At 44.6% G+C, this 288358-nt stretch overlaps 5 protein-coding genes and 2 long non-coding RNA genes across 20 annotated transcripts; 1 reads left to right on the top strand and 6 right to left on the bottom strand.

The window, feature by feature from the left end:
* Positions 1-15942: 15942 nt before the first annotated feature.
* SNRPE (small nuclear ribonucleoprotein polypeptide E) lies at positions 15943-21732 on the bottom strand. The gene is made up of 5 exons (XM_081216253.1): positions 21582-21732; positions 21058-21084; positions 19961-20023; positions 18471-18549; positions 15943-16157 (listed from the first exon to the last, which is right to left on the bottom strand). Exons 1-5 carry the CDS (start codon positions 21633-21635, stop codon positions 16102-16104), a joined length of 279 nt encoding a protein of 92 aa, XP_081072379.1. The 5' UTR covers positions 21636-21732; the 3' UTR covers positions 15943-16101.
* Positions 21733-29083: 7351 nt separating this feature from the next.
* ZC3H11A (zinc finger CCCH-type containing 11A) lies at positions 29084-73217 on the bottom strand. 12 transcript variants are annotated; one of them, XM_081224046.1, is made up of 19 exons: positions 73142-73214; positions 67237-67290; positions 65826-66273; positions 58624-58820; positions 57384-57503; positions 50215-50338; positions 48144-48347; positions 47905-48021; positions 47561-47641; positions 46218-46328; positions 45348-45410; positions 43555-43653; positions 41171-41239; positions 34933-35439; positions 34345-34424; positions 32695-33025; positions 31930-32096; positions 31505-31572; positions 29084-31088 (listed from the first exon to the last, which is right to left on the bottom strand). In XM_081224046.1, exons 4-19 carry the CDS (start codon positions 58675-58677, stop codon positions 30830-30832), a joined length of 2454 nt encoding a protein of 817 aa, XP_081080172.1. In that variant the 5' UTR covers positions 58678-58820; positions 65826-66273; positions 67237-67290; positions 73142-73214; the 3' UTR covers positions 29084-30829. The 12 variants fall into 12 exon arrangements, 7 of the variants coding, with proteins under 7 accessions (XP_081080172.1, XP_081080174.1, XP_081080173.1 ...); XM_081224048.1 differs by having other exon boundaries at positions 65826-65888; positions 73142-73175; XM_081224047.1 differs by having other exon boundaries at positions 65826-65888; positions 73123-73155.
* LOC308611904 (uncharacterized protein) lies at positions 66291-67243 on the bottom strand. Its single transcript, XM_081224050.1, has one exon. The coding sequence runs from the start codon at positions 66766-66768 to the stop codon at positions 66670-66672; it is 99 nt and encodes a 32-aa protein (XP_081080176.1). The 5' UTR covers positions 66769-67243; the 3' UTR covers positions 66291-66669.
* Positions 73218-89158: 15941 nt separating the features above from the next.
* LOC308612116 lies at positions 89159-98799 on the bottom strand. Its single transcript, XR_014015076.1, has 3 exons — positions 98740-98799; positions 92023-92070; positions 89159-89238 (listed from the first exon to the last, which is right to left on the bottom strand). It is a non-coding gene; the product is annotated as an uncharacterized lncRNA (long non-coding RNA).
* A 10254-nt stretch (positions 98800-109053) lies between these two features.
* LAX1 (lymphocyte transmembrane adaptor 1) lies at positions 109054-119580 on the bottom strand. Its single transcript, XM_081218185.1, has 6 exons — positions 119338-119580; positions 118800-118999; positions 116148-116257; positions 115624-115734; positions 114864-114949; positions 109054-113063 (listed from the first exon to the last, which is right to left on the bottom strand). Exons 2-6 carry the CDS (start codon positions 118886-118888, stop codon positions 112320-112322), a joined length of 1140 nt encoding a protein of 379 aa, XP_081074311.1. The 5' UTR covers positions 118889-118999; positions 119338-119580; the 3' UTR covers positions 109054-112319.
* A 10263-nt stretch (positions 119581-129843) lies between these two features.
* On the bottom strand, positions 129844-222729 carry ATP2B4 (ATPase plasma membrane Ca2+ transporting 4). Of its 2 annotated transcripts, XM_081224290.1 has the most exons (22): positions 222334-222729; positions 179750-180411; positions 167336-167533; positions 166223-166480; positions 165631-165756; positions 165075-165200; positions 163900-163935; positions 162160-162321; positions 159140-159354; positions 158575-158817; positions 157366-157607; positions 156169-156400; positions 155058-155237; positions 154258-154345; positions 153493-153599; positions 148751-148942; positions 148082-148295; positions 146303-146514; positions 145195-145302; positions 143018-143194; positions 139156-139336; positions 134462-134607 (listed from the first exon to the last, which is right to left on the bottom strand). In XM_081224290.1, exons 2-22 carry the CDS (start codon positions 179940-179942, stop codon positions 134582-134584), a joined length of 3516 nt encoding a protein of 1171 aa, XP_081080416.1. In that variant the 5' UTR covers positions 179943-180411; positions 222334-222729; the 3' UTR covers positions 134462-134581. The 2 variants fall into 2 exon arrangements, with proteins under 2 accessions (XP_081080415.1, XP_081080416.1); XM_081224289.1 differs by lacking the exon at positions 139156-139336 and having other exon boundaries at positions 129844-134607.
* On the top strand, positions 219999-239166 carry LOC308612060. Of its 2 annotated transcripts, XR_014015060.1 has the most exons (4): positions 219999-220180; positions 237149-237270; positions 238662-238920; positions 239001-239166. It is a non-coding gene; the product is annotated as an uncharacterized lncRNA (long non-coding RNA). The 2 variants fall into 2 exon arrangements; XR_014015061.1 differs by lacking the exon at positions 219999-220180 and having other exon boundaries at positions 237014-237270.
* Positions 239167-288358: the final 49192 nt, after the last annotated feature.

Here is a 288358-nt window from a genome sequence, read left to right as displayed (position 1 = left end):
TTCAAAACGTACCACAAAGCTCCAAATAGTGTGGTACTGGAATAAAGACAGATATATAGACCAATAGAATAGAGAGAGCCCAGAAATAAATCTTCACATGGTGAAATTATTTTTGACAAGGGTGCCACAATCATGCAACAGAGAAAGGACAGTCTTCAACAAGTGGTGCTGGGAAAACTGGATATTCACATGCAAAAGAAAATGAAGTTAAACCCTATCCAATACCATATACAATGAATCAAAGGCTTAAATGTAGGACCTAAAACCATAAAACTCAGGAAAAAACACGGAATAAAAGCTACACAACTCTGAATTTGGCAATAATTTCCTGGATATGACATGAAAGACACAGGCAACAAAAGAAAAAAATAGGCAAACTGGACTTCGTGAAAATTTAAACATTCTCTGCACTGAAAGACACCATCCAGAGTAAAAAGGCAACCCACAGAACGGGAGAAAATATTTGCCAATCATATATGTGATAAGGGATTAATATCTAGAATATATAGAGAATCCCTAAAACTCAAAAAGCAATTTGATTAAAAAATGGGCAAACACTTGAATAGATATTTCTCCAAAGATACACAAAGGACAGATAAGCAAATGAAAAGATGCTAAGCATCAATAATCACTAGGGAAATGTAAATCAAAACCACAATGTCAATTAATGTAAATTATTGCAGTATTGTAAGATAGAAAATTCATATAATCATTAATGCAAGAAAGCACTCTATAAAATTTAACATACATGCAGGATAAAAAGAAGGAAAAAGTATTGTACACTTACAATTTTGTTAAAGGGTGGATATCATGTTAAATGTATTTTCCACAATAAACCTTTTAAAAAGAAAAAAAAAAACCACAGTGAGATACCACCTCACACCCATTAGGATGGCTACTATCAAAAAAACAAAACAACAGATGTTGGTGAGGATGTGGAGAATCTGGAACTGTTGCATGCTGTTGGTGAGAATGTAAAATGGTAGGGTTGCTGTGAAAAACAATATGGTGGTTCCTCAAAAAATCAAAGACAGATTTACCATGTGACCCAGCAATTCCACTTCTGAGGATATATACTCAAAAGAATTGAAATCAGGGTCTCCAAGAGATATATATACACCCATGTTCAGAACTTTGTTTACAATAGCTAAAACATGGAAGCAACCCAAGTGTCTGTTGATGGCTGAATGGATAAGCAAAATGTGAGATATATATATATACAGTGGAATGTTCTTTAGCCTTTAAGGAAAGAAATTTTAACATATACTACAACATGGATAAACCTTGAGGACATTATGCTAAGTGAAATAGCCAGTTATAGAAAGACAAATACTGTATGATTCCACTTAAATGAGGTACTTAAATCATAGAGACAAAAAGTAGAATTGTGATTGCCAGGGGTTGGTGGCAGTGTGGGGGAGATGAGAGGATTGTGGGAGTTATGAGCATAGGGTTTTAGTTTAACAAGATGAAGAGTTATGAAGATGGATGGTGATATTAAATACTGACCTGTACACTTAAAAAATGGTTAATATAGAAAATTTATATGTATTTCAGACAATAAAAAATTTTTTAAAAACCGATCAAGAGGTATTGAAACCTCAAATACTAACCTCTGGAAAAAGAACAGTAGAGATCCATGACCAAATTTTTGAAAATTTCCTTGCAATAGCCTGTCTTCAACAAGTCTATACAATTTCTTCACCTTCTTTTATTTATTTATTTATTTTTTTTGCGGTACGTGGGCCTCTCACTGTTGTGGCCTCTCCCGTTGCAGAGCACAGGCTCCGGACGTGCAGGCTCAGCAGCCATGGCTCACGGGCCCAGCTGCTCCGCGGCATGTGGGATCTTCTCGGACCAGCGCACGAACCCGTGTCCCCTGCATTGGCAGGCAGACTCTCAACCACTGCACCACCAGGGAAGCCCTTCACCTTCTTTTCTCTAGGCAAAGTTATAAGATCCCCAAACCCCAGGGTATGTATTTTCCAGGTTTCTTCCTCTTTCTAACCTACTTTTGTAATATATAATAAATATAGATAAATATATTTATATAGGTAAATATATACATTTACCTATATAAATGCTGGTAGTTTTTAAATACACAAACCCACTCGTGGAAATATACCTCATGAAGTGCAAAAGAGATGCAAAAGGATGTTCACTGTGGCATAATTTATAGTAATGAAAAAGCTGAAACTACATAAAGAAATATTTCATAAATTATGATTTGTCAGCTCAGTGGAATGTTATGCACAAAGCCTGAAGGACAGCAGGAAACAGCTATTACAAGGAACCATGATTATGGGTGATAATTTAAAAATCCTTGAATGCCACAACAAACTGTTTTTAACAATGGAATCTATAGAAAAAGGAACCCTCTAGAGTTGAAACAAAGTATAAAGACTGCAGCAGAAAGTACCTTTTCTTTTCTTTAGCTGTCTGAAGGAAATTAAGAGGAGGAGAAAAGGAAATGCCCTTATTGACCTTCCCTCCAGCCTTTCCTGCTGCTAATTCCTTGACACTCAACACTAGCCAACACTTTAAAAGGGAGCCTATACAGAAATGGATTCAGCGCTCAGGTTTCTTCTAAGAGGAGGTGGGAAGGTTACGTATGAAAAGATCTCAAGCTGAAGCCAAGAAAAGATCCACCTGGTATAAAAAAAAAAAAAAAAACCCTCACGTCTCTGAAAAAAAAATGACCTGAAAAATTATTTCCAATCCAAAAGTTAAAAACTGATAAGACAGAAAAGATGGGACTTCCCAACCAGATATTCAGGCAGGTATATGTGAATCTTGTTACTGACTATCTAAAGCAAAGATAGCAACAATGTATTGAGGAATTTATAACACATCTAAAAGTATGACAAAAGAGTATGAACAATGTGAGGAATAAGGTTCTAACACCATACATGAAGCAGTAAAATACTATTGAAGGTAAACTATAATAAGTCAAATATGTATATTGTAATCCCTAGGGGAATCATGTAAAAAACTTTTTAAATGAGGTATAGCTAACAAGCCAATAGACAAATAAAATGGAATCATAATAAAAACAATCCAAAAGACAGAAAAATAGATAAAAAGAAGAAATGGAGGGCTTCCCTGGTGGCGCAGTGGTTGAGAGTCCGCCTGCCGATGCAGGGGACACAGGTTCGTGCCCCGGTCTGGGAAGATCCCACATGCCGCGGAGCGGCTGGGCCCGTGAGCCATGGCCGTTGAGCCTTCGTGTCCCGAGCCTGTGCTCCGTAACGGGAGAGGCCACAACAGTGAGAGGCCCGCGTACCGCAAAAAAAAAAAAAAAAAGAAGAAGAAGAAGTGGGACTAATAAAAAACAAGAAAGATTGATTCAAGAACTGTGAAGTATCTGAAATTTTACCCTACTTGCAAGCCAACAGGTTGGCCTGTCACAGTTTCATGGATGCTGGCAGAAGACATGAGACATTTGAGTTACAGAAGGGCAGCTTATTATTCCTATCAATGGAAATACCCAGAGTATCAGTTTTTGTTTTTTCTACAGGTTCCCCAAATCTCAATTAGCACAGAGCAATGCAACTAGGGCCACATGACACTGACATATAGTGCTTTGTTATAGCAGAAAAACCCCGAACTTGTAGAGCTAAATTTTTTATGTGGGCAGTAAGCATGCCTGCTCCTTGCTCTAGAAAGATACTATCTTCCAAGGCTGTTTGCTAAATAAACATCCTTGAAAAAGACAGTCAGAAACAAAGGGCAGTCAGTACCTTGCTTGCAAGACACACAGAAATGCAAAAGACTTATGAAGCTCTGTCTCCCACTAGATGGCAAATTTATTTTTAAGTTTTTTGTTCTGTTTTGATTTTTAAATTTTTTATTTTTTATTTTTTTGGCCGTGTCATGAGGCATGCAGGATCTTAGTTCCCCGACCAGGGACTGAATCCATGCCCCCTGCATTGGGAGTGTGGAGTCTTAACCACTGGACTGCCAGGGAATTCCCTAGAACACACATACTTTATAAGTGCATGTGGAATAGTCACCAAGACAGATCATGTGGGATATCAAACAAACTTAACAAACTTAAAATAACGAAAATCATATAAAGTGTATTATCTGTGCACACAGAATTACACTAGAAATCAATAACAGAAAAATAACTGGAAAATCCCCAAATATTTGGAAATTGAACAACACACTTCTAAATAACTCATGTATCAAAGAGGAATTTAAAAAGGAAACTGCAAAGATTTTGAGCTTAATAAAAATAAAAATGCAATATATCAAAATTTCTGAGACATGACGAAATGCTTATATTAAAAATGTAACCGGGGGCTTCCCTGGTGGCGCAGTGGTTGAGAGTCCGCCTGCCGAGGCAGGGGACACGGGTTTGTGCCCCGGTCCGGGAAGATCCCACATGCTGCGGAGCGGCTGGGCCCGTGGGCCGTGGCCGCTGAGCCTGCGCGTCCGGAGCCTGTGCTCCGCAACGGGAGAGGCCGCAACAGTGAGAGGCCCGCGTACCGAAAAAAAAAAAAAAAAAAAAAAAATGTAACCGGGCTTCCCTGGTGGCACAGTGGTTGAGAGTCCACCTGCCGATGCAGGGGACACGGGTTCGTGCCCCGGTCCGGGAAGATCCTACATGCTGCGGAGCAGCTGGGCCCGTGAGCCATGGCCGCTGAGCCTGCGCGTCTGGAGCCTGTGCTCCGCAACGGGAGAGGCCACAACAGTGAGAGGCCCGCGTACCTCAAAAAAAAAAAAAAAAAATGTAACCAATATTTTTATATCAATAATCTAAATTTCCACCTTAAAAAACTAGAAAATATCAAATTAAACCCCAAAGCAAGCAGACAAAAGAAAATAATAAAAAGCAGAAATTGATGAAATTGAAAATAGTAAAACATTACAGAACAATTAATGAAATGAAAACCTGTTTCTTTAAGAAGTTCAATAAAAATGATAAATTTCTGACCAAGGAAAAAACTTTGACACAAATTACCAATATTAGGAATTAAAGAAAAGGTATCTCTACTGATCATACCAATATTAGGAATTAAAGGAAAGGTATCTCTACTGATCAAACAGGCATTAAAATAAGAAATATTATGAACAACTTTATGTCAGTTTGATAGTTTACATAAAATGGACAAATTCCTTTATAAAAAGTTTCCTCTCTAGGGCCTCCCTGGTGGCGCAGTGGTTGAGAGTCCGCCTGCCGATGCAGGGGATACGGGTTCGTGCCCCGGTCTGGGAGGATCCCATATGCCGCGGAGCAGCTGGGCCCGTGAGCCATGGCCGCTGGGCCTGCGCATCCGGAGCCTGTGCTCTGCAACGGGAGAGGCCACAAGAGTGAGAGGCCCGCATACCGCAAAAAGAAAAAAAAAAAAAAAAAAAAAAAAAAAAAGTTTCCTCTCAAAACTCACTCAATAAATGTAGATAACCTGAATAGTCCTAGATCTATTAAAGTAATTGAATTAGTAGTAAAAACCTTCTATCACAAAAACAAGCTGTAGAGATAGGTGAACTTAGGGGACAATGAGTTATTGGTTTTGAATACAGAGGAGTCCTAGGAGTCCTGGGGGATAAGGCTGAAGTCCTGAGAGATAGACTGTAGAAAGCATTGAAAGTCAGGCTAAGGACTTCAACTTCCATTATACAGATGATGTCTCTCTTTTTCTTGGTGTGCCCCAAACCACCCTCCATATTTATGCCACTTAATCTTTTTTTCTTTCTTTTTTTTATTGGAGTATAGTTGATTTACAATGCTGTGTTAGTTTCTGCTGTACAGCAAAGTATGTCAGTTATACATATATCAGTACATATATCCACTCTTTTTTAGATTCTATTCCCATAGAGGTCATTACAGAGTATTGAATAGAGTTCCCTACGCTATACAGTAGGTTCTTATTAGTTATCTATTTTATACATAGTAGTGTGTATATGTCAATCCCAATCTCCGAATTTATCCTTCCCTCCCCTTTCCCCCTTGGAAACCATAAGTTTGTTTTCTACATCTGTGACTCAGTTTGCTTTGTAAATAGGCTCATTTGTAGAATTTTTAGATGCCACATATAAGCAGTATCATATGATATAGGATATCACTGTCATATTGTCATTGTCATATTGTCTTTGTCTGACTTGCTTCACTCAATATGACAATCTCTAGGTCCATCCATGTCACTGCAAATGGCATTATTTTGTTCTTTTTTATTATGCCAGTTAAACTTTAGTATTTATATAGTGCCTTGTACTATTTTCTCTGTTGATTATATGTGTAATAGTGCCCTAAGCAAGTCTGTAAATTCCTTAGGATAGGTCACATGATAAAGATTTCCAAATTGGGGGCAAAGTTACAGAAACCTTCCAGGTCAGGTGGCTTCATAGGTAAAAGTATACCAAACACTTAAGGACGTAATGATATGAATCCCATACAACTCTTCCAGAAAATAAAAGATGAGGAAACACTTCCCAACTTTTTGAAACTATTACCCTGATACTAAAACCAGATAAAAACACCACAAAAAACTACAGGTCAACATCCCTCATAAGCACAGACACAAAAAACCTTAAACAAATAAGCAAATTGAATTTAACAATATATAAAATAGATAATACACCATGACTAAGTGGTGTTTATCTCGGAAATGCAAGGTTAGTTCAACATTGAAAACCAGTTAATGCAGGAACTTCCCTGGTGGTCCAGTGGTTAAGAATCCGCCTTCCAGTGCAGGGGACTCAGGTTCAATCCTTGGTCGGGGAACTGAGACCCCTCATGCAGCGGGGCAACTAAGCCCACACGCTGTAACTACTGAGCCTGTGCATCACAACTAGAGAGAAGCCTGTGCACTGCAACAAAGAGCCTGAGCACTGCAACGAAAGATCCCGCGTGCCACAAATAAGATCTGACACAGCCGAAAATAAATAAATATTTTTTAAAAAAGAGAAAACCAGTTAATGCAATTTGCCTTATCAGACAATAACAGAAAAACCATGTGATCATCCCAATAGGTGCAGAAAAAAGTGGTGACAAAATTCAACACATATTCATGATAAAAAACACTAAGCAAATTAGATTTGGAGGGAACTTAACCAACTAAAGGGACATGTACCAAAAACCTACAACTGTATCATACTTGATAGTATGTTTTTTCATTAATGGTATACTTTCTCGCTAAGATCAGGAACAAGACAAAGATGTCTACTCCTACCACTCATACTAGAGTGGCCCTAGCCACTGAAAAAAGGCACGGAAAAGAAATAAAAGGCTTAGTCTGGAAAGGAAGGAATAAAACTTTTTCTTTGAATTTTTATTTCTTGCATTTTTATTTGCAGGCAAAATGATCATGTATATAGAAAATCCCAAGCAATCCACAAAAAAGACTAGTATTAATAATTGAGTTTAGCAGGGTCACAGGACACAAGGTCAATTTATAAAACTCAGCTGTACTTTATAATAGCATCAAAAAACATGAAATATTTAGGAAAGGATAAATCTAACAAAATGTGTACAAGAATCTTATGCTGAAAACTACAGAACACTGATGAGAGAAATAAAAGAAAACCTAAATAAATGGAGAGATATCATGTTCATCAATGGAAGATGATATTAAGTTGTCATTTCTCCCCAAAACTATTTACATCATCAAGTAATCTCAACCAAAATCCCAGCAGATTTTTTGTAGAAATCGACAAGCTGATTCTGAAATCTATATGGAAAAGCTAAGGCCCTGGAACAAACTACTTTAAAAGAACAAAGCTGGCTGATTCCCACCACCTGATTTCAAAGCTTATTATAAAGCTTTAATAGTGAAGTCAATGTGGTATTGGTTAAAATACAGACCTACAGAGCAATGGAACAAAAGAGCCCCGAAAAAGTGACCCACACATACAGTCAACTGATTTTCAACAAAGGTGCTAAAGTAAATCAATGGAAAATGACAGTCTTTTGAGCAAATGGTCCTGGAATATTGGTCATGCATCTGCCAAAAAAATGAACTCAATCTATACCTCACACTGTATTATAAAATTAACACAAAATGCATCATAGATCTAAAGGTGCACCTAAGATCTCTAGAAGAAAGCATCAGAAAAATCTTTGTCACCGTTGGTTTGGCAGAGAATCCTTACGACACAAAAAGCATAAACCATAAAAAAATTTTTTTGATAAATGAAAACCTTGAAAATTGAAAAAATGAAAAACTTGTGTTAAGACATTGCAGAGAAATGAAAAGATAGACACAGACTGGGAAGAAATATTTGTAAAACCCCTCTCTGATAAGGAATTTTTTGTGCAGAATATATAAAGAACTCTCCAACACTAAAAGAGGAAAACAGCCCAATTTTTAAAACAGCAAAAGGTTTGAAGAGACACTTCATCATAGATACAGATGGCAAATAAGCACATGAAAAGACAGTCGGACCTCCTCTGCATCTGAGGGTTCCACATCTGCAGAACAAAAATTTTCAGAAAAATAAAATTACATAACTTCCAAAATGCAAAACTTGAATTTGCCCCCACACCAGAAACTATTTGCGTAGCATTTACATTGTATTTACAACTATTTACATTGTATTAGGTATTATAAGTAATCTAGAGATGACAAAGTATATGGGGAGGATGTGCATAGGTTATATGCAAATACTACGCCACTTTATATGAGGGACTTAAGCATCTGCAGATTTTGGTATCCTGTGGGAGGAGGTGGGGGGCAGCCACCCAGAAACCAATCCCCCAAGGATACCAAAGAATGACTGTAGCACTCAAAATTATTCAATATTAGGAAAATGCAAATTAAAACAATGAGATACCATTATACACCTATTAGAATGGAGAAAATAAAATCTGACAATACCAATTGCAGGTGAGGATGCAGAGCAACTGGAAGTCACATACATTGCTAATGGGAATGCAAAATGGTATAGCCACTTCCAAAAGTCTGAGTCTCTTGTTAAACATACACTTATCATTTGACTGTCACACCACTCCCTTGCCAAAAACTGGAAACCACCCAAATGTCCATTAACTAGGTAATGGATGAACAAATTGTGGTCTATCCATACAATGGAATACTTAGCAATAAAAAGGGAAAAACCACTGATACAAGAAACATGTATGAATCTCAAAAGCATTATATGAAGGAAGCCAGACCCAAAAAGCTATACATTGTATGATTCCATTTATATGACATTCTGGAAAAGGCAAAACTGTAAAGTCAGAATTCAGATCAGTAGTTGCCAAGGAGCTAGGGTGAGTGAAGTGGATTGACTGTGAAGAGCCTGAGGCAACCATTTTGGATCATGGAAATATCAATGTTATGGTTTTGTTTTTTGTTTTTCAGTGTTATGTTTTGACTGTGGCAGAGGTTACATGACTATACATTTGTCAAGTGTCATCAAAGTGCACGTGTGAAGTGTGACTTACACTATCTGTAAACTATGCCTCAGTAAACTGAACTATGAAAAACAAAACAGATTCCCGAAGTTGTGATCTGTCTCGTTCTATGTGGAACAAGTTTACCTTTTCCCCCCACATTCCTAAATAAATCTTTTAAACGACAGATCTATCCTCATTTGTAAGGAGACAAATACTTCTTGAGCATTCCCGAGGCCTGATAGGTACTTTATATGTATTATCTCATGAAATTATTCCACCAGCCCTATGAAACTGAGGTTAAGAGGTTTGGATAATTCTAAAGTTGCCGTTTAAACCCGAGTATGCGGACTACCAAGGTGATCTTTCCCTCTGTACCTCGCTGCTTTCCCAATTCCCTAAAGGCAAGGACTAAACTTTTTTTTTTTAGTATATTTATTTATTTATTTATGGCTGAGTTGGGTCTTCGTTGCTGCGAGCAGGGGCTACTCTTCGTTGCAGTGCGCAGGCTTCTCACTGTGGTGGCTTCTCTCGTTACGGAGCACAGGCTCTAGGCGCGCGGGCTTCAGTAGTTGTGGCTCATGGGCTCTAGAGCACAGGCTCAGTAGTTGTGGCACACAGGCTTAGTTGCTCTGTGGCATGTGGGATCTTCCTGGACCAAGGCTGGAACCCATGTCCCCTGCATTGGCAGGCGGATTCTTAACCACTGTGCCACCAGGGAAGCCCAGGGACTAAATTTTATATTCTTCACTATGTCTAACATATAACATCCAGATAAAAACTGCCACTGGTAAAAGACAAGAAACAACTTCCCAGAGTACCTTATCAAGTGTAGGATCTAAAGAAAGATGCTTTTCTGGGGAAAATCCTCCCTTTCCCACTCTACTCCTACCATCTCTGGTTTAGTAACAGCCCATCAAAAGGAGGCACTCATTTGTTTATTCTCCCTAGTTCCTCTCTGAAATTTCCCAGAACTGCAAAACATCGCAAACTCTGGTGGTTCTGGGGATGAGGCTAATCTGTTAATACTCAAGAGACAGCAATTTCTATGGACATAGAATGATGATCCAAGATCATCTTTCTCAGGAATTATTTTAACTAAGGAAGTTTACTGTTTTATTGAATAAAATCAGTCACATCACTTCATTTGTATTCCCTCATACAGTCCAAGATTATCACTTCAATTGCCAACTTTCTTAACTATGGCATTTAACAAATCTTCACTAAACAACTAATCCCATCCCAAGCTTAAGAGGTACTGAAGACAAGTGGCCTCATTCTGACACTGTTCTCAGTTACAATGCTTTAGCTGTAAGGAACAGAAAATCCAATCAGGAATTTTCTTCTATCACATAACAAGTTAGGTGGTAGGGAAGTTCTAGTTAATTCAGTGGTTCAAAAATCATCAAAGGCCAAATTTTTTCCATTTTTCTATTCTGGCATCCTTAGGATGTTGGCAATTATTATTTCATAGTATCCTCACAATAAGCCTGAGTTTCATTAAAGCTGCTGCCTAACAGTTGCCTAGTATGAGGACAACAATTTTCTCACATGTACTTTGGAAGGCAATTTAGAAGTACCTATAGAATTTTTTTTAATGTGTATACCCTTTGATCTAGCAATTCCACTTATAAGAATTCATCTCAGAAAATGTTAAGTGGACAAAAACAGGCATGAAGATGTTCATTACAAAATTTTTTTTAATGGTAAAAAATGAGAAACAGCCTAAAATACCCATCAATAGGGTGTGATTACTTAAATTGAGAGACTCATATATAATGCAATACATCATAGCTGTTTAACATGGAACTATGTGCAACTTTTGTTGATAGCAGCGGAACTGCAAAGAGTTATGTGTGCATAAATAAATAAAAATACCTATGACACTAAAAAGGCAGCAGGGGATTCCTGGCGGTCCAGTGGTTAGGACTCTGCACTTTCACTGCCAAGGGCCTGGGTTCCATCCTTGGTCGGGGAAGTAAGATCCCACAAGTTGCAGCAAGACCAAAAAAAAAAAAAAAAAAAAGGCAACAAAAGCAAAAACAGATACACCGGATTACATCATAATTTAAAAATTCCGTGTTGGGCCTCCCTGGTGGCGCAGTGGTTGGGAGTCCGCCTGCCGATGCAGGGGATACGGGTTCGTGCCCCGGTCCGGGAGGATCCCATATGCCGCGGAGCGGCTGGGCCCGTGGGCCATGGCCGCTGGGCCTGCGCGTCCGGAGCCTGTGCTCCGCAGGGGGAGAGGCCACAGCAGTGAGAGGCCCGCGTACCAAAAAAAAAAAAAAAAAAAAAAATTCCGTGTATCAAAAGACAATGAACAGAATGAAAAGGCAACCCACAGAATGGGAGAAAATATTTGCAAATCATTTATTTCGGCCAGAATATGTAAAGAACTCCTTCAAATTAACAACAAAAAATAAACTGTTTAAAAATAGGCAGAAGACTTGAATAGACATTTCTCCAAAGAAGACAAGCTAATGACCAATAAACATATGAAAAGATGCTCAACATCGCTAATCATGGAAATACAAATCAAAACCACAACCTCACAACCATTAGGATGACTGCTATCAAAAACAGAAGTTTTGGGGGCTTCCCTGGTGGCGCAGTGGTTGAGAGTCAGCCTGCCGATTCAGGGGACGCAGGTTCGTGCCCCGGTCTGGGAAGATCCCATATGCCGCGGAGCGGCTGGGCCTGTGAGCCATGGCTGCTGAGCCTGCGCGTCCGGAGCCTGTGCTCTGCAATGGGAGAGGCCACAACAGTGAGAGGCCCGCATATCGCAAAAAAAAAAAACCCAAAAAACAGAAGTTTTACCTCTCCGAAGAATCGACAAGATGACAGAAATGGAGCAGAAGCAGCAGACCCTTGGCAATTTCACCTACAGCAGCGTGGACCTTGTAGGACGTGTCCTACAAGCAGCTGGTACAGCTGTACAGCACCCAGCTACTGCTGAACCAGGACTGCCAAGGAAGCAGCACACCCTGCTAAAGCGCCAGTGCAAGGCCAAGAAGGAGGCACTGCCCAAGGAGACGCCTGAGGTGGTAAAGACGCACCTGCAGGACATCATCATCCTGCCTGAGATGGTGGGCAGCATGGTGGGCATCTACAAGGTCAAGACCTTCAACCAGGTGGAATCAAGCCTGAGTTCTCAATCACCTACACAGCCAGGTTGGCATCGGGGCCACTCCTCTGGCTTCACGCCCTTCAAGTAGCCTGCTCGGCCAATAGTCACAGACTTCTCTTAAAAAAAAAGAAGTTGTTTTGCCAAGGATGTGAAGAAACTGCAACCTTTGTGCACTGTTGATGAGAAAGTAAAACGGTGAAACCGCTGTGGAAAACAGTATGATGGTTAGTCAAAAGTCTTCAGAGAACATACTCAAAAGAACTGAAAGCAGGGTCTCGAAGATTCACAGCAGCATTATTTACAAAAGTCAGGAAGTGGAAGCAACCCAAATGTCTATCGACAGTTAAATGTATAAACAAAATGTGGTATATATACATGCGATGTTATTCAGCCTTAGAAAGGAAGGAAACCCTGACACATTCTACAACATGGATGAAACTTGAGGACATTATGCTAAGTGAAATAAATCAGTCACAAAAAGACAAATATCGTATGATTCCACTTATATGAGGTACCTAATCAAACTCAGAAACAAAAAATCAAATCCAGGGGCTGAGGAGAGGGATGGTTAAGTTGTTGTTTAATAGGTACAGTTTGTTTTTTGCAAGATAAAAAAGTTCTAAAGATTGGTTGCATAACAATGTGAATATACTTAACACTACTGAGCTGTACACTTTAAAATGGTGAAGATAGGGACTTCCCTGGCGGTCCAGTGTTTAGGACTCCACACTTCCATTTCAGGGGGCAGAGGTTCCCTGGTTGGGGAACTGAGATCTCGCAAGTTGTGAAGCACGGCCAAAAAATAAATAAGATGGTTAAGATAGTAAATATTATGTGTATTTTACCAAAATTAAAAGTTTTACCTAAAAGAAATTTTAAAGTAATACCAAAATGAGAATCAAACCAAGCTATACATATCTGTAAAGAGTTCAGAAAGCACCTAACTGTTAACAGTGGTTATTTATGAAGAACACTGATGGGAAAAGGAGGGGCTTTTGTTTTCTGCTCTGTATATTTCTGTATAGTTTACATTTGATCATAAACGTGTATTAAGTTAATGCTTTTTAATATTTAAAAATTCCACTGGATATAACTTTTAAATTCAAATTAAATTCTAAGTAGTAACAGACTTAAGTTCTCATGCCACCTTAAGTTTTACCAAGCATCCCCTCGAAAAAGCATGCCACGAGTATGTGGTTATGATCAGTTCTAATAGAAATAATTAATTAGGGAAAAGATCCTGTGTCATCCAGTTAACATGAGATGGTGCTATTAGGTTTTCCCCAGAAAATGCCCGTGACACTTCCTGGCTAATAATGCCTTAATCCAAATTAGACAGAGATCCACTCTCTAATCCTGAAATTGACAAATGTGATACAATAACATTTGGTGCCTGCATATACAAAATTCTAGCATTTTCAAACTATTCTTATCCTTCTTTCTCCCTACTTACTACTGAGAGAACACTAGGCCCGAATCAGCACTTACTTTTTCGGAGCCTGATTCTCCTCCCACCCCTCACTTCAATAATGTTACAAGAGAGTTTGTGGGTGGTTAGCAAGACCCCTTCAGAAACCAACAGCCATTCCAGAAAAATAACCGCTCACATACCAAGGGCTGCCAACAAGAGCAGCTTCCCAGCAGCATGTTTTAATAACCTTAATGAAGCAGACAGCAACTCCTTCTGTAATACAAATTCTGGGTGGAAGAAAAGATCTCCAGGTTGTGGAAAAATACAACTTAAAAAGTAAACACCACAGGCTCCAGTACAGCAGGAAAGCAAGCAGAGATTTCTAAATACAGAGCTCAATTTTAAGAGTTCACTGTACCTTATTTCTCACTATCACCACTTGCTCTGTCAAAAATAGACGTTTCCATGTCTTGATCCATTCAGGATAAGCCACAGCAGGCACAGCTTTGCTTACATAGGGCAGCCAGGTCAGAAAGGCCATACAGGGAAATGGAAAAAGCAGCCAGCAGGTTTTCTTAGGGATTATACTGCTCCAGTTTTTATCCTGCTTCCCAGCTATTTTGGTGCCAAGAAAGCTGCAGGGAGGTCTTCGCTCTGCTCTCAAAAAGCTTTTCACCGGAAAGGCTGAAGCAGTCTCAGGACTGCAACTCCCTCTGCTGCCCAATGTTTTCTTTGCATGCTGTAGCAGGTTCAATTGAATTTCAAACTCAAATATGTTAAAAGAGCTAAAGCAGCCCTTTATTTCAAAATATGACCAAAAAGGCACAAGTTCAAATGGAGTGGAACAGCTAGAATGCCAAGTTCTAAGCTAGACTGATTTCTACACTCACCGACAAATCTCCTCTGTCTCATGAAGTGGTTCTTTTACTCAGTTTAAAGAAAAGTTCTGTATGTCCTTCATAGGCACTTGGAAAAGCCCGAACTGGACTTTTTGCTTCTTCCTTTCCTACCCTTAATAATACTGCCCATTACCAGAATTTAAGGTAGGCCTTATTCATCTTTCAAGATTCAACTTAACACTTAGCATGTGGTATTGAAGCTATGTTTGTCAGTCTGTTTCACTGTATATATTCAACTAATAGCAGATGCTCTATAACCATTTAACAGAATTCTAACTAGAACAACGCTGAGATATTGGGGCAAGAGAGAAATGACCACATAATTCAATTAGGAAATAAGCAATTACTGGAGGAGGAACCAAAATTCTTGGAGATAAGAATAGGAGAGGGCTTCCCTGGTGGCGCACTGGTTGAGAGTCTGCCTGCCGATGCAGGGGACACAGGTTCGTGCCCCGGTCCGGGAGGATCCCACATGCCGCGGAGCGGCTGGGCCCGTGAGCCGTGCCTGCTGAGCCTGCGCGTCCGGAGCCTGTGCTCCGCAACGGGAGAGGCCACAACAGTGAGAGGCCCGCGTACGGCAAAAAAAAAAAAGAATAGGAGAGGTGTTTCCCCAACTAACATACTACTGTTCTGCCTAACAACAACTTACCAGTGTTGCCTGTGGGTCTTTTTCAGGTTACCAATCTCACAAAGTCTTCCTCCAGTTAACTCTTAACAGAGCTCCTTTTTAACAAACTTTCATTCTTTGCCTATATCCAAATACTTCTCACATTCTGATCTTAGTGATAAAAGAATTCACAAAGGCCTTACACAATAACTCTAAGAGAGTGCTAAGCAAATACTGAGCGACTATAATGTCCCCAACCTATTGTGGTTAGAAACCCTTGTGTCCCAGCATTCAGAATTAGAACTGATGATGAAGACATATATTGGCACCATAATCTTTACTTTTGTGAACACTCCCCTTCTCCACCACCCAGTATCAGAAGATTACATGTCAGGTAGAATTCCTACTCTTTGCCTTAAGAATCTACAGATCCCAGTTCTGTGAAAAGCAAATGCCCAGGACAAGTGCCATCTTCAGAAAACCTTAAAATAAATACTAACAGCTAATGGTGCCATTGTGTAAAAACTCTCTACAACTGGATAAAAGAAAACAATGTAAATATTTTAATAAAAACAATCCCACAGCATTTATTGTCATCTGGTAATAACATAAAGGTGAGCAAAACAATATGAATAAATGCTTTAGAACTACACTTCTAACAAAGCACACCTAAAAAAACTGTATTGCCTTCTCAACAATTTCTCACTTCATTGATCATTTCTAGTTGGAGACACTTTGCAGCAGAGTAATGTTATCTCCTTTTAGCATGATCCGACCTGCAACACAAAATTAAAAAAAAAAAAAGCTATTAATAGCCACTCAGACAACTTTGTAACCACCTTTTGGCCTCAGAATTTCAGATCATTCTTAAGTGATTCTGAAAATGCTTTCTCTCTTGTGAAGGTATGTGACATTTTCCAATATTCATATATTGAAAGGCTGTGCATATTAGACCATATGCACTTTCCCAACAATAACCTAATGAAGGTAGAGAAATGTTATTTTACGAAAAGTAGTTTCTGTTGACTAAGTCAACTACCCCAACATTTCCTAATGCTCCGAGTTTGTAGAAGTTGATAAATTAGTTTTTTCAGGAAATGCAGCATATTTACTATAATCCCTTTCTTACAGTTTTTTTTTTAACGTCTTTATTGGAGTATAATTGCTTTACAATGGTGTGTTACTTTCTGCTTTATAAAAAAGTGAATCAGTTATACATATACATATGTTCCCATATCTCTTCTACAGTTCTTAATAGATTTCATCCTGAGATACACAAACTTGTTTAAGTTTTACCTAACATTTTCTAAACTTATTTGAGCAGAGAATACTTTTTTCCTGAGAAATATCTATAAATATCTTCAGGAACAGTGGTGTTCAGTAAAACAGTTTGAGAAATGCTAATCAACACCAATAGCAATTAAATTGTTTCACTTTCCCAGGCTTCTACAACAGGTAATATTAATCTGTTCTACAGGGTGGATATTACCATGGGAAATCAACATTTTGCAAATAATTTATAAATAACGTCAATAAGGTTAGCTTGGCCTTCCTGGCAAGACATGTTTAAATTAGAAAAATCCAGGCTTTCACAAAAATAGCCTAAGCAGGAAAAAGCAAAGCAAAACATTAATACCACTCCTTAGAATCTACTTTCCACATAGCTAGTATAGGCTCAAGAGAATCCTCAAGGACTGGAAGAAAGAGGCACCTGAAACCCACCACTGATAAAAATACTAGTGAGCTCTGAAGTGGGGCTTTAAACAATTAAAGACAAAATGCCTAAATAAACCTCAGGTTAATGGAGTTTTAACAGAAATGATTCAGTAGGTCTTGATGAAGCCATGAATCCTAAAGAATGTGGGTTAAGAAATTGCCTTCACTGTTCAAATATCTTAACATTTCTACTATGTGGCATGCACTGAGTTAGGCACTGAGCATATTAGGGAGCAAAAAAGACAGGACTCATGAACTAATCAAGTGTGTGGTCCAGTGGCAGAGACATTAATAATTCCAGTAATGAATATTTTACTACAAACTCAGCAAAGCACACCCTCCATCAATCCCCACCCCAAGCAAAACCAAACCAAACCCTGGCAGGAAGTGACATTTGATCTGAGTCCGAAGAAACAGGTGACAGCGTATACAAAGATTTATGATGGAACAAATGTGCAGATTCCAAGAATTGAACGAAGTGTGGGTGAAGCTCAGAATATGAAGTGCAAAGTGATACAAAATGAGCAGAGGGAGATAAGGCCAGATCATGAAGGACCTTGAAGGATACATTAAAGATTTCCTTATCCTATGAGCAATGAGAAGCCACTGAAGGCTTTCTAGCAAAGAGATGACAAGTTCAGATTGGTGTTTTAAATAAAAGATGACAGGAGCCTGCAGAGCAAACTGGAGGGAGCTGAGGTAGTTGCAGAGAAATTTATTAGCAAACTGAATAGAACTGGTGCCATTCAGTATGGCAGGGAACACTAAAATTGCTCTAAACAGTGTGTGAGGGGTTGGAACTGAGTTTGATTTCTGATATGCTAACTTTGAGGAGCCTTTGAGACATCCGAGTAGAAATGTTGAATAGGCTCAGAGAGGTCTAGAGCTACAAATGTAAATTTGGAAGTCAACATATAAATGTAATTTAAGGTGCAGTCTTGAGTGCCTTGGAAAATAATACTGAGTGACAGGAGGACCTAGAACCAAGACTTGAGCAACTCAAACGGTTAATGGCTGGGTCCTAAAGAATGAATATATAAAAGTCTGAAAAAGGAACACTAGTAATGAAAAGCGAAAACCTGACTATAGTATCACAGAGCCAAATGCTGCTTAGAGCTCAATAAAATGAGGACCATTAGACTTAACACCATTAGTCTTTGGTAACCTTTGTGAGAGCTCTCTGAGTGGAGAGACAAAAGCAAAAATGGAGTGGGGTGCAGAATAAGTAGCAAAGGATGATTTCAAGAGCATATTTCTCTCCCAAATAATAACTTCTCAAATGCAAACTAAATTTAAACATGAAATGAGTTGCAATTCAATTCTGCAAGTGAATAAAAATTTCTACAATTCTTTAAGGCCATCTATAGTCTTACCCAGTTGTTTTCTTGACTTTGTTTTCGAATGAATCTCTTCTGCATCATCTAATACGAGGTTCATATACTCATCAAAACCCTAGAAAAATAAGCCAACAATTGACTGTCATCTTCATGTAAGATCATATCCAAACCATTCTAAATGAAAATGGCTATATATAGAGATGCTAACTTCAGAAACTCACCTCTCCACTGATCTTTTAGCTGAAACACCGCCTCCCTGTCCTCAGCCTTTTTTTTTTTTTGGCCGCGCCGCACGGCTTGCAGGATCTCAATTCCCCGACCAGAGAATGAACCCGGGCCACGGCAGTGAAAGCCCGGAACCCTAACCACTAGGCCACCAGGAAACTCCCTCAGCCTTTTTTTTTTTTTTTTTTTTGGTACACAGGCCTCTCACTGTTGTGGCCTCTCCCGTTGCGGAGCACAGGCTCCGGACACGCAGGCTCAGCAGCCATGGCTCACAGGCCCAGCCGCTCCGCAGCATGTGGGATCTTCCCGGACCAGGGCATGAACCCATGTCCCCTGCATCGGCAGGCGGACTCCCAACCACTGCACCACCAGGGAAGCCCCCCTAAGCCTCTTTCTTTTTTTGTTTTTTGTTTTTTGTTATTTTTGTGGTACGCGGGCCTCTCACTGTTGTGGCCTCTCCCGTTGCGGAGCACTGGCTCCGGACGCGCAGGCTCAGCGGCCATGGCTCACGGGTCCAGCCGCTCCACGGCATGTGGGATCTTCCCGGACCAGGGCACGAACCCATGTCCCCTGTATCGGCAGGCGGACTCTCAACCACTGCACCACCAGGGAAGCCCTAAGCCTCTTTTTAAATAAAGGAAGATGGAGTGTACTTCAGATTACTTCTGGAACCTTTGGGACTTAAGATTTCATTAACTATGCCAAAGAGCCATTTCCCTTATCTTTTATAACGAGCTCAATATAGTGTGTGTACATATATGAATTAACTCTTCCCATGTTCCCCACAAGACACTATCACCACTAACCACAGTGCTTGTTTTCCAACTAGTAAACAGGGAAGGGGAGATTACTGATGGAATCTACACTGTCTAAAAGAAATACCAGAGTCGTAGCATAACACTTCCATACATATCTTCCTTTTTAAAAACATTATTTAGGCTATTATGTCATCGTGGACATCTTATTTATCTAACCCCACCCAGTTCTATTCAGGTATCACCTAACCCAGAACTAATACTCCATTAATCCCATCTCCCCGGCCCCATTTTATTTCTTTTGACTCCTCCTTTAAAGACTAATACTGTTGTTTAAATAATTTTCTAGTAATTTTCCCTCTCTTTTATGAATTACCTAATCCCTATCAAGCAGAACAATGAGACAATGATAGTGGGTCCTGAAGAACTTTCCGTGGGTTGGGTCTTTGACTTTTTGACTTTTTGTATATCGCTCTGCTGGCTATCCTTTGGTAAATCTTTTTCTATGAACAAACCGCTCTGAGATAAAATATCTTGGGTACTCACAATGATACAGCCCTCTATCCGCATATTCACTTGCTCATAAAGCCACACCTGAATCCGAGATCTCTGAAATAATCAACAAAAATAGAAATGTTAAGAAATAAGTAAATAAAATCCAACCACTTTGGTCAAACAACAGACAAACATGGCTCCTAAAAAAACTTTAACAAATAAAAGCCAAGACTAGTTACTTATCAAGAAACATTCTCACTTAATAAATGCTATATTGGAACTAAGTTAATAATTTTCCTGTGAACTTAGAACTCAATCATATTTCCACTGCTTCTAGTCTCTATACATTTAAAGTGAAAATTTGTGACAAGATAGCATTTAAAAGGGCTTCTTTCTTATCTGCTATAGCAAAATCCACCTCCAAGACAGCTTTCTCTAGGTACTGAGTTCTCCATGTCTCATACCTAATTATCAGGAGGGGGACCCTCAATTCCTGTGATTAAAAATTACAAGAGCTTGAAATTAATCTGTTTTTCAATTGTGTTGTCAAAGTTTGTCAGAACAACAGGAGCCACATTTTCTTTTAGAGATAACTTAAATACTCCGCCTTGTCAAGTCAAATTTTGAGTTGCTAAAAATCCCCTCAAAGGAAAGAAGGCTGCCACTAAATCCTCTGAACCTATCCTTCCTGTCTTCCTTTTTTTGTGTCTTTTCTGTATGTATGTGTCCCCCGCCCCGCAAAGTGCTAAACACACCACTTTATGACCTAGTTTAAAGCCGACTGAATTTTTCTTCCAGTGTCTCATCCTAAAGGGAAGGGGGAAAGGTTCCAACGTTCTGGCCATACCCACTGCAACAAAAGTACCCAATTACCACTGTCATGTCAACCAATAATTACTTTTTGAAATTAGTAGTTTTGGTCTTGTAAAGTAATTACGACACAATTCTTTGCATGCTTGGAGTTGGCATGGTTACACCCCATTTTATCACATTAGAGCTTTCCCAGCACTCCTTCCCCTCAAATACCCTCGCAATCTCCAGTTTCATCTACATTTAACTCTAGAACAATGATCAGACAGGATGAAACAAACAGCCAAATAAATTCACCTTTAACTTAAAAAGTAATTATGAAACAGTTAACAACTTACATTTTGCAAGTATCTGAAGATGAGATTCTGCAGCAGTAGTTAAGGAAAAAATACACGCATAGCATAGACTCTGCTTCCTGGAATTGGTCAATCCTACCCCCATCTCACTTTTCTGAACGCGACGTCTGTGCCTATGCAAAGTGCCCAACCAGGCACCCATTTAGGGCTCCCTAAACACTGTAAACGAATCCCCTCCCACTATCATTCTCCTGGAGTTTCTTCGGCGCCGACATCTTCCTCAGGCACTAGACCGATAACTCCCGCTTTCACTGAGTACTTAACTAAGGTTATCTTCCAACGGCTCACTGCCGCCATTCCTGCATTTCCCACCGCAGGGGTCGGCCAAGCCCACCTCCCATCCGTAACTGCTTCTTCAACTACCCGCGCTTTCTCCCAGTCTCGGCCGCCCCAGGGGCTCATGGGATGAGGGGCCGGACTCCGCTCCCTCTGGCCTGCTCCGTCTGCTCCTTCGCCCCCCATTTCCTGGCCCGAACCTCCTCCTTCTCACATCCCGAGTAGGATACGATTGGCTGCACCATCACCTTCTGCACCTTCTGGCCCTGGCCCCGGTACGCCATGGTGGAAGCTCACAAAGACCACACTACCCCGCACACTACCTCAAAAAGCAACTTCCGGAATAAAGGGCCGGAAGCGGAAGTGCATGGTGCTCGCGGGGTGACCTGGGAGGCTCCTGGGAAATACCTCTCTAGCCACGGGCTCCGCTTATCTCGGTGCTTTGTAGCAACTGCGGCGACTGCATTTTGGAACGTGGGTTGGTCCTGCAGCGCCACCTGAAGGGAGGCTGGAGGAGGAGCTTAGCGGCTTCGGTGTGCCTCGGCTGCCGGGGGGCGGTGCACAGCGCTTGGCCATCGCGACTTCATTTTCTGAGTCGGCTTTAAGAGCGATCGTCCCATTGCGTACCTCTGTCTGTGAAATAGGTTGGTTTAGTGCTTTTTTTTTTTTTTTTTTTTTTTTTTGCGGTACGCGGGCCTCTCACTGCTGTGGCCTCTCCCGTTGCGGAGCACAGGCTCCGGACGCGCAGGCTCAGAGGCCATGGCTCACGGGCCCAGCCACTCCGCGGCATGTGGGTTCTTCCCGGACCAGGGCACGAACCCGTGTCCCCTGCATCGGCAGGCGGACTCTCAACCACTGCGCCACCAGGGAAGCCCCCTAGAATTAATTTTTAAATATCTAAGTACATGATGGCTTTCCATTTGTTCAAACTTTCCTTTGAGTCTTTGAGAAGTTTTTAATTTTCTGTAGTTTTTAGTTTCTTCTTTCTAGTTCATCCAGTTTAATCATAGATATTTCATCTCTCTTGGTCTGAAAAATTGTCTTTTATTCAATTGTATGCTCTAGGTGGTTTTTAAAAGAAAAGTAGTACATTCAATTATATAAAAATTATAAAGTTTTGCATCACCAAAAAGCCACCATAATAAGCAAAATGAGAAGATCTGGGAAAGTTTGCACCACATCAGAAAAGTGGGTAATTTTACTAATATATAAAGAACTCGGAAAAAAAAAATGCTGTGTAAGAAATATTCCAAAACTTAATGGCTTAAAACAGCATACTTTTTTTTTTTTTTTTTTTAATTTGTGACCTTTGTGGGTCAAGAGTTTGGGCAGGGATCAGCAGGGTGATTTTTCTGCTTCAGATGTGTCTAAGGCCTTGGCATGTGTATTTAGAAGGCTAGCCCCACCTGAGTCAGTCTCCATGGCTATATAACCTCAGGGCCTCACCACATGGTCTCTCTGGCAGAGGAATATGCTTTATTACATGGGGGCCCAAGGCTCTAAGAAGCCAAAGCTGAAGCTAACAGTACCCTTTAAGGCCAGGCCAGGAACTAGTATAATGTTCACACCCCAGGCCAGGTTCAAGGGCTGGAGGAATAGAGCCCACCTCTTTATTGGAGGTGTATTAAAGAATTTGCAACCATTTCTAATCTGACACAAAGACCCAAAATAAAAATTGGCGATGGATATGAACAATCAGTTTTATAGCAAAGGAAATACAAATGGTCTTCAAAGGTATGAAAAGAGGTCAAACTTCACTCATTATAAAAGAAATGCAAACTAAACTACACTGAGAAATCATTTTCCCTCACTAGGTTGGCAAAGATCAAAAACTGGTGGTAATATACCTTATTAAGCTCCAATTCTAGACACTTAATCGTACAAACTTACATGTGTGAAATTATATAATCATTGCAGCATTGTTTAAAGTACCAAGATGGGAAACAACCTAAATGTCTATCAATAGGAACTAGCTCAATTATTGCATGTTCATATAGTGTAACACTATGCAACTATAATAAAAATTGCAGTTCTTTGTGTCCTGTTATGAAAAGATATCCAATATACGGTAAGAGAAAAAGTAAGCTATGATACATTTCAGATTAACTTCAGGATAATTTAGTGGAGCCGGCAGAGCTGGATCTCAGATGGGGCAAGCCTAAGGAATATAAGGAGTCACACTTGCATGTACAAGTACAACCCTGAGAGTGAGCACTTCCTTAAATTATGCCCAGGTACCTTGCTTGCCTCACCCTAGCCCCAGTCCTGGGGGCCAGAATAGGGGATGGATAGCTGGTATGGGTATAGGTGAAACAGGATTTGTCATGAATTTGTAATTCATAATTTAAAACTGTTCATAATAAATATAATAAAAGCAAGGTGCAGGATATCATGTTTTATATATAATATTACATAGAAGTATATTTACTTATATGTGCCTAAATATCTGTAGAATACCTGAGAAACCGAGAACACTGGTTTCAGAGGAGAAGTGGGTAGCTGGGGCAGGAGTAGGAGGGAGGATTTTTACTGTATACCCTTATACACATTTTGAATTTTGAAACTTGTGAATGAATATCAACAATTCAATGAATTTATTAGATAGTGGAAGGTACTATGACATTTGTTTCCCTTTTTTTGTTCTAACTAATCATAATGTTCTTGTAAAATTTGAGATTTTCATGACATTCCCAAGGTATCTGCAAATGACTGGTACACAGAGACATACCCTGAGAATCACTGGTCCAAAGGGACATATCCTGAGAAGAGTCACCTCCAGGCCTTCTGAATATTGAAGAACATCCTTCCTCTCAGCTTAAAGTTTCTTGCATATCAACCAGGAGCCTCAAAACTTGCTGAATGAAGCATGACAAAGAATGGGGTTGGGAAGAGACAGGGGCAGCCTAACAAAGATCAACAGCCCTTGAAATGGGCAGCAAGTATTTATTGAATGCTTTCTGTTATTTTCCGAAGTGTGCCCCCCAAAATTCATGTGTTGAAGCTCTAAACCCCCAGTACCTCTAGAATGTGACTATTTGGAAATAGGCCCTTAAAGAGTAAATTAAGGTTAAATGAGGTCATATGGGTGGGCCCTAATCCAAGGTGACTAGTGTCCTTCTACTGAGAGATTAAAACACAGACATGTACATGCAGAGGGAAGGCCATGCCTCATGTGAGGACACAGTGAGAAGGGGAACATCTGCAAACCAAAGAGAAAGGCCTCAGAAGAACCCAAACTAGCCAACACCATGATCTTGGAATTCTAGCACCCACAACTGTGAGAAAATACATTTATGTTGTTTAAGCAACCCAGGCTGTGGTATGTTGTTTTGGCCGTAACAAACTAATATACCTTCTATGTGCCAGACTTGTACTAGGTGCTGAGAATATATAGGTTAGTAAGAATCTCTGTCTCAAGGAGTTTATACTCTGCTGATGGAGAGGTAAACAATTTCAAAACAATGAGGGTAAACAAAGAGTATATGTCTAGTAGACAGGCAACAGAGCCCAGCGTGGGGAGAGGGAGAACAGGGTATTGGGAGAGGTAACCTGGAAGTCATGGAGTGTGTAGGAATTAGCCAATGAAAAGAGGAGAAAAGAGACCTTTAAATAGAGGACAGCATTAACAAAGGCAAACAGCTAGAGACAGATTGGTGTATAAGGGAAGTCGACTGTCAGTAATTTTGCTAGTGTAGAGCATGAAGGGTGAGTGATGGAAGAGGCTGGTACAACAGGGCCTTGCCTTACATGCTATGCTAAGGGACTTGAATTTAATTTTGGAGGGAAGGGGAAGGCACAGAAGGATTTCATGAAACAGAGTGACTCAAATTCACATTTAAAATAGATCCTTCTTTCTTTGTAAAACACCAGTTTATTCCTTAGCCAAGAACAGCTGACAGCAAACTGAGCAAGAATGAGACAAGACAGACTCTGAGAATACCAATGGGATTGTCAGAGGTCACTAAAAACAAACCTTACCTGCTCAATTTGGCTTTGTTTGCAGCTCAAATCATCTCCTTTGCTAAACTACACAAAACTCCAGATCTAACACCTCAAGGAAAACTTCCCTGACCAGTCTTGAACTCATTGATTTCTCACTCATCCCCTCTGTAGACGGCATCATCCATTACTTGTACCCATTTCACTCCTGTTAATTTTTCCTTAGAAGTATTTCAAAGGCAGGGGTTTACCTTATACTTAATCTATCCCTAGTGGCCAGCAGTGTTTAATGATGGTTAGAATTCATAATGTTCTAATTTGAGCCTCTTCAAGGGAAGGCAGTCCAAAACACTTTGCGGCAGTTATGCCAATGTATTTCACATTTCCTCACAGCTTTTCTAAACTTGACTACCTTCCTTGACCTCTCAACCTAAATAAGTGACCTCACTAATCAAATACACCTACCAGGGAAGGTTCCTTTTTTTTTTTTTTACATCTTTATTGGAGTATAATTGCTTTACAATGGTGTGTTAATTTCTGCTTTATAACAAAGTGAATCAGTTATACATATGTTCCCATATCTCTTCCCTCTTGCGTCTCCCTCCCTCCCACCCTCCCTATCCCACCCCTCTAGGTGGTCACAAAGCACCGAGCTGATCTCCCTGTGCTATACGGCTGCTTCCCACTAGCTATTTTACGTTTGGTAGTGTATATATGTCCATGCCTCTCTCTCGCTTTGTCACAGCTTACCCTTCCCCCCTCCCCATATCCTCAAGTCCATTCTCTAGTAGACCTGCATCTTTATTCCCATCCTGCCCCTAGGTTCTTCATTTTTCCCTTAAATTCCATATATATGTGTTAGCATACGGTATTTGTCTTTCTCTTTCTGACTTACTTCACTCTGTATGACAGACTCTAGGTCTATCCACCTCATTACAAATAGCTCAGTTTCGTTTCTTTTTATGGCTGAGTAATATTCCATTGTATATATGTGCCACATCTTCTTTATCCATTCATCCAATGATGGACCTTAGGTTGTTTCCATCTCCGGGCTATTGTAAATAGAGCTGCAATGAACATTTCGGTACATGACTCTTTTTGAGTTATGGTTTTCTCAGGGTATATGCCCAGTAGTGGGATTGCTGGGTCATATGGTAGTTCTATTTGTAGTTTTTTAAGGAACCTCCATACTGTTCTCCATAGTGGCTGTACCAATTCACATTCCCACCAGCAGTGCAAGAGTGTTCCCTTTCCTCCACACCCTCTCCAGCATTTACTGTTTCTAGATTTTTTGAGGATGGCCATTCTGACTGGTGTGAGATGATATCTCATTGTAGTTTTGATTTGCATTTCTCTAATGATTAATGATGTTGAGATTCTTTCATGTGTTTGTTGGCAATCTGTATATCTTCTTTGGAGAAATGTCTATTTAGGTCTTCTGCCCATTTTTGGATTGGGTTTTTTTTTGTTATTGAGCTGCATGAGCTGCTTATAAATTTTGGAGATTAATCCTTTGTCAGTTGCTTCATTTGCAAATATTTTCTCCCATTCTGAGGGGTGTCTTTTGGTCTTGTTTATGGTTTCCTTTGCTGTGCAAAAGTTTTGAAGTTTCATTAGGTCCCATTTGTTTATTTTTGTTTTTATTTCCATTTCTCTAGGAGGTGGGTCCAAAAGGATCTTGCTGTGATGTATGTCATAGAGTGTTCTGCCTATGTTTTCCTCTAAGAGTTTGATCGTGTCTGGCCTTACATTTAGGTCTTTAATCCATTTTGAGCTTATTTTTGTGTATGGTGTTAGGGAGTGAAGGGTTCCTTCTTATTTAGCTTCTTCCCCTTGAAATTTCTCCTCCTCCTTTGAGTGTTCTTGATTCATCCAATGTCCTAGATTTCAGTCATTTGTCTATTCAACAAACAGTAGTGTTTTTTTTTTTTGGCCGCGCCATGCAGGACCTTAGCTCCCCAGCCAGGGATCGAACCCACGCCCCATACAGTGGAAGCGTGGAATCTTAACCACTGAATCGCCAGGGAAGTCCCACAGTCGTCTTTCAGTTAATCATTTTTCCTCCTCTGCATTCTTGAGTCTGAATATTGGGCGTCTACACCCTTAGCTCAGTAGGCTATTGCTCTACTCCTATCTGAACACAAATCAGCCACAGAACCTAAAGACCAAAAAGCCCAGGAACAGGCAGTACCAAGTTTTAATCCACTGTTGCTCGTCACGACTGACTCAGACTCTGCAACACTTTCCCAATTAAATCCAACCAAACTTTACTAATAGGCCCACTCAGTAAATTTTATGACTCCTATTTTTTTAAATATAAAGTTTTAATTGCTGTTCTTATTTACGGCCATTGTTTATACTGTCAATTTTATTGTACAATGTTAAGAAAATGGTGAAGTATTTTGTGTTGATGCCTCTAACATTTTGCAATTCATATAGAGTTTGGAGAATAAATTATTAATGCAGTTAGATGTGTAGGTTGTGGAAACTTCCACAGACTTACTGACCAGCTTTCAAAGACCAGAGTTAAGAAAAAGAGTTCTTGAAAGGTTCAACAAATCAAACCCAACTGCACATAAAAATATACTTTCTGTTATATCTGAACACACTGATTCTGACACTACAGTGGAGATAAAAAAAAGCAGTTATCTTCCAAGGCAGTGTAGGATTTAGTGTCAAAATGGATATGTGAATTAAGAAGCACATAGTAAGTACTCAATATATGTTAGCTACTTTAAAGTGATGTTACATAGCAACTGGAGACTACACAGTTCCTGTTGGTTCCTGACAAATTCAAAGCAAATATTTTAAAGAACTGCAGAAATATTCTGGCAAAATGAAGCCACAGTTTTAGAAAAGGATCGTAGAACTTTGATCAATATAGAGAACAAGCTTTATTTCTGAAACTGTAATTATTTAACATTGACCAAAGATTGGTTGAGATGAAAACAAACTATGTTCTGGTTGTATGTGAGAGGATCCACTGGAACTTGAGGTTAAGGCCAGAACTTTTAAGGATCATTTATTGAGACAAATACATGAGCTGCAAATTATCTTGAAAGTTCTGGCTATGCTATGACCAAGTTCTACATCTGGGCCCTTTTCCTGTTAAAATTGAAAACCATCATCACTCAAAACTGAATACACAATCTGTTCTGCTTTCTGTGAAAAGCTGACTCAACTTTTTGGGGACTACTTTTAGACTATTTGGGAAAATCTATATTCTCTGGTAAATTAAAAATTTGTATGTATTCCCATAACAAAAAACTAGACTTTCATGAAGTAAAAATTTTATATGCCTTCATGCTTGAAAATTCTAAATTGTTGGAACCATCTAAGATCACTTCTAAACCCTCTCTCCTTTAAAAAAATTAATGACATTACTTGAGTTACAATGCTAATTAAGTATCAGTGTCAGAAAAAAAATCCTCACATATAATAGTATTTATTCTTACCTAAAGCAAATGCAACTAAAACTGAGCATACTTGTGGAGAAGTCTGGCAGCATGTCTTTGTAAAAGGTTTCTAAAGACAAATAGTATCTGTGAAACTGTTTTTTTTTTTTTTTTTTTTTTTTGCGGTACGCGGGCCGGACGCGCAGGCTCAGCGGCCATGGCTCACGGGCCCAGCCGCTCCGCGGCATGTGGGATCCTCCCGGACCGGGGCACGAACCCGTGTCCCCTGCATCAGCAGGCGGACTCTCAACCACTGCGCCACCAGGGAAGCCCGAAACTGGGCCTCTTTTGAGGCAGATCCCAGGCTGAAGTGATGTATGACTACTTAACTCATAACATCAAGACTTTCCTACACCAGCTTTATTTAAAACACAAATAAAGTATTTCTCTTTCTGTAATGGCAAATGGTTCAAATAATGCTGAACATGAATCATCGACTAATACAGGGCTTTAAATATGAAACAAAATTATTTTTAAAAAAGCAAAAGAATAAAGGTTATATACAAAAGGGACCTGGAATCTACAAGCCGATTCCAAAAATGAAATGAGTAGAAAATCTGTGGTGAAACCAGAACATTCCACCCTTGCTTTGGAGAAGGGCTATTAGATAACATTCAGTCAGCTGAAGATGGATTGGTAGAGAAGTGTCTATACATAAATTTCAAGTCAGTTTTGCTTGTGTAGAATCATCCAGATCTTCCCAAGACTGAATGGGCAGTCCTGTGGCTTTCTTCCTTTTCCATATTCCCAAAAACGCTACATGAAGTTCAACTCTTGATGAGCCGCTTACAACAGCAGTTCCTTAGGAGCCAACATGACAGGTGGGTCAGATTTCCCTATGAGAAACAAAACTGGCCACCTATAACAAAATATCAAAATGGGCAGGTCCTTTCCTCTTCCTTCTGATTATGTACAGTATGTCTCCTTTCAAGACTATTATCCCCATTATACTTGTTCCTTCACAGTCTAAACCTTGAGGTGATATGAAGGAGACCAACATCAAGAAAAGAAAATTCAATTCGGAAATGAAGAAAACCGGAAGGTATACAATACACCCCCAGAGCATCTTGATAATCCCTGCTACAGTACAATTCAGCATACTGCTACAGTCCACAGATAAATAATGGCAGCTTGAATGAGTTCATTTCCACCCCCCTCAGGTGTTTAAAGGACACCAAATAAATACTGGGCAAGAGGAGTTTGCTAGGAGAATTAGAAATTAAAAGTTAACCAATTTTTATCCCTGTGATAATTCAATGCTAGTAAGGGGGCAAGTACTGAAGAACAGAAGGGACAACTTTCTTACTAAAAAATAAATTCCTGTGATCATTATGTCACCATCTCTTATTAAGAATCCAAGGAATCCCAGAAATAGAAAATTAGTTTCAGAGGACCCCTGAGGCACTTTAAAGCCTTAAAAAAATTACAGTAATAATAAATCAGCTATTGCTCTTCAGAGGCTTACAGAGCAGTAAAAGCATGAAAATCACATCCAAAACGTTATGTCCAGATTACAGGTTTCCTGACCTGCTCAGCTGTCTCTAAAAGCTTAGTTGAATTCTCCAAATACCTTTAAAAAGACATACAATTTAACACAGACTGAGTGGATTTTTTTGTTTAGTGGTGGCATGAAATTTGGTCCTTAATGGTAGCAGCTGTCTTCATCCTTTTCAAACTCAGGTAACAATAGGTACATTAGGACAATACATAAAAGAAATAATACAACAAAGGGGAAAAAAGCCAAAACTAACAAACACCTCAAGGAGTCACTAAGTTTTCTTGTACCCTTTCACTGAGGTCTCCCACTCAGTCTTTTTGTGGAGAGAGGGGTAAGACAGAACTTTTTTCTCAAAGATGCTAAACAATGGCATCAAATGGACAAAATGACTACCAAGGGACTTAAAAAAATCTGACCCCAAGGAATCCAGAACACACATGGATAATTCAGAGGTATACTTCTCGTTTGGGGTAAATAAGACTAAAGAAATGATCATGTTGGATAAATGTTATAATAGATGAAACAAAGTCCAGTTTTTGGTGAGTCTTTTTTGTGTGTTTTTGTTTTAAATGTTCTACTACCACCTTCAGCTATCAATCATTTCTGATAGCTCAAGCAGAAGGTCATCTTCATCCTTCCCAGGATCCAGGTCAATCTCAGCTTCTAATTTGCCTCCTGAAATCTCCCATATTAATTTCTCAAAATCATCCTCCATAGGGAATGGTGGCTTTCCTGTTGAGGCAGCGCTGAGTCGGCGAGTTTTTGCGGCCACCTGGGATGAAGAAGGGCCAGATACTTCTGGTGGGGAAGGATCTGAAGAGCACTGGGTTGGAGGCAGCACAAAACTGTAAGAAAAAAAACCCCAAAGGATTATTAGATAATTGCCCTTCATCAATGGTTGGCTGGACCACCCAGTCTTAGGTACACAAAGAATTTTAGCAAAGAGTTGTTTCTGAAGACACACATAAACAAAGAATTGTTTTACTGATTTGGGATAAAGCATTTTCATCCTTTAAAGAAGAATCCAGACAGGTGTTTAAAAACTGTTTTCAATAATACAGGCAAAATATAAACAACAGCACCAAAAGAGAACAGTAACCCTGAATATCATGTTTTCCTGCAATTAATATGAAGTTTAGCAGATTTATTTAGATGTGGCTAAACTGTAAATTTTTCAAATTATTTAGCAGTGTTATTCTCTAGGGAGCATAAACAATAACAGCGGCCTAAACTTTGGTTAAAAAGAACTGCAAGGTATTACCTGTCTCTAGGTTTTTCTGTCTCAGGCACAGTGACTGATTTGTCTTCAGAGAGAAGTGGGACAACACCCTACAAAAGTAAGAGTAAGGTAATTCAGTGGGAGAGTCAGGCCTTTAAATTTGAGCAGATTCATTTTCTCTGCTGCCTTCTTAGAACCATTCTTTAAGCCTGGGAATCCAAGAATAAATCCAAAGACTGAGGGTACAAATAAGCAAAATATCTTAATTAGGTTAAAAAAAAATTCACCCTGCCACTGCAAATGTTTAAGCTGTAAACATAATATACAGTAACAACCTAAACAACTAAAATGCTTAGGAATTGACAGAAACTATTACACATAATACAGAGAGAGCTAACAGAGAATTAATCTTGCCCACTTTCCTACCACACAGACTAAAGTACCACTGAGTTGGATTTACTTCTTACCATAGCTGCTTTTTTGGCTGGGCTTTCCTGCAGGACGCTGCTGGAGGTGAGTATTTTCACAGCTGCAGTGACAGAAGAGTGGACCTCCACTGCCTTGCGTTTTGGGGCCACTCTGGGTGATGAGACAACTTGAACCACAGATGGCTTCACATTCACTTTAGTTTTAGCTACAAGACAGAAAACATCTGATTAAAAGCTAGAATAATCCCCTTTTTACATGGAGAATAACTCAGGATATCAAAATTCCTTCTCAGCAATAGAAACAGCACAAATAAGTAAAAAACGAACCAACCAACTAACCAAAAAAGAAAATCAGACTGAAAATGATCCACCAGCAATCTGCACTACACTTGGCCGTAATACACACACACACGTGTATATATATACACATGTATCTACATATGTGTGTGTGTGTGTATATATATATGTATACACTCTCTCTCTCTCTCTCAAACAATTCCTTTCAGGGCCTCTTGAATTTGCTACTGCTCTTTGCTTCCCAGGTGTTTTTCTCCTTCAAAACCAGAGGGAAAAGGCACCATGGAAAGTTTTAGACAAAGCTTTATAAACAGCAATTTTAAATTGCGAAAAAGGAACTCATCTACTCTTTCTGTTTCTTTAAATAGAATTTTCAGAAATATTACTACCCACCTGTGTGACCAGTATACAAAGGCAAATGAAATTCAACCCAATTATTGCCAGGCAGTCACTGAAACTTGGTAATTTTGAAATTCTAAAGCAAAATGTACTAGAAAAAACATTCACCTTTACCCCTTTTTTCCAAGGTCTGTGTTGCACCTTTCACATTCCGTTTTGAGTGCGCAATCCCTGAGGTTTCTACCTCTGTCTTCTGGGATAACTTTGAAGGAGGCCATTTAGTCAGGAGCTGTGTGATGTCTGGCATGGTAGCGAGCACTGGTTTCTCTGCTAACTGGGTACTGCAAGTGTCTAAATCTCCCGGAAGGAGTGTCAAAACTGATTTTTCCTTCTGTGAGGTTCCCTTCTCCGACAGTTTCTGCACATGCTTTTCTCTCACTGTCTCACGTCTCTTGGCTTGAATTATACTGATGTCAATTGCTGTGGTCTCATCTGAAGTCTATGGATAAATTTAAACGACAGAATTAAAATCTAGTACCTCTAACAACCTGTATGATAATTATTGTTTATAAGTTACCAAGCTAACATCTAAGTCAAGCAAAGTTTCACATGATCTAGAACACAAGAGCTTTTGCCTTTTATGATATTAAATAGAAAGATCAAGATAAAAGATTAAGGGCTTCCCTGGTGGCGCAGTGGTTGAGAGCCCGCCTGCCGATGCAGGGGACACGGGTTCGTGCCCCGGTCCGGGAAGATCCCACATACCGCGGAGCGGCTGGGCCCGTGAGCCATGGCCGTTGAGCCTGCGCGTCCAGAGCCTGTGCTCCGCAACGGGAGAGGCCACAACAGCGCGAGGCCCACATACCGCAAAAAAAAAAAAAAAAAGATTAAAGATGTGTGGAACAATAAAAACCCAAATTCTATAAGCTAGACTGTCATGACTGTAAGTCTAACACAAATAGTTCCTAATCAGACACTTGCACAAAGATGTATGTACAAAGACGTTCATTATCTTAACTGGGTAAAACAAAATCCAGTCCAGAAACAGACTATATTTGTGTAATAGAACACTATGTGGCCAGTAAAAGCAATCGTCTTAAAGAATTATTAATATGGTAAAGTCAAAGCAGGCTGCAAAATGATACACTGTAGAGATTTGCCTATGTTCTAAATGTGAGTTAAACATTAAACAAGTTCACGTACATACATATACAAAGAAAAGGCCTGAAAGAAATGCATGAAAAAAACTAAGGGTGGTGACATCTGGAATGTGGAATTATAGGGTTCCTTTTTTTTTTTTTTTTTGCGGTACACGGGCCTCTCACTGTTGTGGCCTCTCCCGCTGCGGAGCACAGGCTCCAGATGCGCAGGCTCAGCGGCCATGGCTCACGGGCTCAGCCGCTCCGCGGCAGGGGGGATCCTCCCGGACCGGGGCACGAACCCGTGTCCCCTGCATCGGCAGGCGGACTCCCAACCACTGCGCCACCAGGGAAGCTCCACCTCATTCTTTTTAAAAAATAAAAATTCCTGAGTTTTATAAATGAGTAGCATTACTCTCAAAGGCAAGGGAAAAATTTAGTTTGAAAATATGAATGGCCAATTAAAAACAACTTTAAAAGGGCAGAAAACATCGATATACACAGAAGTACAGAAAACTCTCATAGAAAATTATAAGCATAGTGAAAGACTGTTTACCTGGATATATCAGTGAAGTGTTAAATAGAGAACTTATAAACTAAAACTAAAAAGCACATATACCATTCATCTAGCGTTTGCTTGCCATGGACAAAATTATAAAATGATTCTAAATAAACTCACCTCTTTAGCCTCTGTTCTAGTAACACTGATCTGAGAAGCAACAACACTTTCTTCTTCAAGTTTCCTCTTTTCTTTTATACCTAGATTCACATTAAACACATTGCTAGTAATTTTATTCATGCTGCAACCTCGTAACAGATGAAGTTAAACAAAACTTTTCTTAATAAAAGTAATGATAAGATAGGACAAATAAAAATTGTGGACAAAATCTATTTAGTCCTCAAACAGATTCAAAATGCACATTAAAATATCAAGGTCTATGTACAGTTGTTGTAAAGAAAGAGCTTAACAACTTTTTTTGGGGGTGGGGTGGGGGTGGGTGTTGGCACGCCTCACAGCTTGTGGGATCTTAGTTCCCCAACCAGGGATCGAACCCATACCCCCTGCAGTGGAAGCACAGAGTCCTAACCACTGGACTGCCAGCTTAACTTCTTTCAGTGCCCAGCTTAACTTCTTTTAATCCAGTGGTTTTCAAAGTTATCTGAGTAAAGAAAAGTTCTCACAGAATTCCTATGAATATCCTGTAGAATACTGCCCTTTGAAATATTATCTGGGGAAGCGGTACTACAGACCAAGTTCTTCTGTTACCTGTTTTTGTAGTGATCGGGAGAAGCCGTCTTGCCCCTGGGGTGGCCTCAGGCTGAGGCTGGGAGCTGGTGCTGCTCTTAGAACTCTGCTGCACCCTCAGAGCCTTCTCCAGTTTAATTTCCTCCAGCGTCTTGACATGCACTTCCTGCAAAGACTTCGCTCTACCTGCAGGTTCCTCTGACTGTCCTCTGCCGGCTACTACACGTGGCAAAACCACTGTTTTTTTAATTTCATATTCAGTCTTTAGCTTGATGCAGGTTACGTCCTTTTTGGTTTTTTGCCTCTCTGCTTCCTGCTGCCGGTGTTTCTTTTCAGCCAATACCTCAGAGAACGTTTTGATTCGGATAGTGGAGGAGGTTCTTGTTCCTGTTGTAGAATCATCAACTTTTGAAGGTCCTTCTGTCTTGAGTTTAGTTTGCAATTCTCCACGTTTTCGACTGGCTCTTTCGCGACGTATTTCTTCTAATGTCTTCACGTGGATCTCACCAACTTTAGTAACTCTCTCTGCTTTCATGGGGGAAAAAAAATCACTGTACTTGGATTTCATCTCTTAATGACTGACTTATGATCTCTCTATTCTTGGATCAGGACAGAGTCCAATAGAGTGGTATCACTTAGGCAAGCAATTAAAATGGTCAAAAGCACATTAGTTTCAACCTCAATTTTAGATAGTGGCCCTCAAGGAAAACTCTTAGGAGGCAAAAATTAGTGATTTGGATTGCTATTCAGAAGCTTATTCTTGAGGATCCTGAAAGCCATTTACTAGTTAGAGAAGCTTGTCATTATAAATCTTACCAATAAAAATAAATTCTTCCGTTCGTGCACAGATGCTAGACACTATGCTAGAAATATAATGGCAAGCAAAATGCAAACTCTGCCCACATGTATTGATAGTTCGCAGTCTAACGGACCAATAATTAAACAACAACAAAGTATGGTAATGATAACAGCTTTGATAAAGGAGGTAAAGTTGACCCTTAAACAATGCAGGGGCTGGGATGGAGTATTGGGGCACCAACCCCTATGCAGTTGAAAACCCGCATATGTAACTTTACAGTTGGGCTCTGTATCCATGGTTCTGTATCTGCAGATTCAACCAACCAACCATGGAACGTGTAGTACTGTAGTACATACTTACTGAAAACAAATCCACGTATAAGTGGACCCACGCAGCTCAAACCCATGTTGTTCAAGGGTCAATTGTATAATGCTATGTAGGAACATACAGCAAGAACACCAACCATTTTCTACAGATTGGTTAAGGGAAGCTTTTCAGAGTAATATTCAAGTGACATTGAAAGGATAAAAAGGAAGTAGAACACGTGACAAGACAGAAGAAAAATGAGAAAGGCCCAGAGACTGGCATGCCACTGAAGAGCTATTTTTAATGATACATTAATCATTCTATATTTGTTTAAACTAAAGAGAAAATTTCCCACTTGGCACATATGCCTGTCCTCATTACTGAAGGGCCTAAAGAAAGAAATAATGAAGCAATGTGAGAAAAATAAGAACAATTTGGAGATTATACACACACATATTTAATCACCAGCACCTTCTAAAGAAAGATCAAAACAAAAAATACCCTTTTACAACCTTAAACATATCACTTCTGTCTCACCTTCTGAATCTTTGAATATGCTGTCCCTTCTATATGGAATATTCTCTACTGGTCTCATTTCTCCTGCTGCTTAGTTAGTTTAAAGTGAGTTCAGCTTAGAACCTGACACCCTCCAGCAGTCTAGTTTGTTTCTCTGATCACAGCACTGATCACACAGTATAGTAACTCCTTGTAATTCCAACCATACTAGATATTTCATGAGAACAGTGACTATGCTTAATTATTTTAGTACAGTACCTGTTACAGAGGAAGTACTCACTGATTTTCTTAGGTTTTTTAAATAAAAATTCTTCCATTTCAAGATGGTAGTCTGATCTCAAAACCACCACTTTAAGAAAGTATGGGAATGGTCAGTGGTTAAGAATCCGCCTGCCAATGCAGGAGACTCGAGTTCAATCCCTGGTCCAGGAAGATCCCACATGCCACGGAGCAACTAAGCTGGTGCACCACAACTACTGAGCTTGTGCTCTAGAGCCCGTGAGCCAGAACTACTTAGCCCTCGTGCCACAACTACTGAAGCCCGCGTGCCTAGAGCCCAAGCTCCACAACAAGAGAAGCCACCACAACGAGAAGCCCGCACAACACAACAAAGAGTAGCCTCCACTCGTCGCAAACTAGAGAAAGCCCGTGTGCAGCAACGGAGACCCAACGCAGCCAAAAATAAATAAATAATACATGTATTAAAAAAAAAAAAAGAATGTGAATGGTGACACAGAGACCCTGTTTCCCTACACTACAAAATTTCATCAAAACAATAAAGAAGACATTAAAAGAATAAATCCACAATAGCAATGGAAAACAAGGATGCTACTGGCAGAACATAAATCTTGAGGAATTTGAGACAGAAAGATGTCTGAAATTACAGAAACAGAAAACCAGATAAAACCACAGGAGTGAGATCTGTTCTTCAAAAAACAGGCAAAGAAAACTGCCAAACTAGAATGAAAATTAACAGTGGTAGAAATTAAGGACGGTTTACAACAGAACAGCTGGATCAATCAAGACCTTCTCCTGAGAACTGCTCCCTAAAAAGAGGAGAATCTGTCAGGGAAGGGAGCACATTATGAGGATGTTGGGGCTGAAAAGAAGTAGAGCATGAAAATTTCAGGCTTTCACAAATGCCAAGCGGAAAAAGGAGAGGGGAGGGAGAAAAGCAAACAGCAAAGCTAGAAAATGAAATTAGTTACACTCTGAAAGAAAGGCTTTCTTACCATAGCAATCATATGAGCCCTCAGCCTTGCAGCCTACAACCGACACAAGCTGCCATTTAGTGCACCCTCTCTACTTAGGCAAACAGATCTCCCAGCCAGGAGAGAGGACCACTTGGGAAAAAGACCTTTAGATAATCACAGGCCCAGTGATTCTAGGTTGTAAGAAACCTAGGCCCAGTACTTACAACTATGAAAAAGCAACATTAAAGATGAACCAAAATGAAGAGAAGCAATAAGGAAGACAAAGTAACATACAAACCCATTAAAAAAAAAAAAGATTCAAATTAGAAACCGCAATCAATGAAACAGAATAGAGAGCCCAGAAATAAACCCACATGCCTACAGTCAATTAATCTTAGACAAAGGAAGCAAGAATATACAATGGAGAAAACAGTCTCTTCAGCAGTCGTGTTGGGAAAGCTGGACAGCAGCATGTAAAATCAGTGAAGTTAGAACACACCCTCACACCAACATGTACAAAAATAAACTCAAAATGGCTTAAAGACTTAAATATAAGACATGACACCATAAAACTTAGAAGAGAACATAGGCAAAACATTCTCTGACATAAATCGTACCAGTGTTTTCTTAAGTCAGTCTCCCAAGGCAATAGAAATTAAAGCAAACAAAAACAAAACAACCAAATGGGACCTAATCAAACTTACAAGCTTTTGTACAGCAAAGGACACCATAAACAAAACGAAAAGACAACCTACAGACAGGGAGAAAAGTATCTGCCAATGATGCGACCAACAAGGGCTTAATTTCCAAAATATACAGACAGCTCATACAACACAACAATTAATAAAAAAAAAACCCTATCGAAAAATGGGCAGAAAACCTAAATAGACATTTTCCCAAAGACATACAGATGGCCAACAGGCACATGAAAAGATGCTCAACATCACTAGTTATTAGAGAAATGCAAATCAAAACTACAATGAGGCACACTGGTCAGAATGGCCATCATCAAAAAGCATACAAACAACAAATGCTGGAGAGGGTGTGGAGAAAAAGGAACTCTCCTACACTGCTGGTGGGAATGTAAACTGATGTAGCACTATGGAAAACAGTATGGAGGTTCCTCAAAAACTAAAAATAGAATTTCTATATGATCATGCAATCCCACTCCTGGGCGTATATCCAGAAAAAAATATAATTCGAAAAGATACATGCACCCCGATATTCACTGCAGCACTACTTACAATAGCCAAGACATGGAAGCAACCTAAATGTCCGCTGACAGATGAATGGATAAAGAAGATGTGGTACCTATATACAATGGAATACTACTCAGCCATAAAAAAGAATGAAATAATGCCATTTCCAGCAACATGGATGGAACTAGAGATTATCATACTAAGTGAAGTAAGCAGAAAAAGAAAGACAAATACAAATACCATATACTATCACTTACATGTGGAATCTAAAATATGACACAAATGAACTTATCTATGAAACAGAAATAGACTCACAGACATAGAGAATAGACTTGTGGTTGCCAAGGCGGGGGGGTGGAGGAGGGATGGATTAGAAGTTTGGGATTAGGAGATGCAAACTATTACATATAGGATGGCTAAACAACGAAGTCCTACTTATAGCACAGGGAACTATATTCACTGTCCTGTGATAAACCATAATGGAAAAAATATGAAAAAGAATGTGTATATATGTATAAATGAATCACTCCGCTATACAGCAGAAATTAATGCAACATTGTAAACCAACTATATACTTCAACAAAATAAATTTTTAAAAATAAAAAATAAGTTACTTTTAAAAAAGGAAAGAAGCCCCAGAACTGCCTGAAATCAGGCTGTACAAAAGGAGCAATCAGAGAACTAAAAAAAGTTCTTGTAAAATAAAAAGCCAAGTGACAAAATAAATCCAACCTAATTAAAAAAAAAAAAAAAAAGACAAGGCTAGTAGAATAACAGCCATCTAGAACAGGGTCAGCAAACTATAGTCCATGGGCCAAATCTGGCCATGGTCTAAATTTTATAAATAAAGCTTTACTGGAACACAGCCACACTCATTCACTTACATACTGTAAATGGCTGCTTTCACACTACAGTGGCAGAGTGGAGTAGTTGCAATAAGAGACTGTGAACCTCAAAGTCTAAAATATTTACCATCTGATCCTTCATAGAAAAAGTGTGTCAATTCCTAATCTAGAAAATATAACCAAGCAAAAGTCATAGAAAGTGAGGCAAAGAAACAAAGGAATGGAAAGTATGAAGGCAAGGTTAAGACACATGGAGCCTATGTCCAAAAGTTCCAACATCTAGTAACAATTCCATAAAGAGAAAACAAAAAGAAGCGTGGGGAGGACATACTCAAAGAAATTAGAGGAATATTTTCTACAACTAAAAAAGTTAGTTAAGTCCTTAGATTCAAAGGACCCCACTAAACACTGAGCATAATGAACAAAAAGATCCATGTTTTAGATCTATCATAGTGAAGTCCCAGCCTAGTAGGAAGAAATAAGAGGAAATCCTCAAAGTTTCTGAACAGTAAATTCAGGTTGTTTACAAAACAATGTTTGACATCAGATTCCCTTTTTATGATACTTATCCTTATCTAAAGATAAGGATAGGATGAAAAAAGAAAAGCACAGGGCTAACACCATTCATACATATAGATATAAAAATTTAAATGCATTACTGAATCCAGCAATAAAATATTTTAATAAAAAAGCTGGATGGCTGAATACACAAAGTGTTCATTTTATTATTCTTTAAAATTGTACACAGGTATATACACTTAGGTAGTTATATCTCACAATTTAAAAAGTCAAAAAATTAGAGTACAGGAGGAATATGATAAAGAAAATTAAAATTACTTAAAAGTTCAACACCCAGATAAAACCAATGTTAATATTTCGGTGTGTCTTTTTTTCTAGGCATATATTTTTATAGAACTGGAAATCATCTCACATGCGGACATTTTCCCTAAGGAATATGTTTCTATAATAAGAAAATAAACTTCATCCCCCACTCCCCCACCAAAAAAAGATTCGTATGTTGCCCTAAGACAAAAGCACTGTGTATACTTTCATAACCTTCCTTCGTTCAATACAAGGGGATAAGTTTCCCATATCATTATTGTTCAGAACATGACTTTTCATGACAGAAATTATTTTAGTACATAACTATCTTAATTCCTTTTTGTTAGATATTTAGATTATTTCTAATTTCTGGTTATTAATGCTATCATAAACAATCATTTTGCCACCTTTAACTACAAAAAGAACTCATTCCAGTGAGAAAACTATTGCTTAAAAAGCAAACCCACAAAAAACAGAAAACATAAGCCCCAACATAACTCAAAAGGTAAACTGGAGAAAAAGCAAAGATTCTAATAGCAAGGAAAAAAGTATCAGGAGCTGGCATGAGAGTTTACCTACCTGCTGCCTCTTCATTGTTGAGACCAGCTGACATGCCTAATCGCTCCTTCAGAGACTTGGAAACTTGAACTGTTAAAAAAAAAAAAAAAAAAGTTGGGGACTTCCCTAGTGGTACAGTGGTTAAGAATCCTCCTGCCAATGCAGGAGACACGGGTTCAAGCCCCGCTCCGGGAAGATCCCACATGCTGCAGAGCAACTAAGCCCGTGCGCCACAACTACTGAGGCTGCGCTCTAGAGCCCATGAGCTACAACTACTGAAGACCATGCACCTAGAGCCCACAGCAATCATCAATCAATCAATCAATCAATCAATCAATCAACGAACACTGTCTTTAAAAAAAAAGTTGAACAGAGACTTTTTTTTTTTTTTTTTTTTTTTTCCTTTTTGGCGGTATGCGGGCCTCTCACTGTTGTGGCCTCTCCCGTTGCGGAGCACAGGCTCCGGATGCGCAGGCCCAGCGGCCATGGCTCACGGGCCCAGCCGCTCCGCGGCATATGGGATCCTCCCAGACCGGGGCACGAACCCGTATCCCCTGCATCGGCAGGCGGACTCTCAACCACCGCGCCGCCAGGGAGGCCCCGAACAGAGACTTTTTATAGGTCAAAAATCTTTTTCAAGGGTCACGAATTAGGCTTATACTTGTTTTCTAATGAAAATGCTTTTCAAAAATCTATTCAGGTCTTAAAACTTTTCTTCTTCACAGTACAGATAGATCTATACAAATAATGGATTCTCTAGGGCACTTTGGAAAGCACAAAGAAAAAGTCCTCTCTTTTACATGTGAAAAGCAAAAATTACTGAATTTAAGGAAATAATTTTGTTACTGTGCAACATTCTAAAATCTTATCATTCTAAAACCTTATTGGCATCAAAAGGTTTTTTCCCCCCTAGATCCATCTGAAATACGCTCTTTAGTTATGAGAGTCTTCAATACGATTGATAGGCAAAAGGGAAGGAAATCTGACTGCAAAGAAAAGAAGTAACTTCTGTTTACAGCTTTCAGAATATAAGAAAGCCCCCAAACAAAGTCTACTCGTCAAAGCCTATTGCGCTAGGGGAGAAGTGGAAAGAAGTATCTTATCTTCGGCAGAAGTTAAAACTAAACACAAGAAGGAAAAAACACCTTTTTTTTCTAAAAGTAATTAACATCACTGCTTCACTGAAAGTGAGACAAGGGAAAAAAAATCCAACCCTTTACTTCCTTCTATAAATAAAATTTCAACTATAAAATCATTCTAACTTCCAAATATCTCTCAAATTAGTCTGCATCTCTTCATACCAACTTCCAGAACACTAAATCTATGACACTAACTCCTCTTGCCTGGATTATTTTAACAGCCTGCTAGCTCATTCCTGGACAGCACTCTTATCCCCTTTTCTCCATATTTTAGATGATGGTTCCAAAATGCCAATATGAGGATCTCTGATCCTTGTTTATAACCTTCCCATTGTTTGCTACTATCTTAGGATAAGCCCAAACTCTCTAATATGGCTTAAAAGGTTCTATTATCAGCGGTCCCCAAACTTTTTGGCACCAGGGACCAATTTCGTGGAAGACAATTTTTCCACGGACCCAAGGTGGGGAGGGGGTGGTTTTGGGATGATTCAAGCGCATTACGTTTATTGTGCATTTATTTCTATTATTATTACATTGTAACATATAATTAAATAATTATACAACTCACCATAATGCTGACAGGAGGCAGAGCTCAGGGGGTAACGCAAGCTATGGTGAGTGGCTGTAAATACAGATGAAGCTTCGCTTGCTCACCTGCTGCTCACCTCCTGCTGTGCGGCCCAGTTCCTAACAGGCCACGGACCGCTACCTGTCCGTGACCTGGGGGTTGGGGACTCCTGCTCTATATGACCAATCCCTTCTTCCTCTCCAGTTACCATGCTCTTCGTTCCAATTCTGATTCAGTCACAGTGAGTCCTTGAGCTCTGTGCCTTCTGTGTATTATACTCTCTGCCTCTGGCCCTTCAACTTTACCTGGCTAAATCATGTTTCAGGTCTAAGCTTCAGTATCATTTCCTCTGGGAACCTTTCCCTGACAGATGGTGAGATTAGGTGCCCTTCCTATGTGCTCCTATAACACTGTGTACTTTCTCTGTCACAGAATTTATCACAATATATGGAAGGATTCCTATCTGCCATTATACTACAAGCTCCTGAGGTCTGTGATGGTGTTTATTTTTATCCAATGGTGTCTACCTAGAATCCAGCAGAGTAAACATTCAAATTTTTGTTGAACAAATAATAAAACAGACACAAGAAGATAATAATCTTATTAACCTGAACAAAAAGAATGACAAACCATACCTGTTAACATTACAAGAGACAAGTGTCAGGATTACACACAAAAGGAATTTAGAACAAAAGTACCTTTCTTTGGTGGTGTGTCAGTGTTAGTCTCTGGAGCTTCAACTTTCTTCCCTAGCCTTTGTGCAAGGCTATGCTTTAATGTAGGCTCACGGTCGCAACCTACAAACAGAGAGAGGGAACTCAGTTTAAGATTTCAAGCCAACCTTTAGCAAGGTCAAGAAATACAAGCAAAAACAGACAATGTAGAACAATTCTGTAAGTTTTCTGCATTTATACGATGTGTTCATTCACTAGCTTCCTTATAACTCAATGTTAGAGAAGGAATAAAAATGTCCCAGAAATAAGAGGTAAGGAAGGAGAATGTTAGAGAAGGAATAAAAATGTCCCAGAAAAAAGAAGTGAGGAAGGAGAATGTTAGAGAAGGAATAAAAATGTCCCAGAAAAAAGAGGCAAGGAAGGAGACAAAAAAAATTAGAAGGCACAAATTAACATTTACCAAATAACTAAAACTATAAATGGAGGATTAGGGCTTCCCTGGTGGCGCAGTGGTTGAGAGTCCACCTGCCGATGCAGGGGACACAGGTTTGTGTCCCGGTCCGGGAAGATCCCACATGCCGCGGAGCGGCTGGGCCCGTGAGCCATGGCCGCTGAGCCTGTGCATCCGGAGCCTGTGCTCCGCAACGGGAGAGGCCACAACAGTGAGAGGCCCATGTACCACACAAAAAAAAAATAAAATAAAATAAATAAATAAATGGAGGATTATAAACCCTGATTCAAACTGAAATTCAGGATTAGGAATATGTGAAAAAAAAAATCTTCAGGCACAAAAAAAATCTTTAACTGGCCAACTGTTGAATTCTAGGTTGATCTGTGATTAAATACAACTGGGATGATTAGGAGGACAGCAAAAGAACCATAAAATTTAAAATTTTCCAGGGACATGAAAACTCCAAAGGCCAAAGAGCCCCTTTCTCCAATTCCAGATAAGAAATCTAAGGTTATGAAAGATGCTGTATCTTACCCAAGTCACCAATTAGTGACAGAGCCAGGACCTGAACCAAGTTTCCTGACTCCTGGTTTACTGCATTACACTGGTCAATACAAGCTGTTTAAATGTCACAAGTTTTTAAAAACTATTCTTTGGATCACTTGACTGAAGGTAGAACTTTAGCAGGGTCCCATAAAAACTTTAAAGACCCTACACAGAATGTACTTTTCTCTCTCCTCTTATTTGTAATTTAAATATACAACCCCAAATCACAAAGTTTATTACATATATGCTGATATTAAAATAGATTATTTCTGTAATTTTTAACCTAAATTTCTCAGGCAGCGAGAATGGTATAAAACAAAACACAAAACAGATAAGATTTCATATTCATAAGCACATTTTAAAGGAGTATGAAGGAACCTCTGAAGTCAGGTAAGATTTTCAAAATAATTATTTTGAGACAGATACACTAGGGTCAGTACACAATAATTCAGTTACATGGTAAAATACTTCCCTAAGTATAAAACAGCACTAATAAAATTCAAGGACTGAATTTATATTAACTGGACACTTTGTTTTCCCTCTAAAAACTCAAATTTCAATTTATCCATAGAAACAGAGATATTCTTTACTCTTTTTTAAACGGAGCACCTTCTAAAAAGTTGGCCATGATCTAATTAAAACACTATAAATTTGTGTAACTTCGCACATGTCAAAAACATGAAGAGATTTTATACATGCTTTCAGCCAGAAATACAAGGGAGTTAATATCGACAGAGCATTTGTATAAAGAGAATTTTGGAGGAGATATGTAATGCACAAACAAGCAGAAAACAAAGGATATGCTCAAAACTTATCTCACCTCCTGAAAATTTTCGTTTCCCCAGTTTCTCGGTTAGACTCAATCCTACCAAAGGTTCTTCTCCTAAAATGGCAAAAACAGAATTTCTCTACCATTAGCCAATTTTTCCATATTCAGTAACTACTAATGGGTACAAAGTATGCTCTGATATTAGAGTCTCTTGGAAATCAGATCTCAGTCTTAAGGAAAACTACCCACATTAAAAGAAAAAAAATCAACCCATTAAATAATAATTTAAATAACCAAATGCACAGCCCAAAGGGAAGCAATAGCACAGTCCTAATTAATAGTAGCCAAGTACACAAAGACAAGCTGTGTCTAACCAACTGATTATAAAACCCAAGCTATACCCTTGCTTGTGCACTTCCATATGTTAAATGAAATCATACTTTACTCCACTGCTAACTCTCCTATATAACGTTCCTTGATCACCCCAGCAAGAAGTGAGATCTCTTTCCTCTGATTCTTTGTTGTCTGAATGGCACATTTTAATGTATCTGCATACTACAATTACTTGTGTCATATTCCTTATCAGATTTAAAACTATTAAGGGAAAAGACTTTTACATTTTTCTATAACTTAAAAGGTTTATTACAGTTCTTTACTTACAATGGACAGTCAATAAATTTGTTGGATAAAATAAACAGTATATGTAAAGATCAAATACAATACATAATGTGAGAACTGCATGATTAAGAATTTCATCTTTTTAAACAGTAGGGTCAAATGCACTAATTTTTCATCGTTCTATCCAATCAACATATTGAAGTCTCCCTGCAAATCCACCAATAAACCCAACCCAAGCATTTTGCCCTCCCAGTCATTTAAAAGTAGTAGGCTCACACCTCTTAAGACCTACCTATACCTCACCTTGTTTGTTGGACAGAGTTACTGTCCTCACCACAGTCCGGACATTCTCTTTTTCAGGACCTGGAATGGGCTGTGGTTGGAGTACAGGACTGGAAACTCCTGAAGAACCTTCTAAATATAGAGAGTCAAAGAACAGTAAATAATTTATGGAAAATAAGGCTATCAGAAGTCAAGAAATTCTGTTTTTAAGACCAGGTAAATCCAACACAGACCACTGGACTACAAGTCAATCAGTTTTTCTGTTCCTGTTTGCCTACAGTGAAATGGAGTAGGGAAAGGGGAGATAATCTTATTTTTATCTGCCTTTGGCACAATGTGAAAGTAAAATATAAAACTGTTCTGAGTGACTCAGGCACTCCATGTACTTTTATTTACTAGGAAGGCTAACATTATCTTAAAGTTAACCTCAGAAGCACATCAGCTATTAAGTGTGTCAATTCAATCTTTTCCATCTATGTTCAATCATCTGCAAAACACAACTCCAAAGTTGCTACGGAACAATCTTTAGCAAGAAGGCACTTAGAACCAACCATTTGATTCTCTCTAAATACATTTCACACTATATAATTTTTAGGGTTGGAAATATAGATCAACCAGGCTAAGGCAAGCACCAGAAGAAAATCCTAGCAGCTCTTGAGGAAGAATTCACCTACTACAAAATAAACTTTTTCCTCTTTTAAATAATAGTTTAGGGAATTCCCTGGCAGTCCAGTGATCAGGACTCCATGCTTCCACTCCAGGGGGCACGGGTTCGATACCTGGTTGGGGAATTAAGATCCCGCAAGCCATGCAATGCGTTCAAAAAAAAAAAAAAAAGCTTATATGCTATTCTTTAGAGTTATATTTCTCAAAATAAACAAACAAGTTCTTTCAGGTTCTTCATTGTATGTGGCTAGCTCTGAACAGTTAGGGACTGAAACAGCTGCAATGGGTTAAAAAAGCAACTGTGATTTAAATAAGACTGTGTTTTACTTCAAAGAAGCCACAAAAATCAAAATCTATTTGCTCATTTTGGTTGGTGTCAAGTGTCCTTATTATCAGAAGTATCTTTTTTTTGGGCTGCAATTGGGTCTTCATTGCTGCAGAAGTGTCCTTTCTATTCTTCTCTAGCAACATTCAATCCTCCGTGTCAGGATTTCCCTGGTGGTCTAGTGGTTAAGACACCACGCTCCCAATGCAGGGGGCCTGGGTTCCATCCCTGGTCAGGGAACTAGATCCCACATGCATGCCGCAACTAAGGAGCCTGCCTGCCGCAACTGAGACCCGGGGGAACCAAGTCAATAAATAAATTAATTTATTTATTTTTTAAAAAAGCCTCCATGTCAAAACTCCTGATAACTCACCACCTTGCTTCCTTGATTTTTCCTTCATTTTCTTTGATTTAATTTCTTCAAGAGTTTTTATCCCAAAATTCAAACATTCACCTAGGAATGCAAATAGCAACCACATGAGGAACCAGCACCATTTCATCTTTGCATTTTATTTGTACACAGCTGGCATTCAAATGTTTGTTCAATGAATAAAAGAAATTGTGGTGTGTGTGTGTGTGTGTATAATGGGCGCAAGGAAGATGGAGGTGGTGGTAAACATGAACTAAATTTCAAAGGTATTTAAAATAGTCTGGACTCACTCAACAGTGCTGTAAGATTTATGAACAGGAACCAGCATCAATATAGCCTCTTCTTACCTTGTTTTAAATTGACCCCAGGTTTCCGGGCAGAAGCCACTCGTAATCCATTATGAACTTCAGGAGTTGGTTGCAGGGTAGGTGTTTTGGTTTCATCACCTTCCTCAGAACACTGATCTATATTATCAAAATTTAAGGCAAATTTGCAATTAAAAACAGGTCTAGACCTTTAAGTCTGATTCTAATTCACTAAGTTACCCTGATCATTTACTTGCCTTAAAGAAAGAGCTAAAGCTTACCATCATCATCTTCATCATCATCTGCAGCATTGATTACCACTGGTGGATGTGTAGGGCTAGGAACATTTTCTGAACTTTCCACTTTCATAACACTTCGCAGTTGAGGAGAGGGATTAGACTGGACAGATAATTTGCTCTGTTGAACTGTGAGCTGGCTAGCCTTCACTTCCTCTTCTGGAGACTCAGGCACAGTGGGCAACACAGCTAGACATACAAAGTTAGTCATAAATTAAAAATAGAAGATACAGTCCCAGTTCATCAAAAATCTCGGACAGAACAGTATGGAGGTTCCTTAAAAAACTAAAAATATAACTGCCATATATCCCAGCAATCCCACTACTGGGCAAATACCCTGAGAAAACCATAATTCAAGAAGAGTCATGTACCACAATGTTCACTGCAGCTCTATTTACAATAGCCAGGACATGGAAGCAACCTAAATGTCCATTGACAGATGAATGGATAAAGAAGATGTGGCACATATATACAACAGAATATTACTCAGCCATAAAAAGAAACGAAATTGAGTCATTGGTAGTGAGGTGGATGGACCTAGAGTCTGTCATACAGAGTGAAGTAAGTCAGAAAGAGAAAAACAAATACCGTATGCTAACACACATATATGGAATCTAAAAAAAAAAAATGGTTCTGATGAACCTAGGGGCAGGACAGGAATAAACACATAGATGTAAAGAATGGACTTGAGGACATGGGAAGAGGGAAGGGTAAGCTGGGACGAAGTGAGAGAGGAACACTGACATATATACACTACCAAATGTAAAACCGATAGATAGCGGGAAGCAGCCACATAGCACAGGGAGATCAGTTCAGTGCTTTGTGACCACCTAGAGGGGTGGGATAGGGAGGGTGGGAGGGAGACACAAGAGGGAGGAGATATGGGGATATATGTATAGCTGATTCACTTTGTTATAAAGCAGAAACTAACACACCGTTGTAAAGCAATTATACTCCAATAAAGATGTTTTAAAAAAAAAAAATCTCCAACCACCTATCATAAGTTTGGTGATTTTCTTAGAGCATGATGTCCTTTTAATTTATGTCTTTTAATTAAAATTTTAATCTAATTTTTAATTTCCCCATTTTCCCAATGAGGTTTTAAACTCCCAGGGAGGGAAAATGTGGCTTTCAGCTAATAACTATTCACTGCATGTAAACACACTCAAAGTGCGTGCTCAAAACAGAGAATAAACAGGAAGCTAGATGCACAGTAACTGTTTACAAATTCTAGACATTAAATATTAATACTGAAATTCTAGGCTTTTTGATCAAGCAGCAGCTTTTTAAAGAGAGAGCGGGCAATACTTCTGAATTAAACCAGAAAGGAATGAGCCTTTTTTCCCCTTAAATAGAGATAAAAATATATAACCATCAAATTTTAATCACATAGCAGATGTGGCTTTTAAATGGCTGATCACTCCACTAGGAAATTACTTTAAAAGGACTTTAGAAATAAATACTAGCTTTTGGCAGAGTGTAAGTTTCATTTTAGATTACACCCTAGAGCAGGGGCAGGGTTAGCAAATGTTTTTCTGTAGAGGTATATAGTAAATATTTTAGGCCTTGTAGATCTTGTCTCAACTATTCAACTCTGAAGCCGTAGCACAAAATCTGGCCACAGAAAATATATAAACAAATGGGTAGGGCTTCATTTCAATAAATCTTTATTTTACAAAACAGGTGGAAGACCAGACTTGCCAACACCCCTGGCCTGGAGAATCAAGTTTCTTTTGAAAATCTCTATAGATATGATAAGAAAATGGGAAATGAGGTAATAAGCTATAGTAATCTAAACTCTCTTGCCAAGAAACATTTGTGAAGCAGCATGGATTTTGGCAACAAAGTTTTAATTGTGACTGCTATTTTATTGGCTTATGACTGTGTACAAGTCATTTAATCTTAATAAAGTTCAATACCCTCATCTGTGAAGCGAAAATAATACTGCTCTCTCAAAAGACTAAAAGAAGGCAATGTTTATAAAGTACTCTGTACATTGTGCATGTAGGTGTTCATTATACAGTAACTATTCTTTTAAAATTGAAACAAATCTCACTTTTGCTTGGAGGTAGGAAAAGGCCATCAACAAAACGTCCTTTGTTGTGATGAAAAGCACAGTTTAGTTTCTGACATCCCACTGGCTGATTTTCCCAGTAACAAGGAATCTCACTGCGTTTTTTCTGTAAGAGGAAAAACACATCGTTTTCAAATAAAAAATAGTGTGACCTGTATTAATTTGGTCATGTTTTCTGGACAAAGTTCATACAAGGTTAAAAAATCTGAGGCATATGAAATGATTTTGAGTATGAGGCAGAAGGGTTGCTGAAAGTAACTTATTCTAGCATGACAGAGAGATGAAAGGAGCAGGGAAGTAGTCTGCTAGTCTTTCCTCCTTGCCCTCATCCTTGAACTCCTAAATGTCTATATTTAATTTAGAAAAGCAGGGTAATATAGTAGGGTAAGATTATGGAATCAATGATAAGAGTCAGAATCTCTATTATGTTACTTATTGACCATGTGATGTCAAATAATTTAATACCTCTTAGTCTCACTTTCCTCAGCTATAAAATGGGAGTAACAGTAGCTATTAATTAGTTTCTCATGAGAATTAAATGAAATAATGTACATGAAGCACTTAGCACACAGAAAAGACTCAATAAACTGCAGTTATTATTTGAAGCTGAGAGTTCAGGACTTGGAAAAATTCTTCCCATTCGTGACTTCTAAAGGTTCATGTAACACACTAGGGTGGTATCTTTCCTTCCCAAGCTACCTCGCTCTTATAAAGGGGAACAAGAAAAACAAGAATACCGGTACATCTAGAATGATTTGCTGGATAACAGGATATATGTCCAAGAGAAACACATACGTAAGTTCTAATATACACATTAGATGTATATAAAGAATATTCAAAGAACACTATTTGTAACAGCTCCAAAATGGAAACAAACCAAATGTACATCAACACTAGAATGGATAAATACATTGTAGTATTTTCATAAAATACAATGCTATCCAGTAATGAGAGGGAATAAACTTAACACCATGGGTGCAGAACAAAAGAAGCCAGACACAAAAGAGCACATACTGTATGATTCCATTTATGTAAAGACCAAAACAGGCAAACTCCTCTATTGCAGAGTAGTCAAGACGGTGATTAGTTTTGGGGGTGTGGTGAGTGACAATGAAGAGATAAAGGGGGAAGACAGAGTGTTGGAAATGTTCTATTTCTTGATCAGGGTGCTGGTCTAGTAAGTGTATTCACTTTGTGAAAATTCTTCAACTTGTAAGATTATGATATGTGCACATTTCTATATATACTTTAACAAATAGTTCAATAAAGAAAAAGAAAAAAAAAAGACGTGGTAAGCACTTCTGAAAAGCAACTAAATTCTGATTAATAACCTGCATTATGTTGGATCTCTCATAATAAGCAGCCTAAGGATTAAATTTCCGGGAAAGAACAGAAGCACTACTTCAGAAATTTTTAAATATGGAGGAAAGAAACAGAGGAACAATGACCATTACAAAAAGATCCCTAAATGTATCAAAAAGGGCAAAGATCCCAATATCTACTATATTGGGAGATTGATAATTTGATAATACACTGTGTTGGTAGGGATGTGGAAGAATCATGGAGTCCCGCATACTGATAATGAAGATATAAATTAGCTCAACATCTCTGAAAGGCGACTGGGTAAAAACTATGTAAAAAATTTATGTCCTGGGGCTTCCCTGGTGGCGCAGTGGTTGGGAGTCCGCCTGCCGATGCAGGAGACGTGGGTTTGTGCCCCGGTCCAGGAAGATCCCACATGCCGCGGAGCGGCTGGGCCCGTGAGCCATGGCCGCTGAGCCTGCGCGTCCGGAGTCTGTGCTCCGCAACAGGAGAGGCCACAACAGTGAGAGGCCCACGTACCGCAAAAAACAAAACAAAACAAACAAACAAAAATTTATGTCCTGCATTTACTGCCACGTATTTTAAAAAAGTATAGCAAGTAACTTTGCCTCTGAAAAAACTGGATAGTATTTATTAGTCTCCCATTACACTTAAAAGGTAAATATAATAGATACCATTGTTTTTTAGAATAACAACAATTATTCTATTACTCCTTGAGGCAGAATCTAATGCCAATCTTCCTTGCTCCTGGATTTGTGTTTGCTTAAGTCTTTACTTCTTTCCTGAAAGCAATCTTCAAATTACTGGATGACTACTGTGAGAGCATCCTCTTTATCACATGACGTTTATTTGGTCTGTTTAATACTTTTACCGAATTTTGTTTCAAAATAAAAAGTAATACATAAGCAATGAAGATGACTTGGAAAATAAAATTAATGCCTGTTAGGCCATTACCCAGTGAGAGTCACTTATTTTGGTATAGAATTCTTTTTCTTAAAAAACAAAAACAAAAACCTGTAGAATGTATTGATTCACACTTAAAAGAAAGTTGTTCCATATAATTCTGTACATTTTCACTTAGCAACACATCCTCCATGGTAACATTCTCCTATATGATTACTCCTTTAACTTTTTAATAGTAACATAGCACATGGTCCAAAGATATACCGTTAATGCTCACATTATTTAATTAGCAAATACTGAACCATTCTGCTCAAGGAAACAGAGTTGGGTTCCTGAAAGCTCCTGGTCACATTTTCATCAAGTGATCAATACATAATCTTGTTTTATGTGTGTCTGTGTTTAAAGACACCTTATTTAATAAATATCATTGGGGACTTCCCTGGTGGCGCAGTGGTTAAGAATCTGTCCCCAATGTAGGGGACACAGGTTCAATCCCTGGTCTACGAAGATCCCACATGCTGTGGAGCAACTAAGCCCATGTGCTACAACTACTGAAGCCCGCATGCCCTAGAGCCCACACACCACAACTACTGAAGCCCGCACACTCCAGGGCCTGCGTGCCGCAACTACTGAGCCCATGTGCTGCAACTACCGAAGCCTGCGTGCCTAGAGCCAGTGCTCCACAACGAGAAGCCACCACAATGAGAAGCCCGCACACCACAACGAAGAGTAGCCCCCACTCGCTGCAACTAAAGAAAGCCTGTGCACAGCAACAAAGACCCAATGCAGCCGAAACTAAATAAAATTTTAATAAATAAATATCATTGATTCATTAACACTGAACTCAAGGTCAACAGCGCTATAACTCACACCTGAATGAAGCTTATTGAACACTCGTGTTTTCTACACAAGGCACATAAGAGCTTTCTTGCACTTAGGGACATTACATACAGCACTTCAGCACTACACTTGGGGGCCATTTAAAACAGCAAAATCACAAACAAAAAGCACAAAAATGCAAACAAACATGGCATTAAATAGATCATGAAGAAGACATCTGTACTGATTTGGGGGTTATAAATAAATTTTAGCATATATACAAATTTGCAAATATGGAACCCATGAATAATGAAAGTCGATGCATCTAGAAAGGGGGGTATACAGTAAAACGACTCCTTACCATTCCCGTCTCCACTCTCCTATAGCCATTGTTGTTAGGTTTCTCCTTTATACTTCCAGAGACATTTAAAATGCATATACGAGTGAAAAACAAATATAAATTCTTTTCCTTATCTTTTTTTTTTAACACAAATGGTAGTACATTACACACTTTATTCTGTCCTTTGCTTTTTCAGTGACACTATATCCTGATCTTTTCATATAAATAAATAAGTAGTATCCCTTTAAAATTTTTTGGTAACAGCTGCCCAGCACTCCACTGTATGAACGTAATAAAATTTGTTTTAAATGAAGGTTTGGTTGCTTCATACACTTTACATATTACAAATTATGTTACAATGAGTAATTCTGCATAGATCTCATTTTGCACATGAGTACAGATGAGACAAAGGTACAAGCAGTTAGTAATTTTGAAAGATGCAGCCCAACAAGCCTCTGTGCAAAAAAGAGTTAACAGAGTAGCCCTAAGCCTGCAGTCCTCAGATAGCCTGCTTGTAAGGCTGGCCCTTTCCTGGCATGTGGGAAATTGGCTCTTATAATGCTCCTGGTCAGTTAACTGATCACTGTGCCTGGACTGTTCATGCAAACAATATGGCTTATGCTGAACACCTGACATCCTTCTAGGAGACTAGAGTTTTGGTATGTGTTAGGTAGAGGGTGCCTATGTGACCAGCCCCAACAAAAAAATTTGGATGCTGATCTAATGGGCTTCCCTGGTCAAAAACACCCCACACATGTTGCTGCATTTTCACCACTGGGCAAGTGTATGTTCTTTGTGACCCCTTATAGGAGCGAAAGATGATAAAAGAAACCCACACATGGATTCCTCCAGACTCTGTGTTTTTTTCTTTTATGATCAGTGTATCCTTACTACATTCACTGTAATAAATCTTAGCCATGAATAAACCATATGCCAAGTCCCATGAGTTTTTTAGAAAATCTCCAAACGCAGATGTTCTTAGAGACTGATACACCTTTCCTAGGAGGTGCGCCAGTTTACACTCTGCTCGCAATGTTACAACATGATTTTTTGAAAGTTCCAGAGTATTTCTTTTTCTGAATGTATTTAATGAATTCCCTATTTGGAAGACAGCATAGAATGTAGTTGAGAGACCATAAATCTGAAACCAGAATGGAGTAGTTATATAACCACAGGCATACAAATTGCATATTTAGTCTCTTTCTTCTTTCCCCACCCCCTCTCAAACAATTCAGTCCAAAGTCATTAGGTGAAGCTGAGAAAGGTAGGCATTCATGTTGGGAGAGGGAAGGGCAAGTGGCCCAGAGCAAGGTGTTGGAGGTTGACTGAGATGAGGAAGGTATCCACGTGACAAGGTGGAAGCAGCATAGGGTGTCAGGGTTAGGAAGGCATTTGTGTAGGAGGATGGCCTGGCACAAGGTTGGCGCCTGAGAAGGGTGAGCAAGGCTTTTATGCAGAAGGGATCCTAATGTAGGGTGAGGAGGGTATACTCATGGAGTGTCAGCCTAGAATAGGCATCAAAGATCAAGTGGGGTGAGGAAGGCAGGCTCTTCTGAGTGGGTCCTGGTACAGTCAGAGAATGAGCAGGGTGAGGAAAACAAGCATCTCACATGGGAGGGCTGCCCAACACAGAGTATCAAAGCCCAAGGATGTGAAAAAGGCATCCATGAGGTCCGGAGCAGGGTGAGGAAGGAGTCCTCACAGTGGAGCAAGGTGGGAGGCCTGCCCTGGTACAGGATGTCAGAATCGAAACAAGGTGAGAAAGACGTCCTGTGCCATCAGAGACTGAGAGGAAGAAATAGGCTGTGATACACTGTCTAGTTTACATAACTAGGGGACTGATCAAATAAGATTAAGAACAATGGAAATCAAGTTTTGGAGAAAAGAGTTACAAGTATGAATAAGGAGAAGCCTAGACAAAACACTGTAGTGTTGGTAAACTGGAAGCATCTATGTGAATTCATGATTTTCAATACTTAAAGTAATAAACAATGATATAAATGTATTTATATACATTTATGTATTCCTCTGTTCTGTCCACTGCATGCCTGGAAGCAGTGACACTCCAGGAGCAGTTACACTAGAAGGAACCAAGGCTCCTTGCAGAAATGGCTGATTCCACAACTGGAGGAGGAAAAGTACCAGATGAACCTGGATAATCTTGTTAAGCCACAAAGTGAAGACATGTTCAAAGAACGATGGAAACATCAAAAAGACACAAAAACCAGCTTTAAGGTCTCTTACTGGCCCAAACTGAGTCAACCTGAGGATAAAAAATGATAGTAGTGACATATAACACATTGAATAAAATAGGAAACCATGAGTTCCCACATAAAAAGCTAGGGAAGGGCTTCCCTGGTGGCGCAGTGGTTGAGAGTCCGCCTGCCGATGCAGGGGACACGGGTTCGTGCCCCGGTCCGGGAAGATCCCACATGCCGCGGAGCGGCTAGGCCCGTGAGCCATGGCCGCTGAGCCAGTGCGTCCGGAGCCTGTGCTCCACAACGGGAGAGGCCACAACAGTGAGAGGCCTGCGTACTGCAAAAAAAAAAAAAAAAAAAAAAAAGCTAGGGAAAAAAACCTTGAGAATTTGATGAGGAATGGGATAATTACAAGGTCTCCAAGTTCCTCTCCACAAAATACTTACTAAATACGAAAAGGAAAACTTTATAGTGAAGCAATCTGGTGGATACCACCTTAATGAAGTGATCAAAGTTAACAACACCAGTAATGGGATAATTAATATTGTATGCCACCCAATGGTAAGCAATGAGAAGAATATCAGCTCTGTGATATTCCTGCCAAATATACATGACCTGAATTTAGTAATGAGAAAATATCAGATAAACCCAAATTGAGGAACACTACAGAATAACTGCCCTAAAACTACCAAAACTGTCAAGGCCAATGAAAGGCAAGAAAAGACTACCTGTTCTAGACAGAAGGAGACTGAAGAGTTATGGCAACTATATGCAACACTTGATTCTGGACTCACTCCTACTGCAATAAAGGACATCACTAGTACAATGGCAAAACGTGAATGGGATCTGAGGATTCAATGAAAATAATACATATATGTTAATTTTCTAATTTTGATGGTTGTATCACAGTTATGTAAGAGAGTATCTTTCTTGTTTGTAGGAAACAGTCATGAAAGTATTTGGAAGTGATAGGAAATGTCAGTAATTTACCCCTAAATGGCTTAGAAGAAAGTTTTATAATACTGTACTTGCAAGTTTTCTCTAAGTTCAGATTGCTTTAAAATAAACATAGAGGGCTTCCCTGGTGGCGCAGTGGTTAAGAGTCCACCTGCTGATGCAGGGGACACGGGTTCGTGGCCCTGTCCGGGAAGATCCCACATGCCGTGGAGCGGCTGGGCCCGTGAGCCATGGCTGCTGAGCCTGCGCGTCCAGAGCCTGTGTTCCGCAACGGGAGAGGCCACAACAGTGAGAGGCCCACGTACCGCAAAAAAATAATAGTAATAAAAAAATAAAATAAAATAAACATAGAAATATAAATACCCCCCAAATATACATATATAATTTTTACACTTTGGACAGATTACCAAACTACTTTTAAGAAATATGACACCAATTCACACCATATAACATCTAGATATTAAGTGAACATTTTAATGAGAGAAATTTCACTAGGTCATTAAAAAAATTTAACCCACATGTTACATGAAATGTTGTTTTTTACCCCCATATTTTTTTATTGGCCCATCAGGACACAAGACTACTTACTATAATACAGACTGAAAACTTACATCAATCTTCATGTGCCGAAACCTGCACACCTGTCGAAAACAGCGCCCTTCCTGCCATAATGTGCAAACTGTTTCATTTCCTAATGCAGCTTCACAGTGACGGAATGGACAGCTGTCACCCTGTAAACAAAGAGAATAATACAGAAAAGAACTGTGGTACCAAACTAGATCCCAGGCAAAATGTTCACTGTACATTTCTTGGTATCTAGACAAACACAAAGGAGTAAGGAGAGACAGGTAAAGTAGAAAACAACTGAGATGAGATGACACAAACAATCTGAGGTCAACAAATTTTTAATTTCCTAAAACCTATTTCTTGACAGCATCCTACATCTGATCTGACAACATGAATGACACGAGCTGAGAGATGGGGCTGAAAAAGACAAATGGGAGTATTAGGTACTCTTTAAAAATATATTTTACTGTTAATCTTCAAAACCATTTCATACATCCTGACTTGTGTAACTAGTTTTTAATGGAAAATTAGAAAGTAAGTTAATAGATTAGAATTTAAGTATAATTCCATACTTCACTATGTATTTCCTAAGTTAATATCTGAAACAAAATGCTACTGTTGTGCAACTTGCTATATAAAATCAAAGCTTTGCTCAAAACTGACCATTTTAAACATAGCACCAATATGATTTAAGAAAAATTTTTGAAAAAAAATACACATGTATAGAATTAGTCATAAAGGAACAACAGAAAATAGCAGACAGATCTAAATGGAGCTATAGAAGAATCAAGCTGAAAAACAGGAAGCTCTGACAAAGAAAAAGCAATAAAGCTGCAAAAGCTTATTTAGAAAAGTGGCTTTAGTATTCAGCAGAAAATCTGAAGCAAGAAGTCAAATTCAACCCACGACAATTTCTACAAGTACAATACAACCCACCCATTCATTTTAACACAAAGTAAATAAAAGCAAAGTTGGCCAGCCACAGTTAAAGTGTTCCTAATTCCAAAAGCACCCTGAACGGATTAATTACAGCTAGAAGGACACTGAATGATGATTAAATGCTATGAACCTTTTTATTTTTGGAGAATATGGAGAACATAAAATGAAGAGAAAAAAATGATGAAGAATGAATTCCCTTAGGAATGCTACCCTTTACTAAAAAATTGACAGCAGATAATAAATAGCTGAGCAAAACATAAAGACGACTTGGTATACTGGGAAAATCTTATCCAATTTTATGAGGGAAATCATAGAAAGAAATGATTTAGAGATGCCAATTCTTACTTTAGTACATGTAGAATAGAAAAAAAAATAGCAGTCTTCTTGTTTATTAGGCATGCTGAGTAGATCCTCAGATGAGAAGTGGCTTCTTGAAAACAAGCCACTGCTTCCTCAAGGCGAGGATCAGCTCCAAGTCCTCTTGAAATGGGTTTAATTTTCCAAGACAACCCAATCACAGAAATTGTCTTTTAAATGTAATCCTAAAATGAGAAGACAATGAACAAAAGTATTTCAGGTAAATTCTTCCAACTTTCTCCTCCAAATCACCTTGACCAATGAGATCACATTGTTAAAACCAAATTTTAATTGTATTAATATGTCTATATTGCCTATAACAGAGCCTTATGAAAACTGATTCACATTTTATTCTGATGTGAATGTTGTACATTTTCATCTACAAGGTAAAAGTTTTGTTAAGAATAGCCATGCTTCTTTCTTTTGCACTCTATGGTGCTTCAGCATAAATTAGGTAAGCACTACACACTCAATAAATGATCTGCAGTTTAGATTATTAATGGGACTTGGATTATTTTACACAAGGTAATTTGCTAAATCTACATTTCTGACAAACCAGATTGTTTTTCATCTAACAGAAGTTCCAATATTTTCACAAGCATTTTTGTTATTTCAAAAGTATATAATTATAAGTATGTGGGAAAAACTGTCTCACTAGAAAAATTGGTGAAACAATTACCCCTGAAAAATCTGTAGAGCTAGCTAATGTAATTAAGATGGACAAAGAGCTGCACACCAATTGCAAACAAGGAGCAAAAGAAGTTCTCGGGGCTTGACCCATAAAATAGTGCTTATGCAAAATGACCAATATTCCCTCCCGCCTCAGTCCCTGCCATACCCTGACCCCCTGCACTAAAGGGTTCAAGAAAGAAAGCTTCTAGAGAAGTAAAAATACGTGACAAGAGCACAAGCCACAACTTGGAAGCGGTTTCTACAAACTCCTACATCAGAAGATCGGGTTTCAGAAACACTGATCTAGGGACATCCCTGGTGGTCCAGCGGTTAAGACTCTGTGCTTCCACTGCACGGGGCATGCAGTCGATCCCTGGTGGGGGAAGTTCCACATGCTGAGAGGTGCGGCCGGAAACAACAACAGAAACATTGATCTACAATTTGAAATCAGCTGAATCAAATTCCTTCATATTTCCCACTAACAATTCCTAATCCAAGAACAGCAGGCCATGACAAAAACCAGCCTTTAAGTCAGCAACCAAGGTTAGAAGAGTTATGTCACTAAACATACCTTCAAAATGTACATACCCTATGACTTCCAATTCCATTTCTAGAATTGATCCTGAGATTAATATTAAACAAATATGCAAAATAATAGTGCGTAAGAAAGTTCATCACCATCTTCTCCTAACAATGAAAAACCACCGAGAAACCTAAATGTTCAAAAACCGATGCATCTATAAGCCAAGGAATGACACGGATTGCCAGCAAACACCAGAAGCTAGAAGAAGCAAGGAAGGATCATTTCCCTACAGGTTTCAGAGACAGCATGACCCTGCCAACCTTTTCAGACTTCTGGACTCCATAACTGTGAGATAATAAATTTCTGTTGCTTTAAGACACCCAGTTTGTGGTACTTTGTTATGGAAGTCCTAGGAAACTAACACAGATTACAAATATAGTCAACTAAACTTTGACAAAGGAGCAAGGCAATTTCAATGGAGAAAGGATAGTCTTTTCAATAAACACTCCTGGAAGAAGTGGACAAAAGATCGAAAAAGACACCTCACCAAAGAAAACATACAGATGACAAACAAGCATATGAGAAGATACTCAACATCACAGGGAATTGCAAATTCCTTTTAGAAGAGCTAAAATCCAAAAACACACCACCAAATGCTGGTGAAGATGAGTAGCAGGAACAAGTCTAGAAGAACATAGACCAAAATGTTAGCAGTAGTTACAGCCATGGTAGTAGAATTACAGGTGGCTACTGATTATTTTGTTTTATGCTGAGAATAACATTAAGTTTTCTAATATAATGCAACGCAGACATAAAAAATTTAAGTTTGCCCTAACCAACCTGACCATCACCGATCCACGAAGGATTGGACCTCTAATAGCACCTCACCAATCCACTACCAGGATTCCTATGACCACAAACACAGGGAAAGCATTCCGCCTTCTAGGGTACACCAAAAGGTTAACTTTAAAAATTGGAGGGGAGGGGGACATCCCTGGTGGTCCAGTGGTTAAGACTCCACGCTCCCAATGCAGGAGGCCCAAGTCCAATCCCTGGTCAGGGAACTAGATCCCACATGCTGCAACTAAGACCCAGTGTGGCCAAATAAATAAATAAATATTTTAAAACTGGCAGGAGAGGGGCTTCCCTGGTGGCGCAGTGGTTGAGAGTCCGCCTGCCGATGCAGGGGACATGGGTTCGTGCCCCGGTCCGGGAAGATCCCACATGCCGCGGAGCGGCTGGGCCCATGAGCCATGGCCGCTGAGCCTGCGCGTCCGGAGCCTGTGCTCCGCAACGGGAGAGGCCACAACAGTGAGAGGACTGCGTACAGCAAAAAAAAAAAAAAAAAAAAGAAAAAGAAAAAGTGAAAAAAAAAACAAAAACAAAAAAACTGGCAGGAAGGAGGGAATTCCCTCGTGGTCCAGTGGTTAGAACTCGGTGCTTCCACTGTCATGGCCTGGGTTCGGTGAGAGAACTGAGATCCCACAGCAGAATGGCCAAAAAAAAAAAAAAAAGAAAGAAAGAAAATAGGGGGGAGGGATAAATTAGGAGTTTGGGATTAACATATACACACTACTATATATAAAATAATCAACAAGGACCTACTGTATAACACAGTATATTACAATATTCTGTAATAACCTATATGGGAAAAGAATCTAAAAAAGAATGGATATATGTATATGCATAACTGAATCACTCTGCTGTACACCTGAAACACAGCACTGTAAATCAACTATACTACAATATAAAATAAAAATTAAATTAAAAAAAATTGCCTCAAATGGGGTCAATGAACATTCAAATAATTACAATGCCCCGTGCAATAGGAAAAGTATTCATCAGAAAAGAATGAACAAGTTTTACAACAGAAAAGCTTTTTTTATAAAAGAAAAAGAAGGCTTAGAGGTCAATTTCATTCCTGAAATCAACATCTCAAAGAACAGTGAAACTGTTGCTGGTTTCAGGAAGACTCCTACATACTAATCAAACAACAAAATGGAACTTATGAAATAGCAACAAGATAGCATGAATTGTACTTTTTCCCCCCCCAGTTCTTTCAAATTAGGTTCTGCAAAACACCCTCAGAGGTAGGCAAGGCATGGAGAGATTGAATCCTGAGTAGATGTGTACCACCTCACTAATGTTTACACAGAACAGTTCCTTCATATATTTGTTTTACACACTGAACTTCTAGAACTTGCACTAGCAGGGAAAAAAGGATATAACTGCTATGTAAGAAAATAGCCCCCAGGGCTTCCCTGGTGGCGCAGTGATTGAGAGTCCGCCTGCCGATGCAGGGGACACGGGTTCGTGCCCCAGTCCTGGAAGATCCCACATGCCGTGGAGCGGCTAGGCCCGTGAGCCATGGCCACTGAGCCTGTGCGTCCGGAGCCTGTGTTCCTTCCGCAACAGAAGAGGCTACAACAGTGAGAGGCCCGCATACCGCAAAAAAAAAAAAAAAAAAAAAGAAAAAAAAGAAAAAAGAAAATAGCTCCCAAAAATGTAGAGGTAAAAAACTGGCAGTAATTAATACTACCCCAGACAAAAATCTAAAACTAAGGTAGCATATTCCTTTTTTTAAAAGGAAAAAAAAAAAGTACCCAGGATAAAGAAAAACCTGAAAAAGAGATTTCAGTAGAAGGAATAGATAAATAATAAACATTGATGAAAAACACAACTGAATTATGGGATATCATTGTCAGGACATCTCCCAGAATGCAAAAAGATGTCAATATGAGAGAAAAGATATATAACATGGAAATAATTCCAGAAGATTCAATTTCTACACAGTGAAAATTTTAGAAGGAATGAATGGAATTAGGAGAGAGAATAAAATAACAATACAAGAAATTTCCCTAAACTGGATGAACCTGAGTCTTTTAACTAAAGGGTTCATCAAATGCCAGGCAGAAATTTTCTTTAAAGACATCCTTACTGTACCATATACGGTGAAATTTTTGAATTCCAATGGTAAAGACAGACTCATACGGGCTTCTAGGAAAAAGCAGACTGATGACAAAGGGAAGAAAATCACACTTGACATTTGACTTCTCATCTGAATCTCTAAAATGCCAAAAGACAAAATATCCAGAATTTAAAGGAGAAGTTATGACCTTAAGATTTAGCCTTTCAAACTACATTTCCCTGGAAGAAGTTTCTGGAAAAGTCTCTGAAAGTATATACCATCTATGTACTCCATGTATTCTTTTAAAAATTACTGAAGGAAGTAGTCTAACTTCAGAAAAAAAAAATTTAGAGAAAATAACTAAATAATAGTAGAAAAAGAACAAAACAATGAAAAGGCACTATTTTATTGCTTGTTAAAACTACTTGGGGTATCTGATTTATGATATAGCTGATAAATCCTAAATAAAGCAAAGTGAACCACAGTATATAGAAAGAGTAACAAAACATGATCAAAGGGGCTCCCCTGGGCTTCCCTGGTGGCGCAGTGGTTGAGAGTCCGCCCCCTGATGCAGGGGACACGGGTTCGTGCCCCGGTCCGGGAAGATCCCACATGCCGCGGAGCGGCTGGACCCGTGAACCATGGCCGCTGAGCCTGCGCATCCGGAGCCTGTGCCCCGCAGCGGGAGAGGCCACAACAGTAAGAGGCCCACGTACCGCAAAAAAAAAAAAAAAAGGGCTTCCCTGGTGGCGCAGTGGTTAAGAATCCGCCTGCCAATGCAGGGGACACGGGTTCAAGCCCTGGTCCGGGAAGATCCCACATGCCGTGGAGCAACTAAGCCCGTGAACTACAACTACTGAGCCTGCGCTCTAGAGCCCCTGAGCCACAACTACTGAAGCCTGCTCGCCTAGAGCCTATGCTCCGCAGCAAGAGAAGCCACCGCAACAAGAAGCCCGCGCACAGCAACAAAGACCCAATGCAGCCAAAAATAAATAAAATAAATTAAAAAAAAAAGAGAACATGATCAAAGAAGGTTGATTCCAGGACAAAGAATGGTTTAATACTGGGAAATTCATTACATTAATAGAATAAAGGGGGGGCTAAAAACAGAAACTCTATGGTATCTTAAGATTTCAAAAACAGAAAAACAGTGGAAAAAAAAGATTGAAAATTATAATTTTTTTAAAAGTTAAAATGGCTTAAAAAAAAAGAAAGCTACAACACAACATCTACTCCCAATAAAAACTCTTTGTAAATTACAAGGAACCTCCTTAGCATGACTGTACTAATTCATCAGAAACTATCAACACATGAGACATGGTAAAACACTAGAGGTAAATCACTCAAGGCAAAAAAACAAGAACAAAAAAAGGCAAAAAAAAGTCTCACTGTCTGCACCATCATTCAACACCGTTCCAGAGTCCAGTATATGCAATAAGGAAAAAACAGTATAAAGATTAGAAAGGATGAGGCAAAAAATTTAGTATCTGCATATTATATGCTTGCAAACTATAAAGTATAACAATCAACTAAAGAAATTTAAAATAAGATATTTAAAAGATCAATAAATTTCCTATGTGCCAGCAACAACCATTCAGATAATAACATTGAATGCATTTCAATTCAAAATCTCAGTGATACTTTATTTTTATTGGAACTTGACAGACTGCAAAATAACCTAGAGTAACTGAGAAAAATAAAGGAAATCTTAAAAAGAATGAGAGGCCTTGTGCTTCCTGATATTATCATAGATGTGAAAGATAACATTTAAATGTAATATTGGCAAATGAATGAGTACAAGATTAACAGAATCCAAGCAATTTCTGGAAAAGGTGGCATTTGAAATTAACCAAAAAAATTAGCTACCCATTTGAAAAAAACAATTGCTACTTCATACAAAAAGATTCCAAGGGAATAAAAGCAAGCATAGCAAAGAGGCTTTAGCTCACTAAAAGCACTATATAAGAAAGATTCTAAATTCGTAACTATGCTGAACAAAAAAGCAAGCAATATTTGACAATGCTTAATGGGAGGAAGAGAGACAGTGTCATATAATTACAATCCTTAGATTACATTTTTTTTTGCGGGGGGGGGGGGGGCGGTTCGCAGGCCTCTCACTGTTGTGGCCTCTCCCACTGCGGAGCACAGGCTCCGGATGCGCAGGCTCAGCGGCCATGGCTCACGGGCCTAGCCGCTCCGTGACATATGGGATCTTCCCGGACCGGGGCACAAACCCATGTCCCCTGCATCGGCAGGCGGACTCTCAACCACTGCGTCACCAGGGAAGCCCAGATTACATTTTTAATATAAAATATATAACCGCCCAAGTACTGGAAAAAAAAATGCATGCTATTTTTTTATAAGCTCAGGATGAAAAACACCTGTCCTTAACATGATACCAAAGTTACAAACCGTAATAAAACTGATGGATTTCACTACCTAAAATGAAAAACATTCATATAGCAAAAGGTTTATCAGCAACATGGCCAAAGATTAATATCTTCACTAAAAGAGATGTGTTAAGAACTTTTAAAAATCAAAGACTTCATTAATTCAGTAAATTGGTATAATCTCTTTAGGGAATTTTAACAATTCTACAAATTTGATCTAAGAAGTGGTTCAAAGAAATAGTTCACATATATGTGTGTACAGAGCTGTTTTTGGATGCAGGGCTTTTTTGTTTTTAATGGCAAAAACCCAAATGTCTATCAATCGGGGATACATTATATTATGACACATCCATCCATATAAAGGAACACTATGTAGTCATTAAAAAAAGGTGAGGCAGAGCTATGTGTATGGACACTGAACTATTAACAGTGCTTTTCTATGAGGAGGTGGAATTACAGGAAGAGTCCACCTTGTTTATATTGTTTTTACCTTTTTTATAATGTGCATATATCATCAAAAAAAGAGGGGGTAGGGATATTTCCATCAAAAAACCTAAAACTCATGAACAATTACAAGAAAAAAATGTGTTGACAATATCTTTTTGATTTTCTTACTGATCCAGGAAAATTATGCCTTAAATTACAAAAATGTTCACTCCTTTAAGCAGGGAAAAAAAGAACACATTTCCACACTTACATTATTAGCTGGTTGCTCTCAGCAGGAATGTCTGTGTCTTCACTGAGTTCCAATCTATTACGCCTGTAGGTCGAACCAACACTCAATCCATGAATTAATAATAATGAGGCAGAAAGAATTTTCCTCCTCACATTGCCAAGGAAACCTCTCAGCCACAATTCAAACACAGGGTGTGTTTTTAAAACATCTCCCAACTACTGAGAGATTTAAGTCCATTCAAACAACCTTTGTCAAACTGGAGACAGCTAGGGTTAGTTATCTCCTCAACAAAAAAACAACAAAAAAGGGTTCATATAAAGATGAACTTGAGATTCAAAGAATTAAAAAAAAAAAAAGATCCATCTTCCATAGCTGAACAATTAATTTAAAAAGAAAAAAGAAAAAGAAAAAAGAAAAAGAACACCAAAATTCAATAAGATCCAATTTCTGGTCTTCAAGATTTCTTCACCTATTAAGAAAAAAACAGAAACCTTCCCCCATCTTTATTATCTGTATAATAAAAACATACTTGTATGTACAAATATAAAGTGTTTTATGTATAATATACATATACATATATACTAACTGGCTTATACACACACACACACACACACACATACACAAATGTGTAGAAATAAAACATTTGGGTAAGTTTTCCCTTTTAAAATACACTACAAAAGCCTTTAAATTTGGGTTCATTATAAAAATAGTGAACTTCCTCTTCTACCAAAGTATCATGAAGTATATTAATATGTTACACTAAATTTTGCCCAGCCCACAAAATAAAGATGAAGGGAAATCCTTACACATATATCGATGTTTACAATGTGGATGTATGTAATCATCACATCATCTTTTATCACCTTCAGGGAGTGTTTAACCAAAAAAGATAGAAATGTATAGTTACAGAGTAACTACAGAGTGGTGCAGCAAGCTGTAGAAGGCAGAGCAGCATTATAGTCATCCTGAACAGGCACTGTCAAAATTACAGAAAGCTTCTATCTAATAAGGGAAGATGTTTTCCTTCTGTTATAGCAACACCAGTGTCACACTGGCATGACATTCAATGGTGGCCCTGCAAAGGCTTGCTTATGCAGCCTAGGTTCCAAATTCTTTACTAGTGATGGCTTCAACTAAAGACTTTATAATTATCCATTTACTCCAGTTAGTAAAAGGGTAAACTTTTGGAGTTGAAATTTCATTTCACAATGGTACATTTACCATTTAAGAATTTCAAAAAAACAAAAAACAAAAACAAAAAACAATTTTGATACATAGAAATGAGTTCTAAATTTTGAACCAGCTCAGTAACAAAGCAATTTTGATTCTCACGTAATAAATACTACATAATTTCTAGGCTAAATCTTGCCAAATACTACCCAAGACAAAACTAAAATCAAAACTTAAAAAAAAGTGGACACCTTTTACTCACACTTAATACTAGTCAATTTTCCAGGAAATTTTTGGGCAGGGAATATCCCCAAATCTAAAATGAAAAAAAGGAAAAATTGGGATCTTACATTAGTTATTCAGTCTGAAACTTTTAATAGACTTTTACTAAAAGTCATCATTTATGGCCTCCCACTCAATCACAAAAACATACTTCCAGAGTGGAAAGGGACAAGATCAATTGAGATCAATTCTCTCATTTTACCAGTGAGGTGATGATTCCTAACACATGAAAATATTGACTGCTTATTTTTAAATAAGAATTGAGGCCAAAATAATCTCATAGTTAAGAATACAGTATTATGGATCATTCAGTATAATTTTAAGAAGACATTTAAGATCACTTAAATTCAGAGAAACATTCTGTGGGAAAGGGATACTGGTTTGTCACAGTATACTCATGGGGCTTTCATTCCAATTTCCATTCAATCTTTTTCAATTCTGTAAACTTTTTATTGTCATTTACCCATAAATTATATAAAAGTAGCTAATCTTTGTTTTTACGATAAAAGTTAAAAAGGGCAATTCACAGACTAAAAGTAATTTCTTCCTAATTGTTTTCTAATGTTTCCTCTCTATATAGACCCAATCTTAAATATTAAGGGCAACTCTATCACACTTAGTAAGTTGAAATTATAACGCTGACCAGTATGAGGAGGCAATTAGGAATTCCCAAATATAAAACAATTTTGTGAACTTTGTTTTTGCCAAGCTGTAAGCATGAATCAGGGTTTTTAAAGAAATAGAAAAATGGTGGTGATGGGGAGAGATACCAGTTTAGTATGCTTTTTCTCTATTTCATTGGTTTCAGAGCAATCAAACTTCCCAGGTTGAGAGAAATTTTTACTTAAAACCAATTACTAGTTCAATCTACCAGCCAGAAATAGCCTAAGGCCTTTCAATGCTGCACTATATTTTTTTAATTAAGAAAGTCTTTTTTTCTCTCAATTGGTAGAAACAAAATTTCAAGTGACAGCTACACTGAGTTACTACTATGAAATCTTTAAAGTTAATCTTCACTTTGTCAACATTATATTACCCTTGAGGAATTTTCAGCCCTTTCTGTGTTTTCAGGTTTCCCCAGATTGTGCATAAAGAATAATTAGTATAACTGTATACAATTATAGCAATTAGGACACAGTAACATAGCAATAAGTTGCCCATTTTAAATGGAGAAAGGAAAAAGAAATTAAGATAATATTTCTTTTTCATTGCTTTGAATAACTTCATTCTCAGGATCCCAGCTCAGAACCAATGAAGAATAATCATAGTTAACATTTTTCAAGTTCATTTTCAGAAATATCAGCTGTTCTATATTGTCAAAGTCCAGGCTCATGATCTGCTTTGGATGAAAGTGGCTATTTGCAGTAAAGATACATTCAGATTGCCAGCTACACATGGGGCAGCTCAGATACTGAATGGCAACTTGGGTCAAAGCTGGCCATACGCTCACCTTCTTCTGCCAGTAAATCAAAGGGTCATCACCTCCTGAGGTCTCTGAATAGTTCTCTTTGAAGTATTCATCCACTACTGCCATAGCAGAAGGAAACAAGAAGCTTTTGCCTCCAATGGCAACATTATCTGCAGCTGAACTACCAACAGACCCTGAACTGGAGGTGCCTTCTCTTATAGATGAGGTAAATGAATCAGCTCCTACTATGGCTGAGGAACCAGAAGCTTCTGAAGTTGCAATATGGCAGACCTCTGATGAAGATTCCATATAGTTACAAACTTCTTCTGCAAGGATCTGCTTGTAAGTTTCCAAATCAGCACCTTGAGGGAAAAAGTCTTCCAAACTGTTTTTAAAGCAAGGGTCTAACAAAGCAGCCAAGATACAGGGCTTGGATTTGAGCATGGCACTTAATAGGGTATCAGTTTCAAGTTTCAGAGATAAACTGTCTACCAGATTGAGGGCCTGAGTAATACCTCTAACTTGAAAATCTTCTCTGAGTTTCTGCAGGGAAAGGAGTAGATGATGGATTAGGGGTAGCACCTGATTCAATCCTGTGGTCTTCACACTCACTTTCTGGGTGGCCTCCTCAAATGGTTTAAGAATATCACAAACATATGTCATTAGAGTCCACTGAAGGGAGGTGAGCACAACTCCACTGGCTCTACCAAGACTATGGTGAACTGAGTAACAATGCTCCAAGAGCCATTTTAACATATAAAAGGTAGAAATCCAATGGCCAGCTTCATCCTGCTTCAAATTTTTCCATGGAAGTTCGTGATCATTTTGGAACTCTTGTAGTATCTGACGGGCCTTGACTGAATGACTAAAATGATGACAGGTTTTCCTAGCAGCCACTAACATGTTCTCAATGCTTTTGTGCTCACAGAAAAAGTCCTGAATGACTGAATTTAAACAATGCAGGAAGCATGGCACGTGGGTAAAACCACCATCTTTGATTGCATGTACTACATTAGAAGAATTGTCAGAAACGATGAAGCTAGGGATGAGGAAATTAGGAGAAAGCCACAGACCAATCTGGTCACTTAATTCTTGTAAAATGTTGGTTATCAAACAGTCTTTGGCCAAACCTGTTACACAGAGAACTGCCCACTTTCTAAAATTGGGGATCCTGCCATTACTGGAAGGTGGTGTAGTTTGCAAAGAGACCCAGTGTACAGTCACAATGAAATAGTCAGTGGATGGGTCATGGGTCCATATGTCCACAGTCAGGTGGATCTTTTGGCTTTGAACATTCTCCAAAGTTAAGAAAATGTTTTCTCTGACCCAATCATATAATTGAGGCACAGCCTTAGTGAAAAAGTAAGTTTCAGATGGTAACCTATAGTCAGGGGCCACAATCTGCATGAACCTCTGAAAGGCTGGAGTTGAGAAATAGTTGTAAGGATGCATATCTTCCACAATCATTTGAATAATTGCCTGACTTATTTGACTTGAGGTTGAATTTTCACAATATGTTGTTTCTTGTTCCTGTGCATGCATTAGAGTGTCTTGCTCTGCAACAGGAATAGGACTCTCAGATCTTCTATTTTCAACCTCTAATACAGGAGGTTCATCTGAATCAGAGTCACTAAGGTCCTCAGCTATTACATCCTGGCTGCCTGTAGACTTCTCTCCAGGCAAAGTATCACTCAAGAGATCATTTCTCTCAGTCTCAGCTTCATCTAATCCATTTCCAACTGCACCACTGTCTTTGTTGGCAACTGCCCAATGGATGGGATGTGTGGCCTGCAGGTGTCGTTGAAGTGTTGAAGTTCCTAAGTGAGAACCCGGCCTACCCCGGCTCACGCTTCTTTTACATATATTACAGACAGCTCTTGAGATGTGCTGAGGATCGGTATAGAAAAAATTCCAAACTGCAGATGTCTTGGCTCTTGTTCCAGGAATTAAGGCATGCTTGACAATGTTACTTTTGATGAGAAATCTCCCTCTTTCTGCCTTCAGGGCATCAGATACTGATTTATCACGTTTCTTTCCCATTCCATTATTATCCAATGGATCAGTAGGGATGTATTCAAAGCTTCCACTGCTTCCAGCAGAAGAGGGAGATAAAGGTACATCCAAAGTAAAATCCTCCTCCCCACTAGTAACTCCGAATTTGTTGGCCCTGGTCCAGTGAGGTGAATGCCTTGCCTGCAGATGTCGCTGAAGAGTAGATGTCCCGAGATGGCTACCTGGTTTACCCCTGCTAACACTTTTTTCACAGAGGTTACAAATAGCCCGCCAGGTGTACTGGGGGTCAACATGAAAGAAGTGCCACACAATGGAGGTCTTGGCTCTAGTACTAGGTAAATAGATCTGTTTTTCTATATTGCTCTCAAAAAGACTTTCTTCATCCTGCTCAGGGGCATTGGAAGCCAACAAAGCAGGGGCATCTGCAACTGGCCTCCCAGATACCAAATCCTTACTAAACTTTTTCGCAAGGATCAGTTTCTTGCGTCGCCTTTTCCCCTTAATTCGCAAACCCTTCTTTCTTTTCTTTTTTGCGGGCAATTTTGCCTCTTTATCCAGTCCTTCTGCCACCATCTTTCCTTCTACCACACCTTCATCTGTATTAGACGTAATAGGAACACATCCCAGAATCCCAGCACCACTAAAAGTGCTACATCTTCTGCCAGGAGAGAGTGAGGAAACTGGTACACTTAAGGTACATACACTCATTCTTTTTTATGTCTCTGAAATTCGTACCAGAATCTGTTAGTGGGTTTACTCCTCAAACAGATATACAGCTGTTCCTCTCTACTTGCATTACCTTTTCTCCAATTTCTATGGGGAGTCAAATTCCCGTTGGACCAATGACTTCCAAACCAGGTTATTTTGGGAGGAAAAATGACAGCAATGGAGAACATTCCCAAACTCTTTCACAGAGGGCTTTAAGATCCCTTCCAACTTTCTGAGTTCTGAATTCAAACAGTCCAATTTACTCATGTTACAGAAAAAAGAACTGAGGCCTACTTTCCCAGAGTAATAGAGTTGATCAGTAGCAGCTAGAAACCAGGTCTTCCAAATCCCAGGTTCATGTTCTTTCTGCTTCAGGAACTATACCTGCTTGAAATGTCTTCAGTTTTTAAAATGTGTATTTTTTATGCTGCCTCATGATAGCAACATCAATTTCCCTTAATTCTGAAGTTAATTATTCTCAGTAAATTTCATTTAAACAAAAACATAGTGCATCATTCAACATTCATCGTTTAGGACTGTGATTTGGCAATACAACCCAAAATGTTAATTCTGGAAAGCTAAATCAGACTCCACATACTGGTCATTAACAGCAAATGCTAGTTGAGGCCTTTCAACTCTAATTAAAAGTAACACAATTTTTAAAAAATGTGGGTACCTAAAAAAAATGCTTTGGGAGTAAAATTTTTAAATTTTACTCACAAGCTGAATTTTCAATTTACTGTTCGTATGGAGAGTTAATCCATGCTTGGTTTTCAGACATTTTTAGTCTGGAGAAGCTTTACAGCTTGTAAATGAGTAACTCCTAGGTTGGACTCTATATGAGCAGCAAAAACTGAAATATTAGCTTTAAACCACTTCCATGCCTTCTCGGTTGATCCCTCCCCTTCCCCCAGTACCTACATACATTTACCCTAAAAAGCATCGCTATCACTAGTTCAGCCTCCTTCTCAAGGTCCAGAACCAAGGCCTGAAAGATGTCAACAATATGGGCCTTCCCCATAGGAATCCGCACCGATTATGGGAGTTTAGGGGGTGTTCTTCATTACGGTTTCATCAGTCCTACAAGGAGAACGGAAGTGTCCCTGTTGCTCTTGACTCCGATGCTGAGGGCTGGGAGTGGGAAGTGTAATTAAGGTAGGGAAGGGGTGTAGGATACCGGAATAAGGTCGGTGGCTTTCTGTGTGTGGAGTTTGAGAAAATCTCCCAAGTAGTGGGACCCTGGAGAGGAATGAGAGTAGGTAAAATCAGCTCCTGGCACTCAATTTGACTTAGGCAGCGGGGGTCCGCTAAACTATGGAAACTGTTGCCCCCGAAGAAAGCAATCTACTGTCAGTTCTCCTCTGGGAGTAGGGAAACAAGTCGGCTTCCTGGGGCTGCTCCGGGCTCCTACAGTTTCACCAACACCGGATGTGGGGGAGGGAAACAAGGTTTATTGGGAAAAGGAGCAGGCGCCGTGGGGGTGGGGTGGGGTGGGGTGGGGTGGGGTGGGGGTGGGGTGGATGGGAGCGGGAGCCTGGGGCTCCCAGCCCGCCCCGGCGACGGCAGCGGCCGGGAGGTGGGGGAGGGGGTCGTTACCGCGGGGCCGAAAGACCCACTCTGACTTCCCGGGCTAGGCCGCGACCCAGGGGCGAGGGGAGGCCGTGGCCACTCCCCTCGCCCTCTCCCCCACCTCCCCGGCCCCAAGCCACCCGGGAAGCAAAAAACGGGTCTAGTTACCAGAGAACAGAAACTTTACCGAACCGTCGACACTATGCCCGACTCCCGTTTGCTGCCACGTCTTTCTTCTTTCTTAGCCGCTGCCGCCCGCCGCCTCTCAGCAGCAACACCACAGCAAAAACCCAACACTGCCAGAGTCAAAGATGGCGCCCGGCGACAGGCTCAGCTCTAAGACCCGGCCACTAAAAGTGCCAGCACGACGCAAAGCGCAAGCATTCTGGGAGATGTAGTTTCCTCTATGACGCGCTGCTTAAGATGGCTTCCCAGGGTGAGAGAGGGTCACGTGAGAGGGGAGGCGGTAAACCGGTGGCGTCCGTTCCTTTCTAAGGCACGCGTTTTAGAAAGTTACGGGTGTTTTGAAACCGTCTTTGATTTAAAAAAATTTTTTTAATCAAATTGACGTAATAAGCGAGGAAATAGCGAGAATTATCTCTACCAGACAGTAGGCGCTCAGTTTATTCTTACCAGAGTGTTTGCTTAATGAATAAATCGTCCAAATCCTGCGTTAATTTGATTTAGAAATAAACTACTTTTTTCTTGCAATGTTGAAGGATTTGTGCATTTATTTTTATTTGAGGAAGTGAAATGGGTTTGAGGGCAGTTTCTTTTATTCCTTAAAACAAATTTTCATTTTGGAAAAACAATTCATGCTCATTAAGAAGTTGACAAGGATTGAGACGTGAAAAGGAAAAAGATCACTTGCCTATCCACTTCATTATTGATATTAGCCTGTATTTTCCCATTTGAATGTCTTTCCTTTCTTCCCCCGATTATAAAGTAATGCATATGAGTTTTTTAAAGGTAATAATAGAGAAATGTAAAGGTAGAAAGTTTAAATCTGCGTTAACCTCATTCCTGAGAAATAATCTCTCATTAATTTAGCATGTATTCTTTCTGACTTTTTTGTATGCAAATATACTTAAATATATTGCACTGATACAGCAGGAGCCCAAGATCCCCTCTGGGTTATAGGCTCACAGAACTTGCTTAGGTGGCAACATTTTACTGAACTTCGATAAAGGATACATTTCTGCTACTAAGAAAGGATACACTTGATGGTAAAGCTGATGGGATTCCAGGCACCTTTTATTTCCTATTGGGCTTGTTCCTCCACTTACCAGCTTAGTGAGAGAGTCCCAGCCAATCCAGGACTGGATATGAATCAGGTCAGACGGGTGAGTCTCTTCACACTTGAGCTGTTATCTCCTTTAAAGTGAGAAGCCACAGCATTAGAATCCTAGCACCAATCCCTGTATTACATAACAATACTCTGATTGCCATGTCAACCAGCCCTACAAGCAGGTTCTTGGTAACCAGTTTCTGTCTGTGCCACAACACCTAGGGTTTTTCAGTTTAACAGAAGGCTTTCCAAACAGCTGAAATGTTTTGCAGACTAGGACTTTCAAGCCGCATCAAAGACCTAATATGTAACCAAACTGTAGTTTCGGCCTCTCCCAGGAGTGAAATTTTAAACCAATCAGGCTGAAATTTCCTGGTCAGCACTAGTGAGGCAATCTGCCTGATAAGATTCCCCCCTACCTTTCTCTAAGAAAAGGTAAATTTCCCCCAAATAATCCACTTTTAACTTCCTTATCCCACCCGCTTTCTGCCTGTAAAAACCTTCCATTTTATACAACTCCCTCCTTCTATTTGTTAGATGGGATGCTGCCTGGTTCATGAAACGTTGAATAAAGCCAATTTCATCTTTAAATTTACTCGGTTCAAGATTTGTTCTTTAACAATAGTTATATTTCATCAAATCTGAGGTATCATTGATTATAACGTGCATCTTATTTTATAGGCCTCTAAGAGAAAAAACTGCCACTTAAACTCTGACAGGCCATTGATCAGAGATATTAAAATATGATAGGATGTTCATCTCAGAATGAATGAAATACAGTAATTTCAGGATAAGAACAGGCTAAAACTATGCATATTGCTTTGCAACTTGCTTTTTTTCTTTCACTTTACCATTTATCTTGAATATCTTTTAATGGTCATCAGTGCTTAGAGGCCTACTATATTCTTTTTAACAGCTCTCATACCATGGTAAGGCTGTTTTGCAGTAAATTTCACCAGTTCCTTTTTGATGGAAATAATCCTGTTTCCGTCTCCATTAGTCTCTCCCAAGGGGGAAAAGAAAAATAATGGAGTAATAGGGACACTGAAGAGTGCAGAAGTTAAAAGCCTCTGGCTATTAAAAAGAGGGAGAGCTAGTTAGGAATTCTTCTGAAGTCCAGGTGAGAACCCACATGGGGATCCCCCCACCCCACCCCACCCCATATATACAAACAGAATTCTTAGGGGTGGATGTGGGCTTGCCCCTTGTTTGTTAAAAGGGGATAAATTATCTAGACCAAGGGCACAATGCCAGATTTTCCTTACTCACACCCCACCTTGATTCTAAATGAATTTCAAACAATCTTTAGACCTCTTCAGTAAATAATTGACAAAACATTTTAGGATGTGCAATGTGAGAGCAAAGGTTTTGTAGAGCCCTCTAGAAAAATAATGCAAAATTATTGAGAAAAAATTGATTCAAAAGTGAATATTTATTTAGACTAGGAAAGGAAATCACAGTAAATTACACATTAAAAAAATCTTGTACTATATATAGTACAAACTCAAAAAAGTCATACCTTTTTTTTACCAATAAACTATAGTCCTCTGTAATAGATTTTTCTATATGTTTAGCTGCATAGTTTTTGATTGCCTCTTCATATGACAATCTTGTAATATTTCTATAAAGATAATAAAAAATACATCAGTCTTCCCTCTGGAATCTTTAATAAAAATAGTTTTATCAATGATAGTTTAGAAAAGTCTCTTATTTCACAGCTTATTGGTAAAATTGGTGAAAATTATAGATTTGTTGTCAAATTTAGGGAAACTTCCATCAAGTTTCTTACATATGTAAGTACTAAGACTTCATAGAATTAATATTGAATTATTTAATATATTCTTGACCAGGAGAGAACAACCATTTTTGCTAGATATATTAGTTATCTATTGCTACATAATAAATTATCCCTAAATTTACTGGCTTAAAACAATGAACATTTATCACCTCACAGTTTCTGTGGGTCAGGAATTCAGGAGCAGTTTAGCTGAGTGGTTCTCATTCACGTTCTCTCATGAGATGGTAATCAAGTTGTTGGCCATCTCTACAAGTCATCTGAAGGCGTGACTGGGGCTAGAGGATCCATTTCCAAGCTCTCTCATATAGACCTCAGTTTCTAACCATGTGGACCTATCCACGGGGCTGCTCAGGATTTTCCCAAACATTAGTTTCTGGTTACATAAATTTCAAACCTTGTCTCTCCTCCACAAAGTACATGCCACTTGTATCAAGATATGACCTCTGGCCCTACAACTTTGGGTCATAATGCCAGATGAGTCTACATAGCAGGTAATAGGGGTATTGTTGAAAGTCATTTCTACACCTAAATGTCTGGCAATAACTTTACTCTAAGTGAAAGTGACTGTACACCACATAAATAAAACCCAAAATATTTGTATCCCAACTCAACTTCCTCTTAGCAGGATCCCAAAAATGTCCAACAAGGGGAAGGTATTGGAGAGAGAGTCTGAGTGAAAAGAAACAAGGATCTTAGTCATTGCTATGAAAATATCTTACTTACGGAATTTTATAATAACCACATGAGCATATTGCTAAGGCCTTGCCCAGAGCCTTGAAGGGGGCTTGTGCAAGTAGAGGGCCTGAAGGTTAAACTTCTTTAGCTTCATGCTAAATCCTCCTTTCTTGGTATAGTATGTTGACTGTGGAGCCATATGATCTGGATTCAAATCCTGGCCTGTCCCTCCTCTGAAGCTCTAGCCAACTCTGTGGGCTCAAGTTGGCAGTAGCCCTCTTTTTGTACTTCCCACATTAGAGAACAGAATGGGAGGGACATTCTGTGACCCAGTGTCCATCACCACTATCCATCAACCTTCCTCTTTTTCTTCCTGCCTTTGGGTCTCAAATGCCTGACACGAGTAAGGAAATAGGAACTAACAGAGTCTCCTAGCAAGGAGCCTTGCACAGGAGTCACAAATACCTGTTAACTGCAATGGATAAATTTAAAACTTCTTGCTCTAGCTGCAAGACCAGAGCTGGTATCACTGAAATCAACCTTCCTAGGGCTGCCTTCCCCTATTCACTCCCAGTGTTTTTCTTATTTCCTTATATAGAATTTTTTCCTTGGTATTTAATTTTGAAGTGGGGTAACTGTAGAACTGTTGGGTGATGGGTTAGTTAAGAAAAAGCAGATTAGGTTCTCATTCCCATTTACCTTATACTAAGTATTCTTCTATGTGTAGGTTGCTGTGCTAGGCATTGTGAGGAATCCCAAATAGGCATAATATGTGGAATTGCCCATGTGGAACTTTTCCAGAAGACATGATAAACGTAAAGATAAATAACCGCCATGTACTGTACATCAAGTGTCCAGCTACAGTTTAGACCTGGGATTACAAACTCAAATGCTTACAAGAGCCAGGCACGTGTGTATATGAGAATGATGAGCCAGGTGTAAGAATAAAACTCGAGGGACTTCCCTGGTGGTCCAGTGGTTAAGAATCCACCTTCCAATGCAAGGGACGTGGGTTCGATCCCTGGTCAGGGACCTAAGATCCCACATGCCACAGGGCAACTAAGCCCACGTGCTACAACTACTAAGCTTGTGAACTCTGGAGCCTGTGTGCCACAACTAGAGAGAAGCCTATGCGCCACAACTAGAGAAGCACGTGCGCTGCAATGAAGAGCCCGTGCACTGTAATGAAAAGATCCCGCATGCAGCAATGAAGATCCTGCATGCCGCAAATAAGACCTGATGCAGCCAAATAAGTAAATAAATATTTTAAAAATTATTAAAAAAAGAAAGAATAAAACTTGAGAATATATGCCCTAGCTAAAGGTCCCACTGTTACATTCAACTCCAGCCCAGACTTGCCAGGAGGGAATGCCTGATTTTTCAATGGAAGCCACAAATTCAGATTTTTATGTGAAAATTTATGATTAAGCTGATTCAAATGAAACAAACAAACAAAAATCACTTCATGGCCTGGCCTGCAACTCTACTTTAGTTCTAGAAAGGAAGAGGTGGTCATTGAAAAGTGCAGTGTTCCAGGAAATACTTCCTGGAGAGTGTGAGACCTAAGCTGACCTTAAAGTAGGAGGGAGTGAGAGGTAAGTGAAGACTATGTTAGGGAGATCCCTGAAGGAGCTAGGAGAGAAATTCAGCTGGGGAAGAGTCTACAGACTATAGGAAGAGAGAACATTGTAAAAGTAGGTTGGAGAAAGATTATGGAGGCCCTTGAATGTTGGAAAGGCATTTGAATAATATTCTTTGGACATTAGGAATTCCTTGAAGACTTTGGAACAGGGACAGAAAGGTAGAAGATGTGACATTTGCAAACCTGTGTTTCATAAAGGCTAAACTAGTGGTGATGTTCAGCAGGAGTGATGACAGTAAAGAGTCAACGGGAGAATCGAGGAGTGGTTCCTTATTGATCCTACCCATGATCCCCTCTTGTCTCTTGTATTATTTTTTTTAAGGTAAGACATAGCTTTTATTGTCATTGTTTTCTTTTCAAATATTTATTTATTTATTTATTTATTTTGGCTGTGCCGGGTCCTTAGTTGCAGCATGCAGACTCTTAGTTGTGGCACGCGTGCCGGATCTAGTTCCCCCACTGGGGGTCAAACCCGGGCCCCCTGCATTGGGAGCGTGGAGTCTTACCCACTGGACCACCAGGGAAGTCCCCATTGTCACTGTTTTCTAAAAAATGGCACTACACTGTACATACCATTCTGAGACTTGTTCTTCTCACTTAAAACTATCTGGAGTTCTTTCTAAGCTGGCACGTGTGTGTCACCTCAACCCTGGTTCAGCTGCAAAGAGCTCTGCACGAAGAGTTTTGAGTCTCCCACTTGCAGAGTAGGGCACATCCAGAGCCATGCAGCAGCTTCTCTACTGACAGCTCCACTAAGAGTGATCTTGACCCATTTGAGTCTTTGCTTTTAGGGTATGAGGGGGACACTATGAGCACTTAAGAGGGTTCTTGTATTTAAAAAAAAAATTTCTTTTATTGAAGTATAGTTGATTTACAATTTGTGTTAGTTTCTGGTGTACAACAAAGTGATTCAGTTATACATATATATACATATTCTTTTTCATATTCTTTTTCATTACAGTTTATTATAGCATATCGAATATAGTTCCCTGTGCTATACACTAGGACCTTGTTGTTTATTTTTATACATAGTAGTGTGTATCTGCTAATCCCAAACTCCTAATTTATCCCTCCCCCTGCCTTTCCCCTTTGGAAGCCAAAAGTTTGTTTTCTATGTCTGTGAGTCTGTTTCAGTTTCATAAGTAAGTTCATTTGTGTCATATTTTAGATTCCACATATAAGTGATATCATACGGTATTTGTTTTTCTCTTTCTGACTTATTTCACTCAGTATGATAATCTCTAGTTCCATCCATGTTGTTGCAAATGGCATTATTTCATTCTTTTTTATGGTTGGGTAGTATTCCATTGTGTATATGTACACTACATCTTTTTTATCCATCCATCTGTCAATGAACATTTAGGTTGCTTCCATGTTTTGGCTATTATAAATAGTGCTTCTATGAACATTGGGGTCCATGTATCTTTTCAAATTATAGTTTTCTCCAGATATATGCCCAGGAGTGAGATTGCTGGATGATATGGCAACTCTGTATTTAGTTTTTTAAGGAACCTCCATACTGTTTTCCATAGTGGCTGCAACGTAATTCCCACCAACAGTGTAGAAGAATTCCCTTTTCTCCACACCCTCTCCAGCATTTGTTTTTGTGGACTTTTTAATGATGGCCATTCTGACCAGTGTGAGGTGGTACTCACTGCAGTTTTGATTTGCATTTCTCCAATAATTAGAGATGTTGAGCATCTTCCAATGTGCCTGTTGTTGATCTGTATGTCTTCTTTGGAGAAATGTCTGTTTAGGTCTTCTGCCCACTTTTTGATTGAGTTGTTTGTTTTTTTGTTATTGAGTTGTATGAGCTGTTTGTATATTTGGGAAATAAAGCCCTTGTCAGTTGCATCATTTGCAAGTATTTTCTTCTGGTCCATAGGTTGTCTTTTCGTTTTGTTTATGGTTTCCCTTGCTGTGCAAAAGCTTGTAAGTTTGATTAGGTACCATTTGTTTATTTTTACTTTTATTTATGTTGCCTTGGGAGATTCGCCTATGAAAACTTTGGTATGATTTATGTCAGAGAATGTTTTGCCTATGTTCTCTTCTAGGAGTTTTATGGTACCATGTCTTATATTTAAATCTTTAAGCCATTTGGGTTTATTTTTGTGTATGGTATGAGGGGTGTTCTTACTTCATTGATTTGCATGCGGCTGTCCAACTTTCCCAACACCACTTGCTGAAGAGACTGTCTTTTCTCCATTGTACATTCTTGCCTACTTTGTTAAAGATTAATTGAATGTGGGTATGTGGGTTTCTTTCTGGGCTCTCTATTCTGTTCCACTGATCCAGTGTCTATTTTTGGGAGAATACCATGCTGTTTTGATGACTTCTTGGTCTGAAGTCTGGGAGGGGTATGCCTCCAGCTTCTTTCATCTTCTTCAGGATTGCTATGGCAATTCTGGGTCTTTCATGTTTTCATATACATTTTAGGATTATTTGTTTTAGTTCTGTGAAAAATGTCATGGGTAATTTGATAGGGGTAACATTCAATCTGTAGATTGCTTTGGGTAGTATGGCCATTTTAACAGTATGAATTCTCCCAGTCCAAGTTATCTCTTGTATTTTAACTTGTCCCTCTCTAAGTTGTTCCCCAAAGGCTAGTAACATACACGACTCCCCATTCCATTTTTTAAAAAGGCTGGGGTGGGGGTGTAGGCGAACATTATGCTCAATTCCTTGTTTCCCTCTGGCACACCTACTTTCTCATTTTATCTTCATTGCCGAATTCCTTGGCTCTTTCTTCACCTCTCATACACTCTTCTATATATTTCATTTGGATTTATATCTGTGTGGCTTCTCTGAAATTACTGTAGTAGGGTCATTAGTTTTAAATTGAATGGATTCTTTTCTGTGCTTATTTTTCTTATTAATCAGCATTTATTGATAGTTTATTATGTGCCAGATTTTGTGCTAACAGCTTTATATACATTATCTAATTTAATCCTGACAATAACTCTATTAGATAAGTAATATTATTAATCTCTTTTTGCAAATGCTTATAAAGTTCTGGTGATGTGTCCAAGGTGTCATTGTCGGTAAGTGGCAAAACTAGGATTTACACCCAGGTCTGTCCAACTGCAAATCATTATGCAATCATTTGGCCTCACTCACCATTTTCTTTCTTTAAACTCCTCCTCCCATGGTTTAAAGGACAAAATCCTATCTCGGTTCCCTTCCAAATTCTCTGGCTGCCTATTCTCTAGTTCCTTTGTAGGTTTCCCCTTCTCCATCATCTCTCACTTAGTTGTGATTCAGTCCTCAGCCCTCATCTTTTCTCACTCTGAATTCTCTCCGTGGGTTATTTCATCCATTTCCTTGGTTTTGACTATGCATTAATTATATGTGGTGACTCTCAGATCTGTATCTCCAACCCAGATCTCTCTCCAGCTGGCTTTAGGAATCTTTGATCGGATGTTTCAGAGGCACTTTAAATTCCAAACAAAAACTGAAATGATCATCTTGTCCCCAACATCTATACTTCCTCCTGAAGTCTTTGTCTTAGTGGATGGTGCCACTCACCATCCACCCAGTTACTGAGGTCAGAAATCTGGGAATGGGGACTTCCCTGGTGGTCCAGTGGCTAAGGCTCTGTGCTCCCAATGCAGGGTAGCCAGGTTCGATCCCTGGTCAGGGGACTAGATCCCACATGCCTCAAGTAAGTGTTCACATTCCACAACTAAAAAAAAAAAGATCCCGCATGTGGCAACGAAGATTCCACGTGCCACAACTAAGACCCAGTGCAGCCAGATAAATAAATATTAAAAAAAGAAAAGAAAAGAAAGGAAATCTGGTAATCAGTGAGGACTTCTCTTTTCTCACCTTCCATATCCAACTACTTAGGAAATCCTATTGACTTTACCTCCTAAATATCTCTCGAATATTCCTTTTTCTTTTCCATTCCCATTTCTTCTGCTTAGTTTAGGCCTTTATCACTTGTTGCTCATTTTCCAGATTGCTGCCACAGCCAGCCTCCTCATTGCTTTTGCTGCCTGTCCATCTTGCCCTCTCCTTAGTCTCCCTTCCAAACAGAATTTCTCCCTACCACAGAATTTCTCTTTCTAAAATGCAAGTATAATGTAAACAACACACACACACACACACACACACACACACACACTTACTTATGCACAGAAAAGTTTCTGGAAGAATCTATTAGTGGTGGTTAATTGAAGAGAGAGGAGCTGGATGTCTGAGGTGGAACGGAGACTTTTATATTTTTTGGTACTGATTCAAATATTATTTTACTATATATGTGTTACTTTTATTATTTAAAAACTAGTTTTTAAAAATGACTTCTCTATACTTTGACCCAGAAATTCTACATCTAAAAGTTTATCCTATCCTTGTACATACACGTGAGCAAAAGTGACATATGTACATGGATATGATATAACCTAAATGCCTATAAATACTATAACGGCTAAGTACAAAAATAGTACAGACATACAATGAATTTCTATCCTGTCATGAAGAAGAATGATGTGCTTTGTACTATGTACCCCTGTGTATTAATGTGCATGAACATGCAAAAGAGGATATTCTATGATATACCACTTGTATATCACAGAACACCTCTGAAAGATTTTTTAATAGACTTAAACAGTAGTTGCTTCTAGGGAGGGACAAGGGGACAGGGGATATCTCCTATGTAGCATGGGAGGAAGCTTACTTTCACTGGCTTATAGTGTTTGAATTTTATACCATGTTTATGTATTAATCTACACAAAATTTTTTAAATGCATATAATTTTAATAGGTAATATAATCCATTTCATGAAAAGAGGCACAATTCACTTGGATTGTCCTATACCGACTGGAAGCTATCTTGCTTCTCCAAGCTTCTTTATCACTCATTCTTTGCAGATACACAGTTTTATGCAAAATGAAGGAAGGTTATACTAGTAATGGTTTTAGTTTTGTATTTCCTGATAGGCTGGCTAAATATGGTTTTCTACATTGGTATACATGGTGTTACTGAAGATATACTGGTCACTCCTCTTACCCTCTCTTCCATGTTCAGAAACACGTGATCTCTCTGTATTGTACTGATAAGCTCTTCAAAACACATAACATGCCCCTTAATTTGGACTTATTTATGAATCAGAACAATTCCAAACGTGTATGTTAAAATTAAACATTGCTCCCTTATTGAAAATCCTTCCAATCCTGTTCATTGCCTTTAGGATAAATTCTAAGCTTCTATTAATATCTATTATTATTAAAAATCTTACTCCTGTCTACCTATTCCTCCCGAAAACTTGCTAGTCCACTCTCCTCCAGTTCTTTGCTTTGTCTTGTTGAATAACCTGCAGTAACCTGAATGTGTCCTACTTCTCAAGCCCCCGTACTTTTACACATGCAGTTTATTCTGCCCCCAAATTCCTTTTTTCCACCCTCAGTCAACCTACTGACTGGTTACCCCTGAGTTCCAGCAGCCTGTGCTTTGTCACATGGTTTAGGAATTGGCTTATTGCTCATTTGTTTCTTTCCACACACTGTAAACTCATTGAGAACAGCAACATCTTGCTCATCTTCATAGCCCCAGTGCCTCAAGGCATTCAATATGTATTTGAATGAATTTGGGGGAGTAAATGCTAAGATTGCATACATAGGGGAATAGGGTTTAACAGCCAGGGAGAGGGATTTGGATAATTACAAGTAAGGAACCACTGTTCCTTGTGCAAGGGAATGACGTGACAAAATGGGACTGGGAGAGAGAGAGGCTGGAGGGGGAGAGATTAGATAGTCAGATGTTGGGAGCAATTTGGGTATAAAGAAATGAGGCCTAATATTAGGGCTGTGGCCCTGGGATGGGTAGGGAAAGCTGGTTTGGGGAGAAGGAGAGTTTATAGGCAGAAACAGGCAATAATAATAATAGCTACCATTTGTTGAACATCTGTACCATGTACATGCTAAGTGTTTTATAGGCCTGGGTGGACCTTGAGCTTTTGCTGAGAGTTTAACAATGCCCCTCCCCCAGTGCATCTATTTGCTTTTGGGGTTTGATTGCTGTGGTTGGTGGATTCTGGTGGAATCCCTTGTATCTTTCTGCAGCCATGAATTTATTTAGAAACTAATACATCCCACAAAACAGAGGGAACAGGAACTCTGACCCCACTGAGATTTAAGGTTACAAAAACATGACTGATGGGACTTCCCTTGTGGCGCAGTGGTTAAGAACCTGCCTGCCAATGCAGGTGACGCAGGTTCGATCCCTGGTTCGGGAAGATCCCACATGCCATGGAGAAACTATGCCCATGCACCACAACTACTGAGCCTGTGCTCTAGAGCCCACGAGCCACAACTACTGAGCCCGTGTGCTGCAGCTACTGAAGCATGCACGTGCTCCACAACAAGTGAAGCCACTGCAGTGAGAAGCCCGCGCACTGCAACGAAGAGTAGCCCCCACTCGCCGCAACTAGAGAAAGCCTGCGTGCAGCAACGAAGACCCAAGGCAGCCAAAAAATAAATAAATAAAATTAAAATAAATAAACTTAAACAAACAAACAAACAAAAACAGCATGACTGATGAATGGGGAAGGCCCAGGCAAAGCAAGTTTTCAGGAAAGGACAATCAGATTCCTTACAGGGTAAAATTTTACCTCTACAGGGTAAAATGGACTTGGGCCAGTGACCTAAATTCAATTCAAAGGTCTAAAGGGGAGTCCCTTTTGACAGTGTACTGAGTGGTGGTGACACTGGAGGAGTGTATGCATGTGAATTAAATGAGCTTACCACTTGCAGAGCCAGGCAGTTTTGCCTTGGGTTTAGTTGAAAAGGAGTATGTTCCCTCCCATTTCACTAAAGTTGTGCTGTCTGTGGAAACTTAGAGAGGTCTAAACTAAGGTCTTTAGGAGTCAGTAGACTAGGGTTTTATTCCTTCAGGATTTCTGGGGTGTAAGCCAAGAAACTGATACCAGTGCCGTTGATGGATTTCTAGCTCTACTGAGTGGTGGATCTGTGGTTCCATTATTAGCAGTGGCAGCAGGTGCCTGGCTGCCCATGCTGGGGCAGAAGCCAGAGGGCATGAATGACTTGGTCAGAGTGGTGTCTCTGAGGGTTGGTTAGGGACCAGAAATTGGGCCCAGCTCAAAGTGTATTTTAGTCTCCTTTTCACCAATAGGCTGAAGTAACAAGCAGTAAGCAGGCCTATTTATGGACATATAGGCATCATGGGGATTCTCAAAAGCAGGAGCAGAACGTAACCCCTGGAAAAGGCTGTAGCTTCTTATTTGTCAAACAGGTAGAGACTCAGCAACACCTGGAGTGTTGTTAGGAATACAATTCTCAGACCTACTGAATCAGAAAAACTGTATTTTAACAAGCCCTCCAAGTGATTCAATTAAATATTAAAGTTTGAGAATTACTGATAGAACATCACTGCAAAAGTAAAATCATTTAGACTAAGAAAGACAAACACTGTGTTAACTGAAAAAAAAATTGCACAACCTAAAAGTTGAGAATTATGTTTTATTTGGCAGACTTACTGAGGACTTAAACCTGGGATACAGCCTCTCAGATAGCTCTGAGGGACTGTTCCAAGGAGGAAAGAGAGGAACCGGTATATATAGGAGTTTTTGCTGGGAAAAAAAAACCCATGTATCCAAACATCAAAAGATTACTGACGGGGCTTCCCTGGTGGCGCGGTGGCTGAGAGTCTGCCTGCCGATGCAGGGGACACGGGTTCGTGCTCTGGTCTGGGAGGATCCCACATGCCGCGGAGCGGCTGGGCCCGTGAGCCATGGCCACTGAGCCTGCGCATCCAGAGCCTGTGCTCCGCAACGGGAGAGGCCGCAACAGTGAGAGGCCCACGTACCGCAAAAAAAAAAAAGATTACTGACATCTCAAGTAATGATTTTAGTACCTTTCTATGTATGGGAAGATGCAAGAGTCTGGGCTCACTGAAATTATTCTTTTGATATGCATTTTAACTACCTAGGGCCAGTATCCTGTTTTTCTCCATCCTGAATTCCCCTCAGGTTGCACCATCAGGGGCTGCTGCAGTAGCTGATGGTTTTATGGCTGCAACATCCTTTGTTTACTGAAATGGCAGGCGACATTCTTTGTCCACGGTGTGTGATATCACTTATATGTGGAATCAAAAAAATAAAAGAAACTAGTGATAATAACAAAAAAGAAACAGACTCACAGATGTAGAGAACAAACCAGTGGGGAGAGGGAAAGGGGGAGGAGCAAGATAGGGGAAGGGGACTAAAAGGTACAAACTACTATGTATAAAATAAATAAGCTACAAGGATAAATAGTACAACACAGGGAATATAGCCAATACTTTATAATAACTATAAATGGAATATAACCTTTAAAAATTGTGAATCACTATGTTGTACACCTGAAACTTACATAATACTGTACATCAACTATACCTCAGTTTAAAAAAAGTAAAATCATTTGAACTCAGGCTAATGACATCTTAGATATAGACTCTCTATAATCTATAATCCTCAGAACAACCCATTTTACTGACAGAGAAACTGAAGTCTCTATGAGCTCTATGTTGGCAAATCCAAAGAACATCTCCATGCCCCTTCTCACTCAACCTCTCAGCATTGTTGGCCATGGATGACCACTACTTCTTGGGAACACTCTCTTCACATGGCTTCTATGGCAACATACTCTCATAGTCTTCCTCCTATAGCATCAGGCAATCAGTCTCTTTTCCTGGCTCTTTTCTCCAACTTTCAAATGATGGAGCTCCAAAACTGGGTCTTGCATCTCCTTCTTTCCTCTATCCTGCTTCTCTCCCTAGGGGACCACTTCCCCTTCCATGGCTTTAAATACTGTCTACAGGCTTGTGACTCCCTAAACTCCAAACTTTCATCTAATTACCTACTTCACATCTCTACTCAGCTCTCTAAAATATATCAAACATAATATATTCAAAGCAGAGCTCTTAATTCCCCACTCCGAAACTTGTTTCTCCTCAGTCTTCCCCACCCCAGCAAATGACATACCATCTACTCATCATCTATTTGCTTAGGCCCCAAACCCAGGAGTCATCCCTGATATCCTCTAAGACTAGTATAACTATTGAGAATATAGACTCTGCCAAAGGCAAAGGTTTCCTGAAGAACTTTGCATTGAAGGTGGAGCCCTTTCCCACAATTAAGATATCAAGGATTTTTGGTAAAAAGAATGGTAAAAATTTTGCCCCAAGTGTTGGCTGTCAACTTTCATATTAGATCAAGCAGAGTTTTCACTGTGAGGTAGCCCAGGGCCATCCAAGGCCCCACAAATTGGCATCCAGATAAGTCTTTGCCTATGAAACAAGATAATATTTGTGAAAGTGCCTACTACAGTGCTTCAGGAAGTGTGATGGTGAAGAGGGCTTGGGACTGCTCAGACATACCCCAAGACTGCAGGACAGATCTACCAGCAGTTGGTTTTCTAAGCCCTCAGACCCATCCATGTATTGCCAAAGTGTCACGTGGGACAGTGAGCATCAGATGACTTATTCAGTGTTGATGGGGTCTGCTGATTGAATTTGATGGACTGACTGATACATGAAGAGTCTTCTTTTCCCCCATCATCCAGACCTGAATACAGACTAACTGTGCAAAGGCATAAAACCGGCTCTCTTCCTTACATGGGCTTCTGAGAGTCGATTAAGTGTTAATTAATTAATTATTTTTGTTTGTTTTAAGAACTGCTTGGTATCCCTGGGCACACAGACAGTACAACCTAATAGGGCTTAAGATATATAAAAAAGAACCAAACAAAAAATTTTAATTAATTAAGAGGCTAAGCCTGTTGAGAATAGCATTAAAAAAAATCAACATTGGCCCAAACCCTAGTGAGGTGGCCAGCTGAATGTGTTTATGCTGACCTTTGGCTAACAGAGTGGCTGTAGCTAGCTGAAGATGAACTATAGCTTGTCAGCTCAGTGGTTCTCAACTTTTCTATGTAACATCCCAACCATCACATTTCAACAAATATTATCGAACCTGCTTTAATCCTGGGAGAAACTATATCTAACAGAAGATACAAGAGACTCCAGAATGAACTCTGTATAAGGCTGAATAAGCCAGAACATTTTTCTTTTTAATCAAATAACTCAAACATAAACTGAAAAAATATAGCACATGAAATTTAAAAATTCATTTGATGGGCTAAGAGAATGGAGATTGTAAAAGAGAGAATCAATGAACCTGAAAATAGATCAATAGAATGTATTCAATCTGAAGAACAAAGAGAAAAACAGTTAGGATGAAAAATGAACAGTATCTCAGGTTTCTGTGGAATAAAAAAAATTTTTTTAATTGTAACATTTATGACATTGGAGTTCCAAAGAAGAGGAAAGACAGATTGATGCAGAAATATGTTAGAAGAAATAATAGGTTAAAACATCCCAAATTTAATGAAAGATGTAAATTTGCAGGTTCAAGAAGCTTGGTGAACCCCAAACAGGAAAAACTAAAACAACAACAAAAAACCCAAAACCCCCCAACCGCACACATGAAGACACATCATAATTAAACTGCTAAAAACAAAATATAAAGAAAATTCTTGAAAGCAGCTAGAGAAAAATGAAATATAGCGGACACAGAGATGAACAATTATTTGAATTACAGCAGATTTCTCATCAGAAATGTTACTGAGTCCAACCTTGTACTGCTTGTTGCACAACAGGCCAATAAATCAAGAGATGATGTGTTGGGGCAAAGAATAACAGTTTAATTCAGTAAGCCAGCAGACAAAGAATATGGTGGACTAGTGTCCCAAAGAACCATCTTACCTGAGTTAGAATTCAGGCTTCTTTTATACTAAAAGGGGAGGGGGTGAAGTTGGCTACTGCAAACTTCTTGGTGCTGGAACCCTTATTTTTGCAGCTATCCACCTAGGTCTGGTCAAAATGTTCCTATAAACTTCCAACAAGACAAATGTTATTCTCTGTTCTGCAACTTTTTAAAGGAAAAGTGTTATACCTTTAAAGGTCAGAGCCTTGAGAATGGACTATCCTGTATATTTCAGGCTATAGGCAACATTCTTTTGCAAAAGGTGCAAACCAGCATGACTAAGCACAGGCAACAGAGCACAAAGGTTAGAGCATATTGAATAGATACAATATGGAGTCAGGTTTGTTCATCTCTGTTACAGAAACTGTGGGGGCTAGAAAACAGTGGAACAAAATCTTTAAAGTATGAAAATATCTGTCAACCCAGAGTCTTACATTCAACAAAAATATTCTTCAGTAATGAAGGCTAAATAAAGACATTTTTGGGGACTCCCTGATGGTCCAGTGGTTAGGACTTGGTGGTTTCACTGCCGTGGCCCAGGTTCAATCCCTGATCAGGGAACTAAGATCCTGCAAGCTGTGCAGCACAGCCAAAAAAAAAAAAAAAAAAAAAAAGACATTTTCAAATGAAAGAAAACTAAGAAAATTTGTCATCAATGGACATATTCTAAAAGAACAGGAAGAAAGGAAGTTCTTCAAGCTTAAGGGAAACAATGCTAGAGGGAAACCTGGAGATTTAAGAAGAAAGGAAGACCAACAGGAGTGGTAAATAGCTAGGTAAATATAAAAGTCTATTTTTCGTCTATCATGTTTCTTTAATATATATGACTGAGTGAAAGCAAAAACAATATCATTGTCTGTTGGAATTTTCAAATGTTCCTATAATACATATGACGGCTACAATATAAAGGAGAAAGGGTAAAGAGGCCTATATGGTTAAAAGCTTCTACATATTATTTGAGATAGCAAAATATTTACTCTGAGTAAACTGTGAAAAGTTAGATATATATACTGAATTTCCTAGAGCAACGCCTAGAATAAAAATCCAAAACAATATAGCCAAAAGGCCAATAGATAAAGTAAAATAATAAAAAATATTCAAAGAATCAAAAAGAAAGCAGAGCAGTGAGGGACAAAAACAGCAAAAGAAATAGAAAGGAAAAGCAGAAAACAAATAATAAAATGGTAACCCTAAATCCAATCATATTAATAATTATATTACATGTAAATTGTCTAGATATACCAATTAAAAGGCAGAGATTGTCAGACTGTATTTTAAAAAGACCACATCATAGGGCTTCCCTGGTGGCATGGAGGTTAAGAATCCGCCTGCCAATGCAGGGGACACGGGTTCGAGCCCTGCTCCAGGAAGATTCCACATGCCGCGGAGCAACTAAGCCTGTGCGCCACAACTACTGAGCCTGCACTCTAGAACCCTCGAGCCACAACTACTAAGCACACGCACCACAACTACTGAAGCCCTCACACCTAGAGCCTGTGCTCTGCAACGAGAAGCCACTGCAATGAGAAGCCTGTGCACCACAACGAAGAGTAGCCCCCACTCACTGCAACTAGAGAAAGCCTGTGCGCAGTAATGCAGCAGCCAAAAATAAATAAATAAAAATAAATTTTAAAAAAAGAAGACATAACAATCCTAAACATGCATGCAACAAACAATAGAGCTTCAAAATACATGAAGACAAAATGGGTAAAACTGAAGGGATAGATAGGGAATACACAATTACATTTGAAGATTTCAACACTCCTCTCTGAGTAGTCGATAGAACCAGCAGAAGGAAAATCAATAAGGATATGTATGACCTAAACAACATTATCAACCAATTTGACATAACTGGCATTTTCAGAGCATTCCACTCAGCAGCAGATGAATACGTATTTTTTGTGTGAGAGATTCTGCAAAATTAGAACACACTTAGAGACTTATGCCTTGATCTGAGATTATCAAGAACACATACCTCTTACAGGGCATCAAGGTTAGCCAGGACACCTGTGACAAACCCAAGCTTTTGTCAGAGATTCTAAGTATCTAAGTGTAAGCTACTCAGGGATTTTTTAATAAATTTAGCCAACTGGAAACCTCCCCTGATGTGTCTGCCTGGTATCTCCCAGGGCATTGGTGGCTCTACATGGTTGCTTTCTGCTTTGATGTTTGCTATGATTTCCAGGAAAGGAAGCACCTCCACTAAATTAATACCCTATCTGGTACATAATCTAAATCAGTTTATCAAGAAACTAGCAAATGTGCCAAGCCTAGCAGCCATCTTCCTTACTCTCATTTTTTCTTTTAAAACCCAGATGTGTGTGTATGCCTATGTGTGCACATATCATTTTGCTTTTCTGAATCTTATAACAGAGCTTCAGATGCTATCAGCTTCATCTATCATCAGATATGTTAATCTGTTATGTAGTTGTGATAGACAAAATAATGTCCCTCCCAAAAATGGTCATGTCTCAATCCTTGGCATTTGTGAATATGTTACCCCATGTGGTAAAAAGGACTATGTGATGTGACTAAGTTAATAATTTTGAGATGGGGAAATTATCCTGGATTATCTGAGTGGGCCCAATGTAATCACAAGGGTCACTGTAAGAGGGAGACAAGAGACAAGAGAGGTGAGAGTCAGAAAAGGAGATGTAGGGAATTTCCCAGTGGTCCAGTGGTTAGGCACTTTCACCGCCTGGACCTGGATTCAATCTCTTGTCGGGGAACTAAGTTGCCGCAAGCTGCGTGGCACCACCAAAAAAAAGGAGATACAACAACAGAAACAGCGTTGGAGTGTGTGCTCTGAAGATGAAGGAAAAAGGCCATGAGCCATGGAATGCAGTCAGTCTCTAGAAGCTGAAAAAGGCAAGGGGCCTCCTGAAGGAATATAGTTCTGCCGATACCTTGGTTTTAGTCCTGTGAGACTCATTTCAGACGTCTGACTTCCAGAACTGTAAAATAATAAATTTATGTTGTTTTAAGCCACTAAGTTTATGGCCTCAGAAAACTAATGCAGTAGTCAAATTTATCAATCTTTCTCTTTATAGCTTTCTAAGTTTGGGTTCATGTTTAGAAAGACCTTTGCCACTCTGAGATTATAAACCTTTTCCCCATGTCTCATTTGAAACTTCCATGGTTTTAGATTTTATTACTTTAATAGATTGACTAATTAAAGGAAGCAGCCAGAGGTCTGTATCTTGTACTGATATAATAGAAAAAGGAAACATGGATGGAAGAGTCTTTATCTGTTTGACCTTTGGACTGGGCCTGTCTTTCTCTATAGGAATCTGCTAGCATAGGAAGGGATGGTCATTTATTGTCTGTCTAGCTGACACTGAAGCCTGCAAATCCTAGGCTTGGGGCATAGAATGCTGGGGAGAGTGAAGGACTGAGGGAGCCAGAGTTCTCCTTGTGAGAAAGGATGTGTTTCTTGAGGTTGGAGTGGGGAAGACGAATGTCCCATATTCCCATAAAGAGACTCAGTACTTTGTTTGGGGGTGACAAATTATGCTCAGAGACTGAGATTGTTCTTGTTAAATATTTTATTTAACACAGGTTCACTGTGGGAATTACAATGATTTCACAAGCCAATAGCATACAGGATAGTCTCTTAATAAGCCAGTAAAGAAACAACATACTCCAAACCAGTGATAGATTGCTCCATGCAAGGGGAGATGAAAAGAATAAAGTCCAAATTTAGTTGAGGGAATACCTTTTCTATGAGTTTTGATTTCTTGGAAGAGTTGACATCCGACGCCAGCGCAAAAATAAAAGGCCCTGGTTGCTAAAGCACGTTGCTAGGGAACGATGGTGGTTGTGTTGGCAGGCTGGCTGGTCTCCCAGCAGTTGGTCACCACTGCCAATAAAGAAGTTGCCTTTACCAAAGCAGGGGCCAATGCCCCAAGGTCCTTGGAGAACTAGGTTAATAAAGAGTAGCTCTGCCCAGACAAAAATCTCGGTACTCATAGTCTAAATGTTCCCTGGCCATAGTTCCTTCTCCACATCTTCTATGGAAAAGCCCCCTTCCGGATCCCTTAGCCACTACTGACTGCTTATCAACAACAGATGAGATGATGACATCCTGACACAGCTTACTTCATTCTCATATCAAAACAACTTTACTTCTAAAAACAACATTTTATGTCTTAGTCATAAACAAGTAGATTAAAACAACTTCACTTAGGTCATAAACACCTGGATTTGAAATCATATCAAACCAATACACAACACTGGGGCAAGCACATAAACTGGAGGACAGGGAAAGAAGGCCCCTGGGAACAGGGCCAGATAGATAACTCATGGGGCCCAATGCAAAATGAAAAAGTGGGACCTCCTTATTCAAGAATCAGGAAAAAAAAGTGTTGTCAGAGGTGCTAAAATAGAAAACGTTTTCCTTTCTTCTAGTCCCTTGACTTGTGTTTTTTCACTTACTACTTAGTGTCATTCTAAGTAAAGCTTGAATTTTAAATTGTTGACATAATTTTACCATTCAGCTTTATATTGTGCAAATGCCAGTTTTAAATGTAAATATATCGGCATTTAACTAACTCATCAGTGGAATCACCAAAATTACACAATTTTTATTTTGTAATTTGTACATGCATACACATAGTTTATCCTCACTATTTTTAGATTCTGTGCTTGTGAATTTGCCGACTAGCTAAGATTTTTTTGGAACCTCAAAATCAATACTCTCAGCACTTTTGGTCATTCATGGACATGTGCATGCACAGTTTGGGAAAAATTGGAATTGGACAACATGCATATTCCCTCCCAAAGTTTGTTGACCTAAAACAAATAGACTGCCAGATATTTCTCCATCAAAGATGGGTTTATTCGGAAACAGCAGAGGATTGCAATTTGAGGTCTGTGAACATGGTGTGCCATGTGCAAGTCCCCACATGGCAATGGAAGGGTACTTGACAAGGAGGAAAAGGAAATTGGGAGGGCTATAGCAAACAAAGAGTCCATGGCTTTTCATTGGCTCCTTGCTGAGAAAGAAGAGGGGTCTTCCTTTTTCCTTTTGGGCTCTGCTATCATTCCAGGGGTGACAGCTTCCCCTTCTAGTCCCCCACTCTATTCAACTGAGGTTTCTGTTTATTAATTTTCTTACAGGTTGAAAGAGGTGAAGTTCTGCTTTCTTGTTTTAGGTCTCAAACTGTAAACAAGTGTTTTTTTTGTGGTCTATTTAGTGCCACATTTTTTGCATTTTTGTGGTTTTCGTTCATGATTTCACTGTTTCAAATGACCCCCAAGTGTAGTGCTGAAGGTTCAAAGGGCAAGAAAGCTGTGATGTGCCTTATGGAGAAAATATGTGTGCTAGATAAGCCTCCTTTAGGCATGAGTTAGTGCAGTTGACTATGACTTCAAATGTTAATGAATCAATACTGTATGTTAGATAAAGTGTCTTTAAAGAGAAACACACATAAAATAAGGTTATGTATTGATCAGTTGATAAAAACGTGACCAGAAGCTTGCAGGAACCTAACTCTGTATTTCCCTTGGGAGCACTGTGGTTCAGTATTCACCAATTCAGTGTTTGTGGTAACTTTCTAGACCATAACTACCGTGAATAACAAGAATCAATTGTATTTTGTTCTTACCAGAGCAGTGGAAACACTGTACAAAACTAACGCAACTGTTTTTTTTTTTTTTTTTTTTTTTGCAGTACGCAGGCTTCTCACTGCTGTGGCCCCCCTGCCGCGGAGCACAGGCTCCGGACACGCAGGCCCAGCAGCCATGGCCCACGGGCCCAGCCACTCCGGGGCACATGGGATCCTCCCGGACCGGGGCACGAACCCGCGTCCCCTGCATCGGCAGGCGGACTCTCAACTGCTGCGCCACCAGGGAAGCCCAACGCAACTGTTTTAACTCCTGTGATATAGTGACCTATAATAAGAAATATATATTTGGTCTTTGTCCCCATTTCTGGCACAGAGATCTTAAAACTCTTGGAATTTCCTAAGTGATGAGAATGACAAAGATATCTTTTGTTATGTTAATGAGGTGACTACTGGACCCCACCTAAGGAAGGGGGCTGATTGTCAGGAGAACAAACCATGTGATTAGAGGGGAGGAAAGGACAAGGAGGGAAGGGAAGGGAGGGAAAGAGGAGCTAGAGGTTGAATCAACCGCCAGTCATCAATGATTTGATCAATCTGCTTGTGAAACAAAACCTCCATAAAGCCCCAGAAGGACAGAGTTTGGAGAGCTTCCAGGTTGGTGAACCAGAGTGCTTCCACCATGATGATAGAAGCTCCTTTGTTTGGGATGGCACCCTGTGTATTGATGTCTGTCAACTGAAAAAAAATTCACAATGTAAAAGCTGTGAGCTGAGTTTATTCAGTGTCTTACTGACAACTATAGCCTGGAAGACAGCCTCTCAGATAGCTCTGAGAAACAGTTCAAAAGGTAAGGGGGGAGGTCAGTATGCATGTGATTTTGGCAAAGGGTGTAGGTGATTTTGGCAAAGGGTATAGGTGCAATCAAGCACACATCTCAGTAGAAGGTTGCAGCTAGTCATAAGGAACTTAGTTAGTTAGCTTAGATAGCTTAGTTAACGGTTTTGTTGCAGGAAGGGGGACCACTTCCAGGGCCCCAGAGTGGGCTCTTGTCTAACGCTCAGAAACGAATTGTCCAAGGAGACACATGTGCTGACAAAGCAAGAGACTTTACTGGGGAGGGGCACCCGGGCAGAGAGCAGGAGGGTAAGGGAACCCAGGAGGACTGCTCTGCCATGTCGCTCGCAGTCTCGGGTTTTATGGTGATGGGGTTAGTTTCTGGTTGTCTCTGGCTAATCATTCTGATTTATGGTCCTTCCTGGTGGTGCATGCATTGCTCAGCCAAGATGGATTCCAGTGAGAAGGATTCTGGGAGGTTGGTAGGACATATTGACTTGCGTCTCCTCTCTCCTTTTGACCTTTCTTAAATTCTTCCAGTTGGTGGTGGCTTGTTAGTTCTGTGTTCCTTACTGGGACCTCTTGTTGTAAGATAACTTGTGCAAACGGCTACTATCTTGTCTGGCCAGGGTGGGCGGCTTTGGTCAGTGTTTCCCCTAACAGTTTTAGTGACTTTCTAAGAATGGAAAGATTCAAGAATGCAGATTCATAAAATATTTCTCCTGAAAATATCTATCTGAAGGCCTGTTTTGCCAGTTTTTCCAGAGCATAGAGTGCCTCGTTCCTGATCTCCACCCTGAATTCCTTACAGGGTGTGTTGAAGGTCAGTGACTGAGAGGCTAATGACTTAATTCTTGTAGAACTGATGCTGAAAACTGGGCCTCTGTGCACCGGTGCCAAACTGAATCTTGGAGACAGAGTTTTGGGTGATGTAGAAGAAAATAGCTTTATTGTTTTGCCAGGCAAAGGGGGACACAGCAGGCTCATGCCCTCAAAACTATGTGTCCCAACCCAGGGGGGATTTGGTGAGGAGTTTTATAGCAGTGGTTCAAGGGCAGGGTTGCTGATAAGGATCAGGGTGTGTGCAGGACCTGCATTCCTTTAATCTGGCCTCAGGTGGTCTCCTGGTGAACTTCTGTGATTCTCAAGGTTATCAAACTATGCCCTTCTCTCTGGAATTAAGAATGCTTCTGTCAAGTAGTTAACATTTTCCAACTATTGGGGGTTTCAGTTCTGCAGAAGAGCTCAAAGATATTTTTATGTGTATCCCTTGAGGCAGAACCAGGACTCTGCCCCAAGGCTGCACTCTTTTTTCTTGATTCCTCCTCCCTTGTCTCTGCATCTCCTCCCTTCCCTGATTAGCAACTGTTTGAACCCACCTTTTGGTACTAAGGGAAGTTTATGGAGGCTGAAGGGTATTCCCTACAAACAAGAAATGGGGGACATAGAAAGGCTTCTGTGCCCAGGAGCTCCACAGGGTCCTGCTCGGTTTCAGAACCAGATGGTGAGTAACCTTCTTTAGTTGGCATATCTCTTCATCTGGTTATTGAGTCATACTCTTTAATACCCTTTGTAAGAAACTGGTAATCTAGTGAGTTAACTAGTTTCTTTCTTTTTTTTTTTTTTGCGGTACGCGGGCTTCTCACTGTTGAGGCCTCTCCCATTGCGGAGCACAGGCTCCAGACGCGCAGCTCAGCGACCATGGCTCAAGGGCCCAGCCGCTCCGCAGCATGTGGGATCTTCCCGGACCGGGGCATGAACCCGTGTCCCCTGCATTGGCAGGCAGACTCTCAACCACTGCGCCACCAGGGAAGTCCAAGTTAACTAGTTTCTTGAGTCCTGTGAGCTGCTCTAGCAAACTAATTGAACCCAAGAAGGCAGTTGTGAGAAACTCTGATTTATAACCAGAAGCACGGGTAACAACCAGGATTTGCAGTTGGCACTGGAAATGGAAAGCGGTCTTGTAGGACTGAACGCTTAACCTGTGGGAACTGATGCTATCTCAGGGTAGATAGTGCCAGAATTGAATTGAACTGTAGGATAACAAGCTGTGTTGGAGAATTGCCTGGTGTACAAAAACTCCCCATATGCCGTAATCGGTGATTAGAATTGTTAACTCTGGATTTCCCTGGTGGCGCAGTGGTTAAGAATCCACCTGCCAATTCATGGGACATGCAATCGATCCTTGGTTCGGGAAGATCCCACATGTTGCAGAGAAACTAAGCCCACGTGCCACAACTACTGAGCCTGTGCTCTAAAGCCCACAAGCCACAGCTACTGAGCCTGCATGCCACAACTACTGAAGCCCACACGCCTAGAACCCATGCTCCACAACAAGAGAAGCTACTGCAATGAGAAACCCGCGCACCACAACGAAGAGCAGCCCCTGCTCCCCGCAACTAGAGAAAACCCACGCACAGCACGAAGACCCAATGCAGGGGGGGAGAGTCAAGATGGCGTACTAGGAGGATGTGGAATTCACATCTCTTCACAACTAGGGTATCTACCAGGCACGGGTGAGGGACCACGGACACCTAAGGGGACAGGAGGAACCCCCAGCAACCGGATAGGACGTGCAGCGTGGGGGGAGTGAAGGGGGAGGAGAAGTGGAGGCGAGATGGGACTGGCGCCCCTGAGAGGAAGCTGGGGGAGGGGAAGGGATCCCACGCCCAAAGGGGTAAATTGGGGAACCATTGGGAGGGCAGAGGATCAAAAAGGAGCATGGCCAGGGCTCCCCTGCCCACTTGGGCCCCCAGGAACCTGCTGAGATCCCGGGCCTGATCCTCTGCCCAGCTAGGACCCCTCCAGCCGTGCTGGTCCTGAGGGAGTGGGGGGGAGAAGGGGGAGCAAAAGTAAAGGCCGGACTCCCAGGAATGGCACCCCTGAGGGGTGGCTGGGGGAGGGGAGGTGTTCCTACATCCAGCGGGACCCCCCCATGGTTAGGGGTCCATCGGTGACAGGGGAGACCCTGGGGGAGACAGTGGGGGAGGGGGGCAAAGGAACGGAAGGGACAACGGCCAGTGCGTTCCCTGTCCACTTAGGCACTGGGGACCCTGCTGGGCTCCCAGGCCTAATCCTCTGTCCTCGGAGCCTCCCTCCTGCAGTGCAGAACCCAAGCCCCACCCCTACACCCCCACCCAGGGCCCTACCTCTACACTCGGAGACCCCCTCTAACCACACTGGGCCTAAACCCCACCCACACACCCTCACTCAGGGTCCTACCTCCAAACTCCAGAACTCCACACTCCAGACGCCCTCCTTTCGTCCTGCTGCCTGTCTCCTTACGCTCAGGTCCTAAGCGGAGGCCCAGCTCCACGCTTGAATGCCGCCCCGCCTAGGCCTTGCCTCCAGGGCCCTTTCCAGCTACGTGGGTCCAGAGCCTAGACCCCACCCCATGCTCAACCGTCACCCTCCCCCACCCGTCCCGCCCCACCCTAAACCCCACCCTAAACCCCACCCCTGCCTAAGTTCCACCCCCGCCTAAACTCCGCCCCCATAGACAAGGCTTTTTTTTTTTTTTCTTCTTTGCCTCTTTCAGATTGGGGTTCTGTTTTACCTTGTTGATTCACTGTTATTGATTCCTTTATACTTTTATTCTTCCTAACAAATCTTTTATTGCTCCGGACGCGCAGGCTCAGCGGCCATGGCTCACGGGCCCAGCCACTCCACGGCATGTGGGATCTTCCCGGACCGGGGCACAAACCCATGTCCCCTGCATCGGCAGGCGGACTCTCAACCACTGCGCCACCAGGGAAGCCCTATCTTATTCTTTATACTTTGTTATTGTTCTCTCCTTCTGGCTTGTTTCCCCCCACCCCACCTCTTTTTCTTTTCCTTTTTCTATTGTGGTTTCATTTTACCCTTTGCAGCTGTTTCAATTATAGTTTTATTTTTCTTAATATATTTTTTATCTTTCAAATTTTATTTTGTTTTTTATTCTTTGATATTGTACTGTTCCTTTTTTTCTTTCTTTTTTTTTTTAACCACACCACAAAACTTGTGGGATCTTTGTCCCAGGCCAGAGGTCAGGCCCAAGCTACTGTGGTGGGAACTCTGAGTCCAAACCGGTGGACTAACAGAGAACCTCAGATGCCAGGGAATATCAATCGAAGTGAGGACTCCCAGAGGTCCTCATCTCAGCACCAAGACCCAGCTCTATCCAACAGCCTGCAAACTCAAGTGCTGGATGCTGCAGGCCAAACAACCAGTGAGACAGGAATACAGCACCACTCATCCAAAAAATAAATTTGGATGGCGAATTCTATCAAACATTTAGAGAAGAGCTAACACCTATCCTTCACAAACACTTCCAAAATATAGCAGAGGGAGGAACACTCCCAAACTTATTCTATGAGGCCACCATCATCCTGATACCAAAACCCGAAAAAGATGTCACAAAAAAAGAAAACTACAGGCCAATATCTCTGATGAACATAGATGCAAACATCTTCAACAAAATACTAGCAGACAGAATCCAACAGCACATTAAAAGGATCATACACCATGATCAAGTGGGGTTTATCCCAGGAATGCAAGGATTCTTCAATATATGCAATTCAATCAATGTGATACACCATATTAACAAACTGAAGGATAAAAACCATACGATAATCTCAATAGATACAGAAAAATTTTTCGACAGAATTCAACACTAAATTATGATAAAATCTTTCCAGAAAGTAGGCATGGAGGGAACCTACCTCAACATAATAAAGGCCATATATGACAAACCCACAGCCAACATTTTTCTCAATGGTGAAAAACTGAAACCATTTCCTGTAAGATCAGGAATAAGACAAGGTTGCCCACTCTCCCCACTATTATTCAATATAGTTTTGGAAGTTTTAGCCATAGCAATCAGAGAAGAAAAAGAAATAAAAGGAATCCAAATTGGAAAAGAAGATGTAAAACTGTCACTGTTTGCAGATGACATGATAATATACCTAGAGAATCCTAAAGATGCTACCAGAAAACTACTAGAGCTAAATAGTGAATTTGGTAGAGTAGCAGGATACAAAATTAATGCACAGAAATCTCTTGCATTCCTACACACTAATGATGAAAAATTTGAAGGTGAAATTAAGGAAACACTCCCATTTACCACTGCAGCAAAAAGAATAAAATACCTAGGAATAAACCTACCTAATGAGACAAAAGACCTGTATACAGAAAACTATAAGACACTGATGAAAGAAATTAAAGATGATACAAACAGATGGAGAGATATACCATGTTCTTGGATTGGAAGAATCAACGTTGTGAAAATGACTATACTACCCAAAGCAATCTACAGATTCAATGCAATCCCTATCAAACTACCAATGGCATTTCTCACAGAACTAGAACAAAATATTTCACAATTTGTATGGAAACACAAAGGACCCCGAATAACCAAAGCAGTCTTGAGAAAGAAAAACAGAGCTGGAGGAATCAGGCTCCTGGACTTCAGATTATACTACAAAGCTATAGTAATCAAGACAGTATGGTACTGGCACAAAAACAGAAATATAGATCAATGGAACAGGATAGAAAGCCCAGAGATAAACCCACGCACATATGGTCACCTTATTTTTGCTAAAGGAGGCAAGAATATACAATGGAGAAAAGACAGCCTCTTCAATAAGTGGTGCTGGGAAAATTGGACAGCTACATGTAAAAGAATGAAATTAGAACACTTCCTAACACCATACACAAAAATGAACCCAAAATGGATTAAAGGCCTAAATGTAAGGCCAGACACTATAAAACTCTTAGAGGAAAACATAGGCAGAACACTCTATGACATAAATCACAGCAAGATCCTTTTTGACCCACCTCCTGGAGAAATGGAAATAAAAACAAAAATAAACAAATGGGACCTAATGAAACTTAAAAGCTTTTGTACAGCAAACGAAACCATAAAAAAAGATGAAAAGACAACCCTCAGAATGCGACAAAATATTTGCAAACAAATCAACTGACAAAGGATTAATCTCCAACATATACATGTAGCTCATGCAGCTCAATATCAAGAAAACAAACAACCCAATCTAAAAATGGGCAGAAGACCTAAATACACATTTTCCTAAAGATATAGATTGCCAACAAACACATGAAAATATGCTCAACATCACTAATCATTAGAGAAATGCAAATCAAAACTACAATGAGGTATCACCTCATACCAGTCAGAATGGCCATCATCAAAAAATTGACAAACAATAAATGCTGGAGAGGGTGTGGGAAAAGGGAACCCTCTTGCACTGTTGGTGGGAATGTAAATTGATACAGCCACTATGGAGAACAGTATGGAGGTTCTTTAAAAAACTAAAAATAGTATTACCATATGACCCAGCAATCCCACTACTAGGCATATACCCTGAGAAAATAATTCAAAAAGAGTCATGTACCACAGTGTTCATTGCAGCACTATTTACAATAGCCAGGACATGGACGCAACCTAAGTGTCCACTGACAGACGAATGTTTAAAGAAGATGTGGCACATATATACAATGGAATATTACTCAGCCATAAAAAGAAACGAAATTGAGTTATTTGTAGTGATGGACCTACAGTATGTCATACAGAGTGAAGTAAGTCAGAAAGAGCAAAACAAATACCGTATGCTAACACATATATATGAACTCTGAAAAAGAAAATGGTTCTGATGAATCTGGGGGCAGGACAGGAAGAAAGATGCAGATGTAGAGAATGGGCTTGAGGACATAGGGAGGGGGACGGGTAAGCTGGGACGAGGTGAGAGAGTAGCATTGACATATATACACTACCAAATGTAAAATAGATAGCTAGTGGGAAGCAGCTGCATAGCACAGGGAAATCAGCTAGGTGTTTTGCGACCACCTAGAGGGGTGGTAGGGAGACACAAGAGGGAGGGGATATGGGTATATACATATGCATATAGCTGATTCATTTGTTATACAGCAGAAACTAACACAACAGTGTAAAGCAATTATACTCCAATAAAGATGTTATTAAAAAAAAGACCCTGGGGGATTCCCTGGTGGCGCAGTGGTTGAGAGTCCACCTGCCGATGCAGGGGACATGGGTTCGTGCCCAGGTCCCGGAAGATCCCACATGCCATGGAGCAGCTGGGCCCGTGAGCCATGGCCGCTGAGCCTGTGCGTCCGGAGCCTGTGCTCCGCAACGGGAGAGACCACAACAGTGAGAGGCCCGCGTACCGCAAAAAGAAAAAAAAAAGACCCAATGCAGCCAAAAATAAATAAATTAATTAATTAAATTTAAAAAAAGTTAACTCCACTGCTCAATAGATGTGCATTCTATCAACATTCTCCAATTCTGACTTGATGAGTAAGGGCAGACAGAAGAACAAACCATGGATTCCCCTATTTTTCCCTTTCATGATAATGTAATTTTTTCAGCGGGGGCAGGGAGGGATATTTTCCTTCTCCCCTTCTAAGTTTCTTGGCTGGCCTAACTGACATATGACAGGTTAACAGAAGAAAAAATTCACAGTAGCTTAATAACATGTATACTTGGGTCAGACCTAGGAAAAGTGAGTAACTCTCCAAAATGGTGGAAAAGGGCACCTTAAATATCGTCTTCAGCTAAAGACAAAGGACATGGTGATGGGGAGTCAGTTATGGGCGATCACCAGGAAAAGCACAGTAAACAAGGGTAAGGTTGTTATGCAGATTTAAGTTGCTGCCTTCTCCAATGATAAGAGTTTCTAAAGATTTAGTCATCCCCCTCTTCCTGGTACAGTGAGGGAGATACCCTTCCAAATGGAGATTTCCCTTATAAATGTAAATGTCTCTTACAAAGGGGTAAATTTTACTTAGTTTTCAGAGCTTCTCCTGTGTCTGCAGTTTCTTTAAAATAACCAGTTTAAATAATCCTTATGTCAAAAGGGCATATTTTGCGGTGGCAAAATTCTGCTCCCCTACAAACGTAAGTGGTTAACCAATACAAGGAAATAATGTACATAGATAGGGTAGGGGGGTCCCAGGAGGAAAAGAACCAGATATAGCTTTTTGACATAAGAAAAGCCATTTTGGGGCTTCCCTGGTGGCGCAGTGGTTGAGAGTCCGCCTGCCGATACAGGGGACACGGGTTCGTGCCCCGGTCCGGGAAGATCCCACATGCCACGGAGCGGCTGGGCCTGTGAGCCATGGCCGCTGAGCCTGAGCGTCCGGAGCCTGTGCTCCGCAACGGGAGAGGCCACAACAGTGAGAGGCCCGCGTACCTCCAAAAAAAAAAAAAAAGAAAGAAAAGAAAAGCCATTTTGGCCAAAGCCATTTTGTGATATAAGCCTGGCCATAATTCTTGTCCTTGAACAAATCTCAGTAATTAATGATCTTAACGGAACACAGGAAAAGCAGCCAAGAAACAATGGTTCAGTGATAAAACAAAGGTATATAAAAACAGTTCTTCCTCATGCAACTGTCTTTATACAATAATCTGATACACATCTTTGAGTTGTTCTACAAGAACTAAGGCTCCCAGCCAGGTGGAGGATAGTGAATACTTGCTAAGACCCCAAAATGGTTGGAACCTAAAGAATGATGATATTGACCTTTTCTGGCCCTCCTGACTTCAATCAACTAAGTCTTGGACTGTAACCTTTTCCCCAATTCAAAACTTCCCCACTTTTGCTGTTTGAGGAGACACTGCTTTGGGAAAGATCCCCGGTGTTCTCTTTACTTGCTGTAAGCAATAAATCCTTCCTTCTGCTGCTCCTTGGCTTGGTTGAGTCTTTTGGCTTGACACCCACAAAGAGGTGAAGACAGTATTTGGGTAACAGTAACAGAAGTAAGAATAGCTATGATAGATTTCCTTGGTTGTTTGTGCTTCGTAGAACACCATTGCCTTCTTTCTGTGACAACAGCTTATTGACTCATTTAAGACTGAGAGTTTCTGGAAGTATTTGCAAGTTCATACAGGCTCTCAGCCCAAAGGAAAACCAGAAATGACGATAAAGCACCGTGACACTAATGGAGTGCTCAGGAAGGAGACATGCCAGAGGGAATGTCCTCTGCTCACCATTAGAGGGTGAATGATAGAGAGAGAAGGAGGAGACTTAGCCAGCTTCTGTATTTGATACTAAAGAGTACTCTGAAGGAAGTCACAATCTATATGCTACAAGTTTGAATAATTAACTTACTATATTTAACTAATTAAGGACTCATAATGAATAAGTTAGTTTTATATCTACTTTCTCATCCTGATCTTGAAAATTTTCTTCATATTTAGCATTATCAGGCATATGAGATGGGGCAAGTACTGCAGCTGAAACTGCACAACTCAGATGGGATGTGAACCCACGTGCCAGGACTCGAGCCCAGCCAGAATTCAGATTGGGGCTTGAAACCATGGTCTTTTAATTGAAATCACACCCCTGGTCTCAGGACTTAATGAAGCTCAGGTTCTTTAAGTTTCATTGCAGAAAGAATTCAGTGAGAGACACAGTGATAGGTAAGAATGGATTTAATTAGAGAGATACACATTCCATAGACAGAATGTGGTCCATCTCAAAAGCCAGGAGTGGCCTTGGGAGAAATACACTCCACAGACAGAGTGTGGGCCATCAGAAGGCAAGAGGCGGGCCTCCCTGGTGGCGCAGTGGTTGAGAGTCCGCCTGCCAATGCGGGGGATTCGGGTTCGTGCCCCGGTCCGGGAGGATCCCGTATGCCGCGGAGCGGCTGGGCCCGTGGGCCATGGCGGCTGAGCCTGCGCGTCCGGAGCCTGTGCTCCGCAATGGGAGAGGCCACAACAGTGGGAGGCCCGCATACCGCAAAAAAAAAAAAAAAGAAGGCAAGAGGCCTTGAAATATGGGGTGGTTAGTTTTTATGGGCTGGGTAATTTCATAGGCTAATGAGTGGGAGGATTATTCCAAATATTTGGGGGGGAAGGGGTGGGGATTTCCAGGAATTCGGCAACCACCCATTTTTTGGCCTTTTACGATTACCTTCAGAACTGTCATGGTGATGATGGGTGTGTCATTTAGCATGCTAATGTGTTACAATAAGTGTATAATGAGGCTCATGGCCTACTGGAAGTCGCATCTTCCACCATCTTGGACATAGTTGGTTCTAACCAGTTTTTGTCATGTCCTATGGCTATGTCATTCTTTAAAAAGACATCCCTCCTGTTTCACAACTGGGCATTCAATTTAGCTCAAATTTCCTGGCAACTAATGTGAGAAAATAAAACTGTTGGGGAAACACTGACTGAAACTGCCCACCCTGGCCAGCACCACAGTAACCATTTGCATGAGTTTTTTACGATAGGAGATCCTGGTAAGGAACACAGAACTAACAAGCCACCACCAACCGGAAGAATTTGGGAAAGGTCAAAAGGAGATGCCAGTCCATCCTACCAACCTCCCAGAATCCTTCTCGCTGGAATCCGTCTTGGCTGAGCAATGTGTGCGCCACCAGGAAGGACCCTGAGTCAGGATGATTAGCCAGAGACAACCCGGAAACTAATCCCATCACCATAAAACCCGAGACTGAGCCAGGTGGCAAAGCAGTCCTTACCCTCCTGCTCTCCGCCCAGGTGCCCCTTCCCAATAAAGTCTCTTGCTCTGTCAGCATGTGTGTCTCCTCGGATAATTCATTTCCGAGTGTTAGAAAAGAGCTCACTCTCGGGCCATGGAAGGGGTCCCTCTTCCTGCAACAAAACTGTAAGGGGAAAGAATTATAATAAAGTCTTTCATCCATTCATTTGTAAAAATTCTCAGAACAAGAAATAAACAGAAAGGTTACCTATCTGAGAAAATAATTTATTAATTATTCTCAATTTGGGAGAATGTATATAAGGGTAACTGATGTTTAAAAAAACAAAATTCAGCCAAGTAAATTTGAGATCTAATTAGCTTTATTAGGCAATTCAAGAATCAGGCAGCATCCCATCTAGCATTCCAGGAGTGGTACAAAATGGAAAGCTTTTACAGAAAGGAGGGTGGGACAAGAAAGTTATTAGCAAAAGAAAAAGGTTACTTTGGGCCAGGTCCTCCTCTTTTTGAGGGGAAGGGAATAGCAAGGATCTTTATCATGCAGATTACCTCACTTGTACTGATCAGGAAATTTCATATTGTTATACAGGTCACATTTCTGGGCAGAACTGACACTGCAATTAAGCCATGGTTTGATGTAGTGGAGGGCAAATGACTCCATTTGGGGCTTGTTATTTCTTTTATATTGAGGTGTCCAGCTCATTGGGATATAAGCATGAGCTGGCTTTCCTTTTTCTGGGACCTGCCACCCAAGCTGTAGGTTGAACCTCCCCTTCTTACTGGGTGGTAGCTCTCTTAACAACTCATTTTGATCCCATAGTTTTTCATCTCATAACTGAAACTGAAACAGGAGGGAAGGGGGGCAGGGCACAAGCTTTAAAAGAATGACAAAGCCATAGGACATGACATAAACTGGTTAGAACCAACTAGGTGCAAGATGGCAGACAAGACTTCAACTAGACATTGAGCCTCAGTATACACTCATTGTAACACATCAGCAAGTTAAATGACACACACACAGGCGCCAGGACAGTTCCAAGGCTAACCATAAAAGGCCAACAAGTAGGCGGTGGCCAAGTTCCTGGAAATTCCTGCCCCTTCCCCAAAATAACTAGAATACTCCTCCCACTCATTAGCCTATGAAATTACCCACCCCTATAAAAACTGGCAACCTCGTACCCTGGTGTCACTCTCGCCTTCTGAGATGGTCCACGTTCTGTGGAGTGTGTTTCTCTCTAAATAAATCCACTTCTTACCTATCACTTTGTCTCTCACTAAATTCTTTCTGCGATGAGACATTAAGAAGCTGAGTTTCATTAAGTCCTGAGACCAGGTGTGTGATCTCAATTAAAAGACTGTGGGTTCAGACTTCCCTGGTGGCACAGTGGTTAAGAATCCACCTGCCAGTGCAGGGGACATGGGTTTGAGCCCTGGTCTGGGAAGTTCCCCCATGCCGCGGAGCAACTAAGCCTGTGCTCCACAACTACTGAAGCCCACACGCCTTGAGCCTGTGCTCTGCAACAAGAGAAGCCACCGCAAAGAGAAGTCCGCACACTGCAACAAAGAGTAGCCCCTGCTCACTCCAACTAGGGAAAGCCTGTGAGCAGTACGAGGACCCAACACAGCCAAAAACAAACAAACAAATGAATAAATTCATTTATTTAAAAACAGACAAAAAAAAAAAAAAAAAGAGAGACCGTGGGTTCAAGTCCCATCTAGGTTTTGGCTGGGTTTAAGTCCCCCTAAAACTGCGTTCCTCTGCTGAGTTTATGATTAACCTCTCTCTCCAAAACTTTATTCCTTTTCTTGTCCCGCCCCTGTTCCCCTCAAGATTGAGGGGTATCAAAGAAAAGGGAGGATTGACACTGAGCAGGCTCCTGTGGGGCCCTCCCAGGTACAAAAGATACCCACCCCCTTCTTGTTTATAGAAGAAGGCTTTACTCTCCTAGGCCTTCCCTGAGTTCCAAAGAGCAGATTCAAATTCAAGCAGTTACTAATTAAAGAATGCAGAAACACAGGAAAAGGAGTCAAGAAACAATAATTCAGTGATAGAACAGAGTCCTAGTTCTGCCTCAGGGAATACACATAACAATCTGATACATGTTTTCGAGTTGTTCTGCAGGAACTAAGACCCCCCCCCCCCCATCTGGTTGGAGGATGGTAAATACATGCTGAGACACCAGACTGGTGAGAACCAGAAGGTGGATGATTGAGATTCCTGGAACACCACCCTGTTTACCTCACCACCAACTAGTCCAAAGAAAGTTGTACACCCTGCAGCCCTCACCCTAAATATTGCCTTTAAAAACTCTTCCTTGGGAATTCCCTGGCGGTCCAGTGGTTAGGACTCAGTGCTTTCACTGCTGTGGCCTAGGTTCAGTCCCTGGTTGGGGAACTAAGATTCTGTAAGGCAAGCGGTGCAGCCAAAACAAAACAAAACAAAACAAAAAACACTCTTCCCTGAAAACCATTGGGGAGTTCAGGTCTTCCGAGCATGAACCACCCATTCTCCGTGCATAGTCCTTGCGATAAACCTTTTTCTGCTCCAATGCCGACGTTTCAGTTTGTTTGGCCTCACTGTATGTCGGGCACATGGACTTGGGTTCGACTACATAACTGTCTCTTGGTTATGAGAATCCTTACATGCCAGTGTTTTTCAGTTCTGTCTGAATCTTCATCTCACATCTGATACAAATCTCTCCTTACTTGACTGAGTGAGGTTGCCATCCTCCCTCTGTGCTTATTGTTGCTTCCCAGGCCAACCTTTACTGGCCATCAATATCAGACTGATGTGGTGCCCTCTGTGTGGCAGGAATTTAAATGCTGGTCACATGTAGAGTGAATCTGAGAGCAATGAAGAAATCTACCCAAAATATAGCCACCAGGTATGAGAGAGCTAGCTCCTGTAAAAATCTGTCTTTATCCCACCATCTTGGTCTGCTTGGGCTGCTAGGACAACAATACCATAGACTGGGTGACTTAAACAGCAAACATTTATTTCTCACAGTTCTGGAGGCTGGGAAGTCCAAGATCAAAGTACTCACAGGTTTGGTGTCTGGTGAGAGCCTGACACCTGCTTCATAGGCAGCCATCTTCTTGCTGTGTCCTCACAGGGCAGAAGGGGTGAGGGACCTCCCTTGGGCCTCTTTTACAAGGGCACTAATCCCATTCGCGAGAGATCAACTGTCATGACCTAATCACTTCCAAAGGCCCCACCTTCTACTACTCTCACAATGGGGATTAGGTTTCAACATATGAATTTTGGGGCACATAAATGTTCAGTCTATAGCACCCACCCAAGTGTTTGTGAAGCCACCTCAGATGGTCTATACCTCACAGATTTATCCTAGAGGCCTCTTGCCTTGGCACCCTGTTGAGGTGGTGCCAACAAAATGACCCAGGTCCAGTTGCCTTCCTCTGGTGACACTTTTATTGTTGCCATGGCCAACGGTGGGTGGCCATCTGCTCCACAGCCCTTTCTCTCAGTTCTGGCAACACACTGCTCTTTCTCCTTTTACTGGGGCATCAGGTACTCTGCAGAAGAGATGGTTAGCATCCCTGGGGATGGGGGCAGTGAAGGAGGAAAGAAACTCTCTTCCTGACCAGCATGTCCTCAAAGGCTAACCACAATCACATCTCAGTCCTCTCCTGTGGAGCAGGGATGCGACGTGGTGGAGAGCAGTACATGGTAGGACTAATTTTCCTACTCTCAGTAAGCCTTGAGTGGTGTTGGCAGGACCCTAACAGCTGGTGGTGCTCTGAACTCAGAATGTGGGATGTTTTTACACCTTTGATACTTAGCTTTAAGCCTTAGTCTCCATTCCTGAACCACAGAAAAACCTCACTCAACATTTTATAAAGACATGCACTGGAACCACATCATCAACTGTCACATAGATAACCTGACTTTATCTTGAGCCTCGTGCCAAGGACTAGGGTGAATACAAAGGATTTAATTATATTTTCCTAAAGGCAAAGTGATTTCAGTTTGATAGGAGAGACTGAGTACGTATATTAACAGAACAATGCAGAAAACAGACAAATATCCAGAACAATTACAGTAGCATATGCTTTATATTATGTCCATTTTGCAGAAAAAGGAACAAAGGCACATTTATTTAAGTGGAATGAGCCTAGATGTCTTCACTTCCATCTTTGCCCATGTTTTAAAATTATTTTTTGTTTTCACATAACTTACAGAAGAGTTGCAAAGATAGTACAGAGAGTTCCTGTATACCCTTCACCCAGCTTCCCCTAATGTTAATTATATAACCATGGTACATTTATCAAAACTAAGAAATTAACATTGATACAATACTATTAACTAAAATATGGACTTTCTTGTTTTTCATTTCACCGTTTTTTCCACTAATGCCCTTTTCCTGTACTATGATCCAATCCAAGGCATCATGTTATATTTTAGTCATCATGTCTTCTTAGTCTCCGCCAGTCTGACAGTTTCTCCAGTCTTCTCTTGTCTTTCATGACTTTAACACTTTTAAGAGTTACAGTCGGGTATTTGTAGAACGTCATTCAATTTGAGTTTTCTGATGTTTCTCATGATAAGACTGGGGTTGTGGATTTTGGAGAAGAATACCACGGTGGTGAAGTACCCTTCTCCTTGATCATATAGCAGTATAACTTATTACTGGTGAGTTGACCTTGATCACATGGTTAAGGTGGTGTCTACCAAGTTTAGAAACCAAGGTCTGAGAGCTAAGTGAATTCACTGCTAGTGGACCATGATTGCTGCTAGACCCTCCAGTGGACCGAGTTAGGAAGTATATATGTATACTAGCCTATGTATATACACGTCTATATTTCCTTTTCTACTTGCTTATTTGTCACTTCTTTCTCTGACAGCAAGAAACCTGCCTCTCCCTACCTGCAATATATTTACTTATTTGTTCAATTCAAGTATGCCCTACAAATTTACCAACTAGGCTGCAGTGTTTGTTTTCAGTTCTTTGTGTCTTTATCTTACAGTTTCAAGCAAAACATTGTTTCCCAAAGTTACTTAGGCCAGCTCACTTTTTCCCCCACTCCCTTCAGTGAGATTATGTCATACATTTGTGAAGCAGTTAGATTCATTTTTTACAATCTGCATTTCATTGTGGGTTCCCCTGACAGCCTGGTGAATTTTTGAAAATTTTGCATATAATAAAAGTCACCTTTTGTGCTATACAGGTTTTTGTGTGTGTGTTTTGACAAATGAATACAGTCATGTATCCATCACCATAGTACAATACAGAACAATTATCCTAAAAATTCCCTTGTACAGCTCCTTTGTTGTAAACCGCTTCCCTCTCCCCAAACCTGCCAACCACTGATCTGTTTTCCACCCCTATAGTTTTGCCTTTTTCAGAATGTCAAATAAATAAATGAAACCATACAATATGTAGATTTTTAGCTCTAGCTTCTATCACTTAGCAAAATACGTTTAATATTTGTCCATGTTGTTGCATGAACCTACTTCATTCCATTTTACTGTTGAGTGTGGATAAACTCATTGTGTGGATATAGGACACTTGTTTATCCATTCACCTGTTGAAAGACATTTGGGTTATTTTAGGTTTTGGCAATTATGAATAAAGCTGCTATAAACAGTCATGTATGGGTTTTTTTGTGAATACAAATTTCACACTTGGACAAATACCTAATAGTGGAATGACTGGGTTGTATAATAGGTTTATGTTTATAAGAAACTGCCAAACAGTTTTCCAGAGTGAATGTTATGCCTTGCAATCCCTTCAGCAATGAGCGAGAATTCCTATTGTTCTGCGTTTTCTCCAGCGTTTGGTTGTGCACACTCATTTTAGAGCGGAAACTGTCCCCCCACCCCAACCCAACTTCCTTGTTCCTTTTGGCCTCTGCCTTGATTACCAAATAATCTGTATTCCTGTTTTGCAGCCTGCTGGTATTAGTGAAGGTAATGATTTTAGACTACTTCATGTTTCCACTGTGTACTAAAGCACTCTTCCGTTTTTAACCTCCTCACAGACTTATAAGGCAGTTTCTGCATTCTTAAGTTGGTATGAGAGATAACAGCACCCTGCCTGAGAAGAATTTCTTTCTGACTTTCTCAAACCCCTGCTTTTGTGAGCCTCTTAGCTCTCTACTCATTTCAGCTTCTTTTTAGCGTAACCAAATGAATCCACTGAAATACAAGGGTGGTCAAGGGTCTTCACTAGACCCTGTAATGGCTATGGATCCGGCAGGATAGACCACTCCATGTGGCTTTCCAGCTGGGTGGCTGGGTCTTAATTCATCAGGAAGGAGCCATGTGTCAGGTCCCTGATCAAAGTCCCTACCTCCTACCTCAGCAGCTCACACATTCTTGTAGTCATGAGAGTCTTCATTTGACATCTCTTCTCCATGTTTCATCTGACTGTTCTCACTCTGTGCAGATGACTGATAGGCCACATAATCCTTTAAGGCCAGGAAACTCCCTGACTGCATGACAGGTTGGATGTGGGTCTCTGGACCATCTGTCCTGCCCTCTACATGGTCTGTGTTTGAGGATGTCGCTTCCTTCTCCTCCTGCTGCTGGTTTCCACTGGGATCTGGTGGTACATTTTCATAATCTCTGCAGCACTGAAAAGTTCCCCAGGGCTGCTTCCCTTGGATGGTCTCAAGATCCAACACTGCCATGTTGACATAATCATTTGAGGTCTGAGAAGACCCTTCCCCATCGTTGAGTGGATAACTGCTCTCAGTTCCTGGAGACCCCAAACTGGTGCAGTCACTGGCGTTCCCACAGCCCTCATCTATTTCTTCAGTCAACTCCAGCACCTTGGTACTTGGGAGGATGAAGAGGTTCCCAGGAGGGCTGTTGGTAGAAGCTAAAGTCTCAGCAATCTCCTTTGCTGTGGGGATATTGACATAATCTCTTGAATCCTCTGAAGAAGTGCTTGGGCAATCTCCTGAAGCTCTGACGTTGACATAGTGCACTGAGGGAGTGAGGTTTCCACACATCTGAGGCCCCATGGTATTGTCATAGATGCCCACTGCATACCTCATGGCATGAGTATGGGCTCTGTGCACATGGAGGGCATCACCTGCTTGGGAGGGCTATGAGTAAGAAGAGAAAGCCAGTGACAAGATAGAAGTAGAAACATGGACAAAACCTTTCTTCTTCCCTGACCAGTACTACTACAACTAATGGTTCTTCCTCTCAGTTCTTCACTTTGGAGAAAAGGTCTGAATCAGGGATCTCAAACCTCAAGGCTTCAGATGCTAGGTAGGAATAAGTGAAGTAGGCTGAGTTTAAGGAAAGCAGCAGTGTAAATTTGACAATAAATTGCAACTGTTTTTTGGCCACACTGTGGGGTTTCAATGGGGAGTGGGGGAAGTATTATGAATTGGAGAGAGCCTGTCACACCCCAGAGCACACTGAGGTGCGGCATAGTGGTTAAAGGTAGAGGCTTAGGCTCAGACTGAGGGTGCAAGTCCCAGGCCTCACCACTCTGTGCTGAGTTTGGGCAAGTTACCTAATCTCACTGTGCCTTAGTTTCCTAACTTATAAAATGGGTATAATCATAATAATATCTACACCATGAGGGTTTTGTGAGGAGTAAATGGATTACTGACCGTAAAGCGTTTAGAATAGCTCCTGGCACAAAGAAAACACTAAAAAATGCTTGTTGTTGTATTAGTATAGGGGCAGCTGACACGCAGATCAGCTGATTATGGCCAATTAGAGATGCTAGTCTGTTGTTTCCAGAACTTCTGATTTTCAAGAAAAGCTGGACATCTGGACTTTAATGTGAAAGCTTTTAGGTTTTTAAATGTTGCCAACTGGTTCAAAATCTCCTTCAAACACTACAGAGTACAATCCAAACATGTTTGTGGGCTTAAGCCAGTTTGAAATCTAAACTCTAGATGCAAAATTCCCTCAGGGCCCACCTGAGTCCTACAAGTAGCTTTAGCAATGGAGTTTCCTCTGCTCTTCCTTTTATCAGCCACTTAGACTTACTGCCCCAGGAAGTCTTAGAAGCAGGAGCAGAGCCCAAGGATGGGACATGCAAGAGGAAGAGGAAGCAAAGGTGGCAACATGGAGTGGCCGCATGGTAATCAACCTAAGCCCCTGAGTGAAGAAAGGCTGGGTAACAACCGAATTAGCAGCAGCTGCAGCATGGCTGTACTTACCCAAGGATGGTCACAAAACCAAAGGAATTGATTCTTTTAACAAGCTAATGAGAACTTATCTTTGGAAATAAGCACCCTGATCTTCAAAATAGTCCCTCTACTGTCCCTGGTGTGACTCCTCCTGGGGAGCTGCCTTCAGAGCCAGACTACAAGACACAAGGGATTATTGTTATTAATTGTAATAGTCCCCTGGTAACCTCAAAGGTATCCCCGACGTGCTCAGTGCTTTCTACGCCAGTTACAGTGCTGAGTGAACTTATGAGTATTTCTGCTATGGAGGAGGATTGAAACAATTTGACATAGGCTCAGAAGTAATTGCCAAAGTAGGACTTTAAGAGTATTTTGAGCACCAACAGCACTGTTGGAATATTTAGGTACCCTCCCAAGGTGATTACTTTGAAGGGGACAACACTCATTTGGAAAACACATTTCAGTTCTAACATCATGTCCTTGAATACATGTGCCCTGCTGCCTTTCCTAAAATCCCAAGTGCTTGCTCCTCTCTTTCTAAATTTTTTGCCTTGGGTGGTAGGGAAGTCCTGAGGCTAGTCTTCCCAATTTATTAATAGGGCCTCGGGGGTGGGGGGCAGGGGTGTGTGTGTTCCAAAGGACATGCTGTTTGCAGTGAAACAAGAGCCAAGACCTAGAACTCTTGCACTTCAGCTCTTCTGCCAGAGACATATCATTTCTCCCAAACGGGTTGTCATTTCACTTGACTCTTACCACATGCTCAGAGGGAGGGCTGTCAGAATTTCTGGAGAGGAGGCTCTCGGTACTGAAAATACGAATACTTCTTGACGGATGTCTTCCTGAAAGGACAGAGAACAAACCCTGAACATAGTCAGCCAGTCCTCCGAGTGCTTCAGCCTGTACAATTCCTGCATCTTGGGTGAAGTGGGTTTGTGTGATGTCTGGGGTTCGGGGCCTGACGTTCTGTGGGGAGAGGGTCAGAGCTACAGGGATGATGTGCTAAGAGACCCAGAACCCTCCTCAGCTAGCTGAGGACAAAAGGATACTAGCACAGGAATTGAGGAGGCTGGGAAGGAGGCTCCTGGGGCGAACCCTCCCTCCCTTGAGGCTGGAGGCTATTTTCTCCTTCTGTATGTCTTTCCCAATGCTAGACATACCCAGCTGTCGCCTGCTAACTTACGTCAAGAAAAATCAAAGCTGCTGTCTATGTAATCAAACCATCATGCTGTACTCCATAAACTTATACGGTGATGTATGTCAATTTTTTATCAATGAAATTGGAAAAAGAAACAAACAAAACCCCCAACCCAGATGACTTCCCACTCCCTTCTTCGAGCTCTCCAAGCCCCCACTGGAGTCGCATCTTGCAGTCTATCTATCCCATTCTCTCTCATGCTCCCTGAAGGGCAGAAAGGTCTGCAACTTTAGAGAAAGTTGCTTCCAGGTGAGAGGTACATTCCGGGGGTAGAAGTTCTGTAGGTCTGGACTCCATGGATTAGAAAGAAAAACCTACCCAGCTCTTCTTGTCTTCGGGGCAAGAGGTCATAAATATTTTTGGCTCCTTGTCTGGGTCGAGGCAGAGTCAGCAAGGGCATGACGGTAACTTGGAAGTAAGGAACTCGCCCTGCAAGGCAATGAGAGACACGGAGGTCATGGCTGGGCCCAGCTGCACAGAATGCGGGGCCTCTTGGGGATGAGATGGTCCCAGAAAATATTGCCCACCCTCACCATGTATCATGAAAAATACGTTTTCAGACTTGACCAATTCCCTTTGAGCTAGAAGCATAGGGGACTCAGTGGACAGAAGCAGGGCACAGGGATACCAGGGCAATGACTTTCAAAATGGAGCTCCACTCAGCACTGAGCCTTATGGAGCCACAGCTTAGGATCCCAAGGGAGACAATGACCTGTGTGTCAGGTAAGAACAGAGGACTACCCAAGCCAACAGTTTATCTCTGGAGGGTAAACTGGGCTTTAAATACCAGGCTAGTTGATTGATCCTAGTGTGTCTCAACTTGGGACAAACAAGGGACTCACGCTTCTTCCATTTGCTCCAGTTCCACAGGATGCAGAAAACTGTGACAACCACGAGGATGGCAAGGAGTCCCGCAAACCCAGAAAAGATGCTGCTGCTGTGGTCTTTAGCTCTGCGAGGAAAACCAAATGCCATGACCCAGCCATAGGAGGGTGGGAAGCTGGAGAAGATGCTTCCTTTAGGAGGTAGGGCTCGAGGATTTGGAATGAGAGCCCGGTGAAGGAAAGCTGAGGTGGGGTGGGCTGGGTGGTGGAAGAGAGGGTCACCTTCCCTTGGAGAGAGGGAAATAGGACATGGGAGAAGGGACCTATCCCATTTGAATGCCTACTGGATGCCAGTGTTTTGCATGTGAACCTTATTTAATCTGTACAACAATCCCATTTCTCTTTGTGACCAAGGAATCCGAGAATTAGACTCAGAAAGGTAGAGTAACATGTCAAAGATCACATAGGTAGGAAAGAGCATGATGGAACGTGAGTCTAGGTCTGTTTGGGCCCAAAGACTGTTCTTTCTATGGCTTCACACTGTCTTCCAAACTTGTAATGTCAAGTCCACCTGCTCCCGCTTCCCCCATTCCCTGCTCCTGGGCTTTCTGTCTTGCTCGAAGGAGAAGATTACCCAACTTACAATTAGGGAACAGCTCTGGGACAAGAGTCCAGGTTGCCTGCACTTGAATAACCCCTGTAGCACCAACTTGTGGAGCTGGTCTCCAAGCAACACTCTGTTGTTCTGCAGAATTTAACCAATGCAAATGCACGGAGCAAGTTCTGGGTTACTTGCAGTTCCCAGGCAGGCACGGAGTTACTGCTCTGCTTTGCCTATAAGAAGCAGCCGATTGACGTTACAGAAGGACTCACTAGCAGACCTGCTCCCCCAATTACTAGAAACCAGGTCATCTATCAGGGAAGATTTTTGTCCTCCTGAGTTCTAGGCTTGTTTACCCAACTCTGTATTGGACATTTCCACAAGGTTGCCTAATAGACATTTCAAACCAAAAATGTCTGAAACAGAACTCCTGTTTTCCCCCCCACAAACCTGCCCCTCTGGTGTTTCCCATCATCTAATGACTCGGCCAAAAACGTTGGAGCCATCCTTGAATGTTTTCTTTCTTTCACACCCCACTTCTAGTTAACCAGCAGATTCTGTCTGCTCATCCCTGGGCATCTATCCAAACCAGTCACCTCTTGCTCCTCCATTACCACCACCCTGGTCCGAACCACCGTGCATTCCAAGTGGACCTTTGCAAGAACCTCTCTAATGGGTCTCCTTGCTTTCACTCTTGGCCCCAACACACTACCTTCACACACGGGCCAGAGTGATCCTCTAAACGGTACATCAGATCACGTCCCTCCTCTGCTTGCAACCCCCCATGACTTCCTATCACACTTGGGATAACATCCGTAGTCCCTACCCAGTGAGGACTTCATGGCCTCTTCTGTTCTAGCCTCTGCCTGCCTCTGACCTCCTTTCCTACCACTTTCCCTCTGACCTTGACCGCCAGGACTCCGTGCTGTTCCTGGTAAAGCAGTCTGGTCTCTCAGACCTGCTGCTCCCTCTCCCATAGCTCAGTCCCTCATTTCATTCAGGTCTCTTCTGAAATGTCACCTCCTCAGACAGGTCCTCCCTGGCCACACCCTCCCTCGTACTCTCAATCCCCTTACTCTGTCCTGGTTTTTCCTCAGAGCACTTATGACTGACTGACATTATGTTATCCATGCATTTGTTCATCTGTTTCTATCTGACTCTCCCACTTGACTGTAAGCTCCAGGAGGTCATGAACTTGTCTGTCTGGTTCACCTGGTGCCTGGAACAGTGCCTGGTGTTCAGTAGGGGCCGGATGAATATTTGTTAAATTAATGAATGAGTAAATTATCAAACAAATGAATGAATATAGAAATAGGATATTTTTGCCGGAAGAGTTGCAGGGTTCTGACATTTTACGAATTCATTCCCCATCAATGCCTCTGTCCACCTGCAAATGGCATGTATTTGTTTGTCATGGTAATGATATTTACCTCCCCAAACTACAGTGATTTGAAATTTATTATTTTGAGCTGTGCTGTTATGATAGCACTGAACTTTATACCTCCCACTGTCAAAGTTTCAATGACTGATGGATTTTTTATTTAATATAATATTGAAGCTTTTAGCTGTAAAATTTACATCTATGATTAGTTCTGTGGGGTTTTATGTTCTAAGGATATATCTTTATCATATCTATGATTCCATTTTTATTCATGGCAAGTTTTTAGGGCCCCAAAACACATGAAAAAAGTGGGCTTTCTGTTTCCATCAGAGTGGGAACTAGTTTTTGTTTCTTTGAGGAGTGATTGGTGGGACCTGAGACAGGAATGATTGAGGACAGCAATCAGGGCCTCTGAGCGTGAGAAATCCAACCAGGCCAGGCAGCTAGCTCTAAGGAAATGCTGTGTTATCATATTTCGTCTCCCCCTATCAACTCCTTTTTCTCCTCAATACCCATTTCTTTCCTCCAAGCAGTTCTGAGTAAACTTCTCTGAGCCCGGAGTTTATTGGTCTCAGGGGACCACCCTGGTGAGGGGTGGCAATGCTGCTGGGGTAGAAGCCTCCCAGGGTAGACCAGGGCCCTCTGTCTAAATCAGGGGAGGGGAGAGCTCACCACCCGGGCCACTTACGTGTCTGGGCTGCCGAGGGTTTCCTGCAGAGTGCTGGGCTGTGAGGTCCTCCCTCTGATTTCTGAGCGGGTCGGTATGGTGACATCCATTATCCCAGGACTGTCTCTGGCTTCAGCTCCTCCTTCTAAGCCTTCTCTTAATCGTCATCTGCTTGCCAGCCTGTCTGCCACTTTCCCTGACTCTTCCTAAATTGCTGACTCCTAGGAGAAAAGGCAGAATTGGTTTGTGTTTTACAGATAATCCTGTGTGGTATAGTCACTTTTTTTTAGTAGATAAGAATGACAGAACTCCTCCTGGTCTCCATGTCTTCCGAACATTCCCTAACATACAACTTTTTACTCTCAAAATTCATCTTCTTAAATCTTTATTTACCAAAGTCCCTCACAAATAAAGTCTATTGGTTTTTATTTCTTTCTTTCTAAAGCTTCCCGTCTATCTTTCTAGAACTTTCTACCCCCCAATCAACTCTCTACCTTGCCTGTATCCCTTAAATGTCAGGCTGACGACCCAAAATATGAAACAACAGGTTTGGTTCTACCTTGATGTAGCTGCGATGCCGACTGCAGGAGGGGCGAGCTCGTCTGGGTGTGGTGCTCCGCAGCGAGGCTCAGGGGGAAGCCAGCGTCTCTGCCTTGTGGGGGGGATGTGAGGGGCACTGATGGGGAAACTGCCAAGAAGGCAGAGACAGGCTCCGTGAGAAGCTCATCTTCCCCCAACCCCCAAAGCAGAGAGAAGAGAGCAAACACTTTGCCAGAATGGAAACAGAGAGTCAGCGACAGGAAGCAACACCACCAACGTGCTAATGAAGCATGGGGCCCAGGAAAGGCTGCTCAGCTCTTAATAAGATAGAAGCAATCATGTCTGCACGCCGTTCCCTGGGCTGGCCGGCGCGCTGTGTTCTGGGGGGAGCGTGATTCAAGATGGGGCAAGGTGGTGGGGGATTTGTGATTGTTCGCCCTAGGTTTCTGAGACACTGAGAATTTTATAAGCCTCCAGATTTACAATGTTTGTTTCAGCAGACCTAAAGAGCACTGGGAGGTGCTTTTTAGAAACAAATGCAGATCCCTGGCACCCGCTGCTGATTCGTGGGCGGAGGGTGCAGACGGGGACCGGTGGTTTTCATAAACACTTCCCAGGTGATTTTGACAGAACTGGTCTGTGTTTCACATTTTGAGGACCTCTGCTCTGGGTACGAGCCCTAGAATGAAGCTGAAGCAGGACTGACATGGCCCCGGGGGCCTGCCCTCGGGGCCCCCGGCTGCTGGCTGGCTTGCTTACATAGGGCTCTTCAAGAGAAGATCCATCCTAGTCTGGCCTGTTGTGCACCTATCTCAGAAGCTGGAAGATTCACACTCCGTGTCTACCCAAAGTGTCCCAAACGTCAAAGTTTTTTTTTTTTAAATAAATTTATTATTTATTTACTTTTGGCTGCATTGGGTCTTCGTTGCTGCACGCGGGCTTTCTCTAGTTGTGGCGAGAGGGGGCTGCTCTTCGTTGTGGTGCACGGGCTTCTCATTGCGGCGGCTTCTCTTGTTGCTGAGCACGGGCTCTAGGCGCGTGGGCTTCAGTAGTTGTGGCTCACGGGCTTAGTTGCTCCGCGACACGTGGGATCTTCCCCAACCAGGGATCGAACCTGTGTCCCTTGCACTGGCAGGAGGATTCTTTTTTTTAACATCTTTATTGGAGTATAATTGCTTTACAGTGGTGTGTTAGTTTCTGCTTTATAACAAAGTGAATCAGCTATACATATACATATAACCCCATATCTCCTCCCTCTTGCGTCTCCCTCCCACCCCTCTAGGTGGTCACAAAGCACCGAGCTGATCCCCCTGTGCTATGCAGCTGCTTCCCACTAGCTATCTATTTTACATTTGGTAGTGTGTATATGTCCATGCCACTCTCTCACTTCGTCCCAGCTTACCCTTCCCCCTCCCCATGTCCTCAAGTCCATTCTCTACGTCTGCATCTTTATTCTTATCCTGCCCCTAGGTTCTTCAGAACCATTTCTTTTCTTGTTAAGATTGGCAGGCGGATTCTTAATCACTGTGCCACAAGGGAAGTCCCTTCAAAGATTGTTCGAAGTTTTTTTTCTAGCTTTCTCCCCCTCTTCCTTTTACGCATTTCCTGACACTCTTTCATCTTGGGAGAGTCCAAGGAGAAGGGGCCACTAAGACTATTAGTGAAGAAGAGCCTCTGATGTCACTTTCCACAAGGAAATGGATTCCCAGCTGGATGGCAGGGAAGCCAGCCAGTGCCTCATCACATGTTTCTCTCTCTCTCTCTTTTTTTTTAAATAAATTTATTTGTTTTATTTATTTATTTTTGGCTGCGTTGGGTCTTCATTGCTGCGCACAGGCTTTCTCTAGTTGCGGTGAGCGGGGGCTACTCTTCGTTGCAGTGTGCAGGCTTCTCATTGCGGTGGCTTCTCTTGTTGTGGAGCACAGGCTCTAGAGCGCAGGCTCAGTAGTTGTGGCGCACGGGCTTAGTTGCTCTGCGGCATGTGGGATCTTCCCGGACCAGGGCTTGAACCCGTGTCCCCTGAATCGGCAGGTGGATTCTTAACCACTGTGCCACCAGGGAAGTCCCACATGCTTCTCTCTTAAGTCATCCCAGTGGACACTGAAGCCTCAGCTTCCCTGAGGTGTCAGTGCCTGCCCTGTGTCCAGGCTCCCAGAGGGCCCCCAGGGGAAAGGTCTGCAGGTTGGCCCTGGCCAGCTCTCCCCTGGGCTCTGCCAGTGCAGGTCCTTGCTGTCTTCCCTCCAAGTAACCTTACCTGGGAGGAAGCAGAGATGACTCAGAGGCAGCTGGTTCTAGAGCTGGAAACTGGGTCTCTGTCTGCCTCTCCTTTGGGTGGGTCTGAGTAAGAACTAGGACTCCTCACAGGGGAAGAAGATCCATTGCTGCATCACACTTGTGGCTGGGACCGAAGGAAGAGAGAGGGCTCTACAGGCCTGTCTGGAGCCATTGGTGCCAATAGGGGATGGTGTGTGGACTGGGAACTTGGAAGATGGTACATGGGAAGTGCAGATAGAACCAAACCTCAGCACACTGACAGCTACTTAAAAAAAAATTTTTTTTTTCAAGAACTTCCCCTGCCTGTGATCATCTCAAGGTCTTATCATGTTATCTTATCTACCCAGTCTGCTTGAGTCAGACTAATCTCTCCAGTCTTCTGATTTTCTCCTGCCCCCACGTTTGAGTGAAACAGCCTCCTCATAGAAAGTTCCCAGGCTTCAGAGTGAGCTCTGGGTTTCCAGGCCCTGGCTGCATCACTTTCCCCTGCTCTCCTTTCCCTCCCCATGGTGCGTAAACCAATCAAACCCACCACTCGAAACACAAAATAGATACCTGAAGTTATTCATCGTGATAGTGGAAGAAAACTACTCACTCCTGGGTGACAGGGTATGTGTTTTAAACCTGATTGCTCTAGTGTTGGCTTTTAACCACTCTTAATGACTTGAGGGGTTGAATGTGACACATGATTCTAAAGTATTAAGATTGGTTTTAGGGCTTCTCTGGTGGCGCAGTGGTTGAGAGTCCGCCTGCCCATGCAGGGGACACGGGTTTGTGCCCTGGTCCGGGAGGATCCCGCCTGCCGCGGAGCGGCTGGGCCCGTGAGCCATGGCCGCTGAGCCTGAGCGTCCGGAGCCTGTGCTCCGCAACGGGAGAGGCCACAGTGGTGAGAGGCCCGCGTACCGCAAAAAAACAACAAAGAAAACCAAAATTGGTTTTAAATAGACAACTTAAGCATCCAAGCAAGCAAAGCCCTTTGAGGGGGCGGGGCTCCATGCTAAACGTTGTTGCTAATACCAAAAATCTTTCAGAATCCTCTCAGGAAAAAGAGCACTGGGTTAAGAGTATCAGGTCTTAAATTACTACCTGGGTGATGTCGGGCAGGTCCTCTAATCTTTTTGGCTGTTTCCTTGGATGCAAAGTGACGATAATAATAGTGTTTAGGTAATGGTGTTGTGAGAATTAATTGGACGAACAGTGAAAAATGCTTGGCTTAGGACTTGGCTTATGCAACAGCTCATTAAATGGGGCCGCTATTATCATGTCATCTCCTGATGCATGAGACTCATTTCCTTACACTTAATGGACTGCTCTCTCAGGCCTTTCTTCCTTTCTCGATGCTTAATCTGCCTACCTTCTGCGTGGTCGTTTATTCTTTAAGCACATATCTCTGGGACATCTCCCACCGCACAGTACCAGGCACTGGCTTTGCACATAAAACAGAAGCTGTCCCGGCTCTCCTGCCGTGGTCAGTCTCGGATGGCCACCCCCTTGCAGGCACTCTGTACTCCAAGCAGACCCAGCTCATTGTTACTTTCGGACTCTAGGCCTTTGCACTAGTTCCTTCATTTTATCAGCAGATTCTTTTTCTCTTGTAGAATTCCAATAAAATCACATTTTAAGAGTTTATACTGGTTATTTCTGGGTTGTGGGGCTTGAGGTATTTTGTTATTTTCTTTTTTGGACCCATTGTTTGAATTTTTGCAAAGATCAAGTGTCATTTTTATAAAAAATAAAATTGTAATTTAAAAAAATGTGCCCTAAGCATCACCACTTCTGTGAAGCCCTTTGCACCTGGAACTGGATTCTTGCTCTTCTGTGTCTCCATGGCACCACGTGTAATAGCACCTCTCAATTGTTAGGATTAGTTGTTTAAATGTGTGTCTCCCCAAGTAGATTTTGAACCCTCTCAGGGCAGAGACTGTGTTTTAATTTATTACATCTCTGGCATTTGGCATGGTGCCTGACTGGAGAAGTTCTCTCAGGTGCTTATTGCTGCTGTGAATTTATGGCTTCAGTGTGTAACAGGGTGAGATATTGAGAAAGAAATGAGTGTCCTCGTCTTTTTCCTGCTGTGCACTAATGGGCCAAAGGACAAAGCCATCTCTGTACTGCTCTCCCTACACCTCACAGGAAGGGCAACCTGAGGTCCTGGGTTGGGTCTCCTTTGTCCTAGGAAGGGGTTAACAGTGGCTTTTGTATTTCTGGGCCCCCCAAAATGCCAAAATTGCCCTGTGTGAAAGACAACTGCAGCCGGGCTTTGTTTTTGAAGGTCTGGGGGCTGGGACAGTGGAGCAGGATGACAGCTGGAGCCTTAATGGCAGCAATCCCACCCCTCTACGCTCATTTGCTCGTGTCCTGGAGGCCTTCTCCAGTCCAGGCATGTCTGAAACAGAACAAAGGCAGCAAATACCTTCCTTTTAAGTTAACGTTGTGAGAAAGCAGGATTAGGACAAAACGATTTAGAAAGTACAGAAATATTTCTTCCACCTCTCTGCTCCCTGCCCCACTCAACCAAAGGTCCTTGGGAAGAGCGAGGAGAATTTGGAAGCAAGGAGTGTGACCAGACTAGGGGATAGCTTCTGTCCCCTCCGCTAAGCTCCAGTGGAGGAGGCGGGTTGGCACTGCCGACAGGAAAGCGAACCCTTTCCTTAAGCTTGGTGTCCTGAGAGAAGGCCAACCTCAGCCAGCTTGGTCCTTCTGGAGTTCTTCGTTTGGCAGCCTCCCCCTGAGTCCTGGCAGCTGGAGAGCCACGGGGCATAGATAGCTGTGAGGCTGACAGCCCGGTCTTCCCTCAGCCCCAGAGCTGTGAGAGACCTGGCTTCCATCCCCTGAGCCCATACAGGCAGAGAGGCTCTGGCAGGAGGGTGATGACTCCTTAGCAGAGGGAGCAGGGTGGGTAGTCACATCAAGAATCAGATTAGAGCACAGCGTAGGTCAGAGGAGGTGCTGAGAGCAGAGGGCCTGCCTGGGGACCAGGCAGCAGCATGACAACAGGATTGGGAAGCTGGAATGGGGAAGGCACAGGTCAAGATGGTTTTCTTTGTTTCCTTCTTGTGTGAGTGAATAAAATATTTCAATCATTTCATTAACTAGGGCATCCTGAACAAGCTGGGGTGGCAAGCAATATATCTTAATTTTTCTGAACAAGCATTTTCTTTTCACTATTTTGTGTGTCATAGGACAACAGCATGACAGTGAGGCTTGAATTTACCTGTATCCCTTAGTATTAGCCTAGGCCCATGTGTGGCATGTGTGCTAGCTAAAGCTGCATTACTGTCCTTCCATTTTCCCTTGACTGCAGCCACACAATAGCCAAAGTGATCCCCTTAAACTGTAAGATAGATCATTGGAATCCTCAGTTAAAACCCTCCAATGAATTCCTGTTTCATGAAAGCCAAACTTATACTGGCTTATAGGTTCTTGCGTCCACTTCCAGCCCTCCATCTCCGAACTTATCTCTTCACTTTCCCACTTGGTCACTCAGTGCCAATCCTGGCTTCCCTGCATGTCTTCAAACAAAGCAAGAGCACCTGCCTCAGGGCCTTTGCACTTGCTATGCCCTTTGTTTTGAATCTCTTTCCTCTCCATATTTACCTAGCTCACCCTTTTACTTCCTTCACTTCTCTTCACAGTCTTCTTTGTCAGAGAGGGCTTCCCTGACCACTCTACAAAAGAGCAACCCTCATGCCCTGTGCTCCCTATTTTCCTTACACCACTTTACTTTTCTCCTTGGTCCTTGTTACCATTCCATATGCTCTGTATTTACTTGTTTGTTTTGTCTCTCTTCACAAGACTAAATTCAAAAAGGTCAGGGTCTTTGTTTTGTTCCCTGTTGTATCCCCAGTGCATACATTGGTGCCTGGCATAATAAATACTTGATGAATGAATGAGTGGACCAATATTCAAGTGGAGGAGATGAGACCATAAAAAATGACTAGCAGAGGCCTCTCACAGATCTTGGCCAGTGCTAGCTAGTTTGGTGCTAGATTTGACTTGATTTAGAAAAGAAGAGAAACAGATTTCTTGTACTTTAAGGGCTATGGAACAATTTGTCTTTGTTGAAGGTGTGAGTGGCTGAGTCCCAAGTGAAGCCTGCAGGTACTGTCCCAGTATGCAGTAGTGCTCAATGCACACACAATGCCACATTTCAGGGAAGATAAAGCAATGGAGAAACACCATCTAGACATTCTCTTATGGTTATTAATAGCAATTTTAGACACCAGAGCGAGAAAGAGTGTCAGAGTTGGAGAGACCCTTAGGTCACACAGCCAATTAGCAGCAGGGTTGGGACTATAACACAGGCCTTCTAATTCCCAGGCCAGCTCTTTCCACCAAAGCTCAAATGAGCCACTTTGCTCCTCTAATTTTATGACATTCCATTGGGTTAGATCTCTGGATTTCCGAACTACTGTTCTTCTTCACAGCAAATTCCAAAGCAGAACAGCCAGATAACAATCTCAGCAGAATGGACTATAATCACTAAGTTTTACTCTATATTATTTATGCTTACATTGATAATTATAATGGGAGACAATGAAGACAAGAACCTAATTACGTTTGCTTGTGTGTTTAATCACACAACTTGTGACACTGTCACCTAAGTTTGGATCATTTCAGCACTGATTATTTGATTTGTTAATTAGAACCTTAGCATTCCAGAGCCAGGGGACCTTAGAGATGGCTAGTTCATAGTGCTTTTAAGTCATTTTTTAAAGCTACAGCTGACCTGGAAGCCAAACACTTAAAAAAAAGAAAAAACGAACATTGTGGGCTCTGAATCATCGCTGAGGAATCCCTTTCAGGTCTTCAAAGTGTAACTGGAAAATGATTGATGTAGTTCCATTTTCTCATCGTAGAGATGGAAAATCAAGCCAGTCAAGAAGCAGACGTCACATCAGGATTTTACTCTATCTAATTTTTCTGTTTAAGCTCCTCCACCAAAGGGTGAGCAGAAAAATATTCAAACCCCTTTTCTCTCCTACCTGATTAGCAGAGTTTCAATTCAAAGGTTTAATGCAAAAGGTGCAGGAATGCTTGACTCAAATGAAGGGTTTGGATAACCATGGCTGAAGGCAATCACTAGTTTCCAGACCTTCCCTCCTCACCTTCACGTTCTCTTTCAAAAGTTTTCATGTATATTTACTTTATTTTTTAAATTTAATTGTTTTGACCACACCAAGCGGCTTGTGAGATCTTAGTTCCCCGACCAGGGACTGAACCCACGCCATCGGCAGTGAAAGCATGGAGTCCTAACCACTGGACTGCCAGGGAATTCCCTATATTTGCTTTAAATAAGGCCAGGATGTGAAGATCTGGAATTAAAACAAGAAACTTAACCTAATCAACTGTGCTGTTTGGAGGATGGTCTGCATGGCCATTAGTACAGGGGACATCTGAGAAACCAAGTGGGGCCTGAGCCTGAACTCAGGGGCCAGGTCTGTCCGACTAGGGAACGATGCAACTGGCTCTGAGTGTGATGGCGCCAGCCACTCAGACAGCTCAAGTACTTCATGAGCATCAGTTAAACTTCTGATTATAATTTGGGTTTCCAAATACGTGGGTCATTTAAATTCTCATTGTAAGTAAGTGTGAAGTGGCATTTTGGTTTTGACACCAGCATCCCAGGAGGTGACACTGGGAGGACATTCCAAAGAGACCACTCCCTTCTATGTGTGTATTTTCTGAGGATTGGGAGGTGTTCTTTGAAATAAATTTCAGAGAAGATTAGTTCCAACAAGATATGGGCAAGCCCAGAACCCAGAAGTCACTGCCTAAAAGGCTAAGAGTCAAGGCTAAAAGTATTCTGGTCTATGAATCTAGCTAGTTATTACTTCTCGGGGCTTAGGTTCATGGTGGGGACAACTGGATGTTAACAACATAACACAGAGATAGTAATAGGTGTGTTTTATTTACAACAGGGTTTCAAAGTTTGCTGGTAAAGGACATAGCATTTTTATCCTGCTTGCAGTGACATGGAGGCCATGCCCTAAGAGACCCAGGTCAGGGGTTGGTAACCAGCAAACTGGTTGGTAACCAGCTTACTCACTCAAATCCAGTGAGTAATCCTTGGATTTGCCCAGAGTTTAAGCCAGGGAGTTCCTAGTTGTGTGTATATACTTGGGGGTGGGGGAATCAGTCAGTCTTGATGGAGAGTTTCAAACAAACCCGATGAACACAGGGAGAGGATATGGTAGCTAAGAAAGAGGAGATTCACAAGCCATTATTAAAGACGGAGGGCAAAGAAACTACTTTTTTTAGAAGCGGGGGTAGGGAAAAGATGGAAGGAAAGAGCATGCTTTTTTTCCATATGGTAATTTAGGCCTAAGGAGCTGAGCTGGCTTTACACCCCATGAGACCAATGTCTTAGGAAACTCTGGTCTCTGCCAGAAAGCTACTTTGTAGCTCTTCTTCATGCCTCACCACACACTGGGGTTAGGAGGTATGGATCCTTAAGATCCTGTTTGGTGGACTTCTCTGGTGGTGCAGTGGTTAAGAATCCGCCTGCCAATGCAGGGGACATGGGTTCGATCCCTGGTTCGGGAAGATCCCACATGCCGTGGAGCAACTAAGCCCATGAGCCACAACTACTGAGCCTGTGCTCTAGAGCCTGTGAGCCACAACTACTGAGCCTGCGTGCCACAACTACTGAAGCCCATGTGCCTAGAGCCCGTACTACACAAGAGAAGCCACCGCAATGAGAAGCCCATGCGCCGCAATGAAGAGTAGCCTTCGCTCGCCACAACTAGAGAAAGCCCGCGTGCAGCAGTGAAGACCCAATGCAGCCAAAAAATAAATTAAAAAAAAAAAAAAAAGATCCTGTTTGGCGTAGCAGAGAGGCACAGTTCTAGGGCCCAACGAAGACAAGGTGAGAGTAAGAGGGGAAATATAGGGCCAAGCTTTAGAAAGAACTCTAGTAGTATGTGTGTGTGTGCGGGTGTGTGTATTTTGTGTATTTTGCACCCCTTTTAAGCAAGGGTATTTGGGATGGAAGCTACAGTGGAAAGAAAGAGACTTTATTTCTGTTTTGTGAAAGATTTGTTATCAAATAAGTCCCAGCCCGTTTGGTTGGTTGGTTATTAATTATTTTCTCCCCAACATGTTTCAAAGAAACTAGGGCAGTGTGGCTGTGCCTGTGGAGAACAACCTGGGACAGGCAGGAAAAGTGGGGATAAGACTTCTCACTACAGAAGGCTCTTTCAAGGGCTCGTTCCTCCTTTGGAACCAGGCTGTTCAAACAGCCAGGAGAGTTGGGCTATTCTTCAACATCATACTTTTCCTAAAATACCTTGGGGAGCTGACAAAGTCCTTTGCTTCCTTGCCGTTCTATTTATTTATTTTATTTTTTAAAAAATTTATTTATTTTTAAATTTATTTTCGGCTGTGTTGGGTCTTCGTTGTGGCGTGTGGGCTTATTGTGGTAGCTTCTCTTTGTTGCGGAGCAGGGGCTCTAGAGTACAGGCTCAGTAGTTGTGGCGCATGGGCTTAGTTGCTCTGCGGCATGTGGGATCTTCCCGGACCAGGGATTGAACCCGTGTCCCCTGCACTGGCAGGTGGATTCTTAACCACTGCACCACCAGGGAAATCCTCCTTGCTGTCTTAAAAGAGAGAAGGGAACTTGATTGTGTGCCTGGATGAGAGTTGCTGGAAGGAGTTCTGTGTTCTCAGATATGAGAGCTCAGAACTTAAAGGACCTGCCAGGAAGCTGTTTTGACCTGAAACTAAGGCCTACTATTAGGCATGCTAGAGACCCAGTGAATGGAGCAGCTAAAACAAACAACAAACAAACTCCCAACCTCCCCAAAAACCTTTGGGAAGGTGGGAACTGGAGAAGCCCAGAAGAAAGATAGGGAATAGCTGCTATACAGGAAACTAATTTTCCCGATAGGCGTTTTGTTAAAAACAAAAAAAATAAAACAAAGAAAAGAAAGAAAGGACTGCCAAGCCTGACTCTTTTTCATCCTTCCAAACTCATCCTTTCTTAAAAAGCTTCAGCTTCACAGTTCTCTGACTGCAGATTCTAACCAAGGTGGGCAGAGCAAAGCTCATACTCCAAGGGAATGAAACTGGCAACCAGGGCTGCGAGTCACCAGAGGCAAGCATTGGCAGAGAAGCATGTCAGGGTCCAGTGACAGGCTAAGTTCTGGGCTTGCACAGGTAAGCTCTCCATGTAGCCGTGGCAGACCCCTTCTCAACTCTGACAACCATTGACATTACCCAAAAGTGGATACACATTGAGCACAGCACAGTCTCAAGTGGGCATGGGTTTTTATTCTCAGTGTGCAACAGTTTGGTTTCTGCTCATCAGCAACAGCTTTATTGGTTCCAAAAAAATTATCCTTTTTTTTCCTTCTTTTAAAACTCCCCTTCTATTCTTCCTTTCTCAATGGAACAACATATTTGAATTTCAGATTTGCCAGTTTATAGCTTTTTTTTTTCTAAGAACCCTATAAATACATGCAAAATATTGTACAGAGAGCTTAAATAATATCAAAATGCAAATACAGATTGGGTGCATGGTTTAGCTGAACTGCAGATTACGGCAACACACACTGGGGTACACATTGCTTTGATATCACCATTTGTTTGTTTATGTCATGCAGATCACAATAGTCAATCTTTTGTTTTGTTTTTTTTCCTTTTATACAAAAATACCAGTGCCTGTTATACTAGTTACTGAAAAAAAAAAAAAAAAAAAAGAAGAAACTCAAAATTCCTATCTGCTGATTTGAAAAGAACAACACAGATAGATTTGTTGGCACATATATATGGCATATTCACATACGGCATATATACATATGGTGAGAAACATGAACGAAAGGCCAATTCAGTCATGGGGAGCTCACTTCCCTCCATCTCTCCTAATCAGGAGGAAAGGGGAAAGCAGGCCCAACAGCAGGGCTGGGAAGGTAAAGGACAGCACTGAGCTAAATGGAAGGGTGTCTGGTCTTTTCTGAGGAAGAGCCTGGAATGGCTTAAGAAGAGCAGACAATTATAAGTGCCCCACCCCCACCACAGTAGTGGGGTGGTCCTCAGATACGGAGAGTGAGGAAGAGTGAGGAAGTACACACTTCGTGATGGCATCATGGGCTGCTTCAATCACTAGGCAGTGAAAGGAGGAAAGAAAGGAAGTGACGTGTTCAGAGGTTTCAGGGCACATGTGAGCTTGCCACACCCCTCTGGTTTTGGGCAGTAAGGTCATCACTCAGATTTAAGTGTGCAGACTCCCCCCTCTGGAGCTCAACGGGAAGAAGGAACACAAACTCTAAAGAACTCACAAGTGCTGGCGGGATTTCTCGGTGGTCTCTCTACAACCTTTAGAGATGGAGAGTCATTTCAGAGGGCAGAGGGCACCTGTGGGAAGGATCTAGTCAAGACTGTCACCCAGGCTAGAACCAGCCTTTATTTTTCCACTTAGAGCTCTACCTCCCAACTAATATATTACGTGAAACTTTTCTAGGGGAGGGAAGGAAGCCTCAGATCAAATCCTTGCACAAAAAGTCGCTAATGGAAAACTCCAGGGGAAACAGGAGGTGAAAAGAACCATAAACAATGCAAACCCCAAATCAGAGAGAGTATCCTTGCAGCCCAGTGTCTTGGGTACCACTCTGCCAGCTGTTCTTCAAGAAATATAAATCTATCTGAGGTCCCTGATCCTGATCACTAGCTCCTGGTACCCATTTCCATGGGGGTGCACACTCATTTCCTGCTGGCTGCCCCTTCTTCCTGGATGCCTTCCTTCCCATCCGTAATCCACTGCCCACTCTTCTAGGTTTATCAAGAGAGGAATCTAGGATAATATTTCCCCCTTTTCCCCATCAGACCCTTTTCAAATCCAAAGCACCATTTTGGGGGAAAGCTTTATTAACTTATGCCATATTTATTCACTGTCAGTTGGATCACTGAAACCGAACAGGAAAAAAAATTATATAAAAAATATATGCACATAAACACTTAAACTTAATTCCATATCAACAAATTTATATTAAAAACATTCTAGAACCCAACAAATTTTTTTCCCCTAAGTATAAAGATGGCTGTTTGGAGAAAGGAAGTTTGGTGCATTGGTTTCAAAACCGATTGCAAATATACTATAAGTCACCTGCCATGTCTAACAGCTGGTTATGTGCTCCCTTCCACAGGGTTACATGACAGCGCTTTATTTTAAATCCTTTAAACAAAATACATATGGCTGACTCAAAAAATAACAGTTTCTCATCTAAAGAAAACTATATTCTTTTGCATAATATTTCTATATTTTCTCTCCTACTATGGAAACTAGAATACACACAAAATCCCCATTGACTTTAAACAAGTAGACACCAGCCCTCATGAGTAACCTGTCAGGCACCATGAGAGTCTTTTGGGAGCAGGAATGATAAAATAGCCTCCAAAGTTTGTTTTAAAAACTGATCTGAGGTAATAAAAAGACTAGACAGAACTAAATCTTCCACTGTACTTAATAAATATATATGTGAACACCTAACGCCTTGGGTGAGCTATTTTTTCCCCCATTAGTACTGAAGACAGAGAAAAGATCACTGAAACATGTAACCTTTACAAAACCAAAATCAGATCTGGTAGCTGATGTAGTAATAGGGATGTGCAGGGGATACTGTTTCTTTGTTCTTCCTTCCTAGGGCAGCTCAGGTGAAAGGGTGAGGGAGGAGGGATCCAGAAGAAAAGGCCAGAGAGGATAGGTTCGGGTCACCTGACTCCCAAATGGAAATTTGGCAGTTCCTAACAGCCTCAAGCCCCTTCTCCCTACTCCCGTCACTCTAGAAAGAGGGGGTAGGCTTCATTTACCCAGTGGGAGATGGGAATTGGCAGACATGAGTTGACCCCTACACGGAAGAGCTTACAGCAGCATGGTAGGGACAGAAATGGAGATCCTGCAAACGCGGCTCCACCCTGTTGCATTAAGGAACACTTAACAAATCTCCTAGCCAAGTCCCTGGCTCCTGAGAGACAGGTGGGAAGGGGACGCTTTGGGCAGTGTTCAGGGAGAGAAGGCACAGGGCTTAACTGTGCAGCACTGAGCACATTCTGGAGGGGGCTTGAGTGGGGTGTGCAAGAGGGAGGGTGGAAGGAGGGGAGCTTTTCAGGGTGGGTCTTTTGCTCCTTTAAGTCGGCAAAGCGTCAATGAAGCGTCCCACTTTGGATACATGTTTTCAAAATCAGAATATTTGAGGGGGCTTCCCTGGTGGCGCAGTGGTTGGGAGTCCGCCTGCTGATGCAGGGGACACGGGTTCGTGCCCCGGTCCGGGAGGATCCCACATGCCGCGGAGCGGCTGGGCCCGTGAGCCATGGCTGCTGGGCCTGCGCGTCCGGAGCCTGTGCTCTGCAGCGGGAGAGGCCACAGCAGTGAGAGGCCCGCGTACAGCAAAAAAAAAAAAAAAAAAAAAAAAAATCAGAATATTTGAGAAAGGCTGGGGCCTTATCAGAGACTGATGTTGACGGACATGGCAAAGAGTAGAATTAGAAAACTAAAGGGCATGTCAAAGCTGGTCCCCAGCCACCTAAGCTCAAGGTTTCTGGTTTCTGAGAGGAAGGTTTGCTCAGATGCTGCTGGAATGGCACTTTGGCCTCTCCCAAGGCTGCTCAATACTCACTCTCCCAACAATCAGGTCCTGCCCTGGAAGAGCCTTGGTGGATGGCTTTGAAAGCAGTAGTGGTCACCCCGAGGAGGACTCCACAGAGTTGACTTTGATGGTCTGTTTTCCAAGTCCAGTTAGGAGGCAAGGTCATTCTTAATTCATTCCTTTGCCACCACTTTAGGAACAGGAGAAAGCTCAGGCTTCAGGTAAAAACTACAAACCGCATATATGCAAGCTTCACGTCAATGCTGATCTCCCTGGCACTTAGAAACCACACACACCTGACAAGATGGCAGTTTAGAAGTAGATAACCTGGCAACAACAGGAATATATTCTTACCAGCTCTCAATTGCTTACAAAGGACGCGGTTAACAAAGAAACCTATCTGCCTCTAGAACTAAATCAAGGGCTCCACTGGGGCCAGAAAGGAGAATGGTCAAAGTCGACTTAACTCATCCATGTCCTTTCTATTTTCTAATCATCACAACTTAAAAAAAAAAAATTAGTGAAGCTAAGGAAGACAATGGTCACAAAAGACCAAGAGACCATGGGGAGGCTTGACTGGAAGGGCAGAAAGAGGTAAAGGGCTTTAGGTATAAGTTTTCAAAATGGAAAAATTGTTTGAAAACAATCACTCTATAGGCTGATTCTGTACCTTCCATTCTTACCTCCACACATTTCATTTGAGGATATTTGTCACTCTGAACTTTTAACTGAGCTGGTAAACAGCACAGGCTCATAGGGTAAAAATCTAGAAGTGAGGAGATGGATGACACAGGTATGAATACTGGTAAGAATTTGGGTTGGAGTAAATGCCAAAAGGATTCTTGTCATTTCTTTAAAAATGACAACTGATACAGGCAAGGAGTAGATCTACCATTCATTACTTGCCTGGGGTCTAACTGGGTCCTGCTACAAACCCCAACTCAGGTTTCAGCTGAAGTCCTCGTAGGTCTGTGCTCTTGCCTCTTCACGGCCAGGTGGGGGTTCACACATACTTGGGAGCAGCTGACATGACAGTGAAAAGTCCCATCATCCCCTTAGTGACGGGGTAGATGAAAAGGGAAATAGGGAAAGCAGGAATGGGAGTCAGAGAATGAAGTTCAAACTGATGTCTCCAGGCTGTGTAGAGGGCTGTCTGAGTGGCAGGCAACAATTTGCACCTGGCAGCAATCCACTGCATTGTTGTTTTTGTTGGCTTGTGGAGTGACCTCACCATCCGACGGGAGCATCCTAGTCCCAGGCTTAGAGACCTTTTCAAAATTTTCCTCTTCTTGCTCATCCAGGAGTGGTGTTCGTGGCCCCTCCTCATCTATGGCGAATTCAGGGTGGGTCATGAAGTTGTGGATGGAGTTTTGGTTCTTGGGTTTCTGAATGCTTTCATGGAGGGAACTATGGAATGCTTTGACCACTTTGATCTACACCAGGGGAAGGAAAAGGAGGATGAGAAAATACGGAGGCGAGAATTGGTTAGTAGAACAAGGAACTGGGGGGTTTGAGGACAGAAACAAAACTCAAACTACAGAACACTACTGCTCAACAACCAACACCAAACGTATGAGAGGAGATCATGAAACACTAGAAACATCACGTGGCTCAAATTTCAAGCACTGAGGTGGGGTGGGGAGAGTGAGTAATGGCAAACAACTGGAATATTTCAAAAGCTGCATAAAAAAAAGCAGAAAACCCAAAGCAAAGTTAGCATTCCCAAACAATCCACTCTTAAAATGAAACAGGAAACAAAAAGATTCATTAGTTCTTTTGGATGGAGGGCAAGGACGTTGGAACTAGGTGCAAATTAATAGCCGAACTTAAAAGATAATTCAGACATGTGGATTTTTGTGTTGAAGCCAAACATTTTGTGAATGTGGAATGGAAAATTACACACTGAAGTTTAGTTATCTGTTTAACACCCTCAAAGAGCCAAACACATATCAATTCACACGCAATACACTTTGGGTGATAAGTGACCATGAATACCATTCAGCAAGGCAGACAAACCAATCTTCATTTGTGTCAGCAGCATGCAAGAAATGAAAACTCTTATACTCTCCAATTTAATAATTGCTCTTTCCGTCAGGAAACATGCATATATTTATATTCCACAGCCTCCACCATGTCCTCTTCCCCCAAAGAAAGTAGAACTCCATTCCTTCAGTCCCTCCCCTGGAAGAGGTGAATGAATACAGGCATCAAAAGATGCCTCCCCCTGACGCTGACAGAAGGCCCGCTCTCTCGGCTCAGATGAGGCCGGACACGCATGGCCATGTCTCTGACACACAGCAGCTGTGCCCAGTCGTGCAGCTTTCTCCAGCTGTTTGTAAATTATGAAGAGGAATGTGATCTTATGTGGAGAAGGGAAAGGATGGGACCAGGGCAGAAAACACCCCATCCAGGAGGCAGTGCTACAAACAAGAGGCTTTTCTGATGGGGTGGACCAAGAGGATGGGGGAAAGGAAATGATTTGCAGTTTGACTGGGCAAGGGAAATGCACTGCCCTATAAGTGTCAAAGTCTTTGTTCCACTGCACAACAAAGGAAGGGATTCAGTTTAGAGAAGAGGAAAAATCGACAATCATTGATCCCTGGGCCCAGCCTCCACCTTATCCACAGGGAGCAGCTCCTTTGGCAGCAGCTTTTCTGAACTGGGGGCCTCGCTGAGGTATGCTTTGCAACTTGGGTTGGTAGAATTGGAGGAGGGGAGAAGGTTGGATCCTAAGAGTTTGGAGAGAGAGGCCAGGGGAAAAGAAAGTGGTCCTAGGACAGTTTTAGCTGTTGGGAGGTGGCTGATCCTAGTCTTGTCCCAAAGTTCTTTCCTCAGAAAAGAAATGAAAGTAATGCAGGAGAAATTGTTGAGGTGGGGAGGGGGATAAGGAGAAATGATAAGGGTTGGGATAGGGCACATCTTTCGTTACTCTGCTCTTTAAGCAAAGAATATGTTCCTGGAAAGGAGGCAAGAATGTGGAGACATCAGAGCACCCAAAGAGGCAGGCAAATAAACTGGCTGGATTGCTTGTCTCAGTGTTTCCTATCACTGTACAGAACCTACAAAAGTAATGCACAAAGAAGGTTCATTAAAGTTGTGTCTCCACCGGCTAAGGCTTTCCTTACCTTGCCTCACTCCGCAACAGACTGGCAGACTCACCCAGGATGGAGGGTGCTCAGAGCTCAGAAGGCAAAGGACTCTGTCACTCAATGGAATCCACTCAACGCTTCAGCCAAGAAGAATCAAGGAACCTGGGCACACATTCACCATGCTGCGCAGAAAGTTAGGACCTACTTTTCTATCTTTAGGTGAGATCAGATGGAATATAGGTTCCATCTGGCTTGCAGGAAATCCCAAGTTTTAATGGATCTATGTCAAACATCTTAGAGCAAGGCAACTTGGATTAAGTGAGCCCAAACCCAATGCCTTTTCCCCTGGCCCTAGTCAAGAAATGGGCTCAAAGCCATACCACCCCCTGTAGGAGTGATAATATAGCCCATACTTTTCACTCTCTCTTCAGATCTCAACATTTCTAACAAGTGCTACAGGAGAACAGGTACCTTTATACCATGAGTTGATCATCTTCAATATCAGTGATTTTCAAACTTCCTGCTTCTATTTTTTCTGAAGCAATTGAATACTTTGTTAAAATAATTATATGTGAAGTCCTATCTAGAATACAGATTTTTAAAAATAGGAGTTGGAATGGGGGTCTGGATCCCTGTTTGCTGGCTTTTCCTCTCACCTGTTGGGGTGATCAATCACTGTTACAGGTAAACAATAAGGGAGATCAGAGTGAATTGGGGATGGGTAGATGGAAAAGATAGGGACAATTTCTTTTTGGGGGGAGCAAGGAACAGTCATCCAGCTAGATAACAGGACTTCTGGAATCTAAAGGGAAAGCAGCCACCTGTAAGGGAAGCTCAAGACAAGAGGAGTCAGAGAGCTAGGGAGCACCATCTTGTGGCCTGGCAGGTGGAGAGAAGGGTGGGGCTGTGCCAGAATGCTCCTCAACTCCAACACTGGCCTCAGAGACGATATAGTATGTGCCGATGAACAATCACACAGCTACATCATCACCAATCCACCCCAAGTGGTGCCATCTTCCTTTCTTGATGCATAGTGCCTGGTGCATGAGCAGTGTGTGGGGAATAAGACACAGATAGTGAGGTGGGTGCTGTGAAAGCTTCAGGTCCTCTCCACTCAGTCAATCAACCCTTCCTTCCCCAGTCATCATCTCTCAAAGTCTCCGGGAAGTGTCTCTTCTGTGGCCCCTATCCTACAGGTGAAAGTGGATGACTGAAGGACAACCCTTTCTCATGGCTCAGAAGCCCAAACCAGGCTGGACCTTAGGTTAGGTATGAGCACTAAGGGCCACTCTCTGGAGCTCAATGAATGCACAGATGAAGACTCCATTTCCTCAGCTGGTATTCTGTAGGCTTCTGCTCCTTTGTCAGAAACCAGGGGAAGAGAAGGGATTAGGACCTTCTTACAGAGAGAAATCTTAGAGATTTATCTACTTGAAGGTTAGATAAATAAATGAATTCATTTGGAACTCTGGAATGGGAAATGGGTTTTAAAATGCATGACTATAACTTCTAGGCCCTCCAATAGGAAGGCACAGCTGGAGAAAGAGCAGGTGCGGCCTGACTCTCCTGAGTTTCTAGTCTTTGAGGGTTTGCACCATATCCTCCACCAGCAACTCTACTACATGAGCCCAGTGGGCTCTGTCTTTTCCTTAGTCTCCTTCTACCTTCAAATTACCAGGGCAGCTGACACTACCCCTCCTAACAGAGAGGCATGATTTAAGAAAGAACAGTAACTAGTTAGAAGGACATGACAAAACTAGAAGAAAAAAGGAAATGAGAGGAATATGGAAGGACTAGAATGAGAGACTCTTGCATATTTGTAGGGTAAGACTTACTTAGTTCTTTGACTGCCTTTGAGCCTAAAGAATATGCATCTACATAAACCTCCTCTCCCCCTGCCCCTCATATCTCACATGAGAACACTTAGAGTTGGCTAGAAAGACAACAGATAAGCGAAGTCTGATCAACCTACACACTCACAGTCAAGTGAACCACAGATAGTGCAATTGTTCTTTCTTTATCCCCCATCCCAGGGTTACGGTGGTGGTGATTGGGAGTGGGGGAGGAAGAAACAGACTAAACACTCAGATATTGGAAGCCCACAGTAGTATAGTTAACACAGAGAGACTCCTTCCCCACCAAATACCTTAATAGCATTATCAGCAAAGAGCCTTCCATTTCCTCTCTGTGTCCCACTTGGGGAAGGTGAAAAGATCAGGAATAGGAAGGCATAAGCATTAGCAAGAATCCAATAATCTACCAATAATCCACCAGATCTTAGGTTGAGCCTTCACAGCTTTCCGGTTGATAGGCTGGCTGAGAAAGGGGTTCCTAAAACTTTACATGCAAAATAAGATATGAAGTGCTGGCTATAAGTAAAACAAACTAGAGGAAAGGAGAAGGAAAAAAAAAAAAAGTTTGCTCTTCAGAAATTCCTAAAAGAAAACAAAAGACTTCCTGAGTCTCCATCTGGCTTAACCTTACACCTAACCTTAGGAGACAGAGTTGAGACTCAAAGGAGCAGAAGGAGAGAAGAGGAACAACAACATATTCAAACAGAGCAACAAACAAACAAAGTAAAGTAAAACAAACAAACAAAACTCAAGGAAGGACCAGGCAATGCAGAGGAACAATCAGAAAACAGGATTACTGTCTTTAAAATGGTTACGGTTTAAGAGCTTTTCAACATAAAAAATAATAATAATAAAATTAAATAAAATGGCACACAGCCCGGTTTTGGAGTGGAATTTTTGCCCCGCTTTTCTTCCCTTAAGTCAAAGATCAAAGGGAAAAACCAAAAGGAAAAGATAACCACAGCTGGTTAAAGTGAATGCCACGTGCTCTCTTGTGGTCATTTTAGCAAATCATGCATCATAATAGACTATCACTCACTGCCCAGAGTAGGAGATGAAACAGCAGCAGCAACAGAAGTGGTGGGGGGAGATTTGACTGGTGCAACTGTTACATAGGATGAGCTAGGAACATGTTTTACATCAAGGTGTTGACCCATGGTCTGGCGCTTTAGGACTCCCTTAAAAGAGGCTCCCGTCTGGAATGTGTTAATTACGTCGATCTGCAAAGAATCAGAAAGTGAGACAGCTTTGCTCCACAGTCAGAAAGAAGTGAAGAAAGAGGAAGGGAGGGTCCAAGAGGGTTAGGGAGGGGGATGGAAAGAGCTGGGAAAAGGGGACGGGAGACGGAAAGCAAGAGAGAGAGTCCCTTACACACAAAACAATGGTGAAGAGAAGGGGGAAAAACATTAATTGCACATCACACTTCATTTAAGGAACAATTTGCCATGGAGTCTAAATACCCAGCCAGAATCCAGTCTTCTCTTCCCTTTTAGCCTATGATGGACATTTTAGGTGTGCTGGTATCCAAAAGTATCTAAAAATTTAAATGGACTTTCCCACTCATGATTCCTGACAGAGAGTGACAGCTGTCTTATGCTCTGACCTGCATTTTCTTTTCTTCTTTTGACCTGTACTCTTAAAAAAATAAGGCATGCAATTTAAGATAGTAGGTAAAGTGTATATATTACTGAATTTTGAGGCTCAGGAACCTCTAAACCAATTAAATTGACTACCTATTTTTGCAGATTTTCCAGGAAAACAACTCATGTGTTTAAACAGAGGCATGTAGTAATCCATACACAGGTGCCATGGTGGAAAGGCTCCTGGACCATGAGTTGCTGGGCTCACCCTCTTCTGGGTTCTTCTCTGAGACTCTCTGTCCTTGGGCAGAAGTGGACAAGGCCCCTGAAAGTGGAGCTCAGGAACCCAGTGGCCAGGCTCTGTGGAGAGAATGCCACTAGCAGCATTCGCGCACTGGAGATCCTGAGAGGCTGGCACAAGTGCAGACGAGAACTCAGCAGTTAGACGGGGTTGGGGGAGGAAGAGTTGGCTGGCGGTGGTGGCAGTGGTCAGCAGCTGCTAGTCTAGCCCCGTACAAGTTGTCTCTGGTTTTCAGTGTCCTACGCCTCAGAGACAGAGGCAATGAATGCCATTTGTTTCCCGACAGCGGTCTTGATCTAGGGCCTCAGTCAAACCTACCATCCTCATCCCTGACCTCTGCCTGACCAAGGGCCAGTTGACCAGGGATGTAGGAAAGGTGCTGATTTCACTCATCTAACTTTACTTCCCCAGGTGAGAAGGTGGGAAAGCAGGTACCGTGTGAGTCAGACAGTTGTTCTTACTTATAAAGCTTCCTGAGAAGCCATGAAATGTTTAGGGCTAGTTTCTGGACTCAGACCAAGTCTGAGCTAAAATACCACTCTTCATCACATGATACAATTTTCAGTTCTAGGGGACTGAGGAGACTGATGCTGTAAGAGGAAAAGGTCTGCATGTGGGGAGGGTTCAGCCACACGTAAAGAAGGGGCTGGAGAGTCACCTTCCTCAGGGCTTATTAGAGTCACAAGGTCCCAACCTCCACAATGAAACTGGGCCCCAGATTTACCTTCCCAAGATTCTAGACCTCAAGTTTCCCAGCCTTCCGCTTTCTAGTGCTTTTAGCTCTCCCAAAGCTAAAGGGACCAGGATGGGACAATAGCCTGGCAACACTTCCCACCCATAAGTGTTGCAAGAATGACAACAAGCAACAACAATCGGATGGCAGGGAATTTCGTTAGAACCCTGCTGAGGTGAAGAGTTGATGCCAGGAGAGAGCTTTAGGATCCAGGATGCAGGTTAGCACAGTCATCTGCTTACGGAGTCTGGTGGGATGGCATAGATATGCTCATCATGGCATCTTTAACAGGTTGCCTTTGCTGCCTAAGTTTAGACTTTAATGTCATTCTGGTCCAACCGCCTTTTGCTCCAACAGAAAGGTAGTATACCTAAAGCTATGTAGACAGCGAAACCAGAGAGGTATATAGTCGAGGGAATGGAAATTGGTAGTGGAGGGGAAGGAAGATCCATGAATCTCAGCCCCAGGAGAGAAGACTGGGAAGGAGCCAGGAGACACCGGAACGAGGGCATTCTGGCTAGGAAAAAAATTACATAGTAGAAGAGGAGGCAGATGATCCTGAAGGGAAGAAAAGCAGACAGGTTATTCTGAAAAGAGCAGACCTACAGGGAAGCACCGAGGCCTTAGAGACATGAGCCAAAGATGCCAAGTTCTCTGGGCACATGAGGCCCTTGCTCGTGATGGACTTGGCAGCCTGGAGGGAGGGGTGCGTGTGGAAACTCTGGACATGCTGAGGTAGTGTTTGCAGGTCCCATGTGGATTTCCCTCTCTGGGAGGGGGAACTCAAGAGAGGGGAAAGGAGCCCCAGTGCTCCCCTCCCTAGCCCTGCTTTCCCATTTCCATCTGTTGTCTTGTCTGTAGGAGACAAATTCCCAGCTGCTACAGTAGTCCTCCCTTATCCGTGGGGGATATGTTCCAAGACCCTCAGTGGATGCTTGAAACTGCAGATGGTGATGAACACTGTATATACTATGTTTTTTCCTAGAGTAATGGGTAGGTAGCTTATATAGCGAGGACGTGATAGGCAATGGGATGACTTATGTCCAGGGCAGGACAGAGTGGGGGGGTGGTGAGATTTCATCAGCTACTCAGAACGGCATGCAATTTAAAACTTATGAGTTATTTATTTCTGGAATTTTTCATTTAATATTTTCAGACTGTGGTTGACCACGGGTAACTAAAACCAAGGAAAGTAAAGCCACGGATAAGCGGGGGACTACTGTATTTAGCTTAGACTATTCATTTCACCTTTTCCCTAGGAAGTGGTGGGCTCCACTAGGGAACTTTTGAAACCATCTGCAAGGTTAATTTCAGAGAGTGAAATTTACTTCTGGGATCTCTAGCCAATCAGCAAAGAGGGATGGGCCTGTTCTCTGGTGAACACCTTTGAGAACTTGGGGATTTACAATTCCTTGAGATGGGAAATCTCAGGGCTAACACAATAGAGGTATGTGGGGTAAGAACAGGGAAAGTGATAGGATTATCAATGTCTAGATCAGCGCATTTACCCAGGAGAAGGTAGTTACAGTTGCTGCACAGGAAGTGGGGGAAAAAAGTTACTGTAGGGCTATAGGGGGGGACTTAATAGCAGCAGGAGCAGCTTCTATCCCATTTTAGAAATTGCAGGAAGGGAAAAGGTTTGAAGAAATTATAGCTTCTTCCTTTCTGGGAAGCAAGTCTGAATCCTGTAAAAGATACTCGGGCACTGAGAGACTATTGTCGTTTATATACACTTAGCCATCAGATTCCCCACCATGGCCTTAAATTTTGAGTGGGGAAGACATAAGAGAGCGAGTTTCTTTTACAAAGATCAATCCAGATAACATCTACATTCCCCTAATAGCAGCTTGAGGATATACAGTAAATGTCTGCTGGGGATGCTGGCATAGAGATACTGTCTAAATCCTTCCCTCTGCAGGGTCAGGAAAGACTCTGAACATTTCCCACCCTGAGGTTAGGCCTAGTGCTTACAAGAGACCTTATGCAGGAAGATGGCCCACCCGACAGAGGGAAGTGGGCTTCAGACGAACCCAAAGCTAGAGGATGATGCTAGCAGTTAGTGTCCCGTGTTCTCGGCCCCCCATGATCACTCTCCTCTCAGAGGAGCCCATACCACCGCCTCTGCCTGTCTGTCCTGAAGCAAGGGAGCTCGGGCTGCCCACCAGTGAGAGGGCCTTAGGAAGGGGAGAGACGTTGGCCAGCAAGAACTGCTGCCCTCCCAACACCTCCCAAGAAAGATGGGGGAGATTCCTTCTCCCAGGGCGAGGATAGGCCACTATCACAGTACCTGAGTCTGGATACGGTTCAGGCCCCGGAACCAGAGGATCTGGCCTCGGCGCAGCTCCATCTCTGCATGGTCAATCTCGTCCAGCCCCTCAGCATCCTTGGTGATCTCCTCTTTGGTGGTGCCATGCCCAGCCTCCTTTAGGAACTTCAGGGATTGGGTAGGTATTGTGGAGATGACCTGAGGACAGGTGCAGCAAAAGGGAGGACACTAGAATCAGGGCAAGAAGAGCTGTCACTCAACTTTATGGGTCAGGCCCTCGGGTAGGTCACTCTTTGCCCTATCAACCTTCCCACTGGGAAAGCAGTGGGAAAAGTGCCAACCCACTCAGGCAAGCATTTGCCAAGTGCCTACCAGCTGTCAGGCCCTCAGGAAGATTTTCTGTATTTGTGGACGTACAAAGGAGAACATATATTCTAGTATTTGACCAGCCATCTGCCTTGTTATATACTTCATTCTCTTCCTCCTGTCTCAGTTCTTTCTTTGCATTTTGCCATCTGTCTGTTAAAGGAAGTAGAACCATAATGCGTGATACACAGTAGGAAGAGACAGAGACAAGGACCTGGGAGGAAAAAAAAGTCTGGAGACAGGATGGTCAAAATGTATGTGTATGGGCAAGGGGAAAAGAAGGGTGTTGGAGGGGAACGACCCTCTTCTTAGTTACCATATGCTAAGTAATTCCTCTTTTATAAAACTATAGTGAGAGGATACTAAAAATTTTCTTGGGCTTGGGGTGAGGAACTGGGTGGGATAGCCCATAGAAGAAGGGACATATGAGTATTATCAGAAGACATGGAGCAGTAGGTTGGGGCTTGCAATTCAAAATAAATCACTCTACAAGCTGTCAGTCAGTTCTCCTTTACAAATAAGACAAGGGCTCAGCTGGGAAAGGGGGGCTGTGTGAGCAGTCCAACATGGAGTCAAGTGTTTGAAATAGAAAGAATGTCCACGTTCTGCTTTTAGATGTTAGAAGGAGCTGTTGTGATACAGAAGGAAGGCTGTTGTTACCTGGCATCAAGGCCACATGGCCACATGTGAGACTAGACCCAGGTGAGAGTTTCAAACAGTACGTGAAATAATCAAGCTCCACCCAAGTGTAGAAGTGCTTTAGGGACCCACTGGTAAATAAAGTTCAGCAAACAGAGCAGGGTGGAAGGACTTGTGTTAGGAACGGGGATAGGGATTAATCAGGGAGGCATCTAGGAGCTCTGAAAGAAACAACTAGCAGGTCTATGGGGGAAAGCCTGCAGCCCTAGGGAGGGATCTTTGGGGCCAGTTAGAGCAAAGCCTCCATTACCCAGGTGGCTGGGCACCAATCAGTAGAGACCTGGGGTCTGCAAGCAGAGGTAAAGGCCAGGCCAGAGCTGAGGATGAGAGGGACTCGCAAAGTGGTATTAGGGAGGGAATGAAACTCTTATCAAACCTGATTATATTATTAGAATATTAATAGCTAACATTTATTGAGTGCTTACAGGGTACTAGACATTGTTCTAAGTCATTTCTGTATTGAAACTGATTTGCTGATTAACAATGATTCACAATGATCCTGTTATCTGGAGTTGAGGAAACCGAGGCAGAGTTGCTAATAAACTCGCTCACTATGATGCAGCTCGTAAAAAGAAGAACCGGGATTCAAACCTAGAGAGTCGGTTCCAAAGTCTGTGCTTTGACCCACATGCTATACTGTTTCTCTAGAGACCTTGTGAGTCTGGATTTATCTTAGATGACAGTCAGGCACCCATCCTGGTTAAGGCGATGGTGAGAAACAGAAGAGGCAAGGGAGCCCTACATTATGGCAGCACAGCAGAAGCTCACGGCCAGACTGCGGCTTCACTGAAGACATATGCTTTGCAAACTCTTCTACTTCTAAGACACTTAATTTTTTTTTTAGCAAAATTCCATTGAAAATGTCCACTTCCATCTCAGAGAAGCTAAGGGATTTGTCTGTCTCCAGGCATGATTAGAGAAGAGATCAGAAGCCTCTGAAGGGGTGGGCACTGATCATTCTTTGGGATCCTACAAGATGGAAAGAACTTGAAAACCTGGTGGTAGAGAGAAGAGGGAAGAAGAATATGAAGGCGAGGAGCTGGGTGTCTCCACAGTTGCTCGTTCCATCTCGTCTAGGGAAGGGGGCGTCTGCCGGCCATGTGACTGCACGGGGAGGGTGTGCCCGTACTCACCTGGCCCCACAGCAATTCTCCAAAACCGATGAAGAGACACCAGAACCACTGGGACAGGGTGAGGTTCGTACAGCTGAAGGGTTTCCCCCCAAATTCCACAATGATAATCTAGAACAGAGAAAGAGGCAGCCCGTCATTGGGAGGCAACAGGTAGCCAGCCCTCCAGTCAAGGCCATCAAAGCCACGTCAGCCCCCCTACTCCAGGATCCCTGTGGTGTAAACCCTGGTCTGCTTGTTGGGGAAGGAGAAAGGAGAGATCCAGGTGGGGAGAAGGGAAGACAGACACAGTCTTTATAGAGCGCTCTGATGGGGAGACAGATACAGCTACTATGAACATTATTAATGCAAAGGCTGGGGGATCAAGGGGAGCTGCAGGCTTCTTGTGACTAAAGCCAGTAGGTGACAAAGAGAAGGCACAGTGATGGAGAAGAGGAATTTAGGAGTGGGGCAAATAAGAGTGAGGCAGGGGCTCTTTTGTTACAGGGCAGGCTCATAACCTCTTGTATTGGCAGGTGTCTTAGTGTACCTCTGACTGGGGCAAGAAGGAAGGGGCTCAATCCTTTCACCACCAGGGCAGCCATGCCCTTGACCCCACTTCCCACAGAAGGAGCCCACATCAGGCTTATCTGTCAACTACATATGGCAACATTCCATGTCTTCTACTTTTCTCTGAATTGCGTACCATTTTCTACCATGAGCCCTTTCAGAACAAAGGGGCAAGGAGGGACAGGGAGAGATCCCATATAGCACTTGCATGCACATTTCAAGTATGCTGGCAGGAGGCATGGAAAGGGGTTAGAAGACAGTGATCTTCCTCCTGGTCACTATGTGAAATTGCTGTGTTTTAGAAAGATAAGGAAAGGATTCCACAAATTTTATTTTATTCGCTACCAACATGCTGCCTTGCACTGGAGCACTTGACACAGCAGGATCCAATTCGAGAGCAATGAGCAAACGAAAGCATTTGGGAACCCCAGAGTGTTCAACCCACAGCCTGAGTCCCCATCACTCCCTCACTCCTTTCCCCGGGCGCTCAGGGAATCCTGGCCCCCAGCTTCTGGCCTTTATCCTCCCAGACCTCCTATCTCAACTCCAGCTAGAATCCCACCTGGCTGACGAATGTGCCCAAGACCACAGAGCAGAAGATGAGGTTGCGGAAGATGCCCGAAAAGACATTCCTCTCTCCATGGATCTTGCGGGAGTTGATTTCATTGAAGAGCTGCATCAGCACGAAGGTGTTGAAAATAATGGTGTAGTGCTGGCTGGGCGGTGAATGCAGAGGTGCTCTCCTCCCACTATCAATGTCAAAGAATTTCTCACCTAGTTGGGAGAAGGGATGCATTGGAGGATAAGTATGCTCTCAGGGAGGGTTCAGGTTGAGTCAGAACACTTGAGTATGGCCTCACTGGTTGCTTATGACTGGTGTCCATTCTAACTGGTCAGTATCCGAACCACAACAGTCATCAAATATTTTCTGTGTTAGCCCTGGTCTCAACATTTCTTTTTTTTTTTTTTTTTTTTTAATAATTTTTATTTATTTATTTACTTATTTTTGGCTGTGTTGGGTCTTTGTTGTTGTGCCTGGGCCTTCTCTAGTTGCGTTGAGCGGGGGCTACACTTCGTTGTGGTCCATGGGCTTCTCATTGTGGTGGCTTCTCTTGTTGCAGAGCACAGGCTCTAGGCGCACGGGCTCAGTAGTTGTGGCTCGTGGGCTAAGAGCACAGGCTCAGTAGTTGTGGCACATGGGCTTAGTTGCTCTGCGGCATATGGGATCTTCCCGGATCTGGGCTCAAACCCGTGTCTCCTGCATTGGCAGGAGGATTCTTAACCACTGTGCTGCCAGGGAAGCTCCCCCCATTTTTAAAAAATTTTTTTGGCTGTGCCATGTATCATGTGGGATCCTAGTTCCCTGACCAGGGATCAAACCCGTGTCCCCTGTATTAGAAGGCGGATTCTTACCCACTGGACCACCAGGGAAGCCCCTCAACATTTCTGACCTTCTCCCTCAGTTTGCTCCATCACTATTTGCCTTTTCGTAGTGCTCATTGTGGTAGAACTATGTGCACGAGTCTGGCAGACATAGGTCTGAATCTTCGTGCCACTATTTACTCAATGTGACTTAAGCTTCAGTTTTATGATCTAAAAAAAAGGTAACATAAAGCCACCCTTTGGAGATTCTTTTTCTTTTTTTATCATCTTTATTGGAGTATAATTGCTTTACAATGGTGTGTTAGTTTCTGCTTTATAACAAAGTGAATCAGTTATACGTATACATATGTTCCCATCTCTCTTCCCTCTTGTGTCTCCCTCCCTCCTACCCTCCCTATCCCACCCCTCTAGGTGGTCACAAACCACCGAGCTGACCTCCCTGTGCTATGCGGCTGCTTCCCACTAGCTATCTGTTTTACATTTGGTAGTGTATGTATGTCCATGCCACTCTCTCAGTTTGTCACAGCTTACCCTTCCCCTTCCCCATATCCTCAAGTCCATTCTCTAGTAGGTCTGTGTCTTTATTCCTGTCTTACCCCTAGGTACTTCATGACCTTTTTTTTTTTTTTTCCTCTTAGATTCCATATATATGTGTTAGCATATGGTATTTGTCTTTCTCTTTCTGACTTACTTCACTCTGTATGACAGACTCTAGGTCCATCCACCTCACTACAAATAACTCAATTTCATTTCTTTTTACGGAGATTCTTAAAAGGAGTAATAAAGTGGCACAATGCACCACGTAGCAGGAACAGAGGATGCACTCAGTAAGCGAAGCTGCTATCATTCCCGTCTTGTGCTCAGCTTGCTCCCTGCTACTTTCTTTCCTTGGGCTCCTCTCTGCCCCCATTTCCCTCTAGCACTCCAAACGCCGCCGCCCACCCCCGCCTTGGCTCACCGGCAAAGACAAGGAAAAAGATGACAGTGAGCTGATAGACGGCGTGACCCAAGATGTTCTTCATCATAGTGCGTGAGATCAGAGGCTTATTTCGGCCATAGGGGCGACGCTTCAACAGAGAGTCTGTAGGAGGCTCTGTGGCCAGGGCCAATGAGGCAAAAGTGTCCATGATGAGATTAACCCACAACATCTGCACGGCTTTCAGTGGGGAATCCTGGTGGGAAGAAGAACCACTCCTTTTAGCTCTCCTTGGAGACTACTCCCCACCTCACTCATCAGCCTCATCTTTGCCCTTGAAATGGCCTACCTCCTGCTATCCACCATTTATTAGCTGAGTGACATTGAGAAACTTATTTAACCTCTTTGAGCCTTGGGTTCTTCACCTGTAAAATGGGGATAATACCTACTTTGCAAGGTTGTTTTTGAAGAACAGAGAAACTACATATAAGTGCTCATCACACTGGCTAACATGTAAGTACTACATTAATGGTAGATAAATTATCATCATCCCACATGAGCAGATGGAGACCTAGTAGAGCTATTCCTGCCCCAACACCCCTTCGGAAACTCTGTTCCTTACTCCTCAGTCGACATACTGTACCCCACACCCCTTGTTCCTTAGCCCCAGCCTCATCCCTCCCATCTCAGCTCACCCCACATTCCCTTCACCTGGGTGATACAGGCTCCAGTGAAGGCCACAATCACAGCCACCACGTTGACAGTGAGCTGGAACTGTAGGAACTTGGAGATGCTATCGTAGACGTTTCGTCCCCACATCACTGCCTTCACGATGCTGGTGAAGTTGTCATCTGTTAGGATGATGTCAGAGGCCTCCTTTGCCACATCCGTGCCTGCAATACCCTGAGGTAAGAAGGGGAAGGAAAACAGTGAGGAACTGGACAAAATTCATGTACATTCTGAACTCATATCTTGACCTCCAAGAAGCTTCAGAACTCAGCATAAACACTAGAGGGCACACTAGCCACACAAATCCTACAGACTAAACCACCATATTTTGAGCCGTCTTCTCTCCCAAAGAAAATGAAGGGAAAATGTGTCACTGTCACTCTGTGCGAAAGGGGACTGGGCCATGATGCCACCACCTTACTCCTGAACTCAGACTGGAAATTACAGTTATCTCTGATCTTCCTTTCTCCCCTCCCTCCTACTTCCCCATCTTAGAAAATAATTAGAAGATAGGGAAAAAGTTCTATCTGTTTTACCTCTAAATTTAAAAATTTCTTTTGCCACTGCCAATATCTCATTTAAATCCTTATCTCCCCCGCACCTTGAAGTTACTCTACATTTTTTCCCAGGAGGAGTAGTCTGGCAGTACAGTTCAGATGTCCTGTCCTTATTCAAAATCCTGTCACTGGGGAACCACTAAAGGTTTCTAAATAGACAGATCAGTGGTTGAAAGCAATGTTTTAGGAACAGTAAACTTTCTAGTCTGGTAGTCAAAGCCCTCAACAAGTGAACTCTGGTTCATTTTCCAACCTGCTATATCTTTCTGCTCAAAACCTACTGCTTTATTCACAATTCCCTGAATCTCTCATTCACTTCTAGAGTCCAGTCTTCTACTTACACCCTTTTCTCCAAGCCTGGAACATCCTCTTTCCCCATCTATTTAAATCCTATCTGTCCTTAAGGTTCCATTCAATTAATTAAGCCCTGCTTGCTTGGCAAAGCTGTCCCTAACATCCCCAGCCTATTCTTCTATTCCATGTCTTACAATCCCTATAACCTACAGAGGGGCTTGTTTGTGAATCTGACCTGCACTAGTAGATTATTTGTACCATTTACCTGGTAGTATTATTTTCCTATCCAGATTGCAACAAATGAATATCTGTTAGATAGACTATACAATTCAATTTCCCCATCAAAAAGTTCTGTAACACATCCACACAATGCTGTACCATGCACTGTAAAGAGAAAGGATGGAAAGAAAGAAAGAAAGAAAGAAAGAAAGAAAGAAAGAAAGAAAGAAAGAAAGAAAGAAAGAAAGAAAGAGTATCTTTATATATGTACTACTGCAGAATAATCTCTAAGTTAGGTTGTTAAATGAAAAGAAGCAAAGTGGAAAAAAGAGTATATAGTGTGTATATAGATAAATATAGATAATTATCACTTATCTAAGAGAGTGGGATATAAATATACTACACATTTGACTGTATTTTAAAGGAGCAAACAGAAAGATAAACCAAAAATCAAAGACGTAAGTTATCTGTGGGATTAAAAAGGAGGCAACAGGGTGGAGGTGTTAGGGATAGAAGCTAGACTTCTATGAATAGACCTTGCTGGTATATTTTACTTTAGAATTATGTAACTACTTTATACAAGTATAAAACAAAATTAAGCTTAAAATAAGCAATCTCAAAAATGGAAGAAAAAAAAAACATGATATAAATGAACTGGTATAACCAGTTGGTAGCACAACCATACCAAGGGAAAAGTTCCAAATGACTTTTTGAAAAACACAGTAACTTGATGTTAGGATATAGTAGGATATACCTACAGGATTAAAGGAACCACAAGAAAAATCTTTAACTGTTTTTAGTAGAGTAATTGTATTATTATTGCTATTTTGAGACTATTACATATATTTTAGGATAAAGCAAATAATAATTATGTTAATGCCATTAGGAATCAAACTTTTCAGCTTAAGTGATAAATATAAAATCAGGGAAGTAAAATAGGAAGTTAGAGTTCTAGAATTCTAAATTTGAATTGGAAATGCCAACATGAATTCATGAAGTATTTATCTTTAAAACAAAGAAACACAAAAACAAAAGGAGACATAAAAGACTTATTTCCTAGCTTTGTCCACTGAAAAGTTCTAGAAACAATAATTTACTCAGAAGTAAGGAACATGCTGACATTCAGATTGTGTTCTCTGAATATCATCTCTCACTGAAATGAAGCAGAACTCCTTTGAGAAGTGGATGATTCTAGATCTAGGACAAGAAATATGCATGATGACTCTGGAACATCTTATCATGCAAGAGACCAAGAAAGCTATTAAAGACAACTGAGGTTGTACCCAAAGGACTTAGCAGTGTTGAAGAGGCTAATGATGGGTCAGTATAAACATCATAATAATAATAAGGGCAATGGATCAAAACATATCACATATACTATAACCATGAGCTCATAATGATATTTTTAAAGAACAGACAATTAACTTTTAGTAGAGTAGTTTAGTAAATTTTTAAAAGTGAACAATTCATTGGTCACCTTTGGAGGATCCTAAAAAGTCAACGCATTATTTTGAAAGCTGGTAAATAAAGGGGAAAAAAATCAAGCATTTAACCTGTCTTTCATGTAGGAAGTGAACCTCACAGTAACCAAATAGTCGACGAGGGCAAATTTCTTTTTACAGAAGTATTCAAGTTAATAAATAAAGAAAATCAGAACACTGTCATTTTGCAACCCCCAATGAAAGATGGGATGTAGAGTCTGATTGCTCATAGAACTAAGTACTACTTTATAGGAAATACCAGGGCTAAAAGAACAGGTTAAAGGACACTATAGGGATACAATCAACAAAATCCCTGCCATGGGATATTCTATGTAGAAAAACAACCTTATTCCTTCAAAACTAAGTAGCTAGAAAAAAAGAAGGAAAGGGATTGTGCAGAAAAGAGTTAACATAGCAGGCCTGAGACTGCTTTCTTGAGAAAGTCCTGTTTGCAAGGTTGGCCCTCGACTAGCACCTGAACACTTGGCTCTCAGTCAACAATTAACTGAAAATTAATTAGTGACTCACTGTGCCTAGACTGTGCCCAAACATATGGTTTCCACTGAAAACCTGCTTCCTTCTGGAAGTCTGGAATCTTAGCACGTGCTAGGCAGAAGGTGCCTATACGACCAACCCCAATAAAAACCTACGACACCAAGCCTCTGGTGGGTTTCTCTGGGCAGAAACATCACATGTATTGCTGCATTTTCATTGCTGGGGGAAGAAGGTGCTCTTTGTGACCCCTCATGGGAGGAAGAGATCATAAGGGACCCTGCGTGTGGATCCCAGACTCTACCTGTGACTTTCTGCCTTACTAGATTCTTACTATACCAATGGACTGAATCTTAACCATGAGTACAACTGTATGCTGAGTCCCCCTGACACATAGATCCTATAGGGTCAGTGGTTGCCAAACTTTAGGATGTGTCAGAATCACCCAGAGGGACTGTTAAAACATGGACTGCTGGGCCCCAACTCCAAGCTTTCTGATTCAGTAGATCCGGGGTGAGGCCTGAGAATCTGCATTTCTATAGGTTTCCAGGTAGAGTTGGAAGGAAGAGCACACTTCAGGAAATACTCTTATAGATTAATAGATTCAAGAGATACATCAACCAACTGCAGCGTATGGATCTTGTCTGCATTCTGATTTAGACAAATAATCTACAAAAACAACATTTATGAAGCATTTGGGGAAATGTGAACACTGACTAGATATCTGATGATAGTAAGGAATCAATTTTGTTGTGAGACCATGGTACTATGATTCTTTTAGATATTTTATTGATACATATATATTTTCCAGAGACATATACTGGATGAAATGATATAATATCTTGGATATGCTTCAGAGTAATTCAGGTGGAGATGGGGAAATGTGTATGTGTGGGCCAAGATTGGCCAAGTGTTGATATTTGATGCTGGGTGACAGATACATGAGGATTCAATAAACTATTCTATTTTTGTATATTCTTGAAATTTCCTAGAGTAAAAACTTTTAAAATTTATCTTCTGGTTAAAGAGAGCACCCTAAAGACAGATTTCTTCTCGAATCTTCTTCCACTGCTTAAAACTCACCAACAGTTCAATGTGTATGGGAAGCTTACAACCATAAGTTACTTGAGTGTGAGAATGTACTTTGCAATCTGGGGACTTCTAAATGTCCCTGAGCATTAGAATCAATAAGTGTACCTGTTCAGAAAATCCAAACACTTCTGGGACCCAGCTCAGATGCTACTGAATCAAGACAGCCGACTGTGGAACGTTGGAATATCTGATTTTAAATGAACTTTCCAAGTGACTCTGATGCTCCGGGCCTCACAGGTGAAAAGCAGAGTGACGAACAGTGCTAACTATAGAGTGCACATTTTCCATATAGAATGTGAATTTTCTATAGTGTGCCTAGGCAGACAATATCATCATGTTTATGAGCAAGTTTCAGTTGGTCTTGCTTTGCTGGGTAATGATACCTCATGATTTCCCTGCCTTCATACTTGATGGGTCCCTCGTTATACATATTATTATTGGCCAGGTAGGCAGGAGAGATGGAGTCAGAGAAAGAGCACAAAGGGGGATGTGAAGGTACAGGAAGCAGCAGGTTACCAGAAGCCTGTCCTGGCTTCCCACTGGAGGAGGCAGCTTGCAGCAGAGAGAGACACTACGCTGAGCTGCTTACCATGGCAAAACCAACATCTGCTTTCTTCAGAGCCGGCCCATCATTTGTGCCATCCCCAGTGACAGCCACCACCTGCCGCTGTTCCCCAACGGTGCTGTCGATGATGCCTAGGAAAAACAGACACACTACAGTGAGTTCCACGTGTGCCATCTGAGGCCATTTCCCCATGAAAGGCAGTTTTTTGGTCTTCCTCTCCTGTCCCTACCACCACCTCCCTTTCTACACTCTTTCCTCCTTTTTTCCCCTATGCTAGAGGTTCTATAGTGTCACCCGATGGCAGTAAATTGTTTCACGGGTAGCACTCTAAGCTAAGAAAGTCTGACCTTGTCGAATATCCTGTCCGGTGCCCCAAGGCAGCTATTATGTGGTAGAAAAAGCACTGGATGACTTGAAGGCAGAGACCCAGGGATTGACTGGTAACACTTCCACTTACCAGTTGGGCAGTTTGGATAGGTCACTTGTTGTCTCAGCCTCAAACTTCCTTATTTGCAAAATGGGACTAGCTTAACTTGTACTGTCTAATTCACAGTACTATCAACAAACAAGATAGGATAATGTTTAAAAACAACTTTATTATATTATGTATCTTATACTCACCAGGGCCTCAGATGTTTGCTAAACTGTATGTTCTTCCCATGAGCGGGGAGGCTCTCCTAGGACCCCCCTACTCAGGACAGGAGAGTTGCTTTGGTTGATGACTCTTATCTGGGCTCATCCCCACCTGCCTTCCTCTATCCTAGGCACCTACTCAGGAACCAACCTCACCTTTCACCAGTGTGTGCTTGTCAGTGGGGGAAGATCGCGCCAGCACCCGGAGCTTAGGCCAGATCTTGTCCAGCTTTTCTTGCTCTACCTGCCAACACCAGACCACACCTGGGTCAGTCAAGCTCAGAACAGCCATCCGGGAAAATCTTACTTCCTTACCCACGCTGAGCTTCTGGGAGAGCTGGTATTCCATGGCCCCCAGGGCAGTGTTATCCTGGCCTCCAGTGGAGGTGAAGCAGCCAACTCAGGCTCCAGGGCAGATTCATGGATGGTGACCATTCAGGCCCTGCTTGTCTTCTTTTCCCTGCCAATTCCCTACCTGGGAGCCAATTCCGTGTTTCTTAGACCCTTGACAGAGGTGGGCCAGGGTTAGCTGTTGGCTCAGGCGGCTAAAGTAGTGCTTCTGAGGTCTTAGGTTCAACTTCTACATTGACCAGGAAGCTCTGGCCTGCTCCACACCCAGACCAGGTCCTCTTACCAACCTGTGCCACTCTGAGTCACAAGGCAGTGACATAGGAGGGGTGAGGTAGAAGGGAATCAGTACAAAATCATCCCACAATTGAAAAAAATGGAAAGACATGAAAGATTAGTGACACTGTCTCAAAAGATGGCTTGTGAATGAAGATAGTGAGAAGAAAAAAAATCCGATTTTACTGTCTGAACAGTAAAAGGGACATCTCACTATGAATAGATTTTAGTTTATAAACCACCCACTTCCTCCCACCTGTCCCAGACGCCTTACACGTGAACCAGCCCTCGCCTAATAAAGGAGGCCCTGATTCCTCCCACCCAAGACTCACCTCGCCCTTCTCGTTTCGGATGAGTCGATTGAATTCTTTGCCCTCCAAGCACAGAAAGTCATCCCCAGGTGTCATGATGCCACATTTGGTGGCGATGGCCCGGGCTGTGTTGATGTTGTCACCTGTCACCATTCTGACAGTAATGCCAGCTCGTTTGCATTTGGCAATAGCTTCCGGTACCTGTGGAGAGTGAGGCAAGAGGAATGGAGGAGGTGGGGGTGGTGAGGCCTGGTAAGCTGCTCCTGTTCAGTTGTCCCTTCATTGTGGACAGCGGAGAGGCACCCTGGAAGCAGAACCATGGGGCATGGGCTAAGTCTGGTCATTTTTATATTGCTTGGCGCCACCTCGCTTCTGTCCTCTCCATGATACTCACATTTGAATTTGCCTTATTGTACCATGAGTTGAAGGGGAAATTTGCTTCAGGAGCCAGGTGTAAAAGCTTACTCTCCCACTCACAATCTAGATTTCTTAGCGGGGCACGCCTGGCCTTTTGAGATTTTGCCACTGCCTTCCTTTCTAGCAGAAGTTTTAACCACCTTCCACCCCCCTGGCACATACTCCAACAATATCAATTCTTTTAAGTTTCCCAAATGCATGACACACTGGGTCTTGATGGTTGATAGTCCATTGGTCTGAACTTCTTAGAAGCAGAGACTTTTTCAATGCCCTAGAATTGAGAGTAGTGCTCAGCTCTTCTAGGGGTGCTCGACAAGAATGTGTTGCTTGAAAGAAGGTGGCTAGAGACAAAGTTGGTGTTCCAGTTAATTCCATCTCCTGACAATTCTTGAGTACCAAACAATAAGCCCAGTAAAACCTATGTTTCTTACCCCTCAGACAGCATGAACTGTAGGAATGCCACTTTCTATTAGTTCAGTACTCTACAGCAGTTCTGTGAAGCAGGAAGCACAGAAACATCTATCCCAGCAAATGAGAAACAGTTAGGTAACTTGCCTAAGTTTCCTAAGTTACAACTAGAAATGGAGCTAGTACCCCAGTTCCTGCGACTCCTGGGTGGCCTCGCATTAGGTCACACTGGGCCGGCGCATGGGCCGGGGCCACTGGAAGACTTCCATTCATGTTTCCTAGCCCTTTTTTCAAGTCAAAGCCTCACCTCTGGGCGCACAGGGTCCTCAATGCCCACCACTGCAATACAGGTCAGTTCAGTGAGGATTTCACTCTCATTGTCCCATGGGGGCTCTCCGTCATTGAAATCCCGGTAAGCTATGCAGATAGTCCGGAGTCCCTCACTGGCCATGGGCTCGATGACGGTGCGGACCATCTCATCTCGGTCCTTATTCTTGAATGGCACTGCTTCCCCTTTCTTGTCCAGGATTCGATTACACCTGGTGGGGCACACAGTCAGAAAGCAGCATCCCCCGCTATGTGCTTGCATAGTCATTTACAGACATTCTGGCCACTCTGCATTACTCCTAAAGATACTGTTCTGTGGCCATTAATCTCCACTCATAACCCAAAGCTGAGCCCCTTTTTCCAAGGTGGGGTGGCCAGTAGGTGGGTAACGTCTAGGTGGGCAGAGCATTTGATTCTCCCATGTTGTCTGCTCCTACTCGTATGTGAATACAACATCAAGGGTCATTTGTGGATCGCCTGCTCTTTTGAGCTTCACAAAGGTAGACAGTGCTCAGTGCAGAGGGTGTGCTCAACAAGAACGTGTCACTCAAAAGGGGGTGGCTAAAGCCAAGCTGGGGCACTGGTTTTTAGCTACTGGCCCTATATCCACATAGGTGATCCACGTAGGTCACCTTTTAATGACCTATGGATCATCTAGCCACTTTGATTATGCAACCTCCTGTGATCAGAATTGAGAATAAAAAGGAAAAGGGAGCGCAGAACTAACACTTCTAGTATCAATACTTGCTATGTGCAAGGCATTTTACATACATTGAATCACTTAATCAGAGTAACCCTGTGAGATGGGTGGGTATTATCATCTCTTTTCAGAATAGGAAATGGAAGTTTGGATTGCCTAGGTCTGAACCGTGGCTGTGCCACTAAGAGTTGTATCACTTCCAGCAAGTTACTGAACTTCCCAGCACCTCTGAATTCTCATCCGTAAAACAGGGATAATGACAGCATCTACCTCGCTGAGCTGTGAAGAGTAAGTACAGTATCCAAAGTACTTAACAGCAAGGCTTGGCCTGAACCAAGCTCAGATGTTAGTCATGATGTCACCGCCTGGAAGGAGGGTTCGCTCATCATCCAGGTGGATTCAGCGTGAGGCCTGGCACCCTGACCTCCCTGAGGGGAGGATCCTGAAGGGAGGAAGAAGCGGGGGAGGGGCGCTCACTTGCGCAAGATGATCTCAGAAGCACCCTTGCTGTACATGCGGTAGCCACCGCGGGGCTTCTCGATGACGGTGCTCATGGACTTGCGCACCGAGTTGAAGGTGTACACCTTGTAGAGCTTCTCCTCGGGCACCTCACTGCGCACGGCGTGGTAATCCTGCTTCAGGTCCGTGACGAAGCCCAGCAGGGCGCACTCAGTCTTGTTGCCCACCTGCCGCGGCAGGCCGCCCTCCTTCTCCGGAGGCTGAGAGGAAAAACACACGTGGGAGTGTTGGATGAGGTGCCGAAGCTGGGGAGAGAACCTAGGAAGGGAAAGACTCCGCTCGAGGCTTTCACACATGTACCCAGGGCCCGTGGGGGTGCTGACTGTGGTCCCTGAGCCACCTAGGGCTTGGGGATTTTTTAGTTGCCCTGGGGGTGGTGCTGGTGTCTCACCCTGTGTGGGTCTTATTCTAACAGTCTCTCTTAGTTTCTAGAAACTGAGTAATTTACTCCTGACCAGCATGAAGTCTCTTTTTTTTTTTTTTTTTTTTGCGGTACGCGAGCCTCTCACTGCCGTGGCCTCTCCGTCGCGGAGCACAGGCTCCGGACGCGCAGGCTCAGCGGCCATGGCTCACGGGCCCAGCCGCTCCACGGCACGCGGGATCCTCCCGGACCGGGGCACGAACCCGTGTCCCCTGCATCGGCAGGCGGACTCTCAACCACTGCGCCACCAGGAAAGCCTGAGGTCTCTTTTTATTTATTTATTTTTATTGTGTTTATTTTTTAAAGATTTTTTGATGTGGACCATTTTTAAAGTCTTTATTGAATTTGTTACAATATTGCTTCTGTTTTTGGTTTTGGTTTTTGGGCCCCGAGGCATGTGGGAGGGATCTTAGCTCCCTGACCAGGGATCGAACACACACCCCCTTCATTGGAAGGCAAAGTCTTGACCAGTGGACTGCCAGAGAAGTCCCAAGATCTTTTTAGAGATACTGCCTTTACCTGGTGATTGGAGGTCATTTCATAGCCATAGATTCCTACCTGCCTCCCCCTTTCCCTCCCATCTCCCAATCTACTCCCATGGATTATTTCCTAGTTTCACCCCAAACATGTTCACTGGGGAGTGGGAAATGGGATGTGGGATGGCAATTCAGGCAGAATAAACAAGAGAAAATTAATGGTTCCCTCCACCTACCCATTTTAAGTGTCCTGGCAAAGGAAACGCTTACCAGAACCTTGGAGGTGTAGGCACTGTTGATAGAAATACCATTGACAATAAGGTCCAGGACCTTGGGCACGAGGACATCAGGGCTTGGGATTTGATGGTAATGGGTTTCTCCGATATGAGCCTGCACCACAGTCATGCGGTTCATGGTCAATGTGCCTGTCTTATCAGAGCAGATGGCTGTGGCATTGCCCATTGTTTCACAAGCATCCAAGTGCCGTACCAGGTTATTGTCTTTCATCATTTTCTACAAAGGAGAAGAGAAAAGACTTCCCAAATACAGGTCAAAGGCCATTTCCTAGCCAGCATCTCTCCACATTTCATTCTCTGGTCCCACACAAAAATGCAGGATACCATTTTTGTAAATACTCTTAAGATTCTACTGGGTTACTTAAATGTTGATGCAACTGATCCAGATGGTCCTTCCAAAGTGCCAGCGGCTTCTGCTCCTGAAGGCATCACCCAGAGTTTATGAAGACAGAGTGGCCCATCCTTTCACCAGAGGCTACACGGTACCCTCCCCTCCGGTCTCTGTTCTGAAAGAAGACACAGTTTCATTCCAGTCTCACCTTCACAGAGTAAGCCAGTGAAATGGTGACTGCCAGTGGCAGCCCCTCTGGCACAGCCACCACCAGCACAGTGATGCCAATGATGAAGAACTTGACAAAGTACTGGACGTAGATGGGAGTACACTCAGCCAGCCATGGTCTGCGCTGTATCACAAAGTTGTCGATCACAAAGTACAGAATCAGGATGAGAACCGTGATTGCAGACATGATCAGACCTGTCCAGGAAACAAGTCAAATGAACCCAGGCTTCAGGGTATTCCTAGGGCCCTAGCCAGAGATGGATTGGCATAAATTGTAGCCTTTGCTATCCATTTTAAAAATGACTATCTAAGTCATACCCAAAGCCCCTATCCATTCTCTGGTGCTTGTACATTACAGTGTAGGGGACAGAGGTGGCTTTGCATTCTAAAGACATGGGTGCTATTCTCAGTACTGCACCAACTTGACTCGTGGCTTCGGACTGGTCTTGACCCTCTCTGGGCCTGTTTCCTCATTCATAAATAAGAGGATTGGTTTAGTTTCCTAAAATAGCATTCTATGATTCTATCTCAGACCTACTCTCTTCCTACAAATCACAATGTAGTGACTATAGGTGCCTATTTCCTAGTGGTTTATCAATTTTAACTTCTTCCCTAGTAGCCTGAGAATGTCAGGCAATTCACAACTTGTTCACAGTGTTGCCCTATGGTATTAGCACATCACCTACATAACTAACCCTTAGAGCGGTGCTTCCCAACCTTTCTCCTGACGTGGCATAGACAGAAGATGACAATAATAACAACTATTAATATAGTGCTTACTAGGAGTCAGGCAAGCACTTCACGGGTATTAACTCATTTAATCCTCACAACAATCCTGTGAGATGTTACTATTATCATCCCCTTTTATGTGTCTCTCTAAGGCACAGAGAGGTTTTGGTATGGTGCACTGGAGGCGGACCAACCATCCTGGTTTGCCTGAGACTGAGCAGTTTCCTGGGCTGTGGGACTTTCAGTGCTAAAACTGAGAAAGTCTCAAGCAAACTGGGATAGTTGGTCATCCTACATATCCTACAATGGAGAATCTGCTCAAGATCAGAAAACAACTGGTCTAAGGGTTCCAACTGCTTTGGGTGCTGCCTGGCTACTCTGAGGGCTGAGGGGATCAGTATTTGGGCATCTGTATCTACCTGTGGTACAATATCTGGGAAAAGTTCCACTTCAAATCATAGTTTGATTTGTGTCTTTGCTTTTCTTGAGGGCGCAGTGATTCAGAGGAATCAGAACAAGGCTAGAGGTGATTGTATCATTGAAAGCATATTCTTTTGTACTTTGCTTCATCAGGGTCAGGCCTAAGAGGTGAGGCAAGCAAGGCACCTAGGCTGCAAAATTTAAGGAGGCATTCACTGTCAGGGTGGTGCAAGGCACCTCACTCGCTTCCCCCTGGTCCTTGGTCTAGATGATATGTGAAATGAATAAACAGAGGAGACCAGTGGGTAGCCCTCAGGTAGCTTGTACTCCCTAAAGAATAAGGTAGGGATTAGGAGCACAACAGGGGGATCTGTTTAATGTTTCAAACCCGTGTGCCAGGCTCAGCAATTTGATTCCACACTTGCAATTTATCTCATCTGTGTACTGTTTTGTTTTGTTTTTAAAATTAATTAATTAATTAATTTTTGGCTGCGTTGGGCCTTCGTTGCTGCGCGCAGGCTCTCTCTAGTTGTGGCGAGTGGGGGCTACTCTTCGTGGTGGTGTGCAGACTTCTCATTGCGGTGGCTTCTCTTGTTGCGGAGCATGGGCTCTAGGCGTGCGGGCTTCAGTAGTTGCGGCACAAGGGCTCTAGAGCGCAGGCTCAGTAGTTGTGGCGCACGGGCTTAGTTGCTCCGCGGCATGTGGGATCTTCCCGGACCAGGGCTTGAACCCATTTCCCCTGCATTTGCAGGCGGATTCTTAACCACTGTGCCACCAGGGAAGTCCCTCATCTGTGTATTGTTTATATGCAAGAGACTTCATGGTGGTCAAAATTAGCTAGGTACTAGAACTGGATGAATAGGCCAGACTGACACTCTATAAAACTCTCTGTGGTGCTTAAAATGTTCTCTATTTGCACTGCCCAATATGGCAGCCACTAGCCACACGTGGTTATTGACCAACTGAAATAGGTTAATGTGACTGAGGAGATGAATATTTAACTATATCTAATTCTCATTAATTTCATTAATTTTCATTAATTTAAATGGAAACAGCCACACATGGTTAGTGGCTGCAGTAGTGGACAGCATAGATTCTTGTTATTCAATGTGTGCTTAGCAGAGCAGCAGTACTGGCATCACCCGGGGGATGGTTAGAAACGCAGAATCTCAGGCCGCACACAGAAATAGACTCTGGACTAGACTCTGACTGTAGTAAACAGAGAGGTGAGGTCAGCAAATAAACAGTGGAAAAAGACTGTAGTTTAAGGGATATGTGCGCTGAAGGAGCAATCTTCCTTTGTTCCCTCCTCTAAATCTCCCGCCCCACCCCCCCACTGAAAGAAGACAGGAGAGAGGAGAGTGAAGAGGCAAGCGATGGAGAAGCTGCTTCCTCTCACGATGCACAGGAGTGCCTTTACTGACCTCTGCTCTGCAAAGCGCCTCTTTAATCACTGTCTTCCTTTACCCTCCAGTCCTTATTCTGAACTGATTGCTCTATGCCTGGCCATTGCTATGCTAGGGAATTACCCTCAGCAAACAACAGCCTTCTCTACCGTTAAGGAACTTACAAGCCAGTACACAAGCAGGTGAGTAGCTATTAAAGTCTTCCTTCTTGCTAATGTAAATCTCCCATTTGTTTGCACCTTTAACCCTAACACACAGGAAAACACCTCTCTCTGCAAAAGCTAAACAGTCGCAGAGAGAGACACAGCTACCTGGACTGCATTAGCCACTTGGAACTTTCAGCTTCTTTCTGCCAGACCTGGCTGGTGTAGAAAGAAGGCAATCAAAGTAGCGAGGATCCAGAATAGCACTGATAAACAAACCAAGAAGGCTCCACCCTACTCACCAGCTTTCCCAATCTGTACAGCCAAGCGCGTCAGCTTGCCTTGCAGCACCGACTTCTCCTTTTTGGGCAGCTTGGCTGCCTTTTTCTCCTTTTCCTCATTGTCGATCCCCTCCTGGCTGTTGAGTGGCTGGATTTCCAAGGCCACTCCATCCTGAGTCTTTGCTAGGGTGTACACACAAATAGGACAGGTAAGCAGGCAAGGTAGTAGCACTGAGTAGCAGGCAAGTGGAAACGGACAAATCCTTCTGTCTTATTCCTGGAATATACCTTGGACCCCTGACATCAGATCTGACCACCCTCACCCCATGCCAGACAGGGAGCTTGACTTTGAGCCTCTATGAGGGCTTTTGGAATGATATCTTAACAACTGGCGGTGAAATATGGTGCTTTTACGGTGTGGATTTCCACTTCAGTGGCAGCTTCCTGGCACTACCTCAGAGCCCCAAGCCAGGTTTATTCCAGCAAGAGGATTAGTCATGCCATAAGTGCTGTTACCAACAACCATCTTTCCCGGAATTCAGTGCTTAATATAGTGAATCTTTACTGCAGAAAGGGGCTGAAGGGGAAGGCTGGTAGATATTCCTAGAGCATAAGGGTCCTAGTCAGCTCTTTGAAAGGTTCATCTCTCTCTCACTATATCTATCTATATCTATATCTATATCTATATCTATATAGACTGTCAAGGAAGAAACACCGACCCCAGACACAGGGTACTTTCCAGTTCCCTCTCGTATTAGTTGAACGATAGGGGAAGGAAATCTCTTTTCTCCCCTGTCTGATGAAGGTAGGGAGGTACAGAGTGGGACCTAGGGGAAAAGGGAAGAAGCTGGTGTGAGGGACTCCCTGGAATAAGAGAAAGCCAGGATAAAGACAGACATATAAATCCACTTTGCTTTAAAAAGAAGAGTTAAAGAAATCTAAAATTAAAGAATTATTTTTGTGGAGCCCTGGCTCTCCGACATGATGCCTTTATTTCTAAAAACTACTATGATGTGGGTTACAAAAGGAAAAAATCTCTAGGAGCTGTCTCAAGAGAGCAGTTCTTGCTGGTTCCTGGCACCCCTCCAATTTCACCCCTGCAGAGCTCAACCCCTTTGGTTAGATGCCCTTCCTGAGATACTGTCTCTGCTGTCAGACTCACAAACAAGACAGAGACAGGATGTAAACACAGCCACCAAAAAAGCAACACACATCAGATTAGGAGGAAGAAAACAGACTGTGGAGAGAACAAAGAAAGAGGTGGGGAACGAGGTTACGGAGAAAGGGCTCTCTCCACCCCCGAGAAGACTAGCTGAGAAGGAATCCAGATCAGAAGAGGACACCGATGAGGAAGCCAACGAGAGGAGGGTGCAGGGACTGCCCATCCCAACTCCTTCCACCATAAGGACCCTGAAGCCTTCCAACCCAGAAACTGATGACCGTTGTTGTTTAAATCTGGCCTAGGGCAGTGAAGCGAAGAGTTCAGCACCCTGGGAAGAGCAGGTCAATCTCACAGGCTCTCCAAGACTGACATGAGGTTCCTTGAGCCAACAGCAGAGGATGCTGTTGTCCCATCTTAGATTGGGTTTGAGAGCTTGAGACCACCCCCAAATCTCTGCACCTTCCTCAGGATAAGGCATCTGGGCCACAGCAGCAGATAACAAATTTATGGAGAGGAAAAGGGAGGAGGCAGATGGCCTGGGAAGGCCTGGTTTGAGTGTGGGCAGGTAGAGATGGTAAATGAGTGGGTGGAAAGGTTACCTTTGTTGCGATTTTCAGGGACTCCTTGTTTTTTACCTGTTTGAACAAGAAAGAAAAAAATGGGGTGGAGACCCAAAGTGACTATTAAGAGATCAGATATCCAATGTTTCGGGTCCTGCTCAGAGCCCAAAAGGGCAACAGCAAAGGGGCTGAGTTACAGGAAAGGGAATGTAAAGGAAGCTCACACCTGTTTACCTCCATTTTCATTAGGGGCTCTCATGAATCCTTGGGGTATGGACCAGGCCACTCATGCAGGTGAGTGCACACCCACTTCTGAGCTGCTTTCTCCTGGAGCACAGTTGCTGTTGGGAGGGTGCCCCCGGCCTGAGTCACACCACTTGGAGAAATGGGGTGGGGGTTAGGAAGCGAGAGGTTTGAACTGTTTCTGCCTGGTGGCAAAGGCCCTGCAAGGTGCCTCCATGTCAGTTTACCAGCGCCAAGCAAGCGTCCTCCTTATTCACTTGCAGGCAGCTGCAGAAACGGATAGTCTCGTTCCTGAGTGAATGTGTTTTGTCTCCTTCTCATTAACTCCCCTTCCCTAAACAGCCCAAGATGGTCCTTCCAGCCAACTGGTAGAAATCCTTCTCTCCTCCAAGGGAAGAAGGAATTCTTAAGGGAAAGGTGTAGATATGGTTTGGTATCTTTTTTTTGCCTTCTGTTTTTCCTTCTTTCAGAAACAAGTGAATGGCAAAGACAGGGCTAACTTCGGGGTAGACATTCCCTCTCTGTTCCTACTCTCCTGGCCGTGTCTCTCTTCCACTGACAGCCCATAGTTTCAGCAGGAATCCAGTTTCTTCTCCTGGACAGTTTTCCCTTAGCCTTGATGATTCATATAGTCCCCCATGTCTGAGGAAAAAAGGGGCAAGGGTCGGAGGACTACACAGAGGGGAGTTGCGCACCTTGCCAGCTCATTTGGGGCAGGCTTTCTACCTCATCCCTTTACAATCCACCAACAGACACAGGAATCGATGCAACCTGACCGGGCCAGGATCTGGTTTCCATGAGAGCACTGTGGGGAGCCGGGGATGATACCCTTCGCTCAACAAGGGGTTTGGATATCTGCACTCATCATCCTGCTGATTCTTCCAACCAGGTACTGCATCCAGATCTGCTCCCTTTCCTAGTCTGTCCATGGGGGTGGGAGGGAAAAGACTCTCATCCCGAAAGCCCTTTACCTTTCTTCTTCTTCTCTTCCTCTTCCCCCTCACTGGCCCCCAAGAGTGTAAAGATGATTCCAGTCTGAGAGTTGATACCCACAGCAGTCACTACCATTCGGCCAGAACCTTCCATGACATGGGTCCCTAAATGAGAAAGAAGACGAGAGAAGTGTTGTTTTTTTTATACCTGGCCATTCTTTGGTGTGAAACATAAACCTGGAAAAAAGCAATCCCTCTTTCTTCCTCTCCCGTGGATAGTGATATACTCAGCAGATAGCAGGAAAAGATCAAGAGCAAGCAAACTGAGGCGTAAGGGAAACGATGTGTCTAACTGCTTTAGGGTAAGGCTCCTTTCCCACCACCCATCCCCAGCCAGCAGAGCCCTTATAGCACCTGCTTCATAGGCAGTCTCTTATAGGTTGCTTGATATCCGTGTATTCAACCCACTAATATGCTACTGCCTCTGCTGAACCTTGGGGCAGGGCCAGAAGGGAGAGCAAGGTCTGGATATGGTCTCTGGGGCTGACTGTCTGGGGGGAGGCAGCATGGGAACTGGTGAAGCCAGAGGCCATACCTGAGAGCAACATGGGGTCTCTTTCCAGGGACTTTTTGACATGGTCCGACTCCCCAGTCAGAGAGCTCTCGTCAATCTTGAGATCATTGCCCTGGATCAGGATTCCATCTGCAGGCAGCAGGTCACCTAGTACACAGAAGTGAAGGGGCAACAGGGAAAGAGGGTAGGTAAGGACCATCCAACCCCATCTCAGGGCTGCTCCCATGGGCCCCGCCTATAGGGCAAAGGCCCAGGGAGAATCTGGAGAGCATTTGAAAGACAACTTCAGCTCTGACAACCTGAGATAAGACTCCATTCCGGGTATTATAAATTCAAACAGTTACTGATCCCCAAACACATTCCCATGGCCTGAATATTATATACTTTTCATCTAAGACACACAGGGTACAGTCTAACAGTCTTTGGGAGTTTCAGTTACTGCTTTCTGTGAATTTCTCTTCCATAACCTCCTTAAACTCTAACCTAGAAGCTAACACAATTTGGGGTCTTAACTTTTTGGGTCCTCAGCAATTCCAAGCAGCCCCCTTATGCCAAAGGACCTAGCCTTCAAATAGGGAGGGTGGCACAGGTACAAGAAACACAGGGCTCTCACCGTATTTGATCTGGGCAATGTCGCCCACCACGATCTCAGCCACAGGGAGCTGAATGATGTGACCATTTCGGATAACGGAGAATTTCTGTTCCTTTTCAATGCGGTTCTGCAGCCCCCGGAATTGCTTCTCTTTGCTCCAATCATTGAAGGCGGTCACTAGCACCACGATGATCACTGAGAATAAGATGGCTGCCCCCTCAATCCAGCCGGCTTCTGCCTCCCCTTCATCTTCTGGGCTAGTTACGGCTAGACCACACTCTAGCCCAGGGAAAGCAGAGAAAAGAAGGGTCACGTAGGGGCTTTTGTTGGCATTAAAAATGGGGGTTGTGGGGCTTCCCTGGTGGCGCAGTGGTTGAGAGTCCACCTGCCGATGCTGGGGACACGGGTTCGTGCCCCGGTCTGGGAGGATCCCACATGCCGCGGAGCGGCTGGGCCCGTGAGCCATGGCCACTGGGCCTGCGCGTCCGGAGCCTGTGCTCCGCAATGGGAGAGGCCACAGCAGTGAGAGGCCCGCGTACCGCAAAAAAAAAAAAAAAAAAAAAAAAAAAAAAAATGGGGGTTGTGCTTCTGCAACCCCCCAGAATAGAGAGTCAGGGAAAGAGAATAACAGCTATTCTCTTGGGTAGAATAGCTCTCCTCTGAGGATGCTGGAGGACAGCAGGATTGGGTGTCATCTCACCACCAATATAACTATTTATGTTTACCCCAAAGAAGCAAATGACTAAATAGCATGAAACATGTCAATACAAATTACAGGCTAGTCACATATAAAGAACTTATGACCACCAACATGGTAGCTCCCACTACTACTTCCTATGATGCTCACACAACTGGGGGAACTCTGAGATGCAGGGCTTTGTTGGTTGAGTGAGCATAGAGGATTTAAGACATTCTGAATAAGGATTTGATGTGAAAGGGGGGAAAAGACCCTGGAATCAGGATAGGTTGGAAGAATAGCTTACTAGCTACTTGTTAGCTTCCTTTGGAGAACCCACTCTGGATAATGGGGGGGCATTTTTAAGCTATAATCTGTCAACGTGAATACTAAGCGTTTTTCGGTGGTGCTGGAAACAACCCAGATCAGAGTCACGCTGGTCTGTTCAAGATACTCACGTTCATTTTCTTCCCCAGGGGGGCGATAGAAGGACAGGACCAGGGAGATGATGGCTGCGATCTCCAGGATGATGAGTGTGACATCTTGAAGGGCTTCCCACACTAATTCTAAAAAGGTCTTGGGCTTTTTGGGGGGAATCAAGTTTTGTCCAAATACTTGTTTACGTTTCTCCAGATCTGCAGGGTTTCCAGATAGGCCTGAAAAAGACATAAGAGTAGAGCAAATGAGCGAGAAAAAAGGGGTAGAGATGAATGACAGAAGAAGGCAGTTAAAAGATCCCTTTAAAAAAGATACCTTGCTTCCCGATCTGCCCACGTATGAGATCCAGTTAGGGTGACTGGTCTCTGTGGCTGACAGACTTTTTGCTCAGACTCAGCGGATGTGAAATTTTCAGTCTAAAAATGGGGGCAAACCCAGACAAGTTGGTCACAGGGGCCACTCACTCCTCTTGGTCTCCAGGGTAAGCTAACCTAGACCTAAAACTTCATCTCTTCCTCATGGAGTTTGCTCCAGGCTCCAGCTCTAAGAGCACAAACATTAAAATGTTTCCTGAGACTCTCACATTAACTTGTAAGTGCTGGTCATGATTTAAAAATAGAGCTGGGACTTCCCTGGTGGCGCAGTAGTTAAGAATCCGCCTGCCAATGCAGGGGACATGCATTCGATCCCCGGTCCGGGAAGATCCCACATGTCGTGGAGCAATTAAGCCTGTGAGCCACAACTACTGAGCCTGTGCTCTAGAGCCCGTGAGCCACAAATACTGAGCCCACGTGCCACAACTACAGAAGCTCGCGCACCCTACAGCCTGCACACCGCAACTACTGAGCCCACGCACCACAACTACTGAAGCCCGCGTGCCTAGAGCCCATGCTCTGCAACAAGAGAAGCCACCGCAATGAGAAGCCCATGCACTGCAACGAAGAGTAGCCCCTGCTTGTCGCAACTAGAGAAAGCCTGTGTGCAGCAATGAAGACCCAACACAGTCAAAAATTAAAAAATAAAATAAAATAAAATAAAATGTTAAAAAAAAAAAAAGGGCTTCCCTGGTGGCACAGTGGTTGAGAGTCCGCCTGCCGATGCAGGGGACACGGGTTCATGCCCCCGTCCGGGAAGATCCCACATGCCACGGAGCGGCTGGGCCCGTGAGCCATGGCCGCTGAGCCTCGCGTCTGGAGCCTGTGCTCCGCAACAGGAGAGGCCACAACAGTGAGAGGCCCGCGTACCGCAAAAAATAAAAATAAAATAAAAATAAAAATAAAAACAGAGCTGGCTTCCACCCACTGGCTCATACACAAAAGCCAGAAAGAATAAGCTATCTGCCCAAGGGCATGCTAGGAGACTAGGAGACAGAGCCTAACCAGTTGTCCTGTCCAAGTTTCAGTGGTTTCAGGAGATCAACAGAGTAGAGGCTTCGAGGCTCCAACTTTGGGCATCCCCTTTTTGCACACAGCCATCCTTTTCTGTCACACACAGAGGCATACATGCATAGACACACACACATCACTAAGAGGTACTACTGTTCTGCTAAGTACTATGTACTTAGAGATGTACTAGGTGCTAAGAGAAGTACTACTTAGACAAAGTACTAGGAGAAGCACTATTATTCAGGTTGAATAAAAAGAGAACAATGAAGGTGAAGCCACTGAGTTAGTACTCAGTCCTTCATCAGCATGTTCCCCACTAACACACGTGTGCTTACATACCTGTGTGAGTGTGCACACATAGTCCAGGCATGTTGCCAGAGAGAAGAAGAGTGAGGCAGAACTATTCCCAGTGTCTTCCTTATATTTAGGCCCTTCTCCTGGGCCCCAGGGGTGTTATACTTTAAGGGAAGAGGAGACAGCTTCTAACTTTAATTAATGCCGGGTGACATTTATCATATTGTTTACACAACTTGATTAGCAAATTAGCCCTGGTTTTGGCACTGGACATTGTTGGCTATACTGTGGGTTCCTCACAGGCAGGGTGAGGCAACCTTTGTCTTGAAAAAAGATCAGCAGCTGAGGAGGGTTAGAATCAAAGGATGGGGACACTTAACACAGCTTCACACAGAGGTGCAAGCAAAGCAGATGACCGGAAGCTGCAAGGAGAAAATGGGGATACTGATGCCAGAGGACCTCTCCACACTTTAGTCAACGTGAAGGGCTACTCCACGGGTGGGGAATGGGGGCTTAGCAGGAGGGCAGACATCTATTCTCCATCTCCACTGAATAGGATGCAAGAGTGTTACTTTAAATGGCAAGGAGAGAGATTTGGGTTAGAACTAAGGAAGACAGAGCAAGAGTTTGAAAATGGGAAAATAGGTGCTCAGGGAGTATTGTTTGCAGGGTCCATTTCTCCACCCTAAAAACAAAAACCATCAGGAGAGGTACTTGAAATCTACCTGGGGACCCTGCCTGGAGGTAAAGTGGGGGTGTGAACTGGCACCCACGATTGTGAAGTGGGGACTGCAGACCACTTCCTCTTGCCAGTGCTCAGGAGAGGGAAACAGGGGGAGTGGCGCCTGATGCTCTTATCCAGGGCCTCCTGCCTCCTTGGGCCCAAAAGCGCCACCCTGGCTGGAAAGCTGAGAGGCACAGCAGAGCTCTGCAGGGGAGCGGGTTTGACCAAAGCACTAGAAGCAAGCTGGGCTGCTTGCCAGAGAATCCCTGCCTCCACCACTCTGAGAAGTCAGTTCTCAGCAGGAAAGAAAATCCAGGGCCTGGGAAAGGAGTGTTTCTGGGCACGGCATCTTGATCCCCAGGCAGGCAGAGGCAGAGATGCCAGGGGACAGGGCCTTGCTGGTTCTTTCTCTCAGGGACCTGAGATAGCAAGTCTGTGCCAACTTGGAACTGCTGTGCTGGATGGCCAGGCTTACTGGAGGGAAATAGGAGTTCTGCTAATTTGTTAATCTACCTAGGATGTTTCTCAAGAAAGCAGGATTCACAATGTAAAGGGAGGAGATGTTATTCCCTCCTTAACAAGGGTGAGTAGATGACTATGAGGGCAAATCAAGACGTCAGATATTAGAGGTTATCATCAAGGGACATCCCAATAAGTCTAATGAAGGCCAAAATGGCATCAACACAACAAGAACAGTCTAGCTAAAAGCACCCCATCTGAGGTAGCCCTGCCTCTCCCTGCTCTCATATTAATGCCCCATAATCACCCCTGACTCCTCTCTCTCTCTCTCATCCACTATATCCGTTTAGTCAGGGAATCTGTCAGCTCTATCTTCAAAATATATCCAAGGTCCCCTCACTTCTCATTTTCCACAGCTCCCATCCTGGTCTAAGCCACGGTCATCTCTCGCCTGGACCACTGCGACTGTCTAACTGGCCTGCTGCTTCCACCCTTGCCTTTCTGTTCTCAGTCTCTTCTCTTTCCAGAATGATCTCTTACAGCCCAACCCATGACACTCATCTACCCAGAATCCTCTGGTGCCTTTTACTTGGAATGAAACTGGGTACAGAAGACCTTACGATGGCCTATAAGCCCCCTTTATGAGCCCCCAGCCCCCCCCCTTAACTCCTACCATTTTCCCCTTGTTCATTGAGATGCCATCAAGCTAGCCTTCCTGCCATTCTCTGCATGCACTAGACACGTTTCTATTTCAGGGCCCCTGCACACGTTTCCTTTCTCAGATTCCTCTTCACTAGGTAGGGCTCATCCTTTCACCTCCTTCAGGTCTTTGCACAAATGCCGCCTTCCTCGCGAGGCTCACCCTGACCACCGTATTTAACACAGACTTTTCTGCCCCTAGCACGTTTGATCCCCTTGTCCTGCTTAACTGTTTCCCTCTACAGGTCTTCTCTCAGAACAGATTATATATTTATCCTATGTTTGTCTATCCCCCTCCACAAGGGCAGGATTTTTGTCTTTGTTCCCTAGGTCTAGAACAGTGCTTGACACATAGTATGCACACGAGTTTATTGAATGAACTGCATGAATGAGTAATAAATAAGATTGTGAACATTTAAGCGATTACAATTGTGCCAGATGCTTCACCAGGCACATTTGTGTCTTCTCACTGAAACACTGCAAAGCCCTGTGTAGTAGCTGCTATTAACCCCACCTCACATATAAGCAAACTACGGCCTGGAGAGGTTTTGTAACTACTCAAGTAAGTACACGGCAGTCTATACCGCTCTACAGGAAGCAGCTGGATGCCAAGCTACACACAGTGGGGCTGGGGTGTGGAGGCAGCTGCACTCAGCTGAGGCTTCATTCTGGTGTGACTAACTTGTCCTGGTTTGTCCAGGGCTTTCCAGGTTTTAGCACTGGAGCTCCTGCCTCCTGGGCCGGCCCCTCAGCCCCAGGCAAACAGGGATGGCTGGTCACCCACCGTCCTTTATTTACCTCAGGGCAGGCCCACATGCTGCTTTTCTCTACACCTCTAGGCAAATCAGTCCTGTTCCCACTCTTTATTTACAACCGGGGTGAATTAGTCCCATCTTTTCCCGTCCTCAGGGATGGTGACACCAGGTCTGTCAGAGTCTAACCTATGAATTTTGTATTCAATAAAAGGTCCATTATTGGCCTTTTTTGGACCCAAGCAAATGGAACAAGACAGGTTATGGAAAACAAAAAAGGTCAGGCCTTGCTCTTACTTAGATGCCCTCAAAGTCACACATTTACTTCCCTTTTGCCATTTTCTCTCATCTCTCTGCTCCACCTTAAGTCACCCTACGCTCTTAAAATAGCTACCTTAAGAAGTCAAGTGGCTGCCCAAGTTCCCAGCATGCCCCGTGGCAGGGAGGGGCAGTTTGGGGCTGTCAGCATAGTAGCCTTGGGAATCCTCTCTGACATGTGGCATGGCCCAGGAAAGCCATGTGGGACTGGGATCTCGGCCAATCCCCAATTTGGGGCTTTCCATTCCCATTCTTCCTGCCCCCAAGAGGCTCTCAGGCCTTGATCTCAGCAGCTGTGATTTCACATAAATACTCGTCCAGCCCAGGAGGGGGTTTTAGTCCCTTATCTCCACAGTTGTTTCTAAAATATACTGCTTCCTGAAGAGGGGAAGGGAGACTTGGCAGGGAGAAAATGCTGGAAACACTGGAAAAGGGTTTCCCCTAAAAATACATCAAGAAAATGAGAAGAAATCTTGTCCCCAAGAACATAAGAGAGAAAATCCTACCCAAATCGGGAATACATCTGGCCCGAAGAACCAGACTTAACACGTGAGCTAGGAGAGGTGACAAGAATGTCAGTCTGTGAAGTCACTGCCCCCACCCCACGCTGGGGAATTACACAGCCCTGCCCAGGCTGGCGGGAGATGGAATAAGCAGCAGTGGAAAATCTGTGTCTGCTATGAGCCTGTTCGGGGACCCAGGGCTTGGGAGGAGAAGCAGCAGCCCAGCCCTCAGTGGCCTGGCTCCAGCAGGGAAGGACCAGGGCCAGATTCCCTAGGAGGCCGAGGACTGTCGGCAGAGGCACCCCTTATCAGAGCCAGCTCAGGCCCAGAAAGGGTGGGGCTAGGTTAGACATCATGAGGGACTTCCCAGCTGTCTGAGTTATGATACCTTGCCAATGGGACAGCAGAACCTTCTCCTACAAAAATAGTATAAGGGAGAGGCTTCTCTGGGTTGATCGGAAGGCAGTCTATTTGGTATATAAGAACAGACATCAGAATACCTTTCAAGTCCTACCTTAAAAACCGTGGATTAGGGGGCAGGAGGGAAGAGTAGCCTAAAGTCAACATAAGGACTGACAGCCTTCAGCCAGCTGCTACTGCTAACCCACTGCCACTCCTCCGAGGATTCAGAGCACTTTCCCTGCTTCTGCATCCCTAGCTTAACACACCCACAGCTTGGAGATGTGCTCTGTACCTGCTGGCCTTCCAGCCCCCAGAGAGAAGGCAGTCTCCCTAAGGTCACCACAAGAGGATGATGGACTTAGAGAAGAATGCCCCTTTCTCACTCGCAATCCTAAAGCCCTGCCCTAGGTGGACAGCTTCCTCAGGGAATGTCTCCCCGTATCTGGCCATCTGCTGTATGGCTTTTGTGAACACTCCAACTCTGGCACAGAGAAGAGACAGCTCCCTAGAGCACCCTCCTCACCCTCTGCTCGGCCGCCCTCTCCCACGCTGCATGCACACACTCCCCTCCGGTGTCACCCCCCCCAGTACTCACACCTCAGAGCTAAATACAAAGAGCGAAAGCTCCACTTCCAAGGGCGGATGCAACATCTGCCTCAGCCAAGGAGGGAATGCTATCTTTCTTCCTTCCCCTAGCTGACGGTTCAGTGCAAGGCAATGACAAGAAGGTTTAAAGCAAAACAAAGCTCGCAAGAGTTTCTGCTGAGCTGCCAAAGGAATGTGGCACAAAAGGTTCTAGGCCTGGTGGAAGGGGAGAAAGCAGGGAGGGCTCTCAGGTTGAGGAGCTGTAACTATTCTCCCTGCCTCCAGACTTCTCTACCCCCTGCTTGGTAGCATTATGCCAGCTAAGCCAGAAGACCAACTCTGGGCAAGGAGGAGCTGGATAGAGAAGAATTCACAGAGCCTGGGGTTGGCCTGGGAAAGAGCAGGCCCATAGCTGTCACGCACGGTTGACCTAATTCAGCCTATAACTCAAACCAGACAGGGAACTCCCAGGATGCAACGTGGAATTCCCTGCAGAGGGAGGAGGGACTAAGGGAGGGCACTTTTTCTCTCCTGTCTTTCTCAGTCATCTACCATCCCACTGTTGATGCTGCTTCCCCCAGGTTTTGTGAAAACCTTTCCCACCCCTCTGCTAGGTACTAAATATTTCACAGCTACTCACAGCACAGTGTAGCTGCTCTCTGGCTGTTTGAGCTGGTCTGCCCATCTCTACCCCTTCTCCTCCCTCTAAGATATTCTTTTGGCCTGAGTCTCTGTCATACCTTAAACTTAAAATGTCTGCCCAAAGTGTGATGGGCAGAGAGGACCACAGATTGTTATTCTCAGCAGTCATGCCCACATGAACTGTTTTTAGAATAATTTATTTGGCATCTTCCAGGTGATGGCTATGGGGCAGAGGGCATGAGGAAAGAGAGGTAGCTTGGCTATGCTTCTAAGTTGAAATTGATGGACTCCTAAAAGTGGATTTTCTAAAACAGACTATAAGCCCTACAGATAGGGAAGAAAATCTCAGAGAAGCCAGTTGCCCATCTTCTTCTCATATCCGTTCCATCCCATATCCACTTGCCCATTTCTTTACATCCCCTGCAACATCAACATTCTCTAAAGCAGTGGTCTCTAAATCGGGGGCATGCATTCATCTGTTAGAGCGTGGGAAAGGTACTGGAACTTTTTGTATTACTTCATCCATTTCTATTTCTTGTAGATCCTACTCTGTAAATAATATTAGTGTTAGAAGTACTGTAGGTGAACATTTATGGGGCTACGTGTGCAATTTTCTTTCAGATTGACAATGCTACTAGAAATTTCAATCTCCTACACTGAGGAAGAGCCCAATCCCAGTATGTCCCAGCTTATGGGAAAATGGATACTTCTTGGTAGAACATGCCACTGACCTCGAAAGGCATGGCAACAGGAACACAGCTAAACCCCAGAGACCTTAAGGTGCAGAAGAGATAAACCTAAATCCTGCAGTTAATGAACCAAAATCAAAGTCTGCGCTGTCTTAAAACAGATTCTTTCCCCCTCCTGCTGTTTAAACCCCAAAGAATCTCAGCTCCCTAAACCTAGTAGGTGCTCAGTTATTAGGCAAGGCAAAGATGCTTGCATCTTATGCCAGGAAGATTTAGTAAGTGGTAGCAATTACCACAGAGCGCATGGCCAGGCCAGAGCTTCCCTAGGCAATCACATGATGGAGGAGTCCTATCTCTGACTCCTAGGCCCCCCTTTTCCTTCCCTACAATCCCCTCAGCTTAGGTCCCTGTACTGTGTGCCCCCATAATACCATCATAGCACTAGGACAATATTTCTGAAATTGCCTTAAGTTTTGTGTATCCTGTTATTGCCTGTAAGCTTTATGGAAGGAAGAACTGTCCCTGTCGTGTTCACCATTGTGTCCCCAGCACCTGCTGGACGTTAAATATTTGTTTAATGTGGTTGAAAAGAAATTAGAAACCCTCTGTATCCCACTGTCACACCCTCAACTCTGCAGAGGAGAAAAGGAATAGCAGGGTACAGAGGGAACATGAAACAGAAATTCCCACCAACATTCTTCTAGATCCAAATTCAACATAAATAGTCTTTAGCTTTCTGAAAGAAGCCCACAGGTAATGATTCATTGTTTAGTCAAGGCTCCCCTTCTCTGCCCTTTCTCATCTGGGCCCAGACCTCCCCCCTAACTGTTGGCCTAGCTCCTTCTCAGAAAACATCATTCTTCCTCCTAAAAAGGGTCACACAGCTGAGGACCGATGTGGAAAAGTTCTACGGGGAAGAAGAATTCATACAACTTTCTATCTAGACCAAAGAATCTCTCAACTAGGATCCTCTCTGCTTCCTGCACACAAAGGGAGACTGAGACTAAGGAAAAATACCTCTTCTTTCTTCCCCTTAAGCCACGGGTAATTCTCATTCCAGATTCACAAAGGTTCTCTTGCTCTTGGAAGCCAGGAGATAGCATGGAAAACTGATCAGAAGATAAAAGGCTATCTTCTAGGGGGTATCATCCAAAATGCTCAGCTCTTTGGAGATTGGAGAGATTGGTTGGGGTTGGGATGTAATGGGGAAAGAAGAGGCAATAGAAAGAGGGGGGATAAAGAAATTGGAATGAGGAAAGAAGCAAGCAAACTAAAACGATTCCATTGGGCTTCCCTGGTGGCGCAGTGGTTGGGAGTCCGCCTGCCGATGCAGGGGACACGGGTTCGTGCCCCAGTCCGGGAAGATCCCACATGCCACGGAGCGGCTGGGCCCATAAGCCATGGCCGTTGAGCCTGTGTGTCCGGAGCCTGTGCTCCGCTGCGGGAGAGGCCACAACAGTGAGAGGCCCGCATACCGCAAAAAAAAAAAAAAGATTCCATTGGCGCAAAATGCTCAGGTTTTCCCTACTGATAAACCTCAGGTAACACAACAACCACTTATCCAGGAACTAGAGCCTCACCTCTGCCTCTTTGCTCTTCTTTAACATGGCCATGAAGGCTGAACTCTTTAGTGGCTTAGATGAAAGCATGTGTCATCTTTCACGTCTCCCCCATCCCTTTTTGTTTCCCCAACTCTCCTTCCCTTTTTTGCTCACACTCAGCCTTGTGTCTGGTAGTTGCTGAATGCCATGGAGGCTGAGCACCTCCATGTCATCTCGAACGTAACCAACTCTTGGCCACTGGGGCATCTCCTCTTGTTCCAACTAGCCATTGTACTCAAGGAACACAAGCCAACATTAAATTCACATTAGCATTGGGTCACGGTTAGACATTTTATCAGGCGTTGGAATACAAAACAAATTGTAAAATTATCTGTGATTCTGAGACTCTCCGTGTTGCTGCTCTAGCCAAAGGGGCAGCAGAACATGAATGGACTGTGAATCAGAAAACATGAATTATTCCATCGAGTTCTACCCTGTGGTAAGACTTTAGGCAAGTCATTTAAACCTTTTGGTCTGTTATGAGCAAGAGCGAGAGAGAGAGACAGAATAAAAGAAACATGTTAGTGTTTGAAATGTTATAAACTCCAAGTTCCATAAGGCCCCTTAGTAGCTATGGTTTAAAACAATCTACCAATCTATACTAAAGATACTATCAATCCAACAGAAAATAAAGGGGAAGAGTCATATTCTAGGAACCAATCCCCCCTATCTTACTTCACCTTGGTTTCCAATCAGCAGAATTCTAACACCGGGAAAATTTCTTTATTATTCTTATTATTAGCCTGCAGGGGCCCCCCACAGCTATGCTAGGCTGTCAGGCAACTCAGTGCAGTCTTCTGTGAACAGGCTGCTTTTTTATGGCACCTGGATATTGATGCTCTTTTCTTAGCCTGTCCAACCAAACCGCTCAGCACCATCCCTGTCTGGGGAGAGACTCCTGTGTCATAGCTCTTCTGTGTCTCCTTTTCCTATCCCTTTACTCTTCTCACATATGAGGGGGTCATTGTTGGCACTGGGGGCTAAAAATTACTCACGGAAAAGTTATTTTCTGACACCCTGCCTCCCCAGCTCCAGGACCAGCCCTATGGGTAAGTCGTAATATTGAAATAAATCAGGATACATATTTGTGATCTAAGGAAGCAGGAGAATGGCAGTGGACAACTGTGACAATGGTAGGGGTACTGGGATATAGGCATGGCCAGGGTCTGTAGCAACAGAGGCACCTGACATCAGAAGGGTGACTTTCAACTACAGGTCTGAAACCAGGACTGGGAAAGAATCTAAGCATTTGATATCTGATGTTGAGATTAAAGTACAAGATATATGCTGGCCTTTGGGAATGGAAGCTCTCTGGGAATCAGGAAGTTAACAATAACAGCTATGAGAAAGGGTTTGGAAAATCGGGAGGAAAGTCTGGACCCTGCTCTTAGGGGTTTCTTAGGTTCCAGCTTATTTGGACTTCTGAGTTTCACTTTGTGAGAGAAACAACTGACCCAAGGGATAAGAACAGAAGAGGAAGGGGGAAAGAAAGATCCTGCTTAAATTCTGATGGATGTTTCGAAAGTATTGCAGTATCTCAGTTAAACATAACAGGAATACCCTCTCTTTAAGGTCAATGCTACTGTGAAAGTGGCAGAATAAAGAAATCTAGCTGACAAGAAGTAGGCATTATCCAAAGGGCAGTCATTAGATACTAAACAGAAGGCCTTTGCTAAGCCACATGAAAGCAACTAAGCACTGCCATCTTAACCAGGCTTTTTGACATCAACAGGTGAATGGAGAAAATGGACAGTGGTTGCAAGTAGACTGCAGCAGCCTCTCCAGATGTAAAAACACATTGCACTCCATAGGCACTCATATTCTGGCAAATATCTTCAGACACATGGACTCCATTTTAATGTGAGACCACTAATTTATTGAACACCCCTTATAAGTGTAAGCACTGTACATAACATTACATTATTTAATTCCAATAACTCTACAGGCTAGGTACTAACATCATTTTCAAAGAAGAAAATGATGTTTACTTAGGGAGGCTGAGCAAACTGTTCAATGTTATTCGGCTAGTAAATGGTAGAGCTAATGTGTGAACTTGGAGCCTATGAGATAAGAAACTGAATTCTAGAAGTACAGAGAACGTGTAGGTCAGCTCTCTTTGATTGCAAAAAATAAAATAAAATAAAATAAAATAAGACATGGGCAATGTACAGATATCTAGATAAAAATCTCTTCCTCTTTTTAATCCTAGAGAGTCTGGACTCCAAGTCACTAACTCATAACATTGGCTAGGGGTCAAAACTTCTTAGAATTGGCAAGAAGTATGATGTGGCCTCCAAGGAAGGGTCAGAAATGGTATACCTCAAGAGGCTGAAGGCATCTAAAGGACAAGATCTTTGCTCTATCTCAAGCTACTCAGTCATGGCCTGCCTGACTGATAGGACCAAGCAAGGACCTGTAACAGATGCTGAAACCAGGCAAAGGAGAAAATAAGATTCCTCTGGTACTCTCTCCATTTCAATGAGGCAAAATTACCATGGCTCACTGGGCAACTGGGCTGAGCCAGGTAAGCATGAAGCTGGATTTTTCATTTTCTTTTTTTTTTCTTTTCTTTTTTTTTTTGCGGTACACGGGCCTCTCACTGCTGTGGCCTCTCCCGTTGTGGAGCACAGGCTCCGGAGGTGCAGGCTCAGCGGCCATGGCTCACGGGCCCAGCCGCTCCGCGGTATGTGGGATCCTCCCAGACCAGGGCACAAACCCGTGTCCCCTGCATCGGCAGGCGGACTCTCAACCCCTGCGCCACCAGGGAAGCCCTCATTTTCTTTTAAGAATAGATTAAGAACAAATATACTAAAAGTGTATAGGACAGGGTTGAAAACTCATCAATAATTCTCTGAAAGAAAACAGAGTGAGTAATCCAAAGATCTGGTGGGTACAACTCTCTACGTTATGACTTACCGTCCTGTTTTTAACTGTGTACCATAGAGAAGTGCTACATTAGGTAGATGGACTTACCCACTTTTCTTCATGTTACACTGTAAGATCAGTGTGGGGAAGAATTATATCTTCAACCCTTTGCAATCAAAGACTGATACAGAATGAGGGACTTGATTACTGATAAAAGCATCTCTAACATAAACATAAAATAGAGATCTTCTGCCTTCTGTACATTGATACAGAAAAAGGAGGAAAGAATGATCTTCAGAGAATACCACAGTCACTCAACATCATCTCTGGGAAAGAAATGACATTTCTCTTCATAGCCGTACCTCCTTTCAGCGCTTCAGATACTATACTTTACCCACCAGACACAGATATACCAGCAAGGTCTCCAGAAATGTTCCTTCTCTAGAAGTTGGGAAAATAATATATTTTAACACTAGCCACCTTCCTCCAATTCCCCACCCCTGGTATGGCCTTTACCTTCCACAGGGTTGGTTTTCAGTCTACTGCAGAGATTCATTACTCCTCCATAGTGGACATTGATCTGGTTTATTGCATCAGCTGAACGCAGCTCCATGAGCTTCCTCAGGTCCATTACTGTGCAGCCAAATTCCCCGTCATGGCTCTCAATTATCGAGTTGGCTGGCAAGGCGTGTTCTGTTGGGTTCGTCATTTTGCCTGCTGTTACCAAGCCCCTCAACCAGAGAAAATGTGAAATTTCCCTTCCACTGATCAGGGTCTCTTGCCTCTCTGCCTCACTTCTTCTTACTTTTTGCTTCACTGGGAGCCCAGATGGGAAATAGATCGACTATATCTTGTGCAATAAGCTTCAGAGTGGCAACCCGTAGCCCAGATCCTTTTCTGAGTATGAAGCTTGGCAGTGGGAGGAGGAAGAGGATGGAGGAACTGAGTGGAACCGGACCACGTGTCACGATGATTGGTGTCCCCAGGTGGTGATGGAAGTGGTTGTCCAGGGTAGGTAGGTTCCTAGCTTAGACCAACTTGCACAGATGGAGGTGTAAACAGGATGTGCATGTTACCACGGAGGCAACCTTAGCAACAACCAGCGACTGCAGTGGTAGAGAGGCGGCAGGAGGAGGAGGAAGAGGAGGGTTCCCTGGATACCGATGACAACGGGATCTCTGGAATAAAGATTCAAAGATAGACAAAAAGAAACAATTAGAGCAGCATGGAGATCCAGCATCTGCAAGGGCAAGAGGTACTCATTCTAGCACAGGGTTTAGGTGACAGTTGATGTCTGAGCTGAACTGATAGCTGAGGCCTGAGCTGAGGCCCCTTCCTCCCTGGGAGGCCCCAGCAGCCTGTAGACTCCAATAATTTCAGATACACCCCAGTCTTCATACCTCACCTCTTCCAAACCAAGCAACACAAATCCTACAACTTCAGAAACTTGGAAATAAAAGGTTATGACCTCTAATTGTTCTAATGCACTCCCTGTCTATTTGAGGGACCTGCTATAGAATCTTTTAGTCTGACCTTACTTCTAAGAGGTGAGAAGAGGTCAGAAAAGGAGTCCAGACCAGAGTGATCTGGAGGGTGGCCTGCCAGTCTGCCACCCTCCCCCATACCCTGCACCCTCCCTTATACCTAATACACACATTTACAAACCAGGAGGACAACCTGGTAGAAGATGCCCAATCCTCTGCAGCCCCTCAGAATACTCAGCCTGATGCTGTATAGAAATTCTTCAGGATGCCACAGTTGTCAATAGATCAGGAGCTAAGTCCCCCCACTGCTCCAAAAAGCTTTGGGGGGGAAAGGATGAGTAAAATGCTCTGTGAGTAGGCGATACAGGGTGGAACCTTTTTACATAAAGGGGACAGAAGGACCTCTGAGGAGGAAAGATAGTGAGTTTGAAGCCTATGAGTGTTCAAGTTCCTCTTGGGGTGGCAGGAATACGACAGCTACCGATTCAGATAGAGCCCAGGGCCACAACAAGGTGAGTAGGGGAGCAAAGTTAGTCTGCGTGTGAGTGACACCGGAGGGTCTCAAACCAGCACTTCTCCCCTCAGGAAGGCATGTGTTACCTCTTACACGTGCTCACTAGGGAGAGAGGGTCAGGAGTATGTACAGGTGAGAACAGGGAGGATGAACGTGAACAGGCTTATCCTGAGCCCCGTTCTCAGCGTCAGAAAGGGGCTGCTGTGTGGCACGCAGGAGGACTGCCACACATCGGCTCTTTAAATGTGAAGGGGCTCTTCCTGAACTCAGCACCCAAACACTGGGGGCCCAGCCCCTCTCTAATAAATGGATGACATCCTTGCTTCTAGAACAAAGGAGCACAAGGACCATCAGATAAGGACTTGACTCTTTTATCAATTAATTTTCCAAAAATCACATGTGGCCAAAGTTCCTGCTAATTGTAATCAATCCTGTTCTTGGCAGGTTCCACTGGGATGGAGGTGGCTAAACCCCTCCCTCTCCCAGTCTGCCCTCTGCCTCCTCCTTCTACTATAAATTTTTAGAGCTACTCTGACTTACAAAGGGTTACGCAAGCAGGGTTTTGTTTTGTTGTTGTTGCTATTGTTTTTAAAACATCATATTCCCTTTCTTTTTAGATGTCATCAGAGAATCCTGGGGAACAAGGAGGTCTGGGGAGAACCTGAGGCAGAGTGTCAAACTCTCTTCAATCATACTGGCATAGGGATAGGCAGTACCACAGACTTTTCTCTCCAGTTCACCTTCTTCTCCAAGTCTGGAAGCAGTGGGAAGGGCTATAGTAGCAAGAAGCCCAGCTGACCCTTAAGTTGAACTCCTTAAACTTTCAAGAGGATGTTGAGGACAGTGCTGATTGAGAGCTTAACTGGAAATCAGAAGATTTTACTTTTTTTTTACTCTCTACCCACTGCCATGTTTGTTCTATGAAGGCAGAGATTTTTCATGTGTCTTGTTCACTGCTTTCTCCCCAGTGCCTAGATGAGCACCTGCACAGAGTGGGCATTCAGCTAATTCTTTTGGTGGAATAACCAGTAGTAGATTCAGAACCAGATTCACCATCTTCCCAGGTACCCCTCGGGCAAGTCACTTGGCCTTCTTAGTGCTCAGTTTTCTTAGGGCTCAGCTCCTCCCATCTTTATCTGGGGGAAGAATCAGCCCTACCTTTTCACACCATCCTAAGAAAGTGATAAAGGAAAGGGATTATAAACAGAAATAGTGCTTTGAAATCTTAGATGAAAGATGACCAGTGTCCAGTATAGGACACTCAAGTGATGAGAAAAAGCTTAATTTGATCTTAATGAACTTTTTTTTTTTTTTTGTGGTACGTGGGCCTCTCACTGTTGTGGCCTCTCCCGTTGTGGAGCGCAGGCTCCAGACGCACAGGCCCAGCGGACATGGCTCACGGGCCTAGCCGCTCCGCGGCATGTGGGATCTTCCCAGACCGGGGCACGAACCCGTGTCTCCTGCATTGGCAGGCGGACTCTCAACCACTGTGCCACCAGGGAAGCCCCTTAATGAACTTCTAAAATCTAGCCCTTTAAGCAGAAGAGCAATAATTTCCATATGCCCCTCCATCTTTCCTTGCCAGGGGGAACTCCCACACCCCCCAAAGAATGGAAAATTCCAAGGCAGCTTCATTAGCAGTAACCATTAGCTAGGTTATAACCATTAGCTATAACCACTAGGCAATGCGGCCTTGGATCTCTAGAGAAGTAGGGGCAGTCTGAAGAGATCAAAGAGGAGAGATTCTTCCACTCACACAGACAACCAATGAGAAAAGGTCACTTAAGATTAGAACACATTGGACAAGTAGAAAAGAATGAGGTTTGTCTGCTTCAGGTTGCTCTAGAGACACATATGTAGGTCAGGCACTAAGCTGCTGGCGCAAAGTCACAGGGACAGTGCCCATTTGGGACCCTTTCTTAAGTTGGGCTCTCCGTGAAAGTTCTTCCGGAATTCAGAGGCATAGCTGGTGCCAATACTTCTCTCTGAGCTCTTAGAATAAGAGCTCTCTGCACTGCTGAGCTTGCCTAGCCCCTAACCTTATTAGGCAACTGGCAAAGAAGAGTATGTAAATGCTCACACAGGCTCAGCCTCAGATGCAGTGCTCAGATGCCAAGGAGGTACCACCTCTTGTCAGGTCAACATTAGTCATTCGGCTCAGGGCCTCCTGGGTTAGGTATGTTCTCACTCCCCGTTTCTAGTATTTTGCCAGCTTAATGATGATGGGATGGAAGAGCAAACTCTCGTCCCTTCCTGCGGGGGCAAGAAAGCATACTATTTATATGATCATTAAATCATTTTAATTTTTTTCCTCTTAAAGTTCTGTAACATCTGTTCTACAACTTGCAGTGACATGTAAAAGGATTGTCATATCAACTTTAGGTAGGACAGCTGTGACTCCCACCTTACAGATGAAGACACTGAGGTCCAAAGACATAAAAAGTGATTTGTTCTTTGGCAAGTCAGTGGCCTTGACTGGCTGGTCCTCTTTTTGTTATACCTTACTCCTTCCCTCAAGTCTGGACCTCCCCATTTTCTGACAAATACAAGTCCTTTAAAAAGTAGGCAGCTTTGGGATACAGAGAACACACATAACCACTTAGAGGAAATGCTGACTCTTACACTTGCTCTTTCTCTTTCAGGATCGACTACATCACATCACAGGCAATGAGGGTGAAAGAGACCCCCTCCTGTTCCTACACATACCTGAGAAGCAGACCACCCTATGTTTCCTGATGACTCAATATGCAGCTAAGCTCCCTAGCAAGTTCTAAACTGAGGAGCTGCCCGAGACAAAAACCTCATGCCTTAAGTCACCAAACCACAAACAATAGTCAGACACTGTTTCCTCCAATTTTGTCAAGAAATCCCTTACTCTTAACTTTCCTGGGGTACGTCCCCAGGCTATGAGGAAAAAGGGTAACTCCCTATGTAGGGAGTAAGGTATTCTGAGAATCTGAAAGGAAGAAAGGAACCCACCCCCTGAATCTCCCCTGCCAAAGGCTCCTATTGAATCTGGCGTGATGCATGGGAAATGAAGTATGAATGGAAAGAGGAGAAAGGAAACAGGAGGGGCCAGGGGCCTAGGGCTTCAGGCTGGTGCAGCACTGCAGCCAGACCTGCCTGGAATAATAAGTAGCTATGCTCAACTCTGGCTTCCGGGCTGCAGGCAGGGGCTGTTCAGTGGAGCGGACTCTCATGCCCTGCCCTCTTCGCTGGGCTGGGAGCCTCTGCTCAGAAGTGAGTTGGGTGGTAGCACTTGGAGATGCTGTGTTTGGAGCGTCAGTGCCAAGAAGGGAAGACCTTGTGTGGGTGGGGAGGGGGGTGGCATAGGAGTAGGCTGGGCCCCCCTTAGAATGCACCAAACTGAAATATGAAGCCTGCTTCAAGCCCACACTTCCCCGAGAGAAATCATATATGTAAACACACACGCATGCGCACACACGTGTGTACTGTATAGGCAGCAGCCTAGCATAGCAGCTGATATATAGTGGTTGGTCCATACATAGTAGTTATTTATCATTATTCCACATATTGTTTCACTGAATCTTCACTAACAGCCCTATAAGGAGAGCACCCCATTTTATAGCAGGGAAATAGAGATTCAGAGAACCAGGATTTGTGTCCTAGTCTGAATCCAAAGCCACCCTGCCTCAAGTACAAGGACAATCCTGTAAGAAAAATGGAAAAAAAGCTACAGATTTACTTCTTACAGCTTGATCAGAAGGCCCATATAAACCTATCTATCTGTCCCTGGCCCACAACCCCTGAAGCCTCTACAACACATCAGGGCAGGCATAGGGGTAAAGCTACAGCTTGTGAGGGGCAGACACTCCCCACTCCATCCCCACCCCCACACATACGTATCCCCCCAGCCAGAATGCCCTTAGCTCTGGATTGGCATGATTCCAAGTATATCCAGTTCCCACCTAGAGACCGAAGGAGTGGGGCTGAGGGCTCCCTCCCCTCCTCATCTCACACCCAGGGCCCTGCAGCCCGGTAGGGACTGGGGAGAGGCACAGAGAGCCCCGGCTCTAGATTCTCTCCCTCCTTTCTCCAGCGGGGGCAGTTCCTCGGCCATTACCCACAGTGTCTTAAGCTTCACTCCTTTTCTCGCCACTGTCATACCTCTTAGAGGGGCTTTCAAGAAAGCTGGCAAGCACCTGAACATGGCAGGCTGCCCAGCACGAAACCTCCCTGGTTGGCCCTTCTCTCTGAAAGTCTAAATTCTACACGAAGGCTACTCTGCTTCCTCCTCATTACAGACCCCTTATTCCCATAACCCAGAGTCTAGCCCACCCGCGCTGGTTCCCACCACTTGGGTGTAGCAGCCATCCTCATCGTGGTTCCAGGTTCTCTTTCCCTCCCCATGCCCGCCCTGCCCTACTTGCTCCCCTAGTGCCTGCTGACTTGCAGAGCAGACCTGTGCACGTACCCTCCTTCAGTCTACTGAGGCCCTTTGGAGGCATATGGGAAGAAGGTCAGAGGCAGAGGATGTTGGCTAAAGTTCAGGTAGTGGGCGGCACCACCTGTCATCATCAGCAATAGCCATGCTGGTGCCAGGAAGCCAAGTGAGGGCTGAGGCACCAAAACCATGCCTCTGTACTGACTACAGCACGACACACGGTAGCCTGTGGGTTCTGGTCCTGGTCTTGGAACTCGATGCTAATTCTCAGCCAGCCCCTAGGATTTGGGTTCTGGTGGGTACTCCCTTCCTAAAGAGAAAACATCACTTGCTGGTTAGGAGGTGGTATACATGAGGCTCCCTCCCTTACCCTCCCCCTCCCCAAGTCTGCTACCCTGAGAGTGTCTTCTTCAATTCAGCAGCAGAAATGCAGTGCTAGAATCAAAGCATCTATCCGGAGAAAATGTCTTGCCCTCAACCCCTGGGTCTCAGGGATCCAGAATTTCCCCTCCTCCTTGGAGCCACCTTGTACTTGACGGAACTAAGTCTATGCATACCCTGGATCCAGTCATCAAGTGGGTACATCTCCCAAAGAAATTCTCACACAGGTTCAGAAAGGGGCATGTGTAAGGATATTCACTGGGGCATTATTTGTGGTGACAGAGAGTTGAAGGCGACCTGGGATCCCCTCTCCCAGTGATGGACAGGTGAAATATGAGCTAGATAAGAGGGGATATTATGCAACAGTTAGAAAGACAGATCAGATATACACACAACAATATTGCTATCTTAAAAATAGTGCTTAGTGGGGGTAAAAAAGGTGCTTTAACAAAAGTTAAAAACACATGCATCTAAAGCAAAACTATACATTTTAAGGGATGTATTTAAACAAAAAGATACATATTAACACATGAGAATGCTGCTCCTAGGCAAGGAAGGGAAAAGACATGGGATATGGGGAAACAGTGAGCACAGGAAGGGCCTTGCATGGACCAACGATAATACTGGGCCATGAATCCATAGTATGATTGACTCAATAGTCTGTACCTGAGGTCCCCCAAAAATAAAACATACTATGATGCTGAAGCCTGGAGGGGCTGTACTGTCTAAGATATGCTATGACAATGAGGACAACACTAATCAGTTCTGGCCAGATGCCTTCAGAGGGCAGGGAGAAGGTCAGGCCCATAGATAGCACAGTCTTCTCTCAACAGTGATACCAAGAATTGACCCAAGGCTGATGACAGTCTCTTCCTGATCATCTCGCCTGTTGATCCGGCCCCTCTCAGAGACTCCAGGAACCATCAAGATGAAGACAGGAAGCTTCACAGTATGGGTTGGGAAACTGAAGCTGGCATGTGCCTAGTGGGGCACTGTCACCCCCCTGCATTCATCCTAATAATAGCATCAATGGATCAAGATGAAAACGGGCAGTCCCTTGAGCCTAGAGCCATAGGGAATATACCCTTTTTTTCCAAATATTATGAGTCATACTGGCCCGGGTCACCTCCGTGGCCTCCTGTGACTCAAGGGGTGTTGACGGAATGTTCACAGCAAGCTAGAGCTAAAAAAAATGTAGAGGATGGAACAGCAACCTCCCCCGCCTTCAGCTGACTAAGGAGGACAAGAGGTGACTTCAGGTGGTAGCAACAGTGCCATCCAGAAGGTCTGTTGTCTAATGAAAGGAGTGCTGGCCAGATTGTGGGAAATGCTCAGGATATGGGTTAGAAGGGTACCTGCCTCTAACACTAAGGTGCGGCTGCTCGAAACTGGGACGGTTAGAGGCAGACCCTTGGGCAGCAGCATTCAAATATCCAGTACACACACTCTCCTGGGCAACACAGATTGCCTTTCTTGAGGCTGCGGCGGTTTTTCCACATTTTGGTCCCAAGGGAATCAAGGGGCTTTTTAGCAGCTGGATTGGATCCTGTGTTATTTTTAGAAACAAATTTCAGCAGAATCATGCCATGCTCATGGAGGAGGGCCAATCTTCCTTGACTACTGGAGTCAGTCAGGATCTCGCCGCTCCCGGGCCTCAGGCTCTGGGGAGGCCTTGGGGTGAGAGGGAAGTTGCCTGGCCTCAGACTGAGGAGGCCACATGGCATCTACCAAAAGAGACCGCCGGGGCAGCTGTCCCAGGAGCTCAGCAGGAGAGGAAGCAAAATAACATTCCTGTGGGACCCAGACACTAGCCAGAGTACCACACCCTGGACACTGTGCCTGCCGGCGTCCCATCGCCTCCCTCACTCCACGGCAGTCTTGCCGGTACAGCCTACACAGAGGGCCAGCCCCCGCCGCTGCCTCTTCCAGGCCCTCTCAGCCCAGCTACTTCCCGGAATTCCCAGGCGAATGGACAACGGCTGCATGCTGAGAAGATGGAGCTCACCAGGAAAGAGAGCGGGGAGCATTCCTGAATAGCCATCGCCTCACCCCCCAGTTTCACGCTTCCCTCTTCACACAGGAGGCGCTAAGTCAGTTCCGGTCTTTAGAAAGTGGGCAGACCATACTCTCTGGCACTTCTGTTGTGCCTTGGAGCAGTGATCCTGAAACTTGAGTGAGCATCAGGAGGACTCCCAGGAGGGCTCCCAGAGTTGCTGGTTCAGGAAGTCTGGGGTGGGGCCTGGGGATGTGCATTTGTAACAGACTCCCTAACAAGAGGATGCTGATGCTGGTCTGGGTACCACACTGGAGAACGACGCAGAGTTTACAACGTCGTGAGAACCTCCAGCAACACCAGGCTAAAGCACTTTGAGAGCCTCGATTGGGGGCCCAGTCCCGACACTGTCCTCAGATCCAGCCTGACAGGGGAGGCACAGGAGACTCTTGTCACATCTCGCCCTCCTTTAGTCCTTCCAGAATGTTGATCTCTGCTTCCATTCATCCTGGGGCAGCGCCCTTTCCCAGAGAGACCCATGATCCTCCCAAGGAAAGCTCCTCTCCTGTGAGTCCTTGAGAAAATAGACTTGAGAGGACCTCCCTGAACAGGCTGCAACTGAAGCCAAGATTTATTCAGAAAGTTAAAACAAGATACCTGGTGAGGTTCAGAGGAAAACCCAGACCCCTTTCCGGTTCTGGTGCAGCTAAGCACCCTCTGCACTCCTGTTTCCTACTCGGCAGGAGATGAGAGATGGTGTGGTACCCAGGGGCGGGGGAAAACGGACACAAAAGACACCCACCACTCACTTCAGGCTCCCCAAATATTACTGCCCCCCCAGCACATCTGAACCCCATGCTGCTTTTGCTCTGTCATTTCCCACAGCCCCCACAGAAGGGCTGGTCTGTGGCCCCTGCAACACCTCTCGGGGGGTGCCTGCCTGCTGTGCTGAGGCCAAGGCAGCGGCACGGGTGCAGCTGATGAGCAACAGCAGCTGCTGTTTTCCAGTTGGGGCGACAGGCTGCTATAAACACTCGACAAGGTTGCTATGGCAAAGTGAGTCTGCAGCCTGGCTATGGTGTAGCTATTTATGTGCCTGTAATGGCAGAGTGGTCTGTTTTTTATTATTTTACTTTTAAAGTTTTCCTTTCCCAACCCCCTAAAACAGCTTAAAAAAAAATGTCAGCACAACTTTCTTAGGAACAAAAAGAGTATGGCCAGACTATAGAGCAGGCGGTTTGAGCCAGCAAGGGGAACACCGAAGTGAGGTGTTCGAGCTGAGGTGTCCTCAGCTCATCAAGGAGAAAGGCCCAAACTCAGGGTTTTCTCACCTCTGCACCACTCACACTGAGAAGAGACAAAAGCGCTTTGTCCTCTTCCTTCCTGTCAAAGGCTGGCTCCAGCCAGCAGCATTCCTCGCATCCCTTTACTCCCCACCAGGCCCCACTGGCTGCCCGTATCATCAGGATGAAGATAGGGAGACTTCCACCAGGGGTCGTGGGAAGAGAGCCTCAAAGCAAGCCCCACCCCCTACAACCTGGGTACAGTGCCACCCAGCATGGAGCCTGGTCACTCCTGGCTGGAGGGCTGCAGGAAATGACTTCTGAGGTACCTCTGAAGAGACACATGTTTCCGCCACTTGTACAGAGAACTTTCATCCAATTCTTACTCCTCAGGGAGCTCTGGGGTGAAGGGATACTCCTGCACAACAAGATTCAAGGCTCTAGTCAGGGTGGTGAGGACCTCTCACCAGCACCAAGGAGTCAGATGCTGAAGGATGACCGAAAGCGAGGTTGATTTATCCTTGAACACATATGTCTCCAGGGCACTAGGCACTTGGGAAAAGATTTTGGTAGAAATAGCGAGTACCTCCTACCTCTGGCTACTGGATGGGGCACTATAGCCTCCTACCTTCTCCACTCGCCCAGTCAAACTCAGAGTAACAAATGAGAACAAAGAAATGAGCCATCAGGCATAGGCAGCTCAAGAGGGGCAAGAGCGTGGAAGATTACCATGTGGTAATCTCACACACACACGTATACACACCCACACACATACACAACTGAGCTGAGAGTGTGTGCTGACTGATAAATATGCCAGTCACTAAATGGTATCTAAGGAAGAGAGAGACACCTTCCAGAAACAGCTGCTTGGAATACAAAAGATGCTGCAGGATTTTTACCATTCTTCTTTCTCCACATTATTCCAGCTCCTTCTGGATTGTTATACACTTAGTAGGAGAAAAAACCCCACTGCCGATGGGCATATTAATCAGATTAAAAAATAAAGTTAGGGCAGTGTTAAGAAGAGCAAATCTCACAGACTGTTCAATTCTGTCCATCTCAGATTATAACTGAATGTCTTGCAGATACCACTATGGCTCAGAAAGGCTATCAATGAGAACAGCCCCCAAAGGGAAGAGAGAGGAAGAAGGGGGAAGCTGCTGCTGATTCCACAAGGGAAGCACCCTCTGCTGCCCCAGGAGAGGTCAAAGTCCTAACTGACAGCCGGGTGAGCTGATAAAATCTTGCTGGGAAAATCAGAACTTGGGACACAAATCAGTCTTGGCAGCACCTTGAGGTCAAAAGAGCAGAGAACGCATGGTTTCTAGGCTTGTCAAACCAACTGTCATCAGCGTCCCGTTGTTCCTGTAGGGTAGGAAGGGAGAAGGGAGGAGGTGAGGAAAGGGCCCGATATGGGGCACCGTCCTGGATTGTCGGGAGCAGGCTGATAGCATCATAGACACCAGTGTTTCTGTTCCTAAGTCTCAGGGTATTTACTCAGGCTGAGTGGCCGTTACGTGGGAATACATAAAAGACAAAGAAACAGACATGTCTCAGAACCCCCAAGGTAGAGCAAGCTTCCAAAAATCATGGTTAGAAAGAGCATCTATTCAAAAGGGCTCAGATCCACAGTGATGGACACAGGGCCCATTGTTGAAAGAAACAACGAGCAGGCAGAGAGGTGACTCAGACCCAGCTGGTGGCTGTTTATGGAAATCTCACGGGAGAGAAAGAGGAAGGTACTGTTTATTCTCCTGAGTGAGCAGAAAGGTTGTATCACCTCTCTCTCTCCCAGTGTCTGTCCCAGTGCCCCACCTAACATGTGGAGTTCATGAATGAACCACCCTTCTCTGCTCCAGTATGCTTTTGTTTCTAAGGGAAGGAGAAAGATGGAAGGCCCAGAAGGGGACCCAATCAGAGAATCAGTTGTCTGTAAGTCCCAAGAACCACAGCCTCAGCACAGGCCCCATCTCCCCCTCTTCCCTCTGGGGCTATAAAGTGTTGGTGTATTGGAGGCACATCACCCTCGTTCTCCAAGACACAGTCACAGGGCTTTTCTGGTGTAGACAGAAGGGAAACCAGCCATCACTGTAGGAATCATCCACTCTCTAGGCAGAAGCAAAGGTAAACTATAAAGAATTCAAGTTCTCCTAACACCCATTTGATTCTAAACTCCCACACACAGCATTTTGAACATCACTGCCATACCTCCAAGGAAAAACCTGGGAGAACTATGATGATGGTGCTTGGGGGGAGGTCTGTAGGAAGTGGCAAAAAAGGATGTTTTCTGGATTATTTTTGAAGCACTGAGCTACCAAAAATCATGGGAAAAATACTCAGTACCAATCTCTTTCCACCTCCTCATTTTTTCTCTATACCTCATTTCCAAGCCTCTCACTTTGTTTTTTCACATCTCTGTATATCCCTTTCCCCCTCTCTCCCTCTCTTCTTGCCTCCTTCCTTCTCTCTCTCTCTTCCTCTCACCTCCTCTATCTATCTATCTATCTATCTCAATCTCAAAATCTCTCTCATTCTCTCTTTTCCACATCTCCAAGGACAGCCTAAACGGACAGAATTCCATTCTCCTTACCTGGGTAATTTCTGAAACCAATCAGCCCTGTCAAGTCCACATTGGCTCAAATAGCGAAAGAGTATGGAAGTGCTGAGAGGCAAGCCGGGAACTCATGGGGCTGCCACAGCTAGAGCCAACACAGGGCTGATCCGTGTCATGGATCATGGATGATGGGCCCAAAGGCACACAGGATGAACTCTATGAACCAATCTGCATTCTCCCAAATCTACCTGGAGCTTGCCTGGATAAGTCGAATATGTAGTATCTAACTATGCTTGAAGCAGAGGCAACCACTGAGGACTCAGAAGTGAGAAGCCCTAACAGAGACGGGGGGAGAGGAAGGATATGAGACTACTCCTATGGATTAAAAAGTAAAGTCAGGATTTAGTATGCTCAGCCATTCCCAGTCCAGTGTAAATAGGACGTGGCCTGATGGAGGAAGAGGCTGGGAGATCAGACAGATGTAAAATACACCTTGTGCTACAACTGGACTCTGGCTCCTTTCAGTACTCCCACAGAAGGTGAAAATTCAGAACTGAACATGATAAACTAGTCCTAGCCAACCACAAGCTGCAAGGTGGCTCCACTATTCCACCTGAATTCCACTCTGAGCCTATAAAACTGGGGCTGGGAATAGACAGATGGAGGCAAACGTTCAGCTCCCTGGTGACACGGCCACCTTCTCCTAGCTCTCCCCAACACCGTGCAAGGATTCAAGGATTTGCAGAGGGGACCAGAGGAGGAGCAGCAGAAGGCATCCTAATCCAGCAGAGCCAGAACTCTGTAGGCATCTCACACTATTTACCTAACATTTGCTTCTGCAAAGGTTTGTGGGAGCTCCAGTCTCACATGCCCTGGCTAGCTGTTCCAAATCAGTTAAGACCTCTATCTCCAGAGAAAATCCTTTTCAGTGTGGGGGGAGGGGTCAGTGCCCTCCCTTCAAGGCTTCAGCCGCTAAACCCTCCCATTGCAAGCCTCCAAGTCCAAAGAGAAGCCAAGGACAGGCCAGCCCACTCTCTCCCCTCCCACCTCCAGCGGCCAATTCAAGAAAGAGGACTCCGTGGGGGAAGTCCCTCGGCAGTGAGGCTATGGAAACTTTGCCGTCTAAGGCTGTGGAATTCTTCTACCGGGCTCCTGCATTTAATCATCACGGCTCCCTGGATTCCCTACTTGGGGCTTTAAAAGGTAGCACCAGAACAAGAAGTACAAACATGTCAAGAAGAAAAAGAAAAAAAAGTTGGTGTAAGCTAAAAGATAAGCACCTCCAACAGAATCTTCTAAGCAACCGAGTAATTGTGAGAAGGGAAAGGAGAAAAGAGCATAAGAAAAATAAGTGTGGACCAGACACTCCAGAATACGCTTCAGGATTCCTAGCTAATGCTGCTTATATTCATACTCTGGATCTTACAGGGGATGTTGCTCCCATTCCTAACCAACTTGTAAAAGGATTATATTGGGGTTGGTTTGTTTGAAACTTTCTTCTTCTAGCAGAACTGAAAATTCAGAGGCTCCTGTCCCACTTTGGAAAAACGTGTTAGAGACCTCGCAGCTGTGAGTACAAGGCTTTGGAGCATTAACTTCCAAGGTGGTAGAAGTGGCCTCTTAGGCCAAGTTGCCATGGTTTCCAAGAAAACAAACAGAATATGGCCCTAAAGAGGGGTAGGAGGGAGAACTGCCTTTTTTTTCCAACGGGAGTAGTTTCAAGAGCCAAGACAGGAGGGGGATATCGTAAAATGAAGAGAAGTTTACAGAAGGTTACAGGGGACAGAAAATGGACTTGATAGTCCCCATTCTTCCCGGGGAGGCTAGGGTGAAGGCCCCATTTTTAGGATGATAAGGCACTATGTAGGGGGTGAAATAAACCTAGGAATTACATAGGAAGATGAGCAACTTCTCTTCAAATGCCCAGCCAACCTAACCTAGGAGGCAAGGGGAGCAGAGGCTGAAACTGAGTTGCTTCGGGAAAGGCAAGGACCTCCAAAGCCTCTGAGTTTTGCCTGCAAGAGACAGGTGAGACAACCATCCCCCAAAGTGATGTGTAGAGGTGCTGTTCCCCAGAACTGAGGCCCACCCCACTGGCTGCTCCCTACACCAGCATCAGCATACTGCCTCCCAGGCCCCCTGGTCAGGACTCTTCACTCTTGTTCCAAAAGGAGCCAGATGGGGCAAAAGTGTCAAGTGCCAAAATGCTACCATGTCTTTCCAGCAGGAGCTGGCAGGTGAATGGGGCCACCTGGCCTAGGAATTCCCTTTCATGCTCGTGGGCAGCTCTCTGCATTGTACAAGAACCCCCTGGATGCCTCCTCTAGAGCTGCTGCCAGCTTGACTCATACTGGAGAGATGGAAAGGAGACAGACCTGCTCAGGACTCCACTACACCCAGAAGCAGTGATTGCAGCACCTTTGTAGGTTAAGTACCATGTATGCCCCGCTACCTTCTCAAAGCAGAGTGGGGCCAGGGGTTGACTGGCCACAAGCTAGGAGGCAGGCCAGACCTAATCACAATTGCATTACTAGTAACTGCGCTCAAGAGTAAGTTCCTCGGCGTTGCAGGGAGCAGATCCTCCGCTCTTCCTACCAGCTACAGCGAACACCTCACAGAGTCCCAGAATCACAGCCTGGTAGGGAACTTTGGGGAAAGCCTAATACAAACCCCCTCATCTTACACTGAAGCCTCTATGAGTCAAACACTGTGCTGGGCACTAGGACAAAAAGACTATACAATCTAGATGGGGGACTTCCCTAGTGGTCCAGTGGTTAAGACTCTGTGCTCCCAGTGCAGGGGGCCTGGGTTCAGGGAACTAGATCCTGCATGCTGCAACTAAGAGCCCACATGCCACAACTAAAAGATCCCGCATGCTGCAACGAAGATCCCACGTGCCGCAACTAAGACCCTGCCGCAGCCGAATAAATAAATATTAAACAACAACAAAAAAATCTAGGGGCTTCCCTGGTGGCGCAGTAGTTAAGAATCCGCCTGCTAATGCCGGGGACACAGGTTTGAGCCCTGGTCAAGGAAGATCCCACATGCCTCGGAGCAACAAAGCCCGTGTGCAACAACTACTGAGCCTGTGCTCTAGAGCCCACGAACCACAACTACTGAGCCCACGCTCCTAGAGCCTGTGTTCCGCAACAAGAGAAGCCACTGCAATGAGAAGCCCGTTCACTGCAACGAAGAGTGGCCCCCGCTCGCTGCAACTAGAGAAAGCCCGCGCGCAGCAACAAAGACCCAAGGCAGCCAAAAATAAAATAAAATTTTAAATTAATTAATTAATTAATTTAAAAAATCTAGATGGGAAAGCACGGGGCAGATGATGCAAAGAAATCTGTCTTAGGTGTCAAATGAAGGGCGGAAATACCTCACTTACCCATTCACCTGTGTGTATCCAACACCTCCAGGGTCTGCTCTGCTTGGCCAGCTTGCAGCCATCACGTGACTGCCAGGGAGCGCTCACTCACAGCACCCCCACCCCCCAACTCTGGGCTCAGCCCACACCCTGAGCAAAGCAGAGGTTTCTTACAGCTTTCCAGAGCTGCTACATACAGGTGTGCAGAGTGTGCCCTGAATATGATGAGCCATGGTAAGGAGGGGGTTGGGAGATGAGACATGCTAGGTTTTGCCAGGTAGGCTATGCACCCATGCGCTGCGTTCATCTGAAGGGAACATCTTGCTAACATCTTTATAAAGGTGTCTTACGGGCTGGCAGTTGCACTTAACCATCAACCTGGCACACTGCCTTGGGTCAGTAGACCCTAAGAAATATCTAAGGAAGAAAACCAGAAGTGAATCCAGTGTGACCAGAGGATACACCAGAAGCAGCCAGCCCCATGGGCCCAGGCCCTGATGGAGCTCTGGGGGCCAGATCTGCCCACTGTTGGCCAGGCTCCTGTCCCTCACAGCTCACAGGCTTTCCCTTAACAGTTCTTCCCAAGTAGCACTAGGCTTGCCTTCCCGTCAGCACATTTTCCTCCAAATCCATTCTGCCTAGGTCTTAATTTCCTCATCTGAAAAAAGGAGATAATGAGAGTAACTGGCTTCATATGAAGTTGAGAGGGTTATTACTTCTTTTTGTGTGTGTGTGGTACGTGGGCCTCTCACTGTCGTGGCCTCTCTTGTTGCGGAGCGCAGGCTCCGGACGCGCAGGCTCAGTGGCCACGGCTCACGGGCCCAGCCGCTCCACGGCATGTGGGATCCTCCCGGACCGGGGCACGAACCCGTGTCCCCTGCATCGGCAGGCGGACTCTCAACCACTGCGCCACCAGGGAAGCCCTATTACTTCTTTTGTATCCAAAGCTCCATTGCCTTGAAGAGGCAATGATGAAGAATGATGAAGATCATTTGCATTAAGAAGCTTTTGCAGAATGGAGGCAACCAAGGCTGCCCCTTTGTCAGAGGCTCACAGTGCCTCTGGCCACCTTGTTCCTATACCTCCCAGTACTGGTCTGGATCCTGGCTCTATGTGCCAGGAAGACACTGATACTCCTCTCCATAATCTCCAACTTTTGCAGCTTTATCTTGGGAACCTGTGTGCCTGAGGTTTTCTGTTAAGTGGTGTCAGGAAAACTGAGGAGAAAGGCAGAAAAGTTCATGAGAGTCAAAGACGATTGAGGTAAGAACTCGCATCCGGGTACTGCCTGGTAGTTTCAAAGCACTTTGATGTGCGATCTGAAAGCAGCCTTTTAAGATAAACAGGACTCGTGATATTATTCCTTCTACAGATTTGATAACACATGGTCTTAAAGGTGACATGACTCAGTTAAGGGCACGCAACCACAGGAAGAGCCTACAAGCTAAGACATACCACATGATACAAGTTCCTATAAAGACAGTGGAGAGAAACAGGAATAAGAGAGAAGTCAGCAGCCTATATAAAACAGTCAGATGATTTGAGGCCCAACCCAGGATGTTGAAGCTGGGAGATTCCTGTCCTGATGAGCTCAGAGGATTAGTATAGGTTCTCCCACTTCCCCTGAGAAGTAACTGTGAGACACGCTGAGGGTATGCGTGATGACGGTGTGTGTCATCATCTTAGCCACGGACACCTTGAGGGTACAGATTGTGGTCGACATAAAGGCTATGCAGTTCTGGTGCATTGATGGGGTGTGAAAGGGAGAGAAGCAGAGAAGGGAGAACAAGAAAGGGTGGAGGAAGATTCAGAGAAAGGAAGAGAGCCCTTCCCTTAAGGGAACTCCCAGATACAGAAGTCTAAATAAAGAAGACAGGACACATCTCTATTAAGAAACCCTACAATTATAGTATAGTACACACAGAAATACTGACGTGCCAAGCAGGAGACCAGAAATGACAGAGATTGATGAGAAGAAATATACAAAACAAAAACATACAAACAAAAACTTAAAAATATAAACAGGAAAACCAAAGTTGCTCTAGAGTCTCTAGACCCTTTGCCTACAGCACTGAAAACAGAGCATCCCTGGGGCAGCAGTAGGCTCTGTCCCCAGGAAGGCAGGCAAAGGCAAGCTTGTAGCCCCAGATAATCCCTTCTCTCCTTTGCCACTAGCATTTCTGGGTTCAGGTGACGTCAGCACATCATGTACCTGTTGGGAAGAGACCTCTGGAAGGGTGAAACCCCAGAAGAGGCTTCAGAGCAGAGTTTACAGACAGCACACTTGGCTGCACCCTCTCCCACCATCTGGGACAGTGACACCCCTCCGTGTTCTGCTGCAAGAGGCTGTTCTCTCCATATTATTGCAAATTATGATATGCCCAAAGAAGTTCGATGAAAGAAAAGAGAGCAGGGACTTCCCTGGTGGCGCAGTGCCAGGCCTGCCAATTCAATCCGCCTGGGACACGGGTTCGAGCCCTGCTCCGGGAAGATCCCACATGGCGCGGAGCAACTAAGCCCGCGTGCCACAACTACTGAAGCCCGCGTACCTAGAGCCAGTGCTCCGCAACAAGAGAAGCCACTGCAATGAGAAGCCTGCGCGCTGAAACGAAGAGTAGCCCCTGCTCACCACAACTAGAGAAAGCCCCCGTGCAGCAACGAAGACCCAACGCAGCCAAAAAGAAGTAAGTTAATTAATTAATTTTTTAAAAAAAGAGAGCATTCATCAACAGATGAATGGATTAAAAAACTGTTGTATATCCATACAATGAAATATTATTCGGCCTTTAAAAGGAATGAAATTCTGATACATACTACAACATGGATGAAGCTTGAAAAAAATTATGCTAAGTAAAAGAAGCCAGAAACAAAAGGACAAGGATTGTACAGTTCCACTTATGTGAAGTGCCTACTCTGGACACAAATTCATAGAGACAGGAAGTAGCACAGAGGTTGCCCAGGCTTGAGGGGAAAACTGTACGGGGGTTACTGTTTAATGGGTACAGTTTTTATTTGGGGTGATGAACAAGTTCTTGAAATGGATAGCAGTGATGGTAACACAACAATGTGAATGTAATTAATGCCACTGAATTGTATACTTAAAAATGGTTTAAAAGGATACATTTTATGTTCTGTGTATTTTACCACAATAAAAAAAAAAAAAAAAAAAAAAAAGAAGACAGGAAAGCAAGTGAAATAGTGCTGGTACAAACAGGTGAGAAGGGAAGAACAGAGTCTAGTCCAGGGCTGTGGAATCCAGCTGCTGCTGTTACCAGGAGCTCAGCCCCGTCTTGGTAGTGGAGGTGGAGGCCCAGTGGCGCAGAGGTCAGTTATCGCAGACTTGCCCAGAGCTGACAGCCCATGGAGGGCCTAGCACAACATCAAACAACTCAACAGGGGACCTGGCAAGGCTGAGTGGCAAGGCCAGGGGGAGGGGAAGCAGACTGGGGCTTTCTTTCTTTCTTTTTTTTTTTTTTGCGGTACGCGGGCCTCTCACTGTTGTGGCCTCTCCCGTTGCGGAGCACAGGCTCCGGACGCGCAGGCTCAGCGGCCATGGCTCACGGGCCCAACCACTCCGCGGCATGTGGGATCTTCCCGGACCGGGGCACGAACCCGTGTCCCCTGCATGGGCAGGCGGACTCTCAACCACTGCGCCACCAGGGAAGCCCACAACCACCTTGTTTAATAGCTTTTTTTAAAATCCCCTTTCAACAGTTGAAGAAGTTGAGGCCCAAAGTCCTATAGTTAACTAAAGTCCTATAGTGGTCAAGCCCGGCCATGAACCCAGGTCTGCCTGAATCCAAAGCTCCTGCTCTCAGCTATTATATGGCTACTTCTGCATCAGAGAAGAGAGGGAAAGTCTACTACGTGGTAGAGCGGAAAGTAGGTGTGGTTGAATTCCAAATACCTGGATTGGAATCCAAGCTCTGTGACTCTGCACAAGTTCCCTACCGATAGCATCTATCATTTAGTGAGCACTAAGCATTTAATGAGCATTGTCATGTGTCAATCACTGTTTGACTTATTTTCACAGATAAGAAAATTGAGGGGCATTTATGCTCAAAACCACAAAGCTCCTAAGTAGAAGAGCCGCCGAGTTTCATTCTCATGCCACCTGATGCTTTTCTTTTTTTTTTTTTTTTTTTCTGTACGCGGGCCTCTCACTGCTGTGGCCTCTCCCGTTGCGGAGCACAGGCTCCGGACACACAGGCTCCGCGGCCATGGCTCGCGGGCCCAGCCGCTGCGCGGCATGTGGGATCTTCCGGGATAGGGGCACGAACCCGTGTCCCCTGCATCGGCAGGCGGACTCTCAACCACTGCGCCACCAGGGAAGCCCGATGCTTTTCTTTTTATCGTGTTTCTCAGAGCCTCAGTTTGTTCATCTTTAGATAGGAATCAATATTCACTCCCATTTAATTCATTCGTCAATGAATGAGTGCTTACTAAGTTCCAGATCTTGTTTTAAGCACAGACATATAGTAATAATAGAAACTGTACATTTTAATGCCTACTTTGTGCCTGGTACTCTTTTGTGTATTACATGAAATTATGAAGATAAATGATTCAAAATGACTAACATGACATCTACTCAATAAATGGTAAGTTATTATTTTCTTCTATATCATAGCCTTAACCTTTTTAAACTGTCACATTTCCTATTGTCTTCATTCTTTTCTTTCTTTCCATTTTCTTCCCCTCCACTAGTTTGGAAGTTATATTCCTAGTTTTTTAGTGTTAGCCTAGAAATCTTAAGAATCCTAGAATGTATATTTAACTTAAAAACGTCTGGTAATCAATATCTTTAACCTCTTCCCAAACAATACTCGGACCTTAGAACACTTAAACTCTACTCATCTTCCAATTTATACCTATTGTTACTGGCAATTTTAATTACAGCTTCACTTTATTGCTATAAATTAGACATTGTTATCTTTATTTTCTTTGTGAGTAATATTTAGATTTAGCACCATGTTTACAATTTTCTTTGCTTATCATTCTTCCTTGTACCTTCCTTGTGGGTAATTTTTCTTCTTCTTGAACTATTTCCCTTAGAAGTTGCTTTTGTGGAAGGCCTATTGGTAGAAACCTGGTTTTGTTTGTCTACAAAGGGTCTTATTTTGCCCTCATTCTTGGAAGATTTTCACTGATGACAGAATATTGTGTTAGCAGTTTTTTGCTTCAGAACTTTGAAGAGATTATTCCACTATCTTCTCGCTTTTACTGTTGAGGTTGAAAAATCTGTTGTCAGTCTGACTGTCATTCCCTTGAAGATAATTTATCTTTTGGGTTACTTTAAAATTATCTCTGGTGTTTTGTAGTTTCATTATTGTGTGTCTAATGGTGAATTTTATTTATCCCTCTTGGGATTCATTAGGCCTCACAAATATAATGATTATACTTCATCAATTCTTTTCTTTTTTTTTTACTTCATCAATTCTTGACCACTGCTGCTTTAAACATTGTCATACTCCTATTTTCTCTATTATCTCAGTATGGAGCATTAATTAAGTGTATATTGGGATCTTTTTACTCTATTCCTGGGGTGGGGAAACTATACAACCTGGGCCAAATCTGGCTTGCTGCCTGTTTTTGTAAATAAAGCTTTATTGGCACACAGCCACATCCATTCATTTATATATTGTCTGTGACTGATTTCATGTTACATCAGCAGAGTTGAGTAGTTATGACAGAGACCATATGGGCCACAAAGCCTAAAATATTTACTACGTGGCCAATCTCTGATCTATTTTCTATGCCTCTATACCTCTTCCACATTTTCCATTTTCATCTCTCCCATCTTCCATTGCCTATAATTACTCAGAAATATCTTATAACTCGTTAATTTGATCTTTAGCTGCAACATACTACTTTAAGCTATTCACTGAAATTTTAATTTCTTTCATTGTATTTTTTTCATTTTTAGAAGTTCTCTCTGGATATCTGCCTGGTCAGTTGAGTTTCCTGTCCCTCCGTCATTCTTTCAATACCCTCCTATTTCTTTTAATATATTAAATGTATTTAATTTTTTTCTATATCCAATAACTCCAATGTCTGCAATTTTTCTGGGTCTGATTTGTGAAGTGTTATTTCTGGTGTTCAACTTCATTGGTAATCAGAGAAATGCCAATCGAGACCACTAAGAGACACTATTTACAACATTCAGTTGGCAAAAATTTGAAAGTCTAATGATACCAGGCACTTGAGAGGACATGGACCAACAGCATCTCTTACACTTTACTGGTAGAGGCAGAAGCACTACAAACATATTGGGAACAATCTGTCATTATCTTATAAAGCTGAATGTTCACATACTAAGACCTAGCAATTCCCTTCTGAGACTGATACCTAGGAGTGACTTGCAGAGAAAAACATGAACAGGAAAGTTTGTGGTAGTACTGTTCATTACGGTGAAAAAGGTGATAGCTTCGCTAATGGAATATTACATAACAGTGAAAATGAATGAACTGCAGCTACACTCAACAGGGACAAATCTTAGTATTATAATATTGAATGAAAATAAGAAAGCCCCAGAAGACTGTACACAGTATATATTTTTAATAAAGAATATGAAGATTAAATAATATATTTGTTTAGGTATACATATGTTTATCCAAAGAATGGTAAACACAAAATTCTGGATAGTGGTTGGGATGGGTGATGAGGTAGGGGGATAGCATAGAAAGGACTTACAGGTGGATGCAAAATATGGGAGTGATCTCATTTTTGGATTGGGTGGTGAGTTTAGGTGTCTTTAACAGGTTATTAAAATACATTAATAACCTATATAAATAAGTAGCAAAAGAGAGACATGCATAAACCAGTGAAGAATATGTATCATGAACCATCCATTTTTGTGCACCAGAGAAATAAAAGAAAAAGACAGAGCTAGAGATCAGAGAGAGAAGAAAGAAAAATATATTTCCAGTATTTCCGCCAGCAACATTTTTTAATCTACATGATCAAAGTCATGGATCTACCAAAAGTTAAGTTAGCAAGACTCTCTCTTTTTTTTGCGGTATGCGGGCCTCTCACTGTTGTGGCCTATCCCGTTGCGGAGCACAGGCTCCGGGCGCGTAGGCTCAGCGGCCATGGCTCATCGGCCCAGCCGCTCCACGGCATGTGGGATTCCCGGACCGGGGCACGAACCCACATCCCCTGTATCAGCAGGCGGACTCCCAACCACTGCGCCACCAGGGAAGCCCAGCAAGACTCTTTTAGATAAGACTTTCAGTTGTCGACTTCACGGTCTAAAGTTGCCATTTAACAACACAGTCAATACACTGCATTTGACCATGTTATATGATAGTAACATATCAACCAATTTAGAAATTCTAATTTTGGGCGTGGGGTGGGGGGCCAGACGTGGTGTCGAGTAGAGGTGGGAGTAAAGGGAAGCAGGGCAGAGGGCTGATTTGCATTATTCCTCTAGAGACCAGAGAGCCAGAAGGCGGGAGGGGCACAGAAGGAAGGTGGGAGGGAGAAGTCCGCAGTGACCTGGTCCCCCACTTTGGGTGGGGAGAGGTGGAAGAGAGGCATTTCATTTCACAATGGAGGGAGACAGCAACTGGGGGCAGAGGCCTAAGCGCCAGTCTCCTCTTGGATCCAGAGTAAAATAGCTCGGGGAGAACCCCCACCCCTTCCCGCCGAGACTTCCTGGGTCCTCTTGCTGCCACCAACCCCACCCAGACAGGGAGCTCCATGCAGTCTCTGGGCGCGGGAGGCCAGCGATGAGCTCCCGAGCCTCCCGCCAGCACGAAATCCCCGGCCCAGCCTCCACACGCTGCCGTGCCGCCTCTGTACGGTAGGCGGGCGGAGCCCCAGGGTAGCAGCTGGGCCGCCGTAGCTCCCCGGGCCTCCCCTTCCGCTCGCTGAGCCGGTCTAGCCCTCGCCCTTGCCCTCGCCCTCGCCCTGGCCCGGAGCGGCCGGGTTCCGACGTGTCGCAGCTCGGCTCCCAACGCGCCCGGGGCGGGTCACAGCAGCAGCTGGGGCAGCAAATGCCTCGGCCCTTTCCAAGTCTGGCTCTGCACCAAAGCCCGGGAGAAGGCGGGCGCCTCCACCCCTCCGCCCGCGGATTGCTCAGAGGAGGCAGTGACTCACCGCGCCGTCAGGCCGGGCAGACCCCGGTCCTCCCCCAGGACTCTTGTCCTCCCCGTGCCACACCCCGGGGAGGAATCTCCACTTTTCAGCCTCGGGAACCCTTCCAGGTCTCACCCCGCCCTTCACCTAGCCTCCCTAAACACTCGAGAGCTCAACCCCGCAGTTTCAATGGCTCAGCCGGCTGCTCAGCACAGTTTCCTCCAGAGAGCCCTGTCCCGGCGCTGCTGTGACCGCTGGGCGCAGGGCCAAGCTCCCCACTCGGCCCAGCACGCCCGCTTCACGAATGTTGATTATCAGCGGCTGCATGATGTCAGAGCACAGGGACAAATACTGGGGTGCTTCTAGATGTTAGCATCCCAGTGGAAGGGAAGGCTGTGGCAAATCTGAGAGCCTTTGACACAGGACACTATGGTGTGTATGCAGAGTGCATGATCTCTTCAGTCCTGACTCCTCCGCGCTGGGATGAGGGAGAGGTGAAACTGGAGGGCACCCCACACATGTGGGGAACCCGAGCCCTAGAGTAGAGTGTGACCTGGTCAGGGTACAAGTGGGGACTGTGTGGATTCCCTGCACTCAATTTTTCTCATCTGTAAAATTGAGGGAGGTGAGCGATAGCCCCTTCCCATTCTGATCTAATAGGATTCTAGGATTTGTAGTCTTAAACGCTGGTTCATCTTGACATCCTCAGGGAACACCTCTGAGCTCTAACAGCGTACTTTCACACATGTATAGTGCTTTTAACTTCTCAGAACACTTCTATTTAGATTCTACACTCTCCCCCTAGATTATCTATTAACAATTCTCATGGTTAGAAACAAATGACAGTTCAGAGGTTAAGGGGTTTGCTCAAGGTCGCGCTGTTAGCTAGTGGCATGGTCAAGAGTGGAATTCCATTAAGGGGCTCTTTTTAGTGCCTCTAGAGTTCCAGCTTTTTTACCTACTTTGAGCAAACCATTCACACTTGCTGGGTCTCACCCTCCATCTACAGCATGGAGAGAACCCAGCCTACCTAAGAAAGAGGGCTCAAATTTTAGATGAGCTGGAGAAAAGGCCTTCCAAACCTCAGAGGAGTCACATGAGTGAGGAGATGCTTCCCCACTCAAGAATCTTTGTTGTACAAAGTACTTTTACATCCATTGTCTCATATGACTCTTGTAATGATCCTGTAAGGTATTCAGAATTATATTATCTGATTTTTTTTTTTTTTTTTCTTTTTGCGGTATGCGGGCCTCTCACTGTTGTGGCCTGTGGCCTCTCCCGTTGCGGAGCACAGGCTCCGGATGCGCAGGCCCAGCGGCCATGGCTCACGGGCCCAGCCGCTCCGCGGCATATGGGATCCTCCCAGACCGGGGCACGAACCCGTATCCCCTGCATCGGCAGGCGGACTCTCAACCACTGCGCCACCAGGGAGGCCCTATCTGATATTTTAAGGAGAATGAAAAGGCTGAAGTTTAGCAGTTGGGTGACACCTGCAATGATAACACCTAGTCTGTTATCTTCCTGTGTTATGGCAGGAGGTTCTGCAGTAACTAGTATAATAACAAAGATTCCTCTATTTCATAATGGAAACCAAAGCATCTCCCTCCATCTTCCTCATCTATGTCCCTAAGATGGCCTAGGAAGGAGGAAGGTACAGGGATGAAACCTCCCTAGGAAGGAGGAAAGTGCAAAGGTGAAACCTCCCTGTGGGCCAGGGGACAAAGTGGTGGAAGGCTTCCCCAGAGTCACATAGGGGGGTGGCACCAGCTCGTGGATGAACCCAAGACTTCATGTCCCAGCCCTTGAGCCTGCACTGAACAAGTGCCAACATTCTTCGGATAAGCCTATATCCCTCATGGTGGTCACCAAGACTATTTGTCACTCTCAGGTGTATAATTGCTGGTTCGTGCAACCTCTAAGAGGCTGACATCTTAGGCTTTCATTCCAAAGCATCCTAACTGTTGAGGGGTGTTGAGCTGCCTACCAAAAGCACAGGGACTTTCTGTCTCCATCATATGCACTTGACCTTGTCTTTGTCCCCAGCCCTACGTTTGCTAATTTTGGTGGTGGTGGCAGCCTCTTGCTCTTCCTAACTCCTTTCTCTCTGCCCCTCCTTGATCTAGTCCTCGATGATTATTTAAAAGACAAAAACAAAAACAAAAAAACCCATTTCTTTTCTTTAAAAATATAGCCCAAGATGGGACCTCCCCGGTGGCACAGTGGTTAAGAATCTGCCTGCCAATGCAGGGGACACAGGTTGGATCCCTGGTCCAGGAAGCTCCCACATGCCGTGGAGCAACTAAGCCCTTGCGCCACAACTACTGGTTCTGTGCTCTAGAGCCCGTGAGCCACAACCACTGAGCCCTTGTGCCACAACTACTGAAGCCTGCACACCCTGGAGCCCACGTGCCACAACTACTAAGCCCGCGTGCCTAGAGCCCATGCTCTGCAACAAGAGAAGCTACCACAATGAGAAGCCCACGCACCGCAACTAGAGAAAGCCCATGCACAGCAATGAAGACCCAACACAGCCAAAAATAAATAAAATTTTAAAAAATAAATGAAAAAATAATTTAAAAAATATACAGCCCAAGATAAAATATACTCAGCCTCTTTCACACATACCCATTTAAGAGAAAGAAGGCAGGAAAGCCATGTGGTTCTTTCCAACCAGGGGCTAGTGTGAGAGCAGGAGGAGCCAGCCTCTCTGCCATTAATGAGTAATTCCACTCACAGGTGTATACGGGGCTTGATTTAGGGTGTTCCACATCTTCTTCCAGAGAGCCCGGCCCCTAACAGAGCCTGTGTAAAAGCCACTTTACATTTTTAACTCTCACTTCAAACACAAGTTGGCCTGGACCCTCATGTGGGATCCAGACACACAAAGGAAAAGAATTTTCAAAGGCACTTCAAGAATTCCAAGCTTTCTCCCCTCTCTGATCTCTTCGTCCCAGGTTCAGACCCCTGTGCCCCACCCAGGTTGGCTCCAGACTGTCAACTTTCAAGGCAAAGGGTGCAGGTAACAGTATCTTTATTTCCCTTCCAAAATCACATCAACCTTTCGCCTCAGGTTGCCTGCTATTATTTGATTCCATGGACCATATTTTTAACTGACTTGTGGCCAGTTTCTTAGGATGTAGGAAAATGCTCATGCCTTAGGACTGGGTAAGAAAAAATTTGAATCAGAAACTTGATATTCAATGTAGTCCCAATTTTGTTTTAAAAATGTTTAGAGTCACCTCACCTACATATATAAAAGAATAAAAGAGAATACACCAAAATGTTAACAATTATCTCTGGACTTATGGAAGTCTTACTTATCCCTTAAGAAAAGCATGCAAACCAGAAAGTACAAAAAACAGATTCTGTGAGTGGGTGTGCAGGGGATGTTCTGCCTGTTAGGGTAAGAGAGAGGCAGTTGCCTAGGGCTTAGACAGGATAACGAAGGAACTGAGTAAGAAAGAGCCCTGACTTACACTGGGGCACAAGTTAGCTTCCAGTTAGACAAGGGACTTTGGGATTGGCCAGCCTTGGGGAGCTCTGAAGTACAGCTGTTTACAGCAACAGGTGCATGAGATTAGCTGAGTAAGTTAACAGGAGAACGTGCACTTCACCTATCTGAATACAGCTGGGATCCTGGGTCGCCTCATGTTGTATTTATTCCAACGGTCTGACCTGTTTGTGCCCAAAACACTAGTGGAGGTTGGACAACAAAAAGAAATGAAAAGGGAATTACCACCATTGCCAGGGTTCTAAGATGGAGCCCCAGCCCTCCTCCCCACCTTGTAGTGGCCATGTAAAGTTATAAAGGGGCAGCCCCAGGGAGCCTCACAATCTCCCAGCAGGGGTCCGAGGAAAAGGAAACAGGTGAAGTGGGGACAGCTTCCTCAGACAGACTTAACAATTCCTGGAGGCCAGGTCCCTAAGCAAAGTCTCCTGGGGCACTGGCTACTGTTTCTTTTCACAACCCAGTCACCAACTTCCCAGGAAGATCCCCCAGTCTCTGCCACCAAGCCCAGCTGAGCTGTTACCCCCTCCTAGGTGCCCTTGCCTCCACCCTTAGAAGTTTTGCTTTCCCCATTCTAGGTTTGCAAATTCAAATGCCTACACAGACCAGGCAGGCACAGAAATGAGTGAAGCAGGCTGAGCATTAGGCAGTAGGCAGCAGGGAGAGGAGGAGTCTGTGGCAAACTAGAAAGCATATGCGTGTCTGAATGGGGCGGCAGTTACTTAGTTCCTGCTAACTGTTGCCATGGAAAAAAGGCAGGATTTCTGTCAGACTTCCACTTTTGGAGACGAGGCAAGAAATTTGGATTTCTATGGAAAATCTTATTTTTAAAATTTGCTAACCAACTGTAAGTAATCTGCAGGGTTGTTTGGGTATGAGGAAAATTGGGAGTTAAAACATCCCTGCAGTATACTTAGGCCAGACTATTCATTTTGCACCTGAACAAACAGCAGCCCCGATCTATCCCCAAAGCGACAGAGCAACTTAAAGGGTTCAAATTCCACATCTCGCAACTTCTAATCTAGAACTCGTTCCTCTGGACCACCCTACTCGTCATTAGGAGTCCTTCGCAATTATTCAGCCTGAGATGATGAAGTGTTGAACAGGGATGGTGACCCTGGGAAGAAAAAAGGTAAACTCTGCTGTGATCTTGACTCCAGTTTACAGAAAAATTTCTATTTGTTTATTCAGTCATTCATCCATCCAATGTTTATGGATGATCATTCCTTGGACCAAGAGCTGTGCTAAACATTGGCTAACCAGAGCTAACGAAGGCACCACTCCTCCCTTCAAGCAGCTCATAGGCTGTGTGTGGGCTAGGCTGATGCTGTAGCCAGAGCCAAAAAAGGTGACGCGTCCCGGCAACCACACTGCCATAGGCCTGCTCACATGAACTGGGTTAATACTCACATGCTCACTTCTTCTGAAAGCATCTCCTGTCTCTGGATGCCATCCCTGAGAGACTGGGAGGGGGCTGGAGAATCTCCTCCACTCCAAGAGAGCCTGGAGCACTTAAGTAATCCATAGGAAGCAGGAGCAAGAACCCAGCCTCTCACTGCCAAGCCCCTTCCAGCTCAGGGAGGGCAAGTTCTGGTTCATGCATTACCTTGGCCAAGCTGCCACTTCATACCAGCTAAAGTTTGTGTGGGTGCGTAGTGGGCAGAGAGGAGGAGATCCCAGACTGGGACTCTCCGGCCTGTTTATTTTTTAATATTTATTTATTTATTCATTTATTTTTTGCTGCGTTGGGTCTTCATTGCTGGGCGCGGGCTTTCTCTAGTTGCAGCGAGCGGGGGCTACTCTTTGTTGCGGTGCGTGGGCTTCTCATGGCGGTGGCTTCTCTTGTTGTGGAGCACGGGATGTAGGCTCACGGGCTTCAGTGGTTGTGGCTCACGGGCTTTAAAGCGCAGGCTCAGTAGCTGTGGCACACGGGCTTAGTTGCTCTGTGGCATGTGGGATCTTCCCGGACCAGGGCTCGAACCCGGGTCCCCTGCCTTGGCTGGTGGATTCTTAACCACTGCGCCACCAGGGAAGTCCCCCGGCCTGTTTATTAAGTAGCCTGCTTGATTCCAGTGGCAGATATCTGCATGATAGCAATGGCATCTTTGGGCCACAGCTTATACAACCAAGTAGAGCGCTGTCACCCAGTCTGGCTCCCTGCATCAACAAGAGATCTCCCGGCATGGCTCTTACAGTGTACCTCCCGGGGGAGGAATGCAAGGCAGGAACCAATAAGGTGAGGTGACTGTAGCTCTCCACCTGCCACTCTGCCTTATTTTGCCAGGACTCTTGCTGTGCAAGGATCAAGCACAATCTTGGAACTGGCACTGAGAGGGTAACCTGCCACGTGGAAACGATGGAGTCCCCAGTCAGCCCCTAAAGCCCTTTGGTGGAGAGTTGCAGGAAGCTGGGGCCTTCTGGGCCTTTCAGTTACCTGGAGACAATGGGCTATGACCCTTTTATAAAGGTACTCAGCCCAAAAGTTAGCAGGGAGCAGGTGGGCAGGCTTGTGGGATCCATGGAGAAGGAAGGGAGAACTGGAGGGATGGAAGAGGAAAAACTGAAAGTCAACGAGGACCTACTATGGGCCAGGCCCTCAGAACATGTAGCACTCTTTATTAATATGTTATCCTCTTTTTTCAGAGAAAGCTGAGTCCAGTCACATGGAAAAATTTGTCCATGGTCACAAGGATGGCAAGGCAGACTTGAACACAGTTCCGTTTGACTCTCCCAAATCTGGGATTGGGAAGGTTGTCTGGGTGATTTAAGACAGAGAGCATTGCTATAGAGAAGGGCATGGGAAGAGATTCAGGATTTGGTAAACTCTGGATCCTGGGGCTGAAAACCCAATGGAAATTAGCATTATTTTCTCTAGGGATAGAGGAGCTTGGCATCCTATTTCCTGTTCCACTAAGTGAATTTTCCAGTGTTTGGGAAATCTCCTTTCACCTGCTCCCTTCACAGGGCTAAGTGTCTTAGGTCAGATGTACAGGACAGGAGACACAGATGGATATAGGGCCATACTTTCCTTTAGACTCCTCCATGTTGAGGGACGGTTGCTAATGTCTCCCATCAAAGTAGAGTTGAGTAGAGATCAGAGGCACACCCAGAGGGTTACCCCAGTTATTTCAGTGGCCCATCCTCCAACAGTTAGAATAGTACCCTTTTCCCTCTGACCATGGGAAGCCCAGGAGTGCAGAAGATACTAAAACAAAATCCACTCAACGATTTTTTAAATTGAGCACTTACTATATGCCACATACTATTTTAGGTGGGATACATAAGTGAACAAAAAGACTAAGATCTTTGCCCTTATGGAGCATACATTACAGCAGGATCAACGTAAAATATCTTTTTTTTTGGTGAGTCTTGGTTAATAGAAAGGGTCTTAGTGTCAGACAGGCCTGGGTCAAATATCAGCCTAGCCCTAACTTAGCTTGCTGAGTGTTAGCTTTCTTATCTATAAAATCAAACACATCATAGGGATGTTCTAAGGATAAAAGATAACGTACATAAAATGCCTGGCACATAGCAGAGTTCAAAAATGGTATTCTTATTTCTCCAGGCCCACCTGAACATGCAGATTCTGGGACAACTCACAGGCTGTCTTCTTTAGGGGCTGCATGCAGGGCATCATCTCCATGATGTCCGTAGTGACAGTCCGGTGTGGCAAAGAGTACACTTGGGTTTGCATCTACCTAAGGTCAAGGATTTCCCCTCTAGAAACATCTGCTCCCACCCATAGCCCCTGTTGAAGGGATAGACCTGGGTGGACATGATTTGATTAGTCCACACTCTCCTCAAGTAGGCCACGGATAATTAGCAGGGGTAGACATTGGACCTGAGCTGGAAATCAGCACCTCTTGACATTTGGATGGAGAAACGGAGTTCATTTACTTTGGAGAGTTAGGCAGGAAGGTCATATTGGAGAAACGGAGTTCATTTACTTTGGACAGCTAAGCAGGAAGGTCATATCAATTTGGAGATCGAACCTGTTGCTTGGTGAACCACAGTGGGTGCTGCGCATGTGGACCAGGAGGCAGAGAAGAGAATCTAGCAGTTCCAGAGGAAAGACGCGGTCCACCGGGTACTGCACTGCCTGCCGCTAATCCTGTGATATTTCTCTGTAATCTCCTAAAGCCCCCTTTTACTTGTGCTTCTTTGGGTTGCTTCTGTTCTGCAACCAGATGATGTCTAAGACAAATCCAGTACCTGTCTCAGAAGGTGGTTATTGTGACATAATTTGAAATCGGCGTATTTAGTCGACATTCAACAAATGCTGTCGAACCTCTCCCTGTTCTTGTCAACCACTCAGTCATTCAGCAATGGAAAGAGGAAATTCAGAAATGGCCTACACTTGGGTTGCACCTCAGCCTGTGTTTTATGAACATATATACTAATCTGTAAAATGAAGGTAATACTAGTATTACTTTATTGTCTGCTAAGAATATTAAATGATGGGACTTCCCTGGTGGCGCAGTGGTTAAGAATCCGCCTGCTAATGCAGGGGACATGGGTTCGAGCCCTGGTTCAGGAAGCTCCCACATGCCGCGGAGCAACTAAGCGCCTGAGCCACAACTACAGAGCCTGTACTCTAGAGCCCGTGAGCCACAACTACTGAGCCCGCGTGCCACAACTACTGAAGCCCACGTGCTTAGAGCCCGTGCTCTGCAACAAAGAGTAGCCACCACAATGAGAAGCCTGCGTGCCGCAACTAGAGAAAGCCCGTGCACAGCAACGAAGACCCAATGCAGCCAAAATAAATTAATTAATAAATTAATTTAAAAAAAGAATATTAAATGAGATAACCCAAATTTAATATCTAGCACATGATTAATGGATGTTAGCTCAGACTATTACTTCTACTGTTGTTATTATTTAAGATGCAACAAGTGTTGTTTTAGATCTTGATCTAGGCAAGGAGAGAAGACATGGTAAGAGCAGAATCCGGAGTGGACGGTGAGAGATCACGGAAGGATGTGCTGGCAAGTGGCGTCAAACGACTGGGCAGTAGAGGGGACCGAAATGCGAACTGGAAAATGAGAAGGGGGCCACTGGAATAGTAAGCCTTACATACATCCGGCACTTCAGCATTTACCCAATGCTGTCACCTACCATATCTCATTTGTCCATCACAACACTCTAAAGGGCAGATAAGGAAAGGTGATATTATATACACGTAATAGATGGGAAAACTGAGGTTCAATAAAGATGCGTATAACATGTATCAACTGAATCTAAATCCACTCTTTTATCCTTCAATATCACAAGTAGGGTGGAAGGGCTGAAATGAGAAGTAAGGATTGGAGGAGAAACTGGAGGGTTTCTCTTGAAGTTTATTTTTTCATTCCGAGGTTCCATTCAGATGGAACTCTGCACATCCCGGCAACAGAATGTCTCTGCCCCATCAGATTCTGAGAACATAAGCCGGGGGTTACAAAGTCAGATGACACTGGGATGCCAGCCCAAGGACTGGGTATACCAGGCTGGACAAACACCCAGCTCCAGCACCAGGCCCTGGTCCAGAAGGCAAAGGACAAGGGCAAGTCCTTCATCATCAGGCCACAGTCTTATTGGTAACACAGAGGTGCCTCTCCCAGCTCAATCCTTCACGGAATCTAGGCCTTATCTTCCTGAGTTCGGGGGTTGAAGGTATTCTCCAAAAACACAAATGCAAGTTCTCTGGAACACTGCTACAATCAGAGTTTGCTGTGGGCGCCCAGGCTCAGGATGCTTGTCCTTGAGCTGAAAGTAGGTGATTTTTACTCCTTCCCTGCCTTCTGGACGCCACTTCTCTCCAAATACTAACACAGCGCCTGGCACACAGTTCGTGCTTACTTTGTGTTTGTTGAATGAACAAATAAATACATAAACAAGCAAATGAATGACAGATTGGCTCTGGCAGTAAAATCGATCTGTGCTGTCCCATTACAGTGGCTCAACCCTGCTGATCCTTAGCCCCCAAATCAGAGCTCCCAGCCAACCTGGGTTAGTCAGCTGCCAAGGAAGAAGTGAAGGTCAGAGTACTTCCCCTCCACACTCCTTCCGAGAGGCCACATCCTGAGCAAAGGGCTGGGCTGGGGACACCCAGGCAGAAGGAGGTCCTTTTCCAGGACTTCTGCTTCCCCTCTCCATCATCCTGCCTCTCCCAGCTCAAGGCCCAGCTGCCTGGGAGGGGCTGTGGAAGAAAACCAGGTCCCTCAGGAGCTACACAGTGATAAGGGTGGTGCCAAAAGTGCTTCTCCTTTGCATATTCTCTAGTCCTAATGACCTTAATTGTTAATAATAGCAGCAACAATAGCAATCACAGCACAGCACTTTTATGGTTTCTAGCATCTTTCTTCCCAAAAGCTTCTAGCACATGACCTCATCGTGTCACACATCGTCCTAAGAGGGGCTGGAATAATTCTCCCAGTTACATGGGTAGAGAAATCGGGTACCAACGTGGTTTGGTATTGATCTGGCTCACGCAGTGATGCACTGAGGGGCTCAGGGGCCCAGTCACCGACTTGGAGTGGGGAGAACTGGGCTTGGCCTCCAACTAGTCTGGTGTCCTTCGGCAAGTCTCTAGTTTTCAGTTTTCTCACTTGGGATAAAGGGAAATTGGATCATTTCTCCAACTCTATCCATCTCAAATGCCTGGCTCAATAAAATGAGCTACCCCCCAGCCCAAAGCCTGGTGACTGACTTCCCCTGTACCAAGGTCAGAAAGCCCCTGGAAGTTTGGATGCCGGCTCTGCCTATCCTAGCATCCTAATAGATGTCCTATGAGTGCTTCCCACAAAGACGGTTGTAGTACAGACAGTGGGGAGAAAACATCAAAAAATCATCCTAATGGTCCATGAGCACCAGGAGAGCAGGAAGGCAGCAGGCTGCTGCTGAGGCCAGATGCCATCCTGCTTGAGACCCAGGTGCTGGCTCAGACAGAGGGCTGGAGGCATTTCAGCAGGAGGCAGCAGACAGCCTCCCTCACCTGCCAGAGCATCTGACTCTCCACGATGCTGAGTGTCCTCAGCCAGATGCAGCAGCACAATCCTTCCTCCCAATCTACCCCCACCCCCATCGTCTCCTTCATCAAAGCTATTTTCTCTCCTCATTCAAATCCTGTTTGGCAATCACCTCCCCCAAGAATAATTTTCAGGTGAGCCCTGCCAAATTCTGGTCCCCACATTCCCTCTAATACCCCTTCAGCTCCCGTATCACTGTGCCAGATGAGGCTTCAAGTGTGTGTCCCCGCTGTTGTCTGCCACTAGAGGGGGGAAAAATTAGATGGATATTTCCTATTTCTTCCCTTCTTAGTTTCCTCCATTCTCAGCTCCCAAGATATGAAGCAGGGCATTCAGGGCACAGGAATAGTGGACTATAGATGGACAGCACTCTCCTCTCTACCCATGGGCAGCCGCCCTGGCCAGTTACCAGAAATGCTAATGCTGAAATCTCAACCAGAGTCTGGACAAGGGCTCGGCCAATGTGTCTACCTTCAGGGCCAAAAGTCTGGATTGAGAGGTAGGACAGGCTGGCCTAGCAACTGGTGGCTTTACCCAAATTTCTCCAAACCCAATCCACTGTTCAGATGAAAATCTCATCTCTCCATCCCACGGTACTGACTGTAGTTCCTGATTTCCAATATCTAATAATATTAATATTATGTTGAATCATATTAAATTGCCTTTTATAGGTTAAAAGCAGTTGCAAACTGGCAATTTCATATGGTTGGGCCTAATAACTCTTTGGGGGGACCATGTTCCTTAGGAGATAGTAAACTACCTGAAGGCTTGGATTTCTGTATCTCTAGCTAATCTTTCTTTCTCTAGCTTAGGACATAGCAGAATGGTGGCCTTAGAAGGTGTTGAGTAGGTACTCAATTGAACTTACAGACAGGTGGAGATGGGGACTCTAAGAACCTGTTCTAGTCCCAAAACGTGAGGGTGTGGCTGTCCACAAGGCAGATCTTTTTAGGTCTCCTTATGTCTGGTCATCCTGGGAAGAAGGATGGAACTTAGCTACAGGCTGTTACATTGTGCTAGACTACCATAAAGAGCTTGGTTTGGGTGTTGAGAGTTTTGCCTCTTTGTAGAAAAAGAATCTTGAATCAGAAGTGTTTGTTTGGGACTTCCCTGGTGGTGCGGTGGTTAAGAATCCGCCTGCCAATGCAGGAGACACGGGTTTGAGCCCTGGTCCGGGAAGATCCCACATGCCTCGGAGCAACTAAGCCTGTGTGCCACAACTACTGAGCCTGCGCTCTAGAGCCCTCGAGCCACAACTACTGAAGCCCACGTGCCTAGAGCCTGTGCTTCGCAACAAGAGAAGCCACGGTGATGAGAAGCCCGCGCACCACAACGAAGAGTAGCCCCCGCTCACCACAACGAGAGAAAGCATGCATGCAGCAACAAAGACTTAACGCAGCCAAAAACATAAAAAATAAGAAATAAATAAAAAAAAAAAAAAAAAAAAAAGAAATGCCTATTTGTCCAAGCTTGGTTTCAATTTATAGTCGGGGAGACGAAGGCCCAGAGACATCACCTGCCTCTGTCAAGGTCACACAGTAGTCAAAAGCCCAGATCACCAGTTTTCTTTTTTTTTTTTTATCAAATTTATTTATTTATTTATTTATTTAATTTTATTTATTTATTGGCTGCATTGGGTCTTCATTGCTGCGCGCGGGCTTTCTCTAGTAGTGGGGGCTACACTTCGTTGTGGCACGCGGGCTTCTCATCGCAGTGGCTTCTCTTATTGTGGAGTACAGGCTCTAGGCGCGTGGGCTTCAGTAGTTATTGCATGTGAGCTCAGTAGTTGTAGCTCGCAGGCTCTAGAGCGCAGGCTCGGTAGTTGTGGCTCAAGGGCTTAGTTGCTCCATGGCATGTGGGATCTTCCCGGACCAGGGCTCAAACCTGTGTTCCCTGCATTGGCAGGCAGATTCTTAACCACTGAGCCACCAGGGAAGTCCCATGATCACTAGTTTTCTGACTCCCAGTCCCATGTTCTTCTGGCAGGCCTGGCAGCGCATGAGAACAAACTCCTCCCTGTCTGCCCCCTTTCAACTTCCTGGCTTCTGCTCTTTCAGCCTCCCTAAGCAAGACAGAAGGTGAATTGACTAAAGGATCAAGAGCCCTCTCCTACATGAAAAAAACCCTGAGTCACACAGAGCCTTAGTCCCACGGTTTTCAGGGAGAAAAGAGAGGGGGAGAGAGAGATACGCCTCCTGGAAACCTGATATCTCTCCAGAGCTAGGACTAGGCTGAAAAGGCAGTGGTGGACAGCACAGTAATTTGGGTCAGTGACAGTGCAGCCGCTATGCAGGCTCCAGCAAGGGAGGATCTAGGAGCCCTTGCTTAGCCCACACATGAAGGCTCAGGGCAGGCACAGCTGGCTTCTCTCAGAAGCACCTCATTATAGAATTCAGAAGGGATGTGAAAGGTTGGTCAGAAACCACTTCTGGACTGTTGGTGGATTCCTCCTCTTACAATTGGGGACCCTCCTCAAAAGGCAGGTGGGTGACTCTGGAAGCCCTCAATCCACAGGTTTCCTCAGCTGGCCCATGGCACTGTGGGGAAGTGCCTGCTTCCACCCGTTGCTCCTGGCCCGCCCAGCTGCCCAGCCCATTGTGCCCCAGCTGCTCCCACCCAGAAAGAAAAGCCTGATGTTGACAGAAGTGAGAGTGAAAACAAAGACTCCCCGGGGAGGGTGGCGAGTGGGGGCTAGAGAGCTGAGAAAAGATGTCCCATTTGGTTGGTTGGTCCGGAGTCAGGGCGATGAGTGAGGGCGGTCTAGGAATCTGGGGTCCTTCCTAGCATGTACTTCTCTCCACACCTTGGTACTAGGAAACATTTCAGATTTGAAACATTGAAAAAACTAGTACAATAAACAACTCCAGACCCTTCACTTAGATTCACCAATTGTTAGCATCTTGTATGCCCTCTCTTGAGGTATATATACACATTTTTTGCTGAACCATTTGAAAACCGCTTGCAGACACTGTGCCCTTGAATACTTTTTCATAAAGATATTCTCCTATAAAACCATTGTCATGACCACTAGCACACCTTTAAAGATTAACAAAAATTACATGTCATCTAATATCTATATTAAAAATTCCCCAATTGTCCCAGAATGTCTTTTATGGTCTTTTTTTTTTTTTTTTTTTTGACCCAAGATCCAATTAAGGTTTCTGCATTGCATTTGGCTATAATATCTCTTTAGTTTCTTTAAATCTAGACTGGTTTCCACCTCCCCACCCTTTTCCCCAAACACATAATTTTAATGTGTTTTTTTTAATCAATTCACTTTTCTGAAGTCTCAGTTGTCATGTAGGGTGGCTCTCATTCTACCCCAGCAGATGCTTTTTTTGCTTTTTTTTTCTTTTTGGTTGATAACATCCAGAGATGCCTGCTTTATTTCTTACTAGGTGATTGCGTTTCAGGCTGATGACATCAAATAAGTCTAATTACCAACTAATTTTATACCTCTGAACACCTATGAGATTAGCTAAAACACTACCCAAAAAAAGAAAAAAAAAAAAGTGACCATACTAAGTGCTTGTAAGGATGTAGAGCAAATGGAATTCTCATACAGTGTTGGTTCAAAATGGTACAGCCACTTTGGAAAACAGTTTGGCAGTTTCTTATAAATTATAACCCTAAAGAAGTGAACGATGCTCCCACAAAAACCTGAATCCAATGTTTATAGCGAATTTATTCACTATCTCCAAAAATTTGGACACAACCCAAATGTCCTTCAACTAGTGAATGGATAAGCAAACTGAAACAGTGGACCACTACTCAGTAATAAAAAGGAACACGCTCCTGAGACACACAAGAACATGGGAAGATCTGAACTGTGTCATGCTGAGTGCAAGTCAGACAAAAAAGACCACATCCTGTGCAATTCCATCGATGGGACGTTCGGGAAAGGCAAACACCGTGGTTCAGTATCTCATGGCGGTGGTGATTATATGATGATCACTTTTGTCCAAACTCACAGAACTGGACACCAAAAAGTGTGACTTTTACCACACAGGAATGGTTAAAAAGTGAATAAATTTGTTAGAAGGTTATTTAAAGAAAAATATTGTAAGGCTATTACAAATATGTCTTAAAGAATCACCTCGTGCACACATCTTTTTGTATTTGTGAATGTGCATTTTCTGGATAAATTTCTAGAAATAGGATTGCTGGGTAAATGCATATGTTGTTTTGTTAGATGTTGCTAACTTGCTCTCCATAGGGGCCGTACTAATTTGTACCCCTGACATTGATTTTGCAACCTAGGTGGAAGATCATAGCAAGATGCTAGGAAGTGTTCTGAGCTGAGAGTTACCCTGAGCTTATCTGAGAGTCCTTAACCTCCCCACCAATAAACACACTACCCCAAGCTCCCTCTGCCCTAGCGATCCGGCAAGAAGGCAAAAGCAAAGGAATCTCACTGATTTCATTGCAGTCCATCTCCCTGAGTTGTCCCAAAGATGTCTCTACTTAACTTGGGAAAACAGAGCAGAGAGAAATGATGAGGCAGAAGGCTGTAGCCAGAGAAGAACTACAGTGAGGAGAGTCCAAATAGAGGGAGGGACCCTCGCCCCTTGACACCTATGTTCTCACCTCCCTCTTCTCTTCTTTGGCCTCACTGCTACCCCCTCTCCCAATACAAATTGCCTCCAAAAGCTCCTCCCCTGACTGGGAGTCCTTGGCTCTGGTTCTAATTAGGTCCTGCCTGGTTTCCCTCCTCAGCCCGCATTTATGTGGGCTGAACACAGAGGACTGGCTTAAGGTGGAGGCAGAAGTCCCTGTCATTTGTTTTAACACGTGCAGAGGAAATAAGTCAGTGGAACAAGAATGGCTCATACAAGGGAAAGAGGAAAGAGGAGACAAAGAGAGATGCTGGGAGAGGAAGCAGAGTACAAAACATTCCACACAAGCCTTTTGGACTCCAGCCAGCTTTATTCCTCTGACCCATTCTACAGAAGGGGGAAATGAGTGGGGAAAGGATGTCATCCCCGTTGACTCTGCCCAGATGTTCTCCTTCCTTGTGACCCAGAGACCTTGCCTTTCTCATCCCTCCTTCCTTCTCACCTCTACCCACCAAATACCAATCAGAGATGACAGAAGTCAATGCATGCATGTCTGAGGAGCAAGGAACTGGCTGGGAAGAGAGCCCTGTCTCAGGGTAGGCTGGGGGAAGAGGTCAGAGGGCAGGAAGAATTACTCTGGGAAGGCAGCTAGGCCTAGGGTAGGGCATTCCTCTTCAAAGTCAAACCAAATACCTGTGTCAACCTAAGCCAAACATGATTCTTAAGGTCCTGGGACCAAGAATGAACAACCTCCTTTCCTCCCTCCAAGGCTTTGGTGGATCTGGAATGCCCTAGATGGGGAGGCCTTATCCCTCTCTCTGGGTGCTGGGTCCAAGGCCAGGAGAATAGAAAAAAAGAGAAAAGGGCTCATGGGGGTTGCTGAGAGAAGCTAAATTCTTGAATAAGAGGCAGTTTGCTGTGTAATATTTGAATTGCTGGGTCAGTGCTGGGCTGAGTGGCCCAGGACCCCTCTTCTTTTCAAGAGGCTGCGGTCAGAGTGGGAAAGAGTAAGGCTCCCCCTTACCCTTGCTCAGGGACCTCCGCCCCTCCCCCACACCACCTGACTTCTTCTGGCGCTCACACCTCAGGCAAACTGCGCCAGTTCTGCCCCTAACTGCGCCCTCCCATTTTGACTTTCTTCTGACACCAAAAGCCGTAGAAATCCCACAAATCTGACTCAGCACTCCCTCCCACCATTACTGCGGGAGCAGGCTTTCCACCTTGCAGGGGGGAAACCGAAGACCACAGGGCAAGCTAGGAGTCAGCCCGGATGAGGTTGATCCCCAGATCTGCTGATTCCCAGACTCCCCCCAAAATGCCACCTCCTTCTCCCAACATTGACCAAGCGCCTAGGTGCTAGGAATCCCAGAGGTAAAAACGAGCTGTGTTCCTTCGAGTTGACCTTGAATCCAGCCAGGGACACGGAGATGGTAACTGGGAGTGGAAGGAACCGAGGCTCAGCACGGCCTCAGAGGCAGGAAACCTCCGCTCCAGCTCCGAGCGCCCGGTGCAAGGAGTACTCAGATTCCCGCAGAGCCCGAGGGTGGAGCGGCGCTGCAGGAGTGGCTGCGACCGGGCGTGGCCGCAGAGGCGCCGACGGGAGGGGGCCGAGGGTGTGAGGTAGCACCGACCCCGCCCCGCGGCCCCGGCGGGAAGGGAGGGGGCTGCGGGGAGTTCCCCCCCGCCGCCCCACCCACCCACGACTCAAGGCCACGGGACAGGCGCCTCGGTGCGCGCCCTGCTTCTCAAGAAGTCCTCCCGAGCCCACCAGAATCTACCCCTAGTCAGAGCACTGAAAACGGGAAGGTCGGCTGCAGGAACGGTGGGATTATGGGCTCCCAGAATGGGAGGGCGCAGGCAGGGGGGAGGCGGGCGGTGTGATTTCGGGGTTTGTACCTCTGCAAGATGGTGGCAGGGAGGATGGGGCTCCTGGGCAGAAGCAAAGAAATGGGTTCTCCTCCCTGACTTTCTACAGAACCAAGGCATGGATCCTGTCATGGGTCCCCTGCCCACTGGGTAAGGCCTCATTCCCATCTCCAGCAGAATCTAGGGAGAGAGGAGCTGTCTGTCCTTGGGTGGAGGCGGATCGGTCATCCAAAACCTCAGGAAGAAAACTGGTTCCTGTTGCTTCCCGGCCCCCATTTCTGCTATCCTCCAATTCTTTTGCTTCCTTCTTTCCAGTTTCTAACCTCTTGCTTTTACCACTCTTCCAGCCAAACTAGCTGGGACAGGGGGCAGGTGCTTCTTTTCCACGCACACCACCCCCCCTCCCCAGCTTCGGTACAGGACCCACCTCATAGAGCACCCTTTACCCCCTCCCAGAGTCAGCTTCCCAGGCCACCACCCCTAGCCAACCAGCGAGGAAACCCAGCTCTACAACTCTTCCTGGCCTCCTCCTTCTCTTAAACCTTCCCCCACCCAGCTCCTCCTAACCCCTTAGGTCCCTCTCCGTGGCCTGTCACAGCCTAGGGTGACCCAGGTCTCTTCCCTTCCCTTCCTTCCTCGTAAAGAGGGCCTGGAGCTGAGGGAGCAGAAAGGGGAGGGGCTCCAAATAGGAAGGACCAGAAGGGGCAGCTCTGGGGGGAGTCTCAAGGAGGGAGAAGGGGATCTTAAGATTGCCTGCCAGACACCCCACCCAGAGGAGGAGGTAGCCTGGGAGAGTGGGATTTTACTTCCCCTCCCCAGTGGTGCCAGTTGACTGCCCGCCTATTTCTTCAGCTGAGATTCCCCCGCTACCAGGCTGGCTGGCACCGACTGCAAGTTATTGTAAGTAAGGCAGGAATGCCCACGAGGGTACTGTCTCTGGCCAGCAGAGTGCCCACTCTCTCCCAGGATGTGGTTAGCCACTCTCGCATCCCCCACACCCAGCAAGAGAAGAGTGGTGGATCCTTCAGTGAGATGGAAGAGTGTGTGAGGCTGGACTCGTCTGGAAAGGATGCCAGCCTGCCTCTGCCACACCAAGAGCAAGCCAAGTGTTTGAGTGAGTATGTTTGTGGATGAAAGCAGGAGGGACAATCCCAGCCTTAATTTATAGCTCTTCAGCAAGACAGCGCAGTGGCCCAGGATGCTCAGGGACCCTCCCAAGGATGCCTGTGGCCAACCCCCAACCACCAAACACTCACCAGCCCCACAGTCACCAGCCTTGAAATTGCAAACTTTCCAACTTCACCTCTTCTCCCCTTTGGGAACAGCTATATATGGGGCAGTGCCCTCAGAGACACTCATACAGTTGGTTCTTGACTCTCCGCACACACTCAAACAACAACCAAACAACAACAGTACGAGGGAACTCCCAGCTTTTTCCACGACTAATTATAGACGTGAAAGTCTGAGGATGTTTTGCAAGCGGTAGAGAGAAATTGTTGAGGTTTCTCTACAAAGCCAAGGAAATTTAACTTGTACACTCCCCTTCCCTACCCCCAGCTTCTCCTAGCTCCTACAGCCATCCCCCCAGTGAGCCCCTCCCTCAGTCCCCACTGGTGTCCCTCCTTCCTGTTGAAGATTTCATACTCATTTTTTTTTTTCCGTTTTTCTTTGGTGCTTTCAAGAAAGGGAACAGACCCGGAAAATATTTTTGCAACAGTTTTCCATTCTGCGTCTCATTCCCAAGCCAAGGGGGAGGGGGAGGGCAGGAACGAATGGGGGAAAACAAATGCTTTTTCCAAAAGCTCAATTTGGGTATGAAGAATACAGGCCCTCCACTTCCCTACACCCACAGGCCAGGAATGACAAAAACTAGGGGGGAATGAAGGAGAAATCACTTGTTTGATTATATGGTTTCTAAGAGCTGAATCTAGGAAGGAAATACAGTATTTGACAAATCTGTGCACACACACACACACGTACACACACCCTAAACCCAGTCGCAAGAAATATGCTAGTCAGAGGAAATTCAGGGAGTTTTAGAAGCCATTGAGAGGAAAGAAAGAAACTAAGTTTACAAATCAAGATTCAGTTCATTTTCTGCAAGCCTACCTCTCTTTCTAGCAAAGATCCAGGCTTCTCCACGCAGGAATCTCCCTCTGGCTGTCCAGGCACAGGGGTAGGGTGGGGGTGACCACCCACCGGTCCAATGTGGCAACCACGCCGGAGATGCTGGCTGGTCTCTTCTGCCTTTCCAGCCACGACCAGGGAGTGGGCTGGGTCTCCTCCCCCGGCCCTCCCAAAGGGAAGGACCTCTCAGGTTTCTGGAAGGAAAGGGTGCAGGGGAGCTGGGCGGGTGTCTCCGGTCTTACTCTCCTCGGAGGGATGGTTCCCCAGGAAGTTCGTGCCCCCTTTCAACCCCCAGCTTTAGACGGTTTCAACAGCAGAGCTTTCTTGAGAAAATGCTTGTCATGGCAACAGCTCCAGCCAACTCCGGCAGACTCTGGCTCACCAGCCCGGCCGGAGCGGGAGGAGAAAGGGGCGGAGCGAGAAATGGAACGGGGGTGGGACTTGGCGAGAAGCCAGACCATTACTCCGCTGTTAAGGTGGCTCGATTGCGAGCTGCGGCTGCTTCCTGGTTTGTTTTAAGGCGGAATGGGGAAAGAAGGGGAGGAATCCTCTTTCCTGTGGGGTTTCCTCCCCGCCCTTTCTCACCCTTGTTGAAAGTAAAGTAGGGTGTGGGTGGAGCGGGAGTGGATGTGGGTGGCGGTATTCAACTGTTGCTGGGTGGAGGGAAAAAAGGAAGCTTCTGCAGGCGGTTGGCTTCCTGCAGCTCCTCTCAGCCTCTTACTCACTTAGACCCAGGACCCAGAAACCCAAGGTGTCTGCGAAAACTTGGACCTCCCCCTGCCACCCTCCTGCCCCTGTCTGAGTAGGGGGCCCACTGGAGAAGGCGAAGGCATTGCTTTGGATGCACACACCCGTACACCGCTTTGCTTATACACACACATTAGCACACATTCCTCACCCAGATTTCATACACACACTCCCAGGTCACATTTTGCTCCCTCTTGCCTCTGCACCCACATCCACAGTGCATGAAAATAGCTGCCTACTTTTATTTTTTTATTTAATATTTATTTATTTGGCTGCTTCAGATCTTAGTTGCGGCACGTGGGATCTTCGTTGGGGCAGATGGGCCTCTCTAGTTGCCGCGCGCAGGCCCCAGAGCGCGTGGGCTCAGGAGTTGTGGTGCACGGGCTTAGTTGCTCTGCGGCATGTGGAATCTTAGTTCCCCACAGTTCCCCCACCAGGGATCAAACCCGCATACCCTGCATTGGAAGGCGGATTCTTAACCACTGGACCGCCAGGGAAGTCCCAATAGCTGCCTACTTTTGAGTTCAACTATGTGTGGGCTATGGCACCAAAAGCTTTGTATATATGGTTTCTAATGCTCATGGCAATCTTGAAGGGTCTTATTATCTTCATTTCAGAGTTGAGATTGAGGATCAGTGACTCGCCCAAGATTACACACCTGGTAAATAACAGAGCAAGGATGCAAGGCCAAGTCAGACTGACTCCAAAGCCTGTGTACTCTCCTGCACTTGTGTCATGTTCCCGCACACATTTCCATTTTAGTTTGCACACACTCAGACATCCATGCACACTTATACATAACTATAAACTGTTAATCACACCCAGCAGCCACACACCCACCAGCATTGTGCAACAGTGCCACTCCTAGATTTTGCCTGAAAAATTCCGGCTTTCAGGTGCAAACATGCACCATCAACTGGTTCTTGATGCATATCTTCATTGACTGGTATATTCCCACACCTACCTCAGCAGGCGCATACACACACACACACACACACATTCATATGCTAATGGAAGGCAGGTTAACACACACCTCAGAGGTTAGGGTTGTAAACTATGCTGAGAGAAGGTGACTGGCCACAACTTCAGGGTTTGGGAAGAGACCTCTTTGATCCTCCCATCCTAACTCAATACCTCACACCACACCTGTCCTCCTTTGCCATCCGACCTCCCTATCCTGGGATGAAGAACCATGTGTACATGGAGAAACAGAGTTGTGGATTAGACACAACTGGTTTCCCTCTGCCTATTAACACCCTTCCCAGTGTCCTAACATTGGGGTCCTTTCTTTCCTCTCTTTATTTTTCTATCCTAATATTTCTCAATAACTCGTCTATGTCCTATTTCTGAGCCAGGGAAAGTTAAAGAGACAAAAGTAAAGAAACTTTTTAGAGTGGTTGGGCTGGGCTCGGAACTCAGAGTTTCCTAATGTGGTGCTAGAGATTGCCTACTGCCATCTATTTTGGGAGCTGAATCCAAAATAAGCCCCTGCCTATCCTTGTACTTCTCCTTTCCAGCCCAGCCCAGCAAATGGAAGGTTCCAGGGGTGTGGAGGGGAGTTTAGGGTCACCCTCTTCGGAAGTCATCATGGATTGTTTTCCAAGCAGTCCTTTTTTCCTAGGGATTGAAAGTCTCCTCCTCTTTGGCATTTAGAGGACACCAAAGGTGAGGTGTGCTCTCATTCACTCCCCGCCTCTCTCCCAACTCCTCTGGTCCATCCCACTCCACTCCCCAGGGCATTTCAGTGGAAGAACTGATGGCAGGGATAGAGATGGTACCTTGTTAGAGTTTGGAAGGTCCTACCAAAATGTCAGTTCCAGGAGCCCAGATCAATTGTTGGGGAAGACAGGGGAATGAAAGGAAAGGAATCAGCAGAACAGAGCTTCAGATTTAATGGCTTGTCAGGCTTCCTGCCGGATTGCAACAACTTGACATTTTAGTCCCCAGTGAGTGTCAGTTGCATCTTTATCAGGAGAAAGACAGTCTCTGAAATGGTGCTTTAAATGTATTAAAGTGTATTTTAAGCTTGTCTGCAGTGGCTGTGCGGGGAGGCCTTGCCTAACTGTTCGGTAAACTTGTCTTGGGGGAGTAACAATTTAGGCCAGATGTGTGGGCCCATTAAAGGAAGAGTCTGCTTTGGCTGCCTGGCATGTGGGGCCCGGGAAATGATGCCTGGTTAGTACTTGAAAGGCTAGATCCTCTCCTCAAACTCCTTGGGTTCCAGGGAGGCAGGCTGTGCAGGGCAGGTGCTGCCAAAAGGGCCTCTGAAGTCTGTCCTACCTCTGGCTGGCTGGGGTCCCTGGGCCAGTGTCAGGTAGATCTGCCCAGTGTCCCCTTCACCGGTGGGGGCTTGTGGGATGAGGGAAGAACCCCGCCATCCCATCCCAACTCCAGCCCCCTTGTAGACAGGAGGGAGAATGTGGGAGTGGGGTGGCTGCCACCTACCTGCTCTCTACAGCAGAGCTAGCCCCTGAAGCCTGTGTTTTCTGGAAACCCAGAAGCCCTGGTGCCTTGTTTCTTTTAGCAGCGGGCTTGAAATCTAGAATGGATAAAGATAAATAAAGATAAATCTACACATAAAAGTAACTGCCAAGTGTGGGAGAGTAGAGTTGTGCCCCTTCTCCCACAATGGCAAGAGGGGGGTTACTGTCTCTAGTATCGAAAGTTCCTAGTTGGGCTGTTGTGTATGGCTGGCTGACTAGGCTCTGACTAGACCCTTTTCCTTCTTATCCCTGCCATGCCCTTGACTTTGCATGTTCTCTACTTCCTGAGCTCTAGCCCCGCTCTCCTCATCCAGGTGTCATGGCCTCCCCAGAGCAGGTCAGTCTAGTGGGCTTCCATCACTGTGGACCCTGTCCTCAAGCTGACTCTTACTTGAAGAAAATGCAGTCAGCCTTGTCTCTCCCTTAGCTGTTTAACAGACTATGTTCCTCTGGCCTCTGGAGAGTCCCACTTTGAGTTCCTCAAGTTACCTGTGTCATTTCTCCCCACCTTTCTTGAATGCAGACTATACCTCTCCTTATTGTGAATATCTACTGTTTTATCTGTCTAGAACAGCAAATATCCTCCCCACGCCCAGACCCAGGTCTTCTTTAAGGTGGTCTTTCTCTTCATTGTTAATATGGGAACTGTCATTTTATTAGAGGCCCCATCTCTACCTGACCCAAACTGAGCCAATTATATTCTTTCCTGAGAGTTTTGAGTTTAAGGCCAAAAAGAAAATGAGGCTTGATTCTCTCCAGCAGTGGACACTCTGAGGAGTGAAGCTCTGGAAGTATGAGGGACTATATTCCCTGCCACATGAAAGAAGCCCGCCATAGGAAAGAATAAAGCTTACCTGCAGAGAGAGACAGAGAAGAAAGCTAAAGAGCAAGTTCTGGAAGCATTTGCATCAACTCTACCTCATATCCTACTGTACCCTTGCTGTTCCTACAAATGAGTTAGTTACATGACTCATTATGAATGTATAATCTAGACTGAACTGGGTTTTTTAGTCAGTTGTACTAAGTGATATAGAAATATAACACAGAAACCTTTTATGCTGGTACCTACTACTTAGATACACTCATTTCAGTGAATTTTATTCATTCATTTTATTCATTACTGAATATCTACTATTCAATTCAGTACACATATATTGAATGTCTACTGTTTCAACATCTATTGGACCCAGATGAGGCATACAGAGATAATAAAGCTTATAGTTTAGTGGAGGAAAAAGAGGTATTCATAGCATAAATAACCACAATAGGTGTTTAGTTAGTCTTTTAAACATAGTTATTGAGTGCTTACTATGTGCTAGACAGTAGATGTTGAAATATGGAGTACGAAAATACTTCTCTGGAAATTCCAGGGAGTGATTACTTCTGACAAAAACATTAGAAGGCTCTAGAAAAGAGATGGTATTTGGAGGTACCTGGAAAATCTTGAAGAGTAAGCTTTAGCCTGTTTTTGGCGTGGTGGGGGGGTGGGGGGGCGGGCTGGGGTAAAGGTCCAGAGGCAGAAAGTGTAGAGAGTGGAGGCTGGGAGATGGGCTGGGAATGGACTGTCCAGAGCCCTGAGTGGCCACTTCAGGTCTATGTTTAGCAAGCTGGCTGTGGCAGCAGTGTGTCTGGTAGCTTGGAAACCTAGGTGGCAGGCAGGGATAATCCCCGCCCAGTGCAATGCTGGGCAATTTTATATAATGTAGTTATATTTAACATAGTCCATATTTTCTAGAAGTTTCTGATCAGTTGTGGAGACATAAAACAGATCACAAAACAAAGTGTGTGATTAAGTGTAAAACTTGGATCCAGGTGAAAAATCCAGTGAAGGTCTAGTGAAGGGAAAGCTAAAGATGGGCTGGAGCCTTTGGGGAAGGCTTTTTAGAGTTGGTGGGACACCAGCTGGACTTTGAAATTCTTCCCAGTGTCTCTCCTCCCACTACCCTGCAGAACAATTCTGGTGATGGCTGAAGGCAGGATAGACAGAGGCATTTATCCAAGCAACATCTGCCTCCATGCCCTTTGTTTGTCCTTATACATAACCCAGGACAAGGCTACTGATGGGGAGGAAACTGGAAGACAGAACTTAGGAAATTAATTTGGCCGCAGGCTGGCCTCAATGGTTGGGGGACAAGAGTACCTGCTAGCACCTGGGGGTCAGAGTGCTAAGCAGAGATATCAAGACAGAAGTCCACAGAATTAGCCTGGGCCAAGATGACAGGAGATAAAAGAAGGCTGCAACTAGATAAGAACACAGATAGCCAAGACAAGCTCATCTGCACTCAGACAGCTAACTCTCAAGTCTGTCGTGAGGATTGTTCCAGGAACCAGATAGGGAGGACTCTATCCTGGAAGGCAATAGTGATTTCAGCTGGGAGGGTCCAAGGACGATAAAAGGATGGATAGCTCTGGCTGTTAGTAGGAGAGAGAAGCAAATCACAGCAGCTGTCTCAGCAGCAGTAGCAGCAGCAAGCCAGAGCTATTTTTCCACCACAGAAACCTTGCTGGGCCCTCCACAGGAGGCCTGGCTTCCAGCTCACCCCCTTGCTGAGTGTGGGTGGTCGTCTACCCTAGACAAGCAACAATTTCATTTTTTTCCACTTTCTGGGATTCTTGTGGAGAGGACTGGATGGGACAATCTTTACTGAGATCATTCGAAAGCATGTCTGAGCTGCAAGGGTACGATGCAGAATTAAATCAAAGGATGCTTTCTCTGCTGGCTGGGAAGGGCTGGTCTCAGGATCACCTCACCACAGAGGCCTTTGGGGCTCAGCTTTTATTTGTTGGGGTTTTGGTGTTTTGTTTTATGGCTGGTTTCGTGCTCTGATTCTGGCAATAATGAGGCTTTGTGGAGGTGCCGAGAGTTCCATCTTGCTCTGTGATCTCAGGCAGAAGAGGGTTTAGGGTGGGGAGGCAGTTGAGATGGGCAGTGGGAGCATGTTTGAATAGGAAAAACCTGTGTGTTTGGGCCATAGGCTCCTGGAGGGAAGGGATTGTCTCTTCCTTATCTTTGCGTCCTTGGTGACTTAGCACATCTGGGACGTCTGGGGCATCCCCTTAAATGAAGGAGTGCAGAATCTGACGTGGGAAAGCGTGGACCAGCAGAGGTGAGGGCCAGAAGCGCTTTTTGGATCCAGGGCCTTTGATGATATGTAGAATCAGTTTGATTTACTTGGGAGCATATTTTGCTTTTCCAATTTCATTCTGGTTCAGTTGTTTTGGAAGCTGCAGTGGCTTGGTTTTAATTTCATTTTGAACTCATTAGCTAGGTTGTTTTGTTTTTTTTAAGCTCAAGTTTGGTTCATAATCTGTTTTTCTAACAAAATATTTGTCTTTCATTTGTTTCAGTCTACATCAAATTAGTGACAGTTAAAAATAGTTTTGGGTTAATGGTTGTGCTCAATAAAGCTGAGGAAGTGAGCGTGGAAAGAAGGGAACAAGTGATGACTTTTAAATTTAATTTTTAAAAAAATAAATTTGTTTATTTATTTATGGCTGCGTTGGGTCTTTGTTGCTGCGCACGGGCTTTCTCTAGTTGCAGTGAGTGGGGGCTACTCTTCGTTGCGGTGCGTGAGCTTCTCATTGCGGTGGCTTCTCTTGTTGTGGAGCACAGGCTCTAGGCGCGCGGGCTTCGGTAGTTGTGACACGCGGGCTCAGTAATTGTGACGCATGGGCTTAGTTGCTCCGCGGCATGTGGGATCTTCCCCGACCAGGGCTCGAACCCGTGTCCCCTTCATTGGCAGGTGGATTCTTAACCACTGCGCCACCAGGGAAGTCCCTAATTTTTAAACTTAGAGTGTCAGCAATGCCTTAAGTGCTCATTAAATTTCAAATGAAGATCAAAGAAAAACCAATTGGAAGGATTCTTTCTGGCCCCCCTGCCAGACAGGAAGAATTTACAATCTGTCCCATCTCACATGTCCTCTGTTCCAGAGCCTTTAATAGCTCTTCCGTGTTTGCACAGTACTTGCAGTTTACAAAGCGCTTTTTCTGCATAGAATAATTGGATCTTTGCAGTAGTCCTATATGGTAGGGAGGATAGGGTGTGAACTATTATTCCCATTTTCCAGTTGGGGAACCGAGGCTCAGACAGGATTGCATGAGATCACACAATTCACGTGGCAGGACTGTAACGAGGTCCTCTGCCTGCTGACCTAGGCTCTTGTCCCCTACCTTGAGTTGACAGGCTTTCTCACCCTGCACACCACGGGCCAGTTCTTCAGGCTTCAGGCTTTCTAGGCTTGGGTGGTACCAGGGAGACCTGGGGAGAGCAGCCCTGGCTGGGAAGGGCTGCAGCAAAGGGGGGGCAGCAGTAGTTCTGCCTCCATCCCAGGAAATGAATTCTAGCCCCTCTGGTTTGTTCTCAAGCTGACACTGGATCCTGGATTCCAGAAATCCTCCTTCCTTCATGTTTTCACCTGGGAAAGACCACAGGAGATGGACCCTCACAGAAACCCAGGGTGGAATTTGCTCTGCAGGGGAGGCTCAGGTTTTTTACTCCAGGATCTAGGGCCCTTCAGTCTCTCCCCTTATTTAGGCAGCTCCTTAGGCCCCATCTTCATGGCCCCTTCCAAACACAGAGTGAACTGAAGTGTTCCCACTGGGGCCTGGGCAAATGCTTAGGTTGGACACTTGCCTTTCAGTCATTCATCCAACTAATATTTATGTGCCAGACAATGGACAGGCCACCTCACTTGCCTTATCTCCTTTCACCCTGGTGGTCCTAAGAAGTAGGTGGCATTACGCTCATTTCATGGGAAATGAAGCTCAGAGAGGGCTGCTAACCAGTAAGTCACAGAGGTGGGGCCAGCTCTAGACATTCTGACCAAGCCTGCTGTGCCCTCACCCTTCTGTGCTACTTAAAAGAAACAGTGGACGTATGGGTACAGTGTCCAGACCAACCCAGAGTGGCCAGGGCAGGGAGGAAAGAGAGGTTTTAAATGTCTGGCTAGTCTGCTTGTCCATCTCAGTTGTTGTTTTTTTTTAAATATTTATTTATTTATTTTCTTTATTTTTTTGGGCTGCATCAGGTCTTCGTTGCGGTGCGCGGGCTTCTCTCTAGTTGTGGCGTGAGGGTTTTCTCTCTCGTTGGGGTGCGCGAGCTCAGTAGCTGTGGCTCGCAGGCTCAGTTGCCCAGCGGCATGTGGGATCTTAGTACCCCGACCAGGGATCCAACCCACGTCTCCTGCATTGGAAGGCGGACTCTTAACCACTGGACCCCCAGGGAAGTGCCTCCATCTCAGTTTAACAGCCTCCAGAAAGCAGGGACTGAGGATGGAAAACATTTCTGTGAAAAGGACACCTACTCCCTGTATTTAACCTGGGCGTGGGGAGGGTTGGGGAGAGGGAGAGTAGGCGGATGGAGGGCAGGCCCCAGGTGAAGGGAGAGTCCTGAGGGCTGGGGTGGTGTCCTCCCCAACGACTGTCTGCCCCACTCTGCCCCGGAGCCCTTGGGGTCTCAGCCTGACCTCTGGAGGAGCCACGCCCTGTGCTCCCGGTAAGTCGCTTAGTCCACACCCCTGCCTCCGAACAGATCCTTGTAAGGCTCACCAGGTAGGGCGCCCTCTTCCTCAAAATCCCCCCTGAGAAGGAAACTCTGCAGCCTCCTTGGGTTATTACACATTCCTCTTTTATCTATTAGAAATAAGTAAATTCTTTGGAAGGTCTAAGCTGAATCCTTCTGACAGGCACACACCAGAAACAGGAAGAGGACGGTAACTGAGATAGGGGGCATTTTAAGACTTGCTGAGTCTCCCCAGCACCCCGTGCCACACTGACATTTGGGGTCTGCAGTTCTGCCTTAGAGGCACCCTGGTCTGCTGGAGCTGAAAGTGAGGGTGCTGGAGGGAGTGCGTCCACCAGAGCCGAGAACAGGCGCATAGGGGCTGCTTCAGCCGCTGGCTCTAGGCTGGCTTCATTTATCTGCTTAGTTTCTTCTGGGATTTGGTGGTTGGGGGTGGAGAGAAAGTGTGTAGTCAGGAAGAGCTGTTTTTCTTTGCATTGTTTGGAGGGGTGTGGCTTACCTGACCCATTGGAGTGGCCACAGACAGTGTTCTATTTTTGGCTCCCTGAGTGGCCTTTTGCAAAGTGCTCAACTTCCGTAGGCCTCTGTGGGCTCCCCACACCTGTGGCATAGAAGCATGGGAGTGGGATACACGGATACCTTTCCTATGGTGGTGTGAAACCTGGCTAATTAGTTTGAGGGAAAGACCGATGACATCACTTTGAGGCAAGATCCTTGGGATAAGTTAGAAATAAAGTGCCCAATTCTGAAACTTCAGATCAGAGGAGCCTCCCGAGGTCATCTGGTTCTTCCCTTCCACATTCCAGGCCGGACGGTCCTTGTCACCATCCCATCTAGCTGATTTTTCATGAAGAGAAAGTGATTCCACACCCTTCCCCAGTGGGCCACCACGCCCAGTCTCTGTGAGGACCGGGCCTCCATTCCTGCATCTTCCATTGAACATGGAGGATGCAGCAACCCCTGTGGTGCATTCCAACGGGACCACCTGCTTCTAGGACCTTAGGACATCATTCACCATAAGAGTCCATGGTGCCCAAGTTGTCATCGCCCTGGAATCACAGGCATTGGGCTGTAACTTCTGCTTGGTAATTACCCCAGCGCCTTCAGCGTGATATCATCTCCATGAGATAATCAGCCTGACAGTAACCAATTGTTAGGCTTCTTGTGTGATAAAGGCTGAGAAATAGTTCTCAAAGTAACTGTTGCTCAGATCTGCTTGCTCAGCAGTCCCTTAAGACTCAGCTCAAGTGTCACCTCCTCTGAGATGCCTTCCCTGAGTTCTCTCTCCCAAACCCAGGTTAGGTGCCCCTCGGGGCTTCCAAAGTGTTCAGAGGTGACCTCCGTTGAGGCACTTACTGTGTACTATGATGATGGTCTATTGCTGTGTCTCCTTCCCACTAGACTCCAGGCTCCTTGAAGGCAAAGCATCTTACTCATTTTGTATTTCCAGCAGCTGGCATGGTGCCTGGCACAACAGGTGCCCAGTAGTTTATTATAGCAAAAATGAATCAACAGCTGAATGAATACTTGAATGAATATAAACTTTGGTTGGTGCTGGAGGGCTTGGAGTTAGTCACAAGAGCATCCTAACTAACAGATTCCAGAGGCAGGCAGGCCGAGAAGTCTGCCACCTGGAGGTCTTTAAGAAGGAACAACATGCCATCTGCCTGGTCTGGGCTAATTCTGGTTTTGCCAGGCCTAGGAACAGGGATATAGGTCTCTGACCTCCTTGCAAGCCACAGATATTAAGTGAGGAGGTGAAGAATAGGGTCAATGGTTCTCCCTTTGGGAACTCAGCCTCTTCTCCCTCATCTGTTTCTGAGGCTGCCTGTGGCAGAACAATGTTGAAATGCTCAAAAACCTTTGAAATGGGAAGTCTTGGGTGGGGTCTATACCCACCATTGATCAGACACGTCTGAATTTCCAAGGTGATAAAGGTTTTAGTTAGGCTACTGTATTTTAGTTTATAAAAACTCATTATCCTCATTGAATCATTATCCTCATTTTATTGAAGAGGAAAGTGAAGGTCAGAGAGGTTCAGTAACTTATCCAAGGTCACACAGTTGGTATGTAGCAGTACTAGTTTTCAAACCTAGTTTCCTTACTCTAAAGCCCATATTTTCTCTTCCAAAGCCTGGGGCCCATGGCTCCTGGACTTCTGACTTTCCTCCATCCCTATCCCTCTGCTTTACTTGCCCTCTCTTAACATTTAGTCAGAAGTTTAGAGTTCACAAAATAGTTTATTACTGGGTCTGGCATCTTGGTGTATAAACTCAACCCCAATGAGGTAACTGATGCCGTCTCTGCCCTCTAGGACGGGTTGGCAGGGGCTCCCTTACACACCAGCTATCACAGCCACATTTCTAGTTCCCTTTCCTGGATTCCCATTCCTTCCATCCCAGTCCATAGCCAGGGATATTTCTCTTACCTTCTCCTGTCACAGGAAGCAACACCTCCTCTGTCTGGGCTCTGAATTATCTCGGCTTTCATCACAGCTCTGTCAATCTGAAGTCATTGCATCCCCTGAATTACGAAAACCAGAATTTTACAAGTGGTTTCTGCCTCTACTGGACACCCAGGAGAGATGAAATTTTTGCTAAACATTCTTCATTTTTCTTGAACTCACAGTTTTTTAAAAATACCTTGGAGGTATTTAAGTTAAATGCACTGACCGCTGTTTTAAGACCAAAGGAACAAAGGTGGATAAGACTGACTCTGGCTCTTGAGGGGCCAGGAGTTTGTCAGAAGATCCTCATGGCATCCATTTGTTTAAATGCTTTGCCTAACCCTGAAACATATATATATATATATTTTTTGGTGGTACGCGGGCCTCTCACTGTTGTGGCCTCTCCCGTTGCGGAGCACAGGCTCCGGACGCGCAGGCTCAGAGGCCATGGCTCACGGACCCAGCCGCTCCACGGCATGTGGGATCTTCCCGGACCGGGGCACGAACCCGTGTCCCCTGCATCGGCAGGTGGACTCTCAACCACTGCGCCACCAGGGACGCCCCCTGAAATATACTTTAGTAGTTAAATTGGATGTCTTCATATTAAGGAAACTCGACCCACTGATTAAAGATAGGGTCAGTAGTGGTCATATGTATGTTTGTCTGCTTCTGGTAACAGCACTTTGATTTTTCTTTGAAAAATCACTGCTTCCTCGTGCTAAAATCTTGCAGTTTGGGAACAGTTGACCCCACTCCTGACTCCAAACCTGGCAATGAGACCCAATTCTGGGACTTCCGGTAGAATCGAAGCTAGTAGGATTAACACTTGGAGTTGTGGGGCATCTTGTCAATGCTTCCAGGAGAGTGGAGCCAATGTAGAAAGTCCAGCTGCAAGTGGGAAAGAAACCAGTCCTGACCATGTCATGAGATTTCTGTATGCAGCCAGGCCTCATATACTCATGGATTTTGCTCAGGCCAGGTATAGTTGGGTTCTTTTCATTGCAATGGAAAAAATCCTGGCTAATATTGGACCTGAGGCCCATATTCATTAAAAAAAAAAAAAAAAAAGTTGCCTTTTCCCACTAGCCTCAGGGAACAGGAGTGAATTCTTCTTCCTCCTACATCTCCTGCTATACACTGACCTTTTCTTACTTCCTTTCCCCTTCCAGGCTGTCCCTGGAGTTTGGTTTAACCTGACTTCATCAGGATAAGCATGTTAGAGTGTATAGATGATGGAGGAAGGGGCAAGCCTCCAGACACTACTGTCCTGATGGGGCAGATGAGGCCATGGAGGGATTCAGAAGCAAAGTCCTCAGTTTGGGGTGGCCCCAGCTGCACTGACTCCCAGGAACAGCCCTAAGGATGGTAGGTTACTAAGACTGGGTGAGGGAGTAGCAGTCTGTCAATGGGCAATTGTACAGCCTCTTGAGATGTTGTCCACCCTCCACCTTCTGACTCCTGATACTGAAATAACTGTACTCTTTGCCTCCAAACTCTACAATACCTGGAGGTCTTGCTTCTATCCTTTTCTATCCAAGACCCCACCATTTAGGGAATCAGCTGGGTGTGGTTTTACCCACAAGAGCAAAGGGACCTGAAATTTTGCAGGTATGCATTATCACATCTAAAGGTCACATTTTGGACAGGTCACCCTATGAGGGGATTTCTCTACATACAAGGTATTGTTTTAATGCATTAGACTAACAGAACTCTTTGGTGTATTGCAGACAGATTTGTCAGTCACTCCTTTTGTTTGTTCCTTCCCTCTGTCTTCCCTGGTTCCTGTACCTATCTTGGCTTCTGGCCATATCCAGTTTTTGAATTACCGTTGAGAGAAGCAGGACTTGTATTAATTATCTCCATAATATTCTTCCCCTCTGGCCTGTGCTGAGATGAAAGAAAGAATATCCTAGCTAGAAATGCATGAGGGAGGGAAGCTGGAGAATGTTCCAGCCTAGGACTAATGAGTCAGCCGCACCGACCAGGCTCCTGTGTCCCCGCTGGGAGCCCTTTCCAATCAGACAAGGAACCAGTGCCTTTCTGTCTTCAGCTTGATTGTGGCCCAGTCCACAGGTGCCTCCCCAAGCCTGGATGCTACCTTGGCTGGGGTCCTTCTGTATTTCAACTGCTCTCCCAATGGCCACCACTCTCGTGGACTCCAAATAATTGGCCGCCCCCTGCATTACCCGCTGCTGTGCCCTATCAGGCTGATTAGATACCCAGCACCATCTACCTTCACATTAGCACAGAGACACTTGTTCTTTTGGACTCTAGTCCTAGCCTGCCTGAGGTTTTCTCCAGCCCTAGTCTGTGCAGCAGCATCTGCATTGCTGTCTCAATCCGGTTCCATCTGGTCGTTTCCTCTCCTACAAGGTCCCAGTCACTTTGAACTAGATCAGTATCACAGAAAGCAGTAAGGTGAAGGAGGAAAAGGCTCTGCGCCCCCTCTGCAGGGCAGGTGCCTTTGTTCTGGCTGTGGTGGTGGGAAGTGGTGGAAGGTTCATTCATGCTCACTTGTCCCATCCTTGACTGACCAGCAGCACAGAACAGCCTGGGTGGCCTGGACTCTGAGAACCATCTATAGCCTGGACCCTAAGCCCCGATCTCATTAGCCTAATGCTCTAGCTAAGCTCAGCTCCTTCACTCATTCAAAATAGCTTTAGCATCAAGTATGTGACTAGTTTTGTTGTAGCTGCAGGAAGAGTTATGAAAAGGCTATGGTGTAGCTGGCTGTAAAAACTTACACCCATGAAAATTACCCAACAGCATAATGAAATGAGATGTGAATGACACATTCGAATGTCCCAGAATGGTCTGTGATTTGTTGTTGCTTGAATCAGAAGGGAAGTGCTGTGGGTGTTCTGAGGATGGCAAGATGCCTGGCACTGGGATTGTCAGGGAAAGTCTGTCTGGGTTGATGCAGGTCTTGAAGTTTTGAAGGATCTGGACCAAGTGGGTCTGGCCTTCCAGGGAGTGGCTGGAACTCAGGGAGGCCCAAACTTTGGGGAGGCATCCGTCTGAAGAATATCAGAGTTGAGGTCTGTCTAATTGAAGCCAAGGATTCTTGTCAGGGGCAGTGGAAGATGAGGAGAGAATGTGACCCCTCTTTCTCTAACTTTGGGGAAAATTAAGAACTCAGCTGTCAAAATAAGTAACATTTATTGCTAAAGTCTTTTGCACAGATTAATTCATTTAATCCCTAAAACAATGCTATGCAATCGGCATTTAGGTTATCCCGGGTTTTTAAAGATGAGGAAGCTGAGGTGCAGAGAGTTTAAGGCCCCAAAGGTCTGTCAGTATTTGAACCTGTGTGTCCTCAAAATACTTGCTTTTCTTACCGTGTCATGCTGCCTACCCCACCCCACCCCTGGCCCTCCTTCCTGTGGGTCCTGGTGACTCATACTCCTTCTTGGCAGACATTGTGGTTTTTGATAACTCAGTAAATGAAGTCATCTTGATGTTGCTGCACCCACTGGCCCCATGTCCGCGGGCTCCTCAGGGCTCTTGGCTGCTGGAGCAGGAACTCTGTAGCTAATATTGCCTGTTTTTTTTTGTTTGTTTGTTTGTTTGTTCATTTGTTTTGGTTTTTGGTTTTAGTTTCTTCTTTGAAAGAACATGGACCAGGTTCTCCAAGGGCTGAGCCAAGGCCATTTAAGTGATGTGCTCAGTTACCTAAAAAAGCCTTTCTTCTACATCAAGAACAGGAGTTCTCATCTCAGGTGAGTTTCTTGCCTTTCCGGAGCTCCCCATATGCTCACAGTACTTGGAACAGACTTTATCTTCCCTTTTCGTTTGAAGCCTTAAGCCTGATGTGCCAGAAGCCTGCTCATTATCCCAAAGCCCTTTACCTTCTTCTCAGTGCCCCTCTCCTGGCCCTTGTAAACATGGTGTATCGGTTGTCTCCCAGAATTCCCAGGGTGCAGTTGCAGTTAGGTGCACTCTTTGCATCTTGTGGAGGGATGTGGAGGGAAGTAATAGCGAGGAAAGCAGAAGGGGGCTAATGCATACTGAGTGACTTCCATGGGCTAGGCACAGTACCTTCTATATATTTTAAAGTGGAATCACAGTAGTAGAATATCAGTACTATTGGCCTCATTTGGCAGTTGAGGAGACTGACACTCAGAGAGGGTGCAGTAACCTTCCCGTCAAGGGCAGAGCCAGGATTCTCTTGGTTCTGAAGTTGTTCTTCCCTCTGTGTCACACCTCATCCAGCTTGAACTTTATCCTTTAGGCAATGGGGAATCATGGTGCCAAGCAGGAAACCAAGAGGCTACAGGAGTATTTTAGGAAGATTAATTCGACAGCAGTGAGTGGGATGGATGGGAGAAAAGCGAGGCCAAAGCTGTGAGGACCAGTTAGGAGGTTACTGCCACAATGTCACCTTGAGACACCTCCTGGAGGACAGCAGAAGCGGAAAGGACATTGAGAAGGAGAGGTCAGTAGATCTCCACAGAAGAGAGGACCCAGATATGATAAGGAAACCCTTCCTTCTTTCTGATCATTTAGGGTCTCACTGGCTTTGGTGGCCTGTGCCAGGAGAGAGACCCAGTTGTCATTTCTGCTCAGGTCAGTTCATCCAGGAGCAGAGGCACATGTGTGGTGAGAAGGTACCTTGCTGTGCTCCTTGGCAGGGCTGGGCCAGTTTGGCTGCTGTTCCTGGGCCAGGCCTAGACCTTTGAAAGATCTGTTTATCCAGCCCAGGAGACTGCATCTGTGTGCTCAATAAACTATAATGGACAGTGGTGAGCTCAGAAGTGTCTCTGAAATAGACTGAGCAACACTGTTTATGAGCAACTCACCTCCTCAGCAGGGGACGCAAATGGGTCTAATGACTCCTCCTTTACGGATGGGGAAACCGAGGCTCAGAGGTTATGCCACTTTCCCAGGGTCGCCAGGAGAGCCAGAGGGCAGAGTTTCCAATTCAGATGCATTGACCTGGAGTTCTGCTGCTTTCCCAGCTCCTCTCTCTGTGGTGTCCGACAGACAGGGGAAATTAATGATAAACTTTCACACGAGTATGGCAGTTTACAGTTTACAAACCTGCTTCCCATTCATTATCTCATTTGATCCTCACAGCAACTGGGTATTATTATTATACTCATTTTTACAGAGGAAGAAACTGAGGCTCAAAGAATTGAAGGCTATGGTCATTCCACTGTGAGTGACAGAGCTGGAATTCAAAATGAGGTTTTCTGACTTGAAGTCCACAGCTGTGTCCCAGAGCCATGAGAATGAGGAAACAAATGAAAACCAGGGCAGCCAAGAGGAGAAATGGAAGAGTCAGGGAGGCAGTGAACACAGCTTAGATGGTGCTGGAGGCCTTCAGGTTCAACATAATAAAAGCTTCTGGGCAGCAACGATTATTCACGGTAAGTGTGAGCTACCTGGGGAAATCAGTCTATCTGCTGCAGAAATGACCTCTAAAAAGTCTCCCCCTTGCTACCCGCAGATCTCGTGAAGAGAAAGAAGCCAGAGAAAGAGGGAAAATGCACATCAGCTTTTGTCTGTTAGGTGTCCAGTAAATTAGGTTGAGTGGATGGATGGATGGATGAGACTTAGGGAAACTGCACATCCACTCAGGCAACGCACCGCAGGGTCCTTCTTTTTTTTTTTTTTTTTTTGTGGTACGCAGGCCTCTCACTGTTGTGGCCTCTCCCGTTGTGGAGCACAGGCTCCGGACGCGCAGGCTCAGCGGCCATGGCTCACGGGCCCAGCCGCTCCGTGGCATGTGGGATCTTCCCCGACCTGGGCAAGAACCCGTGTCCCCTGCATCGGCAGGCGGACTCTCAACCACTGCGCCACCAGGGGAGCCCCTCATGGTCCTTTTTATAAGTCCTGAACAACTCTCCCGGCTCCCTGGTCCTTTAACCCATCCATAAGATCTCACGTTATAAACGACAACGACGTTCCCAGCCAAGGAGGAAGAAATAGGTGCGGCACTGAGAGAGAAGCTGGGAAGTAACTTGCTCTGTCGCAGAAAGGTGGAGGAATGGAATGGAATCCGCCCCCCACCCCGCCCCGCCCCATACCTCTTCTCATTTGCTGAAGCCCTGCTCTGAACTGAGTCAGGATTTCTTCCCACCCGGCCTCCCGTGGGGTGGTCAATATGGCATTTGTGGTTGGGCTTAGAAAGGTAAAGTACCTACAAAGGCCCCAGGAGCCAAGAATTCTGCTGGCTCAGGCTCTCTTTACTCTTGATTTTTGCCCACCTGTCAGAGAAACTCTGCTGTGGGGCCCCTCTCAAGCCAGGGAGGGGAAAGTCCAAAGAAAGTGTTGGAGATGGTCCATATAGGGCCGTGCCTTTGCTTACTGCTCAGGCTCAACCACCACTTACTAGTTGAACCAATAACTCTGGCCTGAAGGCTGTATTGTGGTTTCATTAGAGAGAACTCATGGGCCTGTGTATCCTGACCCTGAGTTCCGGTTCTAGCTGTCACTGAGTATGCCCAGTATATAACACTACACCTGTAGGTAGTAGGTGCTCACTAAATATCTGATGGAGTGAGTGAGTGAATGAAATAATTAGCTGTGACCTTGGGCAGATTACTTCTCCCTCTGGATCTTGATTTCCACATCTGTAAAAGGGGCATTATAATGCTGGCCCTACCTCTCACTCCAAGCCATCCCCTAAACCTCAGGAGGAAATGAATGGATGGATGTTTATGCACAGTAAGGTCTGGGCACACACCAGTAGTTGACATCTGAGCCACTTCCCCTAAGGTCACATTACTGCTTGCTCTGTGGTTAGGATGGGCCCTATCCTTAGGCTCCTGAAAGTCCTAACCCATGGCAGAGTCCTAATTTTTTTTTAATTACTTTATTTTTTTATTTTTGGCTGCACTGGGTCTTCGTTGCTGCACGCGGGCTTTCTCTAGTTGCGGAGGGCGGGGGCTACTCTTCGTTGCAGTGCGCGGGCTTCTCATTGCGGTGGCTTCTCTTGTTGCGGAGCACGGGCTCTAGGCGTGCCTGCCTAGTAGTTGTGGCTCGTGGGCTCTAGAGCACAGGCTCAGTAGTTGTGGCGCATGGGCTTAGTTGCTCTGGGGCATGTGGGATCTTCTCAGACCAGGGCTCGAACCTGTGTCTCCTGCATTAGCAGGTGGACTGGCAGAGTCCTAATTTGCCTGGTCACCTGGGCACCTGGTCACTGCCCTCCAAATTAACCTGCAGTTTCTTTCTCTCCTGAAGAGCTTACCCATCTCTGGGGAGAACGCTTCAATGTACTTGGAGGCCTCCTCCCCGCCCTCACTCAGCCCAGGACTTGGTGCTGGTAAGGAAAGGAAACAGCTCACTTATAAACTCATTCCAGCTGAGCCTCTGATGGAAACAGTGACAGACCCTTCAAGCCTAGACGCCAGCTCCTGAGGCGCCTTTGTAAAACCCCGCCTCTGAGCTAAATATAGTCATGGGAGGCAAGGTGGTGCTGGTTTGGGAGGTGGGGAGGGACTAAGGAAAGGGGGCAATGAAGCCTGGAGGAGAGTGGGAGGAGGGAAGAAAGGAGGGAGAAAGAAGAGGCAGCAGGGGTCTGAGGGAGAGAGAGAGAAGGGGAGAGGCAGAAAAGAAATGGGGAGAAAATACGAAGAGATGCAGAAAAGAGTTGCAGGGAAAGAGATGAGAAAGAGAGCTGGAGAGATAGAGATCAATCAGTCCCTGGGAACGACAGTAAATCTCAGCAGTCCCGACTGGTGAAACGTGCTAGCTTGGTGGAGGGAGCACAGGGGGAACAACAGAGGTCGCCTGGGATAGGGATAGGTTGGGATGGCCCAGGTCTGGGGTCTGGCCACCTGCTGAAAGCCCTTGCTAATTGATCATCTGCTGCGGTGATGACTAGCACAGAGACAGTGTGCTTCTCCAGACCCCTGCCTGCCTCCCCACATCTTCATTAGGAGCCAGACCTGACATTACCTTAACCCCAAGGCAGTAGTTAAGGGGCCTAGGGTCCCAGCCAGTCTGCCTTTGGCCTTGGGTGGGGGTAGGGTGGTAATGACGGTGGTGGTGTGCCCTTCCGGATGGCCTGTCCCGAGTGAGGGTAGGATTAAGACATAGTATAGTGAAAGAGTGCAACCTCAGAAATCTTCTTCCTTGGCTTCAAACCCCTCGCTGTGGAGGCCGTGGACGTAACAGGCAGGTGGAAGCAATAACCTGGCAGCACTGATGTGGAAATGAGTCGGGGCAGAGCAGTTGAGCTGAAGCCAACTGTGAGCTGGCTGAACGGGTGGGTTGTGGAGAGCCCAACGTGGGGGGGTTCTGTGGGGAGAGAAGGGGGTGCTGAGGCACATGGGAGGAGAAGAAGGAACTGGAAGGCTGTCAGACGGGTTTGGAGAGTCCACTGCAGTTTGGTCTAAAAGCTAAAACTGCGTGAACATCATATGCAACTAGGTTGGCTTTCACAGCAAGTGCTCTGGCCGCTTGGGGTGTGGGGTAGGCTCTGACCATGGCCACTGGCTCTGTGGGGTGAAAGGTGAGTGGGGATCTGGAGGGAGGGTGGGTGTGTCTGCTGCTCTGAGGCTGCTCTGTAATCAGTTTGGGGCGGTGGTGAAGGGTGGGCATATCCAAAGCCTCAGGGAAGCAGGAGACTGGCGCTTTTCTCTTCCTCATCTCATTCCCTTTTTCTCACAGATTCTGGGAGGGAGAACCGGGCAAGGAAAGAGGGGAAAGTGGCTTGTTCTCTCACTGGTGTGTGAGCACAGGAGGAGATAGATAAATTAGCCTTATCACCTTTTTCCCAGGCTCCACAGAGCAGAACGTTCCTGTCCCCCGAGGGAAGATCAGCCATTATTTATGAGCTCCTCTGAAGGGGGCACTGCGGGAATATCCATCTTTGCTCCCCTCCCCCTAGCCGGGGAAGGGGAAGGGGAGGAGCTGGTGGTGCCTGCAGGCTCCTGCTTTCTTTTCCTTTCCTTTTTTAACATTAATTAATTTATTTTTGGCTGCATTGGGTCTTCGTTTCTGTGCGTGGGCTTTCTCTAGTTGCGGAGAGCTTCGTTGCGGTGCGCAGGCTTCTCATTGCGGTGGCTTCTCGTTGAGGAGCACGGACTCTAGAGCACAGGCTCAGTAGTTGTGGCTCATGGGCTCAGTAGTTGTGGCACATGGGCTTAGTTGCTCCGTGGCGTGTAGGTAGGATCTTCTGGGAGCAGGGCTCGAACACGTCTCCCCTGCATTGGCAGGCGGATTCTTAACCACTGCGCCACCAGGGGAGCCCCAGGGTCCTGCTTTCTTAAAGGCACAGGAGACCCTTGCTGGAGAGACTGGGTCTGGCCCACACTGGAACCCGAGGCATCTTCCAGTTAAAACAGAGAGGTGCAACTGAGACCTACTGTAGGAGAAGCCGCTGATGGCACAGGATAAGAGACACCCGTGTGAGTGATGCAGGGAGCGTGGGGGTTTTCTACACCTGGCATCCTCAGGAGCAGCTTCCCTGGGTACTGCTAGCTTTGGCCCCAAACACAGCCAGCAGGATAGACAGAAGTTCAGTGGACCGACTGGCACGAACCAAAGATTAAAGGCTGGGAATCTGGGGAATGGGTAAAGGCCTAGGTATGATCGGAGGATGGAAATAAAATTGTTCAAATCCTAAGTTTGGGGGTCAGGAAACACCTCAAACCACATGATAGCCTGGCCTTTCTCCTTGTTGGTGAGGGTCCAAGACCCCCAAAAAAGGAGCCCAGGCAGAAAAGGGAGAGAATGAGGGGCTAAGGGAAAGTAAGAACGCAGTGGTTAGAGGAGCTGGAATGGGAAAGGAAGGGAGGAGAGAGAATAAAACAGTGGCTGAATGGCAGGAACTTAGGTGGGCCAGGGATCTACAGCAGGGTGAGGAGAAGCAAGATGTGAGGTTGGAGAACCTGGAGACAGGCTAAGGGAAGAGGCAGAGGGTGAGAGCGACAGAGCTACTGCAAGGCAGGCGGAGGGACAGACAGAACGTCAGGAACGCTGGGGAAAAGGAAAGGAGGAGGCAGGTGCGGGGGAGAGAGATGGGGGGTGTGGAGGAAGAGGCCTGTGAGCTCTGAGGAGTGGGCCGTCTCAGGGCCCAGGCAAGAAGGTAGGTGGGAGGGCAGGGGAGGGAGGGCAGTGAGCCAGCAAAGGAGAAATTGCTGCTTTTTGCCGTCTCTTTCATTTCAATCGCTATCAATAATACATTCCCAAGGAGCCGCCTTTGACAGCAATTAAAAAAGCATTTATGCTTCCAGAGAGAAATCAAAATGATTTCCTCCCACCTCTCTACGCTCTCTGGGCAACGGTCCCTAGCGATGATCTTCCTGGTGGTGTGCTGTCCAAACCTGGGACTCACTAGGGAAGGGATGGACAGGGGCCAGGGAGGATCCTCCACCCCCTTCCCAGGGGTGGAATATCTGAATGCTTTACACCGGGCTCTGGGTGTGGGGGTGGCGTGGGAGATGGGGTGGGGTGCAGAAGTGGGGATTTTAAATATGGCACCTTTGGAAAACCTTTCCTGATTACCAAACCTCAGAGAGCGGCACAGGGAGGCTGGCTGCCTCTTCAGCCTGTTGGCTGGAGGTGACACCTGTCTTTGCTAAAGTACCAAGAATCTGGGAGGCTGCACCGTGAGGAGTAATTTCTAGAGCTGATTTCAGTTCAGTAGACTTTTACCAAGCTTCTACTGTGTGCCAGGACCTCTGACAGGTGGTGAGGTGTTTCAGAAAGAGTAAGAGGGTCTTGGTCCTCTAGGAACTTGTTGTCTGATGGGCAAGAGACATATTGAACTACACAAAGAACTGTGGTACCAGGCAGATGGTGCAGGAGGCACTGGGAGCATGACATATTGATACAGGAGGGGGATAGAGAAGGCGAGGAGGACAAGTCGATGGGAGAAGCTCTTTCCCAGGATGGGGAATGGGGCGGGAGGGGGGCAGGGATGATCATTGCTCCATCGCCTCCTTATCCCCGTGAGCCAGGCTTTGTGCCTGGCACTTTGTATACATTACCTTTTACTTGACCCCTCATAGCTACCCTACAAGGAAGCAAATATTTTAACAGACTAGGGAACCACAGATTAGTGAAGTCATATAGCTTGCTGGAGGTCACCCAGCTGGTTAGTGACAGAGCCACGATGAAAGATAGCAGTCTATTCCTCACCATTCTGTTCTGCTTCCCATTGGGAATGTTTAATTCCAGAGCCTGCCACTCAGCAGTTTCATGTCTAGGAATTTATCCTACAGATGTCCTTGCACATGAGCACAATGACCTTGTATCCAGAGTTGCTCACCGTAACATCCTTTTTCATAGCAAAGGATTGGAAACGACCTAGTGTCCGTCATAGGGGACTGGTTAAATGGATTTGTAGACGATGGAATACCCTGCAATCATCAAGAGAAGTGGAGAGGTACTTCCCTGGTGGTGCAGTGGTTAAGAATCCACTTGCCAATGTAGGGAACACGGGTTCAATCCCTGTTCTAGGAAGATCCCATGTGCCACAGAGCAACTAAGCCCGTGTGCCACTACTGAAGCCTGCATGCCTAGAGCCCGTGCTCCGCAACAAGAGAAGCCACTGCAATGAGAAGCCCGCACACTGCAATGAAGACCCAATGCAACAAAAATAAATAAATAAAATTGATTCTTAAAAAAATAATAATAAAAAAAGAAGTGGAGAACACTTTATGTATGGATATGGATAATTACAGGAACACATTGTTTAGTAAAAAAAAGATACAAGCACAGAGCAATGTGTTTAATATACGATCATTTCTTTTTCTTTCTTTTTTTTTTATTGCGGTACGCCAGCCTTTCACTGTTGTGGCCTCTCCCGTCGCGGAGCACAGGCTCCGGACGCGCAGGCTCAGCGGCCATGGCTCATGGGCCCAGCCGCTCCGCGGCATGTGGGATCTTCCCGGACCGGGACACGAACCCGTGTCCCCTGTATCGGCAGGTGGACTCTCAACCACTGCGCCACCAGGGAAGCCCACGATCATTTCTCTTAAAAGGGTGGGGGAAAGAATATTTATACATAATTACTTCTTTTGCACAGTGTATCCATGGAAGGAAATATAGAAAATGGGTAACAGCAGTTGCTTCTGGGAAGAGTAGCTACATGTTTGGGGGTCAAGAGTGGAGGAAGACTTTTCATGGTATGTTCTTTTGTAACATATGAGTTTTGGGCTTTTTGAATATATGACCTATTACACATAAAGAAATAGAATTAAAAACAAATGTCCTGGCCTAGGCGAGGTGCAGTCTTAATGAGCAGGGAAGTGGAGATGACAGTTCATGGAGGCAGTGGAGAGGCGGTTGATATTGGCTTTAGAAAAACCGGGAGTGGGCCTCCCTGGTGGCGCAGTGGTTGAGAGTCCGCCTGCCGATGCAGGGGATACGGGTTCGTGCCCCGGTCTGGGAGGATCCCATATGCCGCGGAGCGGCTGGGCCCGTGAGCCATGGCCGCTGGGCCTGCGCATCCGGAGCCTGTGCTCCGCAACGGGAGAGGCCGCAAGAGTGAGAGGCCCGCGTACCGCAAAAAGAAAAAAAAAAAAAAAAAAAAAAGAAAAACCGGGATTTGGATCTGCACACTGACACAGCCCCAGGTCTTCAGACAAGTTACTTCACCTCCTTGAATCCCAGTTGACACATGTAACTAGGGACTCTCCCTCCTCGTGGGGACGACGGGTGACGGTGCAGGCAGGCACTTAGAGTGCCTCTCTGTGCTGAATGCTCAGAAAGTGGCAGCTGTGCCACCATGGGCCCTGGAAAAAACAAAGAGAAGGAGAGCCTGGGTGCTGTTCATGTCTGGTCAAGAGTAAGAAAGCCTTGCTGCTTCTTGATGCCTCACTGGTACAGAGCATCCCTGAGCATCCCTGTGCTGCTTGAAAACCTGGCGTCCTCTGGGTTGCCGGGGCAGGAGGAAGTATGGAGTTCATCATGCTGGCTGTGCTGGCTCAGTAGCAGCGCCCTCTTGCCTGGGCAGAGCTGGCCTCCACCGGGAACTGCTGGGCCCCACCCAGCAGTTCCATCTGGCCAGAAACCCTGAGGGCAACCCCAGCCTTGCTCCAACTTGAAGGCTATGTCTATCTTCTTTTTTGCAAGGAGCTTTCAGTTGTCTTCAAAGACTTTCTCTCTAGCCCAAAGGCGATGCCTTTCTGGAGGTTGCACTTTGTGTGACCCCACATCAGGTGGGGAGAGAGGCAGAGGGTTGTCAGGTGACCTGGCAGACTGGAGTCAGAAGGTCTCTGTCCAAACTGTGAGCTCCAGGTCCTTCACTCCATCTCCCTAAGCCTCAGTTTCCTCATCTGTAGAATGGAGATGCATCTGTGATGATCAAATATACAGTAAAAGCACTGTGTTAGCAGGAAATCTGCCTGAAGCACACTTTCTTTTTCTTAAGATGGTTGTGTTACAGAGAGTTGTGGAGACTGAAAGGGGCCTCAAGTCAAGTCAAACCAAAACAGGATTAGCCAGGGGTTTCAAAGGAACATGATGAGGCTGTGCTATTTCTGCTCCTGCTGCTTGGGAGGGACCTATGGGTGGGCAGGTGAGCATTGGGTAGGGAAGAGAGGCTGAGTGGGCTAGCTGCAGAGACTTTTCTGGGGTTTTTCTCCACTCACCCAACAATCAGGAGTGGGTATCCCTTTATTGGTTCTATTGGGAGATTCTAAGAAAAGATAAGACATGGGTGGCCCCATCCTTGAGAAACCCTCAGGCAAATGTGGGGGCAGAGATCATTCAGTCATTCAACAAACACGTATGGAGCCACTTTTGAAAAGGGTTGTGAAAGATGCACAGGATGGATCAGCCATGGTCCCTGCTTTCTAGAAGCTTATAGTGTGGCAGGGAAGATCATTCATGGCACATAAGGCTGTATTTTCATAAGAGAAATTACCACTGTGCCAACTAATTTTGTGAGAACTGAACGAACATGGGGCATGAGTGCTCAAGGCCAGGGAGGCTCAACTAAGAAAGGCTTCCTGAGGAGGCTGGAGCTAGGCTAGTGGGACCAGAACCAAGAGACCACACTGAGGGGAGGTGGGGTGTCCCTTCAGGAGAGTGATGTGTGACGAGCTAAGAGGGCTGCTGGTAGGTGGACTGGGGCCCTGGAGCAGTATGGGCCTCTCTCCAAAACTCCCATCAGCCATGCAGCTGTATTGCTGCCTTGCTCTGTAGGGGGGAATAAACTGCTTATTATTTTCCCCTCAGCCTCACCCAGGCATCTCACCCTGCTAAACACCAGAGTGAAAAGGAGCTGTAAACGTCTGGCAGGGGCACACATCAGATCTGGCCACTGGAGTGGCAGGGCCTCGTTGGCTCCTGGCTCATGCTGACCTCAGTCTAGCCAGAGGCACCAGGCACCTGGGTCACCTGCTTTGTGTCTGAGTTGAAACCCGCCCATGTGGGGGATGGCGACTCTGCCTCTGTCTGCTGGGTCTCTCTGTCCAGCTGGCCTGGTGGATTCACATAAATATTGATTGTCTGCTCAGCCATCTGGGAAGGGCGAGAGAGAGAGAGAGAGAGAGAGAGAGAGAGAGAGAGAGGGAGGGAGGGAGAGGGAGGGAGGGAGGGAGAGAGAGAGAGAAAGAGAGAGAGAAAAAAGAGGGAGAGGAGAGAGAGAGAGAGAGAGAGAGAGAGAGAGAAAGATAAAGAGAAAAAGAGAGAGAAAGAGAAAAAGAGAGAAAGAGAGGAGAGAGAGAGAAAGAAAGAAAAAGAGAAAGAGAGAGAGAGAAAGAAAAGCGGGGCAGTGGGGAGAGCCCTATCAGGCAGCCTGGATGGATAGAGTGCTCATGCTGAAGGCTGACCAAGGCCCTCTTTGGCCTTCTCCCCGTAGGAGAGGCAGGAATCCTAGGGTGGAGAACACCCTGGAGGTTGGTACACACCAAATTCAGAAGAGTGCTAACCTCGGAGCACTCATGATGAGAAGCATGCCAGCAGAGAGAACAAGGGGGTCTACCGGGGTATTCCTGGTGGTTTATTTATTAAGCTACACAGAAGGGCTACACAGGTGTTCCTGATCTTGTTCTTTGTGTCTTTCTCTATGTCTGAATAGTTCATAATACATTTTGTTTAGTGACCTTGAGAGTTCACTGACTCCTTCCTCAAGGCTCTAGGCAAGACTTCAGCAATCTACTGGAAATTGGTGATGTTCTAGCCTAAGTTTAAAGCTTTGAAGAAGGAATTCCCAAGACCCCAACACAGCCCAGGCCGCGTCCCGCTCCCTGCTCTTCCTCCAGCTTGGTCGGGGCCATTGTTCCTTCTCTGGGCTCTGGGCAGCAGCCCTATAGCATTCCTTAAGTCCCCCAGTCAGACTGTAAATGCTGTGGGGGCAGAGACCCCTGCTGTGATGGTGCTGGGCACACAGCAGGCACTCAATTAGTGCTTGTTGAAACGCTGGGGAAAAATCAGCCCAGGTGAGAGTGCTTTCATAGCTGGGGAAGCGTGACACAAAGATCACAAGCTTTGGAGTCAGACCTGGATTTGAACCTGAGCCCTGACACATATCAGCTGTGTGACAGGGGGTGTCACTTCACCTCTCTACTCTGGGGTTCCCTGATCTGTAAAAAGGCAATAATGATAATGCCTACCTCATGGGGCATTACAAGGTTAAACGATCTAACGTACAGAATGCAGCTGGTCCATAATAGGTGCTAAAATCCTAAAGTCCCCAGCCCCCATCTTGAGCAGTTGAATTCCCGAGAAGCTTCTTTTTTTTTTTTTCTGTACGCGGGCCTCTCACTGTTGTGGCCTCTCCTGTTGCGGAGCACAGGCTCCGGACGTGCAAGTTCAGTGGCCATGGCTCACGAGCCCAGCCACGCCACGGCATGTGGGATCTTCCCGGACTGGGGCATGAACCCATGTCCCCTGCATCAGCAGGCAGACTCTCAACCACTGCGCCACCAGGGAAGCCCCCGAGAAGCTTCTTGAAGCTCCTGATGGAGATGTTCTTATAGCTTTGTCCTTGTCTTAGTCTGTTTCTGTGTCGTCTCGTTTCTGATTCTGTCATAGCTCTTTTTTTTTTTTTTTTGGTCAGTTTTTCTTTCTCCCCTTTCTGTTTCTCTCATTACCTTTCCCACAACCCACTTTCTTAATTTTCTTCCTTTCCACCCCCTCCCTTCCTCCTTCTTTCCCTCCTCCTTTCCCCTGATTCCTACCCTCCAGGGCCTCTGTGTAACTGTACTTCTCACCTTGCTGGCTCTGTTTCACATTCCTCTATTCAAGGCATAGGATGACTCTCCTTAGAGCATTCAAGGAAATGAGCAAAAAGAAACCGGACACGGAGCTGCTGTCCACGGAGGCCATGTTTGATAATCAGTCATTTCTGGGAAAAGCTCTTAACGCTTGGAACCCAAATGGCTCCTATCCCATGGTTATTGCTCCTACTTCCCAAGGGCCCCAGTCTCCATCAGGGTCCTCTGCAAACCAACAGCAAGGCCTTGAAAATCGTGTCGTCCAGCAATGGACTCCTTCTCTGAGTCCACTCCCAGGATTCTGCAGGACCCTGGAGGGAGGGGACGTTGTTTGGAGGATCAGGAAGCTCTCATCTAATGGGAGAGTCAGCACTCTCATGAGTCAGACCTGACACAAGCTCAGAAAACAAGCAATAAATAGAAAGCAATTTTCTTCCTGAGCGCTGAAGAGCCGTGCCTTTTAGAACAAAACAGATTTAATCAGAGAAGACTTCTTGGAGGAGGTGAGTATGGGGCAGGGACTGAAAAGAGGTACTTGGGGGGCGGACACCAAGATAGAGAATAATGGCCCAGGTCCTCTCAGAGGGCAGGTGAGGGTACCCAGGTTGTGTTGCGTTCAGGAACTGTGCATTTAGTTTCACAGGTTGGAGCCAAGAACCATCATAATGCAATTAGATTGGTAGGGAAGGGACAGCAGGAAGACAGGTCTCCCCAGAGCAACTGGGTCAAATCCAAGGATGTCAGGCTGTCAGTCTCTGGGACATGCAGATGCTTGGGCTGCTGGTGCCACTCCCCTCCTGGAAAAAATGCAAACGGTGCAGTTACTCCCCTAGCCCTGAGCCCCCTAGACTGCTTTTTGGGAGAAGCCCACCCTGCAGGAGGGAGGGGCAAGGTGAGGCGGGGTAGAAGGTGAGTGATTTCATTTGACTTTCTCGTATGTGGGGGTGGGGGGGAGGGTACATCAGGATCTTAAAGTACGCATCTCTGCTTTTATGAGTCTGTGTGAACTAAGATCCCACATGCCACACGGCGTGGCCAAAAAGAAAAAAAAAGTTAAAAATTAAATCGTACCTGAAAAAGACATGTTTTTGTAAATCTGTGTAAATGGGAGCGTATGTGTATGTATATACATGAGACCCAGGGCCATACCCCGACTGTTTCTTTTTTAATTAATTAATTAATTTTTTATTTGTTTATTTTTGGCTGCATTGGGTCTTCGTTGCTGCGCGTGGGCTTTTCTCTAGTTGCCGTGAGCTGGGTCTTCTCTTTGTTGTGGTGCACAGGCTTCTCACTGCAGTGGCTTCTCTTGCTACGGAGCATGGGCTCTAGGCGTGCGGGCTTCAGTAGTTGTGGCTCGTGGGCTCTCGAGCACAGGCTCAGTAGTTGTGGTGCACGGGCTTAGTTGCTCCGTGGCATGTGGGAACTTCACGGAACAGGGCTCGAACCCGTGCCCTCTGCATTGGCAGACAGATTCTTAACCACTGTGCCACCAGGGAAGTCCCACCCCGACTGTTTTTATTAACAAACCCTTTTGGTCCTACTGAGGTGTTTCTCTTTTGTGGCCTGAGGGCCCATCTAGCTCTCCTGCTGATCAGGGGATGGGATCTGGGACCCTGGATTTGGCTGAGCCCAGTTGCATCGTTTTGCACTGTGATGCTGCAAATTGGCTGCCGAGAGGCCCAGGCCCAGATGGAATCAAACGGGGAGAAACTCTGCTTTCCTCTCTGATGAGGCTGGTAAGAGCCCAGCCGGCAGGGAGGAGGGGCAGAAGGCTGGGTCGTTGTTTAGGAACTGATTCACCAAAGCTCACCCAACATGTGTTTTAATGAGGTTCTTTTTTGCTGGGTTCGGTGGGGAGCGTTGTGACAGAGCAGGGGATTCCTTACATCCAACCTTTCCCTGGCTTTCTCCTGAATTTCTCCTTTTCCAGGGAAGCTCAGCAGCTAGAACTGGAATCAGCAGGTTGGCACCTTCCCACCTTCTTCCCATTCTTCTCTCCTTGTCCCTCCTCCCTCCTGCTGCAGCAGCCCAGGCTGGGCCGGGCAGAGCAGAGTGGGCCCTCAGCCCCTTGAAGCACTTTGGAATGGGAGCGGATGGGCCAGCCTGTAGCAAGCTGGGCCAGCACACAGCAGCATCCAGGTCTTCCCCTCTGACTGTCAGAGAAGCCTTGGTTGCCTCGGATGAGAATAATCTGGGCAAGCTTCTGGCCCTTTGCCCTCAGGTAGCCCTTGGTTCTCTGCAGGTAGCCATCTCAGAAAGCAGGGATCAGAGATCTGAGGCTGCTGTCATGAATTTTTCATCTGTTCCCTTGGGAGAGGGGGACTGTGGCCCAGGGGAATGCTATTTGTGGGCTCTTATCAGTAAAACCAGACAGGGCTGGTGGCCGGTGCCCAGGAGCAGTGCGGGCCAGGTGAACGGGGCTGTGTACTCACATCTACCCCCATCCTCTGCATTTGTCTCTATCACTGTCCTATACATTCTCCCTGGAAGAAGAAGACATGTTACCACCTTTTACTTGCTGTTTCTGGGTCTTTGTGTCGTTATTGTTTTGAGAATGTGCCCTTCTCTGTACTTGTCCACCCACTCAGACTGGAAATTTCCAGGGCAGAGGCCATATGTCCCCAGCATGGAGCCCCTTAAGGGCTCCTTACCTTTTCCCTATATCCTGCCTTCTGGGCATGTAGGGTGCCCGGTGGGGTGGGGGTGGGGACGGGGGTTGAGCATGGTTTTGACTGATTGGGAAACTTGCCTCCTGCTGGGAATCCTGGGCTGGCAGGAAGGTGGTGAGAGCCCGGAGCAAATTCATCAGCTTCTTCTTCCAAAAACCTCCAAAGAAACCTCCAAAGCACGTTATGAAGATCTATATGTCCTCCTACGACGTCTGGGAAACCAGAGGACAAAGTCACTACTTTTCTCTATCAGAGTGGGGAACCCCTGAGAAACCTAGCATTTTAGCCAGACAAACACATCTGGGAGTAACAAAGTCAGAGTTCAAATTCAGAGCCCTTCTGTCTCCAATCCTGCTTCCCCAAACAAACATTGGCTTCGCTTTGTCTTACTTTCCTGGGACTGGGGGCAACAGTTGCGTGCACAGAGAAGAACTTGGTAAGTGCTCAGAATTCCTTTGGGAGGTTGGTGTGTTTTGTGATCTGGAGCTAGTGTTATATCACATTAGAGTTTAAGCTTGCTCCTGTTGGTATCTTTAAAATCAATGGCAATACATAAAGGTTTTATCCAAATCAAGGCATATATCTGCAGGTGCTAAGAATTCATGCAGGAGAGATCCATTAGCAGTGCATGAACAGCAGAAAAGGGGCAGAGAGGAGGCCAGGGCCTGAGATCAGATGCTAGGACCCAGCATGGACACAGAGGTCCTTGACATTTTGTCTGACACCTGCCAAGTGGGGGCCTTGGAACTGCAGCCAGAGGAAAGCAAGCATTAGGGAGGCTGGGCATGGTCGCCTGTTCATCCATATCTCAGCCACATTCTGGGCAGATGAGACACTTGTGTTTCTTGAGGACATCCAAAGGAGTGAGATAATCTGAATGGAAAGCCTAAATGGGGGTGAGAGAATTCCAAGGGATAGTGCTCCCTCTTTCCCAACAGAAGGTGGAATGTGTAGCTCTCTGATCTGAAGCCGGAAGGGTGGGGTAAAGCTCCTACAATTTGAGTTTTTATGAATCTTATTACTATCAGTGATGTTGTAAATGATTAATAAGGCATTTGAAATGGAGGCTTGTCCAGTGGAGATGAGGAAGGAAGGAAGGAAGAAAGGGAGGGAGGGAGGGAAGGAGGAAGATTAGTATTTATTGAGCGCTGACGTATCAGGCGCTCTGCTTGGGGCTTTCACACACCTTATCTCTGTAGTTTAACCTAGGCAGCTGCAGTCTAAGGGTAACTCCTTGCCTCCCACAGCTTCTCCCTGTTTACCTTTCCTCCATCTGGGCCTTTGGAACTCAGGTCCACATTCCCTCTGAGTTTCTGTCCCCAGGGGCTGCCTTGGAGTTGTTGCATCAAGGAAACAGTTCACAGGGCTTCCTGGCTGTCACTGACTCAAGACTCCAAGCCAGGAATGGAGCAGACAGTCACCTGGAGACTTGTGGAACAGGCTTGGAGGGGGAGGAGGGGGAGGAAGAGGGAGGGAGGAGGGGACTCAACACTACTCTTCATCCTCCCCAATCAACACAGTAACCCTTGCCCTTGACAGGCGCTCTGGGAAGGATACTGGACTGGAGTCACAGCCTATGTCCATTCTCTCCTCTCCTACTGCTGATTGGGAGGCTGGGGCTTACTCCTCACTCTGTTTTCCTCTCAAGGCTTCAATTCCTCCTTGGTGGGAGCTCAGGGGCTATTTCTCAAGGCCTGGAACAATTCTGACCTTCCAGAATTGAACTTGAAGTAGAATGTAAGCTCCATGAGGCAGGGACTTTGCCTGTTTTGTGCACAGTTGTGCCGGAACAGTGCCTGGTGCATGGTAGACCCTCGAAAAATATGTGTTGAATGAGTCTCCTATCCTTTCTTCCCTCAGAGAGACATCCTTTCCCAGGAAGCCCACTTCTCTCTGCCCTTGCAGTTGCTCCTGGCAGCAGTGTGGGTAGCACATGGAGAAATGCAGGTTCTGGCTGTTCTCACACAGCTTCCTTGGGGTCCTGGCTTCCCAGCAGGCTCAGCAACCTGCTGTGGAAATACCAGACTGTCCCTTCCTCTGGTGGAGCAAAGCACAGTGGAGGACAGGGTTCTTCTTGGCAAATTCCAAACACGGCCACTCGAGGCTTGCCACTGCACAGTAAATTATTACAAACAGGTGTTTCCTCTCAACCCCACAAACTCTTTAGAGATGGCTGGGCTGGGGTGGAGGGATCCTCTCCCAGAGGCTCGGTTACCAGGTGCGGAGAGAACACTGTTTCCTCACCCTCCCGGCCCAGGTCATGTTTGTGAAGCACCTTGAGCACCTTGGGCAGGAAGAGTCCTCCAGAGGTCATTCCTCTGCCGCAGGCACCCTGGGTGCCTCCTGACTGGCAAACTGGTCAGAAAGGGAGACCAGTGTCCTCTGGGTCATTCAATCTTCCTGCTTCCCTTGCAAAGAATTCCTGTCCCTACATAACTCCTTTCCAGCCAGCTTAGGACCTGAGCAAGGTTACAAGTCCATCCCACTGTGGAGGGGCGAGCACATCCTTGGGCTCCAGGTGGCCACAGGCTCTTCATTCAGTGGGTGTGCCTGCAGTCTGCACCCTAGGCTTCAGTGCCAATAGCCTGTGGGGCCCAGTGCCAGCACCATGGCAGAGGCTGGAACCTGGGCAGCCTCTTGCCGACGGCAGGCTGGACTCTCCCCCACAGATCTAGAATGAGCCCTCCTGTAGGTGGGAAGAAAACATGGCTGCCGTTCTACATGGTCTCCTGGAATCGCTGCCTGAGAAGGAAAATGGGTGTAGATTTGCTTCTCCCTACCTGCTACCCATTTCATACCAGAATTCAGGGAACAAATTCCGGGTCTTGCAATTTCCCTGTTCATTGTTAGCCTCCTCCTCCCATGGTCTCCCGGGTCACCCAGCCCATCCAGCTCAGAGGAACTCCAGGTGGGGAGGCTCTCCTTAGAGGCTGGGAGAGGTGGGGTACTTCCACCATGTTAGCCATCTGGTCTCTGGAGCAGCCCCCCAAGGGCGCCGCAAGTTGGAAGCTGCTCTCTGCCTGTTTGGAATCTTTGCTTGGGTTCCAGCAGGACAGTGGTGTCGTTTTCATAAGCTTTGGCTCTTTGCTGCACACTACCTGCTCCTTCTAGGGGGCTCCCTCTCCTTCCTCCTCCTTGTACCTCTCTTCTTGGTTATTAGCAGGGCCTGGGAGGGCATCCTGCCAACAGACGGCCAAAAGGCAGAGCAGGCAGCCGTGGCAGTGGCCGTGCCAGCAAAAGGACGGGCGATTAAAACAAAATGATTCATCTTGGGAATGAGTGCAATTCGCTTTCCGCTTACAGGAACTGCGGCTGGGCTCCAAACAGCCTCTGTGGACTCTGAAGGGAGATGGGAGTCTAGGCCATTGACTGTTAAGTAATGAACTCCACTGAGTGCTCCCTGATGACTCTATGGAGGGGGGATCTGGCTGGGAACGTGGGTGGGTGAGCCAGAGAATGGGCAGGGGAGGCCAGAGGCTGTACAGCTCAGTCAGGACACAGGGGAAAGTGGGGGCAGGGCTTCTGCAGGTGCCCTGGAGGATCCAGAGCAGTCCTGGGCACCATCATTGTTGGAGGCCTCCAAAAACAGTCAGGCTGGGGCCACCTAACCCTTTACTTTGTCACCAGTGCTTCAGGAATCCACAGGCTATTTAAAGAGCATTTGCTGAGTGTGCCAGGCATTAAAGAGCTGGAGATTAATAAGGCGTGAATCTTGTCCTCAAGGGATTTATAGTCCAGGGGCGGGCAGTCAGCAGGTCAACAGAGGAGTGCAAAGGATAAAAACACAGTGATGGAGACAAATAGAGGACATCATGGGGCCCAAAGTGTGGCGATGCCAATCCTATCTGGTGGGGGTGGGGGAAGTGAGGAAAGGCACCTAGGTGACTGTATCCTGAAGATGACTAAGTGTTTTCCAGGTGGATTGGGGCGGGGGGTGGGGTGGGGCAGCAGGATGGAGTGAGGAATTAATCTAGCTAGAGAGATGAGCCTGAAGAAAGGACATGTGAAAAAGCCTGTTTAAAAAATGCGGACTTCCATGGTGGCGCAGTGGCTAAGAATCTGCCTGCCAATGCAGGGGACACGGGTTCGAGCCCTGGTCCGGGAAGATCCCACATGCCACGGAGCAACTAAGCCCACGTGCCACAGCTACTGAAGCCCACATACCTAGAGCCCCCGTTCTGCAACAAGAGAAGCCACCGCAATGAGAAGCCCACGCGCTGCAACGAAAAGTAGCCCCTGCTTGAGACAACTAGAGAAAGCCTGTGCGCAGCAATAAAAACCCAACACAACCAAAAATAAGTTTTAAAAAAAAAGAATAGTTAAAAAAAATGCTGGAATTTGAACAGCCTGACCCGGCTGCCGTTGGGGAGGGGATGCAAGCAGAAATGGACCTAGGGTTCAAGAGGGCCTGGGAACACCATGCTGTGGAGCCTGCCCTGATCCCAGCCACTGAAAGGGTTAAATCAGGTATGTGATGAGGTCAAGTTTGCATTTTTAGGCAACTTTCAGCCACCTTGGGTTTTTTCAATCATGTCTCATCCAAGCCCACTATATTCTAAAAAAGAATCTGAAACATGTATGTCAAACTGTTAGCATTTATTTAAAAAGGGCAGTGGGTACGTGAGTATATGTTATTTTATTCTCTGTACTTTTCTTTGAGTTTTCAAATTTCAAAATTAATAATGAATTTTTGTTCAGCCATATGATAGAATACTGTGCAGTATTGAAGAATGAAAGTGAAATACGTATTCTGTCACGACAAAATGCTTGTGATATGTTTTTTTAAAGAATTTTTTTTAAATTAATTAATTTATTTTTGGCTGTGTTGGGTCTTCATTGCTGCACATGGGCTTTTCTCTAGTTGCGGCGATCAGGGGTTACTCTTCGTTGTGGTGCGCAGGCTTCTCATTGTGGTGGCTTCTCTTGTTGAGGAGCACGAGCTCAAGGTGTGTGGGCTTCAGTAGTTGTGGCACATGGGCTCAGTAGTTGTGGCTCGTGGGCTCTATAGTACAGGCTTAGTAGTTGTGGCGCATGGGCTTAGTTGCTCCGCGGCATGTGGGATCTTCCCGGACCAGGGCTCGAACCTGTGTCCCCTGCATTGGCAGGTGGATTCTTAACCACTGGGCCACCAGGGAAGTCCCTACTTGTGATATGTTTATAAGTTGCTAAACAGGATATATATATAGTATGATTCTATTTTTGTAACAATAATAGCAACAAGTAAATAAATAAAACGGATCTGGAAGGAAATTATTGAAATATTAACAGTGGTGAAGTTACCTTGGGGTGGAATTTGGATACAGATAGAGAGAAGGCAGAATTTACTTTTTCTATTTTATGCCTTTTAGAGTTGTTTGATCTTCAAAACGAACCTGTATTATTTCAAACAAAAGCCTCCTTTTTAAATTGCTAACTCTTTATTTTGATGCAATTTCAAACCCAGAGACAAGTTGCAAGAATAGTAAAGGCATTCAACTCTACTTCAATTTAAAAAAAAAAAGAATAGTAGAGGAACTCATTATACTTCTTACCCAGGCTCATCACTGGCTTCCATCTTGCCCCACACAACACACATTTGTGAAAAGATTACCTCCATTTTGCAAACTCCAGTGGCCACTTTACAGCCTTTACCTTCTAGACCTCTCTCCTGCTTCTGACCCTGCTGTCCTCATAGCTTCCTGAAAGGCCTGCTGTCCCTCGGCCTAAATCTCCTCTGCTTCTCCAACTCTCCTTTTGTGTTCTCCTTCTCAGGGCCCTCCTTTCCAGCACCCCTTAAACACTGGGGTTTCTCAGAGTTCCAGCCTGGGCCCACGACTTGGCTGTGTGTATTTTCTCTTTGGGAGAGCTCATCCACTTTCATTTACTAAAACTACCGTCTCTATGCTGATGAAGCCCACATCATATCTGCAGCCACCATCTCTCCCTTTAGTTTCAGATGCCCACATTCAAATGCCTGTTAGACACATATGCCCTTAGGTGGTCTACAAACATTCTGAACTCAACAGTCTCAAACGCATCATCATCTCCCCTCCCTCCTGCTAACTGTTCTCTTCTGTGTGTCCTTCATCTCAGGTAAGAGCACCATCATCTTTCACTTTGACAACTGTAATCAACTCCTAATTGGTCTCCCAGACTACAGTCTTCTGCCAGATAATCCCCCTCTGTCAAAGTGACAATCCTTAAATGCACATCTCATTGTGTCTTGCCCTGTCAATGGCTCTCATCCCTTGCAGGTCCAAGATCCTTAGGCTGGCACATGTGGCTCCTCCCAGCCTCTCCAGCATATCTCGCGCCCCTGCCCACCCCATCCCCATCAGCCCATGCCTCCATGTGTCTGATGAAGTTGTTTTCCTGGCAGGGACCTCCTCTCACCTTTCTTCCCTTGGCTAACCCATCCTTCAACACTGAGCTCAATGGGCATCTCCTATAGGTTAGGAGGAGTGTCCCTTTCATGTGTAATTGCATTCTTTTTCTTTCTTGTATCTATCCATCTACCAGTTTTTAAAATCTTGGTTTTTGTGTTTGTCTCCCTCACTACTCTGTAAACCCTGGAAGGTAAGGGGTTTGCGTATCTTTATATACAATTATATACCTTTATATTCTTAGTGCCTTAGCACAGTGCCTGGCGCATGGTAGACACTACTAAATGTTTGCTCAATGGAGGTGGACATTCGCTCTGGCCTTCTCCACATCTCTCCCCGCTCCTCCTGGCTGCAGTACGCTTGACCACATGTCGCCTCTTTCTCTGTCCCAGCTCTGGGCTCCAGATTCTGCTCCACCTTCCCCCTCTGTCCCTATCCTCGGGCTTTGCTCCTACGTGCTTCTTCTGCTGCTTTCCTCCCTCACGTTCTCTTCTGCTTCCCTTCTATTTTCAGCAGCTCTTGCTACCCTCTCGTATCTTTCCAGATGCTTCTCTCCCACTATCCTCCCCTGTGGGGGCCGCTCAGGGCAGTTCCAGCCCACTCCTGGCCCAGGGGTCTGGTGTAGGACTTTATATAATTACTTCACAATGGAACTTAATGATTGTAAAGCATTTTCATCTCAACCCACACAATTCCAGATTTACAGCAACCAAGACTTTATGCTTACAATTGAACTCACACCCCACTAGGCCCCTAACTGGAGTGTCTTACGGAAAATGTATCTTCACAGCCCTTTAGGGAAGAGGGTAACTTGCTAACAGGCTTTTCTCTCTAATACCTGTAAGCGTAAGAAGCTAACTTTGCTCCTTAGTTCTCCTTGGCACCCCATCTCTGTAAGGATCCCATTCATCACATGCATCCAGGCATTTACCGTGTTATAAGCTGATCTGCTACCATGTGAGGGGTCTCGGGGGCACACATTCATTCCGTCTTTCACTTGTAAACTTACTGAGCTCCCACTAATGCTACCCACTGGATACAGACAAAGGGTCATGGATGAGTATGCCCTGCTCAAAGATCCAAAGGAACTCATGGTCTGGAGTGGAAGACAAATATGCAAAAATTTTTAATAAAATAAGAAGGGTGTGGTGGAGGTACCAGGTGCTATGGGAACATGGAAGGAGCACCTGAGCATGCCTGGGTTGGAGGAAGGTTTTAGAGAAATGACATTTGAGGAATGAACAGGAATTGATGACACAGACAAGGAGACAGTGAAGTGGACATTTGTCTTGTGTTTGATTGCCCAGTGTCTGAGCGCCCTTCTTATTTCAGAGGGAATTCCCTATTGCATGAGTCTCAGTGCAGGCAGGATTCCACCTTCTACTCCACATGGTGGGTAGGGGCGGGGGGAGCATGGTGGTGCAGATTTTTTCTCTCCCTGCTTCCCCCACAGCATGGGTGTGAGCAGAGTATGGGTAGAGGGAGGGTGAGCCCTGGAACCTGAGCTCAGCCAATCTGATGCCCCCACAGGGTCTTTGAGACTTTGACAGGAAGGGCAGGAACAATTGAGAATCATCACAGCAAAGATATCTAGCCTGGGGGGGTGTCAGTTGCGGGTGGGTGGGAAGGGGGCAGAACTAGCAGCAGTGTCTAACCAGATGCCCTTATCATTGACCTTGGAGTGTTCTCTGCCATCTAGCCTCCCTTTGTTCCTGCTTGTGGTGGGAGCTGCCGCTCCAGCCTACCCATCAACTCTTGAGCCACCAGAATTTCTCTTTCCAGAATACTCCTTATCTGCTTAATTAGTGATAGTTGGTTTCTGTCGTTTGCAGACAAGTTTCCTGTCTGGTCTAGGCTGGGAAGAATCTTGAAGCTAAGAAGAGCAGAGTGCAGTGTTTGGGGAAAGGTGGGTAGGGTGATATAGCTGGAGTACAGGAGAATGTAAAGAAAAAGGGTTCACAAGACCGGGAGGAGGGGCAGAGGCTCATGATGAAGGGTCTTGTCAACCAGGCTAAGACATTTGCCTTTTTCCTCATAGGAGATGAGCAGCCATTGAAGAGTTTAAGTGAGGAGGGTCATGGTGAGACTTGGACTTTAGGAAGATCACAGGAGATCCATACAGGAATCGATTGGAGCAGGGCCACTGCTGCCCCTGGGGGAGATTTAGCAAAAAGGTGCCTCTTCCAAGCAGCCTCTATCCTGTGGGTTGTATTGCTTGGCTAGCAGAACGTGACTGCATTTCAACCCCAATTCGCTTGCTCTGTTGTGCAGAGCACAGGTGGTACAACAGTTCTCAATAGCCTGGCATTTAGGACACAACACTATCCCTGACCCTAAGGAGCTTACATTATCACCTCTATTTTGCTTTCTTCTGACTCAAACCTCCTTCCATTCTCACCAGAGAGACTGCCTCTCTGTCCCTGATTTCTGAGGAAACGAAGCCAATTTTTTTAAAAAAAATTTCTATTGGAGTATAGTTGATTTACAATGTTGTGTTACTTTCTGTTGTACAGCAAAATGAATCAGTTATACATATACATATATCCACTCTTTTTTACATTCTTTTCCCATATAGATCATGACAGAGTATTGAGTAGAGTTCCTTGTGCTATATAGTAGGTCCTTATTAGTTATCTATTTTATGTATAGTAGTGTGTATATGTCAATCCCAATTTCCCAATTTATCACCCCCCGCCCCCGCTAACCACAAGATTTTTCTCTACATCTGTGACTCTATTTCTGTTTTGTAAATAAGTTCATTTGTACCATTTTTTAGATTGCACATATAAGCAATAACATGGTATTTGTCTTTCTCTTTCTCTGTCTGACTTACTTCACTCGGTATGACAACCTCTAAGTCCATCCATGTTGCTGCAAATGCCATTATTTTGTTCTTTTTTATGGCTGAGTAATATTCCATTGTACATATGTTCCCTGGTTGTCTACTGCTTAGGATTCAGTGCTTTCACTGCTGTGGCCCAGGTTCAGTTTCTGGTTGGGGAACAGAGATCCCACAAGACATGTGGCATGGCCAAATAAAAAAATTAAAAAACAAACAACCAAAAAACCCCCCCAAGGGCTTCCCTGGTGGTGCAGTTGTTGAGAGTCCGCCTGCCGATGCAGGGGATACGGGTTCGTGCCCCGGTCCGGGAAGATCCCACATGCCACGGAGCGGCTGGGCCCGTGAGCCATGGCCGCTTAGCCTGCGGGTCCGGAGCCTGTGCTCCGCAACGGGAGAGGCCACAACAGTGAGAGGCATGCGTACCGCAAAAACAAACAAACAAACAAACAAAAAACAAAACCCAAAACTAAGCCACTTTCTTTGCTTGTTCTCAAGACACAACCCTTCATTGCAAGTAGAAATTGGCTTTATAGTCAGGGCCTCTACCCCACGTGGTTGTGGTTCTCTAATTCCTACACCCAGAAGTCTTCCACTGAGTTTTTCCTTAGGCATCTTCTCTTCAGTCTATTCAAGTCCTCCAGGGAAAACAGTGGCTAGGTCATTTGGCTGATCAGTGGGAAGGTCAGCTGCACTGGTGAATGCCAGTGTATGCAAGGAAGGGTTGGCCCCCTGCCCTCAGCCATCATGCACTGAGAGGGCCTGTTTCATGCAAAGACTCTGGACTCTTCCTGCCACCAGAATCTCAGAGGTCATTTGACCTAAGCTGCCACTCATAGTAAGTAGCCTTGTCAGTGGGCACCCAGCCTCTGCTTCCATACCTCCTGTGATGAAAAACTCAGTACTCATTGTAGCAGCTTGTGTCTTGGCTGGACAGCTCAAATCACTGGAAAGGTCCTTGTTTGATGGTGACCTTGGTCTGAGTTCTGGGATTTAGGAGCTGTAGAAAGATGCTAAACATGGTCCACTTTACAACCAGTTGCCTTTCACCGTGCTTTTTAAGCCCATCTCCCTACCTCATAGTATCTCAGTTCACTTTTGGAACATCTGGAGAGGCTGAGGTCCGTGTCCCCTGTCACAGAGGGTGATGTATTTGGGTGACCTTCTCAAGGTCAGACTCCACTCTGACTCCCACTGTGGAGCTTCTGGGTCATTCCTGCACATTCCTTTCTCTGCTTGCTGCCTCTTCCTGTTCCTAAGGACTTATCCCCTCAGGTAGTCTGACTTGTTAGCTCTCTCTGGACTGACCAGCCTGAGGTGGCAGGGTGCTACCCGAGTGGGTGGGCTGCCTGGGGCACCCAGACCTCGCCAGCTCTGCAGGGCTCAGAGGAGAGAAGGATGGAGGTAACTGGGGCATGCAGCTCCACCAGGAGGCTGGCGGGGCAGATTTTTTTTCCTGTTTGGTTTTCATTCTCTCTCCTCCTATTAGGTTCGGCTGGGCGATTGAAACTGCTGGTGTGTGTGTGGGCAGCACAAGCCTGTGTGTTTGTGTGCTTGCACGTGTGTGTGTGTGTGCGCGTGCGTGTGCGTGTGCACAGCTGTGTGGGAGGACATCCGTGCGGGAGGCTTCAAGAGGGAGCGGCCTCTCCTTGCCGACCAACTCAGGCTCTGGCAGTGCTCCCACTGAATTGGCCTTAGAAAGTTTCCTGGGTTTTACAGGAACAGAACAGAAGCTGCAGATAGGCTGCGCAGTTTCCTTGACAACCCCAAAACATGGAGGGGAGAGGGGATGGTGGGAACCAGAGAGAAGGGAGTGATTTGGCTCCACCACCAGCTTCAGCCCCTGTCTTTCCCCCTCACAATAGCTTAGGATAAAATGTTGACCTGGTCCCAGCGTTCTCCTGGGAAACGGGGAGGGAGGACATACAGCAGTGAGGGAACAGCGGTGCCCCTCAGATAAGGGAAGCAAGAGCCGGGCTCCAGAATCAATTTCTGGAGGAATCTGGCACCCTCGGTTCTCCTTTCTTACAGAGGTGACTTCTCTCCCTCTACCATTCACGTCCCTCACTTTCTTCTCCTGGCAGCTTGGAGGACCCCTCCTCTCCCTAACTAACCCAAGAAAGACCAGAACCCTGGACTCTCTCTACCTGAGAGGAGCCAGAGGGGCAGCGAGGGGCGGGGTGTCTCTCCCCATCCCACCCGCTGAACTTTGGGACCGCTCCACTCCTAGAAAGCAGGAGGCGGAAAACCGAGACTGTTCACTAGGAACAAAAGTCATTTCTCAGTAGTTAGTAAAGCTGCCTCCCCTACTGCAAGGTCCCCTCCCAAGCGAATGTGCTCATAGCGTCTCCCCAGAACCAACTCCCGGGAAGACCTGTGCCTGGCAATTCTTGACAGCCCTCTGGTCCTTCCCAACATGGAGGCCTCTGGATCATATTAGCCCTGTCCTTGATCCCTGGTCCCTTGTCTTGGGCACTAGAGTTCCTTTACTTGAGAATTATGGAGGCTCTGAAGGCATTTTTGCATAAAATTTTTAAACCAAGCAACCCTGATGCTGCACTAGTCCTGCAATTAAACCTTAGTGCTGGTTGCCCAGCCCGGCCTCGGTGCAGACCAGACACCAGGCTTTGGGCTCCTTTGGGCACTCAGAGAAGCCCTGCCTTGTTGAGGTGTCAAATGTATTTAGCGAGCAGGTAGAAGGCAGGAGGAGACACTCACAGTCTCCCCTGATGGGTTGGTCTGGGGCTTGAATGGAGGACAGGGTGCTGGGCAGGGAGTGACAAGGCCAGGGTTCCATTCTGGCCCAGGCTCCAACCAGCTGACTGGTTGGAGGAAGACAGCCACACTTCTGGTGGCCACAGTCCCGAGCCAAACATTGGAACACAGTCTGACACACATGTGGGGGGTGGGCAGGTCAATGAAGCAGATGGTTGCTATGACCATGATCCCTTTCTGAGTCTGGACTTTCTGTCTCTCTCCATGCCTGCTGGGCCCATAACTCCCAGGATGTGTTTGTCAAGATCTGCCTGGCTTTCGGCCTCCAGGGAGTCCAGGGTTCCAGGGCATGTTCCCTCTGCCTCCTCCCTATCTGCTGCCCCGTTCTCTCAGCTCCCTCACCCTCAGCAAGGCGTCGTGGCCCAGGCCCCCCATCTCCCGCCCCAGCCCAAGCCCAGGCAAAGAGAAGACAGTGCCCACCTCCTCCTCCTGGCTCCCAGGAGAGCAGCAGAGCTGGAAGCCCACCCAGGGGAACAGAGAAGACTGAGTCTTGAGAGTTGCCAACCCCCATGGCTCTAGGAGGGCAAGACAGCTTTGAGACTGTGATAATTTTAGGACACTCCAGTAGGTGGCTGAGAACTGCTTATGAGGAGGGCAGTGTCTAGCAAGAATGAGCACAGTATGGGGATGGAGGGAGAATGACTCAGGAGATCAGGCTCCTTCCTAAGTAGTAGTGTAACCACGTGGGTTGCCAGTAGAGAGGCCTCAGCGTTGGGCCCTTTGTTCACTCTGGAATGTTCTTCCCAAACATCATATACGCACATACACCCCATTTAAAGGGAAGAATCTTTCTCAGGTACCTTTATGGGAGGAAGTGGGGACAATGGATAAAAGAGTGTCTTCTTTTGGGGGTTCCCTGAGGTCCTTACTTTGAGTGCTGGGATCCTGGTTTCCACTGCCTTTGACCTCCCTTAACCTTATACCTATGTGTCCTCTGCTTCGCCCAGGCCAAAGAGACCCCTGTGACTGGCAGCCCTGGCTGAGACTGAGGAGAGAGCTGCTGGAGGTCAGGCAGGTGAGAGATCCACGGTGGACAGTCACCATTGGGCCTCATCTCCCATCCTGAGCCTCTGAGAAATCTGTATGGGGGAAGGACTGAGCAAACTGAGGCCAGAAGCTGTGAGCAGATGTGGCGGTACAGAGAGGAGGTGGCAATCCTCAGGCTTGGCCTGAAGCCCATGCTGAGTGGTGCAGAGGGCAGTTCAAGGTGGGTTTCATATGTGCCTGAAGTGGCTCTGAGGGAGCAGGAATTGGGGGGACGATGTAATAGAATCTCTAACTTCTGAAGATGCTCTACTGAGAGATGCTGCAGACACTACAGTGTAGGCCATTAAACTAGGTGATACTCCAGGGTACTTTGGGGCCCTTGGGGCACCTCTGGAACCCTTCTGCCCAGTTCCCTTGTATTAGTTTCCTGGGGCTGATGAAACAATTTACCACAAACGTGGAGTTTAAAATAACAGAAATTTATTCTTTCACAGTTCTGGAGGACGAAAGTCAGAAATCAAGGTGTCCGCAGGGTTGGTTCCTTCTGGAGGCTCTGAGGGAGCCTCCATTCCATGCCTCTCTCCTGGCTTCTGGTTGTTGCTGGCAATCTTTGGCTTGTAGATGCATCACTCTGATCTCTGCCTCCATCTTCACATGGTGTTCTCTGTATGTCTTCTCCTCATTTTATAAGGATATCTGATGTAGAGCCTACCCTGAACCCAGGATGACTTCATCTTGAGATTCTTAACTAATTATACCTGCAAAGATCTTATTTCCAAATAAAGTCAGTCTGAGGTTTCCGAGTGGTCATGAATGTTGGGGAGACACTTCTCAACCCAAAACATCCCCTAATTGCACCCTTACACCAGAGGGCAGGAGGAGCTGAGAAAACCTCCACAAGTTTGTTCGCCACCTGCTTGTTGGGGTGTCGCAGGTCAGGGTGGTCAGAGGACACTGGGATCTGAAACTGAGACCCACCTTCCCCACCTCCTTGTTACCCTGAGCCTCCCAGAAAGTTGCAGGGAAAAAGCTATTGAACCCCACCCCCATCTCGGGCAGGAATGTTCCTCCTCCATCCAAAAGAAAGACAAATGTCCAGAATGTTTCCTTGGAGAATAAAATTGTACCTTAACTTCTTCTTGTTAACTAGACAAGTACCTTTCTCAAGCCTCCCTTAATCCATCTTGCAGCAGCTCAGCCATATTTCCTCTTGGTCTGTCCGTGAGGTTGGAGTAGACCAACCTCCTCCTGATCTACCACTCTGCTAACGCTGAGGAAACATTTATCATCATGTCTTTCCCTGTTTCGGTGGCGGATATTTTCACCTGGAGAGGATACAGCAGAGGCATTCAGATGAAACAACCCACCTAAACGCACAGATTTTGAATTTTCTCTATGAACCATCTCGGCTGACTGTTATTTTTGCACCCCTCCCTTTGTCCTCCCACCCCAGGGTTGGTAACAAGCTGAGCCATGACTGTCTACTTGCCTCAGAGCAATTAGCCACCCCCACCCAGCACCACTCCACACAATTTCTCTCTAGTGAAAGAGAAAGCCAGGAAGGCAAGTGTGGGGTAGCATGGCTGTCAGTCACCCTGATGCTCTAGAATCAGCAATCATTACTATGAGAAATTTCTTTGGAGCTCCCATCACGAATAGTGCCTCAGAAGGGATAAATCATATTTAGACACGAGGCCCTGCTGAGTTCATCTCCTTTCAGCATTTTAAGGAGAAAAAGGGCCAGCGCTGCCGTTTTAGGCTTTCTTCTACAGCACATGAGGGTGGCAAAGGGTCAGGGGAAGGGGATACTGTAGTCTGAGGATTGAGCAGCTCTCACTGCAGTCTTTTTAATCTTATAAACTCTAGAGCGTTTGGGAGTCTGGTGATAAGAGCAGATCCTGCTCAGGCAGAGCCCAGGGATGGGTGAAAACAGAAGAGACTGGAGCAGGGCCTGGGGAAAAGGAAGAGAGTGGGGCCAAGTGTTGCACCATAGATCAGTGTGTAGGCTGGGTTGAGGACCCAGACCCCAGCTGCTGTGTGTCCCTTCCAGGACCATGAATTTCACCTACAGATAAACAAAGGAACCACCATTGTTTTGTGCTTTATACATTATCTGATTTAATCCTTACAACCCCACTGTGAGGTAAGTGTAGTTATGTATATTTTACTGATTGGAGAGATGAAGCTCAGAGAGGTTAAGTAATTTGCTCAAGGTCACACAGTAAATGGCGGGAGTCTGGATTTGAACTCAGGTTTGTCTCACCTCAAGAGTCAGTAAGTACTCGCAAGCACCTTACAGTCCAGCCTCTTTTTCTCCTTAAGGGCCAAGTTGAGGAACTCTGGAGCTGTGAGGTGGAAAGAGGGAAACTGTACAGGTGGCTCACAGGATCCACTGCAATAGGGCAGTGAGTAGGTTTGCTGATGCAGAAGAGGAGGCGTCCAGTGACTGGTCCTGGGTACCCATGGGAGAGAAGTCTGGCTACGTCACTGGAATCAGAAAGTGGCAGATACTAGAAATGTAGGTTTTGTCAAGGAAATATGAGGTGGTGACTGACTGGGTCAGGGTCTATCTCATTCATGGAACTCTCTGCCCAAGCTTCTCCTCAAGCAGGACTTCTTACTTCTCTTAAATGACTTTATTTTTACCCCTCAGAAGCACAGAGTTAATCACATCTCTTAAGTCACTGGCCTGTTCTAAACCTGTGTTTTATGCTATTTTATTATTTTCTACCCTCACTCCTGTTAACTCCTTTACCATAGACACTCACTTCAGTGCATTAAATACATATCTCTCCAGTCTGCCTTTCATATGCTGATAGAGATATATGTGTATTCTTGAAAAAAGATTCATGATGTTATTGTGTGTGTGTGTGTGTGTGTGTGTTCTTAATTTGCATCACTGGTTTTGTGCTCTAAATCTCACTGTTTCTTCGTTCACTCAATGGTAATGACTTAAGATCTATGCATGTTGTCATGTGTACTTTTTACAGCACAGTAGTCCATCACATGCAAATACCATGGTTACTATCCAGCTCCTAGGCACTAGCAACAGTGCTGCAATGAGAATCTCTACACATCTCTTCATCAGCCTGGGGCAGTGTTTTTCCCACAGTGGGAATGGGAACGCTAGGCCATAGGGCAAATAGATGCACCCCAGTCACCTCAACCTCTCCTTGCACGAACTCCCTGCAACCCACATTCATCATTATGTTCTGCTTTTTAATTGCTGGTTGTATCTTCACTTGTACATGTCTTGTCTCTCCTGCTACATCATCTCTTGAGGTCAGAGACCATATTTCACTCATTTTCATATTCTTAACAGTTCCTAATATACATCTTATACATAGTTGGTGCTTAATAAAACATTTTTTAATAGACTGAATGAATATCCCCTTTCCCACTGATGTTACTTTCTTTTTCTTTATTATTATTTTAATTAATTTATTTATTTATTTTGGCTGTGTTGGGTCTTCGTTGCTGCACTCGGGCTTTTCTCTAGTTGCGGTGAGCGGGGGCTACTCTTCATTGCAGTGTGTGGGCTTCTCATTGTGGTGGCTTCTCTTGTTGCAGAGCATGGGCTTTAGGCATGTGGGCTTCAGTAGTTGTGGCATGCGGGCTCAGTAGTTGTGGCTTGCAGGCTCTAGAGTGAAGGCTCAGTAGTTGTGGTGCGCGGGCTTAGTTGCTCCATGGCATGTGGGATCTTCCCAGCCCAGGGCTCGCACCCATGTCCCCTGCATTGGCAGGCGGATTCTTAACCACTGCGCCACTAAGGAAGCCTGGGACGTTACTTTCTTGAGAGCAAAATTGACTGTGTTTCATTCATCTCAACCAAGTTCAGAATCTGACCTTTTGTAAACTGTTTGTCTTAGGTCTGATGCATGACATTTCAGACGTGGAAAAATAGCACTGTTAAGAAAGAATTGGGTTGGGAATTAGGAGACTTGAGTGCCATATGACTAGTTTTATGATCTTGGACAGGGTACGTTTCTCCTCTGAGCCTCAGTTTCCCTACACATTGGGAGGGGTTTAGTGGTTTCTTTCTCCCAGCCTTGGATGAGGAAAATGATGAGCTGTGTTGATGATGAGTGTTACCTGTCCATCTCCCACACGAAAATGCTGCTGGAGGAGAAGGGGAGCGAGGGGAAGCCGGGCCAGCACACACCTGTCCCCTTTGGCTCCTCTCTGTCCCCTATCACCCCATGCAGTTTCGATTTTCCCATTTCTAGAATATTTGTCACTGAAGACATAGGGTCTCTCAGAGGGATTAGGGTTCCCTTGGGAAGATCTAGACTATGAATGAACAGAGAAAGAGAAGAGAACAGCTGAAGGAAGACTAGAGGCCTGCAGTAGTAATCGGGGCAACAACCGGAATTCAAGGGAAGCATCACTCATGGCAACCAGACTGGAACACAGAAGAAATAGGGCAAAAGTGTAGCCCATAGTCACCTCTGAAATGTGGGCACCAGGGCTGATCCAGGGGATCCTACCACGGTCCTATCGGAGATACCTGTTTAAGGTCTAAGGGAGGAAAACCAAGTGGATTCAGGCTACACTGAGAAAATTCAATGGGACACCAGGGCCAAGTGTAGGACTGAATGGGTTCCCAATCAGGATGCAGGAAAATCACTACTGGGAGGTGTTTTGAAAGTAAAACCTACTCTCATAGAAAAGGTCAGCAGCTCTGGGAAACTGGGGGTGGGGGGAGGGATGGGAGGAGAGTATGCCTACCAGTACTGGAGTCTATGGTAACCTTTTTGGGCTCAGCACTGAGAGATGGTAGGATCTCCATGGTGACAGGCTAGTTAGTACTATGGGTGATTAGGGTTAAAGATAGACCTGCTCAGGGCCCCAGGAGACCAAGGAGGAAGACCCCAGCCCCCTTAGAGTTTAGGCCTGGTTCTGGCATAGCATCACTTCTGCAACACAGAAGTACAACACAGGCAACACAGTCACAGGCCAGCCCGAATGCCCGAGTAGCAATAGATCCACTTCTTCCTGGGTGGAATGTCAATAAACTCTTGGTCATTTTTATTCTCCCACACATGCCTCCCACTCAGCCCTTTCCCCTCCTACTCCCCTATTACCTGCTCCTAACCTGTTGCCTCCTGCATTCCTCTCACCTGCCTTAAGCACAGACCCTCTCCTCTGGCCTCTGTCTCTAAGCCCTCCGTTCCTGCACAGTCATTACCACCCTCCAGGGCCACCCCCTTTTCCCTGCCCCCTCTATCTCAGCCTCTCTATTAGCTCCTTTCACAGGCCCATCTGGACCCTCTTCTGTTGTGAACTTCATTTTGGGTAATCCTTCCCCTTCCTCTTCCCACACGAAATAGAACTTTTCCTCAGACAGAACCAGATCTTTCCTGGCAATTTTCTTTTCTTCTTCTTTTTTGGATTTCTATTTATTTATTTATCTTATTTATTTATTAATATCTTTATTGGAGTATAATTGTTTTACAATGGTGTGTTAGTTTCTGCTTTGTAACAAAGTGAATCAGCTATACACATATATATATATATATATATCCCCATATCTCCTCCCTCTTGCATCTCCCTCCCACCCTCCCTATCTTACCCCTCTAGGTGGTCACAAAGCCCCGAGCTGATCTCCCTGTGCTATGCAGCTGCTTCCTACTGGCAGTTTTCAATGACAGCTGCTGCTTCTCTCATGAAGAGGGCTCAAGGCTCTCTTGCTTCCTATCGTGACTTCAGACTCTGCACAAAACAGTACATAATGGAAATGAAATTATTTCATTAAAGTCTCTCAATCCAAGTGGAGGATGAAGATAGAGATACAATTAATCAGTCAAAAACGTTTATTGACTAGAATGCCCAGTCCAGTGGGGAACCAACCACTTAATAGATAATCAGTTTACAGTGTGTGACCAGTGGGTATGAACAAAGTGGTAGTGAGCTCCTCGAGGTCAGGGACCAAGTCTCATTTATTTGTGCCTTGGATCCCAGCTCAATGCCCACCAAATGTAAATGCATGAGTGAATACATGAGTTACTGAATGAATCGTTGCATGCTTCTGGATATAAAATTACCTCTAGAAAGCCAATTTCTCTTGGATTAACTGGCATTCACATGAGTCATGTAGAAGTCTCTGGAGGGCATTCAGGATCAAGAATTAAGACTCTTAAAAATCTTTGCCATCTAGCCATCTGCTTATCCTGGCTTCTCCCCATCTTGACTGATGATGCTCATAACTCCAGGACTTTCCAAATGACCTCAGTATCTGACTCACAGTTCTCTTGCACACCATGCACACTCTGTTCTCTGTCTCAGCAATTCAATATCTGTGTATAGTTGTTTCTTCTCTAGCCCCCTGATCTAATGATTCTTGACCTTGGCCCATTTTTTTGTGTTGGTTGCTAGCTCAGCTTTCCAGCCTTACTTTCAAGATTACTTTTTACACCTTGTATTATCAACCTAGGTGGCCATGTCCCCCAACACAATTGTCCATGTTGAATGGGCACCATCCCCATGAACCAACGTGCCACCCATACTTCACAGGCAAGCTTAAACACTGCCTTCTTCACAGGACTTGTGCTGATTCACCCAACCAGCTGTGATTTGCTCTTTCCTGAAAATTGCAGAGAATCTTAGTTGTCCTTGTCTTATGGAATTTGTCATAGTCTGCTGCCTTAGTCCATTCAGGTTGCCACAACAAAAACTCCATAGTGTGGATGGCTTAAGCAACTAAATTTACTTCTCACAGGTCTGGAGGATGGGAAGTCCAAAATCATGCCATTGGCAGATTTTGTGTCTGGTGAGAGCCTGCTTCGTGGTTCACAGGTGGAGCTTTCTAGCTGTAATCCTCACACAGCAGAAGGGGGGCAAGGGAGCTTTCTACGGTCTCTTCTAAGAGGGTACTAATCCCATTCATGAGGGTCCCACCCTCATGACCTAATCACCTCTCAAAGATCCCACCTCCTAACACCATCATACTGGGGGTTAGGATTTCAACATATAAATTTGGGGGGACACAAGAATTCAGTCCATAACATCTGCCTTCTTGTATTGTTATGTGTGTCTTTGCCTCACCTTCTCTAGTTTGATGTAAGTTTTCATGGAGAGGAGGCTGTGCCTCACCCATCTTCTTGTCACACCCCTTCATAACAGCACCTAGCACAGAACAGTGGACAGATGTTATTTTGTCTTCACAGCATCCCATCTTTTAAGGGATCCTCCTTCTATGTCTATATGATCAAAGTGGGGCTGTAAATTATGGTGTCCTGCAAAGTTGGGCAGAAAATACAGGCTGGCCAATGAAAATACTCCATTCCCAGCCTTAGAGATGACACACAACCTAAGCAGAACCAAAGAGTCTGCCTTGAGATTTGCTACATGCATACACTGAGAAAGGTCTTTCTTCTTCTAAGACCAGAAGCTATGGGGAAGAGGTAGATTGGCCTTTCTGTGACCATCTCTCTAGCCAACATGGAGGAAGCTACAGGAGAGAATGAGGCCTACCTCAAAGGGAGCAGACACAGAAACAATAATAGCTGGCATGTTCAGAGCTGACTTTACACTAGACACTATTCCAAGCACATTGTGTGGATGATCTCATTTACTCCTCACAAGAACTATGAGGCAGATACTATTATTATAGCCATTTTACAGATGAAGAAACAAGGGTACTAAGAAGTTAAGCAACTTGTTTTCAGTCACCAGCTAGATAGGTGGTGGAGCCAGGATTTGAATCCAGCCTGTGGGACCCCAAAACTATCATGCTATGCTGTTACATATGAGCCAAGACGAACATAAATGGGAGATAGATGGATTTATTCATTTATGAACAAGTGCAAGGGAGAACTGACAACATCGTTTGTGCCTGGAGCCAGCTGACTCATGTGCTTTTTAGTTAAATAAGCCAGTGCATTCTCTTTTTGCTTAAAATAGTTTGTGTATCAGTCACTTGCAACCTCCTGGGCTCACGGAAGAACATGTCTTAGAGATAGAGCACTACTTCCAGGCTTGCATCCTGGCACTACCCCTCAACACTTGGACAAATTACTTGGCCTCTCAGGGCCCTGGAGGTAAATGCCCCAGACTCTCAGGGTTGAGAAGACTGTGACTGGAGATGAGATTACATGTAAATACACTTAGCATAACATTCTGCTAACACAATTTAAGTACTCAATAATTGTTAGATCTCTTCTCTTCTCCTTTCCCTTATGAGGAGTACCTGTTCAATAAGCATTTGTTGAATTGAATTAAGTCCCCAAGAGGCTTCAGGATGTAGCCTGAGCTTGAATGCAGCTGGAGTTACAGAGGAAGCTCCTCAGCTTGAGAAGCCACCTAACAACCCTGTTTGGCCATTAGAAAGAAGAAGAAGGATGTTGAGCATCTTTTCATGTGTTTGCTGGCCATTTGTATGTCTAACAAACACATGAAAAGATGCTCAGTGTCACTAATTATTAGAGAAATGCAAATCAAAACTACTATGAGGTATCACCTCACACTGGTCAGAATGGTCATCATCAAAAAATCTACAAACAACAAATGCTGCAGAGGGTGTGGGATGGATTGGGAGACTGGGATTGACATACATACACTACTATGTATAAAATAGATAACCAATGAGAACTGACCGTATCGCACAGGGAACTCTACTCAGTGCTCTGTGGTGACCTAAATGGGAAGGAAATCCAAAAGAGAGGGGATGTATGTATACGTATGGCTGATTCACTCTTCTGTACAGCAGAAACTAACACAACATTGTAAAGTAGCTATAATAAAAAAAAAAAAGGAAGAAAGAGGAGGAGAGGGACAGCGGGAGGAGGAGGAGGGATTCTGCCCTTCTCTGGTCTCCATCTCACTGACAGTCTTAGCCTCTCTGCTTCCAGATCGCTCCAGCCTAGAGAACAACGGCTGTCTGCAGTAACTTCAGATGTGCTCTGGTCCCTCCATGTCCTCTTTTGTAAGATAAGGTGGGGGTCCTTTGAGCAAAAGGACCAGGCGTGGCTTTCTTACCATAAGACATTTTTTTGCCTAAGCCATTTTGTGATCTAAGCCTGGCCACAATGCTTGCCTTTGAACAGGTCTTAGTAATTAATGATCTTAAGGGAAGTGAGGAAATGTAGGAACAAAGGAAAAGCAGTTAAGAAACAATAGTTCAGATAAACAGCAAGGTCCTACCGTATACCACAGGGAACTATATTTAATATCTTGTAATAACTTATAATGAAAAGGAATATGAAAAAGAATATATACATATAGATAACTGAATCACTTTGCTGTATACCAGAAACTAACACAACACTGTGAATCAACTCTACTTCAATTAAAAAAAAAGAAAAGAAAAATCAGAATATATAAGCAGATCATCTGATTTAAAAACAGTAAAGAAAAAAAAAAAGGAAAGAAACAATAGTTCAGCAATAAAACAGTCTTATTTCCTCCTCAAGAAAAGCACCTAACAATCAGATATGTATCTTTGAGTTCTGCAGGAACTCAAAGGCCCCCACCCAGGTGGAGGAAGGAGCGATGATGTTGACCCTCCTGACTTCAGTCAACTGAAGCTTGGACCCTGTCAAACTTTGCCCCACTTCTATGCTGAATTCTCCTCTGCTGAAGCCCTTCCATGAATATGCAAGTACTCTTAGATTCAAACTTCCTCACTTTTGAGCTTTCCTGGTGGTGCAGTTGTTGAGAGTCCGCCTGCCGATGCGGGGGACACGGGTTCGTGCCCCGGTCCGGGAAGATCCCACATGCCGCGGAGCGGCTGGGCCCGTGAGCCATGGCCTCTGAGCCTGCGCGTCCGGAGCCTGTGCTCCACAACGGGAGAGGCCACAGCAGTGAGAGGCCCGTGTATCGCAAAAAAACCCCCCAAACTTCCCCACTTTTGCTGTTTGGGGAGACACTACTTTGGGAAAGATCCCCAGTGTTCCCCTTACTTGCTGCAAGTAATAAATCCTTCCTTCTCCCAATCTTTGGCTTGGTTGTATCTTTTGGCTCAACGCCCACCAAGAGGCAAACCCAGTTTTTAGGTAACACTTTCCCTCCTCCTCACAGTTTCCCTCCTATCCAGATACTACTGATTAATTAACCTTCTAGGTCTTTCTCAGACCTGCTCTCTCTTCTTTACCCCAACAGAAAGTGCCCTTCATCTCCTTTCTGGATGTTTGCCTCAACCTCCTCACAGCCTCCCTCCCTCCAGCCTGCCAGCCCCATGGTGCAACCAGGAACACCCATGTTCAAGGTGACCAAACCATTCTTCACCTTAAAACCGCCATTGCTTACAGGATAACGGGCAAACCCTTAGCAGTCACGCAAGGCCCTCCTCAGCCTGGTCCCTACCCACATCTCTAGGGGCCCAGCTCCTACCTTGCTATTTTATGCCTCCGTGCCATCCTCACACTGTTCCCACTTCTGGAAGACCCTGCGCCACCCACCTCCTGCAGCCCCTTCCCCCAGTTCTTACTCAGCCTTTAAGACTCTGCTCACTTGTTTGGTTTTTTTTTTCTCCTGGAAACCTTCCATAAACTCCCAGCCCACTCACTGGGCCAAGTGCCTCTCCTCCGTGTTCCCACAGCACTTGTACATAATTCTGTCTTCTCACATATCTTTTTATACTGATAAGATCACTTTCTCCATCTCTCCCGAGGACTTTGAGGCCAACAGCGAGGTCTTACTCAAGTTTGTAACCCTTGCACCCAGCACAGTGCCTGGCTCCCAGTCGGTCCCCACATGCAGACACCATGAAAGCTGATTCAAAGGGACTGAAAAGGAGAAGCAGGAGCCATTACATGTCTTGCAGATGAAAATCCTGGTTTCCGGGCTTCCCTGGTGGCACAGTTGTTAAGAATCCACCTGCCAGTGCAGGGGACATGGGTTTGAGTCCTAGTCTGGGAAGATCCCACATGCCGCGGAGCAACTAAGTCCGTGCGCCACAACTACTGAGCCTGCGCTCTAGAGCCTGCAAGCCACAACTACTGAGCCCGTGTGCCTAGAGCCCGTGCTCCATAAAAAGAGAAGCCACCACAATGCGAAGCCCATGCACTGCAACGAAGAGTAGCCCTGGCTCGCTGCAACTAGAGAGATAGTCCGCGCGCAACAACGAAGACCCAATGCGGCCAAAAATAAAATAAAAATAAAATAAATTAAAGAAAATCCTGGTTTCCTTTTTTCCCTCTGGTTGATTCCTTAATCGCAGGACTGGGTCCGGTGGTTAATACAACACTTAGGGTTTAATTGTTGGGGGGAAGAGGGAGTAGTTTACTCACCTTCTAAACTGAGGAAGGGGTACTCTCTCCACTAGTGGTGGAAAAGGAAAAAAGAATTTTCTCTGGGATCCTGTGTGGTTGTAGCATTGTTTGTGTTATTGTGTGATTCTCCATATAGTTTTGCATGCATGATACATGAATAGGTAACCTTTGGCTACCTTAAAATAGCCCCCATCTCAGTTTTAAAAAGGATAGTTATTTCATTACATCTAAATATAGGCAAAGAGTTTGTACTGATGCATAACTTAAGCAAATGCATGCAAATCCCTTGCAGGCTGGTGGGACCTGATAATGCCATCACCGTAGTTACATCTCAGGCCCCCCAGTGTTCCTCCTCCCTTCTGCTGCTGACCTGGAACAACCATGTAACCTCTCAGAGTCTTAGGACTCTCCTTGACTTAGTGGGCTAGTGATTCCTGTCAGCCTGCCTCACAGGGCCCTTGGGAGAAGTGGATGGAAAAATGGGCAGTGAGAGGGCTGTGCACCAGGAGATGCAACCCTGAGGAGGAGGAACTGGGTGGAGTGGTGGGCAGGCCATCGTGGGAAGTCCTGCTGGGCCAGCTGCCCGCTGCTCTGCTGGGATTTCTGAGGTTTCATTCCTCTATAATTCTCATTTTCCCCCCTCTCAAATCTGTTTTCCATCAAATAGAAATGTGTTCTCTCTGCCTTTCTCCCCGAGCCGTGCCTGGCCTCTCAGAACTAGGCTGCATCTTTTGGCACCCACTAATTAAAACCAAGAAGGCAAGAAGTGGACTAGCCGTGAGGCCACCCCTCGCAATCCCCCTTTCCCCCAGCTCGCCCTGATTCCTGCCTTTCTCCCTGGATGGAAAATTTGGCCTCAGACTGTCCTTGTGACTGGAAAAAGCAGGGTCAGCTCAACAAAGCAGAACAGGGGTTGTTAGTTAGCTTTCTTCTTTCGGAAGGTTATTAAGAAGGCATCGCTTGGGAAGGGGGGTCACACGGGCCCGGCTGGCTCCAGCCAGAAAGGTGGCGACGTGCTTCATCAGGGAGAAGGCCTGCCAGGGGCAGGGAGGACGTTATCAGCTGGTGGTGAGGTATTGGGGGGGTGGCTATGGAAGGGAAATGTGTGTGGTGAAGTGGTCGCTTCCCAGGCCAGGAGGGAAGGCCAAAGGGGAGTGACTTATTCTATGTCAGGCCAGTTTTCTCTCGAAAGATGCTGGGGCCAAGCCCAATGCTCCCTCTTTCTGTCTCTCCTGCTTCCCTGGGAAGAGGAAGGAAGTGTGTGTGACGATGAAGAGGAGGGCTCTGTACCTCTGAGGGGACATTTGGGGCCAGCTGCTGGGTTTTCCACTTTTCATGTCTCAGTAACTGCAGGAGACTGTCTCTTTCTAAGGGGCAGTTGCGTTATTACCTTAGAACATCTGGGTTGCCATCTTGTATTCCTAGATTCTCCAGCAGTACAGTGGGGCTGGGGTATGGTCTGGAAGGGAACACCTAGGGTGGGAATAGAAAGAAGGAGACTTACATGGTGATCATTTTGAAAGGTATAGAAATATTGACTTACTATGTTGTGTACCAGCAACTAACATAGTGTTGTAGGTCAATTATACTTCAAAAACAATGAGGCAAACAAACAGATTTATCAAAAGAGATCAGATTTGTGGTTACCAGAGGCAGGGGCTGGGGGTGGGAGTGAGGAGAGGGGAATTGGTCGAAGGCAGTCAAAAGGTACAAACTCCAGTTATAAGATAAATTCAGGGAATTCCCTACTGGTCCAGTGGTTAGGACTACACGCTTCTACTGCCGGGGCCCAGGTTCCATCCCTGGTTGGGGAGCTAAGATCCCACAAGCTGTGTGGCCTGGCCAAAAAAAAAAAAAAAAAAAGATAAATACATACTAGGGATGTACAACATGATAGATATGATGAACACTGCTGTATGTTACACATGAAAGGTGTTAAGGAGTAAATCCTAAGGGTTCTCATCACAAGGAAAATATTTTTTCTACTTCTTTAATCTTTTATCTATTTGAGATGATGGATGTTCACTAAACTTATTGTGATAATCATTTGATGATGTATGTAAGCCAAGTCACTATGCTGCACACCTTAAACTTATACAGTGGTGTATGTCAATTATATCTCAATTAAACTGGAGGAAAAAGAAAAAAATGAAATAAAAAAAAAGAAAGAGGTATGGACAGGAGTCAACTGAATTGGGGGACAACGGAGGGTGGGGTGTGTGGGAAAGGAGGCATATGTCTGTCGAAGATCAGTGGTCAAAGGCTGAGGTAAGAAGAACATGGTCGGAGGGGGAGGGGATATTACAACCTCCACCAACCCCCGGCACAGTGTTGTGTCCCTGTTGAACTGCCATAAGCTCTCCCACATTTCTGTTTTACCTGTAGAGATCTGAGAGTTTTCAGGAACTAATTCTGGGAAGTTCTAACTCTGTGTGAAAGGCAGCAGCAGAAACAACAGCACACCAAGGCGTGATTACGGTCCCTAAAAATGTATCCATCCCTTCTTCTCTGAGAAATTAAACTCAGAATTTCAGTGAGGCACGTGGCTCCTCAGCTCAAGACCCCATCTCCCAGCTTCCCTTGCTCCTAGCTGTGGCTTTAGGATGAAGTTTTAGCCAATGGAATGAGAGTGGAAGGGATGGGTGCCACTTCTGGGTAGTACCCTAAAGGGAAAGACATACACTCCACTTCCCTTTTCCCCCTTCTCTCAGACCAGATGTGGATGTGATGGCAGGAGCTGGAGCAATTATCTTAGATCTTGAGATGGAAGCCACATGTTGAGGAGGGCAGCGTGACAAAGTAGGATGAGTCTGTCCTGCACTGTGAAACTGCCAAACTTAGTCCTGGACTGCTTATACTGGGACTCTCTCTTGGTGAAGCCCCTCTTATCATGACCTTTGTCCCAGCAGCTGAACTTGTATCATACCTATATAAATAACACAGCCAACAGTTACTGAGAGCTTTCTATGGATCCATCACTGTACTGGGGGTTTTACATGTAGCATTTAATTTAATCTCCTCCTAAGCCAATGAGTTGGTGAGCAGCATGCTGTCCTGACTCTCAACACCCCAGACATATCTCTTCTCCCCTCCCTATCCTATCCAGGCAAGGTCAGGTTGTTGGGGTATCTGCCTCACAGCCCTCATTGTCTCTGCCACATACCATGCAATGGATCATGCACATATGAAGGACCCACATCTATGAATAAACTCAGACTAAGACATAGCCCCCCCCCCAATTTAACAATCATTCACGTGGAGTAGGAGTGGCGGTCCCTTCTTGATGGCTGTGGTTATGTGCAGTCATCTGTATACTGGTCCTACCCCCACCCTTCCTTCCCACTCAGGAACGCCTATTGCAATGTAGGGGAGTCGGAGTGACATTACTGAGGATGAGTCTTGAATTTGTTCTAATTTATTTTTTAAAAGGTGGATTCCTCCAAAAGTCTTTTCTTTTTTTTTGTGGTTCATGGGCCTCTCACGGTTGTGGCCTCTCCCGTTGCAGAGCACAGCCTCTGGACGCGCAGGCTCAGCGGCCATGGCTCACGGGCCCAGCTGCTCCACGGCACGTGGGATCCTCTCGGACTGGGGCACGAACCCGCGCCCCCCACATCGGCAGGTGGACTCTCAACCACTGCGCCACCAGGGAAGCCCACCTCCAAAAGTATTTTGAGCACTATTAGTAAAAAATCTTTCTTCACCCTCGCATTTGACTGGTGGGTCAGTTGTCATGACACTGCTGTGGGGAAGCACCAGCCTGAGGGACTGCTTCAGTGATGGGTCATGTCTGCAGCTGGTCAGCTTTACCTCACACGATCTGCAGCACCACAGGGCAAGGACAGTGGAGCGCTAGCTCTTCAGCGTGGACAGAACACACAGATGTCATCAAAAAGAACATCTGCTGGTTTTGCGCTCCCTGAGTATTCCTTCTGCCTTCTGCTTACAGTGTCTTGCTTTCCCTTCAGGGAGCATCTACTGCCTATTCCATGTGGTCAACGTCTGCTCTTCTCAAAGTTTAGGCACGTGACCCAAACCTGACTAGAGTCTCTCTCTCTCTCTCCCTCTCTCTCACCCAGTGTTGTGTCCCAGGTAACAAGATGTATAACAGTTGGGACTGAATTGTCTTGACTCATGAATTCTCACTACTCTGGATACTGAGTATTAATTTACATAATGAATTAATTAGAGAAAATTCAAGATTATCCTTAAATGCAGTCACTCTCTCTTGCATTTCAATATATCTTCTTGAAGAGGAGAGAGAAGACTCACACTAGAGTTAACAAGTATGAACGCTGCATGATGGGCAGGACCCCAGGTCCTGTCCTTCCCAGGCATTGTTGCCCAAATCCCCCTCTCATTCTGGGAGCTTCCCTGTAATCCGAGCAACCACACTGTACAATTTTAGGAGGAACCATTCACATGTCATCTCTGGTGTTGTGCAAAGAGGTGGCATTGCCCCATAGTCTTCCAGTACATTCCTCGTTGTTGTTTAAGTCAGCCCAAGTCGGTTCTTGAGGGTTACAACCAAAGAAGCTAACCTGGAATCTTTAGCCATTCTCCCACAACCCACTGCTATTCAACCAGCCAGGAACTAGACTTGCTTCCCTTTTCCTTGAAGTGCTCCAGGAATAGGATTATCAGATTTGAAATATAAATAAGTTAACAAAAATACAGGATACCCAGTTAAGTCTGATTTCAGATAGACATAATTTTTTAGTATAAGTATGTCTCATGCAATTTTTGGGCACCCTGTGTTGTATCTGGCAACCCTACCCTGGGAAGAAAATGATGTCTCATCTTTTGGGGTTGATCTAAAGGCACTCACCCACATTTACCCTTTTCTCCTACCCCTTACCACAATATGTAAAGTGCATCTTTAGGAGTGGCCATATAATTTACCAGATGGTTGGTTTAAGGGTAGGCACCTGATACAAAATGGACCAAGGTGCCTTCCCAGAATTTTTCAGACAGAAAGTAAGAAACAATAAAGTACTCTCAGGTGTAAGAGTTTGGAAAACACTAAGCTCAGGGACTAATGGCAGCCTCGATTTCTTACACATGAACAGGACTGGTCTTTATTGAGAGAAGAAGTTGAGTGTGCAGGCAGAAGCAGAGCGGAGAGAGGGAGACAATTCTGACAGTGTTCGAATTGCAGGTTCCAGCTGTTCTTGAGACCTCCCTGCCTTGGCCAGGTTTTGAATTTTAATCTTTCTTAGATTCTATGAACTATTCAGTTCTTTTTTGCCCAAGAGTTGAAGCCAAATTAATACAAGTTGCAACCCTTATTTCATTATATTGGAGTAAAGTTCTTAAGTTTCCATCTTCCCAAGATGTGAGAGGGAGCTGTATCTTACTCATCCTGGCCACTGTAGCATCTAACCCAGCACCTGGCATGCCATATATATATATATATATATATATATATATATATATATATATATATATATATTTTTTTTTTTTTTTTTTTTTGCAGTACACGGGTCTCTCACTGCTGTGGCCTCTCCCATTGCAGAGCACAGGCTCTGGACGTGCAGGCTCAGCAGCCATGGCTCACGGGCCTAGCCGCTCCCTGGCATGTGGGATCTTCCCAGAACGGGGCACGAACCCGTGTCCCCTGCATCGGCAGGCGGACTCTCAACCACTGCGCCACCAGGGAAGCCCTAGATTATATTTTAAATAAATTAATAAATGACTCCGTGGGCTTGGAGGTCAGCAGCATAATGTACATTTGACGAACTTCATTTCTTGAAAGATACTCACACCAGGAATTTTCTCAGCAGCTCACTGAAAAGCCCTGCAACTTAGAGCATCTGCCACCCACAGCTGGCCTGTTTGGAAGCAAGACTATGTTGGGTCATGTGTTTTTATAGAGGGTGGAGAGTAATGAGCCTTTATGATAAGGATCGTGATACTGAAACAACCTTGTTTCAAAAGCTAACCTCCTTGCATTTTGCAGTGGTTTCAATTCCTTTCTAGAAGAGATGAGAATGGAATAGGAGCAAGTTCTGTTAGGCCCTCCTAAGGATGCCCTGGGAAGATGGCTCTGGTACTCCTGGTCCAGATGGAGCACAATTCCTGACAGCAGGAAGTGTAGGGAAAGGTCCAGGTGTAAGCAAATAGAGTAGGGGTCTCCGGAGAAAGAGAACCAAGCCTGGCTTTCTTGACATAAGAGAAGCCATTTTAGGCCTAAGCCATTTTGGGATCTAAGCCTGGCCACAATCCTTGCCCTTGAACAGGTCTAAGTAATAATGATCTTAAGGGCACAAAAGCACAAACTGTTATCAGGAAAGAGAAGTAACAATAGCAAAGATAATAAATCAGTTGTAAAGACTCCCAGTTCTGTTTCAATGTTAAAAATTAGCCTGAAGCATTTTCTTGAGCTGTTTTGCAGAATTTAAACCCGCCTCGAGTGCTCAACCACCAGATCTACTGGAACCTAAAAGACGATGTCATTGACTTTTCTAACCCTGGTGACTTCAATCAGCTAAAGCTTGGACACTTGTAGACTTTTGCCCCAATTCTATACTGAATTCTTCTGTTCAAGCCCCTTCATGAATATGTATATACCACTCAAGCCCCATCATGAATATGCATGTACTCTTAGTTGAAAATTTCCCCAGTTTTGCCGTTGGGGAGACACTGCTTTGGGAAAGATCCTGGTGTTCTCCTTACTTGTTGAAAATAATAAGTCCTTCCTTCTCCTGATCTTTGGCTTGGTTGTATCTTTCAGCTTGACACCAACCAAGAGGTGAACCCAGTTTTCGGGTAGCATCTGCAAGGTATGCCCAGGTGGTGCCATCAGGAGCAGTTGTATGTAACCCCCAGCCCTCCGACATCCTAATTGTTACAGAATGTCCTGCCTGGGCTCAGGCCCTTCAAGCCCCATCACCCTGTCTCAGGCCCCTCAAAAGCCTGAAACTTTGTTGCCAGCGGTTCAAAGGTCTCAGGTTACAACAGAGGTGGGGCACCTGGAAGCACAGCCCCCACGTCCCCTAACAAGACTTTCAGGAAAGAGGAGTCGGCTTTCAGCTCCTGTGCCAAGCTGTCTGGAAAGGGGGACCAATGAGTGTCTTGCCCTCCCTAGAGAGCGGTAGCCCCTGTCTCCCACGCTGTGCAGGGAGACAATTCTTTCTCTCACAGTGGAAGAATGAACTCTGTTGCCCTCTGCACTTGAGGAATTCCATCATCCTTAAATTATTTGTGTCAACCGTTTGAATGGAAAGAGAATTTTAGAGCTGGGAGAATTTGTTTATATTGTTGCAATTTATAATGCTCGTTTTGTCACAGCAGTTTGCCTATACAAAAGGATGACCTAACATTCACTTATGGAGAAAGAAAACACGAAAAGCAAACTAAGGCTTTGCAACATCAAAGTGAATTTTTTTTTTTTTTTTGCCGTTCGTGGGCCTCTCACTGTTGTGGCTTCTCCCGTTGTGGAGCACAGGCTCCGGACGCGCAGGCTCAGCGGCCATGGCTCACGGGCCCAGCCGCTCTGCGGCATGTGGGATCTTCCCAGACCGGGGCACGAACCCGTGTCCCCTGCATCGGCAGGCGGGCTCTCAACCACTGCGCCACCAGAGAAGCCCCTGAATATTATTTCTGACAAAATGTACAGAGATGTGGAAAAAAGGCTGATCAGAAGGTTTTGTTAATAATGGGCTTGTTGGCTGATCCCTGAGGCCCCCTTCAGCTCTAAAGTTATTATCTTTTTCATTAGTTTCTACTTTATAACAAAGTGAATCAGTTATACATATACATCTGTTCCCATATCCCCTCCCTCTTGTGTCTCCCTCTCATCCTCCCTATCCCACCCCTCCAGGCGGTCACAAAGCACCAAGCTGATCTCCCTGTGCTATGCGGCTGCTTCCCACTATCTATCTGCCTTACGTTTGGTACTGTATATATGTCCATGCCTCTCTCTCGCTTTGTCACAGCTTACCCTTCCCCCTCCCCATATCCTCAAGTCCATTCTCAAGTAGGTCTGTGTCTTTATTCCTGTTTTACCCCTAGGTTCTTCATGACATTTTTTCCCTTAAATTCCATATATATGTGTTAGCATACGGTATTTGTCTTTCTCTTTCTGACTTACTTCACTCTGTATGACAGACTCTAGGTCTATCCACCTCATTACAAATAGCTCAATTTCGTTTCTTTATATGGCTGAGTAATATTCCATTGTATATATGTGCCACATCTTCTTTATCCATTCATCCGATGATGGACACTTAGCTCTAAAGTTATAATTCCTTATCCACAGTCTTTGTTTCTTCTGTGCTCATCACATTTGCAGGCTGATTTTTGTATCAATGGTGAGGAAAGACTCCAGTGAAAATGTTGTCAGCACAATGGGCTGACAGAACAGTTGTGATTTGTGGAGGTGTCCTCCCAACTATCATCTCTGTTAAGTATATTCTTGCTGGGAATTTCCAGGAGAGAACCTGATCATTTACTGACCTATTGACCTACCTACCTACCTATTGATGTCTCTTCTTTATCATCAACTACTATTGTTATTATGCTAAGTGCTTCAGATATATCATCTCATTAAAAATTCTCACTTAAAGTTCTTTTCAATCTTATTAAGAGATACTATCTTCTCATCTGACATATGAAGAAATTGAGTCCTAGTGAGATTAACTTGACTGATGTCACACAGCCGGTAAATGACCAAGCCAGGGTTGGGACCGAAACCTTCCTGACTTCAGAATCTTAATGAGTTTGTGTAATTGGCTCCCTTCCCTGATCCACTTCCTTAAATTGTATGTTACCTTCTTCCTTGTCCCTTAAGACATTTCAGGGTCTTTATATTCTCCAGTGCAGAGGGTCTTAATCTGGGTTTGCAGAAGAGTTTCAGGGAATCAGTGAAGCCTTTGAAAGACATGCATATTTTCTGTGTAGATACTCAAGTATGTGTTTCTGGGAAGAGATACCATTGCTTTTATTGTATTCTTGAATGTTTATGAGACCCTGAGTGTTGGTGTGAGTTGGCTCATTCCAATGAACTCTAGTGTCAAGTTCTAGGACAGAGGTTCCCAAACATTAGTGAGCATCAGTCTCACCCAGGGAGCTTGTTAAAATGCAGATGCGCTGCCCCACTCCAGGTGATGGTGAAACTTGGTCTCTGTGCACTGGTGCCAAATCAAATCTCGGAGACAGAGTTTTGGGTGCCCAGGAGCCCCATAGGGTCCTGCTCAATTTCATATGGAGTCTGATTTGGTAGATCTGGGGCCAGACCAGGAATCACCTTTTTTGTTTAAATTCAATTTTTATTTTATATTGGAGTATAGTTGATTTATAATGTTGTTGTTAGAGGAATCTACGTTTTAACAAGCAGCTCAGTTGATTGTGATGCCGGATATCTGGGATACACACCTCACTGGGAAAATAGATTATTTTATTTGATGAGGTACTCTGCAGTTCCCACTCATTTCCCGGTGACCTTAGATCCTATAGTTACCCTTGTGACATTATTGTAGCAACCCCTTTGAAAAGAATCCAGGCATTTTCCACTCCTCCCACAAAAAATGCTTGAACCTGTTGGTGAATGTCAGGGTTGTGCTCCATAGAAAGGGGAGATCCAGAGAATAAAGGCAAATCAAAAGGAATTTCAACAAATTCTCCCAAATGGAAATACACAAATTGTTGGATATTCCAGTACTGATGCCATCAGCCAGTGATTCCTGATTCTTCATACAGGATCCTTTGCCCTGGTGAGTTCACTGGGACCCAGGAGTGGGCCTTACCTTGTATGTTCCTAAATCTTCATGGCAGACTGGTGGGTCAGTTTGCCCTGCCCAGGCCTTTTGTCTAACCCCTTTTGTCTCCTTTCATTGCCAACAGGAGGCTAGTGGGGTATGAAACTTCATAACCCTTTTCAGTGCGTTTTACACCAGGCATGGCTAGAGTGGCCACCCAAATCACACTGGGTCAATTAAGTTGTCTCAGGATTTTGAAATGGGGGGAGGGGGCTCAGAAACCCTAAACTTTCTGGAAGTGGAAAGTTATGTGAATTTTGGGTGAGGCAGCTATGTTCGTTTTAATAAGCAAATGAAACAGAAAAGGTCTATTGGGGAGAGGGAGGAAAGTTTCCAGTTCCCATTCTTTCTGAGTTCCAGTTGTGTTTCCTGTTTTTGGTTTTATGAGGCATCTCCATGGTCTTTCAACATGAGACATCTCCATGGTCTTTTTTTTGCTAAAGCAAGTTTGAATGAATTTTACTTCTTCCAATCAAATGATTCTTTACTAGCGTGCTTTCCAAAACATTTCCATTGCAGACAGAAAATACTAGTACTTGCATAGCACAGTCTTGGACCACTTGTGTCACCACATCTGGCGAGCTCTGCTTTACTAAGACGTAAAATAGTATAAAGAAGAGGATTTGTAATCAGTAGACTGAGAAAATATCGAATGGGCTGTGGAGTTGAGATGGGATATGGGTTGTGCTGAAGTGGAGTGGTGTGTGAAGATCTCTTCCTCTCAGGACAAGTGACCAGTGGCCTTTAGTACCCTCAGCCTCTCAGAACCTAGACATGGTCTAGCTCACCGAGATCAAGGTTTTGGGGAACTGTACAGCTGTAAAACATGAGACTAACTGTGCTGGTTCTTTCCTGAAACTTGCATGGAGTATGGCAAGAAAGGGAGAAACTCCAGCCTAGGTTACCCAGTTGAAAGCACATAGGGCAGTTATGTAGTTAATCTCTTTGTGGGATGCCCTTTCTGAGCTGATGGGGACCTTATCAAGAAATTATTAATTCATCTTGCCAAATTATAACAGTTGAATTCTCTGCCATCCCCTTTTTGTGACTCAAGTTAATGCCTTGATTAAAAAAGAAAGGGGTCCTGATAAGTGGAAATATGCATAACTGAGAAGCGAGTAAACTGGGCCCCTCCAGAGAGCTTCCCACTGCATACCCTGTAAATCAATGTCATGTTGCATTCTACTGTAAAATGCATTCTTTGACCAGGCCAAGTGTAGAGTGAGTTCTGGGTGTCAAGCTTGAGAGCAAACATGAGAAAGGAGATCAAGTCCATTTTTCCCCTCTGAGGAAGAGTAGGTGAGAAACAAAGATTGAGCTGGGTGTAGCCTAGGTTGTTGCTAAGCAACAGAGCCCCTGCAGAAATGGTCACCCCAGAACACTTGCAGTGCTGTTTCTAAACAACCCCTCAGGCTAAACATTGAGGAAGCAGTCTGACCCAACAAATTTCTGTCACTGGCTTGGAACCAATAGAATTCCTTAGAAGAGACAGACAGCCCACTGAGTTTCCATGGAAAGAACACACTTCTGTGCTTGATTCAAACAAATAGGGAGTCTTACGCTGTCCACAGTTGCCAGGCACCAGGCAGAAGTGAACTCCCACACTCTTGAAGCAGAGCATCAATATATTTACAATGGGAAATACAGTGCCACACTTTAATGCTTATCTGGGGGGAAATGTGCAATAGCCAAGATATAGTTAATGAGAATAATGACAGAGAATCTCAAAACATACCACAAAGCTTCAGTAATTAAAACAATATGTATTAACATAGGAATAAATAAATCAGTGCAATAGAATAAATAATCCAAACACGCTATATAATTGGGAAGTTAGTAAATGATCATAGTGGCATTTCAGATCATTGGGGATAAAATGTTGTGATTATTAGTTATAAATTTGGAAATAAAATAAAATTAGAATTACAATTAGCACTGTATCCAAAGATAAGATTCCAGGTGAATTAAAGATATAAATATAAGGAAAAATAACCACCAAATTATAAAAAGCAGTACAAGAAAATTACATTGAACAGGGAAAGTTTTTATTTTAAAAGTAAGCCATAAATACCAGAAGCCATAAAAGAAAATA

The sequence above is a fragment of the Mesoplodon bidens genome (genome assembly GCF_964165515.1).
Source record: "Mesoplodon bidens genome assembly, chromosome: 2".
NCBI classification, from domain to species: Eukaryota; Metazoa; Chordata; class Mammalia; order Artiodactyla; family Ziphiidae; genus Mesoplodon; species Mesoplodon bidens.
This window is presented reverse-complemented; position numbering and strand designations above follow the sequence as displayed.

Bases quoted from the DNA above. Each gene is read 5' to 3' on its own strand.
- SNRPE (XM_081216253.1), bottom strand. From the start codon at position 21,635: ATGGCGTACCGGGGCCAGGGCCAGAAGGTGCAGAAGGTGATGGTGCAG. The intron at 20,024-21,057 runs GTAAGTTGTTAA...TGATTATTTCAG, and splicing joins TCTTCAGATACTTGCAAAAT to AGATCTCGGATTCAGGTGTG. The intron at 18,550-19,960 runs GTGAGTACCCAA...TTATTTTTCTAG, and splicing joins GGATAGAGGGCTGTATCATT to GGTTTTGATGAGTATATGAA.
- ZC3H11A (XM_081224043.1), bottom strand. From the start codon at position 58,677: ATGCCTAATAAACAAGAAGACTGCTATTTTTTTTTCTATTCTACATGT. The intron at 48,022-48,143 runs GTAAGCTTTAGC...TTGATAATATAG, and splicing joins TGATGATGAAGATGATGATG to ATCAGTGTTCTGAGGAAGGT. The intron at 47,642-47,904 runs GTAAGAAGAGGC...TTGCATTCCTAG, and splicing joins TGGGGTCAATTTAAAACAAG to GTGAATGTTTGAATTTTGGG.
- LOC308611904 (XM_081224050.1), bottom strand. From the start codon at position 66,768: ATGACTATAATGCTGCTCTGCCTTCTACAGCTTGCTGCACCACTCTGT.
- LAX1 (XM_081218185.1), bottom strand. From the start codon at position 118,888: ATGGATGTCACCATACCGACCCGCTCAGAAATCAGAGGGAGGACCTCA. The intron at 115,735-116,147 runs GTGAGTCCCTTG...ATTGCCTTGCAG, and splicing joins CTGGAGCAAATGGAAGAAGC to GGCGAGTTCCTTACTTCCAA. The intron at 113,064-114,863 runs GTAAGAGTCAAG...TCTTACTCATAG, and splicing joins GCCCTCCCTCTGAGCATGTG to CCCTCCCAAGCAGGTGATGC.
- ATP2B4 (XM_081224289.1), bottom strand. From the start codon at position 179,942: ATGACGAACCCAACAGAACACGCCTTGCCAGCCAACTCGATAATTGAG. The intron at 154,346-155,057 runs GTGAGTCTTGGG...TGGTGTTGGCAG, and splicing joins TCCGAAACGAGAAGGGCGAG to GTAGAGCAAGAAAAGCTGGA. The intron at 134,608-143,017 runs GTACTGTGATAG...CCCCTGGTGTAG, and splicing joins TGAACCGTATCCAGACTCAG to ATCAAAGTGGTCAAAGCATT.